The sequence below is a fragment of the Lepidochelys kempii genome, chromosome 11 (genome assembly GCF_965140265.1).
Source record: "Lepidochelys kempii isolate rLepKem1 chromosome 11, rLepKem1.hap2, whole genome shotgun sequence".
In the NCBI taxonomy this organism is placed as follows: Eukaryota; Metazoa; Chordata; order Testudines; family Cheloniidae; genus Lepidochelys; species Lepidochelys kempii.
In genome coordinates, this window is record NC_133266.1 from 51,437,605 (window position 1) to 51,725,962 (window position 288,358).

General features: G+C 40.7%; 1 protein-coding gene across 1 annotated transcript; it reads right to left on the bottom strand.

Moving 5' to 3' along the window:
* Positions 1-1,878: 1,878 nt before the first annotated feature.
* Positions 1,879-175,522, bottom strand: COL5A2 (collagen type V alpha 2 chain). Its single transcript, XM_073306133.1, has 54 exons — positions 175,257-175,522; positions 91,157-91,384; positions 88,371-88,384; positions 86,681-86,713; positions 85,601-85,633; positions 81,480-81,533; positions 76,400-76,510; positions 73,958-74,035; positions 72,162-72,206; positions 71,022-71,075; positions 68,773-68,826; positions 67,159-67,212; positions 64,361-64,414; positions 63,567-63,620; positions 60,387-60,431; positions 59,026-59,079; positions 57,833-57,877; positions 53,619-53,672; positions 49,147-49,245; positions 48,644-48,688; positions 48,441-48,539; positions 47,346-47,399; positions 45,578-45,685; positions 44,813-44,866; positions 44,004-44,102; positions 43,012-43,065; positions 41,657-41,755; positions 41,483-41,536; positions 41,330-41,383; positions 39,761-39,814; positions 39,010-39,063; positions 38,571-38,615; positions 37,972-38,070; positions 36,875-36,982; positions 36,707-36,760; positions 31,779-31,832; positions 31,597-31,650; positions 30,354-30,407; positions 28,494-28,601; positions 28,336-28,389; positions 28,055-28,108; positions 26,570-26,731; positions 25,890-25,997; positions 24,613-24,720; positions 24,372-24,425; positions 23,908-24,015; positions 23,701-23,754; positions 21,938-22,045; positions 19,574-19,627; positions 17,735-17,842; positions 11,969-12,260; positions 10,692-10,879; positions 7,238-7,477; positions 1,879-4,769 (listed from the first exon to the last, which is right to left on the bottom strand). Exons 1-54 carry the CDS (start codon positions 175,363-175,365, stop codon positions 4,623-4,625), a joined length of 4,515 nt encoding a protein of 1,504 aa, XP_073162234.1. The 5' UTR covers positions 175,366-175,522; the 3' UTR covers positions 1,879-4,622.
* Between the last annotated feature and the right edge of the window lie 112,836 nt (positions 175,523-288,358).

Below are 288,358 nucleotides of genomic sequence, written 5' to 3' on the forward strand. Positions count from 1 at the left end.
AATGCCAAAAAGGTAGAGATACAAAGTAGTACAACTACAGCCAATTCCAAAGGCAAAGAAAGAATAATAGTTCAAATGAAGTCTGAAATGAAACCCGCTGTATTTATGCATTTTGCTCCTGGGAGCATTCTGTGCCCCTACACATGCGCAGAATTCATGTCCTCCTACAGAAAATGACGGGGAAGCAAAGGGAAGCCACGTGGGGAGGACGGGACTGGGCTAGGGATGCTCATGGGGTGTAGTGTGGGGGAGTAGCCAGTTCCCCAGGAGTCTGAAAGCGCATCTTCCGCCTCCTTCCGTCCGTCCGTCTGTCTGGCACTCATGTCAATACTTCAGGATTGAGCCAGTGCCATGCAGGGCTTTACTCCATGCATTAGTCCTCACTTACCTCCGGGCAATCCCACGGTGCCTCCGCTTGTGGGGTGCGGCGTCTTCTTGTGCCTGTGTTCTGGGCACAAACTATCCTGAGCGCCCTTTGCTTTAATGTACAGCCTCCCACCACACCTACCTTTCAGTCACCGAGTCCCTTTTCCTGGCAGGGCCTGGGCAGGCTGAAAACCAAACACAGCCGCCCTTCCCACTCTGCTGCTGCTAGATCCCTGTGTGCTTTCCTCAGCAAAGGCTGCCAGGCACTGCTCCCCACAGGCGGCACCTGGAGGCCAGGCTGCAACCACCCCTTAACAAGCTGCCCTGAGGGGGAAGGGCACTGAGCCAGAATTCATACAGGCCCTGTCTGTGCAGGAGAGAAGCGTTCCAGCAAACTCAGTGTCAGGTTGGAAAGCAAAGGAGAAAGGGTTAAAACTGTGATTTTTTTTTTCCATGTGGTTTGCTCATTACAAATCCAAATAGCTGCCTTACAAGGGGCACTTGCTTTTACCTTTTGAGGGATTTGGTATTTTGGCAAGATTTACCCTTTAGTAGGCTGGGAGGGTTCTCCTGGCTGTGGGATGCTCAACCAAGAGCATAGACATTCCCACAGCCAGGAGAACCTTCCCTGGCTGTGGGAATGTCTATGCTCTTGGTTGAGCATCCCACAGCGGAGTCATGGCCTCAGGCAGGGTTTGAGACCCTGCATGCCTGTCTGACTCTCAGCCCATGCCTTGGCGGACTGCAAGGATTGGAAACTTGTGGCTGTAAAGCACAGCTCACCCTCTCAGAGCCCCATGTCCTGGCAGAAAGCGAGGTCAGTGGTTTCTGGTCGCAAGGCATAGCTTGTCCTCTCAAGCTCCATACCCTGGCAGAGTGCAAGGGTTGGATGGACTCTGAGTCTGCAGTTGGATCCAGACCCTTGTACTTGTACAGAGCCCCATGCCTGGGGAGAGGCGGGAGACACAGATTGGGCCTATACATATTATCAGCCTTATATTTATATATGTTTAATTGTGTATATATCTTTCCAGATCCAAAACTACACTGAACTGATGTTAAGGTGGAGAGTGCATGTCAGTAACATAAGGGTAAAAGCATTTCAGGAATGTTGTAATTAACCCAAGAACAAGCATTAGAAACCCAGGAAATTCAGGTTAGCTTAAATTTAAAAAAAATCTGAACATGCGAATGTATGGAAATGCAAGTGAAGGCACCCAAACGACCATTACTCCCTCCTGTAGTGATACTAGGCAATAGGCATACACTTAAGATCTGTGCATAATAGTATTTGAAGTTCCAGATTAGATTTAACTGATTTCTGAAGACACATTAGAGTTTTCATTTTTCTGTTCCTCACACCATCACTACAGGATGGAGGTATCTAAAGTGTGCATTGCCATATAACATTTTACCATCACCTCTCGCTAAGGGAAACCAGGCTTCACTCCCATTGGGATCAATAGGTGGTAGTAGGTGGGCATTTGGAAAACAGAGACAAGGTGGGTGAGGTAATATCTTTTATTGGACCAATTTCTAATAAAGTTTGGACAAGCTTTTGACCCACACAGAGCTCTTCTTCAGGTCTGGGAAAGGTACTTCCAGTGTCACAAGAAAATGCAAGGTAGAACAGATTGTCTAGCATTAGTAGTTAGCACATATTGTAAGGGACCATTCAAGGTGGAATGGCTAACTACTTTTTGCTATGACGCTGGGACTCATAATACATCCTTTATACCTAAAAGCCATCTACTCTAAAACACAAGTATACTATTTCTGGATTATATTATCCCAGCAGATGAAAGTCAGAGATTAAAAGTATTTTAAATCTTGAAACAGAGTAAAAGATTCATCCTTAGTTTACTTTCTCCTTATTTTATGCCTCTGAATAAACCCCATACGATAAACTACTACCAGTTAGCAATATCTAAATTTGTGATAAAGCATTATGTACTAACCACTGTGCACCACAGTCATTCAGCCATGATTAGATTGCCCATCAGCTCTGAAGGTGCCTATGCTGTAGACTTTAACCAGATTTTAATAGGAGTTTTGCCCTAGTGAAAATCGCAGAACTGAGCCTTTGTCATGCAGGAAGAATAGACTATGCCCATGTGAACCTCTGAACACTCCTGTGGTTTCCTGTGTATATCTATTGTATACAAGTGTGCACATACAAACTTAACATTTACAGAGCTAGAACTATCACAATTTAGGAATGACTGATTATTTGAACATTAATTTTTGATTATTTTGATCATTGCAAATATAACTTTGGAAATGGTCTATAAATTACATTTTATAACATCAGAGATTATTTAAACTGACATACTGCTTTGATCTTCATATTTTATTCAATCATGAATAAAAATTCTGACATCCTGGAGTTCCAAAGAGTATTAGCTGGGCAGCTTTAGTAGGCTAGGTGATGATAATTTGATGTAATTTAACTTCCACCTTGTGAGATTTGCAACAAAAAAGGATATCACTGAAAATTTCCACTATAATCCAATATATAAAATATTTTAGGTGCACATTTTACAAACATCTAAATCATTTAAAACAGCAACAAAAATTATAAAATTCTGTTTCCCCCCAGCAATGAACTGAATGGGATATGTTGGAAGGAGTTCTACAAAAAGGAAACCACTGACATAACAAGAAGCATGTATTTAATTAAATGCTTTGCAAAGATACATGAATAAAGCTATGTGCATGGCTTTTCTTTTGGGATCGCCTCAGCTGTTTATTTTTTTTATTTAAAGAGACTCACAAAACATTGGCGAGCACAAATGCAATAAAGAAACAGAAAAAACCCCTCTAATAATGTTTGTACCCACATGCTTTAGGTAATAAAACATGTTGGTATTACAAAACATTCCATATAGTGTATGACCAACAGGTAAAATGCACTGTAACACTGTTCTTTCAAATACTGGAAATCTAACAGCTTTACTCTTCAAAACTATGTTGGTGGAAGTATCTTTATTTTGTCAGGCTTTTACAGAAGTCATTTTAGCACCATCACTTAAAAAACTTATTATTTTTGCCCTGCCTATCTCCATACTTGGAATAATAACAGAAGCATATAGCACCTTTTAGTATCTAAAATAAAAACAAGAATATTAAATGCATCCCAGCTTTTAGAGATGAGGTAGCTCATGCTAAGAAATGGTGGATCATTTTTTGCCCTGACAATTCAGGACTGATAGGTCAAAATGACTGGTGATGCATGACTGATTGTCGACTAAAAAGTCATTTCTGCAACAGTGAGTTTCTGAACCCTTGGTCTGGTACACGTGAATGACTGATGACACACATAAGCTGAAAACAAACTTATGACATGGTCTATAAAATTTTATATGTAATGGTTTATTAGATTATGCAAGTACTAAAAGAAATCAATTGGGTATCAGGTTTCAGACATATTTAAGGGTACATACTCCTCCAAGTGAAAGCCTCATTAATAGTATGGACTTATGTATGTACCTTGTCAGGAGGGAGAAGGACAGACCCTTAAAATTCAAATGTAGACCTACTCAAAGATTTACCCCTGAATTTTCTTATTTCATAAAAGTTTATGATGCTGAAGGGATTTCTTCTAGGCCTCATAAAACATAAGGCCATCCACTTCTGTGTAGACTAATACATTTACATAGAATTGTTAAGCATTTCACTAAGGACAATGCCAAGTAAGATGACCTCACTTAAAAAGCGTTATTCAATTAATGACATTGGGCTTTTTGTGACTGGCCGGGGAAAGAAAAACATTGGTTTCATTTAAACATGCTGTGGGAAAAGCATATTTGGTTGCAAATATTTTAAACCAGAGTTCACAAAAGTGCTCTACTTTTCTGCTATTCAATCTGCATCCAAGCAAAAGAAGTATTCCTTTGAATTTTACAAAGCTCCACTTTTAAACTATCTGTATGGAATACCTACAAATTTTGAATTACACTCAAAGAAGGTGAGCAAAAAAGCCCTACAATTATCATCCAGATTTTTTAAAAGGGTAATCATTGGTCCTTTTTAAATGGTACTGCTGCACTGAAAAGTTGGTTTAGATCATTTAAAACTGAAGGTTTGTAAGTAAAATAAATATTCTGAAGGAGGCCAGGCATTTAAAAAGAACTGTATGTACAATGCTGATGCAATATCAGCCATTACTTCAAGAGTCTCAGGATTAACTTCCATCAGTCTAAGTTCTTGTGTTTAGTTGTTGTTGTTGGTGGTGTGTTAATATTTTCCTCTTTCTTTTACACAAAACACACGGGCCCAATCTCAATGCCAAATTCCTGGTCTGTATTACCAATGTCCACTGGGGCAATATCTATGATAGGTAAGCGTGCCACTTTCTGTGTTCTGTATTCAAAGACAGTCTTGCCAACGTTCCCGTTACGTTTCTGAAAAACAAGTGAGAGAAATGTTATGCCATGGTTCAAGCTCATTTGAAAAGCATCCTGAGGGCCAGCAGAAGCCAACAACACTATCAGAGACATTCCAGATGGACCCTACTGTACATCTACTGCACAATGCATGTCCTCTTGTACTGCAATTGCTTACTGAAGCTTTTTCATTTTAAAAAAAATGCTTGCCCATCTGACTCATCAGCTTCAGTCTTGAATCTTAAATAGCAACATTGCTGCCATAAAATTAGATTCATTTTGAAAGTAAAAGAAATTTCTTTTTGATGTATTAATAATGTACTGCTACATATAACAAACACTGGGGTAAACATCTGTGCAGAAACAAGCAGAAAGTGAAGCTGGAGATGGTGGGGGAGTATTCTCATTCATTCCAAAATAAAAACTCATTTTACATTACAAAAAATTATACAGAATTCCAGGATTTGGGCATGTAGGCTGAAAATGGTATGGTGCAGGGGGGAACTTAGAGCAGCACAAATATGATTCCAAGGAAACGAGGAATGACAGCAGCAGAATGAGGACAATGGAGTTCAAAAATGCAAACTTTAACAAACACAGAAAACTGGTAGGTAAGGTCCCATAGGAAGAAAATCTAAGGGAAAAAAGGCGTTCAGGAGAGCTGGTAGTTTCTCAAGGAGACAAGATTAGAGGCACAACTGTAAACTAACCTAATGAGAAGGAAAGTTGGAAAGACTAGTAAGAGGCTAATACAGCTCCATCTGAAAATCAAAAAGAAATCCTACGAAAAATGAAAACATGGACAAATTGCTAAGGAGTACACACACACAAAAAGCACAAGTACCTATGGACAAAATCTAAAAGGCTGAGGCACATAATGACTTACACCTATCAAGGGACATAAAAGGTTATAAGATGAGGGTCTTTAAATACATTAGGAGCAAGAGAAAGACAAAGGAAAGTGTAGGTCTGATATTTAGTGGGAAAGGTTTCAGAGTAACAGCCGTGTTAGTCTGTATTCGCAAAAAGAAAAGGAGTACTTGTGGCACCTTAGCGACTAACCAATTTATTTGAGCATGAGCTTTCATGAGCACTAACACCCCCCCGCCCCCAGACGTTCTTTTTAAACCCTGGATTTGTGCTGGAAATGGCCCACCTTGATTATCGTACACATTGTAAGGAGAGTGATCACTTAGATAAGCTATTACCAGCAGAGAGTGGGGAGGGAGGAGGTATTTTTTCATGCTTTGTGTGTATATAAAAAGATCTACACTTTCCACAGTATGCATACGATGAAGTGAGCTGTAGCTCACGAAAGCTTATGCTCAAATAAATTGGTTAGTCTCTAAGGTGCCACAAGTACTCCTTTTCTTTTAGTGGGAAAGGAGAGCTAATAATTAATTACATCTAAAGACTGAGGTGTTTATTGCCTATTTTGCTTCAGTCTTCATTAAAAAGACCAGATACTCAACACAATTACTATTAACAACAAGGGGAAATGAATGCATACCAAAATAGAGAAAGAACAGGTTAAAGAATATTCAGATAAATTGGCAGGGCCTGATTAAATTCCTGTTAGAGTATTAAGGAACTAGATGAAACAATCTCAGAACCTTCCAGCCCTACATTTCTATGATCTAAGCCAGTGGTTCTCAACGCTGGTCCACCGCTTGTTCAGGGAAAGCCCCTGGTGGGCTGGGACAGTTTGTTGACCTGCGCGTCCGCAGGTTCGGCCGATCGTGGCTCTCACTGGCCGCGGTTCGCTGCTCTAGGCCAATGGGGGCTGCAGAAAGTGGCGCAGGCCGAGGGATGTGCTGGCCGCCCTTCCCACAGCCCCCATTGGCCTGGAGCGGCGAACCGCGGCCAATTGGAGCTGCGATCGGCCGAACCTGCGGATGCGGCCAGTAAACAAACCGGCCCGGCACGCCAGGGGCTTTCCCTGAACAAGCGGTGGACGAGAGTTGAGAACCACTGATCTAAGCTGTTTCTTGTTTACACTGTGGACTTTCTCTATAGAAGATCCCTTCTTTCCAGTTCTAAGTAGAGGTACCAAAGCATTAGCAACTGTACACAGTATGTAAGGTCCTACTTACTTGGCACAGAAACATTTGATTTTGGACTTATCTGGATTCTTTGACTGATCACACACAGTAGCAAACGGGGATGGAGAGTGAAAGGAGGGAAGGAGAGACAGAGACCTTGTATAATAATAAATAATAGTAACTAGTAATTAATAATTCCTCTAAATTGTTCAGAGTTCAATTTTGTGTGTCCAGCTCTGAAAATCTGGACCAAAATGTCTTTTCCACCTGTAAATCCTATTATTCTGACACCCAGGAAGAATTTCTGTAGTATTATTACATTAGAAATGTTCAATTCTGTGGACTTTTTCCAACTTGAGAAAGATCTGAAAATATTAAAGGCCCCCAAAAAGTCATTTTTCTCTATAAACACGATGAAATCAGTTTTGAAAAGTTAGAACTTACAGAGCAGCTGTCCTGAAGGACAGTATATCTAAATCGATTGTTTCCTTCTGCTTTGATCTCAAGGTCATTAGCCCCCTTAAGAATTACAGCTTTCTTCAGGTTCTTAGACTGGTCATCCATGTACCCTATACTGTTCTTACAATGGTATGTGATATTCTGGGAGGCTTCCTTTGACAGAAGGCGCAGGAAGGTCATTTGGGTGACAGCTGTATTTGGTGACTCACTGTCTCCATAGACAAACTGCAAAGATACAAGATAGATTATCTTAGGTTACATGAATTCATATAAAGTTTGTGGATGTCAGTAATATTAATAAAAAGAAAAGGAGTACTTGTGGCACCTTAGAGACTAACAAATTTATTTGAGCATAAGCTTTCGTGAGCTACAGCTCACTTCATCGGATGCATTCAGCTGTAGCTCACGAAAGCTTATGCTTAAATAAATTCGTTAGTCTCTAAGGTGCCACAAGTCCTCCTTTTCTTTTTGCGGATACAGACTAACACGGCTGCTACTCTGAAACCAGTAATATTAATGATTTTCAGACACAGAAAGTCCAAGAATCATTAGAATTCTTTAATAATTTTCTACAAGCTGGACACCCAGAAACTGAGGCCACTTTGGAAAATTTTGGCCATAACACATAGTACCTTTTTAGCTAAGGCCCCAGTCCTGCACTGAGAACCACATACACATCCCAATAGATCCCTACCAAAGTTAACAGGATTCCGAATTGGCACAAAGGTCCAACCTGAAGAAACTCAAAGCTGGGTCAATGCCTCTAACGTTAAATGTAATAGCTCACTAGAGCAGCAGCCAAATATATATAATAAATGTCAACCACAGAAAACATTTTAAAAATGTAACTATTTTATTGTAATTTTAGGATCTTATTTTACATACATTTTATTCAGTAATATCAATATTAACCAAAGAAGTTTGAATATATTATACTAACTACAGATTTTATCAGAACACATTACTTAGACTGGAGCTAGAAAGAATGCTTATATCTCATGACCTTTATAGAACATTGTTAGCTATTTTCACTCTTCTCTGTGAATAATCAGAAATCAGACAAACATTTTGCTAATATTCTGCATTTTCCCTTCCTATATATTTTTAATTTTATTCATATAGTTTGAGTGACTGCAGTGTAGAAAATGTAATTTAATATTGGCTGGAAAATGTATACTTCCCACAAACCAGATAGTGTACAGAGAATGAGGAAAATCTTCTCTATCTGCAACGTCTTCTTATAATATATGCTAGCTATAATCAGTCAAGTCTGAGAATTTCTTTTCAACTACCAGTCTCTAGAGTTTGCAAGTGAATATTACAAAGGCTATACTGGGTACTTATCAGACCTGACTGTGTTGTTAACATATTAATTATTTTTTTACAATTTTTCTTGGTGGTGAATTCCACCTCCTCTCCATCAGATCATGGATTAAATATTCTCAAATCTGTAAAATGCTAAACACCTACTGTGAGATGCTGGCACTCACAGCAACTACTGCCTTTAATGCCCCTCATAGGAATCCTTCATCGTGATCTTCAGTGGCCCAGGGGCTCAGAGTTCTGAAGCTCATTCTGGAAGCCTGGTATTTTTCAGGCTAAGTTTTTGACACGGATATTTTTAGGAAAAGCCACCAACAGGTCACAGGAAATAATGAAAAATTCACAGAAGCTCGTGACCTGTCCGTGACTTTTACTAAAAATACCCATGACAGAATGGGTAGCCTGGGGAGCTGGGAGAGGCAGCTGGGAGCTACACGGTCCCCCTCCTTTGGCAGCTCCAAGCTGCAAGGGTCCCCCCTGCCTCCCATGGCGGCCCGGAGCTCTGGGGATCCTCCCTGCCGCCCGCCGTGGCAGGTGCCCCCTGCCACCGGGTCCCCCTTGCCCCCCGTGGAAGCCACCGATGGCAGCCAGGAGTGGCAGATCCCCCAGCTCCCTACCTCCACAGGTGGCAGGGGACCCTGCAGCTTCAGGAGGCGCTGGCTGAAGTCACTGAGGCCTTTGGAAGTCACGGATGCCATGACTTCCATGACCTCCATAACTAAATTGCAGCCTTAAACATAATCACCAGGAGTTATGTCTGCATAGGGACTGCACAATTAGGCATACAGATTGCAACATTTTGGTCGTGAAACCAGATTTTTGGGAACTAAGTTAGGGATACAGAAGGAAGTTTTATATTTGTGAAGAGTAAACAATATATTTGAATCAAGTAAGTAACAACTTGAATGTCAGACAATCTGTCTACCAGTATTTATAAAGTTCTTATCTTGGCATGATCTGCTCAAAATAGTATTAAATATCCAAAAAGAAAAAGAAAGAATCTGGAGAAGAGCCTTCTCACAGGGTGGATTTAATTAAATCAAAGCAATTTAAATCAGCAAGTGGGAAACTGATTTAAATAATTGATTTTTCTCATGTTTTCCATTTGTATTTTTTAGTTATTTTCCTAAAGACAAGTTGATTTTCATTGGCTGGTAATCATTAAAACATATTGATTTGCAACAAAATATAGCCTTCTCACTGGATTTGGTGCTGCTTTTTGCTAACCAGGAACATACACTATGTCTGTACACGTTTATTTAAGCATGTAGCTTAACTTACATTTATTCATATTCTTAATTTTTACATTTTTATTCTGTTAGAAAATGGTGAATGATGCATTTATTTACTAGTTGATTGGTTTTTCACTTGTGATTTGTATCAAGCTCTATTTGGATGGAAATTCAAATTCAATTAAAATGTACAAAAACAGAATTGTATTCTATTTTATTAAATAAAACTGTCTTAAATGTGCTGCATATATAAGAAAAAAGTTTATCAAAAAGTTAATCAAAACATGTTTTGTATTTAAAACTAACTGATTTATTAACCAAAGGAAGTATCTATAATTAGTGAATTAAACTGATTGTTTCTGATCACTACGTCCTAACAAGATTTGAAACTAGTGGACCTCATATTTTCACACCTAGTTTTTAATTCATATATTGGAAGAGGAAAACAAGTTTTCCTGCTTTTTCCACTCCCAATCATTTTCTTAACTTTGAATGAATTTTTCATTGAACTGATATAGTTGAATACACTTAAATAAAGAAAATATTCTCTCTGCATCTACAGAGATGCTTCTGTTGTCAAAAGGTGGTTTAGTACTTCAACAAACTATGGTTCCAGATGCTTATTCAGCGACTTCCAACAATCCATTGGTTTGATTTCCTTTAAAACTTGGCAGCAAACTTACTACTTACTATTATTTTAATAGATTATAATAAGTTTGGGCTTTAACACAGGCTGTCAATTTCAAATTTAATTTTAAACGGCTTTATTTTTAAAAACAAATCTGTATTTAATTTAAATAAAAATATCTTATTTAAGTTTAAAAAAATCAATGTTTAAAAATTTTATCACCCCTTTTTTATCCCATTGAAATATATTTAGTTACCTGTGATCCCCTGTTCATATCAAGGCCATACCATACAGGCTTGAGGTCCGGTGATCTACTAGTCCACCACGTTTTGCGCGGAATGCTAGATGGGTTTGCAGAAATACAAGTCTCTCCAGTTTCCATATTGCAGTAGACTTTTACAGCATCTTCAACACAACCTTGGTTAGGGTCAACCCAATATTCTCCTGCAAAACACAAAAAATGTAATCTCTGCTATATTAGTAAGATTCCTGAATGAATTAGGGAGTTATAATTAGGAATCTCTCTAGATATTACAAAACACAAGTTCCACATTTACCTAATGTCTTTTATTTTGAGGCCTCAATGGCTAACCAGTTTAGCTGATCAATAAACAACTTGTGTAACTATATTGGGTATGATGTAACAACCCTCTACTTGTTTTAATGTACACTCCAGAGATAAGTTCAAGCACAATAGTTGGTTCCGTATTTTAAGCACTTTAAAATTGGGGGTAGTTAGATCCTGAATTTTGCTTATGCCCAGTTCTTAATTTGTAATGAAAGAGGTGCCAGGGGGCTTGAGCAATTTTTTTTACTTTAATAACTGACGTGGCAAGCCCAGAGGTGCCGGGGCTATAAAATGCCAAGCCTAGAGGGGCCGGGGCTCTGCCCTGGCAGAAATTAAGCACTGCTTAAGCCCATTATAAAGCCCCTGGGCACTACTCTGATGGAACAAAGCAGCCAAGCCTGGCACAGGGGGCATAGCTGCAGGAAAAGGGGAAAGGCTGGGGTTGCTCTCTCCCTAGCTAATCCTTAGCTGCCAGACAATTCTTATGGGGTGCTGGATGCCAGTGTAACTTAGAGTAATTCTAACACACTACTCAAAGAACAATGAGGTATATAAAATCAGGATGGGTAACCCATGTTATTTTAGCAACTGAATGGATTATGCATCCAAAGGCAGCATTTAGCCTTCAATGCTGAATTATTATTGCCTCAAACGGGCACTGTACCAGCTTATCACTGTGATCATACATACAGGAGTGGCGCTCCAGTGTGATCACACTTACAGGGGTGGCACTCCAGTGAAATACCCAAGTGCCTTACGCAATAAAATACTGAAGAATAAACAACATTTTTGCAAGAGGTTTTTGAGCTCCTTAATTCAAAAGACCTGGCATGAACGACAGCTATTACCACAACAACGTATATCATGCATGTTTTCCCAGAGATCCTAAGACCAGAATGGCAGTACACCAGGACAATGCAGCATATGCAGATACTACATTATTAAATGTTGCATTTTATACACACCGCTTTTCTTGGATGGATGACAGAGCTTTAGATCATCACAAGTGCGTGCTGGGTGTTTCTTGGAGCCATCGGGGCTGCGCATGGTTTCAATCTGGCTACTCAGTGACTTCAGTGTGGCATGGACTCCTGGATCAGTTTTATTGTTGTCATCAGGGGCTGCTTCATCTTCAGTGAATTCTGGCAGTGGATCTGCCATACTGTCATCAAAGTGGCCCATAATGTCACCGATGGCAGCTGTGAGGTGACCTGGGGGGCCTGGGGGACCTGGGGGACCAGGATCACCTGGAGGACCCTAAAAGTAAAAGTAGTAATAGAGATACACAAGATGTTTTCATTAGACAGAGTGGGGTTTGGGACAGTATAGTTATTAAAAAGACAAGCCTAGCCAAAATCTCAGCTCCAATCACCCTCAAACTTAGGGAAAGTTCCAGAGCAACACTTCACGGCTGACTCCTGCCTCTAAGGATAGAGATAAGAGGATAGGCCCACACATCTAAGGGCATAGACTGTCTCTAACTTTGTCTTGTACAGCTCTGAGCATTTTGGCCTGAAATTCGGAAAGCTTTTTAGCAAGTACATAGGGATACTGTACTAAATATGGGCCTTTGTTGGTGTTAAACAACGAATAATGCACTCCACAATGGATCAAACCAACACCTTGATCTGAAGAGCCTTGAGCTTTAGGATCTGAATTTTGTGGCTTCTAATTCTAAATCTGACGTTCTGGTACCACCACAGGCACACTGAGATTTAGCTGTGAAACTCCCTTTAATAGTAATTAACCAGAGTTCAAAACTAATGTTCCAATTGTCCAACCAGAAGCATGCCCATCAATCTAATACATTCTGTGTCTAGGAATTATGGTAAGAAATGTATTTCTTAATATGTTATTGTGAATTTGTAACTGAGGTAAGCACTGAGAGAAAGTAAAACTAGAAATAATAGTCTGAGACATCCTACCTCACTGTCTCAACTACATATCTGATCTGTTTTAGATTCAAGGTATAATAAATACTTTACTCAAAATTCTGAATTCTGCATTCATTTCATGACACCTCAGTAGCAGTTGAAATATATTGATAATTTGGAGGGAATTCATATAACAGCAACAAAAATGAAAAACTGATTCAGATATGGGAACTGCCAAGAATTCTTGGGTATGAGACAGCAGTTCCCAATCTACCTGTACCGTTAAAGATATTTTATCATGTCTCATCTCTTCTTCAAAGTAAATAATCCCCATTTTTTCAATCTCTCATTATACAAGAGTTTTTTTAAGACTTTGATTGCCACTCTTTTCTGAACCCCCTTAAGTCTATCCTTTTTGATGGGGTGCCCAGTACCGCACACAGAATTCCAATGAGGCTGCCCCACTGATGTATATAAAGGCATTATAATTTTTTTTGTTACTATTCAGCATCCCATTCCTTATGCATTTAATATCTTGTTAGCTTTTTAACCACGGCTGCATATTGAGCAGAAGTTTTCATTTATCAGACTAAACCTGGTCCCTTTCCTGAATTGATACATTTAATCTAGAACACCATAAGGTGTCTGAGTAGTTTAAATGTTTCCCTCCAATTAACAGTACTTTGCATTTATCAACATTGGATTTCATTTGCCATCATGTTGTCCATTCACATAGCTTCTTTACGTCTCTCTGAAGTTCCTCACTGTTCTGGTCCTAACTGACCTAGATAACTTTGTATCATTTCCAAATTTTACGTCTCTACTCACCCACTTTCCAGACTATGATAAATATATTGAACAACACAGGACCTTTTATGGAGCCTTGAGGTACCCCGCACTGTTAACCTTTGGCCATAATAAAAGTTTACCATTTAATCCTACTCTTTCCTTTTAATTAAAAGTAAAGTTTTTGATTCCACAACAATAATTTGCCTCTCACTTGAGGATTATTCAGCTTCTTTAGTAGCCTCTTGTGCAGGACCTTGTCAAAATCTTTGGGAAGTCTTCATACATTACATCAAGCAGTTCTCCTTTATCCACTACTTTGTTATTACTCAAAGAATTCTAAGAGATTAGTGAGACAAGATTTTCTTTTGCCAAAACCATTCTGGTTAGATCCTATGAGAGCATTACAAACCTAAAAGTGGCAATTCTTCAACAAAAAATCTTCAAAAACAGACTCCAATGAGAAACTGCTGAATTGGAATTAATTTGCAAACTGGATACAATTAACTTAGGCTTGAATAAAGACCGGGAGTGAATGTGTCATTACACAAAGTAAAAGTATTTCCCCATGTTTATTCCCCCCCACACCCCACTGTTCCTCACACGTTCCTATCAACTGCTGGAAATGGTCCACCTGGGTTATCACTACAAAAGGTTCCCTCCCCGCAACTCTCCTGCTATTAATATCTCACCTTACCCGATCACTCTCGTTACAGTGTGTATGGTAACACCCATTGTTTCATGTTCTCTGTGTATATAAATCTCCCCACTGTATTTTCCACTGAAGTGAGCTGTAGCTCATGAAAGCTTATGCTCAAATAAATTTGTTAGTCTCTAAGGTGCCACAAGTACTCCTTTTCTTTTTGCGGATACAGACTAACATGGCTGCTACTCTGAAACCTGAAATAATTCAGTTCACTTATGTTATTCTACATTTACAACTGCATAACTGAGCAGAACTTGGCCTTTAAATATCTGTGCCGGGCCTGATCAATAAGCAAGGATGTACAAAGGTAATTCTCTCAATTACTTGTAGTATCTGAACTCCAAGCAACAAGAGGAATTGTTGAGGATGGAATAAGGGGCTATAACTAGGCATAGCAGACTGAAATTCAAAACAGGAAAAAACGGTTACCTACCTTTCATAAGTGTTGTTCTTTGAGATGTGTTGCTCATGACCACTCCATTCTAGGTGTGTGCACGCCCACGTGCGTGGTCGTCAGAGACTTTTGCCATAGCAGTATCTGTAGGGTCGGCTGTGGAGCCCCCCTTGAGTGCCATGTTCAGGCATCTCTATATGTCTACACCCTCTCAGTTCCTTCTTGCCAGCAACTCCAACAGAGAGGTAGGAGGGCAGGTAATGGAATGGACATGAGCAACACATCTCAAAGAACAACAGTTACGAAAATTAAGTAACCATTTTTTCTGCTTCGAGTGCTTGCTCACATCGATTCCACTCTAGGTGACTCACAAAAAGTATCATCGGAGCTGGGCTCAGAGTTCACGGTGTTGCAGCTAGCCAAATCCTGAGGGAGGGACTCCTTGAACTTACAGAGGGAGTCCCATAAGTTAAAATTGTACCCACCCAAGATGACCTGGTGGTTCGCCACCCGGAATTGAAGGCTAGCCATTGAATAAATTTTTCTCCCAGAAAGGTCCAGTCTTTTGGCCTCTTTACTTTTGGGGGTTGAACTAATGTGACCCCGCTTGTTCTTTTTGTTGGTCGCAGAGACAACCAGCGAGCCCGGAGGTGGGTGGGTAAATTCATACTCAAACCCTTTGGCCAAGATAAAGTACTTCTTTTCAGCTCTTTTGGAGGTGGGAGGGATGGACAACAGGGTTTGCCAGAGGGTCTTGGCAATTTTCAGGACCCCGTCATGCACTGGAAGTGCAACACATGCTGAGGTAGAGGCTGAGAGGACATTGAACAAGGTGTCCATCTTCTCAGACATCTCCTCCACCTCTAGGCCCAAGTTCTCGATCACCCATCAAAGCAGAGCCTGGTGTTCCTTAAAATTGCCTGGCAGGCTGGCCCTTGAAGGTCCCGCGACTACCTCATCCAGGGATGAGGACTGTACCACCAGGGGAGGCTCCAGAGCATTATCCCCCATGAGGGAGGGGTTTTTGGGGTGGGCGCTGTCTCCTCTACCCTGACCACCGAGCGGGTCTCACACAGCAATCCCAGTGCCGCCAGCTGTTGCTCCGAGGCAGTGGCAGATGAGCAGTGCAAAGGGGGCATCGTCATCACCAGCATGCCCCACGCACTCCAATAGGGCCATGGCACTGGCCACTGGCTGTGCTGCCAAGGTGGCGCCGTAGATGTTGATGCGGCCTCAGGTGCCCAATTGTGCCAGTGGGGTCTTGGCAAGGGGCTGAACTGCCCTTGTGTGCCAGAGGAATCCCCTCATGGAGACCACAGTGGGGCCATCACCGCCTGTGTCTGCCTGCTGACCGTCGCCACCAGAGACCAGTGTTTGGAGTGGCCGGATCGGCGCTCGTATTGAGAGGACCGGGGCTGGGGGGGAACAAAATCATGATGGGGAGCGCTCCCACGTTGCAGGTGACCGAGATCTGTGCTGAGAGGACGACCAGCAGGAAGGCGAATGGTGCTGGTGGAACGGAGACTGGCGCCTCCCTCAAGGCGATCCGCATCAAGATGGCGGGGACCACAATCACGGTGCCAGTGACAAGCACCAGAGAATCTGGGCTGCAACGCCAGAGATCTGCGGCGAGGAGATGGAGAGCACTGCCTTTCTCGGGGGATCGGTGGCTGGCTTGTCCTTGTAGGGAGCCTTTGGTGCTTCCTGCGGCGTGGGCAGAGGCCTCTGCTCTCTCAGTGCCGGGGGAGCTTTGGAAGGCATTGATGCCATCAGACATTTGGGTCCACTACCGCTCCTGGGAGTTGGTGGTGGATCCTTTCAGGGGCTAAGGGCCCTGACCAGAGAGGCATGTCCTCGTGGCTCCGGAGTGGCAGGGCGGCCCAAACTGGGTCCTTTGCCCGATGCCCCATGGTTTTTCTTGCCCGGTGCCGGAGAGCCGTGCTTCATTTTCTTTCTGGACACTGGAGCAGGGGGTGCGCTGGGCACCAAGGCCGAGGTACTAGGCGAGTCTTGGCAGGATGACTCAGAAGCTGGACAAAGGGCAACTTCCATGAGGAGAGTCCGCAAATGAATATCCTGCTCTTTCTGAGTCCTGGGTTGAAATTTTTTACAACTATGACACTTGTCCTTCACATATGATTCCCCCAAGCACTTGAGGCAGCTGCTACGGGAGTCAGTTACAGGCACAGGCCTGTTACAGTCCGCACAGGGCTCACACCCCAAAGAACTTCTAACTCCTAACTACGCTTAACAACTACTTAACACTAACTACTATAAACAACTATTTACAAGGCCCTAAGACTTGAAGTCAGAAGAGACGAAAACGCTAGCCCTTGCTATGCAAGGAAAAGTGCTCTGACTAACCACCATGTGTGGTAAGAAGGAACGGAGAGGGTGTAGGGCCGGTGGCTCCTGATATACTGACACATAACCGCGTCTCTCAAGGGGGCGCCACAGCTGGTCCTACGGATACCACTAAGACAAAAATCTCCAATGGCCGCACAAGTGGGCGCTCACACACCTAGAATGGAATCAACATGAGCAAGCACTCAAAGAAGAACTATTAGAATCAATATCAGAAGAAATTCTCTAAGATTTATGAGGGTGTAGAATAGGCTCCCCGGGGAAGTGGTGAAAGTCCAATTTCTGGAGTCATTTGGAACTAGACAGGATAGCTCACTGGAAAGTGTATTCTAGAGACCTAACTAACTTAACTAGCACATCTTCTCTTTCTCTAACTTCCAGAGTAGCTTTTGATGGAAACACATAACATATTATATTTCAGTTCACAAATGTCATGGCTAAAACCCTATCATATAGATTATTTGTGGAGTTATAAGCAGTTAAGAAACACTAATCTGTCATTAGGCATTACTCATAAATCTAAGATCAATTTTATAGAGTGCTCCTATGAGTTTTAACATGAGAATACCAGAGGGCAGCTTATCTCCCCAAAGTTCCATGAACTTACTTCAGGACCTGCTTCTCCTAGACTTCCTCTTACACCGGGAGGTCCCAGTGGCCCATGTGGTCCAGGACTTCCATCCTTGCCTGAAGGACCAACTGGGCCTGGAGGGCCCTGAATAAAATTAGAGAATTAAAGATTGGTTTTAATAACAATCATATTAGCCAATTTACTAAAATGCCTTTTATATTAAATGTAAATAATATCTCCTCCTGAAGCAATCCCGTGATTTTTGAAAAGTAATTAATTTAAAAGTAGTAACTTGTCTTTTGTCTGAAGTTCAGAAGGTAGCTGAATTTTACCATATACTGGTACTTCTGAATTTCTCCAGCCTTATGCCATAGAGCCAGATAGGAGGGCTGAAGGCCAGAGAACAGCAGAGGGAGTTGCCTGCTGACTTCTATGATGGAGAGTCAGAACCAAGGGCCAGAAACGACTGAAGGCAGGGGACCAGCCAAGGGTTTACCTGCTGATGGCTCCACGTTGTAGGGTTGGACGCTGGGGAAGAGTGTGAGAGTGAGTGGGAGTGAGGGATGCTCCCCTGGTGAGGATGATCACCAAACAGGGAGGTTGTGGGGGTTATTGCTAGGAAGAGCAGAGTTGTGCTCCAGCTGTGAGGTGTGCAGTGGCTAGCCAAACAGAAGATGACTAACAAGTATACTTCTGTAAAAGTTTTTGCTACGTCAGTTATTAAACAATAGAATTTACCTCAGTGAAAGAGAATAAGATAACCATTACATGAAGCAAAGGAGTACTTGTGGCACCTTAGAGACTAACCAATTAATTTAAGCATAAGCTTTCGTGAGCTACAGCTCACTTCATCGGATGCATAAAGTGGAAAATACAATGAGGAGATTTATATACACACAGACCATGAAAAAATACACATTGTAAGGAGAGTGATCACTTAAGATGAGCTATTACCAGCAGGAGAGTGGGGTGGGGGGAGAGAAAACCTTTTGAAGTGATAATCAAGGTGGGCCATTTCCAACACATTTCTAGGAGTTAACAAGAACGTCTGAGGAACAGTGGGGGGGAGGGGGAGGAATAAACAAAGGGAAATATGCCATCATGTGCCAGCAATGCCCCTCTGCCATGTACATTGGGCAAACTGGACAGTCTCTACGTAAAAGAATAAATGGACACAAATCAGATGTCAAGAATTATAACATTCATAAACCAGTCGAAGAACACTTCAATCTCTCTGGTCACTTGATTTCTGATCTCAAAGGGACTATCCTTCAACAAAAAAACTTCAAAAACAGACTCCAATGAGAGACTGCTGAATTGGAATTAATTTGCAAATTGGATACAATTAACTTAGGCTTGAATAGAGACTGGGAGTGGTTGAGTCATTATACTAAGTAAAACTATTTCCCCTTGTTTCTTCCTCCCCCCTCCGCACTGTTCCTCAGACGTTCTTGTTAACTCCTGGAAATGTGCTGGAAATGGCTCACCTTGATTATCACTTCAAAAGGTTTTCTCCCTCCCCCCAACTCTCCTGCTGGTAATAGCTCATCTTAAGTGATCACTCTCCTTACAATGTGTATTTTTTCATGGTCTGTGTGTATATAAATCTCCTCACTGTATTTTCCACTTTATGCATCCGATGAAGTGAGCTGTAGCTCACGAAAGCTTATGCTCAAATAAATTGGTTAGTCTCTAAGGTGCCACAAGTACTCCTTTTCTTTCTGAGAATACAGACTAACATGGCTGCTACTCTGAAACCTGTCATTACATGAAGTTATTTTAGGCTAAGATCAATAAACTTTATCTGCCTAACAGTGAACTGTAAACAGAAATTTGATTGTTTTCATACACTTATATATAACACAATGTACTCACTCTAGGGCCAAAAGGACCTGGAACCCCAGAACTGCCTTGTTCACCAATGGGACCCTAAGCAGAAAAAATTATATTTTTATTATATTTTAAATTCAACATCAGATTATCTTTAAAGAAATGTTGTGTAAACTTATAAAGCTATAATTGTCAAAGTGAGCCAGGATGTGCCCAGGAAACATATGTAGCAATTTCCCTCTGAGTTCTCAATCATTGTGCACTTTTAAGTCTCAATGTATTATTATCTTTTGCTACGGTGACACAAAAACAATGGTTATCAGTAAGATAAGTAAAGTTTTTAACACTAGTACAAATCCACACACAAAATTATGTCTGAGGTACCATGCACAGAAAGTCCTTAGTTCAGTATTGTCCAATATTAATATGGTTGGCAAAACAATAGAAGGAAAAGAGGAACCAGCCAGAATCTTTATCCAAAGCTAAAACCAACTGATGCGATTCTGAATTGGGAAGAAGTTTCGGTTTGGTTGTTTTGCCTATTTGTTTTCCTTTTGCCTTTGGCTAGGACCAGGACATACCCTGCAGCTGAAATCAAAAAGTACTGCAAGTCCCGTATAAACAAAGTTTAATGAGAAAGACCATTCTCATCAGGATTTTATTATGATGCCTGTACCTTAAAGAGTTCAAATAGGATGTTTGAGAAGCATCTGAACTTCTGCGTGCCTATTTAAACAGCCAAAAAGAGTATCTATACTTCTGGACAGTGGTTCTTCTATCACTGGCTACAATATGGGTGATTACTGAAGAGGCACAGCTGCTACAACACCATTTGAAAGAGTACAGCATATGCTCCTGTGCTCCCCCAGGCACTGGGCCAGTGCACCCCCGGGTGGGTGGGGGTATCCATGGATCTTTCCTTTCTTTGGAGTTCATAGCCATTGGCAATCCAAGAATCGTATACTCATTCCCTATGCCTGAGCCCACGAGATGCTGAGCACTTTCAATTCCCACTTACATCTATTTTACCTGAACTAACTAATTTTTTTGTTTTATATATTATGAATCACAGTAATATTTAAGTGTCTTTTAGAAGAGTTTTAAGTTTCAGGGTAGTCTGTGCTCTCTGCTCCACAGGTTTGTTGAGATGACGAGACCTGGGATATGTTGGCCAGAGAGTACAAGATCTAGGGCAGGTCTACACTGTGGGACTAAGTCAACCTAAGTTACGCAACTCCAGCTATGTGAATAATGTAGCTGGAGTTGACAAACCTGAGGTCAACTTATTGCGGTGTCTACACCACGCTAGGTTGACGGGAGAAACTCTCCCGTTGACTTACCTTATGCTTCTCATTCCGGTGGAGTACCGAAGTCGATGGGATAGCAATCGGTGGTCGATTTAGCAGGTCTTCACTAGACCCGCTAAATTGACCCCCAGTGGATTGATCGCTGCAATGTGAATCCATGTTAAATGAAGATAAGGACAAAGACCAGGAGGAAGACCCAGAAAAAGGTAGTTTAAGATGCTGAAGGAGGACACAAGAAAGGTCAGGGTCAGCTTGGGAGAAACACTCAGTAGGAACGCTTGGAGATGAAGAACAAGAGCCACTGACTGCAACTAACAGAATAAGGTGAAGACAAAGAAGACAAAGGAAGTTTGTTGAGGAGGCAGAGAGGGTTGGAATATTTTGGGGAGCTGAGGGGGCGCAACATCTAACTACGAGATGCTGAGCACTTTGCTGGGTTTGCTTCCCTGATCACAAGAACTATGATTGCACTCAGCCTTTGCACAAGGACACTAAGAGTTGAGCCTCTGACACATGCAGGGCCAGGTGCACACTGGTTCATGCTGTATAATTTTGATAGAGCAGAACTGCTAACAAATGCACTAAAAGTACTGTGGCATCAGCTGTGCATGGAACAAAAATCACAAATTATTTATAATTACCAATATCAACAAAAACCACACAGATTTCTATCCTGTGTACAAAAGTTACTGCTTCTTAAATGGTAAGTTCTTTGGGGAAGAGAACCATGTTTTTCTATATGTTTGTACATTCCCGAGCATATTTTGTATGCTAACATTAATATTAATACCAATGCTTACAGCAGCAGCAGCAGCATGGAGACTGCTCAGGTTGACTCACATGAAGTTAGAATTTGCATAACTCTACTTGATGGATGGGGAACAAGAAGTAAATTTAACAATTTATTGCATTGATATTAGCAATGTATAATATATATATTGGAAACTACAGACAGCCAGGGCACCAGAGAGAGGCTGTCTGGAAAGCATATTTATTGTAATACACTGTGCAGATTTTCCCTTTGGTTCATTTTTAATATCAAAGTCTTAACAGATGTGTTATTATTCTTTTCTTTTCTTGCTAATTAACTAAAACAACTTACAGGAGGACCAGGAAGACCTTGAAGACCAGTGAAACCTCTATGACCCTTCTGGCCCCTGTCACCTCGGTCTCCATTGTCACCTTTGTCACCACGAGGACCTTGGGGACCCTATAGGTACAACAACAGTCAAATAGAGGATTCTAAACTAAGAACAAACCTTACTTTTCTCTGGACACTATTGTCTGACACTGTTCACTTCTAAAGGCAGAAAGCAGCAGGCTACGTTTACATATTAGAAAATGCCACATACCTAAATAAAATAGAGTTGGTTACAGTAAAATTAGTCTTTACTGTTTACCTATCTATTTCATACATTCAAAAATATTGCTACTAAGAATAGTAAAGATATTATATAATATTATATACTTATATCAATATTCATTCCATGCTTGAAAGTGGGAAGCATTGTTATGGAGGGGACTGAAATGTTATGAGTAAAGATGACCTCCATATATTTGTATCTACAAGCCTGTTTTTTTCACTATCAGGAAGAAAGTGTCTCCACTTCTCACAACTAGCTACATACCCAAAGGCTCCTGCAGTCTTTATTAAAGTAAACTTACATTTGAAACATCAATGGGATTTTTGCCTGAGTAGGCACTACAGTATTTGGACTCAAGATGCTCAGATGAGTTTGTTCCATAATTATTTAACTCCAAGATCTTGAAACGTTTACACTTTTTAAATTGGTTAAAATCATTCAAAATATTTCTTTGGCTTACACTTTTAATATTACATTTTCCAGTTTAAATCTCATGCTAGTCTAAGAACAGCATTTGAAATTTATAATAATTTTCAAAAGGAAAAGGAGGCCTTGTGGCACCTTAGAGACTAACAAATTTATTTGAGCATAAGCTTTCGTGAGCTACAGCTCACTTCATCGGATCCGATGAAGTGAGCTGTAGCTCACGAAACCTTATGCTCAAATAAATTTGTTAGTCTCTAAGGTGCCACAAGGCCTCCTTTTCTTTTTGCGGATCCAGACTAACACGGCTGCTACTCTGAAACCTGTAATAATTTTCAGTGAGTTTTAGATACTGAACAATCTACATCTTGAAAACAGAGTGAACCTTTAGAAAAAGTCAAGCATTCTCTGCTTTTCCTTCTTCACCTATGTCTTCCAATTAGAAATGTCAAAACTGGATTCTCATATTTGAACCCCCTTTGAATTTTGGGGGTGAGAGCCTGAATCTTGGTTCCAAGCCTGAACTCCTATAACATCTTTGCCTATAATCAAAAACTGGAAGTCATATATTTTCAGCTCCAGTTCAGCTGCAGCAAAATTTCATGATATTAATAAGTTTGTTTCATGAGAACAGCCGATTTTGTAATATTTCTGCCATTTTAGTCTGAAATCTCGAGAACACCACATGATATTTCAGCATCATAAAATTCTAACCTGAATCCAAATCCTGATTTGACCTCAATCTGTGAAACACAAAGCCTAGACCTAAGCTAATTCAGGTCCAAATACCACCTGCTTGGCCACTCTCTGTTGCATCATGCAAGTAAAGAAAATTTGAAGCTTCTTGTTACCTCTGTTCAGTCATGTTTTACAGACAATTCACTGTCATAGTCAACCAGCTGGTGAATCTAAAAGGATTATATAACTCAGAAAATGTTCGCTATTCATTAGGAGTCAGCTCTCTAAAGCTCAAGTCATTATTCAGGATTCTAAATCTAGCTTTCCTTGCCCTTTTGGTAACATTTAATGTAAAAATAATTTGGTTTGGGCAATAGTAAAGCAATCACACAAAACTTACAGGCAAGCCTCGTTTTCCAGCACGACCAGATGGACCCACTGGACCCCGAGAGCCCTGCATGGAAATGCATGGACATGTTACAGGAAGCAATTCAGCATACCTTTATACATCTTTGTACAGCATACATCCTTTCATGGAATATGTCCAAAATCATAATACAACCATACATAAAACTTGTAAAAAAATCTGAAAGAAGTCCCTACTTACTGGTTCACCTCTTTGCCCTGCTTCTCCTGTAGGGCCAACTGGTCCTGGAGTTCCTGGGCCACCCTGCACACCTGGTAAACCTGCAGGTCCAGGTTCACCACGATCACCCTACAAATCACCACAATTTACTTACTGTGTATTTAAAAAATGGGATCAGACTACATCAATAGATTTTTCTATCTCTATGGGTTAGTAAAACTATTATGATTAGTTGGAATATTCTTGCTGTCAGTTCTCAAGAGTGAGCTCCCATGGGAAGGACAATTTTAGCTAGGGTTCCCCAGCTTTGAAATCTGTGTCCTCTTGCAGCCCATCAGAGTCCTGGTTTGGGATTAGAATGTGGATTTACCACAAGCTCTCTGTTTGGGGAACCCTAGGAGCCATGCAAGGGAAAGAATCTGCCACAGACCCAGAAAAGAATGGAGATTTACAGCAATGGCTTAACACTAATAATGTATTCTTACACGTTCTCCAACAGCTCCATCTCGTCCAGGAGTACCATCATTACCAGCAGGGCCCTAGAAGTGTGAAAGGTAAAAATAGGACCATGCTTAGTTAACTGTGTGAGTTGCAGGGAACAATGTTATATTTGCCCAAAGATGGACTAGAAACTAGCAGGTCTTTCTCAGCTCTAACTTCTATGTCTCTAGGCCATAATTACAGCAAGTCTGTTACTTTTGCCTGTTACTAGGCCACAATACTTACTTCTGGACCAGGTTCACCTACTGGACCAGTGGCACCTGCTTGACCAATAGGCCCTGAGGGACCTTTATCTCCTGGTGGCCCTGTTGAACCCTGTTTTCCTGGTGTACCCTAAAAAGATAAGAAATACCTTATCAACCATGTAATGTAATGAAACAAAGAGAACTCAATAGAAAAGACCGCCAGTTGTTAAATTTTATAGTTATGAATCCAGTCTTAAGCACTACCAACATGTGTAGCTTTCAAAACTTCAGGATGGAAGAATGTGATCTAACAGATTTTGAATATCCTTTTGATTTGTTGTACAGTACTAAGCAATTTAATTGCGCTTTTAAAATTAACCAACCAACCTAGTGGAGTAGTCTTTTATTGACTAGGAACTGTGCTTTGAGGTCAGCATTTCTGATTGGAGCTTTAAAAGGACCAGATCCTTTGTTATGTTATGCAAGTTCCATGGTGGACTAACGCTCCCTGGATTGTTGGACCAACTGGGAGCCTAACCAGCCTCCAGCATAATTTAAAGCAGCTTAAACACAACTGTTGGCTTGAACTTTCATTGAGCCAGACAATCCATCTCCAGACCAACATAATTTCTGATTAGTAACCTTGGGACAAGCTCCAGTTGCTTGTAAACTGCTTGTATAACTGCATAAGCAAGTTTCTCTTGAATGCCATCCCCTTTGATAATCACTACACTAAAGGAGATGCTTTTTTCCCCCCTCACCAAGCTTTCAAACTGTATGAATTCTACAAAGAAAAAAACCAGAACTTTTGGAAGTTCTAGAGTTCATTGACAATTGTAACTACTGATTACATGGTATGGGTCCATTGTTCACTGCTTAGCAGAATTTCAGCTTGCTCAAGCGACTTTGTTAGCCTGTAGTATCTGGGCTAAAAGACAAAAGTCAGAATGTTCAGACTTGAGTTCTTATTTGGGCACCTAAGTGAATGGTCTGATTTCTAAAGGTGCTGATGCCTAATAAGACGTTCCTGATTTGGAACATTTTGGCCAGAAGCTTCACTACAACTAAAGATTCCCTTTTAGCTCAGATGGACAAGGTGTTTGTCTGGTGGGTTCCATTCTCCATGCCATGTATGTGTGGTTTAGTTATTAACCATACCTGTAGACACAATGCCACTGATTCTTTACACAATTAAAACCCTCTAATATTGTCCTCTTTGAGTGTAGGAGTTAGGAAGAAGGCACATAGTATCACAAAGATGAGCAAAATACTTCAGACAGTGTTGCTAGGTGAAATATTGACTGCATTACTACTCACACCAGGGCCAGGCAGGCCAGGCATGCCTCTCTCACCTCGCTGACCTGGCATACCAACAATACCTCTCTGACCAGTAGTTCCAGCTGGACCTGGGGGGCCATCTGGGCCCTGAAATTGACAAAGAATACATACAACAGTGTTATCATAATTTTCAGAATCAATAATGATAATAATAAGGCAGAATCTCTAGAATTTAACTTAATCTAGAAAGAGTTACCACCACAGAAATCTCTTTTTTACATGAAGCAATATTATGACAATGTGCACAACTGGTCGGTGATGAGTTATATTTGCCATCAGGCCTAAAGTGTCCAGACAGGACAATGTGTAAAATTAACTCCAAAGGTCAAAGGAGTTAAAATGCAACTGGAAAATGCAGTTCAAAGAAAACATGAATAAAAATGAATGTTTGGGATCCACTAAGAGCTGTTACTTTTACATCTGAAATATGCATTGGGTGTGCGCGGAAGGTGCAAAAGGCGACATGAAGCAGAGTGTGGAAACTCAGAAGATGCTATAGAAAGTGAAAATGCATTTAAAGCTACATTCTGTATGGAACATATGCTGTGCACTTGTAGATTCTATTCTTGTTTCAAGAAGGTACAAAGGCTGAGGATTTCAATAAATTTCATTAAAAAGCTGTGTGGCTAAAAAGCAAATATAAAGACAAAAGCACTTACAGGTTGCCCATCTTCCCCTGAGTCTCCTTTGTCTCCGGGGCCACCAGGTGGCCCAGCTGGTCCTCGATCTCCCACTCGACCATGAGCACCTGGATCACCACGAAGACCTGGAGGGCCTTCTTTTCCTGGGTTACCAATAGGCCCAGCAGGCCCCGGAGCTCCCTAGCAACATTAAAAGACCCCGATTACAATAGATTTCTGATCAAATCAGGACTGGGTTCTGATTAACTAAAAATAAATGAGTACAAAGGAAGGACCAGGGTGTGAACATAATGTTATCATATAACAGCTAACACAGTGCTTTCTCTTTAATAATGTGTGATAAACTCCTAAGACTTGCAAATGATCTCCAAGTTTCATGCCTCACACGCCATTTTGGATTCCCTCCTCTAAAGAAGGAATTATTCTACCTAGAGCTGGACAATTAGTGCCATAAAATTCCACAAATATTCATTCAAAATTTCTCTACTCACACCAGTGATAGCATTTTGTATCCATTTTTCACTCACTTTCCATAGACGGTAAATTATTTTGATGCCATTGAACATGATCAGTTCTCATTTTTTTAAAGTAATTTCTTACATTTATGTTATGTCTTTCATCCCAAAAGAGCCCAAAGTGACTTATACATAACAGGAATTAGATCAGTCCTGGGAATTTCCCTCTTTAAGAAGAAAATCTAAAATGGCAGTCATGTTATGGGAGGTCTGAGGGATAACATAAAATACTGTGTTTGTGCATGGATCCCTGACATTTCTTCAAAGGATGGCAAAGTACATTCCTGTTTATACAGAGCATATGTTATATTAACAAATGTGCTTTGACATCACTTCACTTGTTCCACTGCATGTGAAGGCCACAAAATGAACTTGAGCAAATTTGTTATTTGTCATTAATACACTATTAATACACAGAGACAGATTTGTCAAGTCACACAGGGGGAAATTACATGTAATTCTTTAACCACAGTGTCACTGAGAAAAGTTTAAACATAAGATGCACTTTTTGCCTTCTCTGTCATTTTTAAAAAATCTACTGTATGAGCAATTTCACTAATGAGCTGGCACAAGAAAGGCCCTGTTGCTTGTACAGAAAATTCCCTCAACACCAAGAATTATAAGGAAGGACGAAGTGCATAACCTGGGATTTTTTTTTAAATTTAACTGCAAGTGAACAGTTCAACCAAGAACAGTTTTACTATCTCAGGGCCTGACCCAAAGTGCACTTAAATAAACTGAAAGACTTCCACTGACTTCAACAGGCATTGGATCAGACCAACAATTAAAAGGCTTTGTTTGATTTACCACCTAATCCTGCACACACTGAAGTCAAGGGAAGCACACTATTACTTTCAATGTGCACAATCAGGCCTTGAATACTGTAGGTCTTTACAAGTTCCAACGTTTATAATTCTCTGATTTGTTCAGGTTTCTAACTTCCATTTTATAAAATGTACCCATAAGAATAAATCTCAAATTGACTTACAGTGGGTCCGGGAGGTCCAACTCGTCCAGCAGAGCCGGGGAATCCTGTCGCACCCTAGAAATACATTTTGATATAAGCACTAGAAAGAAATCTGGCACTGGTTACATGAAATATTCTCAGCTCACTGAGCAATCAACTACAACTGATCTAATTATTGAATATGCAATACAACTCAGATTAAGAAAGATTTAAATATTTCCACCAAAATTAAACCTATGCCCCAATGTAAAATGGTGCTATTGCATTAATCCAACTAATTTACAAAAAAACAAAGTACTTACGGGTGGACCCTGAGTACCTCGACCACCTTTTAGACCAGGAACACCATGAGGACCCTAAAAATGGCAAACAGATGGGACATAATGAACAGCAAAGAACTTTTAAAATGAGAAAAATTGACACAGGTCATTGTTTTCCTTCACTTTGCTTTTTCACTTACTGGTGGGCCAGGAGAACCAGAAAGGCCCTGTGGTCCTGGGGATCCAGCATCCCCTTTCTGTCCAGGTTCCCCAGGTTCACCTTTCACACCTGGTTGACCATCAGGGCCCTATGAAAAATAATATAATAAAGTCAGATCAGGTTTGAGAACATCACACCTTTCCTATTTGATAGTCAATATACACTATGGGAACCTTTGCCACATTAAAAGAGAGGCGAACAAATCAGTCCAGCACATTGACTAGAACCTTAGCTTAATGGGACAGCAAAAGTAAATTGTAATAGTTTGCCATTGACTTTATGAAGGGTTAAAATCCATTGCTGATGTAATAACCTGGTATATGGATTTGTGTACAGACCCAAAGTCCAGAGTTTGGTCAAGGGGTCAGAGGCCTAGCAAATAGTGATTAGCTAAGAGAAAGCAGAATAACCAAAAGATAACCTTGCTTTTGCTAAGATATGCCTGGTCAGGAAAATGCCAGATGTTGGGGGAAATAATTGTGTCTTATTCAAAGTTGCAAGTAGAACAAAGAAGCCCTGTTTCTGTTGTGTTAGTTTCTTCTGTTCTTCCCACACATCCAACCTTGAGTTTATGAAAGGTTCAAGCATTTCAGTATAAGATATGGCCTCCTCCCACCTCCCTTTCCCAGGGACCAATGTCTGCCTTAAAACACAAATGAACAACTTGAAAGACAATCTTTATTGCCAAATCTTTCACTGTTTCTTTGCTTTTACCCCTAGATATGTACCTGTTGGACAATCAAAGGAGCTACTTTATTCCTATGGACCCCAAATCAGAATTCAACATATATATTTTATACTAATACATTTATTAAAGTACTAATTAAATATTAAATGTTAATTTGTCAACTTGAGACCATGGGCGGAGACATTATGTAACCTTTCACCATTGGTTAGTATGCTGTCATGTCTTGTTGCTAGACCTATCCGGGGGTGTGGGACTGCCTACCCCGTCACTTTCCCCCACCCACGGAAAATCCATATATTCCATTGTAATTAACTGATTGACAGTGTCTCTGAGCCTAATAAGCAAGGTGACACTCCGTCAGCGCTGTACGTAATAAACTCCTGTGCTTGACCTCTACACGGTGTGGATTTATGTCCTTCACTTTACTGGGTCAGAAGTGTTTTATGTGAAATTTTGTGGAGTCAGTTAACCATATTCCATAAAAAAGTTTTCTAACCTAGTTTATATTTCTCTCTTTTCTTAAAACCTTAGGATTTCTCTTCAGTCTTCATCTCCATGTCATACATGTCTAAAGATTTAAGGGATTAAACTCTCACTACCTGTTTTATTGCCTCTTTTCCAAGGGAAGTAGATGCCTACCTCTCTCTCCTGGAAGTTCAATACATTGTTTGGAGGAAAGGGGCCATTTCCCAGGTGCCCTGAAACTCACTAGGAGCCAGTGTCAGACTTGCGGGAAAGGTTGTTGCACTCTCAGATCTCCCAATTATTTTCATGAAGACCCTTGCCAATTTTCTCATGTATCACAAACTCCACTGCACGTCTCTACTACCTTTCAGTGGATGACACTCTGTGGTTTTCCTTTTTTAATCTCAAAGGAAACATTTTTGTACATTAAAAATACATGTAATCTAGTTAACAATGATATAATCTTGTCAGCAAAATAATTTTCAACTGTCCGGAGTATTTACTGTCTCACTATTCTATATGAAATAATCGGTGCGGGGGAAGGAAGAGTTCTTTTTGAAACAGAAATCTGACTTTGTTCCAGAAATACTTCGAAATGGTTTAGAATCCATTAAACAAGAGTGATTAAGCAGCATTTAAATATAGTTTATGATGAAAGGAAATGGATTAGAATCATACGACACATACCGGAGGACCAGCAAAACCAACAGCACCAGTTGGACCATTTTCACCACGGGAACCCTGGTGAAGAAATTAAGAATGGTTATGTTTTAGGTGGTATAAAAGGCTTGTTGTATGGAGTATAACCTATACAGAAGTGCAGAAGAATGGTTCCTGTTATAATTATAATGACATACATACTATATTAACTATAATCGCACAACTGGGTTTTTAAGAAGAGTTATGTGGTATAACTAGGAAGGCTAAGTAAAATACCTTTGGAAATACATCCTTCTAAAACTAACAAAATAGCCAGTTGAGGTACACATGTAACTAAATAACTCAGTAGGCCAAATTCAGCTCTCTGTTGTTGTGTAATTGATAGCAGAATTTGGCCTAATGTATACATTTTATGTGATCTATTATTCCATTTGGTTAGATTGGAATAAAAATAGATGTTAGTTTCATTACCCATGTGATTCCAAAATTATGGGGCCAAAGGGGCTGTAAAGTACCATAAGCACACAGCTGAGGATTCCTTACTATGTATGGCTAAGGGAGAAGGGGAGTGCCTGAATGTTGCTGACTGCCAGCACTCCCCAGGTGGTGTAATAATTGCTCTAATTTACACTTGTAATAATGTGCTATAATTTAAGATAGGGGCTGAATTAACCCACAGCAGGATCAGGGACTGGGGAGTGCAAAGGTACCCCCTTTGCAGTGACACCTCCATGGCCAGACCCTGGGACTGGGACCATAATGCCCAGATAATCAAAAATAACCCCAGCTCTGAAATATGCTGAAATGGACAATATGACGTAATTGGAATTATTATACTTCTTTTCATCCCTCCTCCTCCTTAACATACATAAATATAGTAAAATGTTAGAGGTATGCTTTAAAAAAAGGCTCATGTAAATAAAATAATGAGCATATGGCACTAGGTTTTCAGATTTAAGAAAAGCCATAGTAGCTCTGTTGTCAGGTTACCCTGACATCTATGACCAGATAAATGAGATCTGAATGTCTGCAGCTGCAGTTAGTTTTATGGGTTCACGGTAGCAAGGCAAGAACTGCAGGTTATGTCTGAAGAGCCATTTGGTATTTTGAAGGGTGCAAGGAAAAGAGGAGGAGAAGATGAAAGAATAAAAGCAGGAAAGAGAAATAACTAGAGACCGCATTCAATGAACAATGACAAATGCTGTTAAATATCACCCCATAATGAGATTTGGTAACACTGGGTACGAAGAAGACAGAGATGTTTACTCACAGGATTTCCACGGGAGCCTGGGGGGCCAACTAAGCCTCGAGGACCAGGTTCACCCTTTAAATAAAGTTAACAGGTTGTTATTTCCAAAATAAGTTAACAGAATAGCAGCAAACACAAAAATAACATGTGGTTTTATTAGGAGAATTCAAATGCCAAGTAGCTCTGTATAAAAATCCTATTACCTTTTCACCAGTGGGACCTGCTGGACCCATTGGACCTATTGGACCTGGAAGACCCTGTTGAACACAACAATAGGAGATGTTTCAGTGAGAAGAGTAAAGATTCAGAATTCCCAGGGTCAAGACTTATTTTATTTTAATGTTTCCTTCTGCATTTTTGCATTCTTGAAATTACTCCCCTTTACCCTTGAAATTCTGTTTGGTCTTTGCTTTAATTTAGTACTTGCAGCCTAAGTAACCCTTTGTGTTCTTTGAGACACACTTACTATCTTCCGTTTCATAGCCATACAGTCCACACTTAAAAACCCTGCTCTTTCTGGACTGACTTTATTTTTTTTCCTTTACATAGTATTTATGAAGAAGGCCTAATGATCAAAAAGTCCTTTCTTTATTTTCTCTTTTCAGGAGGACATGAAGAAAGACCTTTTGTCTCATTTGCACAGAGGCCAGCCAGACCGCTGCACTTCCTTGTTACCAAGTGCTTAACTCTTTAAAGAAAAAAAAGCCATTACTTATGAAGACTCATTCATTCCTATCAACCAACCTCTCCTGAAAAATGTCCTTTTTCCCTTTTGTATGACATGTAGGATAATTGATTTCAAGCTATTTCTCCACTCCGACCAATCTATTACCTACATTTAATGACCCTGCAACAATAGCCAGATATCCTTTATGAATACTTAGATACACCAATTATGATTTTCCTTCACTGGAAGCAGAATGTCAAATTATTTGTCTGTAATAAAAACTCCCTATACCACAATGCTTCACTGCTATCTGTGTCACATGATACATAAGTACATTGAAAATTTAAAAATGAAAAGCTATTTGATCACTGTCAATGCTCCACTGACAGGCCATCTGCAAAAGTGTTTCAGCAGAAGGATCTAGAAGTTAGTTCATCATACTCACACTTACTTGATCACTGCCCCAAATAGGCGTGCAGCAATTCCCCAAAAAGGGCCCTACTTTTGGAGTTTAATGTACTCAAACAATACAAAAACCACATCATATATCATTTGAAAGCTTATTGTGTGTATGTTTAGATAAGATATGAAGTGGAGCTGTCAAATGATGTCATAAGCCTGTAGACAAGGTGAAACAATGGAACCCAAAATGAGAAAATGTCATTTTTTGCACAGTTCCAGAAACACTACAACATCACTATGATGATAGTTTTTACCGTTTAAGACCATTTCAACACTGTAATGTGGCTTTTATTGGCCAAAGCTACCAAATGACAATGTATAAAATATTTTAATTGGTTTTGTATGGGCAGGTATCTTTTTTCAGAAATGATGAATCTGTTTAACATGTGGCAGAATATCAACATTTTGCAATATACTAACATAAAATGTTTTCACACGACATATTCTTAATTGTCAAAGTATCTCACAAGTGTTTATACCATTTTTCTACATTTTCAACTGAAATTTGCTGACCAGATCAGTCTCACGCTGAAGGTTGCACACCAGTAGAAACAGATTGCATGCCCACGGCTCGTATTGCTTAGTGAGTAGATACAAAATGTACATAAATTCCTAATGTAAAGATGCTCCAGCTGTAAGCTTTTGTACATACAATGTAGCATCTAGTCTGCATGGTAGGCAATTGCCTATGTATGCAGTACCAGGCTTTGAAATATTCTAAAACCAGATTTAATTCAGTAAAAAAAAGGAGTACGTGTGGCACCTTAGAGACTAACCAATTTATTTGAGCATGAGCTTTCGTGAGCTACAGCAGAAGTTCCAAAATGATCACACCTTTACACATAAGCCTTCCTGCACAGCTGCACCATGAGTTTGGGTCTTGCAACTGAATTGACACACTACACCCTCATGGATTCTGTATCAGTTATGATGAGGCATAACTAGGCAGCTGAGGCAGCTCATCACTAGTGCTGCAAAAACGGAAGTAGAAAGACACCCAGGAGGTGAGTTCATTCCAAACAGAATTGTACCACTTCATGCTGGTGCAAATCTTATCCATGAAGGAGATGATAATATAGACATCAGCATAGAGACTACTGATGGAAATAATACCTTCCATTCCATGGCAAATGTGGTATTTCAAGAACAGTCTGCAGATAGTCCAGCATCACAAGAAATAACACACAAGTATGGGAAAGAAAATGAACAATCTCCATGAACTCTCAGAGTCACTTATGCAGTGTGCAGCATTTGAAATACCTAGAACACATCCATGAAAAAGTACTTGAGAAAATTAACTCATCACCTACAAATGAATGCTGTCAAAGATCTCTCCTGGTGTCTTTGAAAACTACTGCCTTGATGATGTTGATATAGTTAATATTCAATGTTGGACCAGTTTCAATCACAAGCTTGCACCAAAGCATCTACATGAAAAGCATCTACATGACAGTTCCACAGGCACCTATTGTGGATGCCAAACTACCTGACATGGCCACAGTCTATACTACAATCATCAAATGAAAGGAAATACCAGCTGTTCTAGGAGAGCAGCATGCCACTCAGATCAAAAGTGGGCAGCTCTATGCTGTTGCTCAGCAAGTGAAATGGACTCTCCAAATGAACTTGGCACCAATATAATACATACCCTTTGCTGTTTTGTTGCATGTATTGGGAATTTTTGTGGAGATGTAGGGTTGCTAGACCTTGTTGAATCTCATGTGTATGCAGCTTGTACTGCAGATCAAATGCTTGCAGGTAAGTAATTCAACTGTGCTTTGCATGGCTGGACTGTCATACAAATGATGGCTTGAGACAATTTCCAAAAATTCAATGAATCAGCTGCTGACTACTTGAGGCAGGTCCTAAAAGGATTTGATAAAGCTACATCTGTAATTAAAGTATTTGACAGATATGTCAACAGTAACTCTGTGAAAACTGTAGAAAGCCAGTGCTGGACAGGCTCTATGACTGAATGCAAGAAATACCAGGTAACTAGTGGATGCCCTGTGCCCGTATGGAAAAAGTTTCTAAATGTAGCATCCATTTAATCAATCATTTGTAAAATTCATCTATGAATATATGATTCAAATTGCACCTAGGGAGCAGACCCAACACAAACACTCCCTCTTGATGGAGGCTTTTCCAATGGAGAAGTACCAAAGTCCATCACCAACAGAAGTGTTGAAGAAGCCCAAGACTTGTACTCAAGAGGAAGCAGACACAACGATGCTTCTGAACGCTAGTAATTAAGTCACGTGATACAGATGGCTTGGTCCTTGCTGTGCACTATTTTCTAAAAGTGGAACACATACATAACGTGGATTGAAACAGGCCTCATTACCAACACAATTGACAAGCATCACATCAGGCCTCTGCATGCAATTTGTGACACACTTACTCCTGACTTCTGCAACATACTTCCTGCTGTACATGCATTAACAGGGAGTGACTCTGTGTCATCCCTGTTAATGATATTGGGGGGGGGGAAATCTGTGTTTAATGTTGTTAAAACAAAGGGAACTTACTGCTTCAAAGACCTTGCCAAATTGGGAGAAAGTGATGAACAAGCCACCATTTCCGCAATAAGGAAGTTTGCAGCAGTGTTGCATGATCAGAGCAAGAAAGAAAAAGAGACCCACAGTGACTTGAATTGCTTGGGCCTACCCATCAAAAAGGACAAGTCACTGGCCAAACTCCCACTATGCAAGGAAAGTTTTGAAGACCATGACAAAAGAGCATAGTGGCAAACAAAGATTTGGAAGTCTCTGCTCATAGGTAAATTGGATATTGGATCGCCATTGCAACATGGTGGAAAAATTGAATGATAAACTACTCCCTGTATTCTTCAAGGGCCCATGGCATCTGAGCTTCTACAAGACCTTATTTGATCCAGCAGCAGTTGCTGCACAATCAACAGGGTCTGGTAGTCATAACAATCTTCCCTGCACAGAACTGTGTACATGCCAACACAACGAAGACTGTAGTAATCCACGCACTCTGGACAGAGATCACACTGAGGAACAAGTTGATGATACTGATGTTGACTAGAAACGTCACCAGCACTATTACATTCAAATGATATCTGTACAAATTTATTATTAGATTTTGTTTTACCCTTTAGATTGCTGTTATGATGCTTTGAGATCACAAAGAAATCCAATTTCATGTCTTGAAATAGTACATACAGTCATGAAACTAATAGAAAAGAACGCAAATATTTCCAAGCAGTCATTTAAATGTTTTGATGGTATCATTGTTTTTCCCCATTTCTATGGTAACAGCACCATGTGAGAGCTCCACATCATACTGCATCTTAAAGTAGATATAATAAGCTTTCCAATGATGTGCGATGTGTGTGTGTGTGTGTGTGTGTGTGTAGAGCGAGTACATTAAGTCAACCACATCAGTGGTGTCTGCCGCTTGCTTAAAACTGTATGAGTGCCTTTTTAACAATTATTTATTATTATATACCTAAGGACTTTAACTATGTTTTAATTTTCTAAGGCCTACACCTTTCAGACTGCATGATGGAACTAGCATGAACTTCCTATTTGCTACTGCATCTCAATTTTGAAATGTACTCATCCTTAAATATCATGCATTTTTGCACTCTGTAAATGATAGTTCTATTTGTATGTGTAAATATATTAATGAGCAAAACTAGTTAAAAAAAAGACCGGCATGCACAAGTCTCACTGACTTCAAAAGTTGTTGCATAGGTATTGTCAAGGGTAAAAATGGGTCCCTAATCTTTCTAAACTGTGTCTTGCCTTTCTGCAGTATCTTTCAGTGGGGAAGACACTCCTGATAAGATAAGATGAGATAAGATTTGTTCTCACCTCTCCATTCCAAACATATATTCTAAATTCCTGGAACTAACTGATAACCCATATTGTCTAGATGCTGAATATAGTTTGTTTTTGGAGTTGAGAAACACTATCTTGCTTAGGAGCTCCATTACTTGGAGCTATTTCTAAGAGGAGCAATGGGTTTACTTACTCTTGCACCATCATTGCCAGCTGTACCTTCAGAGCCTTTCTCCCCTACACCACCCTATGGAGAGTATCCAGAAAGTCCAAGTCATTTATATATCAGTGCAACTACAGAATTATCAAGAGAGATGTACTTCTGTTTAGTATTTAAAGGAGCAACGATAAACAGACTTACTCTGTCACCCTTGGGACCAGGAGTTCCAGCAATACCTCTTTCTCCAGGCATACCCTGAAGACCTGGAGGACCTGGATCACCAGGAGTCCCAGTGGGGCCTGGACTACCCTGAAATGAATAAAAAACAAATTACTTCCTATGAAGTTGAGGTCTCTTTGTCTTTAGAGTGAAGAACCATCTATGCTTATGAGTATGCCTCTGGAGGACACTTGCAAGTAACAATTTTCTCTTAAACTTCTTTCTTGTTCATATCCAAACATTTTTCAGGAAACAAAGTTGCAGAGCTGAATTATTAAATGATTTTAGAATTTATCACCCATGTTTTGAAAAAACTATTCATGAATCTTGGTTGCATGAATGGATGGGGCTGCGGGAGTGTGGGATGGAGGAGGGATGCTGAAGTGGCTCTAGGCAACCTTCTCAAACTGAATCCTTGTATGGTGGACAGGTTCCATGGAATAAATAAGATCAGTATTCATTACACTAGTTGCCAATGGCCAATTATCGGACCTGGGGATTGTCAAGGGCAGGGATGGCCTGGTTGTGCTCTCTTTCCTCCAAGCTGTGCCTCTTATGTCCTCTGTAAAGAACATGGTGGTACAGGGTCTGCTATGGCAGCTCTATACTACCAAGGGATTCTCTCCTGGCCAACTACACCAGCCTCAGGGCTACTCTGTGTTGGTGGAGCAGCACAAAGTATCCATAGCAACAATATGGGCTGCCCAGTTACTTACTGTAAATAGGCAAGATTCTCCGAACAAAGGCAGCACCACTGAGTGTGCTATATTACATAAATGGTTTCATACTGTTCTACTGAAACAGGCAAACCACACTGGTAGTTTTAAGAAATGTTTAGTCCTGTATTTTAAGGAGCTTTGTCTGTATACACTGAATGAAAATTCTGATTTCTCAACAATATTTTAGTGTCCTTCTTTACATTAGTGTTATTCTACTGGAATATCTTTGATTAACATTGCAAGACTATTGTCCTCCTGGAGCCTTCAGGAAAACAAGATGCCTCTCTCTTGAGAACATTGCAGCTGAACAAAATCTTAAATAAAATCACTAAATGAATACACATTTCCTGTGTAATTTACCTTTGGACCATCAGGACCATGACCTCCAGCCATACCCTTTTCACCCTGAAGTCCTGCTGCCCCTGGTTCTCCTCTCTCCCCTGGATTGCCACGTTCTCCCTATAAAACAGCTATATGTGAAATATCCGGGCGTACGCAGATCCATTCGGCAGAAACAAATCAATTACACATGCGGTACTATTGCACTAGAGAGCTTCTGCTCAGAAATGGCTTATGCTGAGCTGAACAAACAACAAACCCACGTATATTCTTTTAGCCATAATAAAAGACTCTTTTGAGGTGCATAAAATGGTACAGTACTATAATAAGTACATATGCAGCATAGAGTGCCTTCCATCCAAAGATCTCAAAATGCATTACAAACATTATTTAACAGAGCTTCACAAGAATACTGAGGACTATGAGCATATTGTTATTGATTAGCTGCATAGCACCAACTGTGGGTAAAAATGGATATATTTTTATAATCATTTTACTAACAGGCAAACTGAGGCACAAATGTGCTAAATTATATGTTTCAAGATTGCCCAGTGTATCAGCATCATAATGGAACCTGAGAGGCTTGCTAGGAATAGCCAATACTTGGGGAAAATACTTACTCTTGGACCTAATGGACCTCCAGCTCCAGGATCTCCAGGAACGCCCTGGTGAGAAAAGAAAGACAAGTTAGAAGGAAAACGTTATATACTACAAGCTGGTAGGTACAGAAAACAAGAGGATAACATTTTCATTCCAGCAGTTCTAAGCAGTCTGAATGTCAATGGCTGATTCTGAATGCAGATTTTCCATGCTGAAAAGAGATAATCTAATGCAGTCAGAGGACCAGATTCTGCTACCATTACTCATGCTGAGTAGGATCTTACTCAATGAGTAGTCATCACAGACGTTTTGCGGATATTACTCATTATGTGTCAGAGTGGGAGAACCTAGCCCCTGAAGGACTGGAAAGTGAATACATCAAATAGGAGAAGAAGGTAAAATCATTTTATTAAGCAAGAAAAACTTGGCAAACACTCACTAAGTTACAAAAGAAGTTACCTGATCTCCAGGTTTTCCTGCCTCCCCTGGAGGACCTGGTGGCCCAGGCAAACCCTGAAAGAAAATAAATTGAAAGGTCATTGTGTATGTGGAAGAATTTAAATAGGACACCAAGAATAAGACCTGTGTCGTCATATATACACTGGATCATGTCTTCAAAGATCCCAACAGAAGTAATTAGATAAGTACAGATACACAAGCATCAAACTGAAAAGGAGTACTTGGGGCACCTTAGAGACTAACAAATTTATTTGAGCATAAGCTTTCATGAGCACTGCTGTAGCTTTTTGCGAATACAGACTAACACGGCTGCTACTCTGAAACCAAGCATCAAACTGTTTCCCTCCATAATAAAAGGAGAGGACAGCATCTCTTTATTTATACATGTAATAGGAGTGTACGGTGCAGATGTATAAGACCTTTCTATACAAAGAGGTAGTGGTTTGACTATCAAAGCCACTGATTTGTTCAACTCTTGGATACCAGTTGGCTTTGAAAATCTTCAATTCCGACAAACCTAAGTAGGCTCCTTGGGTGCCAATGATCCATGGCATACAGAAATGGTAATTAACCCTTTTTAACAAAAACTAGTATAGCTAATAATGTAGCTGCTGATAGTGCGTGAGATGTGCTAATTAGTCTGAGAAATTCTGAAGACCTTTGCTTAACATCACTTTATCAAATCTCTGTAGATTAGAAGGAAAAAAAGGGGTGTGATTTATTTATGTAAAAGAACTCATGTTACACATACCTGAAAGCCTGTAGGACCTGGAGGGCCTTGTTCTCCTCTTTCTCCTGCTAGACCCTAGACAAAAGAAAAAAACTGTACAATGTAGGGACATGGCCAGATTCCACCTACATGTTCTCTGCCTGATTGTACTCATGGGAAAAGATTACGTTTCCTACTTTTTTCTTATTATTGTTATTATTATTACTATTACTTATACCATTTCAATTGAAAAATGAAATTTAGTCAAGACCAGATAGTACCTTTGTAAGATTCTGAGCTCAATTAACTGCTGCTATAAATGAACTCAGTTCCACTGGACTCAAGACAGCTGCATCTATTTACATTAGCTGAGAATTTTGTCCCTTGCAATTTTTAAAATGCGTGGTAGTAGAAATTTTAATAGAGATATATACCTCTTTTAGTGTACATAATAGAAAATTGATTCTTGAAATTGTGTATTTTTTGTAAATTTGTAATATACTTGTGTCTTTGGAATCAACAGGTGTTAAACAAGACAACTGGAAGCCTATGCAAATGTAAACTGATAGATAGATAGATAGATAGATAGATAGATAGATAGATAGATAGATAGATAGATAGATAGATAGATATTTTTTCATATTTACTTGAAGAGTACAATATGTTTTTCTTTGTAGGCATTTTTCACTTGTGAGGTTCATTAATCAACATTTCAACAACAGAAAAGCAGCTGGAGAAAATACACAGAATTCAATTGTAATATGCTGTATGCACATTTCTTTCTAGCACTAAAGAACACAGCAGAAAATGTTAACATATAGTCCTTTCTCAGGAGGTTAACAAAAATCTGAAGGTGTTCACATATTTGAAAAAAACAAATTCAAAAACTCTCTTAACTCTCTTTGACACATGCAACTAAACAGCTGGACAGATTATTCGAGTAATGTTTCATCTGGAATTTGAACTCTAATGGTGTGTTGTTATTCAGACCATTATTTTTATTTGATAAAGTAATTAAATATTCAACATTAAATTAATCCAGGGCCAGATTCCGCCACTCTTACTCACAGCAAACAGTACCTTACTGAACAAGTAGTCCCATTAGAACCAATACGACTAGCTAAGTGGTAATTTTTCATTAATACAGTAAGACGAGTATGGGTGGCAGAATCAATTATCCAAAATAGAGCATAAGGTGAGGGGAAAAAGGTGGGAGGGGTACAACATAAGTTCAAATGTTCTCTCTTTTCAATGTAAAAGTTTATTTAAGAAATATATACACCACTACTGGGGAAGAAAGGCAAAAGGATGAGAATATGTAGACTTTACAAAACCCTTGTATTTCTTCTAGGGATAATGTTAAACTGATTCGATCTTAATGAAGCTGAAATTAAAAATAAGTCAACAATTTACAGATTGCTTTAAAGAGCAACAGAATGAATTTTGACTTTATTTGGCAAAAATCAGTGCACAATGGCAATGGTCTCTAAATCAATAAAGAAAAACACTTTTACTGTCACTTTTACTCTTGGGGACTGCTCAGAAAGTACAATGATGGGTACAATATAAGAAGACAGACAGATAATCCTGTATATTGCAAAACTGACTCACAGGTGGACCAACAGGACCAGAAGGACCAACTTCACCATCTTTGCCAGGAACACCCTACAGTGAAACAACAAATAAAAAGGAATTGTATAGTGCACACACGACAAATAAACATATTTTTGTGTAATCAATATAAAGAATAACAATGATACTCACTCTCTGCCCTGGGACACCAGCATTACCCGCTTCTCCAGGTTTTCCAGGATCACCCTAATTTGTGGGGAAAGTTGCTATAATTACCCAATATTTTCATGCATCTAAAAATATATTTAGCTCTGAAACTAAGGCAAGCTAGATAATTAGATACCGATTAGCAGACACTGTACTCACGCTGCTGCCTTTTGGCCCAGGAAGGCCCATGCTGCCTGGTTGACCTCTGATTCCTATTGAGCCTGCTGGGCCTGGACGTCCATCTTCTCCTGGCGCACCCTAGAAATATAAACCATTTATTACATCACATTATGAATATTCTTCACTATATTCCCATAAACTTTTGTTCACCAATAAAAAGCTAACTCCCACTTCTATCTGGGCCTGATCCAGAGCCTAATGAAGGCAACAGAAGTCTTTCACTTTATTTTAATAGGAGCTGGATTGGACCCTTAGGCTATATTGAGGGAATGATTGCCTTAAAATGGTATCAAAGTACTGAATAGGTCTATTCTGTTAGAGCTCAATAATTGGCTGGCTCTGTGCTGTTTGCCTGTTAGTCATCTATGAAAAGGAAGGAACAGATAGGAAAGAGGACTTGTACAAGAGTATCGAAAAATGGATTACTTGAACTCTAGTAAAAGCGGCACAGAGTCCTGTGGCACCTTATAGACTAACAGACATATTGGAGAATAAGCTTTTGTGGGTGAATACCCACTTTGTCAGATGCATGTAGTGGGCAGGTATTTATACCTGCCTCTAGAAATTTCCACTACATGCATCTGACGAAGTGGGTATTCACCCATGAAAGCTTATGCTCCAATGCGTCTGTTAGTCTGTAAGGTGCCACAGGACTCTTTGCCGCTTTTACAGATCCAGACTAACACGGCTACCCCTCTGATACTTGAACTCTAGTGTATCCAACAGTGAAACTTAGTGCTAGAATTTTTCATTTTCAGGTTGGTTAATCCAATGTTAACCTAGCCTTTCAAATATTAAAATGTTCTAACCTTTAGCATTTGTATTGTTATTCACTTACAGTCATAATAGTACTTGAACAATATTTATATATTCTACTTTATTTCTTCTTTCTTTTATTTTTCCCATTGTGGATGTTCCATTAAAAATGTCTTTGAAGTATATGTCAAAGAGACAATTCTAGCTTTCAAACATCTTCAAAGCAATTACAGACAGGCTCATTGGAGATAGCTAGTAATTATTGGAATTACGTAAAAATATTTCTTTCCAACAAACCTGAGCTCACAAATGTTTAAATTCCTTGAGATAGCCAACTCTCAGCATATACTGCAACATACATAAAGCCTAATGAAAATGATTTGCACTGGCTCATTTAGATGTTAAATGCCTTCCAATTGCCTGCATTTAGAAGGACCTATGCACCTTGAGAGACTATGAAATCATGGATTAGTAAAAGGCTAATTTCAAGGAGAGCAGAATTTCAAATGAGTACAGTGTCAACTGAAGGGACCAATAATTATATACATCCTCCTCACTCCCAGTCACAAACTACTTACCAAAGGACCAAGTTTTCCTTCAGGACCTTGAACACCTGGATTTCCTGTGAGACCCTAAAAAAATAGGATAACATAACAATTGATATAACCTGTGTACATGATCCTAAAATATGGCAAGGATTGTAAATGAGTTCAGAAAGTGTGCTCAGTAACGAAACATCACACTGCAATATTTTTCTGTCAGATGGTATGACCAATGAAAAGTCATTTAACTCGACCATGTTATTCTCCTCTCTGAGTCCCTCCAGGGGCTTCCCCTTACCTACTGCATCAAAGTCAAGCTCCTCATCCTCATCTTCAAAGTTTCTGCAGAATTTCATTTTTAATTGCATCTCTGCTCTTTTCCTCCTATTTACTGTCCCACTGGTTGTCTACACTCCTCTCAAGTGTCCCACCAGTTCATCTCCTTTATTTCTCCCACTCTCAACCTTTCTTCCATGCCACTCCTTATGCTTGGAATTTCCTTTTTTATCTTGTATGGGACATTCCAAAACCTCCTCAAACATTTCTTCTGCAGGATCTTTCAATGACAGCTCACCATACACTACACAAATACATTAAAAACAATTAATCAATGTAACAAAGATTTGACTTTCAACCTATGTTTTCTGCACACCTCGTATTTTACATACCTGCATTCCTCTGGACTGCATTGTCTATGTCTAATTTAGCGCTAGACCTTGCTCCCTTTTAAGTTAATGGGACTCTTGCCTTTGACTTCAGGGGGAACAGAACCAGGTCCTTGGGCTCTGATCCTGCAAATACTCATGTGACTCACTTTGCATATGAGCAGAACCATTGAACTCAAGATCAGGTTTCATATTTCTCTTCCAAAGGTGAAGGCATTAGAGTGGTGGAAGAAGTGATCCCTGTATTTGGTTTCTATAAACAAAGCTTGTATAACAGTTTGCCTAAAAAGAACATTGCCATCCTCAGGAATGGAAGGTGCTATACAAATTCATGACGTGATGTTGTTTTTATAATTTCCTTACCCTGGCACCTGGGAGGCCAGGTTCACCAGTGCGCCCAGGATCTCCCTGGCTTCCTTTAGGGCCTGAAGAACCTGCTGGACCACGCTCCCCTTGAGATCCCTGGAAAAGATATCAAAATACCATTAGTCAGACGTTAGATGTAATAGAGTAAGAGAAAGTAAATGCAAAATATACATCTTCCATCAAGAGCATCTATCGATATTTTTGAAAACTGGAGTTTCAAAGTATTCTGAACCAAATCCTTAATATTATTTAGAGATGGTCTCTTGTATAGAGTTAATTAACATAAGGAATTCAGAATTCTTGCACTTCTATCTAGAACGTAATAATCGATGGACCTAATAAACTAAAACATCTTTGTGTCACTTGTCAGTAAGTGATATAGTTGTTAGGCAACACACAAGGGGATCGGTCTGGCTTCCCAGTGGAGACGTCAAGAAAGCTATTTTACAAGGAATGCTTCCCTCTCCAAATACTAACTTAATAGACATTGTAAAATGCAATGTAAGTAGTTACTGCTCAGTGGCTTTTACACATCATGATGCAAGCATGAGAGCATCAAGCTGGAGACATAAAAGGAGAGTGGAAGGCCTGAGACTCAGAGGAAGAGCAATGTTTTTCCTTAGAACACTGGTCTCAGCATGTTTGGAAGACTTGACCCACTGTCATTTGGCATTTCCTTTGGCCCTGCCTCCAAACATTCAACAGATCTCCTCACTTCCCACAGCAGCCTATCTTTTCAGTTACAATCTTCTTTTGTATATATTTTTTATGCATGAAAGGGAGGAAAAGGGCCCAACTCAGCTTACCTTTGGTCCAGGCAAGCCATCAGAACCTGGAAAGCCACGATTACCAGGAGCACCCTATGCAAAAATATCATAAATCATCATTAATAATCTGATGTTCAATAGGGTTTTGGAGTTCAGTTTATTTTCTTACAAAATCCTTGTCCTCCAACTGGCTACTGTGCCTTCAAAATGCTCTTTTGTAGTGACAAATATCTAAGGGCCTCTTTCCTATCCTGTCACTCATGCTGATTGGTACACCTTAGCTTGGTGAGTAGCCCCACTGAAATCAACGACACTATTTCTGTAACAAGATTCTAGTCAATGGAAAAGCTATCAATCTGTCATATTTCTGAAGTGCCTATCACTGTGATATCTAAACACCAAGTGCCCAAATGATGTGCTGAGCTCCAAAGTAATACGTAACATGCCAGGCTTCATTCTCCTTCCCCAAATAAAAAAACCCAAGACAAGAGTGGAGTAAATGACACTCAATATGAGTAAGGTATAATGCTACATTTTAATATTCTCACCCTCACATGGCCACTTCTGAAAAGAACCTACTGTGTATTACAAAAGAGAGCTATCACTTCAGAGAAATCAGGTTATAAAATCACTAGTGTAAGAAACAATGCTAAATCACAACTGTCAATATACCGTCATTAAAGACAAGTTTGTCTCTGCCTGCCCCAAATTATAAGGGAGCTCACATTCAGGTCCAGGTCAGATATGACTTTCATGAGAGAAGGCCACCTCTAACTAATATAATTATTTTTCTGGCTTCCTTACCCTTTCTCCAACAGGGCCTGGCGGACCTACTGACCCTGGATCACCACGAGGGCCTCTTTTCCCTTCTTCACCCACAGGGCCAATGGGACCCTGGGGACCATGTGGACCCTATTGAAAATATTTGCTTGTTTAGAATAAAGCAAATTAACCATTTTTAAGGCTCAATAAATTACTCTTTCTTCCAACGTTAACCATAAACATTTTCCCAAACAATGAACAACAAAACTGGGTAGTTAGATTTTTTTTAATTTCTTTTTGAATCACTTATAAAATGCAATTATTCCCATTCAGATTTTCCTTTTTCTATGTTTATCAACTAGTATTTCAGCATGAAGTTATCCATAAATGGATGGTAATTCTGAAATTTGGCACTACATTGTGCCTCACAATCATCTGACTGCTTGTATAGGATCCAATTATTTGTCATTGTGGTATTTATTAATCGTTAGGCAAGTGGCATTAAGGAAATCAGTATTTAATTACTGTATTTAAAGAACCTGTATGGTTATGGAATCCACACAACACAATAGTAAACTAAGGGTAACGTTTTTCTGTCTGATTCACCCTGCAGATCTCTTCTCTGCAATCCATCTCTTTGGTGTAAATCCTGCACTTCTTCTGCACATGGAATCCTCATGCCATCGTCCCTGATGGACTTTGGCTAAATGACATAGACTCTCTGATACGGACACAATTTTCATTCTTGACAGATGGAATTGAGATTTACCAGCCCCACAGCTGACAGAAATTATCAATGCCTCTCTCTAAAAGGACATTCTTCCAGACACCCTCAAAAAAAATTGTAGTAAGTCCAGCCAATGTTCAAGAAAGGATTTGTCAATATTGACAGCTTTGCTGACTACTATCCTCTCTCTAATCATTTACTAGAGCAAAAATATTAAGAATGTATTGCCAAATCAGCTACAACTGAACCTGGCTCTGCTAAAGCTAATAATCTTTTCATTCAGCCTTCATATGGCTCCGAGATGGTGCTGGCCATGTTGAGGACTGTCTTCTCATAGCTACGAATAGAGGCCAAACATCCATGCTAACACTATCAGGTCTACCAGCATCATTTGATTTTGCTGATCAAAAAGTGCTGCTGACTCAGCAATGGGACCCTGATGGGTGGACAGAGCTGACTTAAGCTAATTTTGCTCATTCCTTTTGGACATGGCTCAGAGTTTTCCGATGGACAGCTGCTACTTCCAGAGTTCTCATATGTGGACTCCCTTGGGGACTTGTCAAATGCAATATTTATATTACAACTTTGGAGTAGATTGTGAGATGCTGTGGTCTACATTGCTACCAACCTATGCTACATTCAGTTCTATTCAACATATTTTTAATATCTTTCCTTAAAAGGTTTATTGTTGTTAGAGCACAACCCTGTGTCCATGAGCACCTGTGACCACTGATTTCCTTACAAGACCAAGAAGTTGGAGGAGATCCATTCCATGGCTGCTCATAAAGCATCAGGGAATGCTGTATTTCCTTGTTGTGCTGTGGTCTCCTCAAACTTGAGTCCAGGGGATAACTGGCTGAAGGATTTACCTTGTCATGGATTCAAAGGACCTGCCCTGCCCCTTTTTCACAGCAGAACCTGACCAGGGTGTTCCATGGCCATTACTTGCAGGTCAAAACCAATAATGAGAGGTAATACTAGATATGTCTCAATGAATATAGTATTGTGGTCTGCACAGCAACGCACGTATCGTTCTTTTTTTTTTTTAATTTTGATTTTATTACAAAAAATTCGAAGACTTACTGGTTCCCCTTTGGGACCCGCTTCTCCTTTGAAACCTGGCACACCAGGGTCTCCCTGAAAACAAATACATTAATACCATTAATCTGCACAAACCATTCAACCAGCCTGACCTGAGTTACCTATGTACAGTGGTTTTAAATGAAAAATGTGACAGTGCTTCTGCTAATCTAGTCTATAGATAGGTTGTTCACACATGGAAACGCCAAATAGCTCCTGATCCTGACGTCCTTAATCAGTCCTCACTCAAGCATAAAGCCCATTGACTTCAGTAAGAATTTTTGCCTGAATAAAAACCTTAGAAGTTGATCCAAGCACTGTCATTTATTTTCCTGTCCAGTTTAAAAACCATCTCGGGCACGTTATGGCCAACAGCTGACATTCAGAAGCCCGAAGAGCCTGTCCCATATACTGCAGATTTTTTACATTTTGTAAATGACTATCTGTTTCACTGTGTAATTATATTCAGTGGCATTAAAACTGGTTTATTCCAAAACTGCTCAGCTGATAATGCTGTGAAAGAGTATATGCTGAAGATTAAACAAATCAGATTGCTAATGGTTAATTTGCAGAAGACTTCAGAGATAAAGGATTTTTATAAAAGCATAAAGCATTTAAGCACAATTACTTCTTGAATAATTTTGGACTATGTTTGGCATCAGAAAACTACTACCTTCTATGAGACTAACTACAGTAACATTTTAATACATTTATGATAGTTTATGCTTTCTGTAAATATGTCTGTTTCTCTGTAATTACGTATTCATAATACTAATTAAGGCTCTGATTCTACAGGTGACTCCAAGCAAGTAGGCACATGAGCCTCTGACCACTGAAGCCAGTGAGGCTTTGTGCACAGGTCTCTGCCTCTCCACAGTCAAATTCAAGACTGGGGCCTAAGAAAGAAAATTCTGTATTTCAGAATACACAAAAGGAATTAATGAGAACCAAGTCTTGGTATATTCACTCCTATTCATTAGTCTACTGATTTCATCGTATTGCTTGGAAATGAAGAAGTCTCACTGCTAATCACTACATTAGCTTTCCTTAACTACATCGTTGCTAAATACTGTCATTTCCATGGTGACAAATTATTACCGCTTGGCCTCGGATGCCAGGAGGACCAGTACTGCCTTGTGGTCCTGGAGAACCAGGTGGACCTGCTAAGCCAGGTGGGCCAGAAGTACCTGGAGATCCCTACAAAAGAGACATTAGTGTGAAAAGGTATGTAGCATGAAACGCTGAAATTAAAAAAGGAATCCATCACCAAAATTCCTTATACAGTTGATTTGATTACTTACTGTTTGGCCTTTAGCACCAGGAGAACCGTCTGTCCCTACAGTCCCCTAAAAACAGCATACAGATCATTATAACAAATTCTAATGAGCATATCAATGGAGGAATGAAAATATATTGTCAGTCACATATTTGTGCCTCCTCTCAGGAGCAGATAATAAAGGCTAGTATGTAGACAGTGCAAAAGTTCACTATTTGACCCTGATTCTGTAAACATGTGTGCTTAACTTTAAGCATGAAATTCCATGGAACTATTCACTTGCTTAAAGTTAAGCTGAAGCATAAGTGCTTGAAGGGTCACAGTTTCCATCAGCCTGTGTAACATTTAATTTGCAAGTGTTTTTTAGTTATCTATCTAAAAGATATTTTTAATACAAATAGCGTGAAGACAAGTATTTCCTTTCTAAAAATACTTCTGGAACTCTTACAATAGTAAGGTACCACTGGCTTCAGGTAGACAGTGTGCAGGCAATCAGTGAAACAAGCATCCAAAGCCTGATGAACTTACAGGAAGACCTTGTGACCCTGCTGGACCTGATGGCCCTGTTTCACCCCTTTGTCCCTGAGGACCTTCTGGGCCACGTGCACCCGTTGGACCTGCTTCACCCTAATGTTTCACAAGAGAAAACAATCAGTTATTGAATTATTTTTTTTAAAAGCAACACATAATAACTAACAGGGAATAGTGCATGGAATAGATAGCAATGGGACCGAAGCTCACATATACTTCAATATTAGGAAAACATATTGCACATATAAGAACCTAATTCTGCCTGGATTTATAGCATTGAAACTGAAACCACAATTTGCCCCCTAGTCTATACATAAACAAAGTACCTTTCTTTTGGAGCAGAAACAGCATGGTAGCCAGTATAATTTATCCAAAACACACCACCAACATATTACGGGGGGAAAGCACAACAGAAAGAAACCCATACCAAAAAAACCCATCAACATGTCAATATTGGTTGATTTTATAGTCTTTGTTTGCTCTGTTTGCAGGTGAGACTTAAAACTTTATGTAAATTAGAATTGATAAGAAGAAATGCTTCTTCTCACAGTATAAATTAACCCGTGGAGCTCACTGCTACAGGACTATATTGATACAAACACTTAATATTAACAAAGAATTAAACACAGGAATATGGTAGGCACTGATTGTGCTTGCTATAATCAAAAGTGGTCAGATGTATTATGCAGTAATGACCACTATCAGAAAAAACCTGTGATACTAAATGGACTACTGATCTATTCTGGTATGGCAATTCACTCTGGTATGTCCTCAATTTTATCCTTTTGTGGGCCAACTGCCTTTTTTAACTGATGCTACACTAAAATTGTATCTTCAGGACTGAAGGGCAGATCCTCAGCATGTGTAAATCCGCGTAGCTTCATTGAGCTCAATGCAGCTTTACCAATTTACACAACCTGAGAATCCAATCCTGAAAGTAGCTCTGCCATTAAAAAAAAATCCTATTGCTTCTTCCCTTGTCAGCTCTTTCAAACATTTATTTAGATGCTTTGTTTTGTTTAGCCATTGCTGTATTTTTTCTGCCATGCATTAAAAGGATTATAATTTAGTCTAATACATTATACAGATGGCTGTATTAGCCTTGTTTCCAGAGAATTGTTTTCTGAATGTTGCCAACAGTATAAACAACATATAACATCTGCTGAGCTTGGCTACCTAGCTAATAGAGAGAGATGTTTTTACTGAATAATAATATTCCTACCACTTGTGGGGATTCAACATATAGGAGAGGAGCAGTTCTGGGGGAAAGGAGGATGGGGAGACTGCATGAGTCTGGGTCTTCTTCAAACCCAGGGCTAGGGGCAAAATATTGAGCAGTTCCTTGAATGCTGCCAAAGCAAGCTCACATACAGGGCTGGAGGCTCAGACAGTTATCCACTGACCCAAGTCTCCCTTTCCAGCTCAGCCATCAGAGCAAATGCAGCCCAACCCCACAAAGACTACAATGGCCATTTTGAGAAGCATGACAATAACTAAAATGGGAAGAAAACAAATCCAGAAAAAGAGTTTTAAAAAAAAAACCTTAAAACAATGAAGAAAAACATAGACAAGAAGACACAAGCATAGAAGAGGGGGAAGAGAAAAAAGAGAGAAGGATGAGGTGAGGAAGAGAAAAAGAAATAAAGAGGGTCAGAAATTGAACAGGAAAAAAACAACAAGTGAGATGGTAGCAACTGTGTCAGAGCATGGTGTGAATTTCCATTGGAGCAGGAGATGACCATCCATCGATCCTTTGCAAAGGTTGTGAGGGTGACTTCAACACAGAACCCCTGGTGCGTCATGGCCCACCAAAATATTTATTACAATTTTAGTTTTACTATATTTCTGCAGAATTTTTCGATGTGAAGTATGGAGTTTTATATAGCCTTTTCGTTTTCCATGACACAGTGTTAGCACTTCATACAGGAGGATTTAAATGCCATTTGGTCAGTGTATATAAGACCCTTGCCTTTCTTTGACACTATAATTTGAATAGTTTCATAAAATATGGGGGATTCCAACTCTTAAGGTATTGTATTAAGGGATAGATTTTCTGTTCATGTACAGGATTAATTTCTAGTGGTGACAGGTAATAAGATATCGGACCTTAAAGTGAATTTGTCATTGTGAGGTCCCATGTTTATTGTCTCTCAATGATTTTCATATCAAATGTACGCACTTTACATGCAAAAAATTTGTTTTATTTTTCTGACAGTGCCTCAAACTCAGCCTGGGATCTGAGAGTCAAGCTGTATATTTCTAGCTTATGCATCACCAGCAATTATCTGTAGGCTATATTCTTCTCTCAGTTATAGCTGCAGAACTCCATTGTAAGAAAACATCTCAGGTATTCCTTTCACTATACCCTGCCTTCCACAAAAACTCACAAAGCAGATGGATTAGATTTGCTGGGGTAGGTTCTCAGATAAATGCAGGATCTCATAGCCTAAGTTCCCTATATGCTTCCCCTCCCCCGGTCCCAACCTAGCCCAGCCCCCCAACCTGCCGTGGCCCGAACCCAGCCACGGCCAGGGCAGCATGGCCTGAACCCAGCCCCAGCCCAGACCTGCCGGAGGAGAGGTGCCTATGCTGCGGCCCTAGCCCTGGAGCTGCTGCGGCGAGGAGAGGCGCCTCTCCCCCCAAACCCAGGAGCTGCTGCAGGGAGAGAGAGCTGGGGGGAGTCCCATCTCTCTGCTGTAGCCCCGGATCACCCTCCTGCACCCAAAGCCCATCCTCCCCAGTCCCACCCCAGAGCCCGCACCCCCACCGGGAGCCCTCTCACCCCCATACTCTAACCCTCTGCCCCAGCCCTGGGGCCCTCACTCCCAGCTCCACCCCAGAGCCCGCAACACCAGCCGGAGCCCTCACACGCCTGTACTCCAACCCTCCGCCCCAGCCCTGAGCCCTCTCCCACACTCCTCGGCCCCACCCCCACCACATGAATTTTGTTATGTGCAGAATCACACATCACCTTCACATTGGTGCACATAACAAAATTCATTCCGCACATGGTGGGAAAAATTAGAGGGGACACTGCTTATAGCCCCTCCTAAACAATCATGATACAGCTTAGTTTTGGGCCATGCAGTTAGTCATTACTCTGGCTCTAAAGAGCTCTCTGAGTAAGGAAACTGAGTCTACCATTTCCATTTAGGCTGAGCTGAAGGAGGAGTACACGGCCATTCTGTCTCTCCTCCTACTGCAGCAAGATTTTCCCTTCCACCCACCCCTGACGATGGTGGAGCTTAGGGAAGTCATTGATCCTTTTCTTTAGGATATTGTAGTGGCATTCAGCAGTTGCTGATTGTAGAATTTGCCTTCACTCTGCCGGAATCACAATCTACCTTCCAATCTGCTTCTGTGGCAACACAACAACATTGTAACCCCTCAACCAGGCTCATGGCAAATCCATGAGATAGTCCTACATTACTAATTTATCTCCTACATATTCCTTTTACAAAGTTCATAAGAAAAACATACAGAAAGGGAAAGTAGCAACTCCTTGAAACTTCAAGTCACCAATCAGAGCTGAATCAAGACCAGCATATTAAAATTTCTACTGTGTCTAAATGTCATGCCATCAGCTGATTATAAATTATATGGAAACCAGAACAAGCACCACTAGGATAAGAAGAGAACAAGCAAAAATGAGGCTTAAAAAAACCCTAAACAATCTAAAATAAATGCTGATTTTTATTGTTACGTTAATGCTGTCATGGTAATCTAAATATCGTGTATGTTGGCCAAACTATAAGGAGTACCAGAAAATCATCACTCTTAACAAATGGAAGTTAAGAAAAGTTTTAATCTGTTCCCATTCTTTGAGCCAAAACACCTCTTTTATAGAGGTTTAAAGGATGTTTGGGGTGGTATGTGGGAAGAAGAGATGAGGCCAACCTTGCACAACTGCTTTACGACCTCTTTTCTTTGTATCATTCGTTCATTATTCTATGGCATGGTAACTGAGGTATATTGCCAATTCACATTAAAACTGCTACTTCCTGCAGGTGTCTAAGTTTCCTGGGGGATGGATCCACAGATCCAACTCTATCAAGCTAGTTGATTTCACAACCTTATGGTTTAACATAATATTCTAATGAAGAAGAGCTCTGTGTAGCTCAAAAGCTTGTCTCTTTCACCAACAGAAGTTGGTCAAATAAAAGATCTTGCTTCACCCACCTGGTCTCTCTAAGGGTTGCTTCAGCAGTTAAACCCATTTTTCACACTTATCTTTGAGTTTCTCACCTATGACCATGGCCGTATTCTGTCAAAGACTACTGCTTCATCACAGCTGCTCGTTCGAGCTTCTATCTCCAGATGTTAATTAAAAGTGAAATGCAGTCACCTCTTAAGGACCTTTTCATTTGTGAAGCTGAATGCCACATGCCAAAGGTAGTCTCTTTAAATGTGGGCATATGAAGATCTAATTAATAGAGTCAAACAGACTAAAAAAAATCAGCTTTTCCTACCTTTACCCCAGGAGGACCCGGAAAACCAGGAGAACCAATTATACCAAGTGGTCCCTACAAAAAAACAAACAAAATACATGAGTTGATATTTCCAAAGTCGGTATCACAAAACTAGTAGCCTAAACACTGATGAAGGCCTATGCAAATGGAGTTCCTGGGTTTAAATGCAACACCAGTCACAATACATATTGCCTCATAAAAAAGAGGAAACCAGTTCTATAAATATTGTAGATGACGTAGGTGGTATGAACTGAATACCACTCATCAATGCAATGTTTTAATTAAGTTAATGATACTCGGACTGCGGTTCGCGAGCTGCAAGTGGCTCTTTAATGGGTCTCCTTGCAGCACATGATATTAAAACACTGTGTGATTTAATTATTAACCAATCTAAGTCTTTAATCAATTAGGATGCTTTTATTATGTTATTAATCAATTGTAGTTGATATAATAATATTCGATCAGTTGTTTTGCTATGAGAATAAAATATATATGAATTCACACTACTCTGGCTCTTTTGGGTACTCTTGATCGGTAGTTTGGCTCCCAAACTACTGAGGTCTGAGTACCACTGAATTAAGTACTTTTTTACTGACTTTATCAATGTTACAGCTCTTGGTTCATCTGTCAACCTCCAAACAATAATCAAGATTGAGTTTCAGTTTTCATTACAAATATACTATTTCCTCTTCGTTATGCTCAAGCTACTGTTAAAAGGTACTAAAAAGAAAAGATAATCAAAAAATCACTGATTTTCCAATCAAACTTTCTATTTGTAAAATCTCTGCATATTGTGCAACAGATGATGATGTATCCGACAATATTACAAATAGCTAAACAAAACTTAGATATATACACTAATCAAAGATTAAATCTATTTTGTAACATTGCACTCCATCAGACTTGTCAACAAAACTATTCAGCCAGGGAATATATCATTAACAGAGCATTGTATCTTACTTATATTCTGATTTAGTACTAAGTTAATAATTGTATCAGAATCTCTGTCAATCATGACTAAGGATATGATTTGGTCACAGATCTCTGTGACTTCTTCAGCTTCAGCTCCAGCCTCTCACGTGGTGTGGCTCTGGCTTCAGCCTGGCGCCTGAAAGCTCCAGCTGTCAGCCCAACACATGGCAGGGATCAGGCTTCCAAGATTTATAGTTTATTGCCCACGTCCTGTCTGTGACTTTTACTAAAAATACCTGTGACAAAATCTTAGCCTTAATCATGATACCCATAATCACTCAAATCACAAGCCCTTTATGATCAACAACTCCAATACTCCTGCCTTTATTTTCTATACCGGGGAAAACCCCTTTAGAACGTGCAGATTGGGCCCTATATGGCTTTTGATCTGTTCATGCAAATCCAAATGTTTCCAAAACATATTTTAATTATGTTAATAGGCATCAAAATACTGAGGAAATCCCACTCTTGCCCATGAAAGTTCTGTGTGAAGATCAGCGGAGATATATGGTCCAAAATGAGTAAGATAGTTGACACAGTTGCATCCAAAAATAACAGGAAAATCCACTGGGGACACACAAGTTCCATGGATGTCAAGTATAATGTAGAGTCAACCAAGCGGTGGACTAATACTGCTTTTTTGTTGCTATAGTGCTGGGTGGGCTGAACACATGTGATATACTCTCACCTTCTAGATTATGTAGTCTTTGGATAGTAGTATACAGTGGTCATAAATATTGAGTACAGCTGTGTATTCGCAAATGATTTCCCTTTCTTTGTCTTTGGCTGGATTTTCACCCTCTTTGGAGAACAAGATGTATACTGAGAAAGAATGTTTTATGTAACAAAGCTTTTACTGACAAACCCAGTAAGAACAATCTGTTCCAAAGGCTATTAATTATGGAGAACTTTTCTGCCAGTGACCTTGTAGTGAATTGCTAAAGCACTGCTGTAACAGCTAATTTAATGTATTTATGAAAAAGCTACATCCCAATTTATTGGGTCATGAACACTTGTCTGCCAAATCTCTCTTGTTGCAACGATAAGTTTAGCATTATGACATATTTCTTTGTACTTACCCAATTCATCATATATTTGGATAGCACTTTCTCCAGAGAGATCATGTTTAAGCATTCTGCATCTCCCTATGAGATTGCTAGGGAATGTACCAGATATGCTAGCCAACCAGATGTCATGCCCAGTGGGTTTGAGCTCACGTTGGAAGTCCACTGAAATATTTATACTTCATCTAGAATTTCAGAATTGTTTTGAGATTCAATTTTTTTCTGTTATAGAATTGTTTTACAATCATGAAAAATCTTTGAAATATTTTATTTTTAAAGTACTGTAATAGTTGTGGTATCCTTCTCTGTAGGATGTACCAGATAACTGAACTTGGCAGCTATCTACACTCTCAGCTTGAACTTCTATCATAGTAAATTATTGGTTAATGGAGTTTACAACAGTACAGTCTATTGTGTATCACATGGACAAATACTGTTTCCTCACAGCAGCATGTTGGGATTCCCTCTGAGACCTTTTGCACTTGGCATATCCAGAACATCTCATCTAGTTGTGGAAGAACACCTTATCCAGTTCTCACGAATCCAAAAATTTTGTTCAAACCTGGACTCGTCCCAGAGGTTTCTTTATATAATGTCATAAAGCTACACCTGAGATGATCAGGCTCAGGTGTAGGGGGTTAGGTTAAGGTGCACCACATCTCCAACATACATAATCATGAATCAGCTTATATATGCACTCAAACTTAATACTATAGGTTAAAATGTTGCATCGCACACTTTATGATTGGCCTACTAATTTTTGTAACCAATCCCTCTACAGATCATGAACTGTCCATGAGCTGTAAGCAACGCTCTGGCTGCAAGCTTATCACACATTACTCTTCTCACTACTTCTTAATCCACTAACTGAATGTTATTTACAAGGCGAATTGTGAGTTTATGCTTTGTCCACTGTTAACCTCAGCTTTGTTACTTCTTTTCCTTACTTCTTCTAGCACTGTTCATGCCAGGCCTACACAGTATCATTAGGGAAGAAAGACTATGTACTTAAACAGTGAAAATTGTAACTTTGGACTAGTGTGCCTCATACTGAACAAAGATTCAGCATACAGGCATATCACATTTTGTATCAATAAGCAATTACTTTGGCAGATGTTTTTGTCAAGTGACATGCGCAAAAAAAGAATGAAGTATATTTCTGGTGGAAATCTGTCAAACATTATAGTGATGAAGTATAAATGAGTAAATAATACTATAGGACCTAAAACTGCAAACACTTATGCATGTGGTTAACTTTACACATACGAGTAATCTCACTGATTTCTAGATATTCTTCAGTGGGGTACTCAGATGCATTAAGTTAAACATTTGTCCATAAGTGTTTGTAGGATTGGGACCAGAGTCACTTGTTATATGAAAATCCTTAGTTTTAACTGCCACACTGACCTTTTAATATATTTAAACTGTATTTTCTTTATCTGAAAACTTTTTACAATACCTGTTCTGAGTAACAAAACTACGTGTAAATCATGAATTGAAAAGTTAAATTATTATTTTAAGTTTTGATAAACTTCTATATAAATGACATTAGTCTTTTGTAATAAATTGATCTTTCAAGGAGGCAGTTTATCAGCTGGTAATACATTTGTGTATGTTTCTGGTTCATCAGCTCAGTGTATGACTTCTTCTAAAAAAAGGGCTACATATCCTTATAAGTTTTGAAAATACATAGTCCTTATGGATTTGAGGTAGCAAATTCACATCTTTCTGTTATTAGTGAAATTCATTACATCTTACTGAGAACTGGTATAAATTCCTTTGACATCTTTATTTGCAAAGAAAGACAACTTTTTATTAATGATTCTTTATTATAATACGTATTTCTAAAATGCTTAATCTTTTTGCATCTAGATTCCATTGTATTAATGTAGCAGCACATCAGTTCCCTGAGGGATGATGAACAAAGCACCAGCCTACTCACTACTTAAAATCACTTACTTGAAAGGAAGCAAAATCTTAGTGATTTAGCTCTCAGAGCACACATCTCCACAGTTGTGATTAATAATTTTGTGGCATTATCAGGAATCATTCAAAGATATTGAGGAATTGCCTTCAATTACCAGACTAAAAAATGGCAACAGTTACTCATCCTTCTGGTTAAAGGATGTCTGGAGGCAAAGGAAGATCATAACACTGGGAACAAGGAAAGTAACTCACCACTGGTCCAGGCTTCCCAGGCATACCATGCGAACCCCGTCCACCCTAGACATAAAGATAGACAAGCCACAGTACATTTATAGGAATTCTTATTAAACTCTGTCCTTGAATATTAGTGATTGTAAAAGGAGCTAATTTACAACTGTCTTTAAATTATACTGGTCCATAAATCCATCACAGAATGGACACAGAAGAGTTTTAGAGTGAAATCACAGCCTGTTGAAGTCAATGGGACTTTTGCTAGTGATTTTAATGGGGCCAGGAGTTCATGTTTGTTATTGTGAAGAGTAGTACACACTAGACCAGTGATTCTCAACCCGCGGGACACTTACAGCCCAATGAGCACACAGCTGCAGCCCATGTGACATCCTCAGGGCCATAGAGGTAGTATATATAGTGTGTGGATGCAGCCCACATAACACACTGAGAGCTGTATATGTGGCCCAAAATGGTAAACAGATTGAGAACCACTGCACTAGACTCATAAATGCCAGGAGTAGAGATGTGAAAAAAAAACCTGAAACAAAATATAAAACTACATTTCTTTTGCATTTCTTTTCAGAGATGGTCCCATATCATGAAGTACTTAAGAAAGTTCACTTTTTTGTTTTTAGTGAGACCATTTTTTCTATTTTGAACTAAAAGAAGGTTACTTTTGAAATTTTCATTTTAAGGGGCTTTTTTTTCGCTGAAAATCAATTTGCATCAGAAACTTATACAATTTCAAATTTTGCAAGTTTTTGTGAAAATTGATTTTTCACAGAAATTTTATAAACCAAAAATGTAATTTCTGGATCACAAAACTGATGAAAAACGTTGTGAACATATTTAACAATTTTGTACAGTTCTTCTCAGTGTCACCCCATGCATCCAGTTTATTCTTGGCACCTATGTTAATAAAATATAGCAATTAATGTCTGTAACTTAAAGATACTGTTGCTTTTTTAAATGTAAATTATGGCTCTGATCTGCAAATCTGTACTCAGTTCTTGCAGTAGTCTTGGACTATAAAGGGATTACCTGTGGAGGGGGGGGCCGTAAATGTGAGCATGAGAGTGAGTAAATTACTCACTCATTAGTAAATTTTTGCAAGCTCAAAACTTGAAAGAAGAAACGTGACTGTAATTTAGATAAAACAAGTAAAGCACAGCAGTAGGGCTAACGGACAGCAGCAAAACCTCAAATCCACTTACAGGAGCGCCTTGTGGTCCAATTCGCCCTCTTTCTCCTGACATTCCTCTAGGACCCTATGGAAAGAGAACAGAAAAACGCTTTAATTTAATACTTATTGTATGAGAATAATAAGAAGTGGAATGCAGGAGTTCACTGTTACTGTTTTTTTCAGAATAACCGTAGTATAGACATTTCTTCAGTTTTCTTTTAAACGTCTCTGATTTTTCCTTTTTCTTTCAATAAAAACTTTTCATTGCACTCCTACTCCAGAACTTATAGAGTAATGAAGTCTGACCTGACAAGCCTTCCTCATAAGAGGTATTCCACTGGGTTCAGTCTTGCTCCCACTGATGAAATTTGGTGCCAAACATTTCAAAGACAGCATGATTATAAGAATACAAGAATGACTAAGAACTACTCATGTGACTAAGTGTTACAGGATTAGACCACTGTTTTTTCTGCTAGTAATTACCCTGGTCTATGGTGCCCATAAAATTGAAGCAAATCTATGTCCTCGGTCAGCCTTACAAGTTTTGCCCAAGGGAACTGAATTGCTCTGTAATTTCTCTTTTCCATTTGTAGCTTTATTTCAAATTCAGCCACACAAAGACTAAATTCTCTACATATTAAATTCTCTCACTGAGGGTCAATACTCAATCCCATTTACTACGGCTGATTCACTAATTGAGATCCATTTCAGAGATATTACATTCTGCACCACACAGGATAACACATCAAAACCAGATGCCTTTATGTCCACTAATGCTTATAGTTTTACAGATGCCCTAAATACCAGCTAAGTAAAAGCATTCTGAGATTGCCAGAGAGAAGAGACTCCTCACCCCACATGTTTATTCTACACACAAACTCAAAAATCATCTGTCTGTAGTTTTCTTTGCTAATATTTTTCTAACTGAAATAATTTCAATTATTGACTCAAAGTGACCTACTTTGAGATTTTCATTATATTAAAATATTTTCGTATAAAGAATCAGGATGGGCCTAAAGGGTATATAGGGGTTAATCACAATGGGGAAAAGATCATACCAAAACCTAATTCAGATTTGAATTAATTTTCTGATTTACTGCAGTTACTGGCAATGTACTTACATGGCCTCAGTTCTGGGGAACAATGGAACACAATGGGCCAGGTTCTCTGTTGGTATAAAACTAGCATAGCTCCACTGACTACAATGGAGTTGCACCCATTTACACCAGCACAGAATTTAGCTCTGAAAGACATGGTTTTCAACAAAACTTAACTCCTAAATGCATTACAGGCTTCTTATGACAAAAAATAAGGGATCGGTGTTTGCAGTCTCATAGCTACACGTTAAGCAGAACAGAAAATCCAATTGCAAACATTGCAAATAACACTCACTAGAGGGCCTGTTGGACCCATTGGGCCAGTTGGTCCGGCTTCACCCTAAAAATGCAAATGAAAGCACACACAAAAAGTTAGAGGAAAATGAAACTCCATCTCTTATCACCACCACTTAAGTTTAATTTAGCTATACTAGGGACAAATTTGCATAGCAATGTGTGGGAAGTTACATAAATCAGTCCCATTGCTGATGGGAAGAGCCATGTGTCTGAGTTCCCACTGAAGCAGAATAAGCTCATCTCTACGAGATATGCTGAATAATGCACAAGTTTCCAAATACAGCAAGAGAATAGTACCTTCCACTCCTCCCCCAGATATATTCATGCCTGACCCACCAATCTGCTACAATGATGATGATTTATTATTGAGCACTGTCAGTGTGCCTGACTGCCAGAGAACCAGACTGTGGTCAGCTCTTTCATTGGCAGGATGGGTTGGGTGGGGAAATGTAAGAAGACAAAGACTGACCACAACAGCAGTGTGGATGAGCAAGAACTGTTAACATCCTACTCCCTAGAGCAGGGAGAGCAATCTAATCTACAGGATACATGGCTAAAATGCCAACCGACACTTGTGCCCTATATACACGGGTGTGCTTCTACTGTTGCTACTAATGGCAGAATTGAATGGTGGGAAATTTTAGAAAAATGTTTTGGTCTAGACAAGACAGATGCCACTAAGCTGTGGGGAGAGGTAGATATGCTAGAGGGTAGGGATAGGGTCCAGAGTGACCTAGACAAATTGGAGTATTGGGCCAAAAGAAATCTGATGAGGTTCAACAAGGACAAGTGCAGAGTCCTGTACTTAGGACGGAAGAATCCCATGCATCGCTACAAGCTTGGAACCAACTGGCTAAGCAGCAGTTCTGCAGAAAAGGACCTGGGGATTACAGTGGATGAGAAGCTGGATATGAGTCAGCAGTGTGCCCTTGTTGCCAAGAAGGCTAACAGCATATTGGGCTGCATTAGTAGGAGCATTGCCAGCAGATCGAGGGAAGTGATTATTCCTCTCTATTTGGCACTGGTGAGGCCACATCTGGAGTACTGTGTCCAGTTTTGGGCCCCTCACTACAGAAAGGATGTGGACAAATTGGAGAGCGTCCAGCGGAGGGCAACGAAATGATCAGGGGGCTGGGGCACATGACTTATGAGGAGAGGCTGAAGGAACTGGGCTTGTTTAGTCTGCAGAAGAGAAGAGTGAGGGGGGATTTGATAGCAGCCTTCAACTACCTGAAGGGGGGTTCCAAAGAGGATGGAACTCAGCTGTTCTCACTGGTGGTAGATGACAGAACAAGGAGCAATGGTCTCAAATTGCTGTGGGGAAGATCTAGGTTGGATATGAGGAAACACTATTTCACTAGGAGGGTGGTGAAGCACTGGAATGGGTTACCTAGGAAGGTGATGGAATCACCATTCTTAGAGGTTTTAAAGGCCCGGCTTGACAAAGCAAAGGCTGGGATGATTTAATTGGTGTTGGTCCTGCTTTGAGCAGGGGTTGGACAGATGACCTCCTAAGGTCTCTTCCAACCCTAATCTTCTATGATTCTAAGACAAACCAACCTGCAGTGCTTTGATTTAATAAGTGATGATTTGTAAAAAGGCCCAACATGTTCAATTTTTTTAAATTGTTTTTTATTCTGGAAGTAACCAAAATTAGTTTTTCTATATCCACTTAATCTAAAGGTAACAGTTCCAAACCATCTGCAGTTTCTGCCTTCTGCAGGATAAAATAGTTTCAACACCATTTACTAGGCCAGCATGAATATGGCAGGGAAAAAAACCAATAAAGGAGACTGGTACCCTTTTTAAAAGTGGCTTTAACACAACTTGTCGCAATCCATGCTAGCCGGCTAAACAGTGTTAAAACTACTTTAAACTAAATCCATTTACAGCTAACCTGCAAAGGGGAAGAAGCAAGTTTGGGCCTGTTTTGCACATAAAGAATACCAGAAAAGTTTCCTTTCAGTTTGGTTATTTTACACTATAGATCGCTTGAAAGGATTCGATTTTTATCGGTTAATGTCGGTAAATTAGAGAGATACTACATACAATAATGTCAGTAAATGTCGATTGACACTGAAACGGAAGAAAAAATATTTTTATTGATAGTAATCGACATCTTCAGATAGGCAAAGTAAGAAAATGTTGCTTGAGAACTTATTAGAGTTTGATTTAAGGATATTTTCTTTGTAAATTTTGACATGTGATGTTGACAATTTGTGTTTTAATGGTTCTAAAGCTTCAACCTTTTGAATCTCAATGTCTACTGTCATAAAATAATTATTGTCTGACACCCCAATAACTTCCCTCAACTGTGAGAATTTAAATAGATCAACATTTAAAAAGTTTAAAACCCATAATTTTGTGCAATTGTGAACATTTAAATTGCTACAAATTGAAGAAAATGCTTAAAAATAAAGATTGATATTATCTGTTGAAATTATTAAAAAAATCAAATTCTGCCATGCCTAATTATAGATGTAGGGCCTGTCCACACGCCCAAAATAGTGTAAGGCAAATGTACAAAGCATCTGTGCACCACAGGAAGTATCTCCATGCCAGTTCCACATGAGCCACTGAGCAGTTCAAACGTGGCCTGGGATCTAGCTAGAAGAGGATTAATGGGATCTAGTTTAACATGGATCCACTGATCCCAACACTTGCCAATGACACAAATAATCTACAGCCATTATGCTAACGCACAGACTACAGACCCAAGATGGGGGTGAGGATTTCATCTCCCCAATCCACTGGCACTCCTACATAAGGCCCAAATTCTTCAGCTTTAGGCAAGTAAAGTGGATTGCACAGATAGGGAAATTCCATTCAGTTCTGCTCAGGAACAATGAAATTCTGATCCAAGTAGCAGCCCCAAAAACAGACCAATCACACCTATGGAGCTATTTAATAAGTAAAATAAATAATCAGAGAAGTTGGTGACTGGCAGAGGAAGCAAAGTTTTTTTTTCGTTTTAAAGATCTATTATCTTCAGCTGTTTTTAGCATTATAGAAAGCATGATTAATCAGTGTTCTTCCACAGGTTTTATTCTCTGGGCTTTAGGATCCTTTTGGATGAAAGACACTAAAATATATAAACATGAATCATTAGGACACTCCAAGAGCTAAACACTACAACTCCTTTGAAACCCAAAACCAAATTTCATAATGAAGATATTACCTTGGATCCAGTTGCTCCGACCTCACCTTTAGGACCGTCAAGTCCTTTGTGTCCCTGTGAGGAGAAATATATAAGTATAAAGAGATACAGCCAAACAATAATTTATCATATTTATCATTGAAATAATCTTTTATTTAAATATTTTTTATCAGGGTGGATCTGAGCTGGGGAGAAAAAGAAAGAATACAAAGAAGAAAAGAGATGGGGAAAATGTTTTAAAATACTTTTCAAATGAAACAGCTGTTTGTGTGAGATACATTTCCTTGGGTTTGTTCCCTCTGAGAACAAGAATCTTGCAAATATATATAAAGAACCTAAAAACAATGAAGAGAAAACTCTGAGCCACAGTAACCCTATTTATTCTCCCTGTAATCCTATTTATTGCTCCCTGAAGAGGAAACCTGGTCCCAAATCTTGGTAATTAATAACTGTTCTGTTTCATAAACATGTCCAACCTTAGAGTTCCCCTTCCTAGTGCCAGACCTGCCAACATGATGGGAGAACAGTTAGCCAAAGGTCAGGTTTGTCCTCGCTTGAGTTTAATACAGTATTTGCTTACTTTATTTCTTCCCAGTTGCCTGAGACATTTGAAACTAGAATGGAAAAAACACTAGAGATCAACCTGCACTTAAAGGAAGATGGACTAGGTTTTCTGGTAGGACTTTTCCATCTCTAACTCTCAGGATTTTGCCATTACTAAATAGGTCAAATAGTCTACTAGCATCCAATAGGCTGACTGCAAAAACTCCAACGGTTGTAAAGATTATCTGTAAGACAGACAGGTTAATGCTTACCCTGTGGCCCTTTAGACCTGGAAGTCCTGGAGCACCAGGAAAGCCTCGAGATCCCTAAAATAGAAAAACACGAACACAGATAAAGTGACCTACAGCTGTACAGTCGATACTCTCCTTACACATCTGAATAGATACACTTACTGTTAGTGCAGCTAAGACAGGTATGGGAACTAGGAACAAAGTACTAGGTACATCCACTTCACTGATACATATCTAATACACCTTCACCTTGGGGATACAGCATTGCAAGACACACAGCATGTAACAATGAGGCCATGTGAGATGAATGTCCCTTTTATGGTCACCATAATGTCAAACTAAAGTTTATAGGTCTCCTAGTAAATAAGGTTTCCCATTGACTTTACTGGGCCTTGGATCAAGCCTTAAATCCATAACAGAAGTAAGAGAGTAATAATCAACATCAGAGCTAGTTTTTTAACATAAGGAGAAGGGAACCTAACAAGTTAAGTGGGATCAGAAGACAGCAATAATTTAAATTAAAATAAAATCAATTGCCAAATTTTAATCTCTCTCACACTGTGATATGTTGAATCACAAAACACCACTAAAGCAGCCTAATAAGCAAACTGTTTCTGAAACTATCTTAGCAACTATTCAAAAGTGACCTGGGGTTCTTTTACCTGTACAGGAAAATGGGGCAAAACACACAGATTTTTTTTTTTTAAATAAAAGACCTAAACAATTCCTAGTAAAACAGGTAGCTAGGCCTGTGACAGTATATTGTGTTACTGTGTTGCCATATTGTTCACATATGTTTGAAACTTGGAGTACCTTCTGCTCTTGGGCCTCAGTTGAGCAAATTACTTATGCATGTGCCCAACTGATTATTCAATCGCACTATGCACATGCTGAAAGTTAGGCACATGCTTTTAAGTACCTTGCTGAATCAGGCCTTGAACATTGTGCCAGCGCTGTTATCATTTCAAAGATTACATTTTCTACTTCTACAGGACAAAGGGGCTCAGTTTCCCCCAAAATGCAAATAGGCAATGAAAGGTGTCATTGCAGTCTCTAAGGCTGGACACCAGGCCTCTCATCCATAGATCGCTATGCTGCAATGAAGCCTCAGAATGTGTATGGAGAAAGAGCATTTAACAAGGGAAACTGAGGCACAGAAAAAACAAAGGGGTAAAATTCCTATACTCCTTGCTCTGATTGAGTGTAAAATTGAATTGTCAACATTAGAGAAATGGGATCTCCATAACACAAAGCAGTTGGGATCAGATGACGAAGGGAAGCATTTTTGGATGCCTGTGACTTCCCCATCATAAATAAAATGACACTTTCATTTCCTCTTCATTGACTGGAATCGCTGTTGAACTGCTAACTATACTGTGGATGACAAACTGCTAAAATGAACTATTTAATACAAAGAGCAGCATTTTCTTTAGTATTGTCATATTATGTCATAGAGTTTGAAATGTCATGTACCAACATATACCACATCCAATCTAAAAAAACCAATAACCCCAGTTCCTCTCTATGTCTGAGTTGCACTCCAACTCAGTAGACAGCACTGGCAGCAAAGAGCTGACCACAGATCCCCGATCCCCAGCTACTCTCCCCCAGTGGAAGTTAGAGCAGCAGGGGATCTATTCTAACTTTTGCTGTTGGCATAAGCTCTATAGCAGACCTTTCACCAGACAGGGATCAGGCTCATTGATCCCCTGCTACACAATACCCTCCCACCCGCCCCAATCTCAACATGCCACCAGCAGGCACACCACATTCACTTAAACTGGAGATCGGAAGGGCATCTTGCCAACTTTACTTCAGCCAAAGATTCCTCCTAAAAAGTAGAATTCTCCAGAGGGAATCTCAGGCTGGTTTAAGGTCCCTTTGTGAGCTTAGGGAACCAGAGAAACCAGCCCAATGAATGCCATATGTCAGACATGAAACATACCGCAAACTCATCATTTTAAAATAATCTTTCCCCATCATTTATTTTATTAAGTATCTGATTTAATAACTAGTTGCTTTTTTTTTTTGAAAAGACAAAATACGTGAACAGTAAATAACATAGAAAAGGAGAAAAATTTTAAAGTATATCAAATCTGGTTAGAGAAATCCATAAAAATGAGCAGCAGTGATAATTAAGGACCAAATTCTGGTACCCTTTACTTGCACTGAGAGTACCTGACTGTTGTAGGAGTACTGAAGTCGCCCTTACCCTACGCCTTGAGTTTTATTTACACCAGTGCAAAGTGGTGATCATTCTGATCTGGTACCACTTTATCCCACATTGGTGTAAATAACAACACAAGATGCTGGGAAATGGTGAATCACGCTCGATGGATTGTATTCATCAGTGGTGTGAATTCATTGCTGTCAAAAATGAATTTCACCATTTTGCAGCAGGTGAAAATGTTATTGGCTGCATGGGATGATATTCTGCATCCATAACATCATTCTAGCACAAGCATCCTGGCACAGTTGTTATACATTTATACTTTTTACATTTAGTTTTAGAGTTCTCTAAGATGGTGACCATAGATAAGAACATACGTCTATAAGAAGGTATACTGACCCCAATCTTAGATCTGGTCTCCTTTGAAGTCTTTTAGAGGCATTGTGGGACTGTAAAAGAATCCTCAGGGATAACCCAAGACAACCATTGCTAAAATGTAACATTGTATTAGTTCATTAAAGAAAACTGACTACAAGTGTATTGAAATAGTAACTGTAACTACTTTGCACCACTTTACTAAAAACAACAAATATATTTATTATTGCCACAAACAGTATGTCTACTAAACTATAAGTTATCATGGTCTTACTGGAGATCCTGGGAATCCAATCTCGCCAGGTTGTCCTGATCTTCCGATCTCACCCTAAAAAACAAAAAAAGTGAAGATAAAAGAAAGTCAAAAATAAGTTACCTTATTATCTCTCTGTCCAAACTTCATGTCCTCATTCAACAAATCACCTCCATCAGTTTTCTCTCCAGTAACATAAACTAACTACACTCATGTCCTATAATATGTATTTAATTGTGCTGACTACAGTAATAAACTTGATTGCTACATTTATTAATGTAACAAAATTCTTATGAAAACTCTGGAGTATTGGGTTTAAAGTGGGTCTCAAGTGTACTTCAGTGTCACTAGATGGCGCTGCAGAATACTTTGTTCTGGCTTAGTAAAAATTTAACCTTTTGTAATGATAATTTAACTTTGTTCATGATCTAAAAATTTTCTGTGGTAATATTAACCTCCAGTGGTTTGGGCTTTAGCTTGGTATCTTTCCTTGTCTCTGTGCAGAATTCTGAATAATTAAGCATAATTCAATGAAAGCATTTTCTGTGCAATTTGAAGGTGAAAGAAATCTGACTCGAATTGAGTAAGTGAACTTTAAAGAGGATTATTTACAGTTAGCCATAGCCACCAACCAATCCTTTATTTGCACGAATTAGTTATAAAGCATCCAGGGCTCTAGACTTAAAGAAGCTAAAAGGATTTAGGAAAAGGAAAATTCTAGACACAGGTGGTACGACGTTCATTACAGATTATAAAGGAAACTAATGGACCTCTTTGGAGTCTGGAAATAGGAGCAACATGGGCTCTATTGGCTTCAGTGGATTAAGAGCTGATCCTTTCCTAAAATTCCTATTGTTTGAATTATTTGTACTGTATAATTGCCACTAAGGGAGTTCATTATGTCTTCACAAAATATATTTCCATAACTTTAACTGACTTTTACTTTTAAATCTTTACAACTTGTTAAAATTCAATTTAAGGTGCAACAGTCCTGCTTTTACAAACAGAGGATACATGTGCGCTACCAGAAAACCCTTCACCTAGTCGTATGAGGTTACAAATTGGTGGCAGAGGAATCATAGACGATAAGGGTTGGAAGAGACCTCAGGAGGTCATCTAGTCCAACCCCCTGTTCAAAGCAGGGATATGTTACTGTAACACATCACAGTTATAACTAACTCATTCCTTCATTTACAGATGTGGTTAAATTTTGAGGAACAAATCAAATGGTTTAAAAATAACAACACATGTCATAGATCCAGATCAATATTATTGTGGTTCTTTTTTCTCCCTAACTGACCATAGTGCTCCAAACAAGGCATCTCAAGCTGAGGGCTAGCAGGGCAAGAAACATTAGGAAGATGCTCCATTTAGCCCTGTGGGGGAGTAAGTACCTTGCATAGCTCACCACTGGCCCCACAAGGTAAAAGAGGGAAACTGTTGACAAGACAGAAGTCTTGTCGTCTTTGCAGGAAGTTAGTAGCTATGACACTGGAGGTGAATAGTGAAGTTACAGTGAAAAGGAAATGGATAGAAATCATCAGAACACACACCTGCACTGGCCAGCAACTGTATATGAGAAGTATACATGTTTTATTAAAAGTAAAACAAAGTACTAAACAAAAAAAATCATACATCTTCACCAGGTTTGCCTGGAGGTCCTTCAGGGCCCCGAGCACCAACTGGACCCTAGTAATTAAATACATCATACATTAATCAATCAACAGTCCCCCAGAAAATAAATATATTTCATTCTAAAAGGTCATTTTATAAAGACAACATACAGTAGTGAAGAGGATTTTTATTTTCAGCACCATCATAATTCTTATCCCTTCTCAACCATTCTATTCCATAATGCCCTAGGAAAGCGACACTAGGCTTCGAATAAAATGTGGGATGAATTCTATGAGGGCAAAAGTGTATTTTTGTTATACCAGAGTCTTAGTCAGGATCATGAACAGGGGCCTTTCAGAGACCTTACACACTGCAGTCAAGTGAAACTAATAGCAATATCCACTCTCTTGGCAGGCAGCGAGGGCTAGCGATTACAGCAGAGCTCTTGGAGTCTGAGCTGTAGTCCTGATTCTGCCCATGACTTGTTGTGTGACCTTGGGACCATCATTCTAATCTTTCTTTTTTAAAATCACCCCACCAGCCATGCAGGGATACTAATGTTTATTCACCTTCAAGTATTTTGAGATCAGTGGATGAAAAGCGCTAATCATGAGAATCATAGGGATATAAGGGACCGCAAGGGTCGTCTAGTCCACCCTGCCAGGATGTAGGATTTGTTGTGCCTAAGCCAGGGGTGGGCAACCTGCGGCCCATCAGGGTAAGCTGATTGTAGGCCACGAGACTTTTTGCTGACACTGACCATCTGCAGGCACAGCCCCCCACAGCTCCCAGTGGCCGCAGTTCGCTGCTCGCAGCCAATGGGAGCTGTGGGAAGCAGCAGTCAGCATGTCTCTGCAACCCGCTGCTTCCCGCAGCTCCCACTGGCCAGGAACGGTGAACTGCAGCCACTGGGAGCTGCAGGGGGCCGTGCTTGCAGATGGTCAACATCAGCAAAATGTCTCATGGCCCACAATCAGATTACCCTGATGGGCCACATGTGGCTATGCTGTCATTTGAACCCATTGCCTCTCGTTCTGCCCTCTGTGGCAAGAGACAATTTTTCTCCATCTTTTTTATGGCATCCTTTCAAGTATTTGAAGACCACTATCATGTGCCCCCCAATCTCCTCTTCCATCCAAGACTGATGGCTATCCAGCCTCTTTTTGAAAACCTCCACTGAAGGAACTTCCATGACTTCCTGAGGTAGTCTGTTTCATTGTCCTCCTGTTCTTACAGTTCGGAAGTTTTTCCTGAAATTTAATCTAAATCTGCTATGCTGTAATTTGAACCCATTGCCTCTCGTCCTGCCCTCTGTGGCAAGAGACAATTTTTCTCCATCTTTTTTATGGCATCCTTTCAAGTATTTGAAGACCACTATCATGTGCCCCCCAATCTCCTCTTTTCCAAACTAAACATGCCCAGTTCCTTCAGCCTTTGCTCACATGGCTTGTGTTCCATCCCTTTGATCATCTTTGTCACTCACCTCTGGATCCTTTCTAGTTTCTCTACATCCTTTCTATACAAGTGGTGACCAAAACTGGACACAGTACTCCAGATGAGACCTAACCAATGCCAAACAGAGCAGTACTATCACCCCCTGTGACTTGCATGCTGTGCCCCTGTTAATACATTTGCTTTTTTTGCAACAGCATTACATTGTTGATTCCTGTTGAGGTTGTGATCCACCACAACTCCCACGTCCTTCTGAGCACTGCTGCTGACAAGCCAGTTTTCCCCCAATCTGTATTTGTGCATTTGGTTTTTCCTCCCTGTGGGTAGCACCTTACATCTGTCTTTGTTGAATTTCATATTGTTATCTATAGACCAGTTCTCCAATGTATCATATCCCTTTGAATTTTAGCTCTATCCTCCAAAGTGTTTGCAACCCTAGCTTTGTGTCATCTGCAAATCTGATCAGCATGTTCTCTAGTCCTACATCCAGGTCTTTAATAAAGACATTAAATAACACTGGACTCAGAACAGATCCCTGTGGAGCCCCACTTGAGATGTCCCTCCACTCTGAGATTGGTTAATAAAAGTTGACACCCTTTCAAGTTCAAGTGTGGACCATCACTGCCATTCAAAGCAATTAAAACTCAGTGAACCAGTGGAAAAATATCATTACCAGTCCTGACTGCAGCCCTTCTCACATGGTCACTTTGGTGCATGCAGCAAGAGAGGAGCCTATGGTATGGTGAGAATTTAGAATAGTCTCTACTGTTACAGTCTGCAATATTACACTGGGAAGATGCACATATATTTGACCTTACCATTGGTCCTGGATCCCCAGATTCACCTGGCGGGCCTGTGGGACCAATACCACCCTAAAATTGACCCAAAAAAGGATAAATACAGAGTAGATTAGAACCAAAGGTAGTGGTCTGGAAAACTGTTACAAATAGTAAAAACTATACAGGCACAAATTAGCAACCTAGATCGGAATAATGACTGTTCTTGAGACAGTTCGGATCCAGATTTGAACTCATGTCATGACAATGGAATAAATGAATACCCTGGATCCTAATACCCCTGAAACTTCAGAAGAGTCCTGAGCCACATGCACATTTTGCAGCTCAGCATATCTTTACCCCATCTGAAGCCCACTCAGTGCTGATACTGAAGCCAGAGAAAGTTAATAGCCACCATTTTCTGTTATTTAAGAGTGCCATAATTAAAACATGTGTTGAGTAAAAAGACCTCTTATGGACCTGATAGCAAATTGGTCTCTCTGGATTAACATGACTGTCTTCTGAAACCTGATAAACCATCACTGGACTTATGATGGCACCAAGATTCCTGACTTTCGGTGCAGAAGGTAACTCTGAAGAATGCAGTATTTACTTTAAACAGATTTCTCCTTTGTACATCAAATATCAGGATAAACACTTCACCGAAGTAGAACAGTAACAGAGAGCCACAAACCAGTGGGACTACTGGAGGAGTAAAGTACTATTCAAAATTCACAGGGGTGGCAGAATTTGGCCAGTAAATTTGAAACAAAGCCGTTTCATTGATAACTGGAATCAATTTTAAAACCAGGAAGTAAATTCTGACTTGAGCATAAACTGCACATGCATCTAAGATCATGAATATCAAGATACTTGTGGTTTGTAAGACTGAAAAATGACCATGAAATAAAAGAGATTATGTTGTTATTCTTTAAATACAAGACCAGTAATACTTTTTAGGATGGAATTTCTGTGTGTGCACTACATCTTTATGGCTTTAAATCAGGAAAGCACTTAACTGCATGCTTAAGTACATCCCTAACTAGTAAAGGACTTACACCTTTGATGAGGGATACTTTCGAGAAACAGGGCCTACATGAAAACTTTAGATACCATGCACTCTGCCTGTTCTTATTCCTTTTGTGTACATCTATGTTAAATACCATGGAACAAATCACTTACTTGTTGTCCTTGTAGACCCTGAGGACCTCTTGGACCCACTGGACCCTATTAAAAACACAAGGGCTTGTTAAACAGTCTTAAAATAAATGAAATCAAATCATCTCACCATGTAAACCAAGCAGAAGGGCATGTCTGATGGTGACCTTCAAGCTAATACTTCTATGGTCAAAGCCTCTGGAAGCACAATCAGCTGATACTCAGTAGACACTGGGCTGTTAGGTGCAGAAGGGAGTCAAAAGGGGAAGGGAAGAAGAGGAAGGGAGTTGAAGAAGAATCAGAAAATTGGGAGGCATGTAATTCAGAAGGGGCTGAAAACCTTGGATTGCTTTCTCTCTGTAGAGTCACTAAATGTGAGAGGAGAGAAACTCTCTTCTTAGTTATGCCACAAGCTTGGAATGTGTGGTGAGGCCTTAGGTCCTGTGAGGCTTTGAGGCCTGCATCACTCTACAACAAAAATGTAACAATCAAAAATAAACTTGTCAAGTACAATGTAGCCAAATGTCATGTTTAATTAATTCCAAGCCCAAACTCAAATCTCTGCCTCATTATTCAAATGAGTAGAACTGCAGGACCAGTGCTGTACTGTGCCTATCCTGCTACACTAAATGTATGGGAGAGGGCCTCAGTAGTGTTTTGAATCTGTGAAATCTTAACAACTATTTTTAAAGGGCCGAGTTTCACAATACATTTTTTCAGAATTTCATGAAATTTTCCTCCCTTAAAAAGGAGGGAAATTTAAGAAAAATAACTTATTGAATTGAAACCTCAACTCTGAGAGCAATAACAATTTTGTTTGAAAGCAATTCTCACCCGGCTTCTAGGAACACTAGGGAAATAAGAGAGAATACTACAGGAGAGCAGAATTTGCGTTTTGACAAAGTCACAAAGAACTGGTATCATACAAGTTTCATGTTCCATCTTAAACACAAAACCCATGGTTTTCAAGTGGGTTCCATATTACATTTCCAGTACAAGGAGCGGGTAAGAGAAGGAAACAGCAACAGACCAATAAAAAATATAGGAACAAACAAGTAAACCACCGGGTGAGAATCAAATGTTGGGTTGAAAAGAAAAGAAAAAAGATACAAAATTTCTAATCCATAGCCCAATAAAGTCAATGTAAAGGCTCCAATTGACATCAGTTGACTTTAAATCAGGCCCTAGATGAAGCAGCATTTTAAAAAGCAAAAAAAGAGCAGTTTTGAAATGAGATTTAAATTTTTGAAAAGGGCCAGAAAAATAAAGCAAGGGGAGCTGTAAAGAGCTTGGGCTAGAAGGGAAAAAGCATCATATTTAGAAATGGGAATGGAAGAAAAGGCAATATCCATGGAGACAATACTGTGACAAAGTGAGTGAAGGGAATAAAGAGAACACTGAGAGCAATAAACTAAGGAGGACAGGTTTGGGCAACAGAATTATTAAATTTAAGAGTGACAAATTCAAGTCACTTAAAGTTGGGAATTTATTTTACTACGTTTCAAAGACCTTGCAAAAACACAAGCAGTGAAAAAAGTGGAGGTCTTTCATACCATATCACGTGGTAACAGCTAATATATTGAGAGTAAGAGAGCAAGAGAAACAAGAGCGCTTACACGCTCCCTTCAGCTAAAAGAATACTTTTTTCATCTCTTTTACATAAACATTTAAAACGACACTAAAGCATTCTGTGTCAAGTGCATTTAGATAAAGGGAGCATATGGCATTTGGGTGGATGTCTTTGCTATTCATTCATTTCTTGCATACATATTCTACTTCAGATCTGTTCTACCATACAGGGGTACTCAATGTGTTCTCACCACTGAACCGGGCATGAATCCCATTTGACTACTGAGTCCAGACTTCTCATCCAATCCTGCCATCTGAGCTGAAAACGGCTGTAAAAATGAGAAGCCCAATTTTAGCTGGCAATTGTGTTCATGATGCAAAAGTCAGAAAACTACACAACTCCCTTTTCATTATTTATATTGGCTCTGCAGTGCTAAAGAGGAAAATCTTACTTTTGTCATGAAAAGAAAAACCTTCATTCACTTAAACAGAAGTTGGATCAAGACCTCAAAGAGCAGCTGAGTTAGGTAATTCACAATTTGCATGCTTGCTTTTCAAACCATACTGCACTTTAATCCAAAAAAGATTTTTTATTATTATTATTACAGGAAAGATCTTCCTTGAAATGAGATAAATTTCTCTTTCACTGACTTTAAAGTTATACCCATCTTAATCTTGGCTGCAGACACTTTTCAGAGTATTCTGAGCCTCACATGTTTTATTTTGTTTTTACATAAATGTCCCTAACATTCAGAAATATCGGAAGCTAAGTCAAAAACTAGCTGATTTTTTCTTCCATCTTAAATAGCTTTGACTGTATTTCCCTTAGTCAGCAAAGCTGAAGAGCAACTGCTCTTCTTGTGATCCTGTGCCAGCCCACAAAACAAATTAATTAAAGCAGGGAGGGTTTTCAACAAACACAAACCCCTCTCTTGCCTACTTGCTTGTTGATATGGTTGAACAACCAAGCCTTTTTATTTTGTTTATTTAGGGCCAGCTCCTCAATTGTGACTGAGGAACATTCATTGCCCTTTGCACTCCTCTGACCCTATAGGTGCACCATATCAGACTGGTTCCCTACCACTGTGCGCAGGTGCCCGAAGGCTGCCCTGTCCTGTTCCTACCATGGGACCATTACACAAGCCAGGATTCTCTTGGAAGCAGGGGAGCTGTGGCCATACTTCTTCCTTCTACACTTTCTAGGCCAGCTGCCACAAAAGATGGGCGGTGTAGCAACCACTACAGCAGTTCTGTACCACAATGCTGGGGATATCACTGGAGGGCTGGATCAGCTGGGTTTAGGGTCACTTAGAGTAACATAAGAGCCAACATGCTGCCCAGCATTATCAGGGCTTGATTCACCACTACATTACTCCAGTTTTACATCGGTCATCAGTGTAATTCCCTTGGTTTCAATAGCATTATAGTGCTACAAAGCCAGTAATGCAGTGGGGAATCAAGACATATATGTTTAGAACAGCAAAAAATGATGTAATTTACAAAATATGAAAAGGAACAATTTTATTTCAGATTAACCCGTGATCAATCCTACACTTCATAGAATCTTGTTAAAGAAATGTCTTGCAGATCACCTAATCCACATCCATGCTGTGCAGGATTGCTTCCTACAGAACATCCCTGAATGCTTCATCTAGCTTTAGGTCTGAATAGTTCCAGAGAAGGGGAATCCACTGCTTCACCAAGAAGTGGGCTCCATCATACTTCAGATAACTTAATAACAAATTGACTCATTGTCCAGCCTAAATTTCCCTTTGCTAAATTCCATCCCATCATTTCTCTTCATTTCTTCATGAACCATCACACTATTTCTCTTCAATCCCTTGGGGCCTGGAAGGACTCCTATTGACTCCAGTGCACATTGTTTTGGGATTTTTGTAAGTGCTAAAATATACATACTAAATTCTTTCAGAACTTCCTCAAAAGTCAGACCTTCCAAATCATTAATCCTCTTATTGCCACCATTTGCATCTTCGACAGGCACTTTCCACCCTTTCCATTAGCTTCTTATTTGATCAGTTTGTTTCCAAAGGTTGGTTCAGTTTAATTAAAAGGAAAGGATTTCTTTCTCTCACACCTCCTCCAGCCATTTAGTATAGAGCAGAAGTAATTCAGGGGGTGGATTAAATTACCTGGATGGTCTTTTCAAAGCCTACTATCTATAAGCACATGAAGGTAGAAGGTTAACATCCCCATCCTCTCAGAGATGCAACAGAAATTGAGAGCAAGAATCATCTTAACTATTCATAAAAAGTATCTAGTCACTAATTAAACCTGTGCTGGTTAGGAAACTTAAAGTTAGAAGACACTGAAATAAATACCAACATATGTAAATACTTAAATCTTGATTTACTGCATGTACAAAACACAACCACACTGACACTCTGAAATCTGATCACTTACCATTGGCTGGAACCACACTCACTGTGCTTCTTCACCCATGGCCCCAGGTATCAAAGAGCAAATCATTCATTTTAATGAGAATGGGTGGTAGAGATTAATGACCGGATTGGAATCATATCCACAACACCCCAACCCTAAGACATCTTTCTATGGCCGGTTTTGCATCTCTGAAAGGCAGATCCTGGTAAATGGGAATTGGGGGCATTTGGCACATTGATTGATCCAGTCCATCATCCACCTGGGTCCCATTCTTATGCATCTATAAAACTTACCGCACTCCTCCCATCTGGTCCTGAGTGAGTTGGATGTCCTGGGGGTCCAGGATCACCAGGCTGTCCAGGGATACCAGGTTCCCCATCAATCCCTTGAGGACCACGAGGACCCTTGAAAGAAAGTCAGCAGAAAGTTAGTACAGATACATACCAAATATATTAATGAGCTTCTTTAGACTTTACAAATGCTTGCCTAGTTTTTATTAAAACCAAGGGAAATGGTAATGTTTCTGCTGAAAAGGTCTGCAAGCAGACAGCATCCCCCATAAGTACTCAAGCTAGTTAAAGTCCAAAGCTGACTGCAAACAGTTACAAAGGGATCTCACAAAACTAAATAAAATGGCAGCTGAAATTCAGTGTTGATAAGTGCAAAGTAATGCACCTTGGAAACATAATCCCAACTATACATACAAAATGATGGGGTCTAATTTAGCTGTTACCACTCAAGAAAGAGATCTTGGGGTCATCGTGCATACTTCTCTGAACACATTACTCAGTGTGCAGTGGCAATCAAAAGAGTTAACAGAATGGGGGGAACTATTTGGAAAGGGATAGATAATAAGTCAGAAAATATCATAATGCCATTAGGTTAATTTGTGGTATGCTAACACTTGGAATACGGACAGCAGTTCTGGTTGCTCCATCTCAAAAAAGATGTATTAGAATTGAAAAATGTACAGAGAAGGGCAACAAAAAAGATTACAAGTATGGAACAGCTTCCATATGAGGAGAAATTAATAAGAGTGAGATCATTCAGCTTGGAAAAGAGACGACTAAGGAGGGATATGATAAAGGTCTATAAAATCATGAATGGTGTGGAGAAAGTGAACAGGGAAGAATTACCCCTCACATAACACAAGAACCAGGGGTCACACAGTGAAATTAATATGCAGCAGATTTAAAACACACAAAAAAGGAAGTATTTCTTCACACAATGCACAATCAACCTGTTAAGGCGAAAACTTAACCAGGTTCAAAAAAGAATGCAATAAGTTCATATGGAAGATAAGTCCATTAGTGGCTATTAGTCAAGACTGTCAGGGACGGAACCCCATGTCCTGGGTAATCCTAAACCCCTGACTGCAAGAATCTGGAACTGGACAACAGGGGATGGATCACTCAATGATTGCCCTGTTCAGTTTATTCCCTCTGAAGCATCTGATACTGGCCACTATCAGAAGACAGGATACTGGGCTAGATGGACCATTAGTCTGACCCAACATGACCATTCTTATGATCATTCCTGGTCCTCAGACAAGAAGCACTGGCTGGAAGTAACAGCAGCCATCAAGTATAGAGATAAATTAGACGGTCTTCTTTAAAAATATTCTTTTAGGGGCCCAGGAACAGTTCATATCATTCCCAAAAGCTGTTTATTGTGGCTTTAGAAATGCTTAGCCTTACACAGTGTAAGTGTAGCAAGAATTATTTTTCTAAAAATAGAATGTTTGATTAGAAGATATACAGAGTAGATTTCAATGAAGCTGAATGTTTGCAGCCTGCTATCAGAGACAGACCTCCAACTATCATGAATTTGCTGCACAAATGACACACAAGAACAGGGCTTGCCTAATCTTGAAATGCTAGAGCAGAGCAACTGTGCACTGCAAGGCTTCAGTAGACACTACCTATACTGATGGGAGGGTTTCTCCTGTCAGCACAGGTAATCCACCTCCCTTAGATGTGGTAGCTAGGTCAAAAGAGAAGAATTCTTCTGTCAGCCTAGCACTGTCTACGTTGGCTCACCTACACCGCTTTTTCACACCCCTGAGCAATGTAGTTAAGCTGACTTAATTTTCTAGTGTACACCAGGCCTCAGAATGTGATCTATACCAGTGCAAATACGAGGTTAACTGATGCCAAGGAGTTACCTCAGAGTAGCAGTGGCATAAATTAGACCAGAATCTATCTCATAGCTTCTCTGAGTGACTACAGTCACATAGTCATTCTAATGAATTCCATATTGTCCCCTTTCCCCTGCATACAGCTTGTATGAGAAGAAGAACTAAATAAAGAAGCAGCTGGCAAGACATCAATGGAGTTAAACAGCTAAAAATCAATAGAAATATTTCTTGGACACGTAAAAATCCATTTTTAAATGAATAAACACTTTGAAGTATTTGCTCCGACCACCACTTTCACTTCTACCTACACATAGAGAGATATGTTTGATTATAGTGAAGGAAACATTTTATGAGCCTCTGAACCTTGCTAAATCTCTATAAAGAGCCCGCGAACATAAAACTTATGAAGTCTTCTTTAATGAGCCATCATTACAAACACATGCTGTACTACTATAACAATCTGGCTTGCTTTTATTTCTATTTGATAAGGACTGTAATCATCTGAGGGTTTATTGTGCACTGGAATGAGTCCCCTGGGAGTTTGGGAACTGCATTAGGATAGCCCATGCCTACTAGTGACCATAGGACCATATCAGCTACTAAAGAACTCCTGAAAACTCCCAGGGGACAAGTTAATGCTTTCTTTCATAATTCTAGCTATATCATTTTTATGGTCAGAAGTCATGTGTCCCTAGCAATATGGGAGAAAAGCAGCCTTTTCCCTTAACATACACACTGTTTGAATTTCAGTTCTAGTTGTTGACTGGACAGGAGCTATGGACTAGAATGAGTTCATCCCTGCAGGATGGATGTGCACAGAGGGTAAGTCTACTAGAGTCTCCTCAGGTACCTGAACTTTGCAAGAAATCCTGCATTATTATTTAATATGTAAATTATAGTAGCACCCACAGGCCCCAGACAATATTATGCCCCATTATACTAGGTCTTATACAAACAGAGGTAGACATAATGCCAGCCTCAAAAATCTTACAATCTAAAAAACAGGAACAGTGTGTTTTTCTATTTTCATTTCTTTGTTCTGGAATGAAACAGACAGAATCCACTCATTGGAAGGAAAATATCTATGCCAACGAACAATGGGACAAGCTTTTCTAAAATGACAAGTGATTTTGGATGTCCAACTTGAGACACCTTAAAGCAGCCTGATTTAAGAGAAGGTGAGGAGCGCCTGTCACCTGGGAATCAAGCCTCTTTAAAATGTCTCAGGTTGAGCACCCAAAAAATTGAGGCACCCAAAATTACTAGTCACGTTTGAAAATCATGGCCAATAGTATATATTTGTTGTTTCCAGATGTTTTATTTTGTTTTGACTGGCCTACAAGCACTGAACCCTCCATGCTAAATGGAGTTTGAGGGCAACAATGCACTAGCCTTATACCAAAACAGTCTTTTAGACACATACTTTGTAGAAGGAAAAAATATAATGTGAAATTCATCAGCTGCAACATCAACACTGTGGAATGAAAACTAGCAAATTGTGTGTTTATATTTATTTGGAGAGGAAAACTAATTAGCTGGAGTTAGCTCATATTGAATGTTTTAGTTTTGTAAAACCATTTTGTTCATCCCTGTTCATCTTTTAGTAACTCAGCAAACATGGGGAGATTTTAAGTAAGAGATATTCCATCTAGGCCACAAGGTGGCATCCTTTGAACATGCACACAGTTTACTGCAAATACAGTAATACTGTGGTCATTTGTCATTGGTCTTCAGAAAACAAAAGATTAAAGTTTTGCCTTTGATATTATAGTGAAAGAAAATAGTCCACGGTAAAACAGTTTCAAACCACAGTTTGTCATACTATTAAGGCACTCATATAATTAATACCTACTATACCAGTATACTAAGTGAAACTAGAGCACCCTGAACAAGATTTAGTTTATTTTCAATCATGTAAAAACATTACTTGTAAAAACTAAGAATAATAATGTTTGAATTCAAAGAAGTAACTGGTTCAATCCCAGGAGGCAGATTGCGGAAACGAAGGTTGCTGTTGCTAAACAGACAGCTACATTGATTCTTATTTCAAAACTCCTCCTCCCACAATGCAATGTATTTTATAAACCTACAGCTGCTAAACTCAACCACCAAGTGGCATTTCTTCACATTACATGATTAACAAATAATCTGATGCCTAAAATAAAAGTAGAAAAATATGACACTGCTTCATTTACATCTAAACGTTTTTTGTTTTCCTTAAACGCAGGTCCATAAGGAAATAGAAAGTCAGCATTAGCATGGAGGCCCCCCTTTCCAAAAGCAGCCTCAAAACTTTGGGTGGGAGGAGTGGGGGTGGAATGGAGTAAAGTATTCTTATGGGTCTAAGAGGTCTGGCCTTTAGTCAGGGCCAGAGGAAGTCAATGAGAACTTCTTCTGTATTAAGGGATGAGAGTATATCCAAGATAAACTGACATAATCTTGCTGTTTAAAATCTAAAAACCTGTTTAAAGCAGCACCTGCATTTTTGCTATGGTTCTGTTTCAGTAAGGCACATGTTGGAGAAGCAGTCTACCATTATAAAGCATAATCCTATTTCAAAGGCTCCATACTAGAACATTATGGAGCACAGAAGAGAATTCTGAGATTGAAAGGATCCTTTTTAGACCCACTTGAAAGAACCTCAACTCCTTTGATATCTTCACCATTCCCTTTCAGCAGTTCATACTACCACCAATCATGCAGATGCTGAAATTCCTTTATTAAGCATTTATTTCTGCAGTGCAGTCTTAATAATATTATTCACTAGTATACTTCCATGTTCTGCCCACACATTGACTCCTACTTATTTCTTGAGCTCTCCCTTCCATTTTGAAATACTCTAAGCAGTTAATATCACCTCTGATACAAAGTTGTCGCCATTAAAAAGTCAACATTTACCTTTAGTTGCCTTACAAAGGCATGAGATACTTCGTGTCTCATTTTGGGTATCATTTTGTATAAGTGCTGGCAAATGATGACTTGTGAGTGGCAATGCCTCTAGACATTGGTCAATTGTTTCAAAGGTAAAATTCATGTTTCAAACTATTCAGAGAACCAGTGGATACAAAATCCTCAGGCCTTGTGATCTGTGTTTTGGGAGGTAGGTGGAAAGGAACAGGAATGTTTATAAGGCACTGGATCTTAGAGCAGATGTAAGACGATTTAGCACTTTGAGGTCAGCCCTGCATGTGAATACTGATTGCGTGAGCTTCTAGGAACAGCATTTAGCAACTTACAGGTCTCCCCTTAGGTCCTCGTTCTCCTCTTGGTCCTTGTGAGCCTGGAGGTCCCTAAAGGAATAAATAAAACCATTAAATACATTGAGCTAATGATTTACAGAATTTTGAAAATGTAAAATGAAATAATTATTTAAAAAGTAATTTTATAAAAACAGCCCTTCTCAGGAAAGCATACACTCAATGTGAGGCCAGTACTTTGGTTTGTTTGCCTTTTAAAAAAGTGGACTCACTTCAAAATCACTTCTTACAGATTCAGGAGAGCAATGTTAGACAGCAATATCATAAATATCACAAAGACCCTCAAATGCTCCCCATTTTTCCTCAAACATATAGGTCCTTAGAGGTAGTAGAACCAGTGCTATTCCCCTGCAAACAGGCTACAAGATTTGGGCAGTCTACAAAAGAGGTGCTTGTCCCCTGTGCAGAGACTCCCTGTGCCAGAACAATGAAGATCTGCACCATTGATGAGGCTGGAGGATCCACCAGTACGTGTTGCCTCCAGTCCTTCCACCCTCTGAAGATAAGGAGGCCACTTTGGCCATGAGGCGGGAAGCACTGACCTCAGAGTGGCTCCTCTATCAAAAAAGAATTCTCCGCTCTGTCATATTGGCGGTAGCCTTTTACATCCACTTTGCTCTCACTTTGTGCAGGTGGAAGGTGGAAGGCAATGGAAAATCACACCCAAGGGATAAAATCCTGGCCCTACTGAAGTCCATACCAAAACTACCATTGACTTGAATGGGGGTGGAATTCCACCCAACATCTGTCATTTATTTCTGGGGGTGGGGAAAAGAAGAGAGACATTCATTTTAGTTGTGAATGTGTTACTCTTGAAGAGCATCTTCATCCAAGGGGTGCAGGAAAGAGTGCATGCAAGAAAATTTCAGCTTAAAAAGGTACAGAAAAAGAAGAATTCAGCAAACGTGCAATCCTCTCCCGGGGAATGGATACCCATCTGAATGGGCAAGCACCAGAGGGTAGACACAAGAAGGGAAATTATAGGAAAGGCCCCACACACAGCAGCCAAAGTAGCAAACAAAGAGGGAAAAACGTAAAAACATAATCACAAAGCAGCAACACAAGGCAGTAGCCAAAAAGGATAGAAAGAAAAAAGAGATCAGAACACTGCCCTGGGTCAGATGAGGTGACAGCAACTTTAACGATGCAAGGAGCATTACAGAGAGGTGCTAGATGCAGAACTGGAAAATAAGAAAGAAATGAATCCTTAAGGACATGGTTCACACTGAAGAACAAAGGATTCTCCAAAGGATACTAGGACAGGACCTGATGCCCTGGATCTCAGCAGGCACATGCAAGGGTGGAATTAGGCATCAAACCCTTCAAATAGATCAATAGATTCAGCATTCACAAGGCACACCTGATGGCCAAAAGCACTCACACAAGTGCTATGGCACTGTCCATTTGTTTTAGTGCCAGAAATCCCCTAGCAACCTGCTTTCCATTTCTTAAGTGCTCCATCCCTTTCTCCTGTCCTATGATCCCAAGACCACTGCTGTCCTTTCCTGATGTCACTGTGCGTGCTCAGCAGAACAATTGCATTCTGCCACAGATTTTACAGCAGCTTAGGGCTGTTTCATGCTCTCTTTTCTGTGGTTTCATAACTCCTGCTGCCACGTTCATTGGACCTCAGGGCAGTATACCAGAATTCCTGGCTGTATGTAACTCATTCCCTTGTGAGTTGTTTCTTACATCTTATTGTTGTAGTTGTTTTCTACCTTTTTTCATTTGTAGACCCCTAAAAAATTTTGAATGGAGGTACGGACTCCTTTGGAAATCTTAGACATAGTCTGCAGACCCTCAGAGGTCCATGGACCACAGATGGAAAACCACTGTTGTAGACTACCTAACAGAAGGACAATATGTTCCCTGAAGTTTAGTGCCTCTCCCCACATCTCTCTTTCAGTATTTATGGCTTTCATGGATGAGCATATCCTACCCCAGCCCAGTACCATTTCCTGCATAGGAGGGTGAGAAATGCAACCTTCCATCCCCACCAGGTCACATACTGGTAGTAGAGACAATATGTGGCTTCTATTGCAACTTCCGACATACAGTACCAGGAGGTTCACTGGTTGTTGGACCCACAGGACTCTGCCCCTTCTCAACCCACCTCTGCATGCTGTACCTCAATTAGCCTTCAATGAGCTGTTCTCTGCAGCATACTAATGGGTTTAAACACCAGCACAGGGTCCCCAGTCCTGTTCCTCCCCTGCTCAGTGGAGCCATTGCAGCTACATTGAAGCCAGGGCCCTCCACAACCATGGAAGTTCAGACAAGATTTGCCCCTTTATTATTATTATTATTATTATTATTTATTAATATTTATATTATTGTAGTGCATAAGATTCCCAGTCATGCACCAGGACCCCATTTTAATAGGTGCTGTACAAACAGATCAGAAACACAATCCTTGCCCAAAGAGCTTACAGTCAATTAACAGTTACTGTCAGGACGCTGATATTGAACCCAGGCATGCCAGATCCTTAGACAGCATCTTTAGCCACTGCACCAAACTGCTGCCACTGACCAACAGCCTTAGTGCTAGAAGCCTACAGACACACAGCAGCCATGCCCGAGGCCCCTGATTGGCTGGACAGACAGCACTTTCATTGGGTACCTGAACTATATAACAGCCCCAATGGAAGGGGAAGCTGTCTGAGCAACAGGCCACTGCCTGCTGGTTGCTGCCTAGACGCTTGGCCTTGCTGCTTTGCATGACTGTCATTACTGCTGCTGGAATTCTGTGCCAAAAAATTAAAAATTATGCGCACAATATTTTAAAATTCTGCAAAATTCTGCATATTTTATTTGTCAAAATAACTCAATATAATCACACCAGTTTCAATTATGTGTGGTCATTTATTTCAAAATACCAGTCAGCAAGTATGTCTGTAACAACACAGACACAAAAAAGATTCAGGAAATGTTTTTTGACAAATAGATTCCTTACTAGGCATATTAATACAGAACTCTGAGTAATAATTCATTTCAACTACAATATAGAACTGTATTTCCTGCACCCCTCAGAAGCAGTGCAAAGGCTTGGGAGAATAGGGGTAACGGAAGAGCTGAGGCAGAGGAAAGTAATTACTGGGAAGGAGCCTGGGTGTGAACTTGGAGGGCTGTTGGGTATGGACGGGAAAAGTATGGAACAGGTTTTTTTTGGGGCGGGGGGGCGCAGGGAGGGATTGTTAGGGAGCTTCCCCATGCAGACCCTGGCTGACCCCTAGCCTCTCCCATTCAATCAGGCACATCTGTCCATGTCCCCATGTGTCTCTGTGCCCTCACCCAGCCACCCTCTGTTCTTATATAACTCTGCACCCCTCCCCCTGCCCCATGTGTCTCTGTGCCCTCACCCAGCTCCCCCCTTCCCCATCACCATGTGTCCCTGTACCCCTCCCCCCATCACCATGTGTCTCTGTGCCTTCACCCAGCTACCCCCTGTCCCCATGTGTCCCTGTACCCCTCCCCCATCCCCATGTGTCCCTGTGCCCTCCCTCCCTCCGGAGCCGTATGCCTCACTCCCATTCAGCCCCTACCCCGGTCTGTCCTCCCCCACTAACCCTTACAAGCCCCTGTCTGACCCCCCCCCCAGCACCTCACAGCCCCTGTCTCCCGAACTGGCCTGACAAGCGCTGCTAAGGCAGCTCCCTCTCTTCCCTCCCTGGCACGACGCTATCACCACAGTGCCCTCTGTGGGGCAAAAGGCAGAACTGCAGCAACATTTTGGGAGAAATCTGCAGGGCTCATTGAATATGCGCACACGCAGTGGCACAAAATCCCCCAGGAGTAATGACTTGACTTTGTTGCCTGGCCACCTCTCCTGACCTCGCCTGCCCAGCCCACTGACCCAGCCCCATGGATTGGCTCTCCCAGCTACCGACCCCTGAGAGAACTCAGACCATTGCCCCGGACTGCCTCTGATCCCAGTGAATTTCCTGGCTGCTCAACCACCTGCACACACTTGACTACTGCTCTGGAATTCCCCCAGCCCTCCTCACCCACTGGGTTTTACAGTCATTTTCACAGTAAAAAATGGAAATGGAAGAGACTGAAAATAATATAATCAGAAGAACAGAAGCACAGACGCTACTTACTGACGGTCCTGGGCGGCCTCGTATTCCTATAACCTAAACAAAGAGAAGACATGAGCTAAAGCTTTCACAAAACACTAGGAATGCATTTGTCATGACTGCTCTTATGAAAACTGCTCACTGAACAATGAAGATTTGTATAGTAAATTAAGCTACTTGACAACTTTTATGATTTTGTAACCCCTTTTAAATTTCAGTATCTTTTCAGAATAACATAACAAGAACTTTGGAAATATGATGATAATTTTATGCTGACTTTTTTCTACTAGAAAAGTGTGAATGAAGATTTTAAAAAGTGAGGGTGTTACTTTCTCTCTCTTTTTAGTTTTTCCATTTTTCCAATAGAAAAAGTTTTTAAAAGTGTAAAAAAGTGTTTTTCCACCACTTTTTCTTTTTTTTTACAAAAAATTGTATTGTCAACTTTTTCCAGGATGAAAAAGTAAATGTGAGAGAAACTGAATTATTCTGACTTTCTCTAATATTTTTACTTTCCCCCATATTTTTCCTGTGAAGGGGAGGGGAAAAATAAATAACTGACAGAAAGTTGCAATGGTCACACAATTATTAAAAAATATTTTGAATTCTTAATTTTGAGCATTTTTGAAAAATAAATAATGTCAAAAACAAACGGTTTTCAATTAAAAAATTGCTGATTTTGTTTACCGGCTCTACTTATGAGTTCTAGACCCTTCTAATATTAACCTATTGCCCATTACACTATGCAAAGATTCTAACTACGAAGAAGAAAGTCACTATGTACAGGTTTAATTCTGCAGAATTTTTTCCAAAAATACAATTGACAGTTTTCAATGGTACATATGAAATATTAGCCATCAAAAACTACTGTCGGTTATATTTTAGGAAGAAATTCTCCTTAGCCTTAATTTTATTCCTCCCAAATAAATGCAACTATTACAAATATTGTTGTGGCAGTTGCTGGTGTTAAATAATTTACATATTTTCATTGGATAAATGCTACAATTCTGTTATATGGGTGATTAATTTTCTTATATCTCTTAAATTACAGCATGAGACGTGTATACTTCCAAAAAGTACTGGTAAACGAAGAAGAAATTAACTTACAATTGGCACCACTCCAGGCTCTCCTTTTTCTCCCTGCAGGGTGCAGTAACAAAAATAGCTCAGATGGCAGTTAAAGTTCATAAATACTGTTATTTATTAATAGTCTGCTTTCTCCAACATTATTACTGACACATGATGCACACTGTGACATTAAACTTCCTTGCATGGTTTACCAACAACCTACGTACCTTCAGTTTAGTTCCACAGAGAAAGGTATAAAGATATTATCCTCTAATACTGCTATTGCATTTACTTAGAAGTGAATGTTTAGCATTACTGAATATCTAAAACCTTTCACTTTAAAAATATAAATGAAAGTTAAATACTTATTTGAGGCTAGTTCCCCTCTTAATAGGTTATTTATTGGAGGTAAGTATTTAAATTTGCATTTTTTCTAAGAAATCTCACTACCAGCACATTTTCTCCCTGCTTATCCTCACACAATGTGGTATGTTACAGACATTCGCACATCAAGAAATGACAAAAGTATCTTACCAGGAGAGAATGCCTTTTACCTATAGTAACATACCATTCAGGCTGCTCAATACTGGGTCAAAATGAACATTCAGATCCAAACACTCTTGAACTTTGGAAGGCGGAAAAGATGGAAACTGAACGATTTTTTTCTGTTCAGGACCATCTCCACTTATAACTAGCATATTATTGCAGTGTACACTCAGATAAGGGTTGCTAACCCTGTGGGAATTGAGTACCTCAGTTTCAATTTTGCTTTGCTCTTTCTCTGATGAGATTTAGTGTTGAGTGTTGAATTAAGTAATGCTGTTAGCTGAGCTCTGTTGTGTCAGTTGAACTACTACAGTAGTGAAAGAGGAAGGATGCTGGAAAGATGTTTATTTTTTAAAATATGTATTCATGACACACAGTGAACAAATAGGTGCATAACTGAAATAGAGCTAAAGAGCACTTGTATGTTGACTCTTGTATGCAATCTCTAGTAATTAACTCAAAGATCTAATTGATCCAGGGTCAACTCCATGAATTAATTAAATATAACAGCAAATGTAAGACACACAGAATTCTTGACAGTACAGTATTATTTAGGTAGTATGACGCTGTTATAATAACCCTGCTTATTAAACAGGTCTCCATGTTGGGACTCATTACATCAGCGCTCCAGGATATGAACTAACTACTAATTAGTTTAAGTGTGGAATACAAGGTGCTGAAGCTGGGATTTTCAGGGACCTAAGGGGATCAGAAGGCATTGGGCACCTAACTCCCTTACAAAATCCCAGCATAAAGTCTTAAATGATCTGGACCCTTTTTATCCCTGTGTGATGCTGCTAGAGATGAAGCCAGCTTAGGTACTACAGCTGGAACTTCCTTGATAAAAGGGAGGAGGTTTCTGTGAGGGTGCTCTCCATAAGGGAACGTAGGTTGTGGCCCTCCCCAAGATTTGATAACCTTCCAGACAGGCTGCAATCTCCCCAGGCATTAGGAAGAAGGTTCAGTGAGAACAAAGAGGTTTCATTATTAAGATGCCAGCTGTGGGAGGTTAATTATTTTATGACGTCTGCTGGGACATGTTGATCTATCCACTAGCCAGAGCGAGAAGAGCAGTGTTTGTGATATTTAACTGTATAATTTAAATTTTCTAAGTGCTGCAAGTAAAGAACTGGAGCCTTTTTAGGGCTTTAATACACTTAAAAAGATAAAAAGTAAAACTTACCTTCCTTCCTCTACCTATAAAAGGAGCAAAAAAGGAAACAAATTAGTTTACTCAGAGAGGCATAACATTCTAAGGAGTGAATGGATGTCTGTACAGACAGAATGGTGTAACATGGAGGCATAGGAGATGGTCAGATTGCCAGTGGGGAGCTTGAGAAGTGCCCAGAGGTACACATGCCCCACCTTCCTGAAGGGGGATCAGTATGGTTTGGAAGAGTTCCCTAGATCAGTGGTTCTCAAAGCCGGTCCGCCACTTGTTCAGGGAAAGACCCTGGCGTGCCAGACCAATTTGTTTACTTGCCGCGTCCACAGGTTCGGCCGATCGCGGCTCCCACTGGCTGCGGTTCGCCGCTCCAGGCCAATGGGGGCTGCAGGAAGCAGCACAGGCCAAGGGACGTGCTGGCCGCCCTTCCCACAGCCCCCATTGGCCTGGAGCGGTGAACCGTGGCCAGTGGGAGCCGCGATCAGCTGAACCTGTGGACGCGGCAGGTAAACAAACCAGTCCAGCATGCCAGGAGCTTTCCCTGAACAAGCAGCAGACCAGCTTTGAGAACCACTGCCCTAGATGCCCAGCCTCTCTGAGTGTTGGACAGAATAGGAAATAGCATGTTTAATACAAAAAGAACAGGAGTACTTGTGGCACCTTAGAGTCTAAAAAATTTATTTGAGCAAAAGCTTTCATGGGCTACAGCCCACTTCATCAGATGCATAGAATGGAACATATAGTAAGAAGATATATATACATACAGAGAACATGAAAAGGTGGAAGTTGCCATACCAACTCTAAGAGGCTAATTAATTAAGATGAGCTATTATCAGCAGGAGAAAAAAAACTTTTGTAGTCTAATCAAGATGGCCCATTTCAGACAGTTGACAAGAAGGTGTGAGGATACTTAACATGGGGAAATAGATTCAATTTGTGTAATGACCAAGCCACTCCCAGCCTCTATGCAAGCCCAAGTTAATGGTATCTAGTTTGCAAATTAATTCTACTTCAGCAGTTTCTCGTTGAAGTCTGTTCTTGATGCTTTTCTATTGCAAAATTGCCACCTTTAAGTCTGTTACTGAGTGACCAGAGAGGTTGAAGTGTTCTCCTACTGGTTTTTGAATGTTATGATTCCTGGTGTCTGATTTGTGTCCATTTATTCTTTTGTGTAGAGACTGTCTGGTTTGGCCAATGTACATGGCAGAGAGGCATTGCTGGCACATGATGGCATATATCACATTGGTAGATGTGCAGGTGAACGAGCCTCTGATGGCGTGGCTGATGTGATTAGGTCCTATGATGGTGCCACTTGAATAGATATGTGGACAGAGTTGGCATCGGGCTTTGTTGCAAGGATAGGTTCCTGGGTTAGTGGTTTTGTTATGTGGTGTGTGGTTGCTGGTGAGTATTTGCTTCAGTTTGGGGGGCTGTCTGTAAGCAAGGACTGGTCTGTCTCCCAAGATCTGTGAGAGTGATGGGTCATCCTTCAGGACACCATCAGGGGCTCATTCACCTGCACATGACATTTTAATGGTGTCCCACTGTATATCCACACTAGTTTCCCGCTCTCTGGGCTTTTTTCCAGAAGTGAATACATCTGGCTCCCAGACTCTTTAAGAATACTTAACACTATGGTGGGATTTTCAACAGCACTCAACACGGGCTTAACTCTGCTCCGATTCAAGTCAATGGTGATATTCCCATCAACTTCACTGGGAACAGATAGACCAGCACTTTTGACAATCCCACCCAATATCATGGTATCTGACACTGATATTTTTCAAAAGCTACAGACGACTGATTGATCTTTGAGTTTTTTGTCAAGTACGTGCAATACTCATGTACAGTTCCCCTGGCAGTGAATTCACAGCTCTGAGGTCAAAGTCTTAACAAAAATCTTTAGGAGGGATATTTATTAATATCTTTAATAGCATCAACACATTCCAGAATGTATCCATAATGTTCTCCTTCCTTGAAGACACTCATCCATGGCCTAATGCCTCCTAATGCACAGCAAGTATGCACCATCTGCTTATTAATGCATGCCATGTCTTGTCTTATTGCTTAATTATACAACTCCCTACTATGTTCCCTTTACCATTACTCTACATTATTTACACTAATATAATCAGCAATATTTCCCTTTTAAAAATGTCTTTAGATGATTATATGGTTCAAATAACATAATACACAGTGTTAAGGAGTGTAGAATGAAAAGTTTAGAGATTTTTGTTCAGAAAGTTACCCAATCGTTTTTTTATTAAACAATTTTTATATGTATACATATACAATTTTAGTAGGGAAAATAGGAGGTGTGTATGGAATGTAACTCTCAACATGATATGTTTTTTATAAAACTGGATCCAAACAAGAACCTGAAATCAAAACCTCATCAAGATTTCAAAAGGGGGATTAAGATCAAACCTCTGGCTATGAACTCACCTCAACAGTATTGGGTGTGTGTAAGAACTACAGCCAGAAAGGAACTCTCTTTCAGATCCAGCTCAGATACAACTCAAGACAGCAAAAATCTCACTGGAATAACCATTCTATTGAGATTTGAGTCTAAGTCTGTGGAAATCTCGTGAGAATAGCTGATCTCACAAGTTTGCTTGAGAGAGTTTGCTGAACCTGAACTTTAGTCCTATTTTTGCATCACATCCAAACCCCAAACGCTGGGCAGATCTGGATCTGAACACCATCTCCTTTGCTCATCTCAAATTACCATATCAGAGATGACATTGTTCAAAATGTCAGCTTAACAGGCTTCACGCAAAATAAGGAATGTAAAGCAGCCTTACCAGTATTGCCTTCAAAATCAACACGTGCCGTGTTGGGGCACACAGGACAGCATTCTCCTGGGGGAATCTGAGGGCTCTCACATTCTAACACATCCTGACACAGAATCTCGTCACAGAGAATGGCTCCATTATCACAGACACAAATCTGGCATGGTGAGGGCTTCCAGATATCCCTGTTCAGATACATCTGATCATTTTGAGTGCAGGCTATTTCTTCAGCATCCTCTTCTAAAAAAGAACAGAAAATACTTTTTAGGCACTTGCAAACTGTTAAACCACAGGAGGAGTGTTAACTGGGAACAGTATGTTATGGGTCCAAAAAGCACATGAGAGATGAAGCCAACAGCCCAACCATGGAGTAGAAACTAATCCTTGGGACTTTAAAATGCTAACTCTTTAACCTCTTTGAGTCATAAATTTCAAGCCAGAAGGGACCATTGGTGATCATCTACTCTGACTGCCTATATAACAGAGGACATAGAACTTCCCCCAAATAATTCTTAGAGTATATCTTTTAGAAAAATCTTTTTAAAAAATTATCAGTTATGGAGATGCCACCATGACTCTTGGTAAGTTGTTCCAGTGATTAATTACTCTCACTGTTAAAAAATTACACCTTATTTCCAGTCTGAATTTGTTTAGCTTCAACTACCAGCCATTGGATCATGTCATACCTTATCTCTGAAGAGATAATTGTTAAATATTTTTCCTCATGTAGGTACTTACAGATTATAATAAAGTTACCCCTTAATATTCCCTTTGTTAAGATAAATAGGTTAAGCTCCTTGAGTCTACCACAATGAGGCTTGTTTTCTAATGCTTTAATCATTCTTCTGGCTCTTCTCTGAACCCTCTCCAATTTATCAACAGCCTTCTTGAATTGTGGACACTAGAACGGGATACCGTATTCCAGCAGCAGCCACACCAGTGCCAAACACAGGGGTAATACCTACCTAAGATTCCTGCCTATGCATTCAAGGACTGCAATAGCCCTTTTGGCCACAGTGTCACACTTGCAGTTCATGTTCAGCTGATTATCCACCATGATCTCAAATCTTTTTCAGTCACTGTTTGCCAGGTTAGAGTCCCCCATCCTGTAAGCATGGCCTATATTATTTGTTCCTAGATCTATTCATTTACATTTAGCCATATTAAAATGCATATTGTTTGTTTGCACGCAGTTTACTAAGAGATCCAGACAACTCCATATAGTACTAACTTGTCTTCTTCATTATTTACCATTTACCCCCAATTTTTGTGTCACTTGCAAACATGATCAGTCATGATTTTGTTTTCTTCCAGGTCATTAATAAAAATTTTAAATAGTGTAGGATCAAGAATGGATATCCAAGGGACCCCACTAGGAACACAGCCATTCGATGATTATTCCCTCTTGACAATTACATTTTGAGATCTATCAGTTAGCCAGTTGTTAATATACTTAATGGCATGTTAATTGTAAATCTTTCTAGTTTTTTTTAATCAAAATGTCATGCAGTACCAAGTCAAATGATCTACAGAAGTCTATGTATATTAAATTAGCACTATTACCTTTATCAACCAAACTTGTAACATCAGAAAAAATACCAAGTTAGTTTGACAGGATCTATTTTCCACAAACCTGTGTTGATTGGCATTACTTATATTACCTTCCTTTAATTCTTTATTGAGTCTTGTATAGGTAACATTTTGCTATTTTACCACTTTATTTCTTGGTAAGGAAAGGGGGAGCAAGAGTCATCAAGGACTGCACAAATCAACTGTAGTTTATGGCTCAACTCACAGCTGCTTTAACCTTTCAATGTCAATCTGTTGGCTTAAAAGGGCTGTAAAACTGCTCTAACCATCACTGGGAAATTGCACTTAATAGCATAGAGGGACTATTGGGAGTATTACTAGGGAAAGGAGCCAGTGTAACAATATGCTGCAGCTATTCCCTGCTGCTGGGGCCACAGGCAACCAGATTCAAGTTAGGATTGCCACTGAGACAGCTGTAACTTGGCTGAAGGGGCGAAACCTCAGAATGGAGAGCTATGAAAGTGGTGCAAATCCATGTTTGCCCTTCTCCAATCGGATCTAGTGCCAAGCTCAGCTTGGGTACAGGATGAATCAAGCCTTTAAAACACAAGAAATGAATGGGGGCAAAATATAGAGAAAAATGTTAAAGGCAAACAGGTATACAGGAAAATCTAAGACTTTCATAGTAGATAAAAATAAGGCTATCAGAAAAAAAATATCTTTTTCAACTCTGGGTTTCACAGCTCCTTTCATGCTTCCTCCTGATACTTAGAACAGTCTAGTGCTTCCCATCCACCAAAGCCTTCCCTATCCTTAAACTATTCCTTCCTTAATCCTACTCTTGAAACTCTTTCCTATACTGACCTCTACAGCATTATAATCTTCACGCCCTCCTATGACCAATTTGTTGCCTGTATTTTGTTTTTGTCTCTATAAATTCATAGTCTCACTGGGACAAGGACCTCCTTGTCCTGTTTATTTTCTAAAGTGATGAGTACATTTACAAAACTATGGGTGCAATTCTGAACAGACTTCAATGGGAGTTTTGCCACTGTCTTCAAGGGAGCCAGGTTTTCACCCTATGTATCTAAAATAGTCAATAACATTTAACTGTAAGCAAAAAGGTGTAACAATGAAAAACATTTATTCCTATTTTATGCACATGTTGGTGTCTCCAGTTTTATATGGGAAAAAGGAGACAAAGGGATTGAACTAAGAGAGAAGGAAAAATATAAAAGTAAAACTGAATTCAGCCACGAGCATACAGCTTTGTACACAGAGATCTTATTAAGTAAGTATTATTATTATTGCATGAAGATAAAAATTAGCAGCACAAATCATGGTGCAATTTCAGTCAAACTGTTCTCTGCATTTCTGTTAAAATTAAAGCCAGATGCAAAGAGAGAAACACAAAACAATACATGTGAGAGACTTAGGGATTTAAAGTTTGTGCCCTTACTCAAGTCATTTTATCATTGTCAAAGCTAGGAGAAATGGAACAGATGTATCATTAACTAATACCCACCAGCACTGACTTTTGCACCTTGCTAACAGAAACTGAAATCGGATTTGTGCACAGCTCAACCAGTGTTTTTAATTGGTTTATCACGTAGGCTGACAACATGACTCCAACTGTTGATGCAAATGCTCAGAAGCAAATGTTGTCACTGTGAAGTAAACACATCACTGATGTATCCTGTACAGTCCATTTCTGACACAGTGTAAACCATTTTCTACACTGTATAGTGTCCTCTGGATCGCATTCTTTTCACTTCTCCCATATGTCAGAGCATTATGTCATGCAAACAGTGTGCATGACATAATGCTCTGACATTTTGAGCCTTTTTCCCCAGATATGGTCTGGCATATGGACCACATCTTCCTTAATGGGTTACCATTAGAACTGGTGGCCTAGTTCAGATGAGAAGATAAATGAGATTTCTAAGTCACTGAACCCAAGTCAGCATAACTTCAAATAAACCACACAGCAATTGCTTTGGCATACCAGAGAAGGGCCAGATTGAGACCAGCAAATGCAGAAGTTTCTCTTTCTCATACTCTATTTTTTTTTCTCTCTCTCTCTCTATCTCAGACACACACACAGAGAGCTAACTTTCTGGAAAATATAAGATGAAACACCATGCCTGTTACTCTGTACTTCTGCAGGTTTGCTGAAAAGAAAAAGACCACGGCACCATTTAGCACCATTTCATCATGTTCTCTGTTCACCCTCTTCTCTTCTCATATTTGTCCTTCATCTTGTGGCAGCAGTACTATATGAGGAGATAACAGGACATGTAATATACATCCTAAGAGAAAAATTGTTAATCTGCTTCAAATACCACCAACCTAGCAGAAAAAATTTGTTATCACCTTAGTGTCTGACTGATGCGAGGGGGAGAAACCTGAAAGAAGCAGTCATTCCAACTCTGACTCATCTCTGCTACTAAACATCACATACACATTTTCCCATAGTTCATCATTATACTGTACTTTACTATCAGGCCTAAATTATAGTCACTTTATCCAGTCATATCCAAACTAAAGGGCAATAAGGGTTGTTATAGTCTGTCTATTCCCTAGTTTGGAAATTAACACATAGTGTTTGTTTATACAGTACAATTCATGCACTCTTTGGGTCACTGGCCTTTTTACCGTAGTGACTATTACGCAGGGTGCTGAAACTTGAAAAGCAGCTTTGGAATGTCTAGAAATGATAAAGTGATGAAATAACAGATTAACTACATTCTCTCTTCCCAACCCAAAACAGATACTGGCCCTGAGTCTCTTCTCACATACACTGGGTAACTCAACAGTAACACCATTTAAATCAACTGGGGATGAGGCACAAATCATTATGTAGATATAATAGACAAATGTACAACAGACACAATGTGTTGTATTTTAGGTAATCGTTTATCCTATGGGAGACCCATTTTTGTCTTAAAACATTATCAAAACCAAAGCCAAACAGCTAGCAACGGTTTATATATTAAAATATCATATTCAGAGACTGCATGCTGTTTTAAATCAATATCTAAAGTCATTAACTAAATGCTCTGAGATAGCTTAGTAGATTTCTAAATGCCTCTGTCTGTTATCTGCCCTGAACACTTCGTGAGCTAGATTCCCCTTCCATTGAAGTCAATTAAACTTTTGCTGTGAAAACAGAGTTGGGCCCTGTATTGTGAAACTTCAGGATTAACGCTGATATTAACAAAAAAAAAATTCTTCAGCCACTAGGAGGCAGCCAAAACCCATCACTCACTAACAGCAATTGTCATAATAAAGATGTGTGTGCAGCAAATAAGCACAGCCGCTCCCAGTCTCAGTCATCTTACAATTGGGTTTTGATTTTCCTCCAAATGGATTTCTCTCAAGCTTTTTATTAACACATTTCTCCTCCACATCTCAGCAACAGGGGAATATTTTAAGAGAGAGAAAATGTGACAACACTTCACACTAGAGCTACCCGATTACTTGCATTTTGGAAGGCAACACCTGAAAATTTAGCCACCCATTTGCTCTCTTCACCCATATTTGGAGGTTGCTTTGCTCCTCTTTCCAAAGGATCCTATTGCAATGGAGAACAGGTGTAGCACAGCAAAGCCAGGAAAGGGGATGCCTCTGCCAGTTACACATCTCTTGGGAGTTCTCTTGTCCCAAGGAAATACCCTATTGCCAGACTGTGGCCAGAATCCAACCCCTTTGTGCTGACTGAATAGCACAAACAGGTCAGAATAGCAGGATAGGTCATAAGTGATGTACTTGTACTTTGATTCGCAGGGATTAGAAATTACAGCCCCTGCAGGTTGCTCCTCCTCCTATATTTTTCGTCCTGTGGCTAGTTTATGAAAGGGCTGAAGCAATCTTAGCATTGCTATCTGATAGAATAAATATACTGTAGTCCCATTACATTAGTAAAGGATACCAATATACACGGCTGGTTTAGTTGTGTTTAATTCTATATTTGCTGTATTGCAGTTACAACAACAAAAAAGCTTCCAGGGTGAGAATGGAATGGCCGCCCATAATCACACGAGCACATAATCTGTTAAAAATACAAATATGGAAACTGCATATGCCTTGAAAGCACAGTAAATGAATGTTCTGATGTGGTAGTGGAATGTAATAGTGCTAAAGAGGTTATGGACTAGCAAAATGTTCCAGTTTAATGGGAATTTTCTGAAACTGGTGAATGCCCTGCACATCACTAAGTACCATGTACACTGATCCAATCTAATTAATGATGAGAGTGGCCATAACTCTACCAAAATTCACATTTGCTGGAGGGAAGAGAATGTATTTTTCAAATGCATTAAGGCATTCCATCACTATTTACTGTCTTTTCCTTAAAAAACCCTGAAGTTTTCCTGAGTTTGATGTTGTGAGCTGCAGGGAATTAATCCTTGTTATTCACAAAGCAGAGATGCAGAAATAAATCATAGCGAAAAATGATATGTGCTAGCAACCATCTTGCAAATGTGCTGTATATGCCTATATACTAAATCTCAATAAATGCACAGAAGTAGCACAGTGCACACTTGATAATACTGTTGCCAATCTACTGCATTAGGCCTGCTCCAGCTCTCACTGAAATCAATGGAAAGAACCTCATTCACTTCAATAGGAGTTAGATTGAATCATAGCTATGTAGTTATCAACAAGCAGCTAGTTGAGCTGTATTCTGAATTCATTTTACACAGAATCTCTGTCATCTTACTTTTTAACTTTCAGACATTTCAGTTTGAGGTTCAGTTCATGTCCCAGTTGGCCTCAGATGGAGTGACTAGACATTTACAGTGCAAGGATGCAGATGAAATCCAAATTTCACACAATCTGGCCACAATTTCATTATAACTACTGTCATTGCACTTTATCATTTTGTTACACATTAGACATTATCATCACTCCTGGAAGATCTGAGCTCTCTGAAAGGCTTGAAATTCCATTTTAATCCTTCTGCCTATTCAAAAACTAAAGTAGGGAGGGAGTGTGGAACCATGATGTGACACACAAACATCGCTGAAGACCAGAATCCAAAAGGTTAGTTCTCTATGGAAAAGTCCTACAGAATTTAATAGACAATTATAATTAGCAAGATCCCTGGCTGGTGTAAATTAGGATACCCCCATTGAAGTCAATTGATCTATGCTGATTTATACCAGCAGTGGGTCTGGCCAAACATTTATCTTAGTACTTTTTAAAACATGTCCTATAGAATTTAATAAAGAATTATATCCCTGCTATAGAATTCTACAGGATAGTTAGAAAAACCTAGAGTAAGGATATGATGTTCTTTATAAAATGTAACAGGGTTGTAGAGTAATTTCTATACAACCCTACAACTCTCATCCCTGTTAAATTCCACAGGTTTTCCATATGGGATTTTTGGTGGATCATTCAGATGTGGAGATGTGATGTCAATATACTACTGTCCTTGTTTTAGAGGGATAAGAGCTTTCCCAAATCAGGTATTTTAAAAACAAATGTAATTTTAGGGCTGGGGGAAATATGGACTGTATGTATATTCATGCACTGCCCATTGCCAGAGCACTGACCACAATAATAATCATTAAAATAGGCAGGATAAAAATAGTCTCTCAATAAGACACTGAATTAATAGGCTGCAGGAGCTACCTTAAGAGTTAACTAAAGGCCTTGCATTGTGCCTGGAAGTTTACCAACCTCAGGTTCTAGTAGGCCTTAGGGGGAGGGAGCTCCAGGTATGAAGTTCATCAACTGAGAACCTCCAGCCCTAGACAAAGATACTCCAGGAGTAGAAAGCAAGAGCAACCAAGCAGACTGTGCACTCCACAAGAGGTTGAAGAGGAAAAGGTAATCTCCCAGGTGAATAGTTCCTAGGATCAGATTTGCCAGCTGTGGGATTATCCCTTAAAGACTGTTGTGCCAATATCTCTATTGCCAATAGTATTTGTATTACTGTAGCATCTAAAAGTCCTAGTCATGAACAAAGACCCCTTTAGCATCATAAATTGTTCCAGATTTAGCTGCACAGGGGACAATAAAAGGAAGAATGACATGTCGGATACTGTTAGACTCATTTGATGGAATTCTAATTTCATATTTTATGTATGCTCCCATGGCTTCCTTAAGCAGAAGGAAACAGTATTACCTTACATTTTGGCTATTTTCTGTTCTGTTCGTGTTCCCAGTACCCCAGATACACACAGCAGCTATCATGATGGCTCCATACTTGTGATAGTAGAAATCAGACTTGTTTTTTTATGGCTAATGTTAGTGTCATGTGCAAGGCAGCCAAAAGTAAGTTTTCAATATCAGTGTTCAGCTCATGCTGGTTATGGTGGCAGGAGATACAGTATAAACACATGTGGGGGCCATTTAGGGATCTGGGGCAAAAATTGGGGATTGGTCCTGCTTTGAGCAGGGGATTGGACTAGATGACCTCCTGAGGTCCCTTCCAACCCTGATATTCTATGATTCTATGACACCTTCCAGAACAAAAGATTTTTGGAGGCCTCAGGTATGGCAAGTAACTCCTGATGTCATCTCTTATACAAATGGCCCAATTCATTCCTAGCTTCTAATGATTTACTGTACATAAATATTAACACCATCATTGCTGAGCTAATGATCACAAGATTAAATCTCACCTGAGAGAGACCCCATCTTATGGCTCTCTGTGAGGATGGGGCAGGGAATTATGTAGCAATCCAAAGGTCGGGTGGGTAAGGGAGTCAGTTGAAGTCAGAAGCACAAAGTGTGCTGCAGTTGCAAGTTTAAGAGTGTGATGGAGTGGGAATGAGGAGAAGGGAGAACGGGAGCAGCGGCTGGCAGGAAGCGAAGGCTTGGTTGGAGGTAGGGAGCACAGCTACAAATATGGAGACATTTGTATTCTTCCCTCATCCCCTTTTTTCCTAAACCCACTTACCATCACAGGCTATGGGTTTTCCCTTTTTTTTCCATGGCAAAAGCCAAGATATTCATCATAGACCTAGATGCACAGTTGCGACATCACAAAAAAGAACCAAATCAGAGTCAACCATTTGGTGCCCAAAGCCACACTCCTAACCACTCCCTTCTTTCAGGTAGTAACTAGTTTATCCCTAGGTTCTTCCACCAGAATAGCTGATATTTTATCATTTTTCACCACTCACTCATGGGATGGAAGCCTTTGCTGATAGACTTGTTAGGAGCAGGCAAACTCATCTAATCCTTTTCGGGCCTGTGCAGTTTGACAACACTTCCTTCAACCCTTTCTCTTCATGCTGTGACACGGACGCTACTCCATTATCAAGGAAGGATGTAGAGTGAGGCTTGTTCAATTTTATGTGTACGTGCATGCATATGTGTGTGCATATTAACTAGCCAAATACTGCAGCCACTGCTCATGTGAATAGCTCCAGACAATTACAGGGCCAAGCCACCTGCTTACAAAATGGGAAATGGTACAATAATTATTTTCAAATGTATAAAACTGTGTTTCACATGGGGAATGTTTAATGTTCAGAGATGTGTGTATTATACCATTTGATTTTCTCAGGGAAGAGTTTGATCATTTAGTTAACTCTAGAATGGAATTTGGAGTTCTCTTATAAATAACTTGTGTGAGAACACACAAGACTCAAAACCAGCAATTCAACAGGGAACTTACATAGATAGACTGGAGTAAACATTAGGATGTGTTTAGTGCTGGCCTAATTCTGCTCTCAGTGGAAGCAGAGTTAGGCCAATACTCAGCGCTGCTGAAAATCCCATCCTTAATTTTCATAGGACAACTGTTGTAATACATGGATTTTCTTTAAAATTGAAACTGGTTTTTAGTAGAACTAAACACATTATAACTACTTTTAAGATGGCAAGTTATGTTTAATTTTAGAATCACTACTGATATGGTAAAACACAATTGCAGAAATTCTTAAGATTCTTGTTGGTTAATTTGTATTTATTAAAATATCAACACTGCAATCAGAAAGGAAAACAGAAAAGGTTGTAGCAAGTCAAATTCATCAAATAGCTAGGCTACCAAAAATGTAACATTCTCTTTCCCTAATTAAATATACATATAGGGGTCTAAAGGCCACAGTGAGTAGACAGACAGCTAGGGTAAGTGACTGTCAAAAACTAGAAGATAGGGGTTGTTGCTCTTGATTTTGGTTGGTTTGTTTATGGCTGGAAGCCAGTACCAATCCATGTAATACTATCCTGCATTATCTTCCTCACTGTGAGATAATTTCATTTAATAAAAAATATCAGGAGATAAAGTGGAAGGAATGAAAACTGTTAAATTGTGACCAAAAGGCTGAAAGCAAGTGTGTTTCAGGTGCTATAAAGTGTTCCTTTGTACCTTTTAGGTACTGCTCAATCCTACCTTATGTTTTGTCTTTCACGACTTTTTCTGCTTAAAATTGCCTGTCTGCTTTGCAGTTCAGCATTCTATGAGATCCACCACATTTTTAATTCTTTCTGAGCACTGCTATCATTCTTTCCAGATACCACAAGTCAACAAATGCACTATAGTAGAGAATTTTCTTATGAAGAAATTAGAACAATGTGGAAAAAATCCCATTTTTCAGATAAGAAGGGAAGCTAAGGCCATTCAGCATGACTGTCATCTGTGGTGACTGGTCACATGGATGTCCAGACTATTTGGTTTATTGCATCAGCTAAACGATAGAGAGAGAAATGATTGAGGGGACTTGTTGTATTATGCTTCCTTCTGAAAGCCAAAACTCCAGAACATGGTGTTATTGGGGATTCTGTCCAAACTGCTGTTAAGAAGTCTTATTAATCTTACAAGGACCATAAGGAAACTTGCCTAACATGTTTAAATCTGCGAAGTCTAAAATAGAAACCCTATATAGTGAACATGTGATGCTCTTCTACTGTCTGCTTTGGAATACCCGCCTGGAGTCTGTTAATGTATTTGATTTTGGTTTCTCCAAAGACCAATCTTAGACTGCTGTACATCTGCAAAAAATAATACATTTTGGCTGTGAGGAAAGTTCTCTAAACAGGGCTTCCTGTGCCAGTATCAGAGAGACATAGTTTCCACTCCCAATCCATTTGGATGCCTGCATTAAATCTACCAGCAATCTGCAAATGGCCAGTCTGCTATTCCAATCAGCAATTTGCAAGCCTGGCCTCACCAGCAACATGCTGGACAGTATGAATTACATTATTTCACTGGAGCGACAAGCCTTTATGCCACCATGACAGGGCTACATGTTGCAAAGCAGTGCGGACGTCTTATGCTATTTTAAATTTTTGTCACCTTATGTCAAATTTAATATCTTACCAAAATCCTTCACCCTTGCTTATGTGTCCTCTCCCTAGCTCCACCCAACACACAACAAGTAGTGTCAGGCTTTATGAGTTCCTATATGTCAGTATGATGTCATATGATCTTGTTTGGTTATATTTTATAGCATCAGCAATTATAGTCTATGTCAATTAAAACAGACAAAAAAGAGCATCCTGAATTCCCACCTTACGATACACAATGATGAAAGGATCTGGGAGATTTTACAGGAGAACTGTTTATTCTAATCTTACCTAAATCATATTTCACTCTAATGCTCTAAGAAATCTAACTGGCTACATCACAAGGTTCACTTGCCCATTAACACTTTAAAGTGTGTGCTTAATAAAAAAAAAAAAGCATATTTTCCTGAATATCTAATTCAAAAAAGTATGCCAGGCCTGTAATGTGTTTCAAGGAATAGAATATTATATATGGTCCACTGTGCTTAACTTCCCTACAGTCAGATAAGAGAGTGAAACTCTGTCTGTAGTGATTCTCTGCTGACATTGAAGCTGTTCTGTGAAAACACTACTTCTCAGTGGGGTAAATCCTGCACCCAACATTCAGCCTGAGTAGCCAAATAGTGTATTAGGCAGAAGCTAGGGAGAGAGTGAGGTAAGAAATCCTCCTCTGCCCCAGAGTCATAGAGCAACATGCTGGTTGAAGAAGGCTCCAAAGCCCATTATGGGCTCTTCCAACCCAAGGACGGGTGGGGAGATTCATGCACCAGCTCCACTTTGACCCTGTCTCCTATACGTCCCCGCCCATCCCATGTGCACTGCCATCATATTGGGCACCCTGTGGGGTTGAGCTCAGCACCATTCAGGGGATGTACAGCCCCCCCACAATCTCCATGCACTTATGAAGCGGAACCTCACAAGGGCATCTCCACTGTCATGGCTGTAGGGGTAGGATAAGACCTAAGGAGGAAGGGGGAGGTTCCACTGTTCCCTGAGAACACATGAATAGATATTGTTTAAATCAGTAGGTGCAAAAGAACAGTAACATTTTATATCCCGGTTGGTAGTTGCATGTGAGTAAGATGGATTGTTTGAAGTTGCTGATGATTTTGTACCTTATTGTTTTGTAAAATGTCTTTGTATGCAGTCACTGCACCAGCTCCTCAGCTGAAGTCAGTGGAATTATGTCAATTTACACCCACTGGGAAACTAGCCCACTATGTTTCTGGGTTTCTTGTACTCTACATCTTCAATAAATCTGTGTGCGCCATAGGTACAGTAGTAATAGTCATCCTTATTCAGTCTCATTTTCTGAAGGTCAAGGAATCTCTACAGGCTCTTTAATGCCCTAGTTTTAATCTATCAGTTGGAGTGGTTTAGATCTTGCTTGCTCCCTGCCTCTTATTCTTTCTCATTTTAGCACTTTACAGTGACAGCAGCAGTGAATGGCACCATTTTATCCTCATTCGCTGGGAATATCAGCTGGGATCCCATCACTGCTTCTAACACTGGTCCAGAATAACCATTGCTTATTCCTTCCTTTATAATACAGACTCCTGTGACACAGCAACATACTCTTTGAATTTATGTACTTCCCTTTGGCTCTTTTGCACACAGATGACACCTCTGGCACCCTGCCATGCTCAGCTCATGGTTGAGAGAAGTTCCAGAGTTCCACCGCAGGAACCAAAGACACCCACTGTCTCCAAGTGTAAAGGAGCAGGCTACAAAGGGCTGTGGTATTCCAGTACAAAAGAGGGGAACTTCACAATAGCACAAACCCAGAACATCCTATTTTATCAGATAAACAGATAACAACTACAACTGATACTGAACAGAGAACAGTTCTGGAGAAAGACTAAGGTTTCAGCACTCGAGTCTCATCTTCAGAGCCAAAGATATCCATTAACTTGATATGGCAAAACCTTTTGTTTCCTGCATAGGAAATAAACCGCAACACAATCACTAACACCAATAAGTGTCAAACATTTATGTCATGTAAGTAATTGCTATAAAGCAGCTGAAGGATAATAAATCAAGCAGAAGCTACAGGGACACATTTCCAGCTATGCTGGGGAAGGTTTATACCACTCCACACGTATAAATCTGTCCTAAAGCTGCTTTAACTGCCCACTCCTTTTCCTTTAACTACCCACTCCCTAGTGTTATGCTCCTTGCTTCACCACACTCCCTGCAGCTGATTTAGAGCATCCCTGTAACTCGGTGATCCCTCTCTACCCCTTGGGTCATTGGCAGCTAGCACAGCTCAGAGTAGCTGTCATGCCCAACGCAGGTCAGCCCAGGATCAGGGGAGTGCAACCCGTGTATTCTACCTCCTGAGATGGAGAGGATGCTTCTCAGCCACAGGTCAGGATCTGGTCCACAGTATTTTAAAAGAACCAGTCATCACCTTTGAACCAAACACATAACCAGTTGCATCTGAACACAATTCTTGCTTTATGTTCATCCTAATTTAATCAGTAAATATTCGTAAAGGGGGAACCATTAACTGAGGAGTCACAGCTGAACAACAGCACGTATCAGAGGAAGGAAGAATGGGGAGGACATAAAAGGTTGGTTTATAGGCCTCTTGTGTGACTTGCTGCTTTGTATCTGCAGCAGCACATGGGGTTTTTAGGGCTCTGACTGTTGAGAGCACCCGTGTTAATAAAATATTGTTCTATAAATATTTTCCAGTAGGCATTAAATATATTTGTAAGGCAGTAATTTACATTTGCCTAACCCCAAATATCCATTCGCTTTCTCTTAGGAAACACTTGAAGCCTGTGTTTCGGTAGATAGGACAATTTTTTTTTAAAGAATTACCGGCAGATTGGTTTAGTCAGAGCACAAAAGCATGTGTTACCGCAGAATGACACCGCCTGGGCTGAACATTCTCCAGGTGCTTCGGACAAAACATTTAAAGTGCACATGACTGAACATATTTCAAGTTGAAGAAGCTAGGCCTGCTACTGTCTACTAGCTCATTCATTCCAGGATCCAAAATGCTGAATTACTCAAAATAAATGGGACTTTTGCCAATATCTGATGGCGTAAGGGATTTTTTTAGATCTTGCAAGTGTCTGACAGTGAATCTGTATAAACAGAGCTATTTGTTTACATTAACGATCATAGAATCATAGAATATCAGGGTTGGAAGGGACCTCAGGAGGTCATCTAGTCCAACCCCCTGCTCAAAAGCAGGACCAATCCCCAATTAAATCATCCCAGCCAGGGCTTTGTCAAGCCTGACCTTAAAAACTTCTAAGGAAGGAGATTCCACCACCTCCCTAGGCAACACATTCCAGTGTTTCACCACCCTCCTAGTGAAAAAGTTTTTCCTAATATCCAACCTAAACCTCCCCCACTGCAACTTGAGACCATTACTCCTTGTCCTGTCCTCTTCTACCACTGAGAATAGTCTAGAACCATCCTCTCTGGAACCACCTCTCAGGTAGTTGAAAGCAGCTATCAAATCCCCCCCCATTCTTCTCTTCTGCAGACTAAACAATCCCAGTTCCCTCAGCCTCTCCTCATAAGCCATGTGTTCCAGACCCCTAATCATTTTTGTTGCCCTTCGCTGGACTCTTTCCAATTTATCCACATCCTTCTTGTAGTGTGGGGCCCAAAACTGGACACAGTACTCCAGATGAGGCCTCACCAATGTGGAATAGAGGGGGACGATCACGTCCCTCGATCTGCTCGCTATGCCCCTACTTATACATCCCAAAATGCCATTGGCCTTCTTGGCAACAAGGGCACACTGCTGACTCATATCCAGCTTCTCGTCCACTGTCACCCCTACGTCCTTTTCCACAGAACTGCTGCCTAGCCATTCAGTCCCTAGTCTGTAGCTGTGCATTGGGTTCTTCCGTCCTAAGTGCAGGACCCTGCACTTATCCTTATTCAACCTCATCAGATTTCTTTTGGCCCAATCCTCCAATTTGTCTAGGTCCCTCTGTATCCTATCCCTGCCCTCCAGCATATCTACCACTCCTCCCAGTTTAGTATCATCCGCAAATTTGCTGAGAGTGCAATCCACACCATCCTCCAGATCATTTATGAAGATATTGAACAAAACCGGCCCCAGGACCGACCCCTGGGGCACTCCACTTGACACCGGCTGCCAACTAGACATGGAGCCATTGATCGCTACCCGTTGAGCCCGACAATCTAGCCAACTTTCTACCCACCTTATAGTGCATTCATCCAGCCCATACTTCTTTAACTTGCTGACAAGAATACTGTGGGAGACCGTGTCAAAAGCTTTGCTAAAGTCAAGAAACAATACATCCACTGCTTTCCGTTCATCCTCAGAATCAGTAATCTCATCATAGAAGGTGATTAGATTAGTCAGGCATGACCTTCCCTTGGTGAATCCATGCTGACTGTTCCTGATCACTTTCCTCTCGTGTAAGTGCTTCAGGATTGATTCTTTGAGGACCTGCTCCATGATTTTTCCAGGGACTGAAGTGAGGCTGACTGGCCTGTAGTTCCCAGGATCCTCCTTCTTCCCTTTTTTAAAGATTGGCACTACATTAGCCTTTTTCCAGTCATCCGGGACTTCCCCCGTTCGCCACGAGTTTTCAAAGATAATGGCCAATGGCTCTGCAATCACAGCCGCCAATTCCTTTAGCACTCTCGGATGCAACTCGTCCGGCTCCATGGACTTGTGCACGTCCAGCTTTTCTAAATAGTCCCTAACCACCTCTTTCTCCACAGAGGGCTGGCCATCTATTCCCCATGTTGTGATGCCCAGCGCAGTAGTCTGGGAGCTGACCTTGTTAGTGAAGACAGAGGCAAAAAAAGCATTGAGTACTGTCATAAATATAAAGGGAAGGGTAAACCCCTTTGAAATCCCTCCTGGCCAGGGGAAAGCTCCTCTCACCTGTAAAGGGTTAAGAAGCTAAAGGTAACCTCGCTGGCACCTGACCAAAATGACCAATGAGGAGACAAGATACTTTCAAAAGCTGGGAGGAGGGAGAGAAACAAAGGGTCTGTGTCTGTCTGTAGTCGTCTTGGCCAGGGACAGAACAGGAATGGAGTCTTAGAACTTGTAGTAAGTAATCTAGCTAGGTATGTGTTAGATTATGATTTCTTTAAATGGCTGAGAAAAGAATTGTGCTGAATAGAATAACTATTTCTGTCTGTGTATCTTTTTTGTAACTTAAGGTTTTGCCTAGAGGGGTTCTCTATGTTTTTGAATCTAATTACCCTGTAAGATATCTACCATCCTGATTTTACAGGGGGGATTTCTTTATTTCTATTTACTTCTATTTTTTATTAAAAGTCTTCTTGTAAAACACTGAATGCTTTTTCATTGTTCTCAGATCCAAGGGTTTGGGTCTGTGGTCACCTATGCAAATTGGTGAGGCTTTTTATCCAACATTTCCCAGGAAAGGGGGGGGGAGTGCAAGTGTTGGGAGGATTGTTCATTGTTCTTAAGATCCAAGGGTCTGGGTCTGTAGTCACCTAGGCAAATTGGTGAGGCTTTTTACCAAACCTTGTCCAGGAAGTGGGGTGCAAGGTTTTGGGAAGTATTTTGGGGGGAAGGACGCGTCCAAACAGCTCTTCCCCAGTAACCAGTATTAGTTTGGTGGTGGTAGCGGCCAGTCCAAGGTGTAATATTTTGTACCTTGGGGAAGTTTTGACCTAAGCTGGTAAAGATAAGCATAGGAGGTTTTTCATGCAGGTCCCCACATCTGTACCCTAGAGTTCAGAGTGGGGGAGGAACCGTGACATGGTGGCACAGTGGTGGGATTAACCTGAAATCATTTTGAGATCCAGTTGAGATTTTTTGAACTAGAAATACAGATTTTAAAAAGGAATTTTTAGGAAGTCCAGAAGGCAGCTTTGAAACTGAAAGCAGCTTGGTTTCTCTCTGCTTTGTGGCCAAGCAGAGACAAAAGGGGATTATCTTGTGAATTGCAGGTTTTCTTTGCCTGGAGGCAGGGTACTTAACTCCTGCAGGGAAATTCACAGTCTTCCAACCCAGAGGTTTTTTTTTCTTTTCTTCCTAAAAGTAAATAGGGGGTGTGTGCTCTACCCATTTGCCTGGAGACAAAAGTGGCAGGGTTTTTTTTAGGATTTTGATTTTTTTTTGTTTTACAAGGAGCACAGGTTTGAAAAGAAATTTTTTTTTTCCTTTGGGCTGGGTAAGCAGGTTCCCAAGTAGTTCGAGGTTTTTTGCTTTAATTTGGGCCCAGAGCAGAGCCAAGGGAATTGTCTTTTTCTGTAGGCTGACAATCACTATCAGAGAATAGGTATTCTATTCCAGCACAGCAAAATTTTACAGCCAAGTTTTGTTTGTTTATTTCTAAACCTCGGGTGTAAAGTTAGTTAAAAACAGAGAGGTTAGAATGGCCAAATCCTCGGCTCGACTACAGCTGGAATTAGCCAAATTTCAGGCTGAGGAAAAACAAAGGGAACATGAAAGACAGATAGAACTCATGCGGCTGGAGAAGGAGGTACAGGAGGCTGCCCACAAGAGGGAAATGGAGGCAAGGAAGCATGTGGAGGAGGTGGAGAGGATAAAGGCCCAGCAGAATATACCAACAGACCCTAGCAATCCTTCTCCAGGTACCACTTCCCATCCCAGAAAGTTCCCCACCTACAAGGCAGGTGATGATACTGAGGCCTTCCTAGAAAACTTCGAAAGGGCCTGCCTTGGGTACAACATCTCTACTGACCAATACATGGTAGAGCTGAGGCCGCAGCTCAGTGGACCCTTAGCTGAGGTGGCAGCTGAAATGCCTAAAGAACATATGAACAAGTATGAACTGTTTAAATCCAAGGTGAGAGTCAGAATGGGGATAACACCCGAGCAGTCTCGTCGGAGGTTCCGAGCCCTAAGGTGGAAACCAGACATGTCATTTACCCGACATGCCTACCACATTGTGAAACATTGGGATGCCTGGATATCAGGAGCAAGTGTTGAATCTCCAGTAAATTTGCCCTTCCTAATGCAAATGGAACAATTCTTAGAGGGTGTTCCTGAGGAAATAGAAAGATACATCCTAGATGGGAAACCCAAAACTGTAATCGAGGCAGGAGAGATTGGAGCCAGATGGGTGGAGGTGGCAGAGAAGAAGAAAACTGGTCGCAGTTGGAGCGGAGACCAGAAGGGACCACCCCAGACCACACCCTATTACCGGGGGCCGCCCAAAGCCCCACCTACCTCCCAAAGAACCCTCCAGACCCCTTATCGTCCCAGTGACCCGTCAGCTGGACGATGTTTTAAATGTAACGAGCTGGGGCATGTAAAGGCCAACTGCCCCAAGAACCCCAACAGATTACAGTTCATTGCACCGGAATCACACCAGAGGTCCACAGGCCCAGATACCTCCCAGATACCCTTGGAGCAGAGGGAAACTGTGAGTGTGGGCGGGAAGAAGGTCACCGCGTGGAGGGACACCGGAGCACAAGTGTCAGCTATCCATGCTTCCTTAGTGGACCCCAATTTAATCAACCCAGAGATCCAAGTGACGATTCAACCCTTCAAGTCCAACTCTTTCAATTTGCCTACAGCCAAGTTGCCTGTCCAGTACAAGGGCTGGTCAGGAATGTGGACTTTTGCAGTCTATGATGATTATCCCATCCCCATGCTGTTGGGGGAAGACTTGGCCAATCACGTGAAGCAGGCCAAGAGGGTGGGAACGGTCACCCGCAGCCAGGCTAAACAAGCCGTGGGGCCTAGCTCTGTTCCGGAAACTTCTATCAGGACCCAGTCAGAGGTGATGGACCTGGACCCCAGGCCAATGTCTGCAAGAGCAGTAGTGGATCCAGTCCCAGAGACCCAGACGGAACCAGTCCCAGAACCGGAACCAGCCAAACAACCAACACCAGACCCCGTGCCAGCACTGAATCCAGTACTTGCAACCTCAACACCAGAGGGCCCCACCGAACCTGAACTGGCAGCAGCCGATAACCCTACACAAGAGGCTCAGCCGGAGCCTGAATCCCAACATAGTGCACCAGCGGAGAGCGGTTCACAGTCAACAGAAACAGCTCCATCCCCTATATCGCTTCCAGAGGGACCAAGCCTATGTCCCCAATCCAATGAGGAACTGATGTCTCCAGCATCAAGGGAACAGTTCCAGACCGAACAGGAAGCAGATGAAAGCCTCCAGAGAGCGTGGACGGCGGCACGGAGCAACCCACTGCCTCTCAGCTCTTCTAATCGATCCAGGTTTGTTGTAGAAAGAGGACTTTTATACAAGGAAACTCTTTCTGGGGGACACCAGGAAGACTGGCATCCTCAGAGACAGTTGGTAGTTCCAACTAAATACCGGGCCAAGCTCTTGAGCTTAGCCCATGATCACCCTAGTGGCCATGCTGGGGTGAACAGGACCAAAGACCGTTTGGGGGGATCATTCCACTGGGAGGGAATGGGCAAGGATGTTTCTACCTATGTCCAGTCTTGTGAGGTGTGCCAAAGAGTGGGAAAACCCCAAGACCAGGTCAAAGCCCCTCTCCAGCCACTCCCCATCATTGAAGTTCCATTTCAGCGAGTAGCTGTGGATATTCTGGGTCCTTTTCCGAAAAAGACACCCAGAGGAAAGCAGTACATACTGACTTTCATGGATTTTGCCACCCGATGGCCGGAAGCAGTAGCTCTAAGCAACACCAGGGCTAAAAGTGTGTGCCAGGCACTAGCAGACATTTTTGCCAGGGTAGGTTGGCCCTCCCACATCCTCACAGATGCAGGGACTAATTTCCTGGCAGGAACTATGAAAAACCTTTGGGAAGCTCATGGGGTAAATCACTTGGTTGCCACTCCTTACCATCATCAAACAAATGGCATGGTGGAGAAGTTTAATGGAACTTTGGGGGCCATGGTACGTAAATTCGTAAATGAGCACTCCAATGATTGGGACCTAGTATTGCAGCAGTTGCTCTTTGCCTACAGAGCTGTACCACATCCCAGTTTAGGGTTTTCCCCATTTGAACTTGTATATGGCCGTGAGGTTAAGGGGCCATTGCAGTTGGTGAAGCAGCAATGGGAGGGATTTACACCTTCTCCAGGAACTAACATTCTGGACTTTGTAACCAACCTACAAAACACCCTCCGAACCTCTTTAGCCCTTGCTAGAGAAAACTTACCGGATGCTCAAAAAGAGCAAAAAGCCTGGTATGATAAACATGCCAGAGAGCGTTCCTTCAAAGTAGGAGACCAGGTCATGGTCTTAAAGGCGCTCCAGGCCCATAAAATGGAAGCATCGTGGGAAGGGCCATTCGTGGTCCAGGAGCGCCTGGGAGCTGTTAATTATCTCATAACATTCCCCACCTCCAACCGAAAGCCTAAGGTGTATCATATTAATTCTCTAAAGCCCTTTTATTCCAGAGAATTAAAGGTTTGTCAGTTTACAGCCCAGGGAGGAGACGACGCTGAGTGGCCTGAAGGTGTCTATTACGAAGGGAAATGTGCTGGTGGTGTGGAAGAGGTGAACCTCTCCATGACCCTTGGGCGTATGCTGCGACAGCAGATCCAGGAGCTGTGCACTAGCTACGCGCCAACGTTCTCAGCCACCCCAGGACTGACTGAACGGGCATACCACTCCATTGACACAGGTAATGCTCACCCAATTAGGGTCCACCCTTACCGGGTGTCTCCTCAAGCTAAAACTGCTATAGAACGGGAGATCCAGGATATGTTACAGATGGGTTGAATCCGCCCCTCTGAAAGTGCATGGGCATCTCCAGTGGTTCTAGTTCCCAAACCAGATGGGGAAATACGTTTTTGCGTGGACTACCATAAGCTAAATGCTGTAACTCGCCCAGACAACTATCCAATGCCACGCACTGATGAACTATTAGAGAAACTGGGACGGGCCCAGTTCATCTCTACCTTGGACTTAACCAAGGGGTACTGGCAGGTACCGCTAGATGAATCTGCCAAGGAAAGGTCAGCCTTCATCACACATCTCGGGCTGTATGAATTTAATGTACTCCCTTTCGGGCTGCGAAATGCACCCGCCACTTTCCAAAGACTTGTAGATGGTCTCCTAGCGGGATTAGGAGAATATGCAGTCGCCTACCTTGACGATGTGGCCATATTTTCGGATTCCTGGGCAGACCACCTGGAACATCTACACAAAGTCCTTGAGCGCATAAGGGAGGCGGGACTAACTGTTAAGGCTAAGAAGTGTCAAATAGGCCTAAACAGAGTGACTTACCTTGGACACCAGGTGGGTCAAGGAACTATCAGCCCCCTACAGGCCAAAGTGGATGCTATCCAAAAGTGGCCTGTCCCAAAGTCAAAGAAACAGGTTCAATCCTTCTTAGGCTTGGCCGGTTATTACAGACAATTTGTACCGCACTACAGCCAAATCGCTGCCCCACTGACAGACCTAACCAAAAAGAAACAGCCAAATGCTGTTCAGTGGACCGGAAAGTGTCAGAAGGCCTTTAACAAGCTTAAAGCGACACTCATGTCTGACCCTGTACTAAGGGCCCCAGACTTTGACAAACCGTTCCTAGTAACCACAGATGCGTCCGAGCGTGGTGTGGGAGCAGTTTTAATGCAGAAAGGACCTGATCAAGAATTCCACCCTGTAGTGTTTCTCAGCAAAAAACTGTCTGAGAGGGAAAGCAACTGGTCAGTCACTGAAAAAGAATGTTATGCCATTGTCTACGCTCTGGAAAAGCTACGCCCATATGTTTGGGGACGGCGTTTCCACCTGCAAACCGACCATGCTGCACTAAAGTGGCTTCACACCGTCAAAGAAACTAACAAAAAACTTCTTCGGTGGAGTTTAGCTCTCCAAGATTTTGATTTCGACATCCAACACATCTCAGGAGCTTCTAACAAAGTGGCTGATGCACTCTCCCGTGAAAGTTTCCCAGAATCAACTGGTTAAAATCGTCCTTGAGATGTGGAAAATATTGTTAGTCTTTATGTACTTGGTAGTATATTTAGAGATGCATGTGTCTTATTAACTCTGTTTTCCTAGAGCTCCAGGAAGAAATCCCAGCCAGTGTTTCACCCTAGCTGAGATTTGGGGGGCGTGTCATAAATATAAAGGGAAGGGTAAACCCCTTTGAAATCCCTCCTGGCAAGGGGAAAGCTCCTCTCACCTGTAAAGGGTTAAGAAGCTAAAGGTAACCTCGCTGGCACCTGACCAAAATGACCAATGAGGAGACAAGATACTTTCAAAAGCTGGGAGGAGGGAGAGAAACAAAGGGTCTGTGTCTGTCTGTAGTCGTCTTGGCCAGGGACAGAACAGGAATGGAGTCTTAGAACTTGTAGTAAGTAATCTAGCTAGGTATGTGTTAGATTATGATTTCTTTAAATGGCTGAGAAAAGAATTGTGCTGAATAGAATAACTATTTCTGTCTGTGTATCTTTTTTGTAACTTAAGGTTTTGCCTAGAGGGGTTCTCTATGTTTTTGAATCTAATTACCCTGTAAGATATCTACCATCCTGATTTTACAGGGGGGATTTCTTTATTTCTATTTACTTCTATTTTTTATTAAAAGTCTTCTTGTAAAACACTGAATGCTTTTTCATTGTTCTCAGATCCAAGGGTTTGGGTCTGTGGTCACCTATGCAAATTGGTGAGGCTTTTTATCCAACATTTCCCAGGAAAGGGGGGGGTGCAAGTGTTGGGAGGATTGTTCATTGTTCTTAAGATCCAAGGGTCTGGGTCTGTAGTCACCTAGGCAAATTGGTGAGGCTTTTTACCAAACCTTGTCCAGGAAGTGGGGTGCAAGGTTTTGGGAAGTATTTTGGGGGGAAGGACGCGTCCAAACAGCTCTTCCCCAGTAACCAGTATTAGTTTGGTGGTGGTAGCGGCCAGTCCAAGGTGTAATATTTTGTACCTTGGGGAAGTTTTGACCTAAGCTGGTAAAGATAAGCTTAGGAGGTTTTTCATGCAGGTCCCCACATCTGTACCCTAGAGTTCAGAGTGGGGGAGGAACCGTGACAAGTACATTAGCTTTTTCCACATCCTCTGTCACTAGGTTGCCTCCCTCATTCAGTAAGGGGCCCACACTTTCCTTGGCTTTCTTCTTGTTGCCAACATACCTGAAGAAACCCTTCTTGTTACTCTTAACATCTCTCGCTAGCTGCAGCTCCAGATGCAATTTAGCCCTCCTGATTTCATTCCTACATGCCCGAGCAATATTTTTATATTCTTCCCTGGTCATATGTCCAACCTTCCACTTCTTGTAAGCTTCTTTTTTATGTTTAAGATCCGCTAGGATTTCACCGTTAAGCCAAGCTGGTCGCCTGCCATATTTACTATTCTTTCGACACATCGGGATGGTTTGTCCCTGTAACCTCAACAGGGATTCCTTGAAATACAGCCAGCTCTCCTGGACTCCTTTCCCCTTCATGTTAGTCCCCCAGGGGATCCTACCCATCCGTTCCTTGAGGGAGTCGAAGTCTGTTTTCCTGAAGTCCAGGGTCCGTATCCTGCTGCTTACCTTTCTTCCCTGTGTCAGGATCCTGAACTCAACCAACTCATGGTCACTGCCTCCCAGATTCCCATCCACTTTTGCTTCCCCTACTAATTCTTCCCGGTTTGTGAGCAGCAGGTCAAGGAAAGCTCCCCCCCTTGTTGGCTCCTCTAGCACTTGCACCAGGAAATTGTCCCCTACGCTTCCAAAAACTTCCTGGATTGTCTATGCACCACTGTATTGCTCTCCCAGCAGATATCAGGAAAATTAAAGTCACCCATGAGAACCAGGGCATGCGATCTAGTAGTTTCTGCGAGCTGCCGGAAGAAAGCCTCATCCACCTCATCCCCCTGGTCCAGTGGTCTATAGCAGACTCCCTCCACTACATCACTCTTGTTGCTCACACTTCTAAACTTAATCCAGAGACACTCAGGTTTTTCTGCAGTTTCGTACCGGAGCTCTGAGCAGTCATACTGCTCCCTTACATACAGTGCTACTCCCCCACCTTTTCTGCCCTGCCTGTCCTTCCTGAACAGTTTATAACCATCCATGACAGTACTCCAGTCATGTGAGTTATCCCACCAAGTCTCTGTACGATACACATGACAAGGAACCATAAAGCTCACCAAAATACCCTGCTTAAATGCAAAATGTTTCACCTGAAATTAAATTCCTAACTAAGCATCTTTAAACATTTTTTTCCCAGATCCTCAGTAAATCAGTGTAGCTGCATTGATTTCAAAGGAGTTACGCCAGTCGACAGCAGCTGAGGATCTGCTCTCCTGTTCTCACATGTTTTATGATATTCCTAGAAATCTGTTTGATAAAATAACTACTTTGCACTATAAAAGAACAGAATTTTCCTCCCTCCCTCTGCTTTGAAGGCAGGGACATGGTTTCTCAGGAATTCTAAGAGGAACTGATAGAGAAAATCTGTTTGCTGCCTTCTCTGGTACCTTCATTCTGTACACATCAAAGTTCAACAAAACCTACCATTACACTCAGCCTTTTCAAGAAAGCATTTCCACATAGTGGGTTACAAAGTAGGTTCATGTAATCTCCTTAATGCAGACTCCTTTGACCAAGATTTCCCCCCCCCCCTAAAAATAAGGGCTCATAATTAGAAAGAAACTTCAATTCAATAATTAGAAAGGTTTTGATTCCAACATTTTCAGCATTTCAGGCTGAAGAGAAATCCGCTCAGATGTTTGGGAGGAGTAGGAAGGCATTGTTTTGGCTTTAGGGGGAAAGTTGAATACATAATGTGCTGACTGTAGAGCTAAACTACTCATCCAGTGAAATTCTGTGCCTCTGAGTAATAAAAAAAAGAACGACAAACAAGAAACTGCAACACTGCCAGCAATAAAGACTACTCCCATCTGCCTTTACCATACTTAGATAAGTCAATCGGCAAATTCTGGTGTCAAGATGACATGGAGAAGGCTTTTGGCAGCCCATTGGAAACTCCTTGCTGCAGTAATGAAAGTTGTAAAGGAGAAGCTTGGTTTTTAATTTAATGTAAAATAAATCAGGTGTGTGTGTGTGTGTTGTGAGAGAGAGAGAGAGAGAGAGAGAGAGAGAGAGAGAGAGAGAGAGAGAGAGGGAGAGAGAGATTTGGGTGGGGCTCACAACCAAGGGCTTTTTCTGTTATTGCAAGATGCATGGTAGGAGAAATTTGAAATTCTTTGTACACTACAATTAAAACTCAAAATACAATGTAAAAGTGCACTAAGGCCTCAATCTTGCATGGAGTAGCTTTGGAATGTTGCCTGTAGGAGAGCAAAGTAAAAGTGATGAACAGGACCCAGGGCAATCCTCTCCAATACTGCATTACTGAGAACACATCTGGTGTCAGGCAGGAGTAAAGCCTAAAAATCTTTAAGTGATAAGTGCTGGGAACCCTCGACTCCTATTAAATGTAATGGGAGCCAAGGGCACTCAGAACTGCTCAGAATCCTTAGAGGTTTTTAAGGCCCGGTTGGTGTTGGTCCTGCTTTGAGCGGGGGATTGAACTAGATGACCTCCTGAAGTCTCTTCCAACCCTAATATGATTCTATAATTCTAATAGGCTTCAGGAATACCTTTTTAGCATGATTAATTACCTTGGGCAAGCTACTTTCTGTCCTGTAAAACGGGGGGCAGGGGGAGATAACAATTTCTTGCCTCTGTAAGGAGCTTAGAGACCTAGGTAAATGTTAGGTATTAATACATTATTATTAGTTGTTGATGGAAAGAGCCATATGCCTTCTATGAGTCTCAACCAATTTTCCCCCATGAGGTGATGAGTATGCAGGGGAGGAATTTTTTCCCTCCATGGTGAAAGGTGACTGAAGGTGAAAGTAGCCCAGTCTAAAAAACTGGCAGCCTGGAATCCCCAGTCTGTCTTAAATTGGGGTCTTCCATTGAGCAAACCAATGTAATTTCATCCTTAAAACAGCAGGAATAAGGCCAACTCGCAGAACGAATATTCTTTTCCCCCTCCTCTCCTTTTTTTCCCCCGGAGTGGTGCATGACACCAAAATGCACTCAAGCACATTTACATACTTTCCCACTAAGCTTAAGGAAGCAGCTGATACTAGATTTCTTATTTCACTTGTATCTACTCTCCTGGACAAAGTACCGTTATTATTATACTGTTGATTCTATTTGAAGCCAAGGTTAGGCATCGTAAGAAATTGACTGGGAACACAGAAACTCCAGGAGACATAGAGAATCTCCAGATATGCAATGTCTGTTATCCTGTCCTGCATTTGAGTAAAGTCATCATCATTTTAATTTGCTTCCTGGTACTCTCTCATCATGCCCAGCTCCCACTGAAATGGACACTCAATTCCTATTGAAATGGGCTCCTAGCTCTCTTAGGCTCCTTTAAAGATCCGAGCCCTAGAGTTCAACTGAATACTAACCGGAAAATATTTCCCAAGGAGTACAAAGGAGCAGCCTGGTCAATCCAATATAAGGATTAGTGATGAGCATAAAACCAGGACAGTGAATAAAAAAAGAGAGTCAGCAAGAAAGGAATCTGATCCCCCCAAGTCATTTAGATGCACAAGGTTGACAAATGTTCCGCAACAAACACATACCAATCATTATTTTGCTCTCCTTCAGGATTACAGTTTCTGGGACAACAGGAAATTGAAAGCTTTTCTGCAGGCTATCCAGCTCTGGGTCTTGGATGTGGCTATGCACTTTGGGGATGGGACATTATGATCTTCTACACTATTTAAAACATATAGTCCACACTAAGAAGGCTTTGTATGAATTAAAATTCAAGCAAAGATATGCACTTTAAAACAAACCAGTAGTTATCACCTCCAGCTATTGTCTGCTTTGAACCTCATCTGTTCTGTTTTCCTGAGTTTTTCCTCTGAAGACTACATGATCTCTTTTAGTATCTTTAATTTTCTCCTTGCATTGTTTCTTTGACTCAAGCCTTTAAAAACACAAGAATCATGCAGCTAAAACTGCAAGAACATTGCTTCTTCACTGCCAAACCGTACAAATGCTCTCTGTGTAGGCTCAGAAGCTTGTCTCTTTCACCAACAGAAGATGGTCCAATAAAAGACATCCCCTCGTCCACTCCTTGCTTCTCTAATACCCTGGGGCCCTCATGGCTATAACAACACTGCAAACACAATTTTCCAAAAGTTAACCCTGACAACTCACCCAGAGTGGAATTATGAACAGCGACCAGGTGTCCATAGACAAAACAAAGACTATACAGTACCATTTTTATAAGAAAATGAAAGACAATATGACCAACCTTTTATGTGGTGAAGTGGTCAGAGTCAGTAACAGGATGTCAGGACTCCCAGATTCCACTCCAGGCTCAGTCAGTAGGTCACAGTGTAACACTGGGCAAAAATCTGTGCCTCAGTTTAACCATCTCTAAAATGTATATCATGATACTTACTCCTGGGGGAATTTTGTGGGACTGCACACCTGCAGAAAACACCCCCCCGCCCGCCCCCCCGCAGAACTCCTGCGCTTCCCTGCAGAAAATGGCAGGGAAGCAAAGGGAAGCCATGCCGGAGTCAAGGACAACCATGGCGCAGTTTTGAGGGGGGAACTGCTCCCCCAAACAGAGGCAAGGCATGGGGGGCACACAGGGTTACATGCCACTGCCACCCCCCTCATTTCTGCAAGTGCAGAGCTACCCTGCTGAAGGAGGCTGCATCTTGGCTCTGCTGACTCTTCAACTGAACACCACCTCCTGGGTTATAGTATCAGTCGTACTCCCCTTCTGTGTTCTGGGAGTCTTCCTGTTTTCTGTGCAACGGTGAGTGCCTGCGGTGGGGCTGGGTATGGGGGTGGGGAAAATGACGGAAGGTGGGGCTTGACGGGATGGGGGGAAAAGGTAGTGGGGAAGAAAGCGGGAGTGGAATAGGGCAGGGGAGGGGAATATGAGAGTCTGGGGAAGGGGACGGGGCAGTGGGATGAGATGGGGAAGAATCAGGGATAGGGGAATCATGGGGGGAAGCGGGAGCCTGACATGCGGCATCCCCTCGGCAGCAGCTGCGGTTCCCCTGTTAAGCAGGCCCATTGAACCCTAACCCTGACAAACCCTAACCCCCTACACCTGGACGCCCTGATGATCCCTCCCAACCAGACCCCCACTCCATTGAGACCCAACCAGCTACATCTGGACCCCCACCCCATCAAGCCCCACTCCCCCAGCACCCGGATCCCCCCACTGAGCCCCTACACCCAGAACCCTCCCCACCAAGCCCTAACCACCTTCACCTGGATCCCCTACAGAGCCCCATTGCCCCTGCACCCAGAACACCCCAATGAGCCCCTGTGCATCCAGATCCCCCACTGAGCCACCCACACCCAGAATGCCCCATACAGAAACCTCTCCCCACACTTGAATCCCCCCCACACTAAGCCTCTCTAGACTTGGATCCTGCTGGGCTGAGCCTGCCCACCCACACCTGGTGCGTCTGGCACAGAGGGGAAGGGCCCCAGGGTGTTTCTGGGGCAGGCCCAGCCCTTGCACTGTGTCAGGGTCGGGTGCAGCCTCACTGCCAAGTCCCTGTACCGGGGCTGGTGGAGGCTTCAGGGTGATTTCCCACCTCAATGCAACCAGTAGCCTGTGCTCCCCACTGCCATGCTGGAGCCACATTTACTTATTGACAAATAAAATTTGCAAAATTTTGCAGAATTTTAAAATATTGTGCACATAATTTTTCTTTTTTTGGTGCAGTATTTTTAATTTTTTGGCACAGAATTCACTCAGGAGTAGATACTATCTGACTACCTGGGAAAGATGCTGTGTGGTTTAGTTACTTAGTGTTTGGAGAAGGTCTTTTAATTGTTAAATGAATGGCATAAAGACCCATAGACTTTAACAGGCTTTGGATCAACGAATAGACTCCCACTGACTTTAATGGGCTTCAGATCAGGTGCTGAATAAAACCAGAGTATTACCATATTACTTCTAGGGGCACTGAATTTCCACTGAATAAAGACAGACAATGGATATGATATCTTAACTCACCTATGCACCACTAACAATGTTTTGCCTCTTGGGGTCCAAATAAGAGATGAATAAAAAGATTTGTAGTGGGCCAGGACAAAACTAAGGTTAACATGAAGTGTCAGTGGATCTAATGTTAGTGTCTGTAGTATAAATAACAAATGAACACAGCTTATTTTCTTCAAAAGATACAGGGTAGAATTGATTTAATTTTTCATGACTTTAAGAAATTAAGTAGAAGCAAGTTTGGGATTACCTCTGCCTGAGCAGGGAATTACTACAGGTTATATGTTTAGAAACATAAATAATGCCAGGTGAACAAAAAAAAACAACAGAATACAAGCACAATAAAAAGTGTCTCGCTGACCCGCTCCAATTGTTTAAAATGACACCAGGCAGCATTTCAAAGATGTTTGGTTTGGTTTTAGGTAAGCCTTCCAAAATTCTGATGCTTATCTCACGCTCAAATTAACCTTCTGAGATCTAATTTTTCCCAAACTCCTCCTCATCTACTCCAGAACCCAACCTTTCCTTTTATCTCCCCACATCCATCTGTTTCATGATTCCTAATTCCAACAGGCCCACAAGTCCAAAATTCCTTCTTTCCAATTCTAAAGTCCACCCCTGCCAACAGTGATCCCTTTTCCTAACTCCAGTCCTCCCCCTTCCTTTGGTAGTATCACATCAAGAGAATGTTTTGAGTACTGGCCAACTGTTTTATCAGAATTTTGTGAGCTTCAGTACTTCCCTAGGTCAGAAATGTTCCAGAATCCATCAACATCTACCCCAGGTCCTGTGAAAGCTTTAGAACTCCTGAACTTAGAAACATGCAGCCATTTGGCATTGATATTATATGTTTAGAAACACACCTCTAAAATCACCAGAGACTTCTAAACCTGAAGAAACACCAGCATGACATTGGCAAAGTCAGGAGACCTATTAGGGTCAAGAGAGGGGAGAGGAGATTGTTACCAGGGCTCTTTAAAACCTAAATACATTTTAGGTTCCATTTACCGCTAGATGTGTGTGAAACCCTCAAGTCTTTTATCTCATGAACTAGTCTCTCCATCCCATTTGAAATATGGTCATGATTTCAACATGCACGTTTTCTTTCCAAAAATCAAGGTCTAAAATGAGATTCTACAAAAATCAAATTAACAGTTATACAAATGAGAATTCAAACAAAGAATGGCTTTAAAACAAAGATAGTGTTTTGGCCCTGTCACATTTGTACTTGTATCAGTAACACCCATGATTATGCATCTACTGTACTCCTTAGAAGATGCATTTACAGAAAAAGGCTGACCCTTTACGGGCCAAATCCTCAACTGGTTTAAACAGGCATAGCACCAGTGAAGCCAATGACTTCCACTAAGCTTACTATTTTAGACATCTCAATTCACTTCAAGCAATGTATTTATGAGGCAATAAGTACTTTCCAGAGGATTAGAGATAGATGTTTGCCATCCATAAAACACACTTAAGGCATACAATAATCTCCTATCGCTTAATTTAGTCACAGAAGTGAATATACTTCTACTTTCCCATTCACAGAGCACTTCCTCTTTCTGTTCTACCAATGCACCAAGTATAAGACCAACACCCATGCAGCTAAACTCACAGTAATATTTTATGAAAACAAGATCCAGTAGAATCACCCATATATCATTTGAATAATATTATTGCTCTTACTCCAGGTAATTGAGTCCCTCTGGACTAAAGCCCTGTAATATTTTGTTAGGATGAATGCATTTTTCTATAATGAAATATTCCATTTGACAAATAAAATGCCCTACAGGACATACAGAACTTTATTACTTTAGAAATTAAGGCTATTGAGGCCAATTCTTTATCTTGCCTCAAGCATAACTAACTTCTGCCTTTAAGACAACAACAGACAAAAGTAAATTACTGACATACCAATACTGCTTGGTACAGTACTTTCTAGCTTGGCTCTTTTACACAGAAATGAAAGATTTAGAACTTTCGGTAATATTACAAAATATACTGGACAGGCGTAACAAGCCACTTCTATTTCATGCTTTTAGAACACCACAATAGAAATATTTTCCCTATATCTGTCAGGTCTCCAGAACTGAATGCAAGCACTTTGTGAATTAACTCCCTCTAGCTTCTATATAACTGCCTTTTTAAAGGCATTTACATTTGCAAGGGAAATTCTTCATAGCCTACAGTCTGTTACCCACAAGTGATTGTCATAAGCCTAAATATCACATATTTGACAAACAATGAACAATTGATAGAATCTGATTCTCTGGACAAAACTAGTGTCAACTGACTAAACAGTCATGACCAGATCATCAGCTAGTGTAAATCAGCATACCAACACTGAAGTTAATTGCGCTACACCAATTGAGGATCTGGCCCACCATTCACAGTATGTTGAACTCTTAACCAAAGACATCTGGTACATTGTTCTGCAACAAAATGTGTATTATATGGCAATTGCTATAGCTGCAATATATAGAACCCTCCTTACTTTTGCAGTATACTACCCCTGAAGAACTACAAAGACTCAAGTGATTAATTGTGGCAGCATAAGGAGAGGAAGCTTTCTGCCCCTGGAGAACACACAACATTAAATTGATACCTTATCTATATGATATCAAGAGAGGCTATCTTTCATAAAGGCCATTCTTGCCATTCCAGTGACCATACCTCTGTATGTTACAGACACAGAAAGATGGAGAATAATACTTTCATAGAGATAAGTAGACAAGAAAAGACAGCCATCACCTTACAGAAAACAGATGCTTTGTGGTGCTATGCTGTTGATAAAGCTGTGTCAGCTTTTCTGCAATAAAGCTCCCTGTTTTCAATGTTTTTCAAGCTGGCACAAGAAATTCCTACCACTCATGGAAAAACACTCTCTGTAAATATTATCCAGTTTTGGCATATGATAAAATAAAAGGACTGAGGAGCTCTTTGGGTCACAATGGGATCATGTTAAGAGTGTGGGCGAAAAGCCAGTCAATATTTATTATTTTATCATGTTTGGATTAAATGATAATCTCAGCGCATAATGATTTGTGTAGAAAAGCAATCTAAAAACCAGTACCAAGAGAGGTTAGAAATGTAGTTGCTATATGAACAATCCAGATTTATTTCAGCCTATAAAAATACCTTCTGTTGACATTAGTGATTTTAGCTGCCATCATAGGTGCCAGACTGATGTTATAGTAACTGCTTGTGTGCATTTTGATCCTAATCAAGAATTCAGAACTTTTGTGGGAAAGAAGTAGGGGAGGTACCATTCTCTGAGCCCAGGTGGGCTGAGCCAGGCTGGACCCGCACCTCCCACCAGAAGTTAAGAGGTGGGATAAGAAGTATATATGCATAATAACTAAACTAAACTAAGCAACGAGCTATGGTGGCGTATAAGCATGTGTGAGGCTTCCTCCCAAATTCAGTAAGAGAAAGTGTGAAATCAAGATGTAAATATGATTTCTTTGGTTTGATTCAAATGGTGTCTATTTTTGGTTGCTGAGTTGAGTTTTTCCCATATATGCACTCTAGGAGGAACGGCAACAGCCCTAATTCTTTGTTGAGCTGCACCCCATTGTGCATAGCTGCTGGGAGACTGCAATATACATTTCTCCCCATTGTATGAATTGGCCTGTTTGGTTTGTTTTCTGTATAGCTTTTATATCCTATTGATATAATATTTTGTTCAGGGCAATTTTATGCCTGGAACAAATTTCACAATTCATATGAAAAAAATCAACAACACATTTTCCCTGCCTATTCATGTTCCTAATTACGACAGATTCATTGGAACAAGTTTAAACTGGAGAAGTAATATATTGTGTGTTTATTGAGCATTTGCCATGAGTGGGTTTAGTTTTTGTAAAATACTTAACAATCCATGAATTTAGTGATATTGTGGAAAATATTTTTGTAATATTTCTCTAAGGATTAATTATTTTGAACAATTTTCAAATATATTATGTGTAATTATACATTCCACATTAGGGGTGTAATCCTGGTCCTACCTTTTTCCACCTGTTTCCTTGAAAAAAATTGAATCATAATCTGTAGAATTTGAAGTTCATTGAGCTGATTGAAATGGCAAGGTTTCTACTGACATCAATAGAACCATTATTTATTTTTATTCTGATACTTTCTATGAATCATTTTTGTAATATTACATCACAATGATGCAATACAGAAGTCTATGGTTACTTTGGATCAAGTTTTCTGGATCGACTTCCAATGTTTTGGTGCCATTGAGACACTGACAGAGTTTAATGGCCCTCTTAACTGTAATGCTACTTGATTCTTCTTAGTCTTACCCAATGGAAACATTTTGCCACTTCATCAGGATGTGTGGAGAGGAGCCAACAATACGTGATATGGAGATTATTTAAAGCCTTCACAAGAGGATCAGGATTATAGACAGGAGTAGACTATAGTATGACAATCCTAAATTTCCCTCTGCCATTATCCACTTCTTTTTGTGCTATGTACTAAGACTGTGGATTTGTCTTCACAACGAATAAAAGGGCTTTTTTCATCATGGGATAACCAATGCATATTAGCTATCCCACTGTAAAATCATAATGGAGACAAGGCACTGTAGTTTTACTGTAAGGTAACTTAGGCAAGGTCAGCCACAGGTGGAGGTATACTGTTGACCTTGCCAAACTACCTCACAGTAAAAACTACAGATTTGTCTCTACTAGGACTTTACAAAGGGATAGCTAATGTGTGTTAGTTATTCTGCAATAAAGAGGACGACCTGTTTTGCAATGAAGACATAGCCTGTATTAGTACAGTGGAATAAGATATGAAGTACATAGATGATATTAGGTTTTAGGAATCCATAGGCCAAAATTGGGTATGCAGGATTAAATACTTGGGGGTGGGAAAATGGCTCAGGAAAGTGTAATCCCAACTCTGCTGAACTTTGTGGCTAGAACATGAACCAGAACTTCTTTGGATTTGTCAGCCACTACCAAATATATTTTCAGTCACTTTTCACTCACTCCCCAGTTCTGCAAAGTACTTCAGCACATGCTTTCACTCTAAATATGAGAGTGGTTCCATTCACACATCTGCCTAACTTCAGTGGAACCATTCACATGTGCTGAAGTGCTTTGCAGAATCAAGGCCTCCAATTCCAGGGTTACCTCTTCTGATGTCTGTGGACAACATACAGAGAAATCAAAATAAATGAATATAATATACTGAAGTAAATCGAGCTATGAACATTTACACCAGCTGAGAGTCTGCCCCTTACTATACACAATATACACATTCATTCTGTTATTTACGTTAGCACACACTGATTCAGGAGCCTATAGCTGCTTGTATCAAAAAGGTGTGTGCTTCATTTTAAAATGTTTCTTTCAACATACTAATTTATTTATTTTAAATAATTTATTTAAATAATTAATGCTAAGTAACTGCAGGACATCCATTGGCCCAGAATGCACATTCGTTCTGCCACATTTAATTAGGTCTCACTACCTTGGAAACTTCATGGTAAATGGAACTCAGTCACAAATAATTGTAACTTGTGTCCAGAAGTCCCCCTCCTCCCCATTTCAAGGCATTTCCTTGGATGTCAACACCTGGAGCAAATAAGGAACCTGATGGCTTCAGGGCTCAGAATGTTCTTGATATTATGCAGAGCAAGGCAATTTACAGATATAGTCTAATTCAAACATAGTGCCTTACAAAAACATCTAGCTCAGAGTTCTTTCTTTGTGCTCTAGAACTACTTTCCATCTCTGAGAGAGGTACCCTAACTATTTCTAAACTCCAATATTACTAGGTTATTTGTTAATTATTTTAAATAAGCCAATATTTAATCAAAAGTTCTGCTTTTGGCTCAGACATGCAAAATATTTTAAAAACCTCTCTCGTTCTCTGGGGAAAAGATTTAATCAATTTTAATCCTGTAAATAGGGTTTCAGGGCTGTAATTAAGGGCAGAATTTAGTCCACTGTGTCAAGGAGTTTAATTTAAGTTACTCAAGTTAATGTTCAGGAAAAATAGAAAGATAATTTATTCTAAAACAATGTTTACATTCTAATTTCCCACTGCTAAAATGTGCAGATTATTATCATATGCTATTGTACAATGTTTATCAAAATTTGCTACAGTAAGGGTTCCTGCCACTCTTACTCCCTGAGGTCACTGAACTTCACTGTTGTTTGAAGTGATTCTGATATACTTTGTAAGTCATGGTGAAAAGCACTTCGGAGCCTTCTAGAGCATAAATATTTTTACTTGTGAGGATATCTCCTCCATATTTCTGACCAATACTTTGTAAAAACCAAAAAAATAGACACCACTCAGGAATTCTTCCCTGGTTTTATACTGAGATAGGGCTTTGGAAGATTAATCAGCGAATACTGATAAGATATAACAATCAAAAAACTTTTAGTTATGTAGCTCACTATTGCATCTCAGTACTTTGATTTAATGAGTTTTCAGGAAACTGCAACACAACAGTGCAATATAAAAATATTGTCATCATTGCAATGATAAAATTCATTTTTATAGTAGAAATGGAACATTGGATGAAACCCTTGGTTGTCACCGTTTGTGACAAACAGAAATGAGAAATAATACATTCTTCATTTCTTTATAATAGACCAGTGGCTCCCAAACTTGTTCCGCCGCTTGTGCAGGGAAAGCCCCTGGCGGGCTGGGCCGGTTTGTTTACCAGCCGTATCCGCAGGTTCGGCCCATCACAGATCCCAGTGGCCGCAGTTCACTGCTCCAGGCCAATGGGAGCTGCTGGAAGCAGCGGCCAGTACATCCCTCAGCCTGCACTGCTTCCAGCAGCTCCCATTGGCCTGGAGCAGCAAAGGACGGCCACTGGGAGCCGTGATCGGCCAAACCTGCGGACGCGGCTGGTAAACAAACCGGCCCAGCTCACCAGCTACTTTCCCTGCACAAGCAGCGGAACAAGCTTGGGAACCACTGCAATAGACTAAACCCTGAAGTCCCTATTCAGTTTTTACTCCTTACTCAGACAAAGCTCCCACTGTATTTAATGACATCCAAAAATAACAATATAACAAAAGGGGACTTTGTTGGGAAGAGGAAAATAAGATCTGGGGAAGGACAGAATTAGGGTTAATAAGTACTAAACATTAACAACTCACCAAATTTCCTACCTCCCAACATTCACAATGTATCCCTCCCCCCACCTTCCTCCCTGGCGCCTTCCCAGGCAGATGGTACACTGAGGATGAGTCCATAGGCAAGTGCTGCAGCACTGTGATCACTGGCCAGCTTAAACAAAGCTTACAATGGTTCAGGGTCCTCTCCTGGCTCCCTGGTTTGGATTCCGGGGGGCGGGAGGTTTTGGTCTTGGCTGGCTATTGGTAGCCAGCATCAGGTTGGATCTCTGCCACTCTGGACACTAGTCTCTGCGAGGCTGGAACACCTGACTCATGCACTGGTCCCAACAGCAGTTCAAAGATTCCCTTTGTGGGGAGGGGGAGTTAATCAGCATCTCCCTGAGCTGTTCTCTTCTCTCTCAGCTCCCAACTCAGAACTTGAAACTGAAACTAAAACTAGTCTCTGAGTGAAACTGTCCATTCCCACTGAGGTGCTGATCAGCCCTGGCCCAGCAAACTCCTTGTACAGATCACACCATGCAGAAACCTCTCTATGGCCTCAGTAGGAGTTTCTAGTCCATTCTGCCCCGGTCCTGACTCCAAACATGCTGGGAAATGTTGTCAAAGGACTCTGGTAACCTTTATTGTTGTCCTCCGTAGGGTATGACTCCGTAGATGCTCAGCCTCAAGTTCCAGCAGCTGGCAAACTCCCGATGGGGGTTACATATGATAGGGTTGCCAGGTGTCCAGTTTTCAAACGGAAAGCGCATTCGAAAAGGGACCCTGGCGGCTCCAGTCAGCAGCACCGACCAGGCTGTTGAAAGTCCAATCGGCAGCTCAGCAGGGCTAAGGCAGGCTCCCTGCCTGCCATGGCTCCTCCCTGCTCCTGGAAGCAGTGGCATGTCCCCCTCCGGCTCCTAGGCACGGGGTAGCCAGGGGGCTCCATGCGCTGCCTCCACCCCAATCACCAGCTCCATAGCTCCCATTGGCCAGAAACCACAGCCAGTGGGAGCTGTGGGATGGTGCCTGTGGTCGGGGCAGCGTTCAGAGCCCCCTGACCAGGCCTCCATGTAAGAGCCGGAAGGGGACATACCGCTGCTTCCAGAAGCTGCTTGAGGTACGTGCTGCCCAGAGCCTGTGCCCCAACCCCCTGCCCCAGCCCTGATCCTCCTCCCACCCTCCAAACCACTCAGTCCCAACCTGAAGCACCCTCCTACACCCTAAACCTCTCATACCCAGCCCCACCCCAGAGCCTGCATCCCCAGCCAGAGTCCTCACACGCACCCCAGACTCCAACCCCCTGCACGAGTCCAGAGCCCCCTCCTGCACTCCAAACCCCTCAGCCCCAGCCCAGAGACCCCTCCTGCACCCCAAACCTCTCATCCTGGCCCCACACTAGAGCCCGCACCCCCTGTTGGAGCCCTCACCCCTTCCCACATTCCAACCCACTGCCTCAGCCCGGAGCCCCCTCCCGCACCCTGAACACCTCATTTCTGGTCCCAACCTGGAGCCTGTACCCCCAGCCAGAGCCCTCACCCCCTCCTACACCCCAGCTCCCTGAGCCAACCTGCTGAAAATAAGCAAGTGAGTGAGGGTGCAGTGAGCAAATGACAGAGGGAGAGGGGATGGAATGAGTTGGGGGTGGGACCTTGGAGAATGAGCGGGGCCCCAGAGGAGGGGTGGGACAGGAGCAGGGTAAGGGTGTTTGGTTTTGTGCAAGTAGAAAGTTGGCAACCCTATTCTATGATGTCCCATATAAAACTAAGTTATGTACTGTGCTCAAATTTCCTGCAGCATAGCTCTGATTTCCTATGCTATTGTACAAAATGTACACACTTCCAACCCCCAATGCCTAGTAAATTCTGGCCTAATACATTCATTAAAAAAAAAATTTAAAAAAGCCCATTATGTGCTCTTGAAGATCATTTTTTAAAGCCTTGCAAGGACTTATTTTAATTGTCTCTAATTAAGAATTACTAAGAAGCAACAGAGCCAGTTAAAATAGCATAACTGTGCTTTTCCATAACGGGCAAGATTAGCTTTATATACTGTACCACTGAATTTTTGTTTAATAATTGCTGACATGCCTTTGCTCCAAAATTCCTATTGCTTCAAAAGCCACTGTAGATTTAGTACTCTGGTTTCCCTTTCAGTGAGTGGCTGGTACATCTCCAGTCAATACCTTTAATTAACTTTTCTATGTGATTTTCCATCTTCACAGCAATCCCTGCCAGCCTCAAGAGACAAAAAGGCTTTTGTGCCACATTTCATGTGTATTTTTATATCATAGAAGCTCATTTTTCTAGGATATAAGTGGTAGCTTCCTGCCGCATCCACCCACTCATACTGAAACTTCTTATGGTAAAATCTTCAGAAAACCAGAGGGAGAATTATGGTTTACTTGAACAATCATAGCCCTTTGCATGTGAAAGCTATTGATCTAACTATTATAAGACTTTTCTAATCTAGCATTATAGCATCCAGCACATTGCCTTCTTCAACATGAGTTGTTCAGATCAACATACATGATAGGAGACTTTTATGGATTATTTTAGCGAATACTATCATTTTTTCTGATTATAACAGGCCCTCATGTCCTCTTTATATTTTACAAGTTATTGTCATTTTATAAGAAGAAAGAAATAACCATAATAATAATACATTGGCATTCTGCCAGTTGCAACTGGTAAGAATCAGATGGGAAAGAGAAAAATTTTAATAGCACTGGTTTCAAAACAGCATTAGTTTCAAAATACACACTTATGTGCCATTTAGCTTAAAAATTAAAAATTCATTAAAGTCCTTTCTAGTTTATGAAAACATAAAAACAAAAAAGTACTACTTACACTATCCACCAGACAGTATCTTCTTCTGTGATATCTGCTTTACAATTGTTAGGGAAAGTTTTCTATGTATTATACATTTTCTTATGATTCAATCCATTCATTAATTGATTTTTCTAAATGTGTCCTTGTAAAGCTATGCAAATGTTTTGCAACGAAACTGAAAATACTCAGAATTTAAATACTTTTTTACATTTCACTGCAAAAAGAAAGTTATTTCTTGGTATTCCAGTAAGGTTAGAGGCCCCAGTCAACACATTATAAAACAGAATATCTATCTTGAAAAGCTTGCTCTATTTTCACCAAAAAATGTGAATTTTAGTATTTATTAGTTTTAAAGTTGACTATTTAAGTGACAATGGGCCCATCTTTGAATAAATAATAATGAAATGTCACTTGGAAAAATAGATTATTTTAAAGTAAAACTAAGCCCATTTCCAAGCAAAGGATGGATTTATAACAAAAATATGGGGAAATTCAGGGTTTTGTATCCTTTGTTCAATGAAGCTTTCCCATCAAAAGTTGCAGAATTGCCCCCAAATGAAACTGCAAACATTTTTGCACATTTCCCCCCCACAATTTAACACAACTTTGAGGGCTGATCCTACATTCCTTATTCTGGTAAAACTGCAATGTATGCAATGGAAATTATTCAGGAGTATGGTAAGTAGGATGTGATTTGCACACAATGATCTATATGCTTTTCTTCCTCTATGCAACGGAGAAAGAAGCAGAAAACCCATAAACCGGACTATATGGAAAGGAAGGGCAGATAACTATACATACCTACTTCCCATTGTGTACTCTTATTCAAGTCTCTTTACCTCCTTTGCCACCATGCTGGGGAGAGGGGTTGCTGATCTCCACCTGACCAACAAGAGCAGCTACAGAGAAGAGTTTGGAAACAGCTTTTTAAGGTGCAATTTTCCCTTGCATCATAAGTAACTCTGAGCTGTATTATCTTCCTCTCCCCAGTTTTAACACACCACAGGGAGGATGGCAACCATCAGCCAGCCAGCCAGTGACAAAATGTTGGGACAGTACCAAGAGGGAGGAGTGATATCCATGATAGCTTGTCTTGTTTCCAGTGCCTCCAGAGCTCCCAAGCCCATATGTCTCTAGTTGTTACGATTGTGAAGAAAATCTTGAAAATGTGACTCGAGTCAGTGATGTCTGGCTGAGTTTTCAGAGAGCCTGAAACAATAGCTCTGAGGTGGGAACTGTCTCCTTCTTTCATTGATTGCTAACTCCGATACCAATGAAGACACTTTAAATGTCAACATAGTTAACTATTTCATTGAGGCATATAAGGAAGGAGAGGAAGGATCATATTATGGAGAGCTACACAATCTACTCTGAGGGACTGACATTTTGAGAAGGCCATTAACACCACATTATAAGGTTGGAGAATGGGCATAATGGGTTTACTTATGGGTTTGCCAAGATCTTACAAGAGCTCTTGGAGTCATTGTGGATAGTTCTCTGAAAACACCCACGCAGTGTGCAGCGGCAGTCAAAAAAGCAAACAGAATGTTGGGCATCATTAAGAAAGGGATACGTAACAAGACAGAAAATATAATATTGCCTCTATATAGATCTATGGTACACCCACATCTTGAATAGTGTGTGGATAGATGTCGTCGCCCCATCTCAAAAAAGATATATTGGAATTGGAAAAGGTTCAGAAAAGGGCAACAAAATGATCAGGGGTATGGAACGGCTTCCATATGAGGAGAGATTAATAAGACTGGAACTCTTCAGCTCGGAAAAGAGACAACTAAGGCGGGATATGATAGAGGTCTATAAAATCATGACTTGTGTGGAGAAAGTAAATAAGGAAGTGTCATTTACTCCTCATAACACAAGAACTAGGGGTCACCAAATGAAATTAATAGATAAGTTCATGGAGGATAGGCTCCATCAATGGCTATTAGCCAGGATGCGCAGGGATGGTGTCCCTAGACTCTGTTTGCCAGAAGCTGGAAATAGGCGACAGGGGATGGATCACTTGACGATTACCTGTTCTGTTCATTCCCTCTGGGGTGCCTGGCATTGGCTACTGTCAGAAGACAGCATACTGGGCTAGATGGACCTTTGATCTGACCCAGTATGGCCGTTCTTATGTACTTTTCCTAAAGGCATGGTTCAGCTTTTAAAAGTTTGGAATCAGCTAGTTAAAGGAATCTGAGTAGCAGCCTGAATTATGAATTTCCCATCTTTTTTTTTCCCTTCAGTTAAACGCTTCTATGCAATTTTAGCCTACACCATTCGCATTCAATTAATTTTGATAATCAAGCACCCTATACTGGGTAGCAAAATAGTAATAAATGAAAATCATATACCATTATTGTGGGATTCCATCCATTCTGAGTTTTCAAGTAATTTATATTGACAGAATTTATTTTCAGTCATCTAAATGGTTAATTTTGGAACCATGCTATGTTACTAAATACTGCATTTAAAAGATACTTAATACACCTTCACATCAAGTGAAAAAGTTGTGGAGCCTGGAGCAAATTTGCCTGATAGCACAAGTCTGGTATGATAGATCTTGTAGTTAAGAACAAACTTTTAAGCAGGGAAGCAAATTCATTTTAGAGCCTGCATCACGCCAAAAATGTCAATATTAAGGGTAGTCAACGCTAATTACCCAAAACACACTCATTTTTCGTGTATTTTTGGAGTAATGCATCATCATCATAGCGTGACCCTCTGTAATGCATCTTCATAGTACTGCAATTAATTAGAAGAGTGAAACAAACATCAGGTTAATATACCATAAGAATCAGACATATTAACTGGTGCTCTCTAGGGAAAAAATCTCCAGGAACGGATTAGAATTAGCCAATGTACAGCAGATTGGAAATGACTTTCCTGGAACTAAGTGGGAATTCTGGAAACTAAGTATCTTTTTTTCTGACTTTGATTTCATTATCACTATGGCTAACAAATCAACAACAGTCGATTCAACACAGATCTTGTTTTAAACATGTAAATCTTTTTCCACTTAGCTTTTCATTTGGATTTCTACAGCCACTATAAAACTGCCTATCGATAGTCTTCACAAAACTTGTCTTCACAACAATAAGTTTAGTACTGCAAACGACATACAAATAATCTGAACAGCTTGATTTTTATATTCATTAGGAAGATAAATTTAATATAAACCTGCTTTGAAAATTAGATTATTTACATTTGCTTCTTAGAAATATACTTCCAATGGATTCCTTTTTATCCCCCCCTCATATACCACCCCAGATCAATACCAAAGCTTATAGCATAGTACACATGAGTAACAGCTGGCCACTCCTTGTCACACACTATCTTCCAGCCTGCTCCAGGAGCAATGCAACAACGTCTTGCCCCTTGCTCAGAACTTGTGACAAGGCCACAATTGAGCCTGTAAGTAGTAGAGTCTACATAGTACATATATGCTATTATCAAAATATATTAATCCCAGTGGACTACTCATGTACATAAAATTAAGCGTATGCATGTTGCAATATCAGGGCCTTATATATTATCTTGTACTCCTGTGTTTTATACCACACAATGGTATACTATTGTTCCTACATCTGGAGCTGATTTAAGCCTTCCAAATATGCTGCTATTTTTCACACCAAATTCAGGATTCTTCCAATATGGAAAATAAACATCCTTTTTTCTTGTCCTTCTTGACAAGGCAAGGTATGTACAGTACAACTGACTTAATTAATGAATTAATGAAAAATGTACAGTACTTAGTGCAGATCACAATATTTTTAAGTATAATTTTATAAGTATCTCCCTCCACATGACACCCCAGCATTAATTTCACAAAGAAGACAGATTCAATTAATTATGAACAGACATATTTTGAGACACTAACTTAATGCCAAAGTATCTCCATATGTCTGAAACAGGGACAAACATTTGGTTCTAATTTCCTAATATGGCAAGAGATCCAAGACTCAGGATCCTTTTGTTCTGTTATCTGCAGTGAGGTCAAATCATTTTAGAACATTCTCTGTTCTTGAAGCAAACAACATATTAGCTCAGTGATTGTGTACGTGACAGCTTAGAAAGCACCAGGAAAAGACAAGGTGTTTGGTGTATGTGATACTTACAAAGCACAAGGACCAAACTTAAATGAACTGTATAAACAGTCTTGCATCATCTCACCATATAGAGTATACCTAGCTGCCATCCTGCAGTATTTATCCTCTTCCTTTATGTATACTATATTGGACCTGTTACCTCTGGACTCAGAAGCTTGTCAGTTAAGACAGGGACAGAGAGCTAAGTAACCTGCTTGTTTACAAAGCTGCTATGTTGCTTCTTGCTCTGCCACACTATGCTGCTCCATTACTTGGGATATAATACATACAGAGGCTCTCTAGTGGTTGGGCATGGGACATGCACAATTACATATTACTCCCCATGAATGACAGATTACCATCTTTCTGGCCGTTGGTTTATTTATTTAGCAGTGGGTTATTCACTTCTCCCTATGCTCACATAACTAGTGCGGCTCTAATGGTTCAGCTGCCCTAGACCAATCAGGAATGATCCACCCCTCAACTCCACCAGCCTACAGTCATCTCATACACACAAAGAGTTACCAAATATTTTGCAACTCCAAATGACTGAGAGTTCTGGCTGGGAGAGCTGTGTCTGATTATAACTCCCATTAATGTCAATTAGAGCTAGATGCACAGTGAGAAGAGACCGAGTGGACCAGAATCCTGGCAGTGAAGGTTCCTGATCCAGTGAATGAAAGAACAGAACTAGGTTTCATTTGCCCCTATTTGTGTTCAGAGCCCAGACCAGCACACTACTATGAAACAGAAGCTCTCATTCCAGTATTTTTATATATATGGGAACTCAAGATATACCCTTAGGAGTATTTCATAATACAATAGCCTTGGTCCTCCTTGGACCTCAGAAAATTATTTCTTTTCATAGGATATATGAAAAAAATATGTGAAATAAAAAACTTTGAAGGCCCTGGTCTATTGGGGTTTAAGAAAGTGGATGCACAAAGCCTGAAAAGTTCAAAAGCAATTCTCAAGACTCAAGCAGAGCTCATTTTTCTTATTTATACTCAACAAATCACCCTTCAATTTTTTTCCACTTCACTTTATTATTCTTGCTGGCTCAGTCAAAATAAAGCAAAAGTTCTGATTCAAGTAATGGCACTTGAAATTGGATCTGGGTCATCTAACGCAAAGGATCTAACAGAGAAACTCATTATTCAGCTACAGCATTACCTCAGCTGCCTGCTTGCCACTATTCTTTCTTACTCTCAGATATTTTAGCAAATTAGAGTTATGGAGACTATAGGTTATAGTCTGCCAAACAGGTGGTGATAGACACCTCTTTCGTTGATATATGGGGTTAAATGACACAATTTATAGAGCAGATTACTCATGCACCATAGGAAAAAGGCACATAGGTGCCAGATGTCTGTAGAAACCTGCTCTGGAATATAAGGAGCACAGCAGCTGGTTTTGCAGCAAGGGGATCCAATGAGCCTTTAATAAGGTATGTTTCAGTATTTCCTAAATGTGTTGCATGTATGCTCACCATGGAGAGTATTTGGAAAATGAAAAACCGCCATGTGTGGAGCTTTTTCCTTTCAAAAAATGATGCCCCACAGGCTGCTAGCTGTTAAATTTCCCCTGCTTCAACTTTTCAAAAGGGAGAGGCCTAAATCTTTACACACTGTAGTTTACAACACTACAGATCATTCTTAGATTGTCTATAAGACTAGCCAAATTTAATCTTTGGGGTTTATTGAAATGCCCATAAGGAAATTATTCAATTTCTTTATACATATAGGGCACACTTCCAAAGAACTTTATGAGGCATTACCCACATATCTCCCATTGACTTAAAAGGAAGTTCCAAAAAATTCCAAAAAATTATTTTGCAAATGTACCTCGCCTTATTTAACTGGATTTTGCTGAACAAACAAATCCATCCCCTGGAGTTGAAAGGGGACAACTTAAGATCCGGGTAGCTCCCCACCACAGGCATAGGCCTTAATACTATTAATAATTTGGATAGGTCTAACTTCCAGATTTAGCAATTGTTAAGGTACTTAAATTACAATGTACTTAATGAGTGAGTCAGGGGTGGGGCTGGCACTCCTTCCACAAATCCCACCTCACAGGGCTGGCCCAAGCTGACTGGAGTCACCACTCTCCTCCTCCCCCCACATCCTCACCCCCAAATATATACCAGGGTTTGTCAAACTGTGAGCCATGTCCCCCTAATGTTTGGGAGGGCAAGCGACAACCCAGGCAGCTTTGGCCAGCCCCGCATGGCGGAGCTCACATCCCCTCCCCCCCAAACATTACTCTGCACCCCCAAGAAGGTGCTCCCCAGAGTCTGAAAACCTCTGGTATACACTTTGAAGGGGCATTGCCCCTACCTGCCCCCCATCTCCACCCATGCTCCACACCTTTCCTGACTGGTTCAGTTTAAAGCAGAGGCGGGCAAACTTTTGGCCTGAGGGGCACATCGGGTTTCAGGGGGTACAGCAGGGGAGGGGCCGGGGGCTAGCCTCCTGGGCCAGGAGCTCAGGGGCCGGGCCGGAGGGTCCTGTGGGCCAGATGTGGCCCACGGGCTGTAGTTTGCCAACCTCTGGTTTAAAGCAATAAAACTTAACAGGGAGTGAACTGGATTGCACACCCATTTTTTCATGTTCTCGGTGTGTATATATCTATCTTCCTACTGTATTTTCCACTGAATGCATCCGATGAAGTGGGTTTTAGCCCACAAAAGCTTATGCTCACATAAATTTGTTAGTCTCTAAGGTCCCACAAGTACTCGTCACACTTTAGAATGTATAATTTAAATCTTGTTTGCTGTAAGGCGCAAAGTCAATGGATGCATGGCATTGACACAACTAGGGATGAATTCATACAATTCACATGGTGGTGTACCCTTATGATGTGTTCAAACATATTACAAAGTATCTTTATTTTGAAGATGTATCTGTCTTTCTTTAAAGGAACTGATCTGTTGTATAATCTGAAAGCCCCAGCACTGATTATTATGTGCCTGGATTTACCTTTTACAAAACAGTACATTGCTTATATGTGCCAAGCCCACTTGTTTATTACTGTTTGTCTGTACTGTCTATTTAAAATACAGGCTCTACAAGGCAGGGTCTGTCTCATACTCTGTATTTGTATAGTACCTAACACAATGGCGTCTTGATCCTTGATTGGGGTCTTCAGGAACTACCCTAATATAAATAATAAAGAAAAAGCCTCCCCGCTAATTGGGCTGCATTTTGACTCTCTGCTCTCAGAATTCTGATTATACGATTAAATATCTCCATTTCTATAGCCTACATTTTTTTAACTTCATGATATTTATCAATTCCAAGCCTCTGTAAATAGTGGTGTGTGACAGCCATTTGGATAACTTACTGCTAAATCACATGAGGTAGGATAAAGGTTATCCAAAAATGCATTCCGGTTTGGGCCTTTTTGTTGCTGTCATGCACCCATTTAAGATCTCATGTATAACACAGATATGACATCATTACAGTTCTTATGGGACCAGTCTATTTACATATCAGCTAACAATGGACCAAATGCTTCAGTTTTGACTAAGTTCAAATATTTACTCAGTCAGAATGCCTAATAAAATTAATATGAGTAAATTAACAGAAAAAGGGAGTATTTAGTACACTTTATATTATGTTTATAAAGAGTTAGTAAATGGTTAATCAACTGTTAGAGTTCAACAAGTTACTTATCATTATGACTTCTAACCATCTATTACATATACTGGTCATATGTGTAACACACTTATAACATCCACTAATAATACAGGTCCATATTTGTAAAGGTTTATGGGTACCGCTCCACTCAGCACTGCAAGGCCTCAGTGATTTGAATGGCTATGTTTCATTTCCAAAGATGACACTGGTGGCTATGTCTCACTGAAAATCAATTAAAATTAGGTTCCTAAGTTCCTAAATTTCTTTTGAAAATGGGACTTAGCCATATTGTGGCACTGAGCTGAGCCACATCTAAATACATTTAAAAATCTGGGCCATAATCCTTTATAAAGGATTTATAAATGTAACCTTAATATAAAATGTGATCACCATGGACCTGATCCTGCATTCCTAATACATCCAGATTTCCCAAAGACTTCAGCAGGAATTTATGAATGGAGAATGGACTGCTATATGTTAGTGTTTTCTACTCTTGTGATTTTATCATACGTATTGTGATATTTGGTGTTCTTCATTAAAAATAAAAAGCCCTTGTGCCGAGGACAGCTTAAAAATGTGAACCCCAAAGGTTCAAAAACCAGAAGGCAAATAAAAAGAACCCCTAACTTATCATTTTTAAGTCAACGTTGTAATTTTTGGGGCCTGATTCAAGAATTTTGAATGCTGGGGTTGGCATTACTGATTTCTGTTCCCATAAAAGTTAAGAGCCTGTATTCAGATTACTTCTTGCATCCTTTCTTCCCAAATCCCAACACCTTCTTCTGTCTTTTCAATTTTTCTATGGGAAAATTTTTTTGCCTGCATTATTTATGGTCCATTTTAAGGTTTTTATTCTCATTTATGATGACACCAACTTCTAAAAGCTCTCAATTCCATTTTCAGAAGTGAAGGTAAAACCTCAAACTCTGCTATCACCCCCTGTTCACCTTTCTATGCTGTCAAAGTTCACACAGCAATGCTGCACTGTTCATTTTCCTTGCCTGCTGGGTCATACTGATGGAAGATAGGCTATGTCTTCACTGCAAAAGAGGTGTTAGTTATTCCACTGTACAACCCTAATGGAGACAAGGCACTGTAGTTTTAACCGTGAGGTCAACCACTGGCAACGGAATGGTGTTGACCTCCCTTACCTACCTCACAGTAAAATCTAGTGAAGAAAAAGTGACAGTCTTGTTGACACTGGCATTAAAGGAAAATGAGTTTCCAAATGATTGCAAACTACATTAGTGAAACACTTTCCAAAACTGGTTTGGAGTGTCTAAATAACCACGTTGCAAACAATACAATTTTTGTTGGTGGTAGACAATGACCAAAAATACCCTTTTAGCAAAGCTGGGCTACAGTTCTGTTACTACATTAAAACATCATTTAAAATTTGGTTGCATGGTCCCAAACTGTGCTGTCCAATTTTAAAACATTACACTTAAAAACAGTTAAAACTAACTAGCACGGACAAGGCACATGAATAAGTGTGGTAACACTACCATTCTGCATAGGTTGATTTGAGAATTTGGTGTTATAAATGGAGCTTTTTTATGCTAATGACTGTGACGTACTCAGTTACTAGGATCCACCTTGGATGCCAGTAATTCCCAGCGTCAATCTGTATGAAAGCCAAGAAATTATGGACAGATGGTAGTCACTCAATATATAAGTTTGTAATTGAATTTTCATTGTATTTCTAACTTTGGCCCCTACTCTGACATCTACCAACAAGTTATCTTGACCTCAGAATTGATAAGTTAGTTTGGCAAATGTTTTCTGCAAAAATTTGAGGTGACTGTACATAGGGGAATTATGCACAGCCAACTTGGAGGAACACAACCTTAACCGTGCATTTTCTATACTTCTAACAATTGAGGGGTTTGTTTTGGTGTACTTCTAACAATTGAGGGGTTTGTTTTGGTGTTTTTTATTAACCTTTGCCATTCTTGAAAGATGCATCTGAAGAAGTGGTTTTTTACCCACGAAAGCTTAGGCCCAAATAAATCTGTTAGTCTTTAAGGTGCCACCGGACTCCTTGTTGTTTTTGTGGATACAGACTAACACGGCTCCTCGCTGATACTTGAAAGATAACATGCACTCAAACCACTGATATGTCCCTGCAACCTTCACCTACATGAATTTTGTATGTGTATGAGAATGTACATCAAGAAGAAGGTAACTAGTTTAATCCAGTAAGTGCACATTGTCCTTTTCGCTGTAGATATTTGTAATCCATCCTGTCTCTATGTGGCCTCATTGATGAAACCATCAAGTATAGGTCATATTTTCAAGTCACTGCACAAAACAGTAAAATTTGGAATAAATCCTGGTTACTACAGAATGCAATTAAAATTCTGTTCCTTGTTACCATGGATATGAAAACTTACTGTCATACATCAGAACCTAAAGACACATATTACAACCATGTTAAATGTGCAAGGCTAACAAAAGGGATCAAAGAGCCTTTTCTTTCCTGCTTGTGCCCTGGAATCCCTGGGACATGAGAGAACACCTTCGGTTTCTCTTCCGAAAGATGGCCCCTGAATAAAATGTGATATGCACCTCATTCTCCAAAACTATTTTCTCTCTCAGCTCAAACTGTCTCTTTTTTTAATTTTAACTGTTTTATTCTATCTATGCTGCAATGGGAATCAGTCATTACTTTAATTAACATGATCTGCCACTTTCTCCCATTTTTATGTTCCCACATTGTGTGATCACAGAAAGTAAGGACAGAGAGGGCTGTAATTCAGATCAGAGATAGCAATCTGTACACACTGCACACTAAGCAATCTGTTTATCTCAACTACAATCACTTAAGCTAGACAATCCATTCCACATAACTCGATCACTATCATAACAGCTAGAGATAGCAAAGTGTTTGTTCAGACAAAACATAATGAAGAACAAAGATACACCTGCCAGTTGTTGTAAATGATGTTGCCTTAGGTTAAATGACATCATAGTAGATAGAATGTAACAAGTTAAGTATGAAGTGGTAGTGAATTTCTCCTCTTTTGATGATTTAAGCCAAACACTTAGATCAGGCCTACATACAGCTTTTGTACCAGTGTATATCTGTTTTGGTTTTGGTGTGTGATTCTTTTTTTGAACCAAAATAGTTATATCAGTTTAACCCTTGGTGCGGATGCTGTTATATTAGTAGAAATATTGGCCCACATTAGGTTTGGGTGAACTATGATTTAAAACTGAGTTGGGATAGTAGCATAAGCAACAGGACCAACGCATGTGACCAAAAAGAATGAGATCATGAGCAAGAAGATTTGTTGTGTTGAACCTGTAGGGACCCTTCACTAACATAAGATCAGTGTTATCTTATTTAAGGTTTGGGCTGAACTAATAGAAATAAAACCCAGTTTACTGGGTACCAGGTGCAATAAATAATTGGCTATACAGGAAACTACTATCTAGCCTTAGCTAAGGTCCGATAATTGGCAATGGATCACTTGTTTGTTGTAGGGTATAAAAAAGTAAACTCTTAAAGCGTTCACTGCTAACACCCACCTAACCAAGTTAGAGCAGACCAATATAGGTCTAAGCACCCCTGGGTTTAGCCTGTATATAAGTATCTTAATTAAATGCTTGTAAATGTTTTGTTACTGTTTGGATGTAGTAAGTTGCTTATTATTTAGGCTTTTTAGGCATGTTTAGAGCAATTGTATAAATACCATTTAGTCTTTGGATTTAACGAAGGAATTTATGTTTAAATTAGTGTCATGGTAATACACCACATAAATTCTAGTACATCAACTCAGTATATCTCATCTCTCTTCCCATATGGGACTAAGCTATGCCAGTATGAGGCACCTTTGTACAGGTATAACTGCATCCACACTAGGAGTGTTGTTATTAAAGTAATACAATTTTTGTGCATAGATAAGGCATTAGAGACAAATTTTCAGAAGGAACCTCTAAAGTTTCCTCTGCAAAGTTGCATACACATGTGCTTGTTGTACACAAAACCCTCACTTGTACATGGAAATGAAAATTAATATGTACAGATAATGTAACTGAGGGTCTGTCTGAACTGCTTGTGCAAAATGTGGGTCTCATACCCATAACAGGCTGTGCACATAAAACTTGCCTGAGTAAATTTAGAGGCCAATTTGTAACAGATTGGAACATTTACTACAATAGAACGTGTTTGTCAACAGTCATACTGCATATTTAAGGCTGCCTGCTTCCACAGCATTATCAGCAGCAAGAGGACAATACATAATAAACATTGAGGTTCATTCTCTTTTCCTTACTTGCATTTAACTCTCATGTTTGCTTTGTGTGCACACAGAGAGAGAACAACCTCCCCCACTTTAGCTGGATTTAATCTACTGTTCCTAGGAGTTTAAATCTACAAATATATTAAAATATGGTCTCAATAATAGTCACTTTGGCATATGCTGCCTCAACCAGACATGATTCTAACTTCATAACAGCTGCCATAAAACTGAAGTCTGATTTTTCATAAAAGTACCCTAACATAAATCTCTCATTAGCAATTGACCATCAATCAGTAATAGTACATCAACCAAACCTCCAGTGCTATCATCAACATCAAATTGTTCCTTCTTTTTGTTTAGTTCAAGATTCCACTGTCACTTTCAAATGTTCTCTTATTGGTAACCAAGCTTTAATTGACAATACATGTATCTCCATAGTTACCAGTAAACAGCTAATGACATCACAGCATTCTGTGTATCAGCAATCTATAAATGGTTTCCAAGTCCCATCTTTTCTCCCTCATCCTCTCAAAACATTGTTGGGAAACATTTTTTTTTTAGTGATTGCACAGTAAACTCCTGTTCACGCAGCTTTCTGAAATAGTAATACATTTAATCTTATTCACACATTAAAAAAGATAGAAAGTCGATGTTCCTTTTTGAATTATTCAAGCAGTTTCATCTCATCTTACTTTGAAAATTATTGTTGTGGTTCAGGGAATTCATAATGAGATCTTTTACGTCTAGATCACCAAAACTGATACCCACACATTACAGACAAAAAGATCCTTACTCTCTCCCCCTCCCCCATCCTCTTCCGGGCATGGCAGAGCATAGTGTTCAGCAGCAGCTCTGCCTACCCCTTTCTCCTTGCTGTCCAACGCTGTTTGCAGACATTGTTTTACCTATGCCTTGTTTTCTATCATGTGGTAGTAGCTACACCATTGTTATCAATCATACAATATTCAAGGTTTTATTTTGATAAATTTGGGTTAGACATGTGGGTGAAATACATGCTACAGTCAAGCAATTTCTGAATGTTTTAGGTTTTAAATTATCCCATCAAATTAAGTGGTAACATAAATGATGGTGTACGTTCTACTTCAGAGGTTTGTTACAGGGTGGAGTGGGATGTAAGTGTGGGCTGATTTTTTAGATCTGCTGAACCATCACAGTACAAACTCAAGTGAATATGAGGAGCAAGTGCACAGTGCCTCAAAAGGTCATATCCAAAGTATCTCAGATTGTTTAACCAAAAATGGAGGCACCAACCACTGAAAATTTTGGCCTAAAGTAATTTGCTCAAGATCATGCAGTCAAGCCAAATTTTTGGAAAGTGGTCCCTGATTTGGGGAATACAACTTGAGTTACCTTTAGGCTAAGTGCCCATCTTGAGACACATTTTAAATAACTACCCATGAGATGCCTTTACACTTTTCCACCTGTGCATCCAAAATTTGAGACACCGAATATTAGAGGCAACTTTTCAAAATCTTGACCTTATTCTGTGGTACAACTAAGAATAGAATCCACATCTAAGACACTCTTCATCTTCAACCTACTTTCCATTTGACATCTGAGCTTTGTAAATTAACACCTCTCTCTATATATATATATATTTGAAAGCACTTCTAAGTAGCTGTCCAAAAATGCATTATTTGGCTTTATCTGCTCCCTTTTTTATTGCAGTGTTGCTTTTAGTGTGAAAAACATTTCAAACTTTCTAGTAATCGTCTACTATGAAAAATTAGTCATCTCTGTTCCATGTAAACATGTTGGTTCTCAGAATTTCCCATGGATAATCTTGTATTTCATCTGTCTGTCTGCTTGTATTTCATCTGTTTGTCTGCTTCTGTTCCTCAGATTTCTTTTAAAATAGCATGTGAATTTCCTCATTTATTTCAACATCAGTATCTATGAAATTTAGCTTCACATTCATCAAAATTTAATTTTTCCGATCTCTATAATAGTTTTTCTGTCCTAGTTTTACTTCTGAATTTTTTCCTGTTGTATAAAACTGGCATGGAAGGGCATCTGTTTCTGCAAAGCAATATACACTTGCCTTTCACTGGTACGTGTATCCATCCAGAACCTGATAATTTACTGTGTTTTTTCTTATGGTGATCACGAGAAATGCATTCCCTAGATTGCTTTAATTTTTTCTCTTGAACTATATTTGCCTTTGTGCGTTTTGAGGGAAGCCATGTTTTATTCATATCTCTATTCAGACCGCAGCTAACACTTGGGTGCAGTAACAGTATGTCACAGCTAAGGGTACCAGCTATGGTTGAACACACTGTTGACAGGGGAGGGGATCACAAGCTCCTCTTTCATTCTTCTCTCCTTTTGTTCTTTGATATGCTCCTTATCCCCAGTACATACTGCTGAAATACTTGGGGAGGGGGAACAGTGTATTTTAGACATACCACTGGCTCTGATGGCATGTGTCCAGCTATGCTATTGTGCTGAACTGAGCCCACTCATATGCCACAGAAAAAGCTTCCTGTCAACAAGTGAGGAGGGCTTCCTGAGGCAGGCAGTGGATTCAGAGCACAGCAGAACAGAAAGACTAGTATCACCAGGAGCTTGAAGAAGAAAATGACACCTTTAAAAGAAACAGCATTTCTGGGTAACTTGGACCCACGAAATGGAGAAGGGACACCAGAATTTCTGCTACCAGAAAATTGGGGTTACCTCTCAAGTGACAAACACTTGAGGATCCAGGTCCAGAACCTGGTCATTTTGAGAAATCATTCATTTTGGTCCCAAAGTTGGCTTGTTTCACACACATTTGATATCCCCTCACTGTCATTTATGAAAGTTATTTATATCAGAAATGCAAACCAATGGAACTGGGGTTACGGAAAGGGTTACTTACATGAAAAAAATTAACCTGACAGAAATATAAATTTCCTGAATGAATGACTTTGTGCCCCTCATATTTATTTAGATTTAAAATAAAAATACCTATTCAAGACTCTAGGTGTCCTAACAATTAATTGTCCAATAAATACAATTAAATTAAATTTAGCAACATTAATATATTCATTCAACCAGTCACCCACACCCTTGATCAGAGAGAAAGTATACATGCAGCCCTCTCCAAAAACCCGCTAAAACAGTTGTCTTTTCCAGAGTGCCTGGAAAGTCACCAAATTCAGCGGCTATTTTCAACCAAGAGTCTTTGGCACACATAGCACGCCACAGCATAGCAAGTCACAATGGTTGAGAGATGTGAAATTGGGTTTGCCAAAAGCGAGCTACAAAACAAACATATTAGTTTTACTGGTGACGACCGATCAACTGGCACTGAATTTCCACACCCCAATAATTCATGTAGTTCTTGGGTCTCACACTTACATAGAGTGGTTCCTGCAGTGACACTCATTACATATCTATCCCTGAGTCTTAGCCTCTTCTATCATTTAAGTGTGGTTTCTTAGTGTCTCAGAGTAGTTCACTTTTAGATTTGGCCCAACCACCCTTCTCTTTTTTATGCACTACTATTTTGTAGCTGGTTTTGGTTGCTTGGTGTATAATTTCTGTGAACAGAGTTTACTAGTCATAGATTTCACTTGCCTCATACACCCTCTGTAGTCTAATAAAGTTTTCTACGATTATCCTACTTCCACACTCACAAGACAAGTGTGAATTTAATTCACATTAACAAAAATGCTGTGGACCACAAGGAATAACAAAGGTTTCTGCCCCCCTACATCTGCCACTTACTCTTTTTGTTTCATTCATTTCAAAACCTAACACAACTGTAGAGAAAGCCCTGAACAGCAGAAGCCTGTGAGAACTGCAAAGGATTTTGGAAAGTACATACACTAGGTCACACTTCTTTTTAATGGGATAACTGTTCTTTCTTTTTATTGTTAAGCCTGTAAATTGGATAAGAGAGACTGGTAAATATGTAGTAAGTTCTTAAAATATCTGCCATTTTCCTGAGCATTATCCAGTGTCAGTTAATTAGGTTACAGTCAGAATGAAGAGATTAACAAAGTATGGCAACTATGTCTCCTGCACTTTGTGGTTATGAGGAAATAATATTACAGGAGTTTACAATCTGACCATCTGAGAAACTCACTTATATAGCAAAATATTGAGAACCACTGACAGCCACAGACAATCCACACTGGAAACATGGTGATCATAACGTTAATACACAAAATTTTCTTATATTCTCAACCGCATATATTCAAGAGAATTACACCAGCGATTGATTTCACCTTGTTTTACGATGGCAATTGGTTGCTAATTGCAAAAGTGGGGTTATTTCATCAGACTGCTTAATTAATCTGCATTTGTTTAGAGTGTACTGTATTCTTCTTTGCAATGCTGGGCGTGTCACTTTGTGTGAAAAAAATAACATATGGTTTACAACCAACTTTGTTAGTGAATGTTGTGGCTCGACAGATAAGGCTGGCTTAAAAGAAAAATGGTGTATGTTCTATGAGAAAATCCTGAAAAAAAATGAGCAAATTTAAGTGAAGGGAATTAGCTTCAAGAAATATGTACTGCTGTAGAGCATAGCTAAAGGAAATTTTTATTGATTCCCATGTCTTTATGCCCCAGTACTGGCCAGTGGCACTGCAAGATAAAGGAAGTAGAGACACAACTTGATGCTTTCTCCAAAGTAGGGTTTGACGCCCTATTCAGTGTCAACTCACTGGCCACATGCCCACTTCCTCCCTTCTATATTACCTCTGGTTACAGACAACCACAGTGGGGACCACCCTGTGGCACACTGGGGATGTAGAGCTGCATTACATGGCGCTTCTCCCATATGGCCTGCTGGCACAGAAGAAACACAGCACTTTTACTGCTTTGTAGGTTTACATGAGTATGGAAACGAACTCAAGATTTTCCCCTTTTAAAAAGGCTGCTGCCTCAGTGCATTTTCTCCTGGTAAATAAAGTTTGCTGGAAATGCCAAACATCAGTGTTCAAAACAGATGACACTCCAAGTATGCCACTTACTAGTTCTGATTTTATAACATAAGTATCGAAAATTGAGTATAAGAGGAAGAATTCTATGTGCCTCAAATTTATTCTTCAATGTGCAAATAAAATAACAAAAACAACCATATAAGCATTTTGCAGGGTTAGTCTCCCTGTTATATAGTACACTTATTTTTTAAACTAAACCTCCTCATGCTTATATTAATCCAGATCACATACTTCTTACTTCCACTGCATACATGCATTTGATCAATGTTTAATTTGCTTCATATACGCTGAACAGTTTCATTACTTCAATTACCACACTATGATTGAGATCAATCTTCTGGGCCAGATCTTCAGTTAATGTACATTACTCCACTGAAGTAACAGAATCATGCTAATTTACAGCAGCTGAGGATCTGGCCCATCTTTTCTAACACAAAGATCATGAAAAATATAGCATAGTAAAAAGCAGTGATTTTCTTATTAACAATATTTATTAGTTTATTTTTTTTGGTTTATAATGCACTTATCTAAGCACATAACCAATTCAATATTGAAAATATGCTATGAACGTAAGTCAGAGTTAACAAAATATCAACACCAAAACTCAACACCAAAACTGAAATTTGCCTCCAATCAGCCTGTCTCCTCCAAAAGAGCCTGGATAAATAGACCTTGTAGTGCTCCCCAAAATTCAACAAACAAAGGGTTGATTCAGACAAGAGGGAATGGGATCAAGATTCAAAGAATCTCTATTGAGAACACCCGAATCCAATCCCTCTGATAAATGCATCCAGGGACTCCCATTTTAAGATCTCAGCCTGAGGAGAGAGGTGGTCTCTAAGAACACACTCATTAGGTCGCCTAGTTTGGAGCACGTGGTGTTATACCTGAAGGATCCTTTCCCGCCTCACCAAGCTTGGATGGATGCTGCGAGCATCTTTTTCCTTAAGCCATGAGGTGAAGCGCCATGTGGATCATCTCCTCTCTCCAGACCCTGAGGTGCTGGTACAATGTTCTTCCCCCTCAATCCACTGTAGTGTCAAGGAGTCTCTAATGTTATCAGCAATCAGACAACTGGAACTTAGCTTCAGAAAAAAAATGAATCCTTCAGTTAATTTAGTGAAAACAGTAATGTCTTGGTACCCTCCCTGCTCGAGGTTGAAAAGACCCTCAATGCTACAATTGGGGATGGGAGAAAGATAATCTCTCACACAGTTCCTTCCTCCCAACAATAAAAAAAAGATCTCTGCTACCCCCTTTTCCCCAATGAGATCATCACTTTCTGGGGAACATACCACTACATTTATTAGGTGATTTTGCCAGAAATTCTACCACCATAAAGAAATGGGCAATTCCTTTATCACAATTACTTTAAAGATCCATCGTGGATCATCCCAGTTTCAATTAAAAGGAGTCAGAAATAAATTGTTATAGTCTAGAATTTTTATTAGTAAGGAGTATCCATTCGGTTCTTATCTCATGAAGTAAAAAGTAGCCCTCTTCCCAGCCCCCACTGTAGGGGAAAAGCACTTTAGTTAGCTCCATTTATTGAGATTTGTTATCACTAATTTTGTTTCAAAAGACATTCAGAGCTGGTGTTCTAATTCTTAGAATTACTGTATAAATTAGATTATTCCTGGTACACAGACTTGGTCCTGAGCAGCCACAGGATGAGATTTTTCCTAAAATTTGAGAGGGCTCAGGTCTGGGGTTTTGGTTCAGGTCCAATCCCACTGGTTTGTATAGATAAAAAGATTCCTTGCAATATACAGTTGACCCTGACCAGTCAAGCTGGAGTCTCACCCTGCTGACGTGGAGGAAGGATACCACAGTTTAGTCTGAGTAGGACCAGATGCTTCTTCTCTCTTTAGAAAGGAAATTACAGTCTACATAACAGGAGCTTGGCATAGTCAGCCTTTTAGGATAAGAGATTTCATGATCTGCTGGAACATATTAACATGAACAATTTTCCTCCTACAACAGACAGAGCCTATCTTTGGAACAAGCAACTGAGAGGGGCTGAGTTGTAAAGTCTGTAAGAATCTGAGAAGTAGGGTGATTTTGTTTTCCTTGCTCAATATTTGGTTAATGTGGGAGTAGTTTGTTGCTTTTTTGTTTTTATTGTTATGAACCATGTACACAATTCGTGGCAGGGTGCCTATAGCCTGGGGTAGGCATCTTCTATATTGTTTAAGCTGAAATAAATACATGGCGATTTGTCTGGTTTTGTACTGATTTCAGGAACAAGGAAGATTAAACAGCTGGTTGTTGAAAGGTGTCAGCCTGACAACATAGATAGAAACCCTCTGCTCACAAAACACCAACAGCCTTGGCAGCAGCATGTGGATGCTCTCAACAACATCCTGTCACTGCACTTCAACCTTGACCCAAGGAGACAACCTCTAGGGGTGAAAAAGGGATTTTGGTTTCCTAACAAGTTTCCCCAAGATCAAACTCTTCTGTCTGAACTGTCAATCCTACATTATATACCACAGCTCAGATAAATTCTTTAAAAAGGTAGAGACTACCAAGAACTGCACATTAATAAATGAACAGTCATGCACCCACGTTTGTGTATTCAAAAATCACACCTGGCCAAGCAAATCAGCTAACTCTGCAAGCAAACAGGTGCTCATTTACTTAATTTCAGGGGCAATTACATGAGCTGCATATGTGTGCATCTCTTTTGCACACAATCCTTAACCTCGGCTACTTAAATATTTTTACTCAATATTTTTATATCATGAGCAAAATCTCAACTGTCTGTTCTACAAGAATCAAATGTTACTTTCCAATTATTCTAATAATGAAAAATAAGATCCAGGAATGCTAGGAATATTATTTGAAATATATTTGAAATGAATCGCTTTGTTTACCTGTATGCTCATTTATTATAGAGAGCAAGAAAATTGGGTGAACTTTTTTGGCTTGTATTATGCAGGAGGTCAGACTAGTTGGCCATAATGGTCCCTTCTGGATTTAAATCTATGAAAGCTGATGCAGCCAATGTTCCTGTATATGAATATTTCAAAGTAAAAATTTGTGTAAACAATAAACAGGTTGGGAACTGAACAAAAAACACATCCTGTTAATAAAGATGGGGAAACAATTGGTTCTGATCAACTAAAATCCAGCCTGAAGCTTTGCTCAAACTTCATTATGCACCTACTCCTTTTATGGTGGGGTCAATTTTTTTCCCTTTTGTGCCTGGCTGCATTTGCCAGCTTCATCTGAAACATGAAGTAGAAACAATGAGTTACTGGGAACCTTTATGCAGATAAACTCCCTTTATTCCTTATCTGCCCTCAGCATAAACTGGAAACCCTCTCTTCCCAGTGTTGGGTCGCAGAGGTTTCTGTCTCCTAAGGCGGTCCTGCTAACCTCCACTCCTGATTGAAAGGCACAGGGGAAGTGTAGGAAATGACTACTTGAGAGACATCAATACTTTCAGCTGGAATGCGGTAGGTTTCTCTGGCCATAATGTGTTGCCGATCCTATCTTATGGAACAAATCTGCAATGGATCTCTAAGGTAGAACATAACTGCATAGGTCAGTTGATCTATTCAGTCTCCCTGGTTGTCACTCAATTAGAAAGTAATTTTCTTCCCCATTCAGATACTGGGGGGGCACTGCCTTCCCTGAAATCATCCCCTGGGTTCCCTGACCACCAGATACTGCCATCAGAGGACAAAGAACAGGTTCAGCCCTTAGTTTGGGTCTGGAATTAGCCTACTCAGTGGTACAGCTCCACGCTATTCTCTATGTTGTAGATACATAGGGGCCATGGACTGAGTCTAGAAATGATTACAATTTAAAGTGACCTATACACATCCAAACAGATATCGCAAATAAGAAAAGTAACCTTAAAACAGATTAAGATACAGAATAGGTTTTTTTTCATTTTGCATTAAATACTAACACACACAAAATATAGCATAAAAGATTTCTGCCTGGGTTTGTATTAAAATTCCTGCCAGTGCATACATACTATTGCATAGCTATGCATTAGCAAAATAAAAGCATCATTATTAAATAACCATGTTGTTCGTAACCAAGACATTCTAGAGGCTAACTTCACAGCACTGCTTACTAAAACAGAGTTTTTGTCAGTGCTCACTTTGTAGAATCTGCGGGAACCTCAGCACAGGGCATATTCTTTCCATAAATATTATATGAATTTAACTATGTTGCAAGAGCTTTATAATATCTCTGAGAAGTGTGTATACACACACACACATACATATTTGCAGTCAATTGTTATGGTTGGTCTGTAATTATGTAGTGCATGAGGTCAATATGGAAAAATACATCATTCATTACTGAAAAGCTTCTTCCACAAAGCATACACCTTAAGAAATCAAGTGATCATGCACTGGGACGTAAGAATCAGTTTTTAAAGTGCAAATTGTGCACTTCTGTGATTTTTTTAATTTATGTCATAACTGCTTGTCAGACTGTCTTAATGAGCAATACATTAAGCCCCAAATGAACATCTGCTAGTAACAACCAATAAAAGAACAAAATATTTCCCAGATTAATCATCATACATCAATGCACACAAGTGTCCTCTTCCAGAAAGCATAAGATTTGGTGGTTAATATGATATTCTTAAGCAGATGATTTATGGTCTACAAATGTTCCTAGGTCACACAGAAAGCAACTGTTGACTGAAGCCTTCTGTAAAAATTACTTCTTAATAAGGATGGTTATTGTAGATAAAGCACAAGGGAGAGGGGCAGGAGAGCTGGGTTTGGACTCCCAGTTCTGCTACATGCTTCCCAAGTGACTGAGGTAAGTCATTAAGGTCTCCATGTTCAAAACTGTCCACTTTTTTGGGAGACTTTTAGCTTTTGGGTGACCAAGGTAGCCATCTTGAGTGGGGCACCTCAAATCAGCAGACACTTTGAAAATATATGCCTAAACCTCCATGCGTCCATTTCCTGAGTTATACATAGGGAAATCTCCCTCTCTCCCTTATAAGAGCTTCAGCCTTAATTCATTAATGTAAGTCAGGGATTTTAAGGACTGGATGGAGGAGCTACATAACTGCAAAACATTATTGTTACCAGGATTAAAATAACTGTGATATTTCCACAAAATAACCCAGGAGTAAAAAAATATTTTAAGGACAGTATAATACAGATTTTTTTTTTTTTAAAAATTAAATCCTAAACAGGTCTGCATGGAAAATTTCGCTATAAAGTTATTTTTAATTTGTGTGATAACATCTATTACTGCTCTGGTAAATAAATGTTATTGATACCTTGAGATCTGTGAGTATGGCAGTATGTATCACAGGAAGAACAACTAATGCTGGCTGACCTGTAGACAGTGGAGAAGCTAGAGTATTTCTTCAAGGTGTCTTTGAAATACACTTTGGAGCTTTATTCCAATAGGATCAGGCCTAAAATGCTTGACTTGAGGTATATTTCTGTATACAGGAAGTAAAAGGTCATTTATTTATTTAAATTTATTGGAGGACCCTGTTCAGACTATAAAATCACATACCAAATTTCAATGGATCAAATTTCAAAGAGCATCTTCCTTACCCAACAATGAAATCCTTCTCTTGCTATCCACTTTTATTCAAACCAACCTACTTCCTCAAGGTAATCCTGGTATAACATATAGAGTGCCCTAAAGTCGCCACACCCAAGTTTTTCTGATGAAGGAGAGACAAGTAAATTCCAGAGTCCAGGATTTTGCTCTGAAATCAGACCTTTCCTGTTTGGGGGTGGGGAGGGGGAAGTGCTTTCTATGTATTCTATCCAGTTTTAATATGGATCACAAGAAGCTGCAATGTGTTTGATTTTTTTTCTCAACTGTTTGGCCTGTCCTGCCTAATACACATATATGGTGTCCCAGCTGCCTAATGCACATGCAGACCTGTTTAAGATTTAATCAGACCCTTCCCCTTGGACATGTTAGCAGGCAAACAGAGGATGTTTTCACACAGACTGCACAGCACATGCTCATGATATCTCTTTCTGAAGCAAGTTCCTCTGCTGTATCATAGCCTAGTGGCATCACACACTACCTTTCACTTAATAACATGAGATGCCAGAAAATAAAGGCAATGAAAACATGAATTTTGCAAGCACTTCTGGCTCCTGATAATGCAACACAGACCATGTTACCACAGGTCTTGGAAAATCCATTATATTTACTTTGTGTGTCAAAGTGTGCAGAAGAAAAACACTGCCCCACAGGCAGGCTGTGTGATGACAATTCCATCTTCGAGAATGAAGATGTGTGGAAACAAGCCTCTACACGTTCTTCATGGGGAAGGAAACAATGTCGGGTAGAAAAGATGGAGGTGGCACTTCCAGGAAACATTTGATGTCTTTCTGTGTACAGTAAGTACACAAGTAAGGTCTAAGCACATGCCTGCAATGGCTCGCAATCTGAAAGCAGGTTTAGGAAATCAATTAGTCGAGTCACAAACAATACAGCAGAGATACAAATGAGGAATGACCCCCTTCAAAGTGTCATATTTAGGTGGAAGGCTTTGTGATAAAGCAGAGGGCTGCGAGTCTATCTAAATTCTAGTTCCAGCTCTGTCACAGACTTCCTCTGTAATCTTGGGCATATTTATTAGGTTGAAGTTTTCAAAAGTGGCCCCTAAAAATGATGGCAGGCAACTTTACACAGCTAAAAGTGCCTAAAGTTGGGCACTCCAGAACAGTGCAAAGTCCAAAATTAGAGTTAATTTTTGATAACCTCTCTGTTTTTAATGGAAAAAATTGCATTACTGTCTCTCTTCTTTAATCACACAGGCATGAATCAACTAAGCCATTCAGTACAGCTGAGGGAATCATCATGAGGACTAAGTATATTTTCCATTAAATTGATTTACCCAGATGTCAGTGTCCTCCTAGAGCAAGACTCATTAGCATATTTTGCCTTAGGTCCATCATTTCCAGGGTCGTTGCATACACAGACACATCGGAAGACCTGGACAACTTGCTTTACACTAGTCAAAAGTGATTTACCAAAGCTTCATTATATTTATACACGTGAGTGCAGAAAAGCTTTTGGCTCTTGAAGAAGGGGTCAACCGAATCCAATCCAAGGATGCCCTATGTCCAAAACCACACAATATATTAGGTGTTAACAGAACTCTTAATTATTAGCAATTTGCTTGGCCAGAGAGGTGACAAATGCCCTTAGAGAACTACCAGCTGTTCCCTTAAACAAACAATTACAATAAACCAATGTTATCTGCAAATGTTAGAGCACCAGAATTCTGGTGTTTACATTACATAGTGAGCTGTGCTCCATTGTGTAAACAAATGACTTAGAAAATAATAAATCTTCCATACTTCAGGAAAGATTTTCAGGCTTCAAGCCTCTGCAAAGAAAAATAAAAAAGAACTGAAAGCAAGATAGAGTTAAGACAACCTTAAATAAAACAAAACTCTGCAAAAATTACTGCAATATCTATTCCGTGTGTCAGAACTATGATCTGGCACTACTAACAAACAATTGTTGGAAACCAGTTTTAGCAAAAGTGTACCCTTAGGCTAAATCAGTCCCAAACTTTATGATTCTATATTAAATAAATAACTGAAAATCAGGAAATGAGTCTATTTATTAATCTTCAGTGATCTTATTTCATTGTTTTGGTGAGGGAATCACAAAGATGCAACAAATCCATGTTCTTCTCCGCTGCTGATGATACAAAGAAGAGGATAGACTGGAGAAAAGACTTTACATAAAGAGTCCAAGATGACCTATATTTATACTGGAATACAGTTTAATAATCCTAACTGCCTCAGCAGTGTTTCATAACTCTCTTTAAACAATGAAGTCTAGAATAATTCCCTTTGTGTGCAGTCAAGTATTATCTTAAAGCGTTGAAAGAATGATTTACCATTAGATGAGGCTATAAAATCCTGAAATTGAACTGTTTTTCAGCAAATTCATATAATATACTGTGCACAGCTAGTAAGCCTGGATAACGCACCTGTAAGCAGGGCAGTCCTGCCTGGCACACCCGCATGCAGCAGGCCACAGCACGCGTGCATGTGCAACATGGGGCGTTGTTGGAGAAGATGTAGGGTGATCTTAATGATTATGTGCACTTGGGGTGATCAATGGAATTTACGTTGGGACTTTTACTGTATTATGAACTATGTTGAACTATGTTAATAAAATCCATGTCGATGGACTGGAAGACAAGCTTGTATGGAGTTAGTGGAGCCTCTGAAAAGGGAAACTGAAACAGGCTCCAGCACCCTCAACCATGCCCTGACTCTCTGGCAGTCCCCCCTGTCCCGTACCACAACAGCCACTCCAGCCCTTTCAACTAGAGTGAAAACCTGCTCTCCCCAGCAGAACCCCCACAGACTCTCTCCTGGGAGTATCCTTGCCAGGGGAGCATCCTTTTTCCCTGGCCCTCACACAGCTCCTCTCAATCGAGCTCCCCAGCCCTGGAGATGTCAGTGAACAAGCTCACCCACTGATCCCCTGCCTTCAGCCCTCTACAGCCTTTGTTCCAACTCTCCGGCTTAGAGTCAGCAGGCAACTCCCTCTGCTGCTCCTTCTGCTTCAGCCTTCTCCAGCGTAGGTTCTCTGGCTTGGGGAAGTCAGCCAACAAACTCCTCTTGCTGCTCTCTGCCTTCAACCTTCTCCCAGGTACTACCTTTTGCTTCCTTCTAGGAGTCCACCACTCCTCTGGTCTCGGCAGCTCTCACCTGCCCCTCCTGACTGAACCAGTCTGCTCTGACTCACCGGGACACCTCCCCATCAGGGGTCTTTCTTACTGGATCTTTCTCTCTCTCTCTCACTGGGTCCCTTCCAACACACTGGGCCTCTTCCTGTCCTTTTATAGCCCTCAGTTCCTGTCCCCCCACCCCGGGACCACAAGTCCTGGCACAGGACAGCAGGCCCTACTTCGTTCACAGCGGTCAGTCACATTGTGACAACACCTTATGTCATGCTTATACCTTAGTTAATACAATTTATCTTTCACCTTACAGGCACACCATACCTTTAGCTAAGATCAATAGACCTATCAGAATGTGATTTTTCACGTGTCTAGGCATTTTAAAGATGAAGCAACCAAGTTTGGAAGAGTTTTAGTGGCCTGAGCCAAAATCTGTTATCTGTACTCACATTCAGTAGTAGCAGGTTCTCCAAGTAGTCTCAGTGAAATAAATGAGACTTCTCATACAGTAAGCTGCAAAGACAAGTAAAGGTGGCAGAATCTAGCCCTCTGCATCAAACTATATTTGGAGGTTGAGTTGCAACATTGTGTAATGATATTTCTGTCATAAATTCATCATATTGTGATTCCTGCCCTAGAAGGTGGGTAGGCAGGAGAATGCTTTTCACATTAGAAAAGGTTTTTTCTTTCAACACCCAATGCAAAGCCTACTGAAGACAATGGCTTTGAATAAGCCCTCAGTGCTCTAATAATGGGCCTAGAGAACCCAGGGTATGGTAGGTCTGAGGGTACGTCTACACTGTACACTAAGCCCAGGCTCTGACACAGGTTTGAGTCCAAGCCCAGCTTCCATCCACACACAAATCAGTCTGATTCAGATCAGCAAGCACTCAGGACCCAGGGTCCTAGGACCCTGCTGGGGGATGGGTCAGAGCCCCAGCCCACTGTGACTCAGGTCTACACCCTGGAATTTTGCAGCGTGGACACAGGTCAAGCCACAGACGCGAGTCAGAAGGCCTGTGTAGTGCAGTATGGATGCATTAACACAGCTGTAAGCCCCATGTGGATACTCACGCAGGGGCTTGGAAACTCCAAGTCCAAAATCCCAGGTCCCACAGACCAAGGTTTACAATGCAGTGCAGCCATACCTGAAGAGACCAGTATCTTTCCCAGTGCAGCCAGCATTCTCCGGCTATCTGCGCTCCAGGGATGGGCTCATGACACACATGTTTTTCTGTGATGCACTATAGCTGATGATGATGAACATTTCAAATATCTCATTGCAATTTCATTGCAGGTACGCCAAGCTGTAGATAGAACCAAATCTGAACCTCAGCTTTCCCTGTGTAGGCATTTCTAGTATTTGCCAACTAGTTTGTCTCCAGTATTCAGTACATGTCTGTTCTTTAGTACTCTGCAAACCTTCATTCACTTTTGATTCTTGGGAGTTCATATCCCTTGAATTTTTCTTTGAGTTTCAGATTTGAACAGACTACAAGACTCTAAGAGAAACGCCACCACAGTTACTCAGTACTGAGTCCTGCTTAATTCAAAATCACATGAACTTGAACTGAGTTTTCGATTTCTAACAAAACTCACATCCAGGATAGCGTTGCCTCGTTTGGGGTTTCATTATGAAAAATGTGCACAATTCTAATATTCAAAAATAATGTATATTTAACATTCTACTTATATGCTATGGTGGTTGGAAATAATCTGCATATACTTACATTCTATTATTTCAACATGGTTAGTAGAAACATCACAGCACAATCAGAACTACCTAGCCCACTGTAACTAAATTAACTCACTGCTATGCCATTTTTCCTAACCAGATATTTTTCCACAAGAATAACTTCCTGAATGTTCAATGTTATATTGAAAAAAATAAAAAACCACAACAAGAAAAACCACACTAAGTATTCATTCAGTAAGGTAGTTAAGCACATGTGTAACTTTAAGCATATGTATTCCCACTGAAGTCAGTGGAGGTATTCATGTGCTTAAAATTCAGCTCTTAAGTACTTTGCTGAACTGGGGCCGAAATCATCAAGCATTTACTTTCTCAGTGCATCGCATTCAAGCATGTATCGCACAAAGTATGTACATCTCAGACAGTGTCTGTAAAACAGACAAAATTCCATGCTGCAGCTGTTTCCTAGGAAACCAACACGTAGCCTCAAAGAAACAGACTGAACACAGTGGAACAAACCCACAAAGAAATAACTGGTGCTTATCCCCACTTCTTAACTATTTCAAAGTTTTAAAAACAGTAGAAACATACTAATGAAAAATTCCATGGTATGAACAATTTACAATCAGCGGCCATGGGATACCACGTGATCCTTTCTCACTTGCTTACCCACAGGGTTTAAAATCGTCCATGAAAATGTTTTACATTACAGACAGTTTTCGATGGGGGCAAATATGAGAAGTCTGAGGAGTTTTAGAGTCAGACATTACTAGAAGAAAAAAAAATCTACAGGATTTGATGCAATGTGGTATGCAAATGAAGGAGCAAAAGTTCTAGACTTTCAAACCAGCACTGCATTCTGAATTCAAGCCCAACAAATAGAGATCCTTATGGATTTCAAAGGAAACTTCTCAATGATCAAAGAGGTGGCTCTTTGATCTAGGTATATGTTTCTCCCACAGGAGCTAGGCCCCAGGTTCAAATTTTAGTTGAGCTGTCCAAGCTAGCAAGATTTCTTGAACTGTAACAAACAATCATGCATTGCCAGCGAAATCAATTGGATAATTTAATAGGACTTTTCTTCAAGTTCTACAATTCAATATGACCCTAATTTTTACTGTATATGCATATTTTAGGCATTCATGAGCTCTTTGTTTCCCCCACCTCACTTATGAACTAGAGATAATAAAAGTACACCTGAGATCCATTATCTATTGCACATATATAACTTCAGTGGTTTATGTATGTATTTGAGTTCTGATTCTTAACTAGATTATATTGTTTTCTGTCACACTGATTCCATTTTAAAACTTCTCTTTTGATAAGGAAATTTTACGCAAGTTTGATTTCAAGATTGTAAGGGACCTCAGTGCAGCAGACAGTTAATACGGTGAGCCTGAAGCTCCAAATTATACATTACATGGGATTTTACCCTCATTTACTAATTCTGAAGAATGTTTTTTGTTTATTTGGCAAATTACAGAAAATGTTATGTATTTTATTTTTTAGATTTGTAATTTACTATCCATTATGGAATAACAGCTATTTATAGCTGGATTATTTGTGTACTATCACTGATGGCTTGGTCTGGATCTTTAAAAACAATGAAAAAAACAGCTGGTTGGTTTTTCCATTATTCCAAAGTGAAAAAACAAGCCAGCAAGCACACAAAATTCCAGGGACCTCATATTTCAACTCAGTCAATAGAGCTTACTGCTGTGATCTTCCGCCTGACTCCTAACTGCAGATCGGCTGGGCGGGTACTTAGTCAAGTACATTAAGCATAAAATCTGGTTCATTTTTTATCTTTGAAAAAGCCATTAATAAATAAGAAATTACTAAAGCTCACATCTGATTTCTCCCCTTACTCCCTTTTTTTCCACTTTATGCTTCTGCTCTAATTCTCACCCTTAACACTTGAAAATCTACTTCCACTTTTCATACTGTACATTTTAGAATACAATGATGAACACAAGAATTCTGCAAATTACAAACAAACAAACTGAGGACCCTGTCCAGCATGGAAGTTAATCTTGCATTTAAATACTCCTCTGGATCACTGCTTAATGCCTCAATCTACCTCCTTACAGAAGTCAACTGGAGTCTGTTTCACTGGGATTTGGACTGGGTCTTAAATGGCCAAGTAGATCTTTCTGCTGGCTATAAGAATTGGGTTCAGATAATCAAACAGATCATTACATTTGAGAGTAAGACATAAGGTGATGTATGCTGCAATATTCTTGGCAGTCAACAGATAGCACTATTACAAACAATCTCAAGTTCTGTTTGAGTGTATAGACAGTTAGATGTTGGAAAGTGTTCTGATGTAGCTCCTCTTGAAAGTGCCACCTATCTTCAGTAAAAGTTGGTTTCCTATGGTAACCTCAGACTGAATTAATTCTGAGGTTCAGCTGCTGCCTGCAGGATATACCCACCCAACAAACAAAAGTATTACATTATTATTGTTACTTCTTAATATGTACATTACTATATCATCCAAAGACTTCAATCAGAATCATGGATACACTGTGTTAGGCATTATACAAACTCACACAAAGATACTATCCCTTACCCCAAGGGCATAAAACCAAACAGTATCAAAACATCACATAGCATACCTACAATATGTAAGATTAGCTCAATTATTTTAAGCCGCCATGCCCACCTTTTCAGCTGAAAGCAGGAAAAAGTTGTAACAAGATCATCACAGTAGTGATTTGAATGTTTTTACAGTGTGATGCTGTAAGTTATGAAATACAGTTTTAACATTCAGTGTTATCAAAGTACCCATACTAATTTGTTGGCTCTTCTTTCTCCCACATGTCTCCATTTTCCATGTTCTGCATGCTTTGCCTGTCCCGATGCTTGATGTCTCTTACATCAGTGCTTCACTTCCTTTCTTCCTTTTTTTGCCAAAACATGTTTCAGTATTCTGTGACTTTTGCCAAAACAAGCATTTAAACATCTGGAAATCATCCTCCATCATTTTCACCAGTCAGATGCATTTGTCTTAAAAAGTAGTTCCCAGGCAGACTCCATTAAGACACTTTATTACCTTTAAAGAAAATCTTTCCAAATATTCCCTGGCTATAGAATATTATAATCCATGGAGAATTCAAGGGCTTTTTCCTTCAAATTAAAACCAAACTTCACTGCACTGGTCTAAGTTGTAACATCCTGAAGAAATACCTCTGATTTCCTCTGAAGAATTTAGTGTTGATGACCTGGAAGCCCAAACCAAAGGGCACGGATGATGTTAGGAAATTATAAACTGACGGTATTTAAAACAAATTTGGGAGGTGACGTTCTTTTACATCTTTTAATATTGCATGTTACATCTTTTTAATATGCACAACATGAAGTTAAAAGCACAACACTATCACTTTATTTCTATTTCTTTAAAACAAAACATTTTAGCAGGTAAAATATTTGTATGGGACTTCAGTGACAAAAATGTGAGACTGTTCTGTACTTAATGTCATAATAAAATACATCGTAGTACTATGATTTTAATACTAAGAACAGAAAAGCCTCAGCCATAATGTCTCCAGAAGTGGCTTTCATTGTACAGCAACCCCCCACTCTCCAACTAATGCAGGTAGTGGTTTAAAGAGGATTGAATCCAATATATTGTAGCCAATAAATCAGAAACCATATGTCTCATGAGATGTGAGGCATATGCATTATGCTTTAATTTCATTATGTGAGAGACCCAGCAGAAATGTTATTTTAAGGCTTCACATTCCTAAAGGGACATTGTCAAGGCTAGTAGGCCTCACATAAGACTTAATATATCAGTTTGGTTTGGCTGTTCCCCCATTCGACATGCCTGCTCCGTGGCTCTGAATGCTGTAGGAGAAGACTGAACTTTACACAACTACTACCCTGGGGGTGCCTTGGCTTGTTTATAAGAGGGTCACCTAGTTGAGAAGCATCAACTTATATTTCAGCCTTTCCTTTAGGACGCTGATACATTTTTCAGTGTGGGAAAGACAATTTAAAGGTTGGAGTTTTTATTAATTATTATTTCAGGGGGTTGGTTTAGAAATCAATAGGACAAGAAAAACCAATACTCAATGCATGTGGCTTTTTTTAAACAACGGAAAATACAAACCATTGTGGGTCCTACGTGCCACAGAGGAGTCATGTTCAGGGAAAGCCGCTGGTGGGCTGGGCCGGTTTGTTTACCTGCCGCGTCCGCAGGTTCGGCCAATCGCAGCTCCCACTGGCCGCGGTTCGCTGTGCCCAGCCAATGGGGGCTGCAGGAAGCGGCGCGGGCTGAGGGACATGGCAGGTAAACAAACCGGCCCGGCCCACCAGGGGCTTTCCCTGAACAAGCAGCGTCCCAAGTTTGGGAAACACTGCTCTAGGGGTATATCCACACTGCAGTAAAACACCTGCAGCTGGCCTGTGTCAGCTGATTCGGCCTCATGGGACTCTGGCTGCAGGGCCAAAAAATTGCAGGGTAGACGTTCAGGCTCAGGCTGGAGCCCGGACTCTGGGACCCTCCTCCATCACGTACCCTCAGTTTCTTGGAGAGATCTACAATCATTTCCAAAAACTTGAGTCTTATATCTCCCAGGTGAACACATGATGAAAGTTTATAAAAATATAATAAAATTATCCTTGTATGTATAAATTAAGCCTAAAGCTTGAAAGCCTAAAGGCTGGGCCTGGAAAAGTTTCAGCTTGTACAGAACACAAAAGCCACTTTTCTAAGCAACATTTGCCACTATGAACGTGTCTCCGCAGTGCACTGTGCCTCTGTGCTGGCTCCCTATTGATCACAGTACTCAATAAAAGGTTTCCATTTTAGTATTCAAAGATCAGCATGAGATTGGCCCTAGGTATCCAAGAGATCACCTCTCCTTCCACAAGCATGGCCTCTTACAAGTACATTTCACTGAACCTGAGTCAATCAGTAGGTAAAGGGTTGCGGGGAAAAGGGCTTCAGGAACATTCACATCCTTTGATAGGCTACTAGTGAGGTTGCCCGGTCAGTGTTGGACTTTTCCTGGATATGTATCTTTCCATTCAGGAGCCTAATCTTTTAGAATTCAGTGTAAATTTCTTTCCTTAAAATAGCAAAGAACATTCAAGACAGGATGTACTGTACCTGACGATCCTTAATTATATACCATAGCCTCCAGGAGTTAGTAATGTTTCAGTTCCTTCTTTCAACAACACTTACTATGCCACAGGATACTGTTACCAGGCATCTAACATATGAACTATAACATTTGACAATCTAAACATTCAAAGTAAGCAAAGGAAAGAACATCCTGAGATAGCCATCTAAAAGAGACCGAAATAATTGTCACAGGGTAGCAATCACAGCAGCAGCTAATCTCTATTTCAGCTTTCATTATATTTAAAGATTTGACAGAATGAAGTAGAGAAATTATTTGTGAAAAACTGAACTGGAGATAAATTGTCTTAACTCAGATTGCCAACAGATTTATGTCTATATTTCTACACTTTAGTTCATTTCCTGACCTACTTGGATATTTAATGCCTGGAGGCATTAAAACTCAGGGTGGAAAGAGAACTGACAAATCAATCAAGCATTCTCTTCCAGAATCTCTTGGAAAGATATTTAATCTGATTAACCATGGGCAGTCAGTTTGTGTCTACTCAAAATATCTTCTGAAATTCACTGTGATACCACATGTACCCAGGAAAAGGGAAAAGAAATTCCACTAAAAGGAAGGATCACTTGATGATTACCTGTTCTGTTCATTCCCTCTGAAGCACCTGGCATTGGCCACTGTCAGAAGACAGGATAATAGGCTCAATGGACTTTTGGTCTGTCCCAGTACGGCCATTCTTATGTTCTTAAGGAAAATTTCCTGCTGACTTATCTTATGTTTCACTTTTTCCCAGATGTAAATATTTTGATCTTGGGTCTATTTTACCTGAACTAGACTCTTGGAAGAAATATTCCAATATTCTGAATTATATAAAGGAGTATGGATTATAACCAACAGTACTATAGGAATAGTCCTTCTTGAATTGAAAGCCAAACACCATGAGATTATCCAGAGAACACAGGCACAGCATGAAAACTAATTCTCACACTCACCTATGTTACTGTAATTCTAAAGAGTAGAAATCAAATACTGTGAGGTTATTTATGTTCCATTAAAGGAGACAGGAAGTATTGTGGAAATCTCTCTATATAAGATAGAGATAAACTCTGTTAGATGAATTTTTTTACCTAAAATATTTTGCAGGTAGCTACAGAAAAACATACAGCTGCTGAAGTAATTGCAGTAAGGCTCCAGTTATTATCCAGCAGGTCTCCTAGCAGTTTGGTCAACATTTCTCCTCTCCAGAGACCACGCCCAGTATTTGCATCCCCCAACCTTCACCAGCCAATATAGAACCTTATAGTACATGACTGTTAATCTTAATATAAGACTGTGCATGAATATGGGTCTCCCGCATAAGAGATCAACATACTATTGCCATACCACTGGCCCTCTGATAATCAGTCTTAAACTTCATGCTTATATAACACATGACCTCACAGCAGCATGAGCTGATGGGATGATGGAATGCTGAAGTTGTCTCTCACAATAAGAACACCAGCACAGCAGGCAATGGCAACTTTGTGTTTTAGTTAGAAAAGATCACGATAAGTAACAGCTTCGATATTTTATCTTAATTCCCATAAGTGCCAATGGTTTATCAGCATCCAAACCTTCCTGTATTTTATTATTTTCATAACTGCAAATAAGCCTATGAAACAAAAATTCCACATGCATAAATCCAAGGAAAGGAAGGCTCTCCACACAACTGAAAGCACATGTTAAAGATTTCAGTGAGGCGGAGGGGGTTGTGTGGACAGGGGTGAATCTTACTCAAAATGAAACATAATACATTATATCCTGTTTTTAGGAAGCAAGTGGGCATTACTGACCTCAACATGTGCACTCTATCAATTCTGTACACTGCAAGTACAGTTCCGTGCTAAATTATAATGGATGGGTAAATGACCCATACAAAATCATTTTTAGCGCAACACAGATATTGGTTTCTACCATGACAAATCATTTTGTACAGGAGCAAACAAATAAAGAATGCAGATCCCTAGCAGAGATATTCTGGAAGTAAAGAGCCACGTTAGCATTTCCTGAATTTCTTCTTGACCTAAAGCTTACAGGCTTGTGAGTGCCATTGCTGAAACATATTGACCCAGGGCTAGCAAGTAAAGCACATACTCATAATTATGTATTTTTCCCCATAGGCTTTTGAGAAGTTATCTATAATGTGCTCCTAACATTCCTTGCATTCCTGGTAAGTACAGTGACTGGAGCAATTCAGTTTAGAACAGAGAACTGGGAAAGGTCTAAATTGAAAAGAGCAGGCATTTCTTCTCTTCAGAAACAGAACAAGGAAGGTGTTTTAAAATATGAGTACTTTGAATATAATGGTTAAGCTTAGCTGTAATTAGAGGACCAGTAATACACTTATTAAAGGATCTATTCTCCTTTCCACATGTCTGTGTAATTCCAAATGACATTAATAAGAGTTATGTTGGAAAGAAGAATGGTCTGAATCAATCCATATAAAACAATCCATATAATTAGTTTATTTGTTAAACAATCCATATGGAACAGAGTTCATTTTTACTGGTTCACACTGTTAAATTAATGTGACCTTTTATTAACTTAAAGCAGGAGAAAAATACAGTCAAAGAATAATGCACAATAACATGGTCAAAACAAAAATTGTCCAACAAAACAGTCAAACAATAGATCACAATATGGAACACTCTCAGGGCCCAAAGATCTGATAAAGGACAAAGAAAATAAGTGTCCTTTCACCTATTAGAGAATTGAATATATAAATTATGCTCATCCTGACTACAGCTTATGCTGATGTAACAGAGTAACAAGAAGGGTTTCTTCAGGTATGTTGGCAACAAGAAGAAAGCCAAGGAAAGTGTGGGCCCCTTAATGAATGAGGGAGGCAACCTAGTGACAGAGGATGTGGAAAAAGCTAATGTACTCAATGCTTTTTTTGCCTCTGTCTTCACGAACAAGGTCAGCTCCCAGACTGCTGCGCTGGGCAACACAGCATGGGGAGTAGGTGGCCAGCCCTCTGTGGAGAAAGAAGTGGTTAGGGACTATTTAGAAAAGCTGGATGTGCACAAGTCCATGGGGCCGGATGCGTTGCATCTGAGAGTGCTAAAGGAGTTGGCGGCTATGATTGCAGAGCCATTGGCCATTATCTTTGAAAACTCGTGGCGATCGGGGGAAGTCCCGGATGACTGGAAAAAGGCTAACATAGTGCCCATCTTTAAAAAAGGGAAGAAGGAGGATCCTGGGAACTACAGACCAGTCAGCCTCACGTCAGTCCCCGGAAAAATCATGGAGCAGGTCCTCAAAGAATCAATCCTGAAGCACTTACACGAGAGGAAAGTGATCAGGAACAGTCAGCATGGATTCACCAAGGGAAGGTCATGCCTGACTAATCTAATCGCCTTCTATGATGACATTACTGGTTCTGTGGATGAAGGGAAAGCAGTGGATGTATTGTTTCTTGACTTTAGCAAAGCTTTTGACATGGTCTCCCACAGTATTCTTGTCAGCAAGTTAAAGAAGTATGGGCTGGATGAATGCACTATAAGGTGGGTAGAAAGTTGGCTAGATTGTCGGGCTCAACGGGTAGTGATCAATGGCTCCATGTCTAGATGGCAGCCGGTATCAAGTGGAGTGCCCCAAGGGTCGGTCCTGGGGCCGGTTTTGTTCAATATCTTCATAAATGATCTGGAGGATGGTGTGGATTGCACTCTCAGCAAATTTGCGGATGATACTAAACTGGGAGGAGTGGTAGATACGGTGGCAGGTAGGGATAGGATACAGAGGGACCTAGACAAATTGGAGGATTGGGCCAAAAGAAATCTGATGAGGTTCAATAAGGATAAGTGCAGGGTCCTGCACTTAGGATGGAAGAATCCAACGCACGGCTACAGACTAGGGACCAAATGGCTAGGCAGCAGTTCTGCAGAAAAGGACGTAGGGGTGACAGTGGACGAGAAGCTGGATACGAGTCAACAGTGTGCCCTTGTTGCCAAGAAGGCCAATGGCATTTTGGGATGTATAAGTAGGGGCATAGCGAGCAGATCGAGGGACGTGATCGTTTCCCTCTATTCGACATTGGTGAGACCTCATCTGGAGTACTGTATCCTGTTTTGGGCCCCACACTACAAGAAGGATGTGGAAAAATTGGAGAGAGTCCAGCGAAGGGCAACAAAAATGATTAGGGGTCTGGAACACATGACTTATGAGGAAAGGCTGAGGGAACTGGGATTGTTTAGTCTGCAGAAGAGAAGAATGAGGGGGGATTTGATAGCTGCTTTCAACTACCTGAGAGGTGGTTCCAAAGAGGATGGTTCTAGACTATTCTCAGTGGTAGAAGATGACAGGACAAGGAGTAATGGTCTCAAGTTGCAGTGGGGGAGGTTTAGGTTGGACATTAGGAAAAACTTTTTCACTAGGAGGGTGGTGAAACACTGGAATGCGTTACCTAGGGAGGTGGTAGAATCTCCTTCCTTAGAAGTTTTTAAGGTCAGGCTTGACAAAGCCCTGGCTGGGATGATTTAAATTGGGGATTGGTCCTGCTTTGAGCAGGGGGTTGGACTAGATGACCTCCTGAGGTCCCTTCCAACCCTGATATTCTATGATTCTATGTTAAATTGAGTGAAGTGACTCCTGAGTAGAGATAGAGATGAAACTATTCCTTCGTATCTGGACTTTTCAAAGATTCTGAAGTTCTTTTCCAGATTTTAGAACTGAGTTTTTGATTTGGGACCTTCGCTGATGCTGAATTTTTAAATATTCGATGTGGACCCGATCAAACTCCCATCCTAGTCATTGGGTAATCACTGATTTCACCGGGAATGGCATCAGACCCTAAATGGACTTCAGGTAAGTTCAGACACATCAATGTGATGTCCCTCAGTCTACAGGAAGAGGATTTATCATGGCATTATTATTCCTAAAGATCCATTAACAAATTACTGTGAAACCTAGTGTGGGGATTTAGATTTCCCAGTACTAGTAATTATTTTCCATACTATCATTTATGCTAAATTTTAAAAATTCACTTTGGACTCATTCAAATTTAAGATAGTTCAGTACATCAGAAGATAGTTTTGGATTAAAAGAATCACAGTGTGCCAAATGTTACAAACAAGTGATCTGGGTCTTTTGAGTGGTTAATTAAATTTGGAACATGTCCAATTATATTAAATAGTGTAAATTGTGCATCTTTGGCAATTATACAATTGAACTTTTTCCATACAGCATTTACACAACTTATTGGATGTGTTCTCTTCAGTGAATTCTGAAAAGCTAACAAATATTTCCTATTAGCTGAAATGCTAAAATACTGAAACATATTTTACTGCAATCTATTTCGGGTAATATTTCAGGCAACCTAAAAAGAGATACTAAATTTACTACTGTCCTTAGGGACTGATCCTGCAGCCCTTTCCCTCTAGGATTAGTGCCATTGGGATTGCACTATGGTGCCTCATCCAATGTCTTCTGAAGTCAGGGGAAAGCCACCCATTTGGAACAGGTCATTAGACACTATAATAATGGATGCTAATTAAAAAAACTCATTAAAATAGATGAGCTAAATGAGATGGACAGAAAGGACAGACCCAAAATCAGAAGAATCAGGAATAAAATGTTAACAAACCATGGAATTAATTTGCCTTAGTGGATATACCATGGCAAACCAAAAGAGACTTATAGCAGGAGTAGCAGAAAGTATGTAGCAAAAAGTATGCCTTCCACATACAGGACTGTTACTTCATGTAGATCTTGTGTCACAGATTTTAAACAGTGGCACCTTCTCATTATCAATGGTTGCTCAGCAGCAGACTTAATTCTGCAAGTTTCCTTTATCCTAACTAAGGATGCTCCAGTCTGCAAAATCCTTGCATAATTTCCTGAAGTACGGAAAACAAGCGATTCAAATGTTGTTATCTGGGAACTTTTTAACATCACACAACACACAATACTGTAATAATCCTACCACTATCTTGGAGGCAAGACATGACTGTATATATCTGAAATATGGTGTCACCTCAGAAGCACCTTTTATTGTTTAAAAGTGTGAACTATGTAGCTACATATCCTCCTGAGAGACATTATATGTCACATAAGTGTAAATGGAGTATGTTCTAATCATTTTATTTCAAGTTGAGGCTGTAGTACCTGATTTCCTCAAAATCTATAGAATATATATTTCTGTAAATGGACAGTTCTGTTCATTCCTTTCTCGTTATATATAGAGTTAATGCATGTATCATTCCACCCTATGTTATACATACAGTTAACATCTACATACAGTTAACATCTACAGTTCTAAGCTCCAGAGTCACAAAGACAGAAACTTAGCAGAAAGCACCTAAACTCATGTACATATAAGGACTGATCACATGTCTGAAGCTGGAATTTGCTCTGTTTTTTATTCCTTGGAACACAGTTCATTGCCTTTCTCTGTATACTGCAAAAAGTTACATAAAAGAACTGTCACATTATAATCACTCTTACCTTTCCTCAGAGTAACTAGTTCTTCCCCGCCCCCTCCCTCCCATAATCCCACTATATCTTTTCTCTCACAAAATGCTGTGTGGTCTAGTTGTTTAAACAGAGAAAGGGGAAAACAGAGAGTGCCTGGGTTCTAATCCTGATCATAGGCAAATCATTTAACCTCCTATGGCTCAGCGAACCCAGATGGAAATCTGGAGGGACCACACTGAAAAATGATGCTGTTTCTAAAATGGGTTTTCCTATATAAATATATAATAAAGTCACTGCTGTTTGGCAGAAGTTTTATTTTTTCAATTTTTGTAAAGAAAAGAATGTAAGAGGGGAAAAGTAGGTTCCTGACAAGTTCACATAATGGCCCTTGCAATTTATGTTAATAAACAATATTAATGGACCTGATCCTGAAATCTTATAAGACAAGGTTGCCAAATCCTTCCTAACTCTGCTAATATTAAAATATATTAACACTTAAGAAAATTAACATTCAACAATAAATGGTGCATGGGAGTGTGAGAGACAGGGAGAGAGATGAGATGATGATGTGGTTTCTATGGCAATAATCTGTATTTATAAACACTGTGGTAAAAATTCCAGTACTATAAGTCAAAGCACACAATTATTTTTAAATTCCTGAGTAGCTATGATCTTTTCCAAGTATTCAGCAGATGTGCATCACTTGTGTGAACCACACTCTCTCTCTTCCAAGCGGATTTCATAACTTTGAACTAGACCGCCCTCTCTCATGGTGGGAGGAAATCTCCAAGAGGTTCCCCTTGCAGAGTTTTTTCTATATAGTTCCACAGATGAAGGAGCAGTACTGCCAGTCAGACATGTTCAAAATTCATGAGTCAGGTCCCAAAATATCATGAGATTTTTAAAATAAATTTCCAATCTTTCTTCAATTTCTGATTTTTCATAGTAGGGCTGGAAGGGACCTTGAGAGGTCATCAAGTCCAGCCCCATGCAGTCCCCAGGCAGGACCAAGTAAACCTGAACCATCCCTGATGGATGTTTGTCCACCCTGTTCTTAAAAACCTCCAATGGTGGGGATTCTACAGCCTCCTTGGAAGCCTATTCCAGAGCTTAACTACCCATATAATTACAAAGATTTTCCCAATATCTAACCTAAATCTTCCTTGCTGCAGTTTACACCCATTACTTCTTGCCCTACCTTCAGCAGACATGGAGTAAAATTGACCACCATCCTCTTTATAACAGCCCTTGACATATTGAAGATTGGTATCAAGTTCAACCTCAGTCTTCTTTTCTTGAAACTAAGTATGACCAGTTATTTTACCTTTCCTGATAGGTCAGGTTTTCAAACCTTTTATCATTTTTGTTGCTCTCCTCTGGACTCTCTCCAATTTATCCACATCTTTCTTAAAGTGTGGCACCCAAAATTGAACACTATTACTCCAGCTTAGACTTCACCAGTGTTGTGTACAGCAGGACAATTACCTCCCATATCTCACATATGACAATCCTCTTAGTACACCCCAGAATGATACTAGCCTTTTTTGTAATTGCTTCACATTGTTGACTCATATTCAATTTGTGATCTACTATAACTCCTAGATCCTTTTCATCAATACTACTGCCTAGCCAATTGTTCTCCATTTTGTATTTGTGTATTGATTTTTCCTTCCTAAGTGCAGTACTTTGCACTTGTCTTTATTGAATTTCATCTTGTTGATTTCAGACTGATTCTCCAATTTCCCAAAGTCATTTTGAATTCTAATTCTGTCCTCCAAAATGCTTGCAGCCCCTCCCAGCTTGTTGTCATTCGCAAATGTAATAAGCATACTCTCCACTCCATTATTGAAGTTCTTAATGAAAATATTAAATACTAGTAGACCCAGGACTGACTCGTGTGGGACTGCATTAGATACATCTGCCCAGTTTGACAGTGAGTATTGATAACTATTCTTTGAGTACTGTCTTTCAACCAGTTTTTCACCCATCTTATAGTAATTTTATCTAAAGTATATTTCCTTAGTTTGATTATAAGAATGTCATGTGGTACTGTGTCAGAAGCTTTACTAAAATCAAAGTATACCACATCCACTGCTTCCCCCCATCTACTAGGCCAGTAACCCTGCCAAAGAAGGAAATTAGATTGGTTTGGCATAATTTGTTCTTGACAAATCCATAGCCTTTAGGGGTCATATTTTCCAACTCTCCTTTTGCCACCATAAGATCCAGAAATGGAAAAAAAATGGAAGCAGAGATTCTCATGTAATCAGATGATTCCAGGAGCTAAGGTTTTAAGAAAAAACACCAGATTAGCTCTGTGAGGCCAGTGAGGAGACAATGTACATATCTTCTAGCCCTACATCCACCCCACACAGTGCTATTCATGCCTGCCTCCACTCTGGCCAGACTCCATCTCTTTTTCCTTTGTGTAGATCCTAACCTTATTGAGAAACCTCCATTGAGTCCTAGGGTGGGAGTGACAGTGTCACAAAGGGAAAAGACCTTCTCTGTGGGAGGATCTTGCTTGAGAAGATCCACAGTTTTTAAGAGCTTGCTTACTCAGAAGAACAAGAAAAAACAAATGGCCCAATCCTGCTAAAGCACCCTTCAGTGGGAGTGGGACTGACTTCACAATATGTGGGATGTTACAGATGTAAGACATTGAAATGCATGCAGGAGGCAAGGAAATTTTCCATATTTTGGAGTAAATTTAACCAAAACTGGCAAGAGAAGCAAACTGAACTACTTGGAGAATATAGGAACACACAGAAATCCAGGAAATTATTGCCATAGGTAAGCACTTCTATATTCAGATGGAGTTTGGACGAGACTATAAATCTTCCTGCATTGAGGCAATTCCCAGTATCCCAACTCAGATTCAGACAAGCAAGAGTGAAGAAAGTGACGTTCTAGTTTTCATGAAACAACTCTTGTGGTGTATCACTAAGGATGGGTGTTTAAGGAAACTGGCAGAGAGCTGGTGCACAGGCAAGGAATGGCCTAGGACAGTGGTTTTTCAAACTTTTTTTCTGGCGACCCAGTTGAAGAAAATTGTTCATGCCTGTGACCCAACAGAGCCGGGAATGAGGGGTACAGGGTGTGGGAGGGGGGCAGGGCTCTGGACTGGGGATGGGGCCAGGGATGAGGGCTTTGGGGTGCAGGTTTGGGGGGGCTCAGGGCTGGGACAGGGGATTGGGGCACGGGATTACCTTGGCCGGCTCCCTGTCAGCGCTGCAATGCGGGGTGCTAAGGCAGGCTTCCTGCCTGTCCTGGCACCGTGAATCACGCTGTGCCCCAGAAGTGGCCAGCAGCAGGTCTGGCTCCTAGGCAGAGGCATGCAAGTGGCTCCACACGGCTCTCGCCCGCAGGCACCACCCCCCACCCCAGCTGCCATTGGCCAGGAATCAGCGAATGGGAGTGCAGAGCCAGTGCTCAGGGCTGAGGCAGTGTGTGGAGCCCCGTGGCCCCCCCCACCTGGGAGCCAGACTTGCTGCTGGCCGCTTGTGGGGCGCAGCACGGTGTCGGCACAGGTACGGACTAGCCTGCCTTAGGCGGGCAGCACCGCCGATGGGACTTTTAACGGCTCAGTCGGCAGTCCTGACCAGAGCTGCCATGACCCAGTGTCTTCCATTCCACTACCCAGTACTGGGTCATGACCCGCAGTTTGAAAACTACTGGCCTAAGAGCATGCCATGGTTCTTCCAACAGTTTCCCCTATGCTGAGCCCTAAGGCAGGAGGAAAAGGACCTTAACTATATGTGACAATGCCTACTCCCAATGTTCACTACAGGGCCAAGTAGTGGAAGGCCCAGAAACCACAATTCCAGCCACCATGTGGGCTCCATTTGGCCTTCCTGCACTCCTAAACTAGCCTGGACCAATTTACAGAATTTAGACTGAAGACCAGCATCCTTCTCTCTACCGAGGCATTTATAGCACAGTTACCTACATGGTATCAAACTGCACTTCCAAATGATGCTTAAAGGAAGACTCTCAAGGTGGCTAGTCCCATAATTAGGCCTACCATTATTTTACCATATGTTTGACATTTTTGTTATTTTTAACATGCATTTAACATGACTTTATCATACATAACTACTGCCAACCAAGTAATCTTGTCATGAGCAACCTTACCAAAACAAATCGCTATGCCCTGGCATTGAGCAAGAAAGATTCTGTAGGTAAACAGATTTCATTTTAAAGTGATTTTTTAGCATCACAGAGAATTGTTAAATGATGTCTTTGTTTTTAAAAGTCCTTTAGTGAATCTACTTAGTCATCCTTTGAAATCCATTCAGGAATTTTCTACCTGCTTTACTACTTTCAATCTAGTTGTTCTTCCAAACATACTCGGGCACCCCAGTCTCATGCTGAGCCCCATATACATTCTGTTAGTTATATTAGCAAAAGTTGTGTGTTTTTCCTCATTCCTCCCTGTTGGTAGGAGTTTTATTTATTTATTTTATATTTTTAGTGTGGGAATGCTAAATCAATGCAGAGAGTTCTCCATTTTTTCCAAAAGCAGCAAAACTGGTAGTCATTCTAAGCTAAGATTTCCAAAACGCCTCCCGCATTCCCCCCAGATACATCTGTAATTTAGGAACTATGGCAAACACCTACTATCATTGGTTCTCTAGCAGTTCAGGGCAGTTTTGGGGGGGAGGGAGACGGGAAGAGGTAGAAGAGGAGGTGTATTGAATCACTGACAGAACACGACAGTATGCACTGATCTCAGAAACTTGCAGTAACTTGCATGACAACAAGGTGAGCTAAGGACAAACTAAGCTGTGAATTTTCTTTGCATTGATGGGCCTAAATCAGGCTCTTAATCAGAATTTAATGTCATTTTTCATATACAATTCAACAAGTGCACCAGACTGAGATACAAACAAACTATAGGGATGAATTTCCTTCCCTACTTCAATACAAACACATTTTCTTTCCAAATAATTGAATAGTTCTTCTTTTTTACACTGAGCATGGCAGGAGGAGTTTCCTCATGTAATTAAGTTAAACACAAGCCAGTGCATTCTTAAGCAGAAAGAGCAATAACTGAAAATGATGCAAGAGACAAGTTATCTTATGATAACACATTTCATAATCTGGCCTATCAAATGCACGTTACTGTTTACTGAGAGTTCAGTATATATAATGTGCATTTGAAAATATGTTGTTACATCAAGAGCTTAACCCACAGTTCCCTTAATAGCAATGAACAAATAAATGGCATGCATTATGCCTGCAAAAATCTCAATTAAAATTTGCCTTTTTTTAAAAAAGTTACAAAAAGGTCATAAATGAAATTAGAAGTTCCGTGTTCGTCATTTAATAGTCTGATATTCTACATCTAGGCTTTTATAATAGGTTCTTCCTTTCTAGTTACCATTATATCTGAAAAACGTACAAGATATGTCCCACTTTATGGCAACCATATGAAATATACTCCCAAAACTACACAAAGTGCTCCCTCTATAGGGCTTCTTATACAATGTACAGAATCATAAGCATCTCATTTTCTCTCACAGGACTGCAAACATTTTCAAAATAGTTTCACTGTTTTATTCATTAGGATTTGAATTCCCATTACTTATGCAGTGCCCTGTATTGCAGATTATGGGAGAGGGTTTAATAACAAAACATAACAAAAAAACAAACAAACAGGAAACTGCATGATAGGATGCAATAAAATCATTGTCATTTATATTGAATTTTAGCCTATTAGTCATTTCTACATCTTTTTCCATTAACCTCTGCCATGATTTATTATGTGAGAAACCTAACCTAGGGCACTATACCTACTGGATGAAATATAACTAGTCTTCACCCTTTTCAAAGAGACATAATACACGAATGCATCTGGATTTGGCAAAATAGAGGAAAAGGCCACTACAAAGTCTCCTGAATAACCATCACTTTCTTGCAGTTACATGATATTAAATATAAAGGAACATAAAGCCTGCCATGCCACATAAGTGAAGTACTAAGTTTGCTTCCTGACTTCAAACATCCTGGAGAAAACTATCACTGTCCAGATAAGCAAGTCAAAAGGGTGGGGATGTACCATGCAAGAAAAGCCTGGATTCCATCAAATCCTGTCACTGGAAAGACAGACAGACAGACAGACAGACAGAAAGAAAGAAAGAAAGAAAGAAAGAAAGAAAGAAAGAAAGAAAGAAAGAAAGAAAGAAAGAAAGAAAGAAAATTCCCTAAAACAAAGGATTTAATAAAGCAGATGCAGCTCAGTGCAAAAAGACTCCACCCTGCAAGGCTTCTGTGTTTACTTCTCTCAACTCAGTTCAGATTGTTCAGGCTAGTTTCCAACCCCAGAGACTGCATTTAGTCTCATCCCAAGCACTTTCTTTTGTTCAAACTTTCCAGTCTCCCCAGCCCCACACGGAGTTAATGCCAGGCAACAGGGTTTATTCCTAAATGCGCCACAGAAACATTTTGCATTTAATTGTTCTCCCCCGATCTGCAAAACAATGCACCGAAGGCAAGAGACTTGAGAACCTTGCAAAGCTCCAGCTTTAAAAAACGCAGCTGTCTTCCGATCAGACTCCCAAGGTGGAAACCTCTCAGCCCCCTTCTCCGCATTTAAACCAAAAAGGCTCACAATTACAGTATCCCACAGGCTTTCTGTTGCCCTTATTATCCAAACTATGCAATAAACACACTGCACACAAAGAAAAAAGGAAACTCACCACCCTCAAATTCTTCTTGAAAGTCTTCTTGTGCTTTTGTTGTTACAAATTGCCCTAATAAAGCAGCAAGAATGAAGAAAGTTCTTGTTTGCACCCAGATTGCCATCATGTCTAAATATTAGACATGTGTATCCCCCTGGGCAGCAAAAAGTGCAAAAACGTAAGGTTATTTTAGCACCATGAAGTCAGCTGTGGGATCTTTTTCCTTTCAGCACTAGCTCCAGGACAAGATCTGCAAGCCCCTTTTTCTCAGCACCAGCTCGGTCACCGTCTGCAAACACTTTTTTGAAGTGATGCAGCTTTAAATAGGAAGAATGCTGCCTCCACTTCTTTCCCTGCCCCTTTTCAGCTTGTTCAGGCTCATAGTCACCCAGTCCCTGCCAAGCAACAGTCTGATTGATGGAGAACAACCGAATCAGAGCTAGCTTCACTTTTCCTTGAACTTTCCCTTTTACAAATACACTTTCAGGATCGTTTCCTGCTGCGGTACAGTAAAGATAATGTATCAGAGCAATTTATTAAGAGACCCAAACGTATTTGAACAAAAGGCTGCGGAGAAGAGAGTGGTCTGCTCCTTACACACATTCCTGGCTGCTGAAAGGGACCCGGCATAGGAGAGTATATACCCCGTCTTTAGCCACTGACAGGGGATTCTACCCCTTCCAAGTTGCTGGGAAGAGGCTCTCCCCTTCCCTTTTCACCACTGAGTGGAAGTTAAACGATCCACCTCCCTCTGAGTTTGCTGCAGTGTCTATCACCATCCCAGCCCCCTGAGACACCACGAGAGCTACCAACCCCCGCTACTTTTTGCAAGGGGGATTACCCTGCTTGGACAGCCATAAAAGGGCTCTCGCCTATCTGCCCCCAAGTTACTGGGGCTATCTCTACCCTCTGCCCTACCTACTGGGAGGAATATCCCTGAATATTGCAAACTTCTGGAAGAAGCTATACTCTTCTGGAAGCCAGAATGGTGGTCTACCTACTTACCTTTCCCTGGTCAATGTGCCTCTGCCCCCTGGCAACTGGAAGAGGATCTACCTAAATCCTCACCTCCCATTCAGCCATTGAGAAAGTGCTCTACTTAACATTTCAGATCCTGGGAGAGAACCATCTGCAACCTCTACATCCAACTAGTCACTGGAAGTAGACTCTACCCTTCTTTACCTCATCCTCCCAACATAGCTCAGGGGCTGGGGAAGCTCAAACCCTGTCCCCCTGATTTCTGGGATGGGATCACCTGCTCCTGCTGGGTGGGAATGTTTAATCCCATCTGCTGGGAGAGGCTATATCCTTCATTTGAAGGGGAAAAGGTAAAGCCCAGCATCAGCAGCCAGGGAGTCACAGTCTGGAACAGCCAGAGCAACAGTCTATATCCCGCTCCCAGTGGCTGCAGTGACAGGTAGACTTTCTTGCCGTGATTTGAGTGCAAATGGGGAAGGTGACAAAGGCCCCAATTAGAGCTGGTCAAAGAAAAAAGAAACAGGAACATTGTTCATATTTTCCTGGAAGAATTTGTCCCTTTTTCCCCCATCAAAATTTCAAATGTAAATGTTTTCGACTTGCCCAATTAGCTGTTTTTTTAGAAAAAATGTTATAAAAATGTTCCTGTCCATTAGTGTTTCAAAAAAGTTAAATTTGGACAATGTTGACCAGCTCTGGTTGTAATCATCACAGAACTGATTTGCATTTTGTGACACAGGCGAACTCCCCGCTGTCGAAAAGCTGTTGGAACTGGCTCCTGCACCACATACGGCACAAGGAATGTGCCAAAGAAGGAGAGAAGAGGAGTACGCTGGGCTATGGCAGAGCACTGCTATTTTATGCTGAACCTCCACTGGCATAAAGGCCTTAGAGCAACCATTAAGCTGACACCAAGTCTGGACCAGCACAGAATCAGGAAAGCGTAATCTGTTCCTTGATAGCCACGCCTCCCCTGCACCAAGTGGAACTCTGATGCAGGGGAGAATTGAGCCCAGGAAGTATTTCACACACACTTCACAAGTTACTCCTGTTCAGACAGTGACAGTAACAGCTAACATTATAATCTCCTTGTCTCCTTTAGATAATTCTTGCCATGGTTAACGGGACTACAAGCAGAGTAAAAACAAGACATGCAAACTCTAGCCTCAATATTAAATACATCTACTTATTAGGAGCAACAATAGATTTCATTATGAAGCAGTAAACAAATCCTCAGCATTGCCAGAATACATACAGCAGTCTCTAGTTAGCTGCCAGTGCCTGGTGCTGCTAACGTACATATAGGCAAACCAGTCCACAGCATAAGAAAATATACACTTTTAATAAGCTGGGGACAGTTTACTACATGATCTTATTTCAAAAATGACCATAAGAATACACAGAAAACTTGTCCCCACAAAGCAAAATGCATCTCCACTAACAAGGAACCTTTCAATAAGATTTGAAATAGAGCTGGTCAAAATTTTTCAAAATTCCAGTGAATTTTTTTGTTGAAGTTTGAACTGTGACCAGGGATGAAAATTTCACATTTTTCTCCTGCTTTGTGACAAGCTCTAGTATGACGTTCTCTGTGGATAAGTCCCAAGATCTCAGATGCTACCCTATCCCAAAATATGGCAGACCCTACAATTCCCTGTAGCCCTCCATGTCCCCTCACTCCAATCCCCCTCCAGCAGTGAATCCTCTCCCTGCCAATCTTCCATCACTCCTACCTGCTGCTGTCTTTTAGGGCTCTGTGTGTCTTACAGTGTTTGCTTAGGTAGCAAGGCCACAGTCTCCTTGGGTTAGGAAAGGTAGCTGTGGGAGGAAAAAGAACAAAGGGATCAGGTGGTTTGCAATTGCTTAGGGAAGGTCCTCTCTAGAGCTGTGCAAAGAGTTTGAAAGCATATCACAAATGTTCGTTAGAACTGATTCAGAAGCCCTGGAGTCCAAAAGAAGGTTATTGTTTTATAAAACTCAGCTTTCCCTTAGCCAGATCTCATTCCTAGCCCATAGGTTAGTTTTGGTTTGATGGTTTTGTGTCCATTTGCATAGGTTTGCTGTATCAAATGTGGAAACAAATTAGTTTGAGATTTGATGCAAAAACTGGACTTAGATCTCTAGGAAATTTCCCCTTTCAAAAGTGGGATGTTAATATGTGAACCAGAAAGACAATGTTTGTTACCTTATAGCAACTGGAGGTTCTTCAAGATGTGTGGTCCCTATCTGTATTCCACTGAGGGGTATGCATGCGCACCATACACTTGGAAACAGAGAGTTTTGAAAGCAGTGTCCATTGGTCCACACCTGCACCCTGGCTCACCTCTGGCCTCCAACCAAGGAAATAAGGGGTGGGGCAGACTGACCGCCTCTCCAGTTCCTTCTCCACTGCAAATCAAAGAAGATCCAAAGCAGACAAGAAGGAAGATGGGTAGTGGAATACAAGCAGGGACCACACATCTCGAAGAACCACCAGTTACTTTAAGGTAAGTAACTTTCTCTTCTTCAAGTGCTGATCCCTATGTGTAATTCCATTGTGGGTGACTGACAAGGAGCACTCAAATAGGAGGAGGGTGCAAGGTTGTAGGTGGCAGAGCAGAAAGGAAGACTGCCATTCCGAAAGATGCATCAGCAGAGGAGTCCTGTACCAAGGCATAATGATTCAAAAGCATGTGACTGGAACTCCACATAGCTGCCTTGTAGATATCAAGGAGAAGAACTTCTTAAAGTGATGCTATGGATGCTATTTATGCTCTTCTGGAATGAACTCTTATCCTCTGAGTCTGGGGGGAAGATTAGACAGCTGATAGCAGAACAAAATACATCCTGAGATCCATATTGAAATTCTTTGAGACAATACAGCCTGACCCCTGACTCTTTCTGCTATGGAAACAAACAACCTCCTTTCTTCTGAGGATGCATGTGGTTTTGTGAAGAGCACAAGGTGAATTGACTGGTTCAGGTGAAACTCAAACTACTTTGGGGGTGAGTTTAGGGTGTAAACACAATGAAACTTTGTCCTTTTGGAATATAGTGTAAGAAGGATCCATCATCAGTGCTCCAAGTTCACCAACCTTCCTAGCTGAAGAGATGGCTACCAGGAATTCAACCTTCATGGAAAGGGGACACATGGAGCAAGAAACTAATGGTTCAAAATGGAGGCATAATGAGTACTGAGAGAACAAGATTGAAGTCCCATTGGCGGGGGGGAGGCTTTTTTTTTAATAGCTGGAAAGATTCTGATTAGACCATTCCAGAATCTGCTAGTCAATGGGTGCAGGAAGATAGAGTAGCCCTGTGATTGCTGCCAAAAGGAGCTGATGGACAAACCTGCTGTCTTTAATGAAAGCATACAGTCCAAAATAAGAGGACTATCCACAGCTTCTGTGGATATATGTCTTTGATATCCTCAGCTAAACGCCTCCACTTGGCTAGGTAACATTTCCTAGATGAATCCTTCCTGCTATTAGCAAGGATGCTCTATATAGCTTCAGAACATTATTGTTCTAAAGAAAACACCCATACAAAAACCAAGCCCTGAGATAAAGTGGACCTGGGTTGGTCTTGCTTCATCTTGCTGTTCCCCTAGGTCAAGAGATCAGGAAATGCGGAATAATGATCGGTGCCCGAGATGACATGCATAGGAGGTTCAGGAATCAAAACTGTCTGGGCCAGCTAGGGGCAATGAGGATGATGCATGCCCTATCCTGCCGAATCTTGTGTAAAACCAGAGGCAAGAGTGGTAGTGGAGGGAAAGCATAGTTCAGCTGGTCTGACCATGGAAGAAATAGTGTTGCCCTGCAAGTGGCAACCTAGGCCTCCTCTGGTGCAGTATATGTTGCATTTCCTGTTTGTTTGGGAGGCGAACAGGTCCCTGGTGGTGGTCCCCCATAAAGTGAAAATATTGTTCAGCACAGAGTCATATAGCTACCATTCGTGATCAACCGCAAAGTGTCTGCTCAGAGAGTCCGCTTGTACATTCTGGTTCCTGAGAGGTACAGGGTGATCTGATTGCCAATGCACCAATTCAACAGACTGCCTGCTTCTGCACACAGGGGAATGGTTGTGATGTTAAGCATGGTGACCTTGAATGAACACAAGAAGTGCTTCACAAGCCCATCTAACTGCTCACAACTCCAGAACTCTCAAGATGTCCAGGTGCATTGAACTCTACAGTTGTCCATGTGGGCTCCCCAACTCCACAGAGATGTATCTGTAATGACTGCCCCATCCAGTGAGGAGGCAAGCAGGGGAACCCCCATGCATACTTGGCAGGGATTCTTCAACCATAAAATGGATATCACTTTGGGGGAACAGTCACTATGGTGTTCATGGACTGCCATTTTAATGAGTACACTGTTTGAAGCCATACCTGTAGGCAGAGACTCGCAAACGGTGTGACATAAGTGCATGAAGCTGTATGACCTAGGATAGACAGAGAGAAATCTTGACACATATTCAAGAGTTGCTTATGACCTGATCTATGAGCTCATTCATAGCCTGAAACCTGTCTGTTGGCAGATAAGCCTTATCATGATTGAATTTCAGGACACCCCAATGAAGTCTAAAGTCTGTGTTGGGGTGAGAATGGACTTTTCAGCATTTGACCCCCAAAGAGGAGAGGAGTTGCAGCATTGTCGAAGTTGACACATAAGCCTCTTGGCATGACCTGATGACAAGGAGCCAATTGTTGAGGTATGGGAAGACAGTGAAATCAAGGCATCTGATATAGGCTGCTACTACAGACAACACATTGCTAAAGACCTGAGAGGCAGTAGAAATGCTGAAAGGGAGTACTCTGTGTTGAAAGTGGTCAGAGTCCACCATGAATCTGAGAAAGCATCTGAGAGCAGGAGAGAAGGTCCATGTAAAAGTAGGCACCCTCCATGTCAGGAGCTGTAAACCACATGTCTTTTTCCAAGGATGGAATTATAGATGCTAACATGACCATGCAAACCTTGAATTTGTTTATAAAATAGTTGAGATGGCAAAGACTGAGAATGGGTCTCTTACTGCCCTTTTTGGGTATTAGGAAGTATGTTGAGTAAAAACCCCTCTCTTAGTACTGAGAACCAGCCTGCTCTATTGCTCCTCACTGTAAGAGGGATTCTACTTCTTGTTTGAGAATCTTCTTGTGAGAGTGGCCCCCTAAAGGGAATGGGAGTTTTGGACAGGGTAGGGACATAGACTCTATCATATAGACAGAATGGATGATGTTCAGCACCCATTTGTCCATTGTTATTGTACTCCAAGTGTTGAAAAAAGAGTCCTAGATGATCCCCAAAGGTTGCATGAAGATCAGGAGGTGTTGGACTTAGTGGTTTGCAGCTCTCAAGCTCCCATCAAAAATAACGTTTAGCTGAGGACTGGGACGAGGAACCTGCTGTGGAAGGTGCGGGGAAATGGGGTTTTGAACCTTCTCCTCTTAAGGGGAGGCTCAGAAGGTCTCTGGTGGTAGAACTGTCGACCCATCAGTCTAGGCTTGTGTCAAGGTTCCTCCCCCACTCTGAACTCTAGGGTACAGATGTGGGGACCTGCATGAAAAACCTCCTAAGCTTATCTTTACCAGCTTAGGTCAAAACTTCCCCAAGGTACAAAATATTACCCCCGTTATCCTTAGACTGGCCGCTACCACCACCAAACGAATACTGGTTACTGGGGAAGAGCTGTTTGGACGCGTCCTTCCCCCCAAAATACTTCCCAAAACCTTGCACCCCACTTCCTGGACAAGGTTTGGTAAAAAGCCTCACCAATTTGCCTAGGTGACTACAGACCCAGACCCTTGGATCTTAAGAACAATGAACAATCCTCCCAACACTTGCACCCCCCCTTTCCTGGGAAATGTTGGATAAAAAGCCTCACCAATTTGCATAGGTGACCACAAACCCAAACCCTTGGATCTGAGAACAATGAAAAAGCATTCAGTGTTTTACAAGAAGACTTTTAATAAAAAATAGAAGTAAATAGAAATAAAGAAATCTCCCCTGTAAAATCAGGATGGTATATATCTTACAGGGTAATTAGATTCAAAAACATAGAGAACCCCTCTAGGCAAAACCTTAAGTTACAGAAAAGATACACAGACAGAAATAGTTATTCTATTCAGCACAATTCTTTTCTCAGCCATTTAAAGAAATCATAATCTAACACATACCTAGCTAGATTACTTACTAAAAGTTCTAAGACTCCATTCCTGTTCTGTCCCCGGCCAAGACGACTACAGACAGACACACAAACCCTTTGTTTCTCTCCCTCCTCCCAGCTTTTGAAAGTATCTTGTCTCCTCATTGGTCATTTTGGTCAGGTGCCAGCGAGGTTACCTTTAGCTTCTTAACCCTTTACAGGTGAGAGGAGCTTTCCCCTGGCCAGGAGGGATTTCAAAGGGGTTTACCCTTCCCTTTATATTTATGACACGCCCCCCAAATCTCAGCTAGGGTGAAACACTGGCTGGGATTTCTTCCTGGAGCTCTAGGAAAACAGAGTTAATAAGACACATGCATCTCTAAATATACTACCAAGTACATAAAGACTAACAATATTTTCCACATCTCAAGGACGATTTTAACCAGTTGATTCTGGGAAACTTTCACGGGAGAGTGCATCAGCCACTTTGTTAGAAGCTCCTGAGATGTGTTGGATGTCGAAATCAAAATCTTGGAGAGCTAAACTCCACCGAAGAAGTTTTCTGTTAGTTTCTTTGACGGTGTGAAGCCACTTTAGTGCAGCATGGTCGGTTTGCAGGTGGAAACGCCGTCCCCAAACATATGGGCGTAGCTTTTCCAGAGCGTAGACAATGGCATAACATTCTTTTTCAGTGACTGACCAGTTGCTTTCCCTCTCAGACAGTTTTTTGCTGAGAAACACTACAGGGTGGAATTCTTGATCAGGTCCTTTCTGCATTAAAACTGCTCCCACACCACGCTCGGATGCATCTGTGGTTACTAGGAACGGTTTGTCAAAGTCTGGGGCCCTTAGTACAGGGTCAGACATGAGTGTCGCTTTAAGCTTGTTAAAGGCCTTCTGACACTTTCCGGTCCACTGAACAGCATTTGGCTGTTTCTTTTTGGTTAGGTCTGTCAGTGGGGCAGCGATTTGGCTGTAGTGCGGTACAAATCGTCTGTAATAACCGGCCAAGCCTAAGAAGGATTGAACCTGTTTCTTTGACTTTGGGACAGGCCACTTTTGGATAGCATCCACTTTGGCCTGTAGGGGGCTGATAGTTCCTTGACCCACCTGGTGTCCAAGGTAAGTCACTCTGTTTAGGCCTATTTGACACTTCTTAGCCTTAACAGTTAGTCCTGCCTCCCTTATGCGCTCAAGGACTTTTTGTAGATGTTCCAGGTGGTCTGCCCAGGAATCCGAAAATATGGCCACATCGTCAAGGTAGGCGACTGCATATTCTCCTAATCCCGCTAGGAGACCATCTACAAGTCTTTGGAAAGTGGCGGGTGCATTTCGCAGCCCGAAAGGGAGTACATTAAATTCATACAGCCCGAGATGTGTGATGAAGGCTGACCTTTCCTTGGCAGATTCATCTAGCGGTACCTGCCAGTACCCCTTGGTTAAGTCCAAGGTAGAGATGAACTGGGCCCGTCCCAGTTTCTCTAATAGTTCATCTGTGCGTGGCATGGGATAGTTGTCTGGGCGAGTTACAGCATTTAGCTTACGGTAGTCCACGCAAAAATGTATTTCCCCATCTGGTTTGGGAACTAGAACCACTGGAGATGCCCATGCACTTTCAGAGGGGCGGATTACACCCATCTGTAACATATCCTGGATCTCCCGTTCTATAGCAGTTTTAGCTTGAGGAGACACCCGGTAAGGTTGGACCCTAATTGGGTGAGCATTACCTGTGTCAATGGAGTGGTATGCCCGTTCAGTCAGTCCTGGGGTGGCTGAGAACGTTGGCGCGTAGCTAGTGCACAGCTCCTGGATCTGCTGTCGCTGCATACGCCCAAGGGTCATGGAGAGGTTCACCTCTTCCACACCACCAGCACATTTCCCTTCGTAGTAGACACCTTCAGGCCACTCAGCGTCGTCTCCTCCCTGGGCTGTAAACTGACAAACCTTTAATTCTCTGGAATAAAAGGGCTTTAGAGAATTAATATGATACACCTTAGGCTTTCGGTTGGAGGTGGGGAATGCTATGAGATAATTAACAGCTCCCAGGCGCTCCTGGACCACGAATGGCCCTTCCCACGATGCTTCCATTTTATGGGCCTGGAGCGCCTTTAAGACCATGACCTGGTCTCCTACTTTGAAGGAACGCTCTCTGGCATGTTTATCATACCAGGCTTTTTGCTCTTTTTGAGCATCCTGTAAGTTTTCTCTAGCAAGGGCTAAAGAGGTTCGGAGGGTGTTTTGTAGGTTGGTTACAAAGTCCAGAATGTTAGTTCCTGGAGAAGGTGTAAATCCCTCCCATTGCTGCTTCACCAACTGCAATGGCCCCTTAACCTCACGGCCATATACAAGTTCAAATGGGGAAAACCCTAAACTGGGATGTGGTACAGCTCTGTAGGCAAAGAGCAACTGCTGCAATACTAGGTCCCAATCATTGGAGTGCTCATTTACGAATTTACGTATCATGGCCCCCAAAGTTCCATTAAACTTCTCCACCATGCCATTTGTTTGATGATGGTAAGGAGTGGCAACCAAGTGATTTACCCCATGAGCTTCCCAAAGGTTTTTCATAGTTCCTGCCAGGAAATTAGTCCCTGCATCTGTGAGGATGTCGGAGGGCCAACCTACCCTGGCAAAAATGTCTGCTAGGGCCTGGCACACACTTTTAGCCCTGGTGTTGCTTAGAGCTACTGCTTCCGGCCATCGGGTGGCAAAATCCATGAAAGTCAGTATGTACTGCTTTCCTCTGGGTGTCTTTTTCGGAAAAGGACCCAGAATATCCACAGCTACTCGCTGAAATGGAACTTCAATGATGGGGAGTGGCTGGAGAGGAGCTTTGACCTGGTCTTGGGGTTTTCCCACTCTTTGGCACACCTCACAAGACTGGACATAGGTAGAAACATCCTTGCCCATTCCCTCCCAGTGGAATGACCCCCCCAAACGGTCTTTGGTCCTGTTCACCCCAGCATGGCCACTAGGGTGATCATGGGCTAAGCTCAAGAGCTTGGCCCGGTATTTAGTTGGAACTACCAACTGTCTCTGAGGATGCCAGTCTTCCTGGTGTCCCCCAGAAAGAGTTTCCTTGTATAAAAGTCCTCTTTCTACAACAAACCTGGATCGATTAGAAGAGCTGAGAGGCGGTGGGTTGCTCCGTGCCGCCGTCCAAGCTCTCTGGAGGCTTTCATCTGCTTCCTGTTCGGTCTGGAACTGTTCCCTTGATGCTGGAGACATCAGTTCCTCATGGGATTGTGGACCTAGGCTTGGTCCCTCTGGAAGCGATATAGGGGATGGAGCTGTTTCTGTTGACTGTGAACCGCTCTCCGCTGGTGCACTATGTTGGGATTCAGGCTCCGGCTGAGCCTCTTGTGTAGGGTTATCGGCTGCTGCCAGTTCAGGTTCGGTGGGGCCCTCTGGTGTTGAGGTTGCAAGTACTGGATTCAGTGCTGACACGGGGTCTGGTGTTGGTTGTTTGGCTGGTTCCGGTTCTGGGACTGGTTCCGTCTGGGTCTCTGGGACTGGATCCACTACTGCTGTTGCAGACATTGGCCTGGGGTCCAGGTCCATCACCTCTGACTGGGTCCTGATAGAAGTTTCCGGAACAGAGCTAGGCCTCACGGCTTGTTTAGCCTGGTTGCGGGTGACCATTCCCACCCTCTTGGCCTGCTTCACATGATTGGCCAAGTCTTCCCCCAACAGCATGGGGATGGGATAATCATCATAGACTGCAAAAGTCCACATTCCTGACCAGCCCTTGTACTGGACAGGCAACTTGGCTGTAGGCAAATTGAAAGAGTTGGACTTGAAGGGTTGAATCGTCACTTGGATCTCTGGGTTGATTAAATTGGGGTCCACTAAGGAAGCATGGATAGCTGACACTTGTGCTCCGGTGTCCCTCCACGCGGTGACCTTCTTCCCACCCACACTCACAGTTTCCCTCCGCTCCAAGGGTATCTGGGAGGTATCTGGGCCTGTGGACCTCTGGTGTGATTCCGGTGCAATGAACTGTAATCTGTTGGGGTTCTTGGGGCAGTTGGCCTTTACATGCCCCAGCTCGTTACACTTAAAACATCGTCCAGCTGACGGGTCACTGGGGCGAGGAGGGTTGCTGGAGAACGGGGTGGTGGGACGATAAGGGGTCTGGAGGGTTCTTTGGGAGGTAGGTGGGGCTTTGGGCGGCCCCCGGTAATAGGGTGTGGTCTGGGGTGGTCCCTTCTGGTCTCCGCTCCAACTGCGACCAGTTTTCTTCTTCTCTGCCACCTCCACCCATCTGGCTCCAATCTCTCCTGCCTCAATTACAGTTTTGGGTTTCCCATCTAGGATGTATCTTTCTATTTCCTCAGGAACACCCTCTAAGAATTGTTCCATTTGCATTAGGAAGGGCAAATTTACTGGAGATTCAACACTTGCTCCTGATATCCAGGCATCCCAATGTTTTACAATGTGGTAGGCATGTCGGGTAAATGACATGTCTGGTTTCCACCTTAGGGCTCTGAACCTCCGACGAGACTGCTCGGGTGTTATCCCCATTCTGACTCTCGCCTTGGATTTAAACAGTTCATACTTGTTCATGTGTTCTTTAGGCATTTCAGCTGCCACCTCAGCTAAGGGTCCACTGAGCTGCGGCCTCAGCTCTACCATGTATTGGTCAGTAGAGATGTTGTACCCAAGGCAGGCCCTTTCGAAGTTTTCTAAGAAGGCCTCAGTATCATCACCTGCCTTGTAGGTGGGGAACTTTCTGGGATGGGAAGTGGTACCTGGAGAAGGATTGCTAGGGTTTGTTGGTATATTCTGCTGGGCCTTTATCCTCTCCATCTCCTCCACATGCTTCCTCTCTTTTTCCCTCTCCTCCTCCACATGCTTCCTTGCCTCCATTTCCCGCTTGTGGGCAGCCTCTTGGTGTTGTTCTGCCTCCCTTTCTTGTTCCTTCTTCAGCTGCATGAGTTCTATCTGTCTTTCATGTTCCCTTTGTTTTTCCTCAGCCTGAAATTTGGCTAATTCCAGCTGTAGTCGAGCTGAGGATTTGGCCATTCTAACCTCTCTGTTTTTAACTAACTTTACACCCGAGGTTTAGAAATAAACAAACAAAACTTGGCTGTAAAATTTTGCTGTGCTGGAATAGAATACCTATTCTCTGATAGTGATTGTCAGCCTACAGAAAAAGACAATTCCCTTGTCTCTGCTCTGGGCCCAAATTAAAGCAAAAAACCTCCAACTACTTGGAAACCTGCTTACCCAGCCCAAAGAAGAAAAAAATTTCTTTTCAAACCTGTGCTCCTTGTAAAACAAAAAAAAAAAATCAAAATCCTAAAAAAAAACCCTGCCACTTTTGTCTCCAGGCAAATGGGTAGAGCACACACCCCCTATTTACTTTTAGGAAGAAAAGAAAAAAAAAAAAAAAAAAACCTCTGGGTTGGAAGACTGTGAATTTCCCTGCAGGAGTTAAGTACCCTGCCTCCAGGCAAAGAAAACCTGCAATTCACAAGATAATCCCCTTTTGTCTCTGCTTGGCCACAAAGCAGAGAGAAACCAAGCTGCTTTCAGTTTCAAAGCTGCCTTCTGGACTTCCTAAAAATTCCTTTTTAAAATCTGTATTTCTAGTTCAAAAAATCTCAACTGGATCTCAAAATGATTTCAGGTTAATCCCACCACTGTGCCACCATGTCAAGGTTCCTCCCCCACTCTGAACTCTAGGGTACAGATGTGGGGACCTGCATGAAAAACCTCCTAAGCTTATCTTTACCAGCTTAGGTCAAAACTTCCCCAAGGTACAAAATATTACCCCCGTTATCCTTAGACTGGCCGCTACCACCACCAAACGAATACTGGTTACTGGGGAAGAGCTGTTTGGACGCGTCCTTCCCCCCAAAATACTTCCCAAAACCTTGCACCCCACTTCCTGGACAAGGTTTGGTAAAAAGCCTCACCAATTTGCCTAGGTGACTACAGACCCAGACCCTTGGATCTTAAGAACAATGAACAATCCTCCCAACACTTGCACCCCCCCTTTCCTGGGAAATGTTGGATAAAAAGCCTCACCAATTTGCATAGGTGACCACAAACCCAAACCCTTGGATCTGAGAACAATGAAAAAGCATTCAGTGTTTTACAAGAAGACTTTTAATAAAAAATAGAAGTAAATAGAAATAAAGAAATCTCCCCTGTAAAATCAGGATGGTATATATCTTACAGGGTAATTAGATTCAAAAACATAGAGAACCCCTCTAGGCAAAACCTTAAGTTACAGAAAAGATACACAGACAGAAATAGTTATTCTATTCAGCACAATTCTTTTCTCAGCCATTTAAAGAAATCATAATCTAACACATACCTAGCTAGATTACTTACTAAAAGTTCTAAGACTCCATTCCTGTTCTGTCCCCGGCCAAGACGACTACAGACAGACACACAAACCCTTTGTTTCTCTCCCTCCTCCCAGCTTTTGAAAGTATCTTGTCTCCTCATTGGTCATTTTGGTCAGGTGCCAGCGAGGTTACCTTTAGCTTCTTAACCCTTTACAGGTGAGAGGAGCTTTCCCCTGGCCAGGAGGGATTTCAAAGGGGTTTACCCTTCCCTTTATATTTATGACAGCTTGTAAGACTGCCTATGAAATTTTCTTTTCAGGGTAGGAGTATATATACTCAGGGAGCAAAGCATGGCCCTGGAGTCCTTAAGTGCGTGTAAAACTTGTCCGTCTTCTGATTACACAGATGAGTCTCTTCAAAGGGTAGGTCCTCAGTAGTGTACTGAACTTCTCTGGGAAACTCCAAAGCATGAAGCCACGACTCCATGTGCAATCCAGTGGCAGTAGCTATCACCCTGGAAGATGTGTCAGCTGCATCTATTGCTGGTTGAAGAGTGGTCCTAGCAACTATTTTGCCTTCCTCTATGGGAGCTCTATGACAGCTCTGTCCTAATGCATAAATCTGTCAGTAAAGTCTGCATCTTTTGAATAGTTCAGGAAGTCATACTTAGCCATTAGTGCTAGGTAGTCAGCTATTCTGAACTGGAGACTAGAAGTCCTTCCTTACCAATAAGTCGAGATGCTTGCCCTCCTTATCAGTCAGGGAAGATTGATGGTGTTGTCTAGATTTCTCCATGGGAGCCTGGACCACTAAAGAGTTAGGGGCAGCATAAGAGAATAGAAATTCCTCCCCTTTGCTGGCACAGAGTAACACTTCTCTGCCCTCTTAGAGGCAGAGACACAGATAGCTGGGGTATATAAGACTGCTCTAGCTGGCTCCAAAAGTTAAAGTTCTAGGCCAGGCCAAAGAAAACAAGCAATTCTTGGCTTAATATTCTTCAGAGCATGCACATGTTTGAATAATTAAAATTCCTGTACCCACCTGAGGGCTTCTTTAAACCAAAGCATGAAGAACTTTCCCATTCTGTTGCACATGTAGAAACAGTTCTGAGTTAACTATACTTTGTTAACTTGTATCAAGCTGGCAAAAATGTGCACTCAGACATGTTACTAAATATTTACTCAAAATATGAGAGGGATGCCAGTTTTTAATGTGTTGTAGCTGATTTCACCAATATCATTTCGTAGTCTTTAAGAAGTTGTTTTATAGCTTTAAATATATAGAACATTTAATAATAGGTTATACCTCTATGGCAGCATTTGATCTGAAAGCACTTTACAACCACGAATGAATTCAGCTTCAAAATACTCCCATCAAGCAGGGACATTTTCAGATGGGGAAACTAAGGCACAGAGAGATAACAGGCTAATCCTGGAGCCCTTTATCATGTGAGTTGTCCCCTTTGAAATAAAATAGAGAAATGGGCTTTTAATTACTTGAGTCCTGCAGGAAGTCTGTGGAAGAGCTGGGAATAGAATCCATATCTCCCAAACTCCAGCACTCTGCTTTAGCCACGAGACCATCCTTCCCCTCAATTGCAATTAGTTGTCTATCTCTTGGTTTAATGTAGTCCTAAGGAACTAAGGCTGCTCTTGCTCCCATTACATTCCGTGGCCAAACTCCCATTGTTTTCAAGAAAGCCAGAGCAGGTCTTCAGCTAACATGCCTGAATCTATTTCTTGCACTTCAGATCTTTCAGTGAAACTAAGTCGTTTTGAATTCTCAGGATCTTTTAATGATGTTAATTATAAATGAAGTTTAGATAATATACTCTTTTTCGCCCCAATAAATTGACAAGAGGGATCTAACTCCTTTTTAATGTAAACGATCCTAAGGCCCAAGTTCAGACATAACATTTCAGTAGGTGGTCTGGGAATAGCTGAATTGTATTCAGATAGAATTTCTCTAACTGAAAAAAAATATTTCACTTGTTTCAGTTTCGATAGCTTTGCCAGACATACATTAACCAAAGTGAAGAATAATTAAAGCAGCAGCTAATGCATGTGAATTCTAGCCTTTGCACTTATATAACATTTTACTTTCTCAAAGTGCTGCATAAGCATTAATGAATCAGTCACTTTTTACCAAACCTGTGGATCTGGAGCATTCATCATAAAAAGATTCATCTTACTGAAATAACTGCTTTCCTCATCCAGAAGAAAACAGAAATTAGTTGTACCAGTGCAACAAAGTAGACTGTTCTGTCCCCAAACATAGAATACTGAAACTTTAGAATCCCTCAGGCAGTGATCCCTACTTCATGTTGATAAAATTCAGGGTTTTCAGAACTTTTGACCCCTTTTGACTTGCGTTCTGTTTGCAGAGTCTTTCACCCCTCACTCCCCCATTTTAGAAGCACATTAGGCCATCTAGCCTTATCTTTGGATTCATTAGCCCTCTGAGACTTTTTCCCAACACTGCAGTTCCAATGAATATTTCAGTGTATCTTCTGTTAAGTACATCTCCTTAGAAAACAATACTGTTTTTAAGGGATCGTTATTTCAATTTGTCCTCAGTTATCAAAGGATAACGTGTACTCTCATTAAAAAACCAAAAATACGAAAACATCTTTAACAAATAGTGTTATGCTAAAGGAAACTTCTCAGCCCAGTCACGTGTTCCTCATTCGCCCCAAGAACCCCACTGACATCAACAGGAGTTTAGCATGCAAAAAGAAATGCCAGATGGGGCCCTTTACTAGTGTGGTCCAATGTCTGTTGTTGGCAATGGGAGCCTTTCTTTTAAGTTCAGTAAGCACAGGATCAGGAACTAGGAGTGAGATTTTAAAAAGCACGCTACTTTGGTTGAACTCTACCCAGATTGAAGTCAATGCAAGTTTTACAACTGATTTCCATGGAAGAGTTAGGCCAATGTTGAGTGCTTTGGAAAATCCCACCCTATATAATAGTTCTTCGGCCACCATCGTTCTTAGCTGCTCAGAGATCGCTGCATTCTCTTGCAACTACATTTTTCACTTAAAGGAACAGAGTCAACTATAAAAATAAATCACTCTTCTGTCTATTGTTAGAATTTTCCCAGTAACTTTAAGACCTTTATGTTTCACTAAAGAATTTAGATTCTTTGTGTAGAAGGTGGAGAAAGGATCTCTCTTTAGTTACTTTTTGCGTGGTGGGGGGAGTATTGTGGGGGAAGATTAATGCTATTTCACAAATATGGTCAGTTTTATTTTTTGAAGTAGTATTATTCTTTGTTTCTCAATTGTTAGTGTGGGGTCTTGGAGTACTTCAGTCATTCAAAATCTGTTTTCACTGGGGGTGAGTCCAAGCCTAAAAAAGCTATGCAAAGTTGTTAGGGTTGGCACAATTCCCTTCAGACTGCCTCACCTCAAAATGAACAGAGAAATCTTCCAACTCAAATGGAAATGCTCACAACAGAATGAGCAGCAGATCAAGAATAATTAGGGGAAATCTTGTGTAAAATCCTGCTGTATAATCCTGTAAAATTATACGTTACTTTTCCGTTCAGTGTTCCCTGCCCCAGAATGGGGATTCAAATGTGAGTTTCTCAAGTGCCCTAACCAGTGGGCCAAAGGCTATGTGAATGGAGGGGCAGACCCACAATCACAAAGCTTGCTGGCCCCAAACTGACTTTTCCAATTTGCTGACAAATTCCAAATATGCTCAGAACCAAACCAAATATTTTCACTGATTTTTTTAGTTTGCTGGCGAAACTGAGAAATCAATTCTTCAGCCAGCTCAGCAACTAGCGCTTACACAAATAACACCCCAGTTCCTTTCTCTGAGAGGAATGTGGGTCATTTAAAAAGTACGTCTAAGGGCACATTTACGCAGCAAATAAACCACCATGGCAGTGAGTTTCAAAGCCCAGGTCAACTGACTTGGGCTCAAGATATGAGGCTAAAAATGGCAGTGTAGCCCTTCCTGCTCAGGCTGGAGCCTCAGTTCTGAGACTTAGTGAGGAGGGTGAGTCTCAAACCCCAGGCTCCAGCCCAAGTGAGAACGTCTAGACTGCTATTTTTACCCCCTAGCATGATCCCTGTAAGCCCGAATCAGTTGACCTAGACTCTGAGGATACCTCTACACAGCAAAATAACAAACAAAAAAAGACAGCAGCAAGTCTCAGAGCCCAGGGAAACTGACTCTGGCTCACCACGCTTGCGCTGCAGAGCTAAAAATAGCTGTACAGATGTTCAGGCTTGGGCTGGAGCCCAGCCTCCAAGACCCTCCTCCCTCAGCTCCAGCCCTCGCCCAAATGCCTATAGTGCTATCTTTAGCCCCATGGCACAAGCCCCCCGTTTACCTGGGCTCTGAGACTGGCTGCTGGGGATCTTTTTTGGTTGTGTAGACGCACCCTGAAACGCGCTGCCCCGGAGTCTTTTTTGCAGTGTGGGTATACCTAAGGAACAAATTCCTTTACCTTAATTATTGATAAGAACATAATTTATTATTACTGATGGAATTATTCAAAGCTAGTGGGCTTATTGCTGTTTGTGTTTTGCGTTACTATATATTTACATGGCTACCTTCACCACAAGACTTGAATGCCTCATAAACATTAAGGTGTTTATCCTCACATCCTCCCTGGGAAGTAAGGAAGTGTTACTGACCCCATTTAAAATACAGGGTCTGAGGCAGAGAGAGATTTAGCCCCCCAAACCCCCCCCCCACACACACACACACAAACACCTCACCACCACCAAAAACTGCATTCAAATGGAACCCTGCATCTGCATGGAGCACCACGCAGGATCAGGGACTGAAGTCAAGTAGGAAGTCTGTGGCAGAGCCAGGAACTGAAGACCAGGTCTGCCTGAGCTCCAGTCCAGTGCCTTAAGCCCAGTACTATACTTTCCGTTTGAATAAGGAAACCGAGTAACTGGTTTCAGTTTCCGGTTTCCATGAAATGGCACAATGCTTAAAAAGAATTGTTTCAACTGGAATAATTCAATGAATTATTGCTATTAGGTTTTTAATTAATCCTAAAGCCTGGTCCAAATTGGACCTGACAATACTTTTTAAATAATAAAACTGTCTCTCTGTGTTTGACTGCTAATAGAACATAATGAATTTCACCCAATTTAGTCTCTACTTATACAGCCCTAAATTGACAGGAAGCAACTGTAGCCACAATTCACCTATGTTCTGATCCTGCAATGTGCTGCACATCCTGAACTCCTATTCAAGTCAATGGGAGGTTAGGTAATCAGCATGCAGAAGGATCAAGCCCCTGTTCTCTCTGAGACATCTAGATAAAAAAGCATCCTTACAAGTTGGCCTAATTAATACTGAAATATGTTGCCTATATCCATAATCTATGTATCTTTCCAAATAATGTAGATGTGAATGTTAAATTTTGCTTCTATTTTCCTCATGTTGTGGACTTCCCATTTCTGACAGCAAAATTTGATATATACACACAGAGACGGATGGAATGTGCCACTGAAATAGACCCAGTAACTTCAATGGTAATAACATACAATTCAAGATAAGTGAGGGTATTAGGATCTAGCCCTTATCTTAAACATGAGAAATCTTCAGTAGCCATCTTCAAACTGTGGTCCATGGACCACCGCCAATCTGTGAAACCCTTCCTGGTGGTCTGTAGAACTGGAGTATTGGTGTGTCCAAGAATGATTTTTCCTCCCTTACTGAAGGTTTTCTAGAATGAAAGGGCTGCTGAACTCCAAGACAGTAATAAGTATGTATTTATATATTAAACATCTTCCATATTCATTCGTTATTGTTTAGAAAATACATTTTCATTTGAAACAAAATGCTGTGACTTTATATATGCTTTAAACTAAAAACTGAAGGGATCCAATTGCACATGATATTGCTTACAATGTAAAAACCCTTTGCAAATGTTTAAAAAATGTCCAGTACCATACATCATACATAGACTTTACATTAGCTAGGAAAATATCAGTTTTTAATAGTACTTATTTGCCCAGGGTGTTCAAAGAGCCTTCATCCTTCTTTACTATAGGTTTCAGTGAATGCTGAGGGCTCTCCATGTCCCACAGGAAGAGTTGAGGATGCTCAGAATCTCACAGGAGGTGTTCAGTTTCTTGCAGGAAAAAGCATTATGTAGTGCAGCAAAGGAAAAAATATATATAAAAAAAATCAGGGGGAAGCTAGGTTCTGTACTAATATCCAAGCAACATAACATGGTGAACCATGCAATAGAAGACCTGAGGGCGGGGGTTTGCTAGGTGAACCTGCAGCAAGCTAATAGAGAGACCTGACATCTTGACGGTGAGTCTAAAATAGCAGAGAATATCTGCTTCTGTTGTGCCCAGGTAAAGAAATGCCTCTGCTTGGCTAGGTAACATTTTCTGGTAGAGCCTTTCTTGCTATTATTAAGCATAGATTGTATGGCCTCCAAACATGAACACTCTAGGTTTGATGCCCATCTAAACACCAAGATGTGAGGTGAAGAAAGTCTGCGTTAGGGTGACTGACCCTGATGCTTTCCTGAGTTAGCAGGTCTGGGAAGGGCTGAATGCAGATGGGTTAACAGAATTGTCTGGGCCAGTTAAGTGCAAAGAGAATGACTCATGCTTTGTCATGACGAATCTTCCATAGAACCTGGGGTAGTAGCAGGATGGGAGTGAAGGCATACCTCAAATGGCCTGTGTTGTCTGACATTATCTGGACATGAGGGATTGTCTGAGTGGAAGGAATGCACTGCAGGCCCACCTGACCTGGGTTCCTGAGATGTCCACGTACCTTGTGCTGTGTAACCATCCATGCAAGCTCCCCACCCTATGAGGAATGTAAATGTGATCACCACGTCAGGTGTGGGAGGTAGGAAAGGGACTCCAATACATACACGTCCCAGATTCCTCCACCAGGTGAGTGAAGCCATGACACTGACAGTGATTGTCACTGCAGGTGTGCCTGTCTGGCATATACAGTAAAGAGAGCCATGGTTGTAGACAACAGAGGTGTAGCCTGGCAAACAGTGTTAAACAGGTACAACAGGGCATATGGACTAACAGGGAAAGACAGACCCAGACTGTTGTCTGAGATCTAACAGTTACTTGGTTTATTAGACTGCTCTTGGCATGACATCTGTCCACAAGGAGGAAGGCCCTTGCTGTGATTGGCTCAAGGGTTGTTCCTATAAAGGCTATGATTTGTGTGGGAATCAGGGTAGACTTTTCTATGTTTATGCAGATTCCCAATGATGCCAGGAGATACAGTAATGAGAAGGTTGCTGACAGAACTACTGGGTGAGATCTGCCTGTTAGAAGCCAGTCATCCAAGTACAGGAGGATGACCTTTGTAAAGACCCTGGATGCTGTTGCCAAACTAAATGTGAGTACCCTACACTGGTAGCGTTTCAGAAACCTGAGGAACCTTCTGTGGGACGGGTGGACGTCCACATGAAAGTAAGCATCTTCCATGTTGAGAGCTGCAAACCATGTGTCTTTTCCCAAGGAAGGACTTATTGATGCCACTGTAACCATGCAGAATTTTAATTTTTAAACATTTAGTTGACGTAGGTCAAGAACAGACCTCCAGACTCCCTTTTGTTTTGGAGACTAAGTAATTGAAATAGAACCCTTCCCCTTCATGCTGAGGTGGCACTCACTGTATAGTTCCCCAACTGAGGACAAAGTCTATCTCCTGCCAGAGAATCTCCTCATGACAGCGGTCCCTGAAGAAGGGCCGGATTTTGAAGGAGGTGGGGAGAAGAACTCAACAGTGCAGCCAGAGTGGATGATATCCAGTACCCCACTTGTCCATTATTATTGCTCTCCAGGGGCAAAGTGCACTAGCCAGACACCAAAGTGTACTGAAGAAATGGGTAGAGATGGCATTGTTGTTAGGTCAGGAGATGAAGACAAACTTCATGTGAGGATAGCTCCAGACACTGGCGGATTCCAATTCATTCCATGTGGTGGTAAGAAGGAACTGGTGAGGTGGCTGCTTCACACCTCCTCTTATGCCCTCACTGCAGAGCACAAAGGGAACCATGGCACCAGTGAAGACCAAAGGACACTTCTTGCAAAGTTCTTCCACTCTCAGGAGCATGATGGTCATGTGTACCCACATTTGGAATATACATAAGGACCAGCACTCAAAGAATCATAAATACCTTTTGTTTCCAGAAGAGGAGGTGTCAGGGATGAAAGGAAACATGATAACCACATATATATATTTGCATACAGCAAAATGAGCCAACCCCAATCAATGTATCAGGAGCATGGCCAATCTCACAGCACCAAATATTAATTGTCTGGCTTGCTGGTGTCCAGTATTCTTAGTCACACAACAATCACCACCCTCCTAAAACCTTACTCACAGGTCCAGTTAGACTCAAAGTATGTTTATACTGCAGCTGGAAGACAGACACACTAGCCGTACTAGAGACAATGCACTAAAAATAGCAGTGTAGCTGAGGGTAGTATGGGGGGTAGCTTGAGCTAAGTGCCTCAGGTGGGTTTGTAATCCAGCATTAGTCCAAGCTGCCACCTGTGCTACCCTCAGCTACACTGCTGTTTTTAGCATGCTAGCTTGAGCAGAGATAACATTGCTGTACAACCACCCAGGGAAGCCCCCTTTCAGGCACAATACAGACATACACACAATGAGGTGGCTCTTCTCTGCCTGCCTTAGTCCAGAGAAGTGCACACCATCAGGTCCCACTCTGACGTGTAGCTACCTGTTCCAGTTCTGTGATATCTGCTCTGTGCCACTGCTAGATCAGATGAACCTGCTCTTCACCATAGCTGCCACCGGTTTGGTCAGGCTGTGCTCTGTGAAGTCGGCTCTGCACCACTGTCACCAAACCAGAGTCCACTACCTGTAAAAGGTGACCCACTTATTCCAGGGCATAATCTGCACCAGTTCTGTGCCCTTCCATGAGTATAAATGTATTACCATTTATACAATCAGAACACGGGCAACCTCCAAATAAAGCAACAACACAGTGTGTGGAACTGTGGGTAAGCAGCACTATAAATTCCTGTACAGGAACTGGCTAATCCTCTACAGAGACTTATACAGGATTGGATCCATTTTCTCTACTGAGTATGATATTATGAACACAATAAAAATCATCCCAACCAGGTTGTTTTTATTCAGATATGGTAGATCCCTATGGGGACTCAAGACAAGACCATGCAGAACACATGAGTTTTCTCCCCAAATTAGTCAGTACCTAGAACTTTTCCATGTCCTTCCATGAGGCTGGGGTATCTCCTTGCAACATAGCAGGATTTAAAATAATGCTTTCCTTTTTGCACAGCTCCCTATTAAGTTCTAGCCATAACTAAATTGTCATAAAACAGTCCCAATGATAATATGCAATTAGATAGATCATTGAAGAGACTGATCAACTGAGCAAAATATTTTCTTGAGGAACTCAAACACAGCGGTAATTGCTAGCATGTAAACAATTGTACTTCCTCTGGGGGATGTTATTATTCAAAGTCCTCTTTCAAAATTCTTTGAGAGGTCACCTTTATTCTTATTATTAATTAGTTATACTGTGGAAGGACTTGGAGTCCATTGTACTAGGCACTGTACAAACAGAACAAAAAGACAGCCCTGCCCCAAACAGTTTACAATTTAAGGTACGATCTTTTGATTTTCAACAATGTTCCAGTACATCTTTCCCACTGTCCAAAGCATTTTACAACACTGCGCCCATTCATTCTGAACAACTATGCACATACAGCATGGAATCCAGTTCAAAATGAAACCCCTCCTCACTTCAGATTAATAACTGAAACACTGAATTCATTGATAAAAGCTGCATTGTTATCAGGTGGTTTAGAAATTATATCACATTCAAATTGCTCAAGAGGGCAGTTGAATTCATTACTTTCTATTCAAAAACCTTTGGGTTAGCGCCTGGATTAAACGTGAAACCATTAAATACACAATTCCACTAACTAAACCATTCAAACTGGACAATACTAAGAGTTTAAATTCAATTATATGCAATCGTAACTAAATGGGTAAACAGCATTGAATGCTTGCCTAGCAACGTCACAACACTTGTCAGAAGAACACTCCAGAAAGGGAAGGTTTATTCCAATAAGATAAAATCAGTCTAATTACCAGATGAATATGCATAATTTTATGGTCCATTATGATCACTTTATTATATTCAAAAGAAATTTAACAGCATTCAGTTGCAGAGTTTAATAGCAATGCAGATATTAGTGAATTTGATAATATATATGCAGAATTGTTAACTAGTGTAGACTTCAGTTAACTAATTATTATATATATTAATATATATAAAACCCTAAGTAATACCATATCTACTTAGTTGTCCTCTTGGAGGGGACATCTGAGTGAGATTTTCAGAAGTGCTCACCACTGGTCTAACTCAATGCTGTCATTGAAGTCAATGGTAAAACTCCCATAAGCTTCAATGGGAGCAGAATAGTCCAATGCTCTGTAAAATTGAAAATCATATTAATATTTGTCAAATTTCAAATAGAACCATAAACCTCTGTAAGAAACTTCTGCCAAAGTATAGAAAATTCTCTCTCTGGACTTCCTTCAATTCATTATTGGCAACAGAGTGAAGAAAGGAGCATTGTAGTAGAAGGTGAGAGGTACTCCAAAAGTGAAGGAGTGACACAGCAGGAGGCACAGCAGTTGCTGGGGTCATCAAAGAAAAACAGGGATTGACAAGCATCAGCGGGACCTGTGCAGGGAAAGCTGAGGCAGGAACAGCAACAGCAGAAGAGGAGCAGATAACACCAACAGGGGACAAAGGAAGACCAGAAACAGCAGTAGGCATGTGGAGTCTGTCAGCTAAAGCTGTGTGAAAGGTAATGACATGTTTTTATTCCAGGAGATTTTACTTACTTACTTACTTACTTACTCACTCACACACACACACTTTCCCAGTTTTATTCTAGATTATTTCATTCCCCTCAGATTTTGCTTCTGTGCTAAATTCAACACACTGGATATTTTTGAAATTCAAAAATCAGGCTGTTAATATTTCAGACTAAATTTATGAAGTATGACCTTTTAGAACAGACATATTTGCAGTGTAGTTGTAACTCAAAAGTTTGTCTCTGTGTCTCAACAAACAGAAATTTGTCCAATAAAAGATATTACCTCACCCACCTTCTCTTGCTAATATTTTCCCTTTGAAAATTTTTAAGTTTTACTGGAAAAGGACCCATTTCTGAGCCAACAGTTCACAAAGTGAGGCAAATTTTGTGGTTAAAAAATGCAAAAGCGTTTACATTTTGAATATTTCACTTTTGATGTAGATATTTCACACACATCTAGATGCAGAAGCATGTAGGGCTAGTATCCATAGTGGGAGACAAGTGAAGGGGGACAAGGTTAGGGGAGAGGAAGCAGAAGAAACTGGGAAAAGGCAGCAGGAACAGCAGGTAAAGGAAATTAGGGATAAAAGGGGTCAGGAAGAAAGTCAGAATTTGTGCAGGATGGGATTAGATCCATGAAATATAGAAAAAAAAATTAAAGCAGCAAATTTTGACGGACACAGCTATAATACCATCTTCTGTCATGGGGCTAGTGATGTCACCAGTGGAATTACAGCCCAGTATAACATTATATAATTCTTTATACAGTTGCCTAGTTACTTTTTCTATAATCAAGTATACAATGCAAAACAGATTTATTTAAAAGAAAAGGATTTTTTCTGCCTTCTCTTTACTTTTCCATTTCCTTTCCCCGTTGTCTTCTCTCCAATATTTTAAAGCTTTTTATGAGCTTCATGTCCAGTGTGGATTGAATACACATGTGAAGCAGATGCCCCCTTCCACCCTGCTTTTTAAAGATCTCAGTAAAACACTGCTTGAAAAGCACTATAACCCAAAAAGCCCAACTTGTCAACTCTACATCTATCTTTTGCTGTGAAAAGCTGTTAACTGAGAGGTTTTGAACTCTATGCAGGATCTTCCTATCTGCTAAATTTAATGTCAGAAGTCTTACTGTTACACAAACAACAACTGGACTTTCATCTGGGCAACACATTGGAACAGTTTCTCTAAGGGGAATACGTGCCCTGGATATTAACTGGAATGTTTAATTTTTTTCTCAACTTATAAAATGATCCTGTGAACAAAAGCCAAGTGTTTAACAGAAACCAATTTCTTGGCCTTTTTAAAGAACAATAGTCAATTTGCAAATGAGACTGAACTGCTTTATTATACTATATACTTGATGCTTAAAGATAATTTTTCTTTAATGTCTTCAATAGGCTCTTTCATTCAGTTTTCATCATACATCCTCTAATGGCCACATATGTTTGAGTCACTTTTCAGAAACTTAAAATTACTAATGGTAAGACTCATAAACCATCCTCTTATCTCATACATTAGCTAAGTATTCCTGACTGCAGCTCAAATAATTAACTCTGTTAGCACTGCGATTTTACGTTATGTGAATACAAAGTTAACCACGTAATCCAAGACACACCAAATCACAAATGGTTTGGTTTAGAGAGAGCCAGAGATAAGTACTCCCCATAGTGGATGACTTGAATCCTCTTCTTTCTGCATTTCTGGAGTAGCAAACATTTGGACAACTGGGAATGATTTGGAGATCTTGTTAGAACACGTCTCTGAAATGGAATTATGGTATAACTGAACACTTTAAAATACTAAATTGAATCACATATACTGCTCTTAAAATTCACACAGAACTCTTGTTTATATTAGTGTCAGTTCACGCATATCAAGGACCTATAGATGTATTGCACAGAGTAAAACCCATGAACAGGCAGTCCTGTGCTAAAATAGTGCAGACCAAGAAATGCCCCAATCATTCAGCAAATGCCAGCTAATAGGCCATAAGGAGATGTGGCACAGGCTACCGGCCCCCTCTCTTTGAGCTTTTACACCAGTGGATCTGTTACATATATGGACTCACTGGCCAAGCCTCCAGCCTGTTTATATGTAGATTCCAGTGAAAAGACCCTACACAGAGCTCTGTTCCATGGCACATAGGAGGAATAAAGTCCATCTGCCTGGGCTTTCCACAGCCTGGCCACCCACCTAGTGAAAAAAGAGTATTTTTGTTATGTTTGGGCCTTTCTGCAGGTATGTGGTGGAGAAGGCCAGGGTCAGGATTTGACCCTGATGTTAACATTTTTAACACTTTCAAATACCCTGTATATACCATATAAATACAATCCATTCTTTTGGGATGTACCCACTCTATAAAACCTCTACAGGTCTAACCTATACGAAAATGTTAGAAATTCCAAGCCATCACATATCTTGAAATTTGTACGAGAATGCTGAGACCTTGTGCAATTTGTAACTCAATCTCCCTGAAGAAAAGAGGCAAGGGGATAGGGTTACATACGTCCGTATTTTCATGGACATGTCCGGTTTTTTGGTTCTTAAATTGCCATCTGGGAAGAATTTTTAAATATCTAAAAACGTCTGGGATTTTGCCATTATTATTTTTCCCCAGAGAAGAGTTGATCATTCAAGAAAGAGAGTGAATGTTGACCATTGGAGAAAGAAAGTGAATGCTGATCACGCGAGAGAATGCCCGCTTTTTCCTCCTAGCTCCCAGCGCTTGCGCCGGGAAACAGCTGTTTCACGCGGCTGGAAGGGAAGGGGGAGGAGGGGGAACGCGGTGCACTCAGGGGAGGAGGCAGGGCTGGGGCGGGGATTTGGGGAAGGGATCCAATGGGGCAAGGAGGGGGCGGAGTTGGGGTAGGGACTTTTGGGAAGGGGTTTGAATGGGGGCAGGGAAGGGGTGGAGTTGGGGCTGGGCCAGGGGAACGGGGGTGAGAGCAAATACCCCCCCACCCGCAGCTCCCAAGGAGTGTCCTCTTTTTTGAATGTTCAAATATGGTAACCCTACAAGGGGAGAACAGAAAATAAAGGAGAAAGAGGCAATGTGATAAAGAATAAGGCCCTGGTCCTGCACTGAAAAACAAATAGGCACACACATGAACTGCTGAAATCAAGGGGGCTCCATGCTCAGCCTTATTGATTTCAGCCATGCTGCAGTGGTGGGCCCGTGAGGTTCTCATTCTAGGATTATGGCCTAGAGAGAAAAGGGGAAGGAAAGAAAGTTAAATTAAAGTCAGTGGGCTATCAATAGACTATCAAACCCCTCTCCAGGTGCTTGAATCTAGCAAGAAAGCTTCCTGCCCCACATGAGCAAACACAGCCAGAACTAAAGATAACAATCTAACTGTAAAGACCCCCTTAACCCATCACTTTAAATCTAAACAGTCAAATATAAATCCTCCTTATATCTACCAAATTCAATTTGATGTACATCATTTATGCTTAGATTTTATATTTATTATATGTATCATTTTAGATTTAGAAAATATTGTGAAACTGTTTAGTAATATTCCATAAAGTGCTGCTATTTTTCAGAGGAACAATGAGAGAGATTAATTCTCAGTGAGGCTCTTCAGTTTTCATATTCTGGAGGCTGCATATAGAGTACAGCTCACTGTATAAGATTAGTTGAATAATTTATTCAGCACATTTTGCCCAGTTTTTGCATCCATTGCATGACACCCCTTTTTTCATTACTTGTCCAGCCTAGCATGTGATCCAAAGCTCACTGAAGTAAATCAGAATCTTTTCACTGACTTCAGTGAGCTTTGGATCAATTCCTTATAGAGCTGGGCATATATTCTCAACTATATATGAATTTTAAGAATTTATAAAATGTATGAATATTTTTTTCATCATTTGCCCAGAAGAAAAATAGCTATCACTACTTAAGAATAAATAACTAAAAACCAAGCAATTATTTTTAGTATTTTCTCATTTTGATCCTCCAGAAACCATATACAACTTCTTAATGGCCTTAAGTTTCATTTTTATTTACTGAGACTGCCTGGGGTCTATTCTCTTGAATATATTCCCTGTGATACATTTATAGAGAAGTGCCTCAAACAGGAAGTGTTTGGAGTTCTTTAGATTTTAGGATTTCAGGAATGTAATGATGTATTTGACATATAATTATAAAATGAAAATTATAAATGTCCAAGATGGGTGGAAATCACATAGATGATTATGCCCCATCTGCAAAGTGATCTATAGAGTTTCAGTGTTCAACATTGTGTTCTCAGTATGATTCTCCTTCTATAGGAAGTAAAGTTCAAAATTATGGAGCAAAAAATTAATAAACAGAATGGAATAGATTCTACTGCTTACCAATAAAAAGATTGAACTTTTCTGCAGTGTTGTACAACAGAAAAGAAGCTTCAGACATTTTTTAAAATAATTTAAGAAAAGTGTACTTGAACAGGATAACAGTATCATTTTCCTTACATATGGGAGTTCATGTGTTCTTTAAATGGCACCAAGGGAGGTGGAGGAATTTTTCCTGTACAAAAACTTGTCATTTGGGTCTCCTATAAACAAAACATATATAACTAATTTTGAACCAGTTGCTATGTGAAGGAGTAGAGTGTATGTGGTAAAATCCTGGCCCCACTGAAGTTAATGGGCATGTTGACGTTGACTTCAGTGGGCCCAGGATTCCACCCCTGAAATATAACTGAATTTTAATACCCTCACCATGATATATAAGTGCTACACATATCTGTATAGGCAAAATTGTAAACACAGATCCCACAAATACAAAAGCATGTCTTAATATTAAACGAGAAAGTATTTTCTGAATATTCTCAATGTCATCAAATAACATTTAGCTAGAATAACATTCCACAAAACATGGGTGCTTCAAGAGTTATTGTTCTAGTTGTGGATGAAAAGAAACCTTTAATATAATTTACCTTAACTTCCAAAAAGTCTGTGCCAAAAGTCCCTCATAAGACAAAACTAAACAGTCAGAGTTGGTGGTAACATACTATTATGGATTAGAAAATGATCAAGGTCTCATCCTCCACAAGTGACTTCTTGAACTTTCACCAAACCCCACTACAGTCAATAGGGCTCCCTTCAGTTGTAAAGAGCTTCCCACACAGATCCAACTCCAAGATTGGAGCCTTTAGAGGCAGAAAGAATTGAGTGGGAATAGTCAGTTTTCAATATGGCAAAAGGTTACAGTGGGTTCTCTCAAAGCTCCTTATTAAAATTGTTTTAAAAATATCTGAGACGCAAAAAAATGTACAAACTTTGACAAACACTCATTCATTTATTTGTTTTTTCCTAGCCCTATTCTGTCAGGCCTTTTGCTACATAACTTGAGAGACTTCAAATGCTGTTTGTTTAAAAAAAACTTGATGAGAGTTGGTATGCAGGAACAAAACTGAGATTTTGAGCAGTGTATTTATTTAGAAAAGTAATCAGTGCCACATTAGGAATCCCAGAATGTCATGGGAGAATCTGTATGCAATGTAGGGTCAGTCTCGGGATACTGGAGAGACAAGGTGGGTGAGGTAATATCTTTTATTGGACCAATTTCCCCTCTAACTCTGATGACTCTTAGGCAATTCAGCAGAATGCTAAAAAACTTTACAGAACTCTGGCTGATGTCTCTGCTACAATATTCCAGTACATACATTTCCAAATACAGCACAGTCTGCAAATGGTGGCCACCCTTCTTGCTGAAGTTGAAACCCTTGGCCAGGTACTCTGGTCACTCTGTATGTTAGCACAGCACTGGGTGCTTGAGGCACTGAGATGACTCCAGCACTGACTTTGAGAGGGAAGGCTAAAGGTAAAGTTTGTAGGAATCTGTGTTATTAGGGTTATCAAAGCACTCCAACTAACTCACTGCTCTGGTAAATTCTGTAAAGCTCATCAGCGCCTAGGTAAAAAATCCTATGGTTCTCCAGGACATCTGACAATCCTTTAGAAGCTTGACAGCTTCTCACAAGCTTTTCTTAACACCTTGTTTTTGTTATGCTTGTCAGTGTCTCACATTTGGTCAGTACCCTATACCTTGCCACAGTCTTTAAATAAACCTCATTTGAAGTATCTTGAACAAGCAACTATGTAACTAGGAAGTATGTGGAGGGGGAGGGAATTAGGAGAAGAAAATCACAACCCCCTGAAGTATCTTGGGCATCTTTTCAGCGTCTCCAGTGCCTTAGAGTGTTGTGTCTCTAGGACCTTGGGAGGTTTCTTCATATCTCTCATCCCTTGAGAAGCTGGTAGCTGCCACTACCCCTGAAAGACCACGGTATGTTTTTAACTGTGGTGAGGCACTACGGTGCTGTAAATCAGATTTCCAATATGGTGGGAATTACAGGATAGACAGAACTCATTATACACCAGCTTGGCTAGCACAGCTCTCAGAAAAGAATCCCTTTTTTCCTGATGGCAAAGCATGCATGCTACCATAATATCTATGGTAGTACAGGCAGGAACTAAAATTAGAGGCAGGCAGGAACCAGGCAAATAATTGGTGCTGAGGTACTGATTCAATAATGCAGACCTAATTTGTGTCAACAATGAAATAATGAAAGTCAAGTGCTGAATTAAAAAAATAAGACAGACTGAGGGAATAAAATCCTCATGATTATGATGGGCTTGTAATGCCTTGTTCCAGTGTTTATTTCTAAACCTAAAGCAAAGCTTAAAAAAAACCCCACAATCTTCCATTTAAAAATATATCCTAGAACTGATCATCAGAAGAGCAAGCTGAATATAATACACCCTGTATAACTACATGAAGAACTTTGTGAGGGTGGCAGAATTATAGAGAAGCAGATGACTGTTTTCTTTGGCAAGGCTAAGTTTGTACAAACAAGAACACAGCTGTATTCTGAGCATTCTACAGTATCTGAATTAGAAAAAAGGATACCCCAAATTACAGTGTAGAGGAAAGAACAGAGTACATGCAGAATTCAGAGTACTGTCTTTATTTTTATGGAATAAATGATTTTGTAGTAGCATATTCTTTCTTGCCATGCCTTTAGCAATTTATTTGAAAATTTCATTTGTTTGTCATATTATATGGGCACTGGTCACAACTGTTCCCCTGACTACATTAAGGTGACTGGACACCACACACGTCTATCTGAGGACTGTCTGTGGTTGACTGTTTCCAGGTTTTAGTTAGTGATGCATTTTTGTACTATTGGACAATATCACTAGAATGACACTATAGCTAAAAGGGAGGGTTGCATGGATGTGTAAAGAACAAAAAGCAGTGGTAGGGCTCTCAGGTGGTGAGAAACAAGCTCAGCATAACCCTCCAAAAACACTCTCCCTCATGTTCAAGTTCAACTCTAAAATACACATGGACCTCTTGCTGACCTGCTGCTGCAGTAGAAACGTTATTCCACCATCTGTGGGCAAGATGTGGCCATAAGAACTTTGACTTCTGTTGTTCATTCCCATTAATATTAGGGCTACCAGAATATTTCATTTCCTTTACATGTTGATACCTGCTGTTCACATGGACTAGAGATCTAATCAAGATTTTACCACATTTCTATTTAAAGTTTTCCTTGTTATTGCAGACAATCTGTAGGGGCAGTGGAGGAGGGAAGTTTCTCTCTCTTTTATCCTGACATTCCAAACACACTCCTTCTAATGCTAGTTGGAGGCTGAGACCACATCTATCAATCTCAATAGGGTGTAACTCAACCGATAACAAGGTGTGACCCAGCTCATAATAGTGCTGACAGATTATGAAGGCCCAGGAAATGCTGTAGTGCTTACATACGCTAAGGGTATGTCTACACAGACTGCAGCTGGGAGTGTGCTTCCCAGAATGCGCAGACATACGCTCTCTAGCGCTGTTCAAGCTAGCGTGATCAGAATGGCAGTGTGGCCATAGCAGCGCAGGCAAAGGCTCAGGTACATATCCAGGGGGTTGGGCGTGACTGTACTCAAGCAGCTAGACCAAGCCGCCACCTATGCTGCCAGCCCTACTCTCTGGCTGTGCAGCTGTGGCCACACTGCTATTTTTAGCAGGCTAGCATGAGCAGAGCTAGCACATGTCTGTCTATCTCCCAGCTGCTGTGTAGACCTACCTTAAAGTAACTGTGCGGGGAACAATGTGAAGGGGCAGAAGAACTCATGCAGTGAGAGGGGAAGGTGTCTGTGTGAAATGACAGGACTGAAACACAACTAATATATTAAAATGTTCCTACCTATTTTTTTTAAAAGGACATTAAGAACTATTTGTGTTAGCTGAACAGAAACACAGTATCATTTTAGACTCATTATAACTCTTTCAGTGTTTTTGGCTGTAGAAACAAAAATGACATCATCAAACCAATCCCTAGCCTAGTGGGATGAGTCACATTTCAGTCTGTTTTCACTTGATTAAAATTTTTTACATGTATGGCGTTTGACTAACACAGAGAAAGCCATTGAAAGTGGAAAATGATTAAAAGCCAAATATGGTGAGGTTCTGACTCATTGGCTAGGTATTCTTGATTTCAAGGAAGGCCTGAGAAAACTGTGTGCACCCAATGTGCAGAAATCTGTGACACAGACCATAAGAAAGGATGACCAATAGATTTCTGAAAGTGAAAACATTTTATATAATATCAGCCAGAAGGGAATCTAAATTACCATGTTTACTTGAGGGAGTATATGTTGCTACATTAGAGATCTTAAGTTGGAGAGAGAGAGAGAGATGGCTCTGTACTATATTTCAGAATTGGTCTTTTTAAGCTTCTGCTAACAGTGGATCCTTTTCTTTAAGAAGGAAACTTGAAGGGAGAAGCAGCTTTTAATAAGAACTAACAAGGGGACTTAGACAAAGTGTTTTCTTCTTTGTAGGAATATATATCAGGTAGTCTGCAATAAATAACTTGCTGGCAAATGCCATTTAACTGCAGACCTGGGGGCGGATCATGAATTCCTATTGGATCTCCTAATACCCATGAAAATAATTAGGCAGCAAAACCATTGACTGAACCTATCTACAGGGCCTTCTTATTTCAGAAGTCTCTTTGTGTATCCAGAAGTAAGTGTCACTTGGGGATGTCTCATGTCACTTCACAGTAAGTGATTTACCAGCAGTTGCTGATGCCTAAAATCTCAGGGGATGCTTCAAGACACAATGTGTCAGCTAGAAAAAGTAACAAGACCATGGTGCCTAAATACACAAACTATTCAAAAAGTGCAGTTGCTGGAAGAAACTATAAACCAGGTGGGCTCTCTTCTCCCTGGATTTTTCCCCTACTATCCATAGGTTTTTACTCATATTTTAAGAGATGGTGCACATCCGTTCCAACTCAGTGAGTGAGGGGTTTGGAAAAACAACACCCAAATTCATGCCAGTAGGTTTTTCCTGTTCCAACGAAGTTTAAAAAGTGATTTGCACATCAGCCAAGATTGCGACTAGCCTCACAACACCACAGAGTAAGGGGGCATAAATTTTGCATCCTGCCCATTTTATTGCATTGCTGCCCTGTGCAATAGGAGTCTCTGTGAGAGCATTACATCCCCTCACCCATGGCAGTGAGCAGCAGTATAACAGGAGAGCTGGAGAGTGAGTGGAGCTTTGATTCTGGTCAGAACAGGTGAGGTGGGATTGGGAGAAGTAAATAATCTGTTACCGGTGAGATGAACCAAGCAAGGAACTCTGACCCTCTTCCCTGGGTTGCTGCATCCAGCCTCAGCTCAGGATGAGCTGTACAGTCTCACTGTTGACCCTACAGACTGTATAAGCACTGAAACCTTTATTTATGAACTCTAAAAATGCAAACAAAGCATTGATTAATACACAGTTGAAGTCAATGGCAAGACTCCTATTGATTTCAATGGACCAGGATTTCACCCAAGGCAACATTTGACTTGCCAAACTGGCTTTTTTCCTGATTGTTCAGAACTGACAGCAAACTGAAAATTCATTTATTCACTCTAATCCCAGTTGTCCCTTCTTGCTTTATAATCTGTTAATCTTGTTGACCAACGACAGTTTGCTCTCCCTCAGTGTTTTTATTTTTCTCTTTGAGTTCTTAATCACATTGCACTCTTCTCAGCTTGTCCGAGTGATACTGAATTATAAAACAAGCATCACTGAAGATTTCTTTTCAAAAGCCAAAGCTGCTTTGGAATCAAAAGGTTTTCCAGAGATAAAGACAAACATAGGCACATGTAGTCCAATTATCAACATCAAAGGTAACATTGCCCCTGTCATAAATATAAAGGGAAGGATAACCACCTTCCTGTATACAACACTATAAAATCCCTCCTGGCCAGAGGCAACATCCTGTTACCTGTAAAAGGTTAAGAAGTTCAGGTAACCTGGCTGGCACCTGACCCAAAGGACCAATAAGGGGACAGTTTCAAATCTTGGGGGGGAAGGCTTTTTGTTTGTGCTCTTTGTTTAGGTGGTGGTTCTCTCTTGGGACTGAGAGACGCCAGACAGAAATCCATCTTCTCCAACCCATCCTAATCCAAGTCTCCAATATTGCAACCAGTATAGGTAAACCAGGCAAGGCGGATTAGTTTATTTTTTGTTTTATGTGAATTTTCCCTGTGTTAAGAGGGAGGTTTATTCCTGTTTTCTGTAACTTTAAGGTTTTGCCCAGAGCGGGATACTCTGTGTTTTGAATCTGAATACCCTGTAAAGTATTTTCCATCTTGATTTTACAGAGATGATTTTTACCTTTCTTTTTTTTTTAAATAAAATCCTTCTTTTAAGAACCTGACTGATTTTTCCATTGTTCCAAGACCCAGGGGTCTGGGTCTTTGATCATTTTGTAACCAGTTGGTTAGGATATTATTCTCAAGCCTCCCAGGAAAGGGGGTGTAGGGTTTGGGGGGATATTTTGGGGGAAGACGTCTCCAAGTGGGCTCTTCCCTGATTCTTTGTTAAATCACTTGATGGTGGCAGCGTACCAGGTTTTAACCTAAGCTGGCAGAAATAAACTTAGGGGGCTTTCATGCGGGTCCCCACATCTGTACCCTAGAATTCAGAGTGGGGAAGGAACCCTGACAGCCCCTTTTCAACTTGAGCAGCTACTCAAAGTGTAGGGTTTTGGAGATGTTTCCATGGAATGTACAAAGTCTGGTTTCTCTGAACACAGCAGGAATCAAATAGCAGGAAACAGCTACTTTTGTTTACAGCACCAAGAACACTCTTTTCAGCCTTCACCCCGAATCAAAAACCTCTCCCCAGGTTTCTTCCAGGGACAGATAGCATTTTTCAGCTGCTCCTTCCCACCCACTAAGTCTAAACTCCTGAGGAGGTTCACAACCCCTTTTTTGTTGGGGGCTTCTGATTAACTCAGCCAGGCAGTTATGTTAATTGAAGGGTCCATTCACATCCAACCTCAATGAGGGTTTAACTTAACCCATAACAACCTTTCATCCAGCTCTTAACAGAAGTGTATGACTCAGATAAAGTCAGTCATGTGACAGGCGTCTTTTCCATAGCACTACCCAACCTTTTAAAATCAATTTACTTGAAAATTTGAGATACTATCCTCCCTAATTATAAACACTGATTATTTAAAGTCTGGGATACAGTGCATGAATTGGCAAATAGTGAAATTAACTGAACAACCATAATACAAAAAGATGCAACACAGCCAGCCTGTTTGAGGAGGGTGCAAAATTTGTACACACTCCCCCATCAATGTACAAAATCTGCATTTGCTAAGTCTGAGGTTACGTATCTGACATGCACAAATGACTCCACTTGTGCATACATGTGGAGTTTGGCCCTAATGTACTGAGATATGAAGCAACAGTGTCAATGGCACAGAGTTTCCTCATTCGGAGTCTCTCCTTTCCCTTTCTAAAATCAAAAGTAGTTGCTGTTAATGATACTGAGAAATGCATAGCACATAAATAATACATGTAGCAAATATGCGTAATGCTACTATATCCCAGTTGAACAATCTTTTATTGTATACTGTTATATTAAAAAATGCTATAAAATAGATTAAAACACATTTGTAGTTGTGATACAAAACGGGGAGGGAGGGGAGTAGCTCCCTTTGATGGACACCCAGCCATCCAGTTAGCTGTAAAATCCTCTTGGTCTGTTCTCCGCTTGCTTTACCTGTAAAGGATTAACAAGCCCACAGGTAAAAGAAAAGGAGAGAACAGACCAAGAGGGATGTTTACAGCTAACTGGCTGGCTGGGTGTCCATCAAAGGGAGCTACTCCTCCCCTCCCCTCCCCTCCCTGCCCCCCATGTATCACACTAGTAAAATTGATTTAGCTCTTTTTAGTATTACTTTATGAAAACTATCCATCAGGTCTCCTGCTTACGTTACCTGAATATATTGTCAATCCTTCGCAAACATGGCAATGCTTCTCAAACAGACTATCACCTCAATCTGCCCTACTTGTGATCTGGAAACCTGCATGGCTTTTTTTCATAGGTCTGACGATATTGACCTTAAAGCCGAAGTACCCTATGTACAGCAGCCATTGGAAATGGCATCAAATTATCTTGGAAGAACTTTGTCTGTAATATAAATAAGTGAGGAATGTGATCAGCTGATGGAACTTCCTTTAGCCACACTAGTAGCAGAGATGCCTCTTCATGTTTGCACTCGTGTGTAATGAAAGAAAACAGCTATGTGACACGTAGTGCAAGAGCAGAAATCATCAGGTGATTTAGTTTCCATCCCAACTGCAGGCCAGTCCTTTGGGACCCTGGATTGGTGCAATTGAAAAAGCATTTGTGGGATTGAAACTGTACCATATAAAAAATGGCTTGGGGCCAATGCAAACCTGTCTGCTTTCATCCTCTGGAGAGGCAGCTGTATTTTCAGTTCAGGAAAGGTAATAACTGACTGCTATGCCTCCTCATGGAAGGTTTGCCAAAAATTTTGATTGTACAGCTATGATAGATGCAGGACACCATACAATAGATGAGAACCAGACAGTTCAGTGAATCAGAAATGATGCATCATTAACTCTATGCAGTACTTTCAACTGTTTAGACTCCAGCTGTGTATACTGTCTGGACGTTGGGTATTTCAGTTCCATCAACTTTTTTCTTGTAAATTTTCTAGTAGGGCTGTCGATTAATCACAGTTAATTCACGCAATTAACTCAAAAAAATTAATCATAATTAAAAAATTAATCGTAATTAATTGCAGTTTTAATCGCACTGTTAAACGACAGAATACCAATTCAAATTTATTAAATATTTTGGATTTTTTTCTACATTTTCAAATATATTGATTTCGATTACAACACAGAATACAAAGTTACAGTGCTCATTTTATATTATTTTATTACAAATATTTGCATTGTAAAAATTATAAAAGAAATAGTATTTTTCAATTCACCTCATACAAGTACTGTAGTGCAATCTCTTTATCATGAAGGCACAACTTACAAATGTAGATTTTTTTTGTTGTTACATAACTGCACTTAAAAATAAAACAATGTAAAACTTCAGAGCCTACAAGTCCACTCAGTCCTATTCAGAGAATCGCTAAGAGAAACAAGTTTGTTTACATTTAAGGGAGATAATGTTGCCCGGTTCTTATTTACAATGTTACATGAAAGAGAGAACAGATGTTCTCATACCCTTTGAAGCCAGCACTACAAGGTATTTACGTGCCAGATATGCCAAACATTCATATGCCCCTTCATGCTTTGGCCACCATACTAGAGGACATGCTTCCATGCTGATGACACTCATTACAAAAATAATGCATTAATTAAATTTGTGACTGAACTCCTTAGGGGAGAATTGTATGTCTCCTGCTCTGTGTTTTACATGCATTTTGCAATACAGGGAGTCCTCGGACTTATGACACAATTCATTCCTCAGTATTGCATTGTAAGTCGAAACCTTGTAAGTCGAAACGGCTTTTCCCATAGGAATCAATAGTATGAAGGGGGGATTGGTTCCTGAACCAAGGCTTGGTATACTATTTTCACCACAATAACCCAGATTATTTTACTAAATGAATTATAGATGACTAATGTTTCAACATCAATATATTTACTGTACACTGTACTTTATAAACAGCATTCAAATAAACGTATAAACTCACACATGCTTCTCAGAATGCTAACAACATAGACTCAGAAAGCCAGGAAGAATGGCACACATGCTGAGCCTCAGCCAGTCACTGTCCAAGCTCTCTGATTGGCTGAGCCTGGGGTTGGGAGCCAATCAAAAACAAGTAGCAACCCTACCCAGCAACAAGCTACCCTACTGCCTCAAAGCCAATCAGAAGCAACCCCTTCCAGCTCCATACCAGTATAACGCAACCAGGAAGTGAGTTCAAACAAACTTTATGCAAATCGAGTGTTGTAAGGGCGAAACAAGCGTCATAAGGCCAAAAGAGGCAATCAATTCAAAAGCGTCATAAATGGCGTCTGATGTAAATAGGGCGTCATAAGTCTGAGGACTCCCTGTATATATTTCATGTTTTAGCAGTCTCGGATGATGACCCAGCATGTTGTTCATTTTAAGAACACTTTCACTGCAGATTAGAGAAAATGCTAAGAAGGTACCAATGTGAGATTTCTAAGGATAGCTACAGCACTCGACCCAAGGTCGAAGAATCTGAAGTGCCTTCCAAAATCTAAGAGGGATGAGGTGTGGAACATGCTTTCAGAAGTCTTAAAGAGCAACACTCCAATGTGGAAACTACAGAAACCGAACCACCAAAAGAAAAAATCAACCTTCTGCTGGTGACATCTGACTCAGGTGATGAAAATGAACATGCGTTGGTTTGCACTGCTTTGGATTGTTATCGAGCAGAACCTGTCATCAGCATGGAATGGTGGTTGAAGCATGAAGGGACATATGAATCTTTAGCACATCTGGCACGAAAATATCTTGGATGACGGCTACAACAGTGCCATATGAATGCCTGTTCTCACTTTCAGATGACATTGTAAACAAGAAGCAGGCAGCATTATCTCCTGCAAATGTAAACAAACTTGTTTGTCTTAGCAATTGGCTGAACAAGGAGTAGGACTGAGTGGACTTGTAGGCTCTAAAGTTTTACATTGTTTTATTTTTGAATGCAGTTTTTTTTGTACATAACTCCACATTTGTAAGTTCAACTTTCATGGTAAAGAGATTGCACTACAGTACTTGTATTAAGTGAATTGAAAAATACTATTTTATTTTTACAGTGCAAATATTTATAATAAAAATAAAGTGAGCACTGTACACTTTGTATTCTGTGTTGTAATTGAAATAAATATACTTGAAAATGTGGAAAACATCCAAAAATCTTTATATAAATGGTATTCTATTATTGTTTAACAGCATGATTAATTGTGATTAATTATTTTAATTGCACAATTAATCACAATTAACCTTTTAAATCACTTGACAGCCCTATTTTCTACTGCTGCTGTCACAGCTGAGGAATACCTTGGCTGGTTCAACTAAAATACATGTATCTCATAGATCACATCAAGGGACCAAAAAAAGAGTTGAGTTCACAATGAAGCTACACTAATTTGCAGCAGAAGATAGGTTTGGATCACAGTTTTTAGTTCAAACGTCTCTCTCTGTAATGGGCCCAAAGTGAACACTTTGAGAAAATTGGATTTGCATCCTGATTTTTGAATCCTCAGTTATGGCTCCATTTGACCACTTACAGTTCAAGCACCTCTGTTTCATCATACTGCCCAGCACAGACCACTGGAGTGAGACTCAGAAGACTGGGATTCTATTCTGGGCTCTGCTACTGACTTGCTGGGTGGTGACCTTAGGCAAGCCACTTAACTTCTGTGCCTTTGTATTTCCACTTATGAAATGAGGATGATCACTACTTGTGTAAAGCATGTTGATATCTACTGATTAATAGTGCTATTTAAGTGCTAGGTATTATTATTTTTATAAGTTAGGATTTGCAAGGGGTTTAAAGGACTTAGGCACCCAATTCCTTTGGACATTCAATAGGAGTTGAGTATCAGAGGGGTAGCCGTGTTAGTCTGGATCTGTAAAAGCAGCAAAGAGCCCTCTGTCACCTTATAGACTAACAAATGTATTGGAGCATAAGTTTTTGTGAGTGAATACCCGCTTCTTCAAGTGCATGCAGTGGAAATTTCCAGAGGCAGGTATAAATATTCAAGCAAGAATCAGGCTAGGGATAACGAGGTGAGTTCAATCAGGGAGGATGAGGCCCTCTTCTAGCAGTTAAGATGTGAACACCAAGGGAGGAGAAACTGCTTTTGTAGTTGGCTAGCCATTCACAGTCTTTGTTTAATCCTGAGCTGATGGTGTCAAATTTGCAAATAAACGGAAGCTCAGCAGTTTCTCTTTGAAGTCTGGTCCTGAAGTTGCTCTTTGAAGTCTGGTACAATAGGAGTTGGGCACCTAACTTTCCAAGGTGCCTTTGAAATTCCCATACAGCATAGTACCTTTAATACCAACACACTGTAGACAGAAAATTCTTAAAAAATAATTTTCACTCATCTTTCAGGAAGTCTCCAGAAAACTAGTGTTAATTATTCCTCCACTGACATCTAAGCAGCAAACAGCATTTACCAATCTCAGACTATCACTCACTAAAATATCAAACTCGAACTATTTCTTTCAGCTCAGTGGAATCTGTATAGCATAGGTAGTAAGCTTCTAAAAATCAGACACAAATCAATAAAAGGAAATCATTTAGAACTGCCAGGGTATCCTGAACTAACATATTGCAGATGTTATGGCATTGGAGGCTGTCTGCCATTCCAAAAGACCTAATAACACAAGGTGAATTAATGCCATTGCCTCAGAGAAAAGCCAAAACGAAAAGAAACAAATTCTCTGCAGTCTCCTAAGATGTAAACAGGTTTATATATTTTCCTTAGTTAAAAATAAAAAAATCTGGCTGAAAATAAAGTGCAATAAAGTTTCAGATTTTGATTAAATAATGAAACCCAGTGTTTGACAACTCAGCGTAGACTCATATGTTGCCATTCTCATAACAAAGTCCTTGTTTCATTTTCGCTCAAGGAACCACAAAAAGCTTTAAAAATATTTTTAATTCTTTTTGATATTTTAGCACCATTTAGTTTGTCAAAGAACCAAGTTGGGGAGGGCAGCGCTATTGGAGCTGGGAGAAATTCAGTGTTTACTGTTTGTGCTCCAACATTCACTTGGAGCTGTGGAATAGAACAAACCCAAAACTCAAAGCACAACTCAACTCATATAGCCAGGGTTGGCTGTTGCAACCATGGCAGAGATTGGAGCTCTAAAAGAACCTGATCCAAAGCCCCTGAAATCAATGGAAGACTTTCCATTGACTTAAATAGCTTTGGGATCAGGCCCCAAATACCTAAAATAGCTCTAATAAATAACATGAAGTTAGTTTTAAGTAAAAGGCATGCCAGGCCACCCAGTTTCCGCACTATTTCCATCCAGAACCATAAATCAATCATAAGACTATTTTTGCTCATAATTTTATTCCTGTTTGCTGCAGAGATAGACCTAAATGAAAATCCTGTATGCAATCAAAAATTCAGGGCTAGATCCAGAGTTTATATAACTATAATGGCCACAACAAGAACTTCAGACCCAAACACTCCCATACTTGAGGATTAAAAAATAAAGAGTCAGGCTGTGAATCAAACATTCTAAAAGTTAAGAATGTTTCATTTTTATTTTTGTACTGGTGTTTGCATAGCGCCTAGCACAATATGGCCCTGATCATGACTAGTGCTCGTAGGTACTACAGTAATACAAATAATAAATAATTATAATAATTTAGTGTTCAAGTCTGCGCCATTGAATAGAGATAGATTTGAGCTGCTATGATCGTCCACATATATAAACCTGTCGAGATGGCCAAAACCTCTGAAATTTTTGTTCCATGGAAATTCCGAAATAAAAAAAAAAAAATCATTCCACAACAGAACAAAAATTGAAGTTCAACATTTCCCAAAGAACAGAAATTCTAAAATTTCATTTAGATAAAATGAAATTATCGTTCATTTTAATCTTTTAAAATAATTTTTGATGCATCCCAACCTACCCATAGCCACCGCGGCCCTTCAAGCTGTGAGCCAGGGCTTCCAGGTGGCCCAGAAGCCTGGAAGCCCAGCTGTTTGGCAACCTGCCTGGAATGATTTTCCAACAGAAAACTTCAATTTTCTCACAAAATTGAAAGTTTTCTGTGGAAATGTCAATGTTGCAGGAAGGGAATTTTCCACTGAAAAATTATTCAAAGGAAAAATACCCAAACAGCTCTATAAAACAGCAAACCTGCACTAAAATCAATGAAGCTATAGAGATTTACACTAGTTGAGAATCTGGCCCCAGTTACTAAGCTAGGGCCTCTGTTCAGATGGGGTGGGATCTGAGTTACTACAGAAAATTCTTTCCTGGGTATCTGGCTGGTGAATCTTGCCCATATGCTCAGGGTTTAGCTGATCGCCATATTTGGGGTCAGGAAGGAATTTCCCTCAGGGCAGATTGGAAGAGGCCCTGAAGGTTTTTCGCCTTCCTCTGTAGCATGGGGCACGGGTCACTTGCTGGAGGATTCTCTGCTCCTTGAAGTCTTTAAACCACGATTTGAGGACTTCAATAGCTCAGACATAGGTGAGAGGTTTTTCGCAGGAGTGGGTAGGTGAGATTCTGTGGCCTGCGTTGTGCAGGAGGTCGGACTAGATGATCATAATGGTCCCTTCTGACCTTAGTATCTATGAATCTCCACTGAATAGTTTTGAAACGACAGCAAACATTTCTGTAAGCTGGTTAAAACTTCAGGCTTGTAACAAAACTAACTTCACTTGCTTATTTTATTTTAAAAGTTGTACAGCACTTTGATCTCTAGTTTCTCATTCAACGTATATTCTTCTCATAGCTACTTGTCTATGCACTTTTTAACCATGATGCATTGTTCAAAGATTGTGTTTAAGTGATTACACATTCAGAGCATATTAAAGATTTTTTATACCAAACCAGTAATTTTATAGCTGAATTTTTAGGAAATGTTAAGAAAAAGGTATTTCATATAAATTGGGGATCTATATAAATATATACATTTTAACATTCAGTTTTGTGTATTAAAAGGCAAATCAAACAATACAAAAATAGAATTAAACATAAAATTAATAAAAATATAATAAATATTTTCTGTGAACCTAGAATTCTTTAGCAACTGAAAAATTCAATGTTTATTTCAAATCTTTCTGCATGTATAAATGAGTGACTAACTGTAATACTGAGGTGCTATTTCATACTCCTGCAAAGTTTAAATTGGAATGATTCCGTGTTGTGAATCCTCTTGTATGTACACAATCTCTGCTATTTCTTTGGTAACACTAAAACTATTTCTTTAAAGACTCAAATTCTGTCACTTTGCCATTCACTTTATAAATGAAGTGTTTATTAGAGGCAGTCCGTGCCACTTCCTTTGGCCAGCCTTTCATCACTCTAATCATTCATCACTTTTCCATCTACATAAAATGGTTCTCCATGAAACAAAACAAAAAAAGGACTGGGTCCATTTGATGGTGCTGAGCTGCTGCTAGATGCAGCAGAAGTAGTTGGGAGAACTTTATGAAGGACATACTGCACTTTGGTTACTTACTGCGAGAATCAAAGTAAAGGATAGGAGAACCAAACTGGATAATTACTAGAACAGTTCGAAAAATTTCCCATGGAAGTTTTCTGTCAGAAAATGCTGTTTCACAAAATCTAAATATTTTGTGGGAACATGGCGATTGACAAATGTTTCAATGGAAAGAGTGCTGGTGATTGTTTTCCCTTCTGTCATCAGCTCAGGAAATCCCCTCTGTCCTCCTCCCATCATCAGCCCGGGGGTTTCTCCCCCACTTCCTTCCCATCCACCTCTTACATCATTACAGCACAACACAAGAGAAAGGAGCAGCTCTGGAGGACAGGGAGACTCGGGCAGTGGTGACACCAGTATATTCCCAAACGAGGGTCCTTTGCAAGAAATTTCAAGGTTTAATACGTTTTGTTCCGATTCAGAATGAAACAAAACCTTGAACACTTGGAATTTCCCATAGGATGGAAATTCTGGTTTCAAGGCAGCTCTAATAACTACTTGTGTTAGAGGCACCTATAGGTCCTAACAGATTTGGGCCCCATGTTGTGCTAGGTGCTGTACAGTCACATAGTAACAGACAGTCTCTCCCCTAAAGAATTTACCTTCTAAGGCCAGGTCTAAGCTAGAAACTTTTATAGGTATAGTAACACTAGTTAAGGGTGTGATCTTTTTAACAACATTTCTATATAGCAGCAAAAGCCCTAGTGTAGATGCAGTTATATTGGGGGGAAACCCACTTTTTTGCTGGTCTGTGTCATGCAAAGACTTTTTTTTGTTTAAACACTAGCTTGTTTAATTTGGTGAACCAACCTAACCTATACTGGCAAAAAAAAAAGTCTTTTGCTGGTATAAGCTGCGTTTACACGGGAGGTTTTGCTGCCATAGCTATACTGATAAACCTTTTCTAGTGTTGACTAGGCCTACAATGAGAACATCCCAAATTATTTTCCAAAACTTAATTTGAATCTGAAGCTATTTGAAATTCAAACAGGTACCATTATTCAAAAACAGAAACAAAAACATCCTTCTGCACTTATACCCTTCCTGATTTTCTCTGGAAAAGAAGTAAGATTAGAAATGTAACCATAGAGGAAACTATATTCTACTGGAACAATGAAGCTGTCAACCAGTAATGGAATGCTCGTGAGTGCGTGCTACAGAAGCTGGACCTACACCTTGAATTCACTCCTTCAAAAGATGAAAATGACAACATAATTAACCACCTTCAGAACTAAGTGCAAAACTCATTTCTTTGACTTTATTCTCTCTTGAATGTTCTTCACATATGCACAACACACTTACTTCACATATGCACTATTCAGTTACACAACTATACATAAACAAAACAAAACAAAAACCCTATAAACTAATCAAGCTATTTCTACTACAGGCTGAGAATGAAGGAAGATAGACTGTTATTGTTATAAGAAAAGGAGTACTTGTGGCACCTTAGAGACTAACAAACTTATTTGAGCATAAGCTTTCGTGAGCGACAGCTTATGTCTTTTTAAATACTTGGATGATCAGTTATGACTGGAATGGAGACTATATATTGAGAACCTAGACAGATGTGCAGACAAATGCACAAAGCACAGGTAGAGAAGATATGAACAGCAAATACTCAAAGGAATAATTAAGCCAAATAGTTCACAAGTAATCAAAAGGATTGAGCATTTGCATAAACCATTTGTTGAATAATTTTGATTATCAAATTAATTTTCAAAAATTTAAGTCTATTTATGGATAATTCCCAAACAAAAAGGGGACAATTTTTTGAATAAAATATTCCTGTTCACTTGAAGAGTTCACTCAGATTTTCACCTAAGCCAACAGGAGTTGTTTACATAGAAAGAATTTGCACAGCATTTTTTGTGTTAATTTTATGTATATATCATATGTATGAAACAGAAAAAAATCACCTATTTCACATTTGCATTTTTTAATATCCACATTCTAGCTAGGGCTGGCCAAAAATATTTTACCCTTTTTTATTGAAAAGTGACTTTTCAAATTATACAAGTATGTACATATCATTTGAAGTTCTCCAATCTTTTAACAAAATGGTTCAAAACAAAAAATGTATTTCAACTGAAATCCAGTGAAAGATTTTCAGTTTATTTTTTCTCCCCAAATCTAACTGAAAAATTAAACAAAAGTTCTTTTCAATGCCGTTCAATTCAAATTGATATTTTTTTTCAGATTGATTAATCAAAAATAGGAAATTTTGGGAAGATTTTAAAAAACAAAGAAAATTGTTCATTTTGTTCAAAGTTTTTAATGGAAAACAATTTCAATTTTTGATCCACTTCATCTGCATATGTAAAATCACTGAACTAATGCTATAGGTCTACATCACAGAGCTCATAGTTATGCTTGCCTAGCTCCCAACATAGTCGCAGCCTACACCGACAGAAGTTTTTCTGTTGGTGCAGGAACACCACCTCCCCAAAAGATGTTAGCTACATTACTGAGGGTTACACTGTTACATAGTTACACTGGAGGGTTCGTCAGCATAGTTATGTTAATCAGGGATTGTGGTTTTTTCACAAATAACTGTGTATAAATAACTTTTTGGTGTATACCAAGCCTAAGAGTAACTGTGTTTATTACAGTAATGAAGATGATACTCCAGATATACCTATTCCTATATCCTTATATCCAGAACATCACACCTTGGTACATGATTAAAGGGTGAGAACAAAATTCACAGGTGATGTAATTTTTCAATAACAACTACATTATATGCCAGAGTTTTAGTAAAGATTACTCCATTGTCATATTTTTTGCTTAGCATCATCAAATGAGAGTTACTGTTTGAATAGCTAAAGCAGTTTTGTTTTAGATTTAAGATTTCCAGTGGTTCATTGCTTCCAACAGAACAAGGCTCAGTATTCAAGATACTAATTTACAAGTTTGCTTGTAATCTTCTTTCCTTTATCTTTCCTTTTAGACAGTACAAAATGAGGAGGCTGATATGTGTGAGAATCTATACATTAACTTTATTGCCTCCATTTTCAGGGATTCTCACCTATTTTGACTTCATGTGATGTTTAACTTTCCAATCAAACTGAAAGAGTATTTAACTAACAAGGCAGGTACATAGGCTGTAGCCAACCAGCCATTAACTAAATGAAGACAGAAGACCATGGATGGGTTTTAGTGCGTGTTTTAAGGAGGGAGGGAGGCTGCAGGGCTGACTTCAAAGCATTTTTATGAAGCTTCACAGAGTTATTAGGTGTGTTTAAAGGGATTAAAAAGTATATCCGAAGACAAGATAGAAACTCTCATTTCAACCTTTTGGATTTCTAAATGAAAGCAGCAATTTGGGAGGTTTCATTTTATTTGTAATTAAGAAAATAAATCCCAGTTTAACCTTTGTCTCTCAGTGCTTAAGAAAAATCTTACAATATCCTAGTTATCATTGCCACGCATCTGTAGTGGACAAAGACATACAGAAAAGGAAGGTTACACGTACAGTTACTTACTGATAAGGCTCTAAATATGCTTTAAAAGTACAGTTCTACTTTGAAAAGTGACTTATGTAAAAATGCCACCTTCTTACTCAACAGATCTGCTCCCTATGTGTATTCAAAGTCAGACCTGCTGATTTTAGGGGCAAAAATTTGTTTTTTGCTTCTTTTTTTTTTATTTCAGCTAGCCCTACAGAGCCAGTACAGATACAGGAGAGAACTGAATGCTTTCTTCTTGTGTAGCATCACCAGAATTGTTAACTACATTACAAAAAGTTACACCTGTGCAAACAGATTGAAGATAAAATAACATGCTTACTATGTATGAAGGCATAGTTAGATAACTGTACATAGTGGATTCAAGGAACTGATAAGCTCTACTAGCAAAGCCAAAATAGATCTGGGTTTTTCTTCCTTTAGAAAAAAACTAGAAAATTAAACACAAAAACAACAAGGAGTACTTGTAGCACCTTAGAGACTAACAAATTTATTTGGGCATGCTCGGGGGTCTCTAAGGTGCCACAAGTACTCTTTGGGTTTTTTTGCTGATACAGACTACCACTCTGAAACACAAAACAGTGCATTATGATTGAGCAATTAAAATCACAAAATGCCAAGAAATGCAAGAGTTAAGGTTTCAATCAGCATATCTTAATTCATTTGCATCCCACAATCCTTTAGGTAATAATATAGAAGTTGTTTCTCTATATTTCTTCGATTATTAAAGTCATAATTCACAACCATGGGGCCACAGCCATAAAATATAGCCAGTTGACCACATTATAATTGCTAGGAAGGACTTAGTTTTTCTATCTGCTATAACTTTAATTATAAAGTCATATCATTCCTCTATACATTTCTACACCCCTACTCACTAGTTAGATACATAATAATGGTGATTAAGTACAACTCAATTTATTTTATGTATGAAAAAATAAGCAAAGGTTTACTGGCTAAATTCTATGTTCACTTATAATCCATGCTGTCCCAAAGAGGTCAAAGATGGTGGATGGGACATAAATCAGCATAGAATTAACTCTATCTTTGTTGTCAGTTTTCGTACAAACAATTTTGGCTAGTTTACTTTCCAAAATAGGTCAGTAGAAATTGTTTTGGTTTTTTAGACGAGTGGTTGTCAACAGGAGTATGTATACCCCTGGGGTACACAGAGGATACATCAGCTCATCTAGATATTTGGCTAGCTTTACAACAGGCTACATAAAAAGCACTAGTGACATCAATATGAACTACAATTTCACACAGAGAATGACTTACTTATACTGCTCTATATACTATACACTGCAAAGTACAATATTTATATTCCAATTGATTTATTGTATAACATGGCAAAAATGAGAAAGCAAGCAATTTTTCAGTAATAGTGTGCTGTGACACTTTTGTATTTTTATGTGTGATTTTAAAAGCAAGTAGTTTGTAAGTGAGGTGTAACTTGGGGGTATGCAAGACAAATCAGATTCCTGAAAGGTATACAGTAGTCTAGAAAGATTGAGAGCCACTGTTCTAGACTATAGATAAACAAAATACAGACAGACATTATTATCTGGCATCCTAAAGGATTTATGATATTTCCCCTTTAATACCACAAAACAATTTTTATTGTGTGCATTATTTATTTCAAGAAATTGGCCTTACCTTTTTAAACCCTGACCAGGTAATGCAGCAGTGCATTTGCATGTTTACAGAGAACATTATCTTGACCCAGGATCTGATCTGTCTGTCTAGATACTTATATATCATGCTAAATTGTTGGAGATGAGGGCCAAAATTATGCTTCCACAATGTGGATTTAGGAGTCTAACTTTAGGCCTCCATTTTTGAAAGTAAAGTAATATAACCCTGATGAATGTAGATAATTGTGAGTGTGTGCCATTTCCTTATCAATAAAAGAAAGGAGAAACCAGGAGGAAACATTATAGGAGTTGTTACTGTCAGGGAGAGAGCCTACAGCTGTCAGATGCAAAAGGGATAACAGAGTTTGTCACTAGATTTAAAGGGCCAGCCATCAGAAAAGCATGCTGGGAAAGGCTCTTAAAAAGGATGAACCCACAATTAGGAATCCAGTGATGATTGGGCAATCATAGCAGAAAGGTTTGATTCCTAACTTTCTGGGGCCAGGGATCTGAGAATGAAGATATTGTCGGATTTTAATAGCCAGAGCCATTTGTTTTACTTTGATATATTTTGATTCTACAATAAATAGTTAACAGGGGATGGATCACTTGATTATTACCTATTCTATTTATTTCCTCGGAAGCACCTGGCATTGGCCACTATTGGAAGACAGGACACTGGGCTAGATGGACCTTTGGTCTGACCCAGTAGGGCCGTTCTTATGAATGCTTTTGGAAATATGATGTGTCTTGTGCTTAGAATCTGCCACTATTGCATCACAGGTTTGCTATTTCTTGGCCTTGGAGTGTGGTGCACCTTATATAGGGCTAGACTGTAACTTTGCTATCTGACGTGCATATGGGGGTGGCACATAACTGAACCATCCCAGAACAAAGGAGTGAACAAATTGTGATTCACTTCCTTGCTCTGGGCACAGAGTGAGTTATATCACCCCTTTTCAAGAAGTAGTTTACTCCTTTCTCCAGCCCCATACATTTGACCAGCTACTATGGTCAACAAGCAAGGATGTGGGTGGAACCAGGGCTCTTAGACCCACTGCACAATCACTTGGGAGAGGAGTATCAGACACATAGACCCTCCAGTCCACCGCAGCCAACTTCAAAATTTGAACAGGGCAGTAAGGACTTCCTGCATAATCACGTAAGGGCTGTGACAATCTTGCCCATAAGAAATGTCACTGACAGCAGCTTGAAGTCATTGAATATCCTAATATTATGACCACAGGAAAGATAGTCATTGCACGGAGGAACAAGTTCATAATAATTTAATTAACATTTAAACAATAGTAATAGTTTATTGACACCACTTCCCCAATGGTCTCTGTGCCTGTGCAGCTGACTGGCATAATGTGACAGGATTATGGAGCCTTTTACATATATGTCCCCACTTCAAACATTGACTAAATGTTCACTACCCTATAAGTAACTAATCATTCTTATTAAGAACCACATGGGCTTTAACCTTATGATTTCTGATAGTTTTACATCTGCCCCGGTAAACGAAGCAGTCTGAGAAATTCAAATTCAGGCAACAGGAATTTTTGAACTTTCCATGATACAATGCAAGTCTGATATATTCTCCATTTAAACCATGTAATATTGTGGTTTAGGAATGCAAGCAAAACAATCTGACATTTCATGGCTAGGAAAAAAGATGCTATGAATGACCTTATGTCAACTGTAAACTGTAAAGTATAAAATAAATCAAGTGAAATTTTTGAATATTTCACCAATACCTCAACATAAGTTTTTAGCGCCCCCCTCTCCCCCCCAAAAAAAGCCTCCATGTAATAAATCAGGAATAGTAACTAACACATACCAATTAACTATTTCTATTTGCCTGGTCTGATGCTTCCATCCAAACAAAATAATTTAATATCAACAATGCAGTGTTCAAAATTGCTAAATAATCTTAAATCACTTACATAGTGCTACCTTGTTTTTATTTCAGAGAATTAGTCTAAAACTAATTCTTCTCTGTCATAAGGAAGATATTTTTCCACCTCAGGAAATATTTTTCTAGTTGCACATTTATTAAGCAATGTATGACAAACTGACTTCGCAGTTGAGCTAAGGGCTCAGGTTCTGTGAAATACTGGGCTTTCCTGTGATGTGTGGAGAGCCCTTATCTTCCAGGGTTAAATCCAAGCCAGCCTCAATTGAACAGTTGGACATGTTCATCACAGTATAAAAAAGTTCCACTATTTCTAATCTGAGAACCATGTGTTTTGCAACAACATGGATTAGTAGTTTTCATTCCCAACAAATAGTTGCATCTGTCATCATTTATGTTCTTACCAAGCAAGTCTGGTATTTCATAGTGGTTATCCGTCTCCACAGCTATTTCCATGTGAAGGAGTTGAAGAAGAAACAGATGTGAAATGAAGAAATGTATTTTGAGTTTCAAAACACTTGGACATGCCCCCGAAGCATAAAATGGGGGCTGAGAGGGTGGGGGAAAAAAATCTTTCTAAAACTAGTAATTTTGTTTTCTGAGTGTTTTGGGAGAGAATGACGGGAGGGAGAAAGAGAAATATTGCTTTGTGAGGTAAGGGCAACAAATCAACTTGAAATCATCCTGTACTTTACTGTGCATTTTTATATTTTTATTTGCCTTTGTTTGGATTCAGCTTTTTTACATCTGACCTTTTAAGCAGCATAACATTTGGAAGTTTCTTCCAAGGTGGGAGGGAAATTTTAAACATTTTTTCATTTCAATATTGTTACATATGGTTAAACTACTGATTTAGTACATCGTCTCATTTTGTTTCTTTCAATATGAACTAACTGCATTTTATCATGTCTGACTAAGAATGAGCCTGTTGGTGACAGCATTAACAATATGCTAACTCACACCTCTATAGCAGTCCCTATGTTCAGCTCTGTGCAAGGAGTCAGAAACTATTATCACTGTCAGTCTTTCTTCATTTTCCACAGCTCATGCTTTGTGGGTGCTATTTGTTAATATGGTTTTGTTTTAGTCCTCGTTTTCAATCTAAACCATGTGGGAATAGCCCCAACCATCATTGCTAAAGAGAGTTATAAAAGCAATTTGAAATTACTTCAGTTAGGCGATAAAACCCCCTCACACCCCTGTGACCAAAAATTTTCCTGCCACAAGAAACCCCATTCTGCCGCTGGGCTCCCTCAACATTTATGTTGCATGCTGATTGGAAGGAAGGGTTGAGAGTTATATCTTGGGTCAGAACAGTCGCTTGAGACACTGAAGAGAACTTTCTTGCAGTAAGACTGAAACAGTCACTTTCACTAGTGCCTCCTTAATTTCTCTATGCAGGGCCCTTCTTTCCACAAAGGGCTTTGCTGAATCTTTGCCCTACACACACTCCTTTTAGATTGGGATTCCTGATTGTCCAACAGTTTTCCCAATAAAAGGAGAACTTCCCCCAGCGTGCTAAAAGGCTCAGTCATCACCCATAACCCTCCCTATCCCTGAACATCTTATTCCCCTCATTTTTCCTTCACAGATCTGCTTTTCCCAGCTTTCATCCATTTCTGCTGGTCTGCCAGGCAGAAGCCACAATGAGCAGCTCCCCTAGTGGTCCAGTCTGGCACTACACCAGCCAATTTGCATTTCCCCTTTGAACCATAGCTCTAAGCATTCTCCTAGGATGTGAATATCACTGTAAGGTGCCACCGGACTCCTTGTTGTTTTTGTGGATACAGACTAACACAGCTACTCCCTGATACTGAACTCTATGTAAATAAACACTAATGGTGAAAATATGGCCTGAGTTTTCAAAGGTCCTATAGAAACAAATATTTAAAAGGCAATCATGAAACCACTCATGAACTTTACTCAAAATCACCTAACAACAAATCAGACTTCTAGAATCATAGAATCATAGACCATCAGGGTTGGAAGGGACCTCAGGAGGTCATCTAGTCCAACCCCCTGCTCAAAGCAGGACCAATCCCCAATTTTTGCCCTAGATCCCTAAATGGCCCCCTCAAGGATTGAACTCACAACCCTGGGTTTAGCAGGCCAATGCTCAAACCACTGAGCTATCCCTCCCCCCCCCCCCGAAAGAAAGTTCTCATCTACTCTGTCCATTTCCTAAGGATAGAGATATGCATTATTACCTTAGACTCTTTGAACAGCTGCCTCATGACAAAGAACTAAATAAGGAAGCGTAATTAGCAATAGAGCAATATATATAGTGATTGTTTTGTTCTTCTTCTTCTTTATATCTCTAAATTTGTCACCAGAATCCCATACCAGTTGCTGGGACTAAATGGGAACATGGCAAAATCATCTGCAATGAGCTTCTCAACTATTACTGGGAGGAAAAGAAAAAGCTTCAATTTTGTGCCCAAAAGCTACCACTAGCAACAGCAGGATAAACTGATATTGGAACTGTTTGCTGTCCCTTGACTCTTCATGGCAACCTTTTTTTCACTCATTCATTCAAAGTTTATTCAAGCTCTTTGTCCACTTGCCACAGAAAGCTTGGTTGTTCACATGGAAAAAGTTGTAGATGAGTTTGGCCTAAATTTACAATGAAAATTCTTGTTTTTCCACAATCTTGTTGTCCCACACGGATTGGAATTAAAAACACAGAAAATGAAAGGTTAAGGACTTGATTCTGTTCTCCCTTTCACCAGCATAAATGGGGAGTAACTCCCTTTAAATTTCAGAGTAACAGCCGTGTTAGTCTGTATTGGCAAAAAGAAAAGGAGTACTTGTGGCACCTTAGAGACTAACCAATTTATTTGAGCATAAGCTTTCGTGAGCTACAGCTCACTTCATCGGATGCATACTGTGGAAAATTCAGAAGATGTTCTTATACATACAAACCATGAAAAAATGGGTGTTTACCACTACAAAAAGTTTTGATTGATCGATAGAGCCAGAAGAGTTCCCAGAAGTCACCTACTACAGGACAGGCCTAACAAAGAAAATAACAGAACGCCACTAGCCGTCACCTTCACCACCCCCCCCACTAAAACTCCTCCAATGCATTGTTAAGGATCTACAACCTATCCTGAAGGATGAACCAACACTCTCACAAATCTTGGGAGACAGGCCAGTCCTTGCCTACAGACAGCCCCCCAACCTGAAGCGAATACTCACCAGCAACCACATACCACACAACAGAACCACTAACCCAGGAACCTATCCTTGCAACAAAGCCCGTTGCCAACTGTGCCCACATATCTATTCAGGGGACACCATCACAGGGCCTAATAACATCAGCCACACTATCAGAGGCTCATTCACCTGCACATCTACCAATGTGATATATGCCATCATGTGCCAGCAATGCCCCTCTGCCATGTACATTGGTCAAACTGGACAGTCTCTACGTAAAAGAATAAATGGACACAAATCAGATGTCAAGAATTATAACATTCATAAACCAGTCGGAGAACACTTCAATCTCTCTGGTCACTCGATTTCTGATCTCAAAGTGACTATTGTTCAACAAAAAAACTTCGAAAACAGACTCCAGCGAGAGACTGCTGAATTGGAATTCATTTGCAAATTGGATACAATTAACTTAGGCTTGAATAGAGACTGGGAGTGGCTAAGTCATTATGCCAGGTAACCTATTTCCCCTGGTTTTTCCCTACCCCGCCCCCCCCGCCCTGCTCCTCAGACGTTCTTGTTAAACCCTGGATTTGTGCTGGAAATGGTCCACCTTGATTATCATACACGTTGTAAGGAGAGTGATCACTTTAGATAAGCTATTACCAACAGGAGAGTGGGTTTGTGTGTGTGGAAAAAAAAAAGGAGGGGGGGGGAGAAAACCTGGATTTGTGCTGGAAATGGCCCACCTTGATTATCATACACATTGTAAGGAGAGTGATCACTTTAGATAAGCTATTACCAACAGGAGAGTGGGTTTGTTGGGGTGGGGGAGAAAACCTGGATTTGTGCTGGAAATGGCCCAATTTGATTATCATACACATTGTAAGGAGAGGTTTCAGAGTAACAGCCGTGTTAGTCTGTATTCGCAAAAAGAAAAGGAGTACTTGTGGCACCTTAGAGACTAACCAATTTATTTGAGCATAAGCTTTTGTGAGCTACAGCTCACTTCATCGTTTTTATGAGCGTATCCATTTTTGAGAGCTCATTCTTTATCTTTCCCTGTTTGCTGTAGAGGATGTTGATCAGGTGGTTCCGCAGTTTCTTTGAGAGCGTATGGCACAAGCTGTCAGCATAGTCTGTGTGGTATGTAGATTGTAATGGATTTTTTACCTTCAGTCCTTTTGGTACGATGTCCATCTTTTGCATTTGGAAAGGAAGATGCTGTCTGTCTGTATCTGTGCAAGTTTTTTCATGCAGTTGATAGATTTCCACTCCATACGGCTAAATGCAGTGCCTTGCATAATGACAGGTTTCAGAGTAACAGCTGTGTTAGTCTGTATTCGCAAAAAGAAAAGGAGTACTTGTGGCACCTGAGAGACTAACCAATTTATCTGAGCATAAGCTTTCGTGAGCTACAGCTGTATAAAAACATCTTCTGTATTTTCCACAGTATGCATCCGATGAAGTGAACTGTAACTCACGAAAGCTTATGCTCAAATAAATTGGTTAGTCTCTAAGGTGCCACAAGTACTCCTTTTCTTATTGTAAGGAGAGTGATCACTTTAGATAAGCTATTACCAGCAGGAGAGTGGGGCTGGGGGGAGAGAAAACCTTTTGTAGTGGTAAACACCCATTTTTTCATGGTTTGTATGTATAAGAACATCTTCTGTATTTTCCACAGTATGCATCCGATGAAGTGAGCTGTAGCTCACGAAAGCTTATGCTCAAATAAATTGGTTAGTCTCTAAGGTGCCACAAGTACTCCTTCCCTTTAAATTGGTGGAGTTACAACTCTGCAAAACCAGCATGAGGAACAGAATCACGCCTCTAGGTCTAAGTGCTACGCATTAAACCTGCAATTGGTGATACAAAATCCAAATGCTGTCATGCTTAGCCCCCTTGAAGAAAGGCAGGATGTGACTCAGCAGAATGTGTCATCCATTCATTTAGGATTGGAGTGGAACCCAAATCTTTATTTTCTTGTTTGAACTCAATACATGCACAAAGCACACAGCAAGAACATTCTTAACTCAGGCATTAATCTTACCTTGCCAAGGGCTTAATTCCTATATTCTGCAGCCATATCTTTACAATTCTATACGTTCCCCTTTATTTATTCATAAAACAAAATACTGTGTTTATTCATTACTCAAAGAGCGGCCATCATCATATTCTATGTGGTGCTAATCAATGAATCCCCCATTCCAAACCTGACAGCCACACAAAATTGTTTCGCCTATGATTCCTGCCATATCAGCATGCACCTTATAAATCAGCCTTGTTCTTTTTTAAAATTATAATAGCCAATCTACCTCCAGACTCAAATAATAATGTGCAAAAAGAATATGAACTGGGACATTTTAAAATGCATAGTTTTCTAAAATAGCACATAGGGTCAACACATACCTTTGCACATTATTAATCTATCCAAAACTGTGGCATAGCCTATCATATCCACATACAGAAGCAAACTCCCAGGGCAAATATGACATAACCAATTTGTATGGCATTTACAGAAGAAATATATTTGAAATTGATAGGGGAAATGCCACCCCCCATGTGATCCAATTGTTAGAGGACACACTGCATCGGGATGAACAGTTCTTCAGGGTACAGGATACAAAGATCCCCAACAGGTGGAGACTGCCACCTCTTTCTTGTGGCAGAGTTGTACTTCACAGGGCTTCAACCATAGCAGCAGGAAGGGGGGTATTTTGAGGTCCAGGAAGGGACAGGATATAAACAGCAGATCAATGCCTATGCAAATCCTATTGGACTGGAGTCTCCAGCAGCAAGGGAGGCTACTAGAACCTTGAAGATAGTGGACATAGAACAGCGCAGCTGGCATTCCATGGCATTCCTTCCCTACTGGATCAACCCCTTTGGAATCCCACTTGACCTGGCTTTGTGCAGAGGAAAGGATTTCGTCTATAGCAACTTCTACCTGTTCTTACAGTTCAGAAGGCAACTCTGTTTGCTTTCCACTGCCAAGCAATCCAAAGATTGTTTTCCCTTTACCCTAAAACTTTTAAGCTCTCCAAATAATGCTCTGGTTTGAAAGCCTGGGAGAAAAGACAATTATTGCATGGTACATGGTAACATGGTATTTTCTACAGACATCTCCATATTCAATAGCTGCAATGTAATTGCAGATGTCTAGAATGATTATTAGCACAAAACTAAAATGGAATGATGCTAAAAAATATGAGCACTGTTTTCAGAATGCATCCTTTTTACTCAGATACTGAAATTATTTATTGTACAAATACTATAATTTTGACATTGCTTTTGATAATTGTTGCCATTAATATGCATCTAACTAGCAGTTATACCATTCCAGACAAGGCTAGTCTTTTCTTTTCAGATGACTCAAGTTAAGTTTTCCATTGTATACAGTAATATACAAATAACTCTGTCCAGTCAGAAGAAGAAAAATTTGTGATTCTGCCCAATACATTTTAAAAGTACTAGAAGCAACTGAGAGTTTCACCCATTGTAAAGATCCACTCCAGTTTTACGTCAGTGGAGCTCCTCTGAAAATGGAAGTGGTGAATCAGCTATTCTTACCTTGTAACAGTGACACCAATTCACATATTTAAACTTGATTGAATTTTTAAAATCTCATATTTTTGAATTTTGCGCTGTTTACTTCTTACACTTCACCCAACTTAGACCCGTCAGTTTTACTTTCCCTTTTACAGTCAGTGTGACTTTCCAGTTCTCATGACCTCGCAGAACACTGTTTCATTAAGGGTTCCAACGTAACAGGGAAATATCAATTGTGTGAATGAAGAAACTAACAATTTTTTAAAAAATAAAATCTAACTTTGGAGAGACCGGACGATTCTGAAGATTAGCAACAGAATATGAATATTTCCATGATAGGTTGCCAGACCAAATCCAGCCAAAATCAAACAGGGACTAAAAATCAGTATGGTAGGATGACTATTAAATGTTTTTTGTGAAATCAGGCAGTGGTTTCAGGCTAATTCCTAATGCACCAGCATCTCTAAATACCTAAATCACCTTAACAACTGGCTGTCTCAGTAGAGGGGCCATAGAGGCTGAAATATGCTCTTACACCTTGAGTGTGGCCTCTCCACCTCAGAGTGGAGAGGCTTGGAAGGCTGATCCAAAACTGTGTGTGCGCTATCTATTCTGTAAACAATAGCATTTACCAGCCTTATCTATCTTGATCAAGTTTTCAAAAGCACTGTGGTTAAAAAAAATATATCCCCCAGTTTTGGGCCTAACCAGCCTAACAGCATCTCTTCAGTTATCACACATTTATGCTACAAGTGGGTGTAAAAGGCTGCCAAAATAGAATTCACCATTCACAAAAGTGGTAACATTTTGCACTCACTTTGCATGGGTACAAACTGTCATATATGGTAGTGAGGTACCACTGGTATATGGCCTATACCAAATAAACAGCTGCAGCATTCTGCTCCCCTGGGTGTACCTATTGCTACCCAGCCTTGGCAGCCACAAAACCCCACATCTGCATTAGAAATTATAGTTGTGCTGTGGTTTGGGCTGAAGTCATCCTCAAAATGGAATTATAATCCACTTCTAACACCACCCTTTCTTTGATTTCTCAAATATGCATTGAAGATTTTCAGATGCAAACTCCTGGAGAGGTACCAGTAATCAAAGGTATTCTCATGATTTGTATAAGGCAATTTTGTTAATCCCTCTGCCAATACCTGCAGTACACATCTGCCAGTGTTCTACAGTATGTGTCCTACTGTATTGCCAAAACCAATTTTAAATGTACCAAATGTGAAGTTTTCCACACTGCATGATATATTTCAATGTTAGAAGATTTACCTGATATTCACCATACATTTTCCCTTTCTTAATTTCACTCCATTACACCTAGTTGGAGGATAACCTCTTGTACTCTCCTCCCCTCCCCACAAAGTTGTTTAAGTTTAAGGGTGTCAATGCAGTTTACTTACTTCCTCCCAGGTGCATTACCAAGCACCCACAGGAAAAACCATTCATCCTAATCATCTGATCTTTTAGTGCATTACAAAAAAAATCATGATTTTTTCAAAGGCTGATAAAATGCTGAAAAATATCATCAAAGCTCACAATTGCAATAATAAAATGACCCATCCTTTCATTTCAAGAAATTGGAGACTTTCACTTTTTGGTGCAAAAATTAATGAAAGTTTACTTAAACTGGTCAGTTTTGCTTTTAAATTTTCACAAAGCAAAATGCAGATGTTAGTCTGTTAGTATACAATTTATATTAAAAAAATTGAGAACAGGAGATCTGATTTTGCTCTCATTTATGCACATATTACATTGGTGTAACTCCATTGACTTAAGGAGAGTTAGTCCTGATTGGCACCAGTGTAGCAGAAAGGAATCAAATCCTAGGTTATCATGGAATTTTAACTAAATTGTTATCAAATACTATAGGCATTATTCTGATCTCACATTGGTTTTACACCAGATTTATACTGGTATAAGAGAAAGGAGAATCAACGTCTGTATGTCCCTCTTTAGTCTGCAGTAGATTCTATTTTCCATTCCCCTAGCAAAATAAAATGTGAGCAGTCTTTTGACTACAAGTTTGCAAACACATATCTTAGTTAAAATCCATTTCATGGCTTAACTTCGGGACTAGCTAAAGGTGTATGAAAAATAGGTACGGCAAATGTGAAAAACTTCAAAAAGATTATTGTTTAATCATATTTCTCATACAATGGTATTAATCCTTCTTTACGACCACATATTTTGAAGTCATATTTGAATGTTGAACAATGCCAGCAGCTCACAGGGCAGGTAAATTATCACAGACTTGATTCTTAATTGAAAGTGATTTTGAATTTACCTGTTCTGTGTGCACCCGATAGATTCTGACATAAATCTGAAATGACTTCTCATTTCATACTGACGCTTTCAGAGTTCTAATCTATAGGGACTGGCTGCTAATCCAGGGGTGAAATCCTGGTCTCCTGAAAGTCGGTAAATTTCTCAACATGGCTCTCAAGTGGTCAAGAAGTCCTATAGTTGGATTTGTAATGTACTATGTATTTTCTGAGTTGCTTTACATGCATGTGTGTGGGAACTACAGTTCCAACAAATAGATAGATTGCTGATTAGACCACAATAATGAAAAATTAGCAGGATTAATAGTTCAAGAATGTCCACAATCATATTGTAACTGAGAAGAGAGTCTGCTAGCAAACTTACAAGGTCATTACCTATCTGTGTCCTCCTCTGTCCAAAGGAGCCAGTTTAGGAGAAGAGAAGCAAAAGATGAGACTTGAGGGACACAAATGGAGATACATACCCACTGGCTGTTTAGGGAGTACATATGGGGCTCAGTATGAGACACAAGCAGTGCAGAGACTCCATACGGATAAATTACAAGAGCTCCTTTTAAAAACATACCTTAGGGAATCTGCTTTTGCTGCAAATCCCATCCACCGATACCAAGCCCTACTGTGGAGGCTCCACTCCTCCCAGTGCCCTCAGGGAAGACAGGCCTTACACCTGTAACCCCGACAGACCCTGGTCATCAGTGGGCAGGATAGAACCGGGAACCTCTGGAGCTTAGTGCATGAGCCTCTACAGCATGAGCTAAAAGCCAACTCGCTGTTAGCTAAGGCTGTAGAGCAGATTCATTAATCTCTCTCTGTAAGTAGTCTCAGTGCCACTACATGGGACCGAACACTACACCCAGGAGGTGGGTGGGTTCCATACTTCCCCTAGCTGAGGAAGCAGGTCCCAAGCTTCAGAGACTTCCCAACTGAAATCCCAGAGGAGCTCCCACTTGTAACACCAACAGACCCCGATTGTCAGTGGGCAGGATTGAACCGGGGACGTCTGGCTGTAGAGCATACTCATTAATCTCTCTCTCTAAGTGATCTCAGTGTCACTAGATGGGACAGAACACCACACCCAGGAGGTGTGTGAGTTACACACCTCCTCCATCTTCTCCACTACTGGCATTTCCTTTTTCTGAGTGCACAAGGACTGCATGCTCACAGAAAGCAAACTCTTGATACATTTGTCCAATTACATCTCTCCTACACATTAGTACAAAAGAACTCTACTTATTCCCTCATCAGTGTTGAATTCAACACTAAACCAAGTGTGACGTTCCCCTGGTGTTATCTGGACCAGTGGTCTGCTAGGTCACTCCAAGCCTTAACTCTGGGACCCAGCCTTACCCTGCTCTGCTGTGAGAACCCCCACTCCTGGGCTGTTCATGCTCAGCCTCTGGCATGTAAGGTTCTCCCAGCTATGTGAGTGAGCACTTTGGCCAGCCGCTGCTTGGATTGTGCAACTGAATGACACTAGCCAATATCTCCGGTGCCAGACACAACTCTAGGAACCTCCATCTTGCAGTGTCCAGTTATGCCCGCTGGACACTGCAAGCTTATCTGAGTACATCAATTTAACAGAGAAATTGATATGTACCAAGCTTGTTATACCAAGGGGAGTCTCTGACTTGCTTCAAACCAAATGCACTGCTTCAGGTAGAATAAACAAATTTATTCACTACAAAAGATAGACTTATAATCACTTAAAATCTAAGCACGAGAAGTCAGATTTGGTCAAATGAAATAAAAGCAAAATGCATTCTAAGCTGATCTTAACACTTTCAGTGCCCTTACAAACTTAGATGCTTCTCACCACAGGCTGGCTGGTTGCTCTTCAGCCAGGCTCTCCCCTTTGATCAGCGCTTCAGTCACTTGGCAGTGGTGTCTGTAGATGGAGGTAGAAGAGAGAGGAAGAGCATGGCAAATGTCTCTCCCTTTTATCATGGTCTTTCTTCCCTCTTGGCTTTGCCACCCCCAGCCTCCAGGGTCAGGCGAGCATTACCTCATCATAGTCCCAAACTGACCAAGGGAAGGGGGGTGTCTCATTCAAGAGTCCAACAGATCCTTTGTTGCTATCTAGGCCAGTATCCTTTGTTCCTGTGAGGCTGGACTGGGTTTGTCCCGTACATGCCCATATGAGGTGTGAACTGCCCCTCTGTTCCTGGAGAGTTTTGCCTGGGCTTGTTTTAAGCCATGAGGACACATTTTCAGCCTCATAACTATATACATAAAATTACAACCTATAACATTACATTACTATAACAACAATGCTCAGTGCATCATGAGCCTTCTGAAAACACCCGACATGTCTAACTTTGCATTTGATACCACACAATCATATTATAAGGATGAACATGGGGGTGCAGAGTGTTCCCCCAAGATACAAAGTGTCACACCAGGATTTTCCCATGCTGCCAAAATATTTGTTGACTCATCATCAATAATTAAATAAATAAAAATTAACATTACTCATGTATGTGGAAAATTAGTATTCAATGCAGATTCCAGGTGCTATTAATCATTGACCTTTAAGTATTAACATCTCTTTCTACAAAAACAAGGGCGCCTCAACCACACAGTGCTTCTGAGCGTGAGATGAAAAGGGCATAATGCAGGCCCATTAAGTCTTTCAAAGTATTAGCAATGTAAATGATAAATCTATCAATTATATGTGTGTCTCCAGCAGAGTTGCAGTAAGCTACTCACAAAAGATTGCCAAGTCTGCTCACCAAGGAGTGTCCCATTTGGCTCATGGTAAGGGCAAGCCAAAAATTACAACACTGAGCTGTGCTTTGGCTCCAAAACATTTTAAATTGCTCAAACTGCAACCAAAAGCCCTGCTGAAAGCTAAGGATACAGGCAGAATGAGATCTTGGCATCAATAAGAAATTAAGACAACTGCAAATACTTATTTCTCTAAACCAACTGGCAAGTTTTAAACATACAGTGTTTTTCAGTCCCCAGGATCCCAAATTTCTGTGCAAAGTTTTATCCAATCTTGAAAATGGCAAGTGCCCTTCTCTCCCATTTGCAGAAGGTGCTCTTCATTTTACAGTCAGACATATATAAATTATACCAAACAAAAAAAATCTGTCAATGGATCTCTATTGATTTCAAACAAGCTAATTAGAGTACCTTTAACCAAAATACCAAAAAGGTAATTTAGCTGAAGTTCTACAAACAGCTTAAACTCTGTTTCCTTTATCCTGATCAGCTTCCACCTATGTCTGATATTCTTAAACTCACCTCCTGTAACTCCTCTATATTTTCAATACAAACCACATAATCTGAGCTATAAATCCCCTATGCCCTGCATACTAATGCACAAAACACCTACCCATTAATCCAACCACAGGTCCTTTTCCAATACACTTCCCATTTACAAAGCAGCTGTATCAACAATGCACTTCAAGCCCTACTCATGCATACAAAATATCTTTTACTCTCCCATTCCACCTTCCCATTCCAAGCAACAGATCACAACTTTTTCAAATCTTGTCCACAACTCATAATTCACAACTACCACCATCTTGTAAAAAGAATATAATAAAAAAAAAAACAGTCCAGCCTCTCTAGAGAGAGCAGATACACCACTGCACTTATTTTATTCACTCTCCCAAAATGATTTGTAGATAATGTGGCATAGGATGGGTGTGTCCAAAAGGGGATTTTTATGGTAAATTGTATCAGCTGTACACCACAGTGCCAGGGCTTAAAATGTATACATACACTTGGTGAAAATATGTGCCACAATTTATTATTTTAATTATTAGCAATTTAAAAAATATGAATAGTTCATAGATTGATACATTTAAAGGCAAGAAAGGACCATTGTGATAATCTAGTTTGACCTCCAAGTTACTAATATATATATATTAGAACCCTAGTATATACACCACAAGGATGGGCGGGTGAAACAGAAGACAAAAATTAATATTGATTATAGAAACAATTCTACATTTCTTCACTTTCAAATATTTGGTTTTAATTACAAATACAACATGCCACTCGCCGTTATTTTTATTTAAGTAAAGATTTATTTACAATCTTAACTCGCTTTGTCTCAACTACTTTTTAAAAATTTCCACACACAAAAAACAAAACAAAATACCAACAAAGAATGAGGATACAGTCCTCACAATTTGGAGTCATGAGGAATTTAGACGCTTCTAAAGAACTCAGCCTGTCTCTCTCTCTACATCTGCAGTACTTCCAAACTGCAGGAATCTAAATTCCAAATCTCTCCCTTCTCCTAACAGATTTTATAAGCATGGGGCTGGTGGACACAGAGTATACACACACTGAAGATGGCATCCATGGAATGTTAGATGAGTTGGATGTTCATTAAATACATAATGTTCTGAAAGTTTTTGCATGGCACCCCGAAGTTTGCTTTTTCTATAGCAAATATTTTTTCTCTAACCACCACTCTTCAATAGAATCTCATACACTAGTTCTCCATGAAGGCTAATGAATGCAACCAATTTAAAGTTTCCAAAAAAGGCTGGTGCTCAGAGATTTTAAAACAGAATACAAAGAATTTCCACATGTAAAATATCTGCTATTGTTTGAAGATGCATAATCTCAAATTGTTGGCTCAATCCACTTCAACCTTAAAATAAAACAAACAAACAGAAAAAAACAACCCTTCTTCTGGAAGAAAAAGAATATATGAAAATGTTCAAGAAATTAAGAAGGATCAAAATCAGCCCCATACTGGAAAATATAACTATTTGAAGTTGCTCCAATGGCATCATAGTAGACAGATCACTTGGACTCATATTTGAAGTCAATGGGATAAAGTTATGCACATGAGTAAGTCTGAAGGATGGAGCCCTTATTTAGGAATCAGAACTTAACCAATTGCAACTTTAGGGGGAATTTAAATAGATGGAATTAGTCCAGTTGGAATTTGGCCAGGGCACTAGAATTAGCAACCCTAGTCTTTTGAAAAGTGCGAGGGAAGGACCTTTAACAATGGCTAATCATTTAATATCTAAACAATTAGGGCCTGATTCTCCACTGCCTTGTACCTTGTGTGGTCATTTATTCCTGTACCATGTGTGCATAAACCCCTACCATTCTGAACTGTATAAGTGCAAATGACTACACAAGATACAAGGCAGTTGAAATTCAGATATTATAGCACAAATAATTTGTTCATATGCTCACAATGAACCTCTTCACTATGTTCTGGAAAGAAAAATATTGTAGTATGACTCTTTCCTTAATATTAGGGCTGACTGTAATGAAAAGGTAAAAAATAAACATGACTATAAAATTACAGTGGCTTAAAATGAGCCATCCTCTTGACAGATAAATTAAAATCTGGCATAGTATGCAAAAGAATGCCAGCTGCAGATACCAATAACCAACAATGGATAAGAAACTGAGCCATGATAATCCAGCATCAAAAAAGATAAAATATGATAGGCCGATATTGGCAAACTATTCAAGGGCTTTTAGATCACCCTGATTAAACAGGAAGAACATCTTCCAGTTAAACGTCCTTCCTTCCCAAAGTGTCTCAGAGTTATGTAAATAGAAGATTGTTACCAGCCATACATTACTTGAAATACATATGGCCAGAATGACTTCATGATGACTTCATGATAGAAAAGCATATTCAAATCCACATTTTATACTACCCCAGCTACAGGAGTATCCGTGAGAGTCTCACTGGAGCCGCTCTCAGTATTACCAACCCCAAAAACCATGATTCAGGCCCCCAAAATCATGAGACTGGGTTAAAAATCATGAAGATTTTTTTTTTTAAAAAATAACAGATCTGAGGTTGTGTTTCTTTGCCCTCTTGCTTTTAAGCCTTCAGGGTACTATCAAGTCACACGATCAAGCTTGCTTTGCAGCTCTGAGGGCCAGAAATGTTCTCTCATGTTTAATGCAAGCTGAGATTCTTACATAATCACTTGTATCCAGGCACTGGGGCTTTAAGTAAAATATCAACTATTGCACGAGTCATGATAAAATTTGAAGATATAGCAACAGTGCTTTCCATACCGTCCTCCTGCCTGCAGCCCTGAATCCTCCCCCTGTGCCTAGTGCTGCCCCCCTGGCCAGCCATGGGGTGTCTCTCTGCAAGGCTCTCAGTCTCTCTCCCAGTTTCCAGGCTGCTTGCTGATCAGCCTTTTCTCCGCAGCCTGCTACCAGGCTGCTACCCCGGCATGCTGCTCCTGTTCCTAAGCAGCCCCTGGCTCTCTCCTGAACGTGGTCCTCTCTGACCTCAGGTTGCACTTCCCTTGCTTGTGCTGGAGAGTTTATAGAGCCCTTTATTAGCTGGATGTTAAACTGGGGAGATAAAACAATGCCCAATAATGAGCCAGTAAATTAATTCCCCTGTGGATGCAGATCTGAGTTTGGGAAGGATTGGTTTGGATCTATTGTTTTGATTTCAGCCCATCCCCAGTTATGGGTCTTTGTTGACTAAAGTAGAAGTAGATAGGGAAAGCACACAATAGCACTTTCTCCATCCAACTGTGTGGTCTTCTTTGGTTTTCTGAATTCTTGTGAATTCACATCAGTTGCAAACTTGCAGTTTAGACAGAAATATGTTGCTACTTTATCAAGAGAACAATTTGTCTTTTTGGCTGCAGTGTTTCACTTTGCTGACTATGAAAATTACCTTATATTTCTAGGGAAAACCAAGGCAAAAATGCCCCATAACATAAGGAGGACTTTTTTCTTCTTACAATGGCAATCTTTTCCACTCAAATATTGGCTCTTTATTTATTTATTTTCCTGAAACAATAGTTCAGCAAATTTGCACGTGTGTGTAATCATTTTTAAGCTTTTCAGCTTGCATAAAAGCCCATTTATTTAACTGCACCTTGGCTTTCTTGTGCGTGTACATGTGTTTTTAAAGCAATAATTCAGAAGTGTGTGCCACATAACTAACCCTTAAAATGCTGGCATCTTCTAAACTGCAAGCCCCATTAAAGTTTATATACAAATTAACTAATTGTCACGCCCCCATATCACTTCCTTTATAATTTACACTGGTGGAAATGGAGAGTGAAGTTAAGTCATCCCTCAATGACACCAGCGTCCATAATAATTCATATGTCTGCAAACTCCAGAAAGTTAAACCATATTTTCCTGATGGGACTATTAGGCCGTTTCAAGACCAGAATGTCTTTCCTGGTGTGCTGTACATGTGGCAAAGCCTTTTCAAATTGTTTCCAGACACTGTGCTATTTTTATAGTTCAGTCATATAAGCAAATCCTATTTAGCATGTTTTCCACCTAGTTGCAGCTTTAGATGAAAATTTCACCTCTCATAAATGACAAGCCATGGGTTGCACAAATTCTATAGAAAACCCAGATGTAACAGGTTCAAGTTTTACCATTAAGGAGCCGTTGAAAATAAACTAAGCTCCCAGTCATGACACATGTAGGTCATCAGACAGAATGGCTGCATGCTTTTGAAAGCTAAGTAAGTTAGGGGAAACACACTAAAGATGATTTCATCACCATCTCATTGTGTAATGGGTAAGCTCCTTTTAGTACAGGCATTTTGAAACAACATTAAAGCAGTCATATATTATTACTTGACTGGTTTTGCAATCCACTGTTTAGTTTGTATTTTGTGAACACTAGAGGATTAATGTATCCTCCTTTTCTCTGCTCTTTTTCTAACTATGTTTGAATCTGAAACCTCAACACACTACTGGCAGGCCAGGAAATCAAAATTCTTTACTACTGATTTGAGGGAGGTGATCATAATTTGGCTGCATTCATTAGCTTTGAGCTGGAACAGCAGTGCTCCTGATGTTGTCACTGAAGCAGAATGGAAAGACTTGCTACATCATCTCAGAAGGGCTCACAGAAGGGCACCAGAGACTCAGCAGGACTGCGTGCAGAATAGGAGCAAATAGCCAAGGAGGCAGAATCTACAGTTAAGGTTAGGTTTCTCTCTCTTTCTGTGTCTGAAGTAGGGATTGAATTTTCTTACTTCTTGTGTAAAGTGATACTCTAGAGTCTCCTGGTGGTCTTAAAATTATCCCTCCAACACAGCTCATAAGAAACATAAGAACCCTGAAATAACAGCAGTCAGCATTATCATGGAGGGGCCTGGGATATGTACAGAATAGTATAATAAAACTAGCGCTGAGTGTTGGTGTTACAGGAACACTCACAATATTAATTTCCTTCCTTGTATAATTTCCTCTGAAAAACATAAAGATTGCTTTTGGCTTAACGTACCAAAGTGAGTCTTCCTCCTCTTCCTAATATGAGGGAAGTGACAATTAATCTTTCCACATGCAGTTCTGTTCCAATTGGTCTCTCATCTCCAGAGTGTATTTTGTAATCTGAGCAAGAGCAATGAACCGTGCACATTAAACGTCACAGCAATCTAAAATGACTACTAACCACTCCTACTTTAATGTGTTACATCAAAGGAACTGTCTTTATTTACAATTTTATTCAGGCCCTGATCAACCAGATTGTTATTTCAGCCCTCAGGCCTTCATCAAAACTTGCAGATGGAATGAGCTGAATGGATTCGGAGATTTGGTCTACAGAGATTATTGCTACTGCTTTAATTTTGTCTCTATAAAGGGCCTGATGCAAAGTCCATTGAATCTTTCCATTGACTTTAATGGGCTTTGGAACAGGCCCAAAACTCCCAGTGATTTCAACAACTATCATATATAAAAGAAAATGGACCAGGACAAATTCATCATTTGATACTATTCACAAACAAAACATTTGTTGCACCCAGATTTGCATGTCTCACATTTTTAATTTAGTCTAGATGCTTCAGGCTACCAGAGAAGCTTTATATTTTTCACTTCTCCAGCACATTCTAAAGCTTTCCTATCACTCTACAAACATCAGTCCATTAAGCCTCATAACATGGAGGTATTCTTATTCTTCCCATTTTACACAAAGGGAAAACTGGGCACAGAGAGTTGAAATAACTGCCTCAAGGTCACACTACAAGTCTATGGCAAAGCCAACCCAGGTCTGACTTCCTGGTACTTTAATTAGGGAAATAAGAACATAAGAAATGCCAGGCCCAGTCAGACCAGCAGTCCAACTAGTCTGGTATTTTAACAGTGGCCAGTACCAAATGCTTCAGACAAAGGTGCAAGACACCAAACAGTGGACAGTTATAGAATAACTTGCTTACGGTAGAACTTTCTTCCCAACTCCAAGAAGCTAGTAGACAATTACTGGACTATACTTCTTGTCCCCAGTACCACAGAATAACCACACAAATGTACCATATCAATCCTGGAGCATATGCCATATGGTTTAATCGTTGAGTATATTGCACTCCCTGTGTTTTCTATGCCTGAAGGAAGAAATACAAATATACCTCTTTCTATGTCACTGAGAGCTCTGGAAACTGCAGTGTAAATCTGTACTACACAGAGAAGTGAGGGTATCAGTCATGATCTAGACTTTCAAACTGAACTAAAAACATTACATTCTTTAAAAGCTAAATGGATTTTCAATGTAAATGCAATGGCCTTTGTGAGTCAGTCAGGACGTTATCTAGTAAATACATAATAAATCCAGAGAAATCATCACCTCCTTTTGTCTACTGAGGGTTAAGTTACTAAGAGTTGGGATCTGAACAAGGAACTGGAGAATCTGAACTGGTTTTACAAGTGACATCAGATTTTCTGATGGCTGTAAAGTTTGTAATATGAGCACTGGAGTCTTGAAATGCCTGTTCACCACACCACATATAATTCTGAGCTGATTACCACATGCCATTTTTTTCTTTAGAATTGCTTCTTCATGACTCACAAATTATGTTTAACTCACTTGTGGGCACCACATTGGACAGTTCAGCATTTGAAAATCCTTTCATTCCAACAAAAGTTGGATATTTCTTGAACCTTCCAATTTCCATAATTTTTCAGTATATTAGCATTTAAAAAGTAAATCCATCCTTAGGGAAAAGTCCACCTCTCCATGAATTTATGTGTAAACATGTAGTTATGGCCTTTCCCACTGTAAGGTCAGAACCCTAAACAGCCTGCAGAAACATTGACAAGCATGACTCTTTAACTTTACCCTAAACACATCAATTGTATCCCAAACTCTGGAACAGGAACCATGTCTTAATTACTCAAGTCCTTAGCCCAATGGGGCCACATTGAAGACTCTGGACTCTACAAGCTACTAATATAAATATTAAATAATAATATGAATTGGTTTAAAAATATTATAGTTTTTGAGAATAATGTCTACAGAACGGTATTGGTTTCATACCTATTAAAATTCTATAGAATAATGATTTTAGTATTACTTCAGTGTCCCTTGTCTTAAGAAGTCTCTACCATCCCTGGCAGAAAAGTCCTATAAAATTCATTACAGATTAAATCAATGTGGTTCTCTAGACATTATTTTATTTAATATTTCTATTGCTATCCAGAAACCCCAGTCAGGACTGGATCCTTACTGTGCTAGGCACTACACAAACACACATGGGGACACTGTCCCTTTGTCAAAGAACTTAGGGGCATAGGGGAGATTTTCAAAGACAAAAATAGGAATTAGGTGCTGAACTATTTACATACAACCAGAGGTGGGCACTTAGGTGCTATTCATGCATTTGAAAATCTCCCCCATAATTCGCTATGAAATTCTATCCGTTGTCTTAGAAATTCGAAAGAAAATTCATCATTCCCTATTCAAATATCTAGGTCATTAAAGGAATTTCCACAAAATCCTATTACAACATTTCCACAGAACCCTATGGGTTTCATTCCCATTACATTCTATATGGCTTTTCCATAAAGGATATTTACTATTTTAGGACAAAGGGCACTAAAATGTGCTTATATCAATGGTGGCACTGCTAGGTGGTGAGATGCATTTACGATGTATAAATATAGCAAAACCACTTAAAAGGTTCTAAGTGGATCAAGACCTTTCTAAATATTTGCACTGTTCTTCTTTATTCATATATTATTCTTTAAACTCGGTTGCTCTTTATTTTCCCCGCAGTTGGAGTTCTGTTGATCTGAATTGACAAGTAGTCCAAACTGCTGACCTGGCAATAGTCAGAACAGAGAGGAAAATGCCTTCTCTGGGCATAAACTCTTTGGAGCAGAGACCATCCTTTTGTTCTGTGTTTGTACAGTGCCTAGCACAATGGAATCCTGGTCTATGACTGTGGCTCCTATTAACTATGGGAATATACATAAATAAATAACAGTTCAATGGTATGCTGTGTTTTGGGTAATTGTTAATAAGAGCCCAGATGTGTACAAGAAAAAACTATTTATGAAAAAAAATCAATTCCAATCAGCGTGAAAGCTGGAGTTTTCCTCTAAGCACCACAGAACCCAGGTGAACTGGTTCCTCCTTAGTCCTACTCACAAAACTCTCTAGCAGACACACTAAGCTGCAAGCATTACATGATCGGAACAGATTGTCACTGGCTTATTGGTGATCCTGCAGACAGGATTTATTAATATTTATTTACAAATGAAAACTTTTGGTGAGATCGTAAGGATCATATACAAAAATCTAACCTTCTTTGAAACAGTTTGGCCCATCTCTAGTGACTATAGTTATTTTATCATTCAAGAGAGTATCTTTGCCACAAAGCCAAGCAGCCACAGAAGAATTTTAGATGTCGAGAAAACAGTCAGATGTCAAAGGCTAATGCAAACAAATTTGTGCAAAATTTATTATTTTGAGTATTAATAAAAAAAGTTTAGTTCTTAGATGCTGGTCATATAAAATGATAAACCATGCCTTTGTAATTACAAAATTTGTATATAAAATGGTATGACAATATGATCCAGGACACTTTACATGAAAAATAAATTGCACCAGAAAAATACAGTTCAGCAATATCACAATGTGTTATCTCTAAAACAGGCATATTACTCAAGGAATTTTTTTAATGGCAAGCAGCACCTTGTAGGCACCAGTTCAAGAACTAGTCAGTGTTGGTAAATATTGAAATAAATGGTCCTCTCATAGTTAATGACCTACATGAAATCATTATTCATTGGTTTATATAGAGTTACCTTTCGCAAGCATCAAGGGCTTGATCCTGCAAGATGCTGAGAGCCCTTCACTCCCATTATCTTCAGTAGAAGGGGGTTCTCAGCACCTCACTGGATTGGGCCCCAAGTGAGGAAATCAGGTTGCTAGTTGAGTGCTTGCTGAATATGTGTCCAAATCATAAACCCACCATCACAGCTGGCAGTAACTGACATCTCTGTTGACAAACCTCAGCAGAGACTAAAGTGAATGAAGACTGAGCTACCATCTCACCCTTATTGTTATTGACCATTTGTAATACAGTAGCACCCACAGCTGTTTCCTCTGTGTCTTGTCTAAACATATTGGTGGAGCCATTTGTAAGGATTTGGGGATCATTTTAAGATGCAAATCACTACATACGTTTAAGAAATTACTTTGCCACCTCAAGTATTCTTATTCTTCCATGAATGCAATAGAACCATATCCTACAGAGAATGTGGTGTCAATATTTAGTATTGTCAGGGCATTTCTGCAAGTTCCTCATCTAATTTTCTCTCCTGAATAGCAGCAGCTGAAGTCAATGCTGTGACTTCAGTTCTCATACTTTTTTCCATTTTCAAACTGACTTCAGAGAACTCTAATATTCCCCATTTTAAAAAAAAAAACTAACTTGGAATAACTTTCCAAAAGCGTAGCTCATATTTTCCCCAAACTTGCACAACTACTTTGTAAAAATAAGCTTCAACATTCCACAAACAAGAGTCCTGGAGAGCTGCCCTTTTCCAATAGCTTTTGTTGGTTCAGCACAACTCCAGACCGATCCTATTTCCCAGACCAGAAGTTTTCAGTCATAACATCTATGCCAATGGCAGCAACACCTGCATTGCTGAAAGTTTCTAAGCAGCAGTACTACCAAAAGTTTTTACAAACCATTTCATCACACAGAAGACCAAGAACATTGCAAAAATATAGAAAGGGGCTGCTTTTTGGTTTGGTTTTGATATATCTCTGGACCACTGGATGTGAAAAGTCTTGCCACTTTTTGCAGGAGCTATTGCCAACCTTATATCAAGAAACGTAAAAATCATCTTACCTAAAATAAAACAAATAATACACACATAAGGCTCATCCTTCAGAACCTTATTCTGTCACAACTGTCCGCTGTACAATGGTGATTGATTTGTGTGTGTATTTTTTTTCTTAGTATTAGACAATGTATGCAAGCATTGAATCTGGTTTAGAAGCTCTCTTGTGCAAAAACGGATCATTGTTTGGATTCTCTTAAACTGACCCAATCTACTCTGGCAGCTATAACACTCTGTCCCTTCCAACATGCTCTTTGCAGATCAAGAAATTCAAGACCTGTACAGTTGGGAGTCCATATCAAAGCTACACGCTCAAGAATTATTTACTGTTGTCCTAATGCAATGTCTTTCCTCAAGTCCTATATAAAGTCCTATTCTTCTGATAATCAGCCTCCAGCTGAGATGGCTGGACTCCACTTCAGAAATCTGCCATTCCTTACTGGCCATCTGGTATTGTGATTGAGCTCCTTCATAGCCTGAAAGATCATCTCTTCAACTCCACTCAGCCTCTGCTGGTTTTTGGATTAACGGTCCAAGTATGAAACACTAAACTAACATCAGTGATTCATTAAAGTCATTGGGACTACCTGTACAAATAATGTATCATCAGCATGAATGAGGGTAACACAATGGGGCCAAAAAGAAAAGGAGGCCTTGTGGCACCTTAGAGACTAACCAATTTATTTGAGCATAAGCTTTCGTGAGCTACAGCTCACTTCATCGAGTGAGCTGTAGCTCACGGAAGCTCATGCTCAAATAAATTGGTTAGTCTCTAAGGTGCCACAAGTCCTCCTTTTCTTTTTGCGAATACAGACTAACCCGGCTGCTACTCTGAAACAATGGGGCCAGTATGTCTGCCATCCAAAACTCAGGTATGCTTTTACGTTACCAGGCTAACATGACAAATATTTTTCTTCATCCTGTACACAATCTTCATCTACTATTCAAAACACTTGTAGAAATGTAATTTAATTATAGAAGTGCAGCTTCATTTTGTATTAATTTAAAAAGAGATCGGGTTCATAATGAACTGCTTCTTTTTAAAAACCTTTATTTAATGTCTTTTGTTCTCAGAAGTGCCATATATATACTACATGTTAGCTGGCACATTAAACTTTTATCGCTTCCAGCTGGGATAAGAACTGATAGCACTTCATCCGGCATTTTAGGGAACAAATTTCAACAGGACAGATGAGACCTTAGCAATACAAGCTCCATATTATTCATGGAACATGTGTAACCGAATCCAGACTTTGGTCATGAAATGTAGCTCTTTATATTAAATTCTCCTCAATGTCCAGAGAATTTTTAAAAAATAGTTGTGGGAGGAGGGAAGGGTATTCGGTTTGGGGCGGGGATGTGTTCAAGGGTTGCTTTTGCTTATGGTTGCCACAGATCTGTGACTCTTCTTAGTATAGCCCACAGGAATTAAAAGGAACAAAGGATGTATCGCTAACCACAGCAAAGCACTGGTCTCTTTGATTTACTATTCCAAAAGTATATAGTTTATTCGAGTAGCACAAATTGTTAGCCTGGTTAAAATATTTTATTCAAGTTCATACTGAAAAAAACCCCAAACTCCAACCTAATTTTAACAAGTTAAGAAAGACCAGTCTCCACAGAAATGCAATTATAGCCACCCAGAAGCTGACAGCACTAAGTATTAGTGATGTGGCTTCATAAATAGAACACTATTACCCATTTTGATGATGTATCAAAATGTTTTTAAAATAAATTAGAATTGCTAAATATTTTCCTTACTTACTGTATGTGATTTCTGCTCCAAAGCAAAGATCAAAGAGAGAGAGAGAGAGACTTTGCCATACCATAGTTATTTCTGGCTCAGCTGGCTTATCAAAACTACGTTCACCAAAAGAAAATTAATTTTGTCATGTGCAACAGTCTAATAAAAATAATTATAGAATTCATCTCCTAGCAGCTCAGGCCCCAGTCCTGCAATAAGTTCTGCATAGACAGGTGCAGGGGTTCACCCACACAGCCCAACATGGAGGATTGGGGTCTGCATATGTATAACAATCAGTTAGAATTTTCACTGCCACGGGGCCTGCTGCATTTGCATCACTGAATAACCCTGTCACTGTGGTTACGCAGGCAACACTCTGTAGTCTGGAACCATCAACTTTTTTCTTATTATAGTGTTTTATTAAAACTGAACAAAATTGTATACAACTTATGTTCTTATCTAAGAAGTAAAGGAGGAGGTCAAATATGTAAGGGAATACAGAAGAGCGGAAGTGACATAGGTTATGTATGTGTGAGATAACGCTTTGAGGTCTGAGGTGCTCTGATTAACTTTTGTCCTCTTATTTTTCATACAGGACCAGAAGCGCAAGTATGGAAATGCCCCTACAAAGACTGTTTTCATAGCACTTCTGGCCTGACTGAAAGCAGGTCCATCGGTGAGATTTCTACTTCAGTTTCACAAACCAAATTCAAAAAGAGCCCGACTCTAAGGCTCCCACTGAAGTAATTTCAAACTGAAGTCAAGAGGCATTGACTGCACTCAGCAGGATCAGGCCTGGAGTTCAAATAAACATGCAAATCTTGCATGCTCTCTGAGCCTATCTAGAACTCCAGTCTTTCTGAGGTTTCTGAGGTTTAGTAACAACTAAATATGTTAGCCCTGTAGAAAGAGGTGTGCTCTGAGCAGAGGACTAGGAATCACAAACACCTAAATTCTACTCCCATATTTGACAGGGAACCCCGCTGTGGCCTTGGGCAAACCACACTACCTCAGATTTCCTACATTTACAATGCACCAACACCTACTTCAAACAGACATGATGAGAACTGATGTCCATTTATAAAACCCTCTGAAACAGTACAAAACTGTCCAAAGTACTCAGTATCATTATTGAAACCCTAACAGAAATTAACCTCAATCAATTGGTCAAGAATAGGTCCATCAAACACTTAGCAATTCATATTACAATTTCTTTAAGAGAATCGTTGTCTATTAAGATTATTGCATTTAGCCATTTTTAAAAATTTCCTCTGAATCATTTCTAGTCAAGAAGAAGAAAAGTGAGTGGGATTTTCAAAGGAGCCCGAAGGATTGGGTATCCAAATTCCATTGATCTACTTTTCAAAGTCCCATTGGACACCTATCTGTATCTTTAGATGCCTAAATACATTTAAAAATCTGGCCCTAACTCCCTTGGGCCCATAGCCCTAGTTATTAGCCCCTGCTAAAGTATGCAGGGCTTATGTGCCACAGAATACACAAGATACAGATAAAACTTCCCAAATTTTCAAACCCCTCCAGGTTCAGTTTTACTTTTTATAAGCAATCACATCCTTTGCTAAAAACTACTATTAGTTATAACAAATAAGGAATCTACAAGCTCACTTCCTGAAGAATGATGGTATAGGCAGTCACAGTAAACTATTTAGGCCTGAGCAGAAATAAGAATCACTTCTAATTTTCTTATCACCAAATTGGCTACTCTTCTTACAGATTCTCAAAGATAAATGTAACTCAGCTGCCGACCCTATTTTTATGGATATAAATTCAAATTTTTACTTTAATCTTGCCTCTGGAAATCCAAGTTTATGATTTTCCCTGTTAGCACAAATGTGGTTTGCATATGGAGATCATATCATAGAATCATAGAATATCAGGGTTGGAAGGGACCCCAGAAGGTCATCTAGTCCAACCCCCTGCTTGAAGCAGGACCAATTCCCAGTTAAATCATCCCAGCCAGGGCTTTGTCAAGCCTGACCTTAAAAACCTCTAAGGAAGGAGATTCTACCACCTCCCTAGGTAACGCATTCCAGTGTTTCACCACCCTCTTAGTGAAAAAGTTTTTCCTAATATCCAATCTAAACCTCCCCCACTGCAACTTGAGACCATTACTCCTCGTTCTGTCATCTGCTACCATTGAGAACAGTCTAGAGCCATCCTCTTTGGAACCCCCTTTCAGGTAGTTGAAAGCAGCTATCAAATCCCCCCTCATTCTTCTCTTCCACAGACTAAACAATCCCAGTTCCCTCAGCCTCTCCTCATAAGTCATGTGTTCCAGACCCCTAATCATTTTTGTTGCCCTTCGCTGGACTCTCTCCAATTTATCCACATCCTTCTTGAAGTGTGGGGCCCAAAACTGGACACAGTACTCCAGATGAGGCCTCACCAATGTTGAATAGAGGGGAACGATCACGTCCCTCGATCTGCTCGCTATGCCCCTACTTATACATCCCAAAATGCCATTGGCCTTCTTGGCAACAAGGGCACACTGCTGACTCATATCCAGCTTCTCGGTCCACTGTCACCCCTAGGTCCTTTTCCGCAGAACTGCTGCCTAGCCATTCGGTCCCTAGTCTGTAGCTGTGCATTGGGTTCTTCCGTCCTAAGTGCAGGACCCTGCACTTATCCTTATTGAACCTCATCAGATTTCTTTTGGCCCAATCCTCCAATTTGTCTAGGTCCTTCTGTATCCTATCCCTCCCCTCCAGCGTATCTACCACTCCTCCCAGTTTAGTATCATCCGCAAATTTGCTGAGAGTGCAATCCACACCATCCTCCAGATCATTTATGAAGATATTGAATAAAACCGGCCCCAGGACCGACCCTTGGGGCACTCCACTTGATACCGGCTGCCAACTAGACATGGAGCCATTGATCACTACCCGTTGAGCCCGACAATCTAGCCAGCTTTCTACCCACCTTATAGTGCATTCATCCAGCCCATACTTCCTTAACTTGCTGACAAGAATACTGTGGGAGACCATGTCAAAAGCTTTGCTAAAGTCAAGAAACAATACATCCACTGCTTTCCCTTCATCCACAGAACCAGTAATCTCATCATAAAAGGCGATTAGATTAGTCAGGCATGACCTTCCCTTGGTGAATCCATGCTGGCTGTTCCTGATCCCTTTCCTCTCATGCAAGTGCTTCAGGATTGATTCTTTGAGGACCTGCTCCATGATTTTTCCAGGGACTGAGGTGAGGCTGACTGGCCTGTAGTTCCCAGGATCCTCCTTCTTCCCTTTTTTAAAGATTGGCACTACATTAGCCTTTTTCCAGTCATCCGGGACTTCCCCGGTTCACCATGAGTTTTCAAAGATAATGGCCAATGGCTCTGCAATCACAGCCGCCAATTCCTTCAGCACTCTCGGATGCAACTCGTCCGGCCCCATGGACTTGTGCACGTCCAGCTTTTCTAAATAGTCCCTAACCACCTCTATCTCCACAGAGGGCTGGCCATCTCTTCCCCATTTTGTGATGCCCAGCGCAGCAGTCTGGGAGCTGACCTTGTTAGTGAAAACAGAGGCAAAAAAAGCATTGAGTACATTAGCTTTTTCCACATCCTCTGTCACTAGGTTGCCTCCCACATTCAGTAAGGGGCCCACACATTCCTTGGCTTTCTTCTTGTTGCCAACATACCTGAAGAAACCCTTCTTGTTACTCTTGACATCTCTGGCTAGCTGCAGCTCCAGGTGCGATTTGGCCCTCCTGATATCATTCCTACATGCCTGAGCAATATTTTTATACTCTTCCCTGGTCATATGTCCAACCTTCCACTTCTTGTAAGCTTCTTTTTTATGTTTAAGATCCGCTAGGATTTCACCATTAAGCCAAGCTGGTCGCCTGCCATATTTACTATTCTTTCGACTCATCGGGATGGTTTGTCCCTGTAACCTCAACAGGGATTCCTTGAAATACAGCCAGCTCTCCTGGACTCCTTTCCCCTTCAAGTTAGTCCCCCAGGGGATCCTGGCCATCCGTTCCCTGAGGGAGTCGAAGTCTGCTTTCCTGAAGTCCAGGGTCCGTATGTTGAGCAGATAGACCAAGAATTAGATCTCTTTTATAACTCTGCAGTACTCTAAAACTTTATCGCACATGCACTCCCCAAGAAATCTTCAGACAGAAATGTTATATTGCATGTGGCACACGTAACTAGTTTAAAAAGCATAACATTGGAATCCATTACCTCCCTGGAGTAGACGTATATTAATGGGGAAAAAATCATTAGGTAACAAGTTACTTTGCCCAGGGGAAGTTTCTTCCTAATTACCATTAATTAGATGTTGCTTGATGCCCTGAAGCTTGAGGATTTATATCCCAACCCAAACCCTTGGGTTTTTGGAAGGTAGAGGGATATTTATTTTGTTCCTTATCATCATAACACCAGATAGTCTTGTTATCCATATAAATGTCCTAAGCTCTTTGCTTCAATTCTATCATGTGCCAATAAGTTCCACAAGCTACTGGTGCATTGTGTGAAAAAGTTTCTTTTTATCAGTTTTAAATTTCATTTTCTGGTAGAGACAAGAATCAAAATCATTTGGAAATCTTGTGAGAAACTCAAATCTTGCAAGTTTCTCAGTTCAAAGAGTTTTAGAAAAGCGTCACTCATGACTGGGAGGGATTTTAAGGATTTGCCTTTGTTTGAATTAAAACCCTCAACTTGCTACCTTTGTGTCATGATTCAGGGATAGATTTTTAAAGGTATTTAGGTTTCAGAGTAGCAGCCGTGTTAGTCTGTATTCGCAAAAAGGAGTACTTGTGGCACCTTAGAGACTAGCAAATTTATTTGAGCACACAAATGCTTATGCTCAAATAAATTTGTTAGTCTCTAAAGTGCCACAAGTCCTCCTTTTCTTTTTAAAGGTATTTAGGCACCTAAAGATACAGATTAGCACTTAGTGGGGTTTCAATTTTGAAATCAATGGGAATTAGGCACCTAGGGTGCTTTTGAAAATCCCGCTAGGCATTTTCTGCAGCTTTATGCATCTAAATACCTTTAAAAATCTGACCTTTATCAACTGATGGGTCAAATCCTGGATAAACATGCAATCTTCAAAGGAAGAGAGAAAGGGGATATAAAGAGGATTCTTTATAACATTTTAGTAATTTTGTTTTGACTGGATCTGGTTGTATATTTTGCCATGGACCACATGTCTCTCAGAGCATGTGGATAATGTGCTCACTGCATTTTGCATACCTGATGTTTCATCCATTTGCAGGACTTGCTTCCAGTAGGTACTCTGCAGGCTACAAGGAGTGGGAACAAGTTCTTGTCCTTTCTGGCATACTGTCTTTGTCTTTCCAATCCTGCAGGTCTCTCTCTCCCTTTCTCTCTCTCTCTAAATCTTAGTATAATTGATATTTTCTTCTGGTTCCTTTGCCATCATTTTGTAATGCAAAGCAGTATAGTGGGGGACTTTAAAAGATATACAATTTTCAGTATATTATACCTATTTTGCATCATTTTATATCAATTTTGCTATAAAAATAAAAGCATTGAATTTGGACTCAAGGGGCCTGAGTTTTACTCCCATACCTGCCGCAGGCCTGCAGAGTGACCTGGAGCAAGTCACTTCACTGCTCTGTGCCTCAGTTTCCCCATATAAAATGGGGATAGTGATACTGACCTTAGTTGCAAAGTGCTTTGAGATCTATTGATGAAAAATGCTTTATAAGAGCTAGGCATTATAATATTACCTCTTGTATATTTTCCATGATTTACGAGATTTCAGCAGGACTTTTGAAAACCAAGCTCATGCCCTTGCTATATGATGCTAGTTATACCCTGCCCCGTTTTGTGTGCAGATAATACATCCATTGTATAAATATCAGAAATGTTATGATTAAATGGCTCCACTTATCAGGGTGGTCTAATTTCTTCTCCACAGCAAAATTTGGGCATGCTGGTAAATAAAATTAGGAGGAACATGGAAGAGATCAACTTCCATGCATACAGTGGTCATATTACATGGTCTGGCACACGCTTTAATGAGTGATAGCCAGGCAATTTTTAGCTCTATTTGTTAGCTGCCTGCTTGAAGTGCTAAGCTTGCCAAACAGAAATTCAAAACAAGGAAAAGTCGTCTAACTGCCACACAGAGACCACCACAAGGAGCAGAAATTTATTTAAATGTAGTTAATTCATTTCTTTTAAACAGAATTCCCTGATGCTCTATCATTATTCTGCACCTAACACAGAGGAACCTGCAGTGAATGGAAAACGTGAAGGAAAGCCAGGGTTGGACAATACTTATGACTCACTATAGAGCTATCTAAAGGGATTGGAAGTCATCCACTCAGAGCGTGGGCTGAAATATTCATTGGCTTATTTTCCAAGAATTTCAGTGTGAGGCTCTTTGAGGGAAACCCAACACAAGAGCTTTTGCCATGATTGCAGCTACAAAGATGAATACATAAAGATAAGTGAAATACTGGCAAAACAGTAGTAAAGCAGTTCTTTACTGAACAACATTTGATTGCAAGTGCTAGCAGTGATCTAGAAGCAACCTGTGCTTACAATGTTGACTCAATGATGGAGCTGTTTTGCAAGAATCAAATATATTTTAAAAAGCATAAAATTATTTCTAGATGTATTGGTCTAATACTTATGTTTTAAGGCTGAGATTTTCAGATGGGAATCAGACATCCAATTCATAGGTTCCAAGGCCAGAAAGGACCATTGTGATCATCTAGTCTGACCTCCTATGTAACTCAGACCATAGAACTTCCCCAAAATAATTCCTAGAGAGTAGGTGTTAGAAAAACATCCAATCATGATTTTAAAATGGCAAGTGATGGAGAATCCATCCTGACCCTTGGTAAATTGTTCCAATGGTTAATTAGCCTCATCGTTAAAAATTTGTGCATTATTTCCAGTCTGAATTCGTCTATTTCCAGTCTGAATTCGTCTAGTCTCAACTTCCAGCCATTGGATTGTGTTAGACCTCTCCCTGATAGACTGAAGAGCCCATAATCAAATATTTGTTCCACATGTAGGTCATAAGAGTCTGTAATCAAGTCACCTCTTAACTTTCTCTTTGTTAATCTAAATAGATTGACCTCCTTCAGTCTATGAGGCATGTTTTCGAATACCTGAATCATTCTTGTGGTTCTTCTCTGAAATTCCTTTAGGCAGCTTTACAAATCCCACACTACACTGTAAGAGTAATGGATATTCCTAGTTAGGATGGACTATCTCTGACATGGAGACAATTTGCAAAAAACGGTTACCCATCTTTTCGTAACTGTTGTTTTTCTTGCTCAGGTCCATTCCACTGTAGGTGCCCAGAGCCCCTTGGTCGGACTTGCTCAGTGCAGTCTTCTTCTTTTTTGGCACTGGCAATGGAGATCGGTGCTGCAAGGAACCTGGTGCCAGGGGTGCGCTACACACCAAAACTGAAGCGCTGGGTGCCATGTCAGGCCGTGCCGGCTCCAAAGCTGGGGATAGGGCAGCCTGCATCAGGAGGGCCCTTAGACATATGTCACATTCTCTCTGTGTCCTAGAACAAAAGTTCTTACAGGTTTGACACTTTTCTTTTACATAGGATTCCCCAAGGCAGTTTAGACAGCTATCGTGCGGGTCACTAACAGGCATAAACCTCAGAGTAATAGCCGTGTTAGTCTGTATTCGCAAAAAGAAAAGGAGTACTTGTGGCACCTTAGAAACTAACCAATTTATTTGAGCATAAGCTTTCGTGAGCTACAGCTCACTTCATCGGATGCATACTGTGGAAACTGCAGAAGACATTATATACACAGAGACCATGAAACACTACCTCCTCCCACCTCCCCCTCCTCTCTTTACGGAGAGTGATCACTTTAGATAAGCTATTACCAGCAGGAGAGTGGGGTGGGAGGAGGTATTGTTTCATGGCCTCTGTGTATATAATGTCTTCTGCAGTTTCCACAGTATGCATCCGATGAAGTGAGCTGTAGCTCACGAAAGCTTATGCTCAAATAAATTGGTTAGGCATAAGCCTGTTACACATGGAACAGGGCTTAAAATCCGGAGACCAGGGTATGCCCTGCCTGGAGCAAAGTTTCCGCTGGGACACTATCTAACTAAACACTTAACAGCTACTTAACAAACAATTAAACTATTTACAGCTAGAAGCACAAGGTTGAGATATGAGGAAAAAAATGCTGACTGCTTGTGAAGCAGGGGACAGGGGCACTCCAACTAACCACCGTGGGCAGTAAGAAGGATCTGAGAGGGCGTACGGATGGTGGCGCCTGATATACCGCAGCATGAGCATGGCATTTTAGAGAGCACCACAGCCAGCCCTACAGACACCGCTAAGGCAAAAGTCTCTGAAGACCACACACGGGAACGTGCAAACCTACAATGGAATCGATATGAGCAAGCACTCAAAGAAGAACTATTCTGATTATGTTCATAACTATATTCATGCAACCTTCAGACTCAGGAAATGGTAACTTTTAATCATTCTTTAAATTAGTGTGGTGTCAATTAGGTTACAAGACTGAATTTTCTAGCCAAAATGTAACAGGCACGGGAATAGCTGAACAGATTAATAACTGGAAAGCAGCCGATTCCAATGGACAGGCTGTAAGACTAGACATGCAGGCCTGTCTATACAAAGGTTTAGTGCACAACAACGAGGGTGTGAATCTACAGTGCTCTAGCCTGCAGTTCACCAACTGGCCATGTGAGCACTGCTGCCACACACTAAAAGTTCCATAGTCAGTAGGTCAAAGTGCACTATGAAATGTTTAGTGCGTGGTAGTCGTGTCCACACAACCAGTTCATGCACGGCAGCCTAGAGTGCTGTAGATTACACCCCAGTTTGCCTCACACTTACTTTCTGTATAGACAAGCCCTTGGTATGTCCATCTGTCCAACTCATTGTGTAACATTGGCAAGTCACTTAATTCTTCTATATCTCAGTTTCCCCAAATTAAAATCTGGATAATGGTATTTGACTACACATGAGAAAATCTTTCAATTCAGTAGTAGTACATAAGTGTTAAGTATTATTATAAATCTCCCTTTCCTTTGTAGATGTTGAATCAAATCTGGACTGGCTTAATTACCAGAGTCATTGCCATCTTAATCATTAAGATTTAAAATAATAAAGACATCTCAGGCTCTAGGCATCCCAGCATAATTAGTGATACATTGAATACAATTGAATTAGATCTCTGCAGCCTTAAAATGAGCTCCACAGGAACTCAGCTAGCCACCTACTTCCTCTGTCATCTAGGACACAAACCTTTAGCCTTCTCCAGAGGCTGTATTATACAGATGTCTTTTGCAGCATGCCCAGAAGTCACCAAATTCAGGCTATTTCAGACAAGAAGGGGAGTAAGTTCTAGAGACTCAGAGTCCTCAGAGTGAAAGCTGTGCCCACTGCCCACTCCTCTCTTTTATGAGGAGGGAGATTTAAGTCAGGCACCTCTGCTGTCCTCACCCATGGTCATGTGGCACATGGAGAAAGGTGATCCCTCAAGTAGTCCAGTCCCAGGCCATTTAGGGGTTTATAGTTCATAGCAAACACCTTAAATTCCACCTGAAAACAAACAGGCAGCCAAGGTAGATCACAGAGCAACAGTGTCATGTGCTCCCAGCAAGGCACAGTATTCTTGTCAGCAAGTTAAGGAAGTATGGGCTGGATGAATGCACTACAAGGTGGATAGAAAGCTGGCTAGATTGTCGGGCTCAACGGGTAGTGATCAATGGCTCCATGTCTAGTTGGCAGCCAGTATCAAGTGGAGTGCCCCAAGGGTCGGTCCTGGGGCCGGTTTTGTTCAATATCTTCATAAATGATCTGGAGGATGGTGTGGATTGCACTCTCAGCAAATTTGCGGATGATACTAAACTGGGAGGAGTGGTAGATACACTGGAGGGGAGGGATAGGATACAGAAGGACCTAGACAAATTGGAGGATTGGGCCAAAAGAAATCTGATGAGGTTCAATAAGGATAAGTGCAGGGTCCTGCACTTAGGACGGAAGAACCCAATGCACAGCTACAGACTAGGGACCGAATGGCTAGGCAGCAGTTCTGCGGAAAAGGAACTAGGGGTCACAGTGGACGAGAAGCTGGCTATGAGTCAGCAGTGTGCCCTTGTTGCCAAGAAGGCCAATGGCATTTTGGGATGTATAAGTAGGGGCATAGCAAGCAGATCGAGGGACATGATCGTTCCCCTCTATTCGACATTGGTGAGGCCTCATCTGGAGTACTGTGTCCAGTTTTGGGCCCCACACTTCAAGAAGGATGTGGATAAATTGGAGAGAGTCCAGCGAAAGGCAACAAAAATGATTAGGGGTCTGGAACACATGAGTTATGAGGAGAGGCTGAGGGAGCTGGGATTGTTTAGCCTGCAGAAGAGAAGAATGAGGGGGGATTTGATAGCTGCTTTCAACTACCTGAAAGGGGGTTCCAAAGAGGATGGCTCTAGACTGTTCTCAATGGTAGCAGATGACAGAATGAGGAGTAATGGTATCAAGTTGCAGTTGGGGAGGTTTAGATTGGATATTAGGAAAAACTTTTTCACTAAGAGGGTGGTGAAACACTGGAATGCGTTACCTAGGGAGGTGGTAGAATCTCCTTCCTTAGAGGTTTTTAAGGTCAGGCTTGACAAAGCCCTGGCTGGGATGATTTAACTGGGAATTGGTCCTGCTTCGAGCAGGGGTTGGACTAGATGACCTTCTGGGGTCCCTTCCAACCCTGATATTCTATGATTCTATGATTCTATGATACAGCACTGAAAAAGTGAGCCACTGAGCTCTGCATCACATTCCATCTCCAAATGGTTTGAAGGTATAGCCCCAGGTACCATTCTTTGCAATAGTTTAATCCTGAGGAGACTAAAGTCTGGGTACAGTGGCAAGGTCTGCATCAAAAGAAAGGCTGCAACTATAGCTGGTCAGAAAAATTCTGATGAAACATTTCTTGGCTAGAATTTACCAACTCGATAAAATCAGAAATGTTTAGTAGAGATGGTTGTTCAATCCTAACAAAATTCCAACACAACCCTTCCTGCCTCCATGAGAAACCTGCCTAGTTTCCTGGCAGCTTGCCTGCCTGGCTCCTCAACAGGCCACCTGGCAAGTTGACAGGGAGCCAAGAGCCTGGATGCCCTAAGAGACATTGCTCCCAGGCTCATAGCTCCTCAGCAGGCTTGCCAGGGTCCTGGCTCCCAGGGTTCTTAGCACTAGAGCAGCCTGCCAGGAAGATTGCCCCAGAGCCAAAGCTCCATCCCTTTCACAGGAAATTTCAATACGTTGGGTTTCATGCTGAATTTGAACTAATTTGAATCAAATATTGAAATCCTCCACAAAACAAAATTAACTTTCTCTGCCCAGCTCTAGTTGTAACCTCCTTGCCAGACACAGATGATAAAATGGTGTTTGGGTTACTGCTGTAATATGATTGTCAGACAGCAGCTGGGGAGCAAGATCACCCATAGATTGTGAACACTATAAATGAGTGGCCAATAAATTTCTTCAGTCAAAGAAGTTGATGTTATATCCACCATCTCCTCGAGCTGCTTCCCCAATCCACGTCACCTCAGTCTTATATGGCTGAGCCTCAGCCAGCTCACTCTCATGCAAGCCCCACTCTTGAATAAACATCGGCTGAGGCATTAATCACAAAATCAGAGGTGGATGAGATAGAGACACAGAGCAGGGTGTCACCAGCATACTGAAAACTCCGCACTTCATTGCTCCTTATTAACTCTCCTAATGGCCTCAAATACATGAGAAAAAGGAAAGGTGACAAAAAGACACCCTGTGGCACCTTGGACCAGAGCATTTTTCAGGAAGAGGAAAAACTGTCAACAACTACCCATTGAGATCCCTCCAAGAAAAGAATGAAGCCACTGAAAAGTAGCCATATTCACACCCGCCAAGGTCTGCAAGGGAGTCAGCAACACCTCATGATCAATAGTGTCAAAGACAGCTGATAGATCTAATACTACCTGCATGGGCACTTGGCCTTGATCCTTCACCAGGAGGAGATAGACTTCATTGATTGCACTGGGTGACGTTGTGCCATAGCCAGGTCTATACATTGATTGACTGTGGTCAAGAAGATCAAAAGCATCTAAATACTGTGAGAGTTCTCTCATCACAAACCTCTCCACAAGCACAACCAAGAATGGAAGATGTGATACTCATCAATAATTAGCAAGATAGTCAGCATTCAGCCATGATTTCAAAGCAAAAGCCACACTATTGCTTCCTTAAATATAATAGGCAGCCTACCCTAACTAAGAGACATTGACCATGTCCACAATTAAAGGACCAGTACTTCCCCTCTGGCCTTCACCAATTAGGAAAGACATGGATCCAAAGCATAGATTGTGGGACAAAGTACCTCCACTATTTCAGGTAGGGTCACTGGTTGAAACTCTAGCAGAGAAGATGAGGCCCTTGTTCACTGAAGATCTTGCTCTGTCACCATGGAAGCAGACAGCCCTCCTCTAATCTGATCAGTCTTGTCCACAAAATAGCAAGCTATTTCCTCACAACAAGTGTGACTCATACCAGCTAGCTACTGAGCTGAGATAGTCTGTTTTTGCAGACGTTATGGTGGAAAGAACTTTCATAGTTGTCTCCTGCATGATCACAGCAGAAAAGTTTTTTTTTTTAAATCTTCTTACTGCAGCTAAACAGCCTTGGCACACGACTTCCACCACTCATGCTTTTGTCATCTTCCCTCTCACTTTATTTGTTACAGGTCATCTGTAAACCAAGGTGACGTGAAAATGCAGCTGAAAAAGAGAATGCCACAGTTCAGGGTGATTGCAGCTATATCTGGCTTCAATGGTTCAGCATGCGCACTCAATCTCAGCTTCCAGCTCCTTGGCCATTACCTCTCATAGTTGGAGACCCACATCTCACTCCTTTCTGACCAGGGTATGTCCATGATGAACAGTTCCCTGCCTTCACCACATATCTCCCAGCAAAGACAGCCTGCTTACTTTCTCTTCAAAGTGATTGCTATAGATATAAGTTACCACACAGTTCTTTCTATGCAAGCCTACTTTATTCTTAAGGAAAAAACACTGCAGAGAAAACATATTAAAAACAATAAAAGAGCCATTCAAATAAGCTTCCCAGAGTTCCTCCCAACTCCAACACTGGCTCTGGCAGGAAAAGTCTTTCAACACCCCACTCTAGGTTTCTCCTTGTGGTTACAAGTTCCTCACAGTTTCAGCTCAGATCAAGCACCCAGTCTCCTGAGGCCTCATTAGGTTAAGTCATTCCAATCCTTCCCTAAGGACGGAGGCCCTCTGTGGACCAGAAGTTCTATTTGTTTGCTGGAAAAGGAAGAAGGCCATAAGTTAGTTTAAACTCAGGCTATTTTTCTTTGTCTGTTGGTCTCTGGAGAATCTAGTTTAAAAAAGTAAATTAATCTGTCTCAGTCACTGGGAGAAATAATTCTCAAACTTAGTATGCAAAACAGCTATGGTATTTCATACTTCTTTTCCTATCTTTGGACAGGACTCATGGGATGCAGATGCTGTACTGCAGGTCCATTCTTCCAGCATCAACAACATCTGCTACTTTGGCAGGCTTCACAAGCAATTGTGATTCTGTAGTTACCACAAGCTTCAGGGTTTATTCTGTGATCAGACTATTGAAGTGGAGCTTTCTGGGTTTATTGAGAATCCATTGTGGGTGTGGGTTAGGGTTGCCAACTTTCTAATCGCACAAAACTGAACACCCCTACCCCACCCTTTTCCCCAGACCCAACCCCCGCTCGCTCCATCCCCCCTCCCTCCGTCGCTCGCTCTCCCCCACTCTCACTCACTTTCACCTGGCTGGGGCACAAAGTTTGGGTGTAGGAGGGGTGTGAGGGCTCTGGCTGGGGGTGCAGGCTCTGGGGTGGGGCCAGGGATGAAGGGTTTGGGGTGTGGGAGAGGGCTTCAGGCTGGGGATGTGGGCTGTGGGTGGGGCCAGAAATGAGGGGTTCAGGGAGAGGGCTCTGGGCTGGGGTAGAGGACTGTGGTGCAGGGGAGCTAGTGTGAACTCTGGTTGGGGGTGCAGGCTCTGGTGTGGGGCCAGGGATGTGGGGTTTGGGTTCAGAAGGGAGCTCCGGGGGCTAAGGGGTTCGGAGTGTGGGAGGGGGTGTGGGCTCCGACTGGGGGTTTGGACTCTGGGATGAGGCTGGGGATGAGGGGTTTGGGGTACAGGAGGGAGTTGGGGCAGGGTGTTGGGGGGGTGCAGGCTCCGGGGGGGATTTTGGGTGTGGGAGGGGACTGTGGGCTGGCACAGTGGTTTGGGGTGTGGAAGAGGGTTCGCTTACTGCAGCCCCCAGGAAGCGGCCGCCAGGTCCCTGCAGCCCCTAGACGCATAGGCAGCCAGGGAGGCTCCATGTGCTGCCCTTGCACCCACCATCGCCACCTCTGCAGCTCCCATTGGTCACAGTTCCTGCCCTTGCTGCACTGCCAACTGGACTTCTAACAGCATGGACACCTAGCAACCCTGGGGGGTGGGAGAGGAGATGTACCTCTGTTTCTTAGAAACTGGTGGATATTTACCAATGTACCAGACTTGCTCTTCCCTTTATCTGCACACACAGCTCCCAGGAACATGTCCATGCTGAAAGTCTACCCTTAAAAGTCTGGGACACTATGGTGTCCTAATGAAATGTGAAGAGATTAATCCATCAAAAAAGGGGGAAATTTACATATTAAACGTTAGCCAATGTATTTATTATGAATAAGACTTAAAACTCATAATTCTACTTGTCCACAAGTTCTATCACTCTTTTCACCAGATAGCTATACAGAATCATTCAGACAGTGATACCCGAGCACTCAGCAAGTTATAGACACAGGGATCCTATTAACCCATCACTGAAATAAAGATCTCTGGCGTGAAGGCTGGATCCTTTAAGCAACGCAAAGTAAAACTACAGTGTAGAATTTCAATTTGAAATAACCAAGGAATTTTCACTACGTATAGCACATTTACCAAATTAGAAATAAGCAAGGACAACAGAGCAAACGCTCAAACAAGGAATTTTAATGACTGCATGTGACCTGACCTCAGTTTTAAATTCCATCCAAAAGATGGCTCCCTAGAGCAGCAGAGTAACTACTAGCATGATGCTGAAATATTCATTTCCTAGTAATAATGCTTTGCAATGTATATATTCAGAGCATTGGATAAATATTAAATTATTTATAGTTAAAATACTCTATGAGGTAGAATAGTCTTACAATCCTGTTATAGCCCAAAGAGAAATAAACAGGGCCAAATTTTACCAGCAGTATTCCTTTGTAACCCCCTCTGAAGTTAATGAAGTTTAATGGGTTTTAGGGTTGTTGCTGAAGGCAGGTCTTGGACAGAACTGACCGGCTAAATGTCCTCTCCCTAGATGTTAAAAATGCTTGTGACACAGAGTGACATCTACACTACTTCCCTCAGTGTTGCTAACAACTGTGAAGCTGAACCAGTGATAGCCTCGGTTAAGGGTCCATGGTTGCACTTTAGGCCTTCAGCTCTTCCATCTGGTCATTAATTTCCCCAAGATGCCCACTTTCTCAGTTGTCATTGGTCGATCCAGGTTCTGACTCACACAGACAAAGGCCAAAAAAATTCAAACTTAAGGCTGGATCTCTCTCGCCACCCAAACCTAAGTCTTTCTTTTGACTTCAAAACTCCATCTCAGCTCTAACCATGGCTTTCCATTCTATGAATAAATGTGTGTCACAACCTTTATAAAACTTTTACATACATTTAAAGGGGTAATCCCAGGAGCACATAAAACCATTATGCCAGATGTTGATCTAGTCGAAGCGGAATCCCAGAGATATACTGTAAATGGAAACCACCATTCTTCTAGCAAGATAACCTGGAAAACTTGAGCAATGCTATGGAATTCAGACATCTGTCTTTTTTCCATCAGAGAGCTGAGAAATTTTAGAGCCACATACATCCACAATGTGTACTTCTGAAAATTGCTGAGAGATTGTGTGTGTTATTTTATGTTTGATTTAAGTGCCCAACTACTTGAATGGAGACATGGCTCTTTATTTCTCTCGAGAGAAGATGACTAATTTGATTTTATAATATGTATGCTGAAGGGCATATTTTCAAGGAAACTATTCCACTAGCAAAATTCTGCTGCAGTGATCCAGAGCAGAAGTCTGCATATGTTTAATCCCTCTACTATAGTGGGGCATAATCTGAATTACTACCATTGTACGCAACTGCCTGATTTTGCTCATTTTTGATCATTCAAAATATTCATTTTCATTCCCATCATTTTTTTCTAAATGCCATTTAGCTCTTTTTCTGCCAATTCCCATTGTACCCCTCAGTGTAGTGATCAAACACAGCTGCATTCCTTGTAGAAAAAAGTGAACCATATAACAATGTAATAGCAGCTGATGTGGGGAGCACAGACAGTGGGAAAAGGAAAATAGTTAGGGCTTTCCTAGGGCCTGATGACCTCTTGTGGCAACTGGCATCTGATATTACTTAGAGCAGTTTTCAGGCTGCTCTAGATTGTGATGGGGAATTTTTTTTGGCACACAGATGACTCAAGATTAGGCAAAGTCAAAAGAGTGTTTTTCAGTCACCTATGCACACCCACCATACCCAGCTTCCTAACTTGTGTTGCATATTTATTGGCCATAGACAAGCATCTGGACCTCAATCTGGCTATGGGAGGCAATAAATGAAGAGAGGGTAGATCAGTCTGCTGAACAAATTCCTTCCATTCTATTGGCACATAATTCAGATGTTATTCCAGCAATTTTGTATTATTGATTTGAACTACCCAGCTTTAAGAGCCTTAAAGGTGTTTACTAATTTATATCTCAAATTAGGTCTCTGGAATTTTGATGATGTACAGGTCATGATTCAATTTTCCAGATTCTGTTTTTATGCTTATTTTTTAGAGAAGACATGTTTGACCTGGTCAGCTGAAAGAACTTATCTTTATCTCTTTCATATGTAGATTCTACGCTTATATTATTTGTCCAAGAATATATTGATTTCACAATTGTATAAGGACTTGCTGAAAGATAAACTCAGTGATTATCCAAGACTTTAATGGAATGATGAACTGGCACTTGTAAAAGGCAAGACAGGAAATTTATTTCTGAATGCGTAAAGATTTCAATGTTGCTGTCAGAAATATACACATTCTAGATGTAGAGGGCCAGTCTCAACCCCATTCTTGTTCTCTTTGTGCTCCCTTCTTGCCACCAGAATGGCTCAAACTGCCTACAGCTCCCCAAGATGGGGATTCCTTCATCCCTCACTCTGGCCCCATCTGCCTATTGTGTATGCAAGCCTCCCCCGCTAATATCAGCTATGGGGCAGGGCATAGTTAGGCCACAACACACATCATGATGGCATTAAGGGCAGTGTCGCCTCCCACAGAAAACCAGGACGGGTTGCCATAATTTAGAGTAGCCCCCTGGACTAAGGATGTCATGCCAGGAGCTATTTCAGCCAATGGACCAGCCTGGAATCAACCACAACCATGAGCTAGTCAGTTCTTTTTTTCTTAAAACTGTTTTTTCTTACACTAGTTTAATTAGTTTAGACTTTGATAATATTTTGTGGTTTACTACAGAGGACTTTAACTCAAAATATTGACAACTCTACAACTGAAAGAAACTATCCAAACATGTTTGACAGAATTATGTAATACTTTGGATGTCCTCCTTCAATTAGATGAAAACCATGTGTATCCATTTTTTTTACCCCCTACACTTTCAAATAGCTGCTTAGGAATTAGCTACACAATTCCCATTATAAAAAATTCCATTTAATAATTTCCAAGAGTAGATAGAGACATTTGAGGTTATCATTCCTTTTTTAAACCATTCTGTTGGGATATGAAAATTATACTTCAGTAAAACAATTTTGTTCTAAGATTATACAAAACAAAAGACAGGAATAATTGTAAATAGTTATAGGAGTGTCTTGCCAAAATAACTTGCTAATGAACAATTAGTACAACATGTCTACAAAATCTCTTAGGGTTTCCTAAGGTTGAGATTTTAGCATGCTTAGAGTAGCTGATTCAGGGGTATTCCTAGATGTTGCCATATTCTAGTACTTTGTTATAAATGAAGACGTGAAGTTCTAGGGGAATGGCTACTCTTTTTGTGGAGAAAATTTAAAACAAAGAAGCAAAAGTTAAAACTTTATCATGTATTTAAGTACTATCCCAAAAGGGAAAATGAACCAGTTAAAAATTATTTAGAAAAGTTAGATGTCTTCAAATCACCAGGGCCTGATAAAATAATCCTAGAATACTCAAGGAGCTGACTGAGGGGATATCTGAGCCATTATCGATTATTTTCTAGAAGTAAGGGAGAACAGGAGAGATTCCAGAGGATTGGAAAAGAGCAAATATAGTGCTGATCTATAAAAAGGAATATGGCAACCCAGAAAATTACAGACTAGTCAGCTTAACTTCAGTATCCAGAATGATCATAGTGCAAATAGTTTAGCAATCAATTTGCAAACACCTATAAGATAATATGGTGATAACAGTCAGCATGGATTTCTCAAGAACAAATCGTGTCAAACCAACTTAATAGCTTTCTTTGACAGGGTAACAAGCCTTCTGGATGTGGGGAAGTACTATATGTGGTATATCTTGACTTTAGTAAAGCTTTTGATACTGTCTCAGATGACCTTCTCATAAACAAACTAGGGAAATACAACCTAGAAGGAGCTACTATATAAAGTGAGTGCATAACTGGTTGGAAAACCATTCCCATAGAATAGTTATCAGTGGTTCACAGCCAAGCTGGAAGGGCATATCGAATGGGTCCCACAGGGATCAGTTCTGGGTCCGATTCTGTTCAATATCTTCATCAATGATTTAGATAATGGCAAAGATAGTACACTTATAAAGTTTGTGGATGATACCAAAGTGGGAGGAGTTGCAAGTGCTTTGGGGGACAGGATTAAAATTCAAAATGATCTTGACAAATTGGAGAAACGGTCTGAAGTAAATAGGATGAAATTCAATAAGGACAAATGCAAAGTTTTCCACTTCGGAAGGAACAATCAGTTGCACACATATAAGATGGGAAATGACTGCCTAGGAAGGAGTACTGAAGAAAGAAATCTGGGGGTCATAGTGGATCACAAGCTAAATACAAGTCAGCCGTAACACTGTTGCAAGTAAAGCAAACATCATTCTGGGATGTATTAGCAGGAGTGTTGTAAGCAAGACGCAAGAAATAATTCTTCTGCTCTACTCCACGCTGATTAGGCCTCAGCTGGAGTATTGTGTCCAATGCTGGGTGCCACATTACAGGAAAGATATGGACAAATTGGAGAAAGTCTAAAGAACAGCAACAAAAATGATTAAAAGTCTAGAAAACATGATCTCTGAAGGAAAATTGAAAAAATTGGGTTTGTTTAGTCTGGGGAAGAGAAGACTGAGAGGGGACATGATAACAGTTTGCAAGTATGTAAAAGGTTGTTACAAGAAGGAGGGAGAAAAATTGTTCTCTTTGACCTCTGAGGATAGGACAAGAAGCAATGGGCTTAAATTGCAGTAAGGGCAGTTTAGGTTGGACATTAGGAAAAAACGTCCCAACTCTCAGGGTGGTTGAGCACTGGAATAAATTGCCTAGGGAGGTTGTGGAATCTCCATCATTGGAGATTTTTAAGAGCAGGTTAGAAAAACACCTGTCAGGGATGGTCTAAATCAGTGGTTCTCAAAGCCGGTCCACCACTTGTTCAGGGAACGCCCCTGGTGGGCCGGACTGGTTTGCAGGAAGGGCAGTCAGCACGTCCCTTGGCCCGCGTCACTTCCCGCAGCCCCCATTGACCTGGAGCGGCGAATTGCAGCCAGTGCGAGCCACGATCGGCCGAACCTGCGGACATGGCAAGTAAACAAAGTGGTCTGACCCGCCAGGGGCTTTCCCTGAACAAGCAGAGGACCGGCTTTGAGAACCACTGGTCTAGATAATACTTAGTCCTGCCATGAGTGCAGGAGACAGGACTAGATGACCTCTCAAGGTCCCTTCCAGTCCTACAATTCTCTGATTCTATGTACTTTAGAGCAGTGGTGGGCAACCTGCGGCCCACCTCAGAGTAAGCTGATTGCGGGCTGTGAGACCCAGGCACGGTCCTCTGCAGCTCCCATTGGCTGCGGTTCGCCTTTCCCGGCCAATGGGAGCTGCGAGAAATGATGGCCAGCACATCCCTGCAACCTGCCACTTCCTGCAGCTCCCATTGGCTGGGAACAGCGAACTGCAGCCACTGGGAACTGCGGGGGACCATGCCTGTGGATGATCAACATTCTCAAAATGTCTTGCGGCCCGCATTCATCTTACTCTGATGGGCTGCATGCAACCCATGGGCTGCAGGTTGCCCACCACTGCTTTAGAGTCATTTCCCCCCTTAACTTACCGGCCAAGATCTGTCTCTAGAGATCTGTATTTCTTCTGGAAGAGTTGGCATCACTAACACTATATGTAGCACAGTGAATACAGCTCTCTGCTCTATCACAGGTTTACTGAAGTCATTAACTCTTCAAGAAGATATGCAGAATTTAGACCTCAAGACACAGACTGTTACTCAAAACCTTCAGAAATCAATGCATGACTCCCATTGACATCAATCATCTCCGGATCAGACCCTTAGACATTTAGTTCATCTCTAATTTTACATCTCTTGGTATTAAAAAGTACTCAGTACGTAGACCTTACCATGTCTAAAGGCTACTTCCTTGACATCCAGTGATACTGTTGCCTCTTCGCTTTCTGAAGTGAGTGATCAAGGGCATTTTTAAGATTGACCCCCTTAGCAAACCGGCATATGACAATTCTGCAGCCGTTGCCTGCAATAAGTAATACATACTTAACTGAGTTGTCTTGGTACGGATTACAGGATTAGGCCTAAGAAATATCCATCACAAATACACAGTAGCGATATGATCAACTGTCATCCACATCTGTGGATAACTTCTGCTTCAGTACAGTCACCCAAGAAGTTGCAGGGAGGCAGATGTTCCCTGTTCATAAAGCCTTCCTTAGACAGGGGCTTGCCTACCCATGTGAGCCAATCAGGGCCACTTTTAGCACTTTTTGGACATCCAAACCATCCAATACAGTCAGGGCATGAGTGGGTGGCAGGGGCCACAGAAATCCTCCCTTTGTGGGGCTGACAAGAACATTCTGGCCTCCTCTCCTGGAGAAAGGGATAGGATAGATTAAAAATAATCATGCTGAGAAAGTGTTAACATAGTTTTATTATAGTTCAAGGTCTTAATTCATATCATTTGGTTTGTTCATATCTTTCTTTTAATCAGAGGTTTTAAAGTGTCCTAACTCATTTTGGCAAGCTGAATTTCATTCAGCACTTTACAATCAATCTGAAAGCCCATCCTCTTTAGGAAAGCTGTAGTATAATGATTTTTTTTTAAATGTCAGAGCATATATTTGTTAACGATCCCTAAAGAGCCATGTAACATTCAGAGAGTATTGAAAAGTGGGCATTTGGGGCCTGTTGGCATATAATGGATGTGTAGCAGCTTAGAGTGCACTGGGGGAGGTATATGTTACAAATATCATTTCTGCAAGGCATCCAGCATAGGGTAACTTTCCAAAGGGGCATATTTGACATTGATTTCAGTGTGGGGGTTGGGGGGAGGTCCTAAACATATTTCTAAGAAAGCACAGCCAATACTTTAAGTCCTCACTTCCTATTCAAGAAGAAAAAGCCTAAACAGGGCACAGATTTGTGAGAATATAATTATTATATCAACCAGCCACATATCTGTGAGTCTCTGTGACATCCTTGATAAGCTTTTTGGGCACATCCTCAAGTGACGTAAGACAGCGTAGCTCCATTGAAGTCACTACATTGGATGCCAGGAAGAAATGGGATTTGAAACATATATACGCCACTTTGAACTGCTACACATTGAATGTATGTCGACAGGCCCCACGTGACCTTGTTAAATATACAGTGGATAATAAATTGAAGAAAACTATACCAGTTTATGCTGTCTGAAGATCCAATCATAGATCAGTGTCTACAGCCCAGCACTCATAAGTAACCCTAAAAAACCAAACCAGTCTGAGTACCAGGATACAAACATACATTTTACTATAATACTTCAGTTTTGAATTATAATGCATTGTTTTGTGGCAAGTAACTGAGAGGATAAAGGACTTTAAAATTATGAAAGATGCTTAACAGAGTCCTCTTAAGACTGTGTGGCATGAGACTCCCAGAGCTTAGAAGTAAATACCACTTAAAATGAGAATAACCTAAAGGACCATGGGTTTTGGCATACAGTAAAGATGCCATTTTGAATTTTTGTGCCAAATATCATATATTGTAATTGTTTGTGAGAAGACTTCCTGCCTTAGGTTCTCTCAGATCATAGAAGCAAAACAAATTATCAGAGTTTTCCTTTAAGAACTTCAAGATTCCATGGGTAGTTGATGCATTAACAAGGCAAGGTGTATATTAAATAAAAAATTTCAAATAGTTTTAAAAATAATATTTCCAAAGTAAGTTTAAAATGTTTGTGTTTACATTTGCTGTAGAGATAACAAGATTCCATGTTAAAGAAAAATTATTAGAATGATATAGGCAGGTGGAGAGACATTAAGGGTCTTCTTTAAATCATAGTTTCCTATTCTTTAATAGTCTTGTGCACCAAATTAAAAATTAAGTTGACTAATTATAAATTATAAATTAGTTAACTATGAACAACATTTTTTCAGCCAGGTCAAGTAATTAAAAAAAAAACTCAGTGCATATTCAAACCCTTAATTTGTTACCAGAGTTCAGAACTGTTATGAATTGGGTGGAAGTCTGAAAGGCATTCTGGGTAGTGGTATGCAGATGGCACAGAAAACAGTCCATTTTGCTTCTAAAAATCACATGTTCAATGTAGCCAGAAGACAGAGTTTTCTGTACTAGAGCCTGGTTTCCTAATAATAATGTTTAGTATTTAGACTGCGTTTTTCATCTATAGATTTCTCTTAGGTAAGGTCTACACGCATGCATAGGCTTGCAGTTGTGAACCCTTTACCCATGTGCTCAGTTCTGGGTTCAGAAATTACTATATAGTCTGTTACAGAAATGCCATTTAAGGTTTGTTAATATGGACCAACAGTGACATCTGGTGCCAGCAAAACCATTTTCAGTTGGGGCAATGCTTCAATTTCACAGCTCACTGAAAGTCGCTAGTTTTCTGCTAGGACAAATCAGTGCCTCTTATTTGGCACCAGAGTATTTGGGATATTGGCTACAGGGGTGGGGGGGGGAACAGTAAAACTGGCAAGAAATGGACATTTTAAGGAATGAAAGGAGAAAACAAGAGTTTACACAGGATTTCCTCATGGTACTTTTTTTCCAAAATGATGTTCTTGGGTATGGTACCTTGAATAGCACATGTTGCAGCTCAGAAGGGATGGTCATCTTTTCTGATAACAGGAACCATGTGTCTTTTGCCAGATTCCATATCTGAAGATATAGAACTTGCTGCTTGGGAGAAACACTCCCTTGTCATCCAATTGTTTGGTACATACACGGGCAGTGGGTATAATAGGCCAGGGTAAGCTAAGCCTCCCCAAACAGTGAGCGCCACTGCAGAAAGGGCACCCAGGCCATGGCCCCACCCATGCTCTGCCCCAAGGCCCTGCTCCCATGTCCTGCTCTTCCCCTTTGGCCCCACCCATGCTGCTCCTCTTCCCGCCCACACTCTGCCTCTCCCCCGAACCTGAGTGGGCTCGGGCCAGCTGGTGAGCCAGGGTGGCTCAGCCAGGGCTCTTCCAGCTTCAACAGGCAAGGGGAGGACAGAAGGGGAGGGGCAGGAGGCTAGCCTCCTCAAATGGGGGATTCATGGACCACCCCTAGGTATGCACTTCTAACTTTAATATGGACCATCTCCCAAACTCTTTCCAAGACTCATGTGAGCCAAAACTGCACCAGGATTTGAACAAAAAGGTCACAGCTTCATGCATAGAACCAACAGTGTTGTAAGACTAATACCAGACCAGATCTCCAGCATAGCTCCCTTAAATCAATGGAGTTATTACCAGATTACAGCATCTGAAGATCTGACCAGTTATCTATAAATATTAGCTATTAAATATTAACAGCCTCACTTTGGGACAGAACTCTATTCTTTACACTGATCAAATCTTCTTTTCAACTATCTGATGGAGTTCAGACCTCAGCTGTACTAGAGTAATATTTTCATACCCAAAGAAGTGAACCAAGTTTCCAACCATTTGTAACAATGGTATTGCTACTTAACCCTATGAATCTCCCTAGCCTGAGAGTCCCTAGCTAGGTCAGTCTCAGTTGCAATATACTTTATTTTTGTAGAATATTGTTCATACAGAAGTATAACATAATGTTTCCTCCACAAACTTGAGCTGTACACAAAGATAGAGCACTGCATAAAGACTGAAGAGACTTGGGTTAAATTCCTTGTTCAGCCACAGATTTCCTGTATAAATTTAGGCAAATCACTTAATCTACCCTATGCCTCAATTTCCATCTGTAAAATTTGGATAGTGCTTCCCAATCTCATACAAGTCACGTAAGGATAAGTTCCATTAATCATAGAATAACAAATGTAGGGCTGGAAAGGACCTCAAGACGTCATCCAGTCCAGCCTCCTGAGCTGGACCAAATAAACCTAGCCTAGGGATAGTCAATAGGCAAGGGACATGGGTTCCAAAGCCCAGTGAATTGAGAGAGGCTGGGGACAGGTATGTGTACCTGGTAGTGTGAGCCCCTTCTGAGGGCCCTAAACACCATTTTGACCTCTCCTTTCTCCACTATGTAATAACAGAGCTAATTTTGACTCCATTAGGAGTCTTGTTACATGCTGCAGAGCTGAAATCACTGATTCCTAGGTCTAAGCATTAGACCTACTTTGGGCTAGTGGTTCTGAGTGCACCAGCACTGGGCCCCCCCTCCCAACAGCTGAAATCACTGACCACGGTGTTAAGTGGGGGAGGGGAGCCGAAGACATATTGGTGGACGGCAGGACGGCTAGTGGAGAGGAGCGGCCAGCAGGGCAGCTGGCGGAGAGGCGCAGCTGGTGGTGAAGATTGCAGCAGAACCCCACGGAGAGGCATGGCAATCGACACAAGCAGCGGACCATGCAGTAGTGAGCTGCCAAAATCTTAACAACCGGTTCCCTCCTCACCCCATGAGGGGGTCGTTGCCCACCCCCGCCCCCCGGGACTCCTGCCCCATCCAACCCCCCACGTTCCTTGTCACCACTGCCCCATCCACCCCCCTCCCCTGTCCCCTGACTGCCCCCAGAATGGGCAGGAGGGTCTCGTGGGCCACCATAGTGGGTGCCCATCCCGCCCCTAAGAGCCAGAGGGACCTGCCGGGGGGCGAGGTGGGGAGTGCCGGCGGTGCTTACCTGGGGCAGCTCCCAGGAAGCAGCCGGCAGGGCCCTCTGGCTCCTAGGGGCAGGGGAGCATAGTGGCCGCTCCCCCCACTGATCACATCAAAAGTGATGCCTTAGGCGCCTACTCCGTGGGTGCTCTGGGGCTGGAGCACCCACGGGGAAAATTTGCTGGGTGCAGAGCACCCACTGGCAGCTCCCCCCCCCCGCACCCGGCCCCAGCTCACTTCACCTCCGCTCTGCCTCCTCCCCTGAACGTGCCGGGAGGCACATGCCCCGTGTGGCCCCAGCTTACCTCCACTCCACCTCCTACCCTGAACGTGCTGGCCCCCCCCAGCCTTCCTGCGAATCAGCTGTTCGCACGGAAAGCCTGGGAGGGCTGAGAAGCAGGCGGCGGCTTCGCACTCGGGCCCAGGGTGGCGGAGGTGAGCTGGGGCGGGAAGCGGTTCCCCTGCATGCCCCCCGGGTTACCTGCTGCGGTGCGGGCGGCCCTCCTCGCCCCCCCTGCCCCAGCTCACCTCCGCCTCCCTGGGCCTGAGCACAAAGCCGCCACTTGCTTCTCAGCCCTCCACCCCCACCCCGGCTTCCCGCGCAAACAGCTGATTCGCGGGAAGCTGGGGGGGGGGCGGAGAGGCAGAGCGGGGCAGCACATTCAGGGTAGGAGGTGGAGTGGAAGTGAGCTGGGGCTGCGGGCGGGGCGGGGAGCTGCCAGTGGGTGCTCTGCACCCACCAAATTTTCCCCTTGGGTGCTCCAGCCGTGGAGCACCCATGGAGTCGGCGCCTAAGGCGCCACTTTTGGTCGGTTGTTAAATTTAGAAGCGCTTTTAGAACCAGTTATCCCTCGCAAAACAACCGGTTCTAAAAGGGCTTCTAAATTTAACAACCTGTTCCAGCGAACTGGTGCGAACCGGCTCCAGCTCACCACTGGGACCATGTAAGATGCCCCCCATACTTTCACCCAGGCTGGGAGGTAAACTCTGGAGCTGAACTTCTGAACTCTGGGGGCTGCACTGACCAAGGACAGAAACTGTGGGTGGGGTGACTGTTGGATTGCTGGACTTAAGACCCTGAGGGGAAAAGGACACTGACAAACTTACTTGGGGCTGGGTCTTTTGCTCATGGTTTGTGTTATGAATCCTGTTTGTGGTGTTTCCCCCACAAAATGCTGCATTGTTTCCCTCCTTTATTAAAAGGTTTTTGCTACACTCAGACTCTGTGCTTGCAAGAGGGGAAGCATTGCCTCTTAGAGGCTTCGGGGGGGTGGTATGTAAATGTCCCAGGTCACTGGGTGGGGGCTTGAGCTGGTTTTGCATCGTGTTACTGAAACGGAACCCCTAGATACTGAACCCGGCCCTTGTTGCTGCCAACACTGATGGGCAGAAGGGTTACATTATTAATTATTTTTACCCTTTCATTCTCTCACAATGCAATCTCCAATACACTGTACTGTGAATTAATGATTGACTAGTTCTCCTTAATTCCTTACTTGCTTAATTTGAGCTATTATTTTCTTGGGGATTGTTTGTAGGTTATAAAGTGGTTTGATTTTATTTTTCATTTAATGGACTAAAAATGTATGAGATGGGGTATATTACTAATGCACAGCATTGTGTTTGTTGAGCGGGGCACTTGCAGTGTGAAAAGTATTTCTCTGGAGTCTGGACCTTGACTATACCTTGCCCAAAAAATTTGGACTTTGACAAAAAATAATTGACTGCCCCCGAGCTAGACCATCCCTGACTGGTGTTTGTCCAACCTGTTCTTCAAAACCTCCAATGATGGGAATTCCACAACCTCCCTTGGAAACCTAACTACCCTTATAGTTAGAAAGCTTTTCCTCATATCTAACCTAAATATCTCCTGGTGCAGATTAAGCCCATTACTTCTTGTCCTACCTTCAGCAGACATGGAGAACAATTGATCACAGACCTCTTTATAACAGCCCTGAACATAATTGAAAACTGTTTTAAAGTCCCTCCTCAGTCTTCTTTCAAGACTAAATGGTTTTCTAAACTTTTTATCATGCTTTCCTCTGAACTCTTTCAACTTGTCCATGTCTTTCCTAATGTGTGGTGCCCAGACCTGGACACAGTACTCTAGCTGAAGTTTCACCAGTGCTGAGTAGAGTGGGACAATACCCTCCTGTATCTTACATACAACACTCCTGTCAATACATCTCAGAATATTAGTGTTTTTCCTCCACAACCTCATCACACTTTCTAAGGTGCAGCAAATGGTTGTCTGTGGGGACTAACATTTACTGTACTATACTTTCTTCCTAACAATAACTATTGCTAGTTCAAACACCTTTGTGAAGGATTCATGAACTGGTCACAATCACAAGCCAATTTGGATTTTCCTACATTCAACTAGCCAAAGGAGTGTTTTCAAAGTGTAATTGTTCTGGGCATCAAGATACTTTACAACATGTTCCATTCCCATAAGTTGCTTTACAGCCAGCAGACTGTTGTAATAATAATAAAGACTTGGATAATCATCAGCTTTATTATTACATCTTTGGACCAGTGCAGACAGAGTCTGAATCCTAACTTACCAGCTGTTTCTTATTTCTCTCCCTTCTCAACTGCACTTTGGATTTTTGGGTTTCAGATGGTCCAGACAGAGAGCTTCTGGGGATGTCTTAAGAAATTTACAAATTAAAAAAATCCCATTTAGGGCTGATTCAATGGAGCTGCACTTATGGGAGTCAAGCTTGATCTTGAGCTGGCTGCACCTTCTAGGGAGTTTTGTCAGCCTCGGTATGAGGCGCGCGCTTTGAGTTACTTTCTAGTGACCCCATCCGGCGGAAGAATGGAAAGGCATTGACAAGTTCTGGAGAGAGCTGCAGACACCCTCCTCCTCTTCCATTAATGGAAAAGGATATGTAAAGGCCATTCAAGACACCCTAGGCAAAACTTCAGCATGCCACGTCCCTCCTACGCTGCCTGCCTGAGCCCTGCAGCTCAGCCACTGCAGTCTCCCTGGCCACTGTAGATTAACAAATGTGATTGCAACCCTGCCATGGAAGAGAGAGGTGTATAGTGGATGAATGGGAGAGCGAGGAGCAGCCACAGGGTGATAGGAAGTAGAGAGGAAGGTGAGGAGGGAGAGGGTGGAGCCATGGAGGTGACCGAAGAGGGGCAAGGGAAGTGAGGTATGGAAGGCTGCAGGGAGAAAGGAGTGGGAGGGCAGACTGGAGGGGAACTGGGATGGCTGAGGGGTCCCAGCCTGGCAGGCCCTGTCTCATGCAGCGTTTAGGAATGCAGTAGCCAGGAATTAAAAGCTTTATTTTCAAACAAAATATTTGTCTGCAGACCTAGCCCCTGGGGGTGCCAAGTGAAAAAATGCCCCAGCCTGGGCAGAGCCCCCAGCTGCCCAGGGCATTTGTCTTTGAATGAATTTAGTGCCATTATTTCAATTGATTTTTACACACACAGCTCTCCCCACCCCCTATACATGCACACACATAGCTCCCCTTTATTCCCACATCCAGGTCACTCCAATGAGGCTTTAGTGACATGAAACCATAGAGTAGTTCATATGGCAGCACATAAAAGCCATCAGGATCCACATGGGCCAGTTAGAGCACTACATGTTGGAATAAGCTGCAATTCCCATCCCCATAAACTAGACTGCAGCACCGCTTCCCCAGAAATCTGCCTGCTGCCCCCTCAGGCACAGCTGCCCAGTTTGCCTGTAGCTAGAACAACCTCTGGGTCTATATTAGAGGGAAAATTTTGAACTAAGGGAGTGTAAAAAGTTTTTTAAAAAATACAGAGACCCTCATGGCTATGAAGCGACCTTTTACCTCCGGAGGAAAGACCACATTTCTTTTAAGACACAAGGCTCTAGAATATGAAAAAAAAAAGACAAGGCCAGATCATCAGCTAGGTATACATTGGTGTAGTTCCATTGACTTCAATGGAGTTATGCTGATTTACACCAGCTGAGGATCTATAGAGTTTAATATGTAGGTGCAACATTCTATGAAATAGTTTTGTACATTTTCCTCCAATAACCACAAAAAAACCTTTACCTGATATTGAATTTAAAAACAACAACACCACGTTCTTTAAAAAATTGCAAACATGGGCTAGTTTTCAGAAAGTTTGTAGTTCTGCATGTTTGACAGGAAAACCGAGATTTCAATAGAGTTTCACTTGGAGATTTGGGGTTCATTCAACTGCAAGAAAAGGATGGCAGAGAATTTTCAAGTGGATTAATACTAACGAAAATGTTTGCACAAACTTGTGAATGGCCACCAAATTTCACACACCTGTGTTTACAAGTACCTTGTCAGGAAGAACCTTAGAAGTTCTTCTTTGTTCCACTATAAAGTTGACTGACTTCAGAATGAAACAAAGTCAGTTAACTTTAGCTGGAGTGCACCTTTTCTTAATAGACTTAATTAGGTTGTCATGGCGAAGATAGTTTAGAAAGAGACAGCTCATTGTTTCAACTTCCAGGAGTTATCCACCCAAAGTTCTTTTCTAATATTCTTTCTGAACTGCTCTACAAATTTAATTTTGCCTGTACTAGTTAGCATTACATTTGAGTTACCTGTTCTTTTAAAAACATTTAAAAAATAAAGCAGCTTTTACAGTTGGAGACGGGTGTAAAGATTTAGAAGATACTGTATAGAATTTGCATCCATTGAACCACTGCCCATCCCTAGAAATCAATCATTAACCACTACAGTGAAAATATGTGTAACTGTTAAGTTTCAAAAATAGGCACTTAAAAGCCTGAAAAAATATTGACTAAATCCCTTTTGAAAATTTTACCCCAAGTCCCTCTAGCTTTGAGACTGGGGAACAGCAGCAAGAGTGTGAATCTGTCATTCTGTGTATATAAGAAAACATGAAATGGAAATGACTGAAGAGGGGAAGTAAAACAACACATGCACAGTAGCAAGCTGTTGGGTCAGGAAAAGCCAGGCTCTGAAAAGCCAGGCTCTGAAAAGCCACAGCTGTTCAGAAACCTCACCATGCAGTTTATAACCCTAAATAATTATGTTACATTGCAATGAAATACATAGAGACCTGGCCAAAACTGCCCTCTTCAGTTTATTTTCCACTGTTCTATTTCTTCCTGACTTTTTTTTAAATCAAGCTAATAGATAAATGATGGGAAAATAAGAGTCATTTGTTTTTCTTCTTCCATTATGACTTGAGCCTATGAGCTAAACAGCCAGACACAGCTGGATGGTTAACTATTTGTCTAACTGCGAAATGTTCCAGTTCTGAGATATCCAAAGTGCAAAGAACAAATTCACAATCTTCTATGATTACAGGATCTTCTTAGAGTTCACTTATTAGCAATCATCTGTATGTCTGAAAGGTTTCCATTTAAGAAAGTGTTTCATTCCCAACGAGCGATACTCAATGCAGGTTAAGTTGAACAAGTGAAACTTTATTAAACCCTATGCACGTCTCCATCTATGTGGCTGAGAATTGCTTCCAGCCTAACTCCACCACATTCCTTGTTCTATTGATAGCCAATAATAGATCCTCAAGGGAACAGGGGTCTTCTGACTCCAGTTTCACTAATTATGATCCATGTTCCCTATTTTACAAACATTTTAAAACAAAACATTAAAAATAAATTATTGATCAGGCCCCCACCCCATGTCCATTTGGCCAAAGGTTGCTAGCACATAGCCCAGCTGGAGTCTCGTCTTTACCACAGACTCAGTATAGTGTGAGATAATGTGGTCACATGTTGAGGACACCAAACTGGGATGGACCTCTCTGTCTCCCTGTCACTTGTCTGAATCTAGCAAACTCTCTCTCTCTCTCTCTCTCTCTCTCTCTCTCTGTGGAGCTCCTTCCTTCCTGTGGGATTTAGTTTCCAGATGGTTTTGTGTCTCTCTGTTCTGTGATGAGATCTGTATCTGTGAAGGACTACCAATGTGATATATGCCATCATGTGCCAGCAATGCCCTTCTGCCATGTACATTGGCCAAACCAGACAGTCTCTACGCAAAAAAAATAAATGGACACAAATCAGGCATCAAGAATTATAACATTCAAAAACCAGTAGGAGAATACTTCACTCTCCCTGGACACTCAATAACAGACTTAAAAGTGGCAATTCTTCAACAAAAAAACTTCAAAAATAGACTCCAATGAGAAACTGGAGAGCTGGAATTAATTTGCAAACTGGACACCATCAAATTAGGCCTGAATAAAGACTGGGAGTGGATGGGTCACTACAAAAACTAATTTCCCTCTGCTGATACTCACAACTTCTTGCCAACTGTTTGAAATGGGCCACCTTGATTGCATTGGCCTCATTAGCACTACAAAAGTGATTTTTCTCCCCTCCCTTGGTATTCACCCCTTCTATTCTCAACTGTTGAGAATAGGCCACTTCCACCTTAATTGAATTGGCTCATTAGCACTGACCCCTACTTGGTAAGGCAACTCCCATCTTTTCATGTGCTGTGTATTTATACCTGCCTACAGTATTTTCCACTCCATGCATCAGATGAAGTGGATTTTAGCCCATGAAAGCTTATGCCCAAATAAATTTGTTAGTCTCTAAGGTGCCACAAGAACTCCTCATTGGTTTTGTTGATACAGACTAACACAGCTACCACTCTGAAACCTGATCTCTTGGTGTTGTGTCTATTGGCTCATAAGTGTCTCCTGTTCCTTCAGATCACTTGTCTTTCTTGCATAGTCACCTCTTATGATCTCAATGCCACTGCACCGCTCAGGATTCCTTCAGTCCACTCCTTCTTGTCTCTCTCTAATGGCTGGATCCTCACATGAGCACCCTTGGCTGACCTGTCATAGACTGGTGCCTGCTTTCTCCAATTGTTGGCCCTCTCTCAGCAATATCACCATTCTTCTGGCTACAACGAGTCTCCTCTCATCGGTAGCAGGGTTTTGGTCCTCCATCTAATCAGTGCCTGCACTGGACTGTTTGGTACCCTTGTGATGGGATGTTCCTCTCCACCAAAAATAGTAACAGCGGATCTGAACCGGAAGAAATAGCCTTGTGTAACAGTCACTTAGGTGGAATCAGCTGTGAAAACAGCTAACACCATTACTCTGTCTATATGCTGAGTAATTTCTGTGCAAATTCTATAAATTGGGGTCCAGTGTTGGTGAATGTGGTTTCCAAAATGCCGTATCTCAGAAAGTGGGCCTTCAATTTGCCAATCACTGACTTGCTTCTTGTCTCAGGCAGGGCATCGACCCCCTGAAAATTTGAATAGTAATCCACTGTAATCAAGTGCTGATTTTCAATAAAGATAAATAAGTCCATTCTCATCCTTTCCCATGGTCAGGTGAGCAGCTCATGTGGTAACAGTCTCTTTCTGCCAGCAGTTATTACACAACTGGCAGGTATCACACCCTTCTATCAAGGAGCAGAGTTGTGTGTTAATTCCCAGCCAGTAAATACACACACAAGCCCATCGGACAGCTGGCAATGCCCAGGTATGAGGCATGTATTTTTTAAATAAATCCTTACGTAATGAGGCAGGGACAACAGCTCTCTGGGCCTCAAAATATCTCCATACTCAGCTCATTTTTATTTGAAAATAGGGTTCTGCTCTTACTGCTCCTTGGCTGTCTCTCTTCTAGCTACCCAGCTAGTATCGCTGTCTTGATTGTGTGCAGTTCAATGTCCTTTTCTGTAGCCTTCTTGATTTCCATCAGCTTCACTGTTGAAACTGTGAGAGAGTGCAGCACGTTAGTGAATTAAATGTCCGAATCCTCTTCCCTCAGCTCACTGATGCTGGGTATATATCCCCTGCCTAAGTATCAGCTAACACCAGTAATTGTCTTGAACGATATCTAATCTCTACCTGGTAGTACTGCAGTCACATCAACATGTGCTGCAGTGTCTTTCAAATGGAGATCTTCAAAGTCTCTGAGAACCGGGCATGCACATGTAAGGGCAGAAATTGGCCCAGCGTTCTGGTGAATTTATATAAAGTACAAGTTCTTTTGTTTACTTCTTTGCACCAAAGATTCAAGTCCTTTCCATCTTTTTCAGTGAACTATATGAGACATGTGAAGTGCAATGAATGCATATGTTTCAAAGAATGTTTTTCAGTCATTACTTAGAATCATAGAATCATAGACTTTAAGATCAGAAGGGAGCATTATGATCATCTAGTCTGACCTTCTGCACAACATAGGTCACAGAATCTCACCCACCAACTCCTGTAACAAATCCCTAACTTATGTCTGAGCTACTGAAGTCCTCAAATTGTGGTTTAAAGACTTCAAGATGCAGAGAATCCTCCAGCAAGTGACCCGTGCCCCACACTGCAGAGGAAGGCAAAAAAAAACCCAGGCCCTCTGCCAAACTGCCCTAGGGGAAAATTCCTTCCCGACCCCAGATATGGCGATCAGCTAAACCCTGAGCATGTGGGCAAGACTCACCAGCCAGACACCCAGGAAAGAATTCTCCGTAGTAACTCAGATCCCACTCCATCTAACATCCCATCACAGGCCATTGGGCATATCTACCGCAAGTCGTCGAAGATCAATTAATTGCCAAAATTAGGCTATCCCATCATATCATCTCCTCCTTAAATTTATCAAGCTTTTTCTTGAAGCCAGATATGTCTTTTGCCCCCACTGCTTCCATTGGAAGGCTGTTCCAGAACTTCACTCCTCTGATGGTTAGAAACCTTCGTCTAATTTCAAGTCTAAACTTCCTGATGGCCAGTTTATATCCATTTGTTCTTGTGTCCACACTGGTACTGAGCTTAAATAATTTTTCTCCCTCCATGGTATTTATCCCTCTGATATATTTATAGATAGCAATCATATCTCCTCTCAGCCTTCTTTTAGTTAGGCTGAACAAGCCAAGCTCATTGAGTCTCCTTTCATAAGACAGGTTTTCCATTCCTCGGATCATCCTAGTAGCCCTTCTCTGTACCTGTTCCAGTTTGAATTCATCCTTCTTAAACATGGGAGACCAGAACTGCATGCAGTATTCCAGATGAGGTCTCACCAGTGCCTTGTATAACAGTACTAACACCTCCTTATCTCTACTGGAAATACTTTGCCTGATGCATCCCAAGACCGCATTAGCTTTTTTCACGACCATATCACATTGGCGACTCATAGTCATCCTGTGATCAACCAATACTCCGAGGTCCTTCATGCATCCGATGAAGTGAGCTGTAGCTCACGAAAGCTTATGCTCAAATAAATTGGTTAGTCTCTAAGGTGCCACAAGTACTCCTTTTCTTTCTCCTCCTCTGTTACTTCCAAGTAATGCATCCCCAGTTTGTAACAGAAATTCTTGTTATTAATCCCTAAATGCATGACCTTGCACTTTTTACAATTAAATTTCATCTTATTACTATTATTCCAGTTTACAAGGTCATCCAGATCTTCCTGTATGATATCCTGGTCCTTCTCTGTATTGGCAATACCTCCCAGCTTTGTGTCATCTGCAAACTTTATTAGCATATTCTCGCTTTTTGTGCCAAGGTCAGTAATAAAAAGATTAAATAAGATTGGTCCCAAAACTGATCCCTGAGGAACTCCACTAGTAACCTCCTTCCAGCCTGACAGTTCACCTTTCAGTGTGACCTGCTGTAGTCTCCCCTTTAACCAGTTCCTTATCCACCTTTCAGTTTTCATATTGACCCCCATCTTTTCCAATTTAGCTAATAATTCTCCATGTGGAACCGTATCAAATGCCTTACTGAAACTGAGGTAAATTAGATCCATGCATTCCCTTTGTCTAAAAAATCTGTTACCTCCTCAAAGAAGGAGATCAGGTTGGTTTGACACGATCTACCTTTTGTAAAGAAAGCCATGTTGTATTTTGTCCCAGTTACCATTGACCTCAATGTCCTTAACCACTTTCTCCTTCAAATTTTTTTTCCAAGACCTTGCATACTACAGATGTCAAACTAGAGGCCTGTAGTTACCCAGATCGCTTTTTTTTACCTTTCTTAAAAATAGGAACTATGTTAGCAATTCTCCAGTCATACTGTACAACCCCTGAGTTTACAGATTGATTAAAAATTCTTGCTAACAGGCTTGCAGTTTCATGTGCCAATTCCTTTAATATTCTTGGATGAAGATTATCCGGGCCCCCTGATTTAGTCCCATTAAGATGTTAGAGTTTGGCTTCTACCTCGGATCTGGTAATATCTACCTCCATATCCTCATTCCCATTTGTCATCCTACCATTTTCCCTAAGCTCCTCATTAGGCTCGTTAAAGACTGAGGCAAAGTATTTGTTTAGATATTGGGCCATGCCTAGATTATCCTTAACCTCCACTCCATCCTCAGTGTTAAGCAGTTACTTCTACAGATGGTCAAAAAGTCTCAAAACACAAAACAGAAAAAAATTGTTCCTTTTTTCAACTGGGTGTAAAGACTTGTCTATATTATATATTTGTACATAATCTAGTATTCAAAATATCTTCAGGAGCTTTTACTAGCTATCACAATTCTTCAAATGGCTAACACTTTAAGGTGTGATCATCGCAAACCTTCAGCTAATGCCAATGTAATGACTTCACATACTAGAAAACCTGACTAGTATTTCAAGAAGGGGGGGTCACTTTCTTATATGACACTCTTGGCTTTCCCCCAAAGTATGTTAATTCCTGGCTTTACTGGGTTATCTTGTGGCAAAAGCCTTTGAAAGCTTAACTCACTTTAGATTTCAAAGCCCTGTTTTTTCTCTGGGGACCAATTCTTCTGTTCAACTCAGGCAGTTAATATCTTAGAAGGGAAAATATTACATCTGTCTGAGTCGTCCATTTCCTGTTAGACATTTACTAAATGACTCCAATGGTTAGAGACATGTAATTCCAAATGTGTCTATGCAGGTTTTGCCACAAGACAACCCTGTCACCAGAAAAGCTGAGGTTGCATTGTTAGTTTGTTGGGGAGGGGGGGAAGGGAAGCGTGACCAGATGGCCAGATTTGTTACAGATGTCATTTTCTCTGAGGATTGTTCTCTTTATATGTGTTTGACATTAAGTTACACAAACTCTGGAAAACATCACTCTGGCAAGGGAACAGTCCTGATAACCAAGGAGGTCTTTTCCAGGCCAAATGTCTTATTGCCACAGAATGAGGTTTTCAAAAGCCTAGTTCTGCTCCCATTGAAGCTAATGGGAGTTTTATTGTTGACACTGACGGAAGCAGAGTTAGGTCAACATTGAGCATGTTAGAAAATCCCACTACACAGCCACGCTGTATAAGTCATGGACAAAGCTATTTGACTAAGCAGTTACAGCCAAAGGAGATGCCACAGAGGGGACAGCTAACAGGAAGAGGTGTGAAGGAATGGGAGCAGAAGGCATCACTATGGAGCTGTTGACAGCGTAAAGGTTGAAAGCAGTAAACAAAAGATTTTGAAATATATATTCATAAGGGATGTTGAATGGAAGGGAAAGAAGGTAGCGGGGGGCTCTGCAGAGCACAGGCTAGAATAGGCGCAGCAGAGGAAACGAGTGGGGCAGGCTACAGAAATGAGATCATGGCATGCCTTTGATTATTCCATTTATGCACCTTTCAAAAGTATGTAACCAAAAAGGAGAATAAATGAGTTGAAAGAAATGTGCGTTCATCTAAGAAGCTGTGTCGTAGCAGCAGTCTGTAATATAGGCATTGCTGTCTAGTACAAATAAGGGGCTTAATGCAGATCAGAGGAAAATGTTGAATTTCAAGGTATTTTTCTTTGACTTCAAGGAGCTTTATGATGGTTCTTATGTTTCTTTTTCTAGGACCAAACCCAGTTGCATATAATCTCTGGAATACCTACAAGTAGTGGTTATCCAATTTTATCCTCCCCTTCTGTAGTTTTATGGACACCCTTAGAAAGAAACTTTCCATTCCCTCACAATAAATCTTTTCCAAATTCTGTCTTGCTGTGTTTGAAGTCAGCCCTAGTGATTTGTGAAGCAGCTTTGAAACTGGTTAAATTAAAAAAACTGTCCTTCATTGCAAAGCTATTGTTGCCAGTAATAAGGTAAATTAACTAATTTGAAAAGATAGGTTTATAACTGTGTAGATGGAGAAATAGAACAGACGGGCTGAATAATTTAAAACAGTTTATTGAAGAGATGGACACAGTATGTTTCATTTCAGTGTCACCATTTAGCTGGTATGTATCTATTTGTAATTTAAATTAATTGGAGGCACCCTGCAGTATGCGAACAATTATACTGGTTTCTGGGAAACAAAGATTCTGAGACTAATTGCCCTATATGTTAAACAAGTACAGCTCATTTATTGTATATTTCCAGAACATCGGCTGAGAGAAGATTATTGTACTGGCACAAAGTTGTAAGCTAAATTGAAGATACTTAATATAAAACAATATTAATCCTATGACAAACCTAATTTGAAGGGCAGATAAGGAATTGAAGTATTTCTAACAATACTAATTATGAATATCCCAAATTTATCTGACTGTATGTTATGTTAACGCTTGCTCAAGCTTTTGATGTAGAAAGCTTTCTGTAGAATACTGCTCACCATTTAGCGAGAACAACTGTTTGCTCCCAGCTGCCCTGAAGACCGCCCTTGTTCTAGGAGCCTGGTTACTAACTGAGGCAAGCCTCCTGTGTTAAGTTCAGGAGTCCCAGCCTCCTCCTAGGCCCATGTAATAATTTAGTATACTTGCCTTCCTAGTCTTCAACAGTCACACAGCCCTCCTCCTGTGGCTCTAGGACCTCCTGACCCTCCAAGTCTTCTCTCTCTAGTAACACCCACCTGCTTCAGCAGAGCTCAGGTAGCCTTTTATCAGGTCCAGGTGCTTGTTAATCAATTTATTGCCAACCAGCCATCTGGTTGGCAGTAATTATCTGCCAAAAAGGGCTCTTTCTCCTGAAAGAAGCGCATCACAGGTAGTTTGGGTTCTGACTACACCATTACAATGGTCCATATATGACTACATCAGCCACCCCATGACAATGGTCCATATATCACTACATCTGGCAGAGGGGTGGGGGGGATTTGCTCCCCGTGGAATGGCCAGCTGTTCTGATCCCAGAGCTTACAGAAATCTGCAGAAGGCCAAGGCTCCCTTGCACAGTGGTTTTGTGCCCCTAAACTAGCTCCAGGATCCCTTTGCTTCCATTCTCACTCCCAAGCCTTAAAACCAGTGGGCAGAATTTTCTTCTCACTGGATACAGGAATAACTGCCATGAAGTTATTCAG

What these genes read in the sequence shown, in the direction of transcription:
- COL5A2 (XM_073306133.1), bottom strand. Translation starts at nt 175,365, where the DNA reads ATGATGGCAATCTGGGTGCAAACAAGAACTTTCTTCATTCTTGCTGCT. An exon ending in CTGGCATCCGAGGCCAAGCG is followed by an intron (nt 47,400 to 48,440) that starts GTAATAATTTGT and finishes ATTTGTTTTCAG; the next exon opens with GGAGACCCTGGTGTGCCAGG. An exon ending in CTGGAAAACGAGGCTTGCCT is followed by an intron (nt 22,046 to 23,700) that starts GTAAGTTTTGTG and finishes TTGTACCTATAG; the next exon opens with GGTCCCCAAGGTCCTCGTGG.